General features: G+C 42.7%; 21 protein-coding genes and 1 long non-coding RNA gene across 30 annotated transcripts; 12 read left to right on the plus strand and 10 right to left on the minus strand.

Annotated features, from left to right (window-relative positions):
• The first annotated feature begins 17,185 nt into the window (after positions 1-17,185).
• On the plus strand, positions 17,186-17,503 carry LOC108064891 (uncharacterized). Its single transcript, XM_044394252.2, has one exon. It carries the CDS (start codon positions 17,229-17,231, stop codon positions 17,430-17,432), a length of 204 nt encoding a protein of 67 aa, XP_044250187.1. The 5' UTR covers positions 17,186-17,228; the 3' UTR covers positions 17,433-17,503.
• Positions 17,504-20,062: 2,559 nt separating this feature from the next.
• LOC108064950 (transmembrane protein 135) lies at positions 20,063-22,718 on the minus strand. The gene is made up of 4 exons (XM_017152750.3): positions 22,292-22,718; positions 21,744-22,196; positions 20,692-21,468; positions 20,063-20,568 (listed from the first exon to the last, which is right to left on the minus strand). The coding sequence occupies exons 2-4, from the start codon at positions 21,894-21,896 to the stop codon at positions 20,131-20,133; spliced, it is 1,368 nt and encodes a 455-aa protein (XP_017008239.2). The 5' UTR covers positions 21,897-22,196; positions 22,292-22,718; the 3' UTR covers positions 20,063-20,130.
• Positions 22,719-23,067: 349 nt separating this feature from the next.
• Positions 23,068-25,011, minus strand: LOC108064890 (transmembrane protein 135). The gene is made up of 3 exons (XM_017152642.3): positions 24,568-25,011; positions 23,732-24,508; positions 23,068-23,672 (listed from the first exon to the last, which is right to left on the minus strand). Exons 1-3 carry the CDS (start codon positions 24,718-24,720, stop codon positions 23,235-23,237), a joined length of 1,368 nt encoding a protein of 455 aa, XP_017008131.2. The 5' UTR covers positions 24,721-25,011; the 3' UTR covers positions 23,068-23,234.
• A 1,004-nt stretch (positions 25,012-26,015) lies between these two features.
• On the minus strand, positions 26,016-29,508 carry LOC108064947 (transmembrane protein 135). Its single transcript, XM_017152745.3, has 5 exons — positions 29,008-29,508; positions 26,841-27,784; positions 26,645-26,785; positions 26,418-26,584; positions 26,016-26,357 (listed from the first exon to the last, which is right to left on the minus strand). Exons 2-5 carry the CDS (start codon positions 27,768-27,770, stop codon positions 26,228-26,230), a joined length of 1,368 nt encoding a protein of 455 aa, XP_017008234.2. The 5' UTR covers positions 27,771-27,784; positions 29,008-29,508; the 3' UTR covers positions 26,016-26,227.
• Positions 29,509-35,915: 6,407 nt separating this feature from the next.
• On the plus strand, positions 35,916-37,206 carry Or85c (Odorant receptor 85c). The gene is made up of 3 exons (XM_044394021.1): positions 35,916-36,872; positions 36,934-37,089; positions 37,150-37,206. The coding sequence occupies exons 1-3, from the start codon at positions 35,916-35,918 to the stop codon at positions 37,204-37,206; spliced, it is 1,170 nt and encodes a 389-aa protein (XP_044249956.1).
• Positions 37,207-37,532: 326 nt separating this feature from the next.
• Or85b (Odorant receptor 85b) lies at positions 37,533-39,271 on the plus strand. The gene is made up of 3 exons (XM_017152621.3): positions 37,533-38,566; positions 38,622-38,777; positions 38,829-39,271. The coding sequence occupies exons 1-3, from the start codon at positions 37,607-37,609 to the stop codon at positions 38,883-38,885; spliced, it is 1,173 nt and encodes a 390-aa protein (XP_017008110.2). The 5' UTR covers positions 37,533-37,606; the 3' UTR covers positions 38,886-39,271.
• A 36,972-nt stretch (positions 39,272-76,243) lies between these two features.
• Positions 76,244-162,835, plus strand: LOC108064906 (uncharacterized). The gene is given in 15 exon segments (XM_017152675.3): positions 76,244-76,430; positions 110,168-111,401; positions 143,354-143,481; positions 147,199-147,439; positions 147,577-147,720; positions 148,268-148,462; positions 148,862-149,010; positions 149,182-149,293; positions 149,378-149,498; positions 152,064-152,227; positions 153,951-154,109; positions 155,355-155,528; positions 156,127-156,240; positions 157,478-157,511; positions 158,906-162,835. Coding segments are annotated over 14 exon segments (5,637 nt in total). The 5' UTR covers positions 76,244-76,430; positions 110,168-111,316; the 3' UTR covers positions 162,723-162,835.
• On the plus strand, positions 126,359-135,316 carry Obp85a (Odorant-binding protein 85a). The gene is made up of 3 exons (XM_070217900.1): positions 126,359-126,494; positions 134,633-134,787; positions 134,846-135,316. The coding sequence occupies exons 1-3, from the start codon at positions 126,359-126,361 to the stop codon at positions 135,224-135,226; spliced, it is 672 nt and encodes a 223-aa protein (XP_070074001.1). The 3' UTR covers positions 135,227-135,316.
• A 17,350-nt stretch (positions 162,836-180,185) lies between the features above and the next one.
• On the plus strand, positions 180,186-181,323 carry LOC138913693 (myb-like protein Q). Its single transcript, XM_070217938.1, has one exon. It carries the CDS (start codon positions 180,281-180,283, stop codon positions 181,178-181,180), a length of 900 nt encoding a protein of 299 aa, XP_070074039.1. The 5' UTR covers positions 180,186-180,280; the 3' UTR covers positions 181,181-181,323.
• A 982-nt stretch (positions 181,324-182,305) lies between these two features.
• LOC123003041 (uncharacterized) lies at positions 182,306-183,972 on the plus strand. The gene is made up of 2 exons (XM_070216574.1): positions 182,306-182,338; positions 182,614-183,972. Exons 1-2 carry the CDS (start codon positions 182,306-182,308, stop codon positions 183,970-183,972), a joined length of 1,392 nt encoding a protein of 463 aa, XP_070072675.1.
• An 889-nt stretch (positions 183,973-184,861) lies between these two features.
• LOC108064887 (zinc finger protein 501) lies at positions 184,862-187,646 on the minus strand. 5 transcript variants are annotated; one of them, XM_070216894.1, is made up of 4 exons: positions 186,388-186,524; positions 186,182-186,333; positions 185,102-185,701; positions 184,862-185,042 (listed from the first exon to the last, which is right to left on the minus strand). In XM_070216894.1, the coding sequence occupies exons 2-4, from the start codon at positions 186,286-186,288 to the stop codon at positions 184,913-184,915; spliced, it is 837 nt and encodes a 278-aa protein (XP_070072995.1). In that variant the 5' UTR covers positions 186,289-186,333; positions 186,388-186,524; the 3' UTR covers positions 184,862-184,912. The 5 variants fall into 5 exon arrangements, with proteins under 5 accessions (XP_070072995.1, XP_070072992.1, XP_070072993.1 ...); XM_070216891.1 differs by having other exon boundaries at positions 184,864-185,042; positions 185,102-185,704; XM_070216892.1 differs by having other exon boundaries at positions 184,864-185,042; positions 185,102-185,704; positions 186,182-186,320; positions 186,388-186,522.
• A 278-nt stretch (positions 187,647-187,924) lies between these two features.
• On the plus strand, positions 187,925-191,412 carry Veneno (veneno). Of its 2 annotated transcripts, XM_070217675.1 has the most exons (7): positions 187,925-188,066; positions 188,136-188,669; positions 188,990-190,331; positions 190,386-190,498; positions 190,551-190,729; positions 190,795-191,000; positions 191,062-191,412. In XM_070217675.1, exons 1-7 carry the CDS (start codon positions 188,034-188,036, stop codon positions 191,211-191,213), a joined length of 2,559 nt encoding a protein of 852 aa, XP_070073776.1. In that variant the 5' UTR covers positions 187,925-188,033; the 3' UTR covers positions 191,214-191,412. The 2 variants fall into 2 exon arrangements, with proteins under 2 accessions (XP_070073776.1, XP_017008207.2); XM_017152718.3 differs by having other exon boundaries at positions 188,990-190,498.
• On the minus strand, positions 191,348-195,437 carry stck (LIM zinc finger domain containing stck). 3 transcript variants are annotated; one of them, XM_017152721.3, is made up of 7 exons: positions 195,310-195,412; positions 194,946-195,068; positions 193,331-193,450; positions 192,411-192,716; positions 192,215-192,356; positions 191,899-192,157; positions 191,348-191,834 (listed from the first exon to the last, which is right to left on the minus strand). In XM_017152721.3, exons 2-7 carry the CDS (start codon positions 194,957-194,959, stop codon positions 191,638-191,640), a joined length of 1,038 nt encoding a protein of 345 aa, XP_017008210.1. In that variant the 5' UTR covers positions 194,960-195,068; positions 195,310-195,412; the 3' UTR covers positions 191,348-191,637. The 3 variants fall into 3 exon arrangements, with proteins under 3 accessions (XP_017008210.1, XP_017008211.1, XP_070073777.1); XM_017152722.3 differs by lacking the exon at positions 194,946-195,068 and having other exon boundaries at positions 195,310-195,437; XM_070217676.1 differs by lacking the exons at positions 194,946-195,068; positions 195,310-195,412 and adding an exon at positions 193,516-193,553.
• On the plus strand, positions 193,746-196,912 carry LOC138913608 (uncharacterized). Its single transcript, XR_011419403.1, has 2 exons — positions 193,746-193,785; positions 196,640-196,912. It is a non-coding gene; the product is annotated as an uncharacterized lncRNA (long non-coding RNA).
• A 3,399-nt stretch (positions 196,913-200,311) lies between these two features.
• On the minus strand, positions 200,312-203,221 carry Atg13 (Autophagy-related 13). Its single transcript, XM_017152732.3, has one exon. The coding sequence runs from the start codon at positions 202,928-202,930 to the stop codon at positions 201,386-201,388; it is 1,545 nt and encodes a 514-aa protein (XP_017008221.2). The 5' UTR covers positions 202,931-203,221; the 3' UTR covers positions 200,312-201,385.
• A 383-nt stretch (positions 203,222-203,604) lies between these two features.
• Positions 203,605-205,256, minus strand: LOC108064882 (meiosis-specific nuclear structural protein 1). Its single transcript, XM_017152626.3, has 2 exons — positions 204,306-205,256; positions 203,605-204,250 (listed from the first exon to the last, which is right to left on the minus strand). Exons 1-2 carry the CDS (start codon positions 205,167-205,169, stop codon positions 203,711-203,713), a joined length of 1,404 nt encoding a protein of 467 aa, XP_017008115.2. The 5' UTR covers positions 205,170-205,256; the 3' UTR covers positions 203,605-203,710.
• Positions 205,257-206,274: 1,018 nt separating this feature from the next.
• DppIII (dipeptidyl peptidase 3) lies at positions 206,275-210,211 on the minus strand. 2 transcript variants are annotated; one of them, XM_017152741.3, is made up of 4 exons: positions 210,080-210,134; positions 209,520-209,742; positions 209,145-209,451; positions 206,275-208,259 (listed from the first exon to the last, which is right to left on the minus strand). In XM_017152741.3, the coding sequence occupies exons 2-4, from the start codon at positions 209,684-209,686 to the stop codon at positions 206,364-206,366; spliced, it is 2,370 nt and encodes a 789-aa protein (XP_017008230.2). In that variant the 5' UTR covers positions 209,687-209,742; positions 210,080-210,134; the 3' UTR covers positions 206,275-206,363. The 2 variants fall into 2 exon arrangements, with proteins under 2 accessions (XP_017008230.2, XP_017008231.3); XM_017152742.3 differs by lacking the exon at positions 209,520-209,742 and having other exon boundaries at positions 210,080-210,211.
• A 184-nt stretch (positions 210,212-210,395) lies between these two features.
• On the minus strand, positions 210,396-210,992 carry COX7AL (Cytochrome c oxidase subunit 7A-like). Its single transcript, XM_017152646.3, has 2 exons — positions 210,846-210,992; positions 210,396-210,791 (listed from the first exon to the last, which is right to left on the minus strand). Exons 1-2 carry the CDS (start codon positions 210,870-210,872, stop codon positions 210,507-210,509), a joined length of 312 nt encoding a protein of 103 aa, XP_017008135.3. The 5' UTR covers positions 210,873-210,992; the 3' UTR covers positions 210,396-210,506.
• Positions 210,993-211,098: 106 nt separating this feature from the next.
• On the plus strand, positions 211,099-212,692 carry LOC108064929 (uncharacterized protein F21D5.5-like). The gene has a single exon (XM_044394135.2). It carries the CDS (start codon positions 211,195-211,197, stop codon positions 212,539-212,541), a length of 1,347 nt encoding a protein of 448 aa, XP_044250070.1. The 5' UTR covers positions 211,099-211,194; the 3' UTR covers positions 212,542-212,692.
• Positions 212,693-212,750: 58 nt separating this feature from the next.
• LOC108064928 (uncharacterized protein F21D5.5) lies at positions 212,751-214,657 on the plus strand. Its single transcript, XM_017152723.3, has one exon. The coding sequence runs from the start codon at positions 212,891-212,893 to the stop codon at positions 214,460-214,462; it is 1,572 nt and encodes a 523-aa protein (XP_017008212.2). The 5' UTR covers positions 212,751-212,890; the 3' UTR covers positions 214,463-214,657.
• Positions 214,460-215,164, minus strand: Arl2 (ADP ribosylation factor-like 2). Its single transcript, XM_017152724.3, has 3 exons — positions 215,085-215,164; positions 214,676-215,030; positions 214,460-214,617 (listed from the first exon to the last, which is right to left on the minus strand). Exons 1-3 carry the CDS (start codon positions 215,147-215,149, stop codon positions 214,483-214,485), a joined length of 555 nt encoding a protein of 184 aa, XP_017008213.1. The 5' UTR covers positions 215,150-215,164; the 3' UTR covers positions 214,460-214,482.
• Positions 215,165-215,271: 107 nt separating this feature from the next.
• Positions 215,272-216,710, plus strand: COX7A (Cytochrome c oxidase subunit 7A). The gene is made up of 3 exons (XM_017152726.3): positions 215,272-215,424; positions 215,575-215,924; positions 216,557-216,710. The coding sequence occupies exons 1-2, from the start codon at positions 215,407-215,409 to the stop codon at positions 215,824-215,826; spliced, it is 270 nt and encodes an 89-aa protein (XP_017008215.1). The 5' UTR covers positions 215,272-215,406; the 3' UTR covers positions 215,827-215,924; positions 216,557-216,710.
• Positions 216,711-225,760: the final 9,050 nt, after the last annotated feature.

The raw sequence follows: 225,760 nt of genomic DNA on the forward strand, positions 1-225,760 counted from the left end.
AGTTCAACAACAAATGCAGCACAAAAAGTACAATCTGCATGCGAAAAGCCAAACAAAATGATTTTCTAATTTCCACATGCCATAAAAAACAGTTGCAGAATGCGATACTGAAAGGGAAAAAGCAGAACTAGTGAGTGAGTGGAAATCGTCATTTGAAATTTACAAGCCAACCCGAACAAAATGTGCAAAATAACTGCTGAGAGAGATGCAACCGACGAGTATCGCAAAAAGGTATACCAGAACCATATGGAAATTTCCTACGGCCTTTGCAAACAAACGACTGAATTTAAGCTTTAAACCTCGTTTTGGCTCTGGATAAAAGTTTGCTGTTGGAAAAAGCGTAGAAAATCCAAATATTGTATTTTCTATTTAAATATTTTCCGATTTTCATTTTATTTAGTGTAAAGTAAATATGACTAACGTATAATATTATTTTATCTTATATTTTTCCACTTTACTCGAATGCTTTCATATTAAATTTTGCAATTTAAATGTTTTGGATTTAATTTTATAATTTTAGTTTATCATTTTAGTACCAAATAATATTTTAATTATTTCAACTAAGAGAGTATTTAATTGTCTCCATGTTGGATCGAATTTGCATGATCACTTTATGGTAAACAAGTAGTTGCTTAGCCAAAGAACAAACAATGGGCGACGCAAATTTTCGGTACTAAAATTTATTTTGGAATTTCACTCCTTTTCTCGCCATTGCCATAAACAAGAATGGATGGGACAGAAAGCGAGTAAAAGTCAGGACAACGATTGAAGCCAGTTGCTTGCTGAGCACGCGAGCATAATTCCGCCGGAAACGGATGTTGGTTGCTGTCGACATGAAGTCCTGTGTTGTTGGCGACGGCAAGTGCCAATGAAGCGGCCTTGTACCATTTGGAGACCTGAAATTAATTCTCTGATATCGAGAATATCTCCGATAAAACGTAAAAGTTAGTAGAAATTGGATCATGATAGCTATGCAAATGTATCCGTTTCACTGCATCATTTAAATGCAGAGATGAGCACTTTAAAACGGCCCACAAATTACCAAAAGGCTGGAAGAGCGATGGCGGCAGGAGCCTGAAAGTCTGCAACAAATGTTTTTGGGGCTTACTTGAATGCACACACACACTCGTGCAACACTCAAACACAAGCGTACACATCCACCCACACATGCAAACATAGACGTAGAATTGAGGACAGTGCCACGAAACAACAATATTGACAGAGACAATGGCATAATGCATGCAGATGCTGTGTTGCATGCGAGTGACTGTGGCTCCTGTATTCACATACAATCGCGGTCAAGACAGGAGGATTTATAGTGTAATAGGTTGGAAACAACTCTAAATGAAACTAAATGTATTAAACTTTTTAGTTCACAGTTTGTTCTAGAATCCAAATGCAATAATTACTAGAAATAATAAAAAAAAATTAAAAATAGTACTTAAAGTGGGAATTACTAATATTTGTTTAAGGAGTTTGTCAACAATTTTCAATAAGTTAAATAAATTGTATTTTCCGTTAACCTTGGTTAAAATAGAATTGCAAAAAACAATTAAATAAATGTACATTAACAGCTGAATTAAAAATATTAAAATTGTATAGAAACTTTTTAGAAGCTATAAATTTGACCCCTGCTGTTCATGTGTGAGTGCAAACAATTTTAACAACAGGCGTAACAAGCAGAAAAGTGTCACTGTTTTCTTGGCCAGCTGTGGAGTGGGTGGTGCCGGGTGGGTGGGAGTAGCGGCAGGCAGTAGGCAGGCACCCACAGGCATCGAGGACAGTTGCATAAACACTTATAGAGCCATTTCGGCATAGTCATCTAAAAGTGCTGCCATTCCCAGCCCCGAGCGCACTCGTTCTCGCACAGATACTCCAGAGCATGTATGCATTTGGTCGCTAATATATCTGTTTTCTTTGTTCTGCCGGATGGGAATGGAAAGAGGTGTGTGAGTTGTGGCATCGAAAGGATTGGAGTGGAAAGGATTGTTCGGTGCACTGGCAATTGGAAGCGATTGCCAGCCCCTTTCAGATTTTCCAACCTGCATCTCATACCAGACGGACATAGATTTGACTCCATTGAATTCATCTGAACTGATGAAGTTCTTAGCAAACAGATTTTAGAGAGAAACGAGGTTAATTGCTAAACTCCATTTGGATAATAGAAAATCAAAAGTTAGAAGCGAAGCAATAGCACATTCATTTAACCATTTATTGAAAATGTTATTTCTTGAAAAAGAAGTTAGAAAGTTCGTTAGTAAGATATTTTTCTTACTTTATCTATATTTTATCTTTAAAATTATAATATGTTATAATAATTATTATTAAACATATTATAAAATTTAAATGGTTTCCGATCAAACCAATACATCTTTTGTTGCTTAGGGTATTGAGTAGGAAGTCCCTCGAACATTTTCATCTTTTTTGTTCATCCTTTTATTCGTTGTTCCCAGTAATCGCCGACATTTAGGCCATAATTGAGACTGTAACGGAGGACAAATGCCAAAGCCTGACAGCTGCATCCCATCACCTGTTGTTCGTGGGTCGCAATTATTTTGGAAATATCTGTCCTTGTGGCCATGTTTCTGGCTACACAATGGCAATCGGCAAACTGAACACAGCCACCCGAGGAGTACAAATAGTTGGCACAACTTATTTGGCTGCCGCTGTGTTATCATTTAATTAAGTTTTCTTTAATTAAGTCGGCATGTGGAGCGGAGACCGCAGTGATGGCAGCGTTGCATGTTGCTGCAACACGCAGTGCCAGCAGCAACAGGAATTGCAGCAGCAGTAACAACAGCAACAATATCTGAGTGGCATCTCTGCTTAATTAATGCGTGTTGTGGGTGGCAGTTTTCGGCCTGCTTTTGACTGTTGTGTATATGAGTGCGTGTGTGGCGGCTCGATTTTTGCGCATTTTCACGCACTCGCTGCATTTCCGTGGACTAAACATTTTGCAAAATGATGTGCTGCCACCGCCACTCGGCGCCTGTGCCAAAGTGGATTTTAGCATTCGAGTTCAAGTTGAGCTCTTTAAATACTGCATTAGCTGCGAGCCGCCAGTTGACATCCCCATCCCCTTCCGCACCAATTCTGCGATTCAACGATCTACCGAACCACTGAGGCAGTGACCCACAAAATGTGCATGTCACAGTTGCCGCAGCAATGGCTCCCAAGGTGACTGTTTCATTTTCGTTTGCCGATGTGTTGACAGACCCCCTACACCCCTCTACCCCCACCCCACGCACACCCACCTATTTACATATTGAACTTTTCGTGGGGCCAAACCAACAGTCATAACCAGTGCTGACCAAATATCAGCATTAAGGTACCCATTAAGTTCACATATTTACATTTATGTTAAATGATTAAGTAACGACCTCACAATCTGATATTTTCATTGTAAATTAATTAATTATTTTTACCTAATTAGATAAGAACAGATTAGAAAGATATAGAATACTTACTAAAAACTGTAGTTTTCTTTTTCCTTCTCATAAACATATTTGAAAATTGAACATAAAAATCAGTATATATAAGATATTATGTAGATAAGCTCAGGTCAAATTGATTGCGTATGGTAAATTTCTGGTATTGCATACGCATATCGTTTTTACCGAAATATCTCTATCTCGCAGAGAAGAAGAACCAATTTGGATTCTTAAAACATGCATAGATTAAGCAATGATGCATTTAAATATTTTCCTTAGGATTTTCTAATTTATATTAATGAATATTCAGGAATATGGGAATGATGATATTTTTTAAACCCTATCTTTTTTCCACTCATCCGTATGTTTATTAACCGAATGTTTCCTGCTCATCACTGGTCATAAGGACACGCCATGTGCATGGTAATTGCTGCATTTCGGTCGGCAAGGACAACGTTCCTACTGTCTCAGCTGTGCAGCTGCAACAATGGCAGTGGATGCGATGCAGCTGCAGCTGCTGTAGCTGCTGCACAATGGGCCCGAATGTGTCCCCCAAGGATGCTTGGTCCCGTGTTGTCCTGCGCTGTCACAATTGCCCAACCGCCCCCTCAGACTTCAATGTTCTGCTCTCTGGGTCACCTTGCTGATGGGTCAATCGATGTTTAAACGTCGGATGGCTGGCTGCATTGTACTGCGAGATTGCAGCCAAAAGATGACAAACTGCGGAACCAACTTTTTGCAACTCCGCCGGAGCTTTGAGCTCGGACCATCCTTGGGTCTAATTCCCCCCTCACGGGCACTCCCCTATCCTTTCTGTGGATTATCTCTGCGCTGGCCAGGGCAATGAGCTTGATTACTTTAATGTCCTTTGTTTAATGAGCAACCACAGGCAGGGAAGCGGGGAAAAAATAGAGTCGTTTGGTTTAATAAGCGATTGTTTGGATACACTTTCATTTTATGTTGCAAAATAAGAAGATAGTAAAATTTATGTAAGTAAATTGAGTTTCCTAAAATTTGGTTATTAAAATATATTTTCATTTATTTAGTTGGAATATTATTTGTTAGTTTCAGGAAAGTTAAGGAAAATAATTATAGTATTTGGCTTAATAGTTATAGAGCTTTTTCGAAAACTAGGAACTAGGGTATCAAAGTGGACAGAAAAAAAACGGCCAGAGAATCAGGAACAGAAAGAACGCATATCTTCCCCTTTCTGGTGTGGATTAGGACACGAATGCTGGCTGCTGCACTGTGCTAATTACGGTGGCCGGAACACTCTCTCTAATTAAAGCGGAATAGAATAGAATTTGAATAATTTGTTTTGCACTTTTCCGCTTTTTAGCTCGCGACTGAACTGAAACAATTCGTGCCAAACGAAAGCATTTAACAGAGGGGACGAAGCTTTGAATCAAATAAAAGAAGCCGCAGCATAAAATATTTATGATTCTGCGGTTTTCTGCGGTGCCGAGCATTTTTCGGCGATTGGTCAAAGGCAGTGGTTTGAAGCCAACAAAGCGCCAGAAGTGAAACTATTTGGCGAATTGCTGCGAATTTTTGTTTTGGCTAACTGCAGCCACAAATGCTGTTAAACATAATGTAAACGTTTGCAGATGCTACAGCAAAAAGCATCAGATGGGGTTGGTGGAATCGCCTGTTCGCTCAACTTTTTATCACCTGCGGCTGACCGACAAAAGCTTTCTGCTTTCTGTTCTCTGCCACCCACTTGACTCCCAGAACCTTGGAGAGTGGCCAAGTTGTTTGTGTTTACTTTTCAGTCTTAGTAGTATCTTTGTGGTTCCTTACATTTGGGTGCTAGGGTATTTTGATTATAGACCATATTGAACAAAATCAGAAAGATTTTATACATATAATTGCCACAAATTGCATAATTGTTTTAAAAACATTTTTAAAGGCGCCTAAAAGTATAGTGTAAAATAATTAAAGTCACCAATCAGTCGAAACTCAGGATTTATAATAAATTGTTGCATACTTTTAGACTCCTTTAAAAGAGATATCAAAAAATCCTAGGAATGCCCCTTTATATCACCTAAAAGTTAATTCGAAAGTTAAATATTTTTTATTTTTAAATAGACTTATTAATTTTAAAGATAGATCACTCCAAAGTCTCTACAACATCGGTATACATCTGAAGTTCCCTATATTTTGGTATTTTTTTTTGTTTGGTACTTTTCACTTGGCAGAGAAATGAGAACAGCAACTGAAAACTAGAAGATGCCAAAGTTTGGCTTGTTTAACTTTGGCCAGATATTTGCCTTGTTTGATTATCTGTTTGCCCTTTTCCCTAGCTTTGCGCTTGTGTGCCCACGTTTGTGTGTGACAGACAAACGTTTATTTGACATGTATTCAAAACAATATTTTGCAACAAACTTGTCCATGAAACGTGTTCTTCTGGTCATTTCTGGGCTGCAGCTTAAAACGGAATTTCGACAATTTGCACTGAAATGTTAAATATTTATATTTGCACTGAGGTAACTTAACATATACACCGGGCCCCCCAAAATGGGAAACAAAGTGCCTGGGGTGCGCCGAATGGGCGGGGAAATGGGGTGGACTTGCAAGTTTTGTAGAGACAAATGCCAGATGAGGTCAGCACAGGTAAGTTGAATCACAGGACCTGAAGCCGAGCCGGACTCAACTCGTAATTTGATGCAAACAGGTGCAGGTTTTGCCAGAAAACCTCTCCTCTAGTAGGTGCGATCCTCAACGAGTGTGTGTGTGTGTGAGTTTGTGGTTTGCTAACTTCTGTATTTGTAACAGTGCACGGGGGCCAGGAGTCAAAAGCTTAAATGCACTTCACAGCACAGGGAAAAGTTATTTTAAATATATTTATTTATAAGAGCACAGAAATGCCCCGGTGCGTGTGTGGGTGTGTGCGCTGTGTGGCCTGGGTCAACTTTAAGACAACTGCCGGGCTTAAGTCCATTTCCATATTCGTTGGACGGTCTCTGTTGCTGTTAATAGCAGCAAAGTGCGTTGGTCTGGGTGGCCAAAGCGGCTTTTGCTTACCCAACCGCAAAAACATTGGGATGTTCTCGAATCGGTGGTACCCCTCGAAAGTCTCTAACCGAAGAGAAGAACAGCAAAACATGAAACACATGTTTTGAAACCTAGGTAGATATTTAAAATATATTTTGTTCCCATAATCTGTTCAATCGCAGACCGTAATACCTATACGATAGAATCTAAAATGACTAACAACTCAATAGATCCTAAGGTTGGAGACCTCATAATATGGTGCCAAAATGTATGCTACGACTATCGAACATCCCAATTGCAAAAAATATATATATCCCAAATACCGCCATATTAATTTAAATAAGTAGGTTTTAAAATAAATCAATGTAATTTTGATCTTAGATAGATTTACAAGGTTTCTACAGGTATGCTATTTGGTATGCTATTGGTTTATTAAAATTAAGTTTCCAATATTTTGGCACATCCTGAGCCTTAAAATCACCCTGACCGTTAAACACATCCTGCCCTTACAGAGGGTATTCAAAATCCAATGAAAGTATTCGATGCATTTGCGGATGGTGTTTAAAAGTTGATAGATTGTCGAGAGCCGGACTAATAGCTGCCCACAGTCAACCTTAGGCAAAAGGAGCTTAGCAGTGGCCGGATCGAACTTGAAAACCAACATTCCGAATACGGCTGATACGGTCGGCGAGGGCTTTAACACTTTAACTCCTTCCCCAGCTGACAGCTGAGACAGAAAGCGATGCCAAAGGAGCGGGTGAGCTGGCGGGCTGAGACAATAAACCATTTCGGCTGCAGTGGCTCGCTTTTCCCCAGAAAACTCCGAAACACCAAGAGAAACGCCAGCAAAAACCAGAGGACATCCAGAGCGACAACGACAGCGACAAGTGGCCTGACAGTTGGCAACAATTGCGAATGTCTGACATTGTTTTCCTTTGGCCAGGCGGTGTTCGCCTTTCCTTTGATTCCCCGAAGTTTGCGAAATCCCCCAAAACATCATAATGCATTTGCATGTTCACCGGGGTGGACCGCTGATGGGAGATATTAGGAAATACTTTAGACATTTCAAAAGTAAACATTACCCTTAATTAACCTTAAATTTTAACGGAACATAGCGAAAGCTGGACATCCATTTAAGCCTCGTGAAATCTTAAGTTTTGCATGCTTTTGCGGTCCACCCCAATGACCACACACACGATTGGGCGCTGATAAAGAGGTGGTTGTGGGTGGCAAGGGGGCAAGTGGCAAGCGAAGTGAAGTGAAGTCATTCAACATAGTTGCGTTAATCAACCAGCACTTGGCAATCAGTGGCCTCATTCAGGCGAATGGATCCAGTGCGGGGCTTCTCTAGTCACGCTCGGCCTGAAGAATTCGCGTTTCGCGCCGTGATTGCACATTGTTTGCGCGATAGCCCGGCCAGGTGGCGACACCACATACTTAATTTCCTGTACACAAGTACGATGTATTTATTGCGTTTAAATTACATTTCATTGCTTTGTATTTGTTATTTGTGCAGCAGTATTTAACTTAGCTCGTGAACTGTTTACGCGCTTAATGTGTATGTTGTGTGGGGGCGAATAAACGCTTAACTGCAGCCACAGCCGTTGGCATGCGTCGTAATTACTTGATGTAAATTTATTATGCTCTAGCCCCGCTCATACGAGGATAATAAAGCACCCAGGGACTGCATTATGGTTTTGCGCTGATTAAGGATTCCCAGAAACTCTCCAGGCGCCGAAACTCAAGTTATGACAACTCAATTTGTCTTGACAAACAACGAGATGCTGGATTCGGAATTCAGGATTCAGGATTCACTTTCCGGAGAGCACAGAGCACGGAGCCATCAATCAATCTTTATCAACTCGACGAAATTTTCCACTTGCCGGGCGTTAATAAAAACCCCGGTGAATCGCCCATTCCATCGAACCATTACTCATTTCGGCACTCCGCTGCCTTATAATCACAATAAACGCTTTTAATGACAGCTTCACTAACTGACTGAGGAGGTGGCATCGCGATAAAATTCATATTAGGATTTAATCGGGTGTCCCGTCATAACTGTAAAACTGTTTGGCTTTGCCAGTCGTATCAATAAACTCCAATGACTCTGTCCCGATAATGCACTGGAAAAAATAGGTAAATTTGCATATCATTTATTTGAAAGTGCCAAATTGGACAATAACTATCCATCATTATTTTTATACATATTGGTTCCCCACAGAAAAGTAAAATATAATGGCTTTAAATGAGTATTTTAAATTATATCACCATTTTCCTTCCTGTGTAGATGGAAATGGAGATGGAAATCGTTTCGCTTTCTGTTGTCATTTGCTCATCGGTGCTTACACTGTGTGTATTATTACAATTGCATTGTAAACCAGCAAACACTTCAGACACCCCGGATCTCTTTCTCTGCCTTCGCTTTTTATGGGCCTCCTGCTGATAAATTGATTTAAAACATTGTGCAAATACTCGTTCGGCTTTACTTTGCGCACACACACAGCATTTTATTTATTGGCACTGCCGAAGGACGAGGCCAGGACAACGATGTCCTGGCCGTCTGCGATAAGGAGGAGCGCCCTTTGTCGTCGAATCTGGACCTGTTTACCTGATAGGCGGCGGACCCCCTCTGACCCTCTGGAGATCCAAGATCCGTTTATATGGGCATTTTGGGCTATTATTGTAGTTGGACCTGGGACCCAAAACCCATCTCCTCAAATTTCCCCCCTGCTGACAGCCATTGATTAATGGCACAGGCAAAATCGACCACGCTACGTTTACTTAATTTATTTGGCTGGCCATTTGTAAAGATTCTTTAATAATCCAACAAGAGGCCCAACAAGTGGCTTGGGGGAAACTTTAAAAGGTCGTAAAAGCAAAACTAACCGCCTAGAAGAATTTCGAAAGTACCATCCGCATTCGCATTCACATTCACACACAGGGGGAGACTTGCCGATGAAATCATTTGGGGAAGGACGTGACTCTCGACTGGCCATAATTGCCAGCTGGCAGCCACGATGTGCTGATGGTGTCCATCATTAGGTGTTGATGTTCCTAGGGCCGCCACATGCTGGGCCAAGGAAAAGAAAAGCCAAACGATATGAAGTCATAACTTCGTTTGGGCCACGTTATCCTGCTGGCCGCAGTCGTTGTTTCATTAAGTCATGTGACGAATGAATGACGACGACGCCGGCGACGCCCCATCTTCAGTAAGGTCCTTTATCCGGGCTGTTGGAATAATTAAATAATTTCCTGTAACTGCAACAAATGAAGTCAACACAGACACTTCCGCCAGCCGAATGTCCTTGGGCTGGGCGCAAAAGTTTTCGAGAGAACAATCCCAGTATAGCTTGAATATACAAATTAAATCGCATCCGCCCCCTAACATCCTGTCAACAGTTTCCTGCTCTCTGCTGCATGCTCAACTCTCGTCGCCGTCGACGTCCTTCAACAATCAAGTTTTTAGTTTAGTAGGCAAAAAGTTTTGAGGTTTTTATTGCTTCACAGACATTTAAGCAGCCAGCAGAATGCAGCCACACTCGCTTGCCCTTTAAAGCCACACAGATTTGATTGCTGAATGAAGCTCATCACGCTATAATGCCATACCTTGACTTAAGAAAATTACCAGGCTTTTCCCTTCGCCTCATCAGCCGTGATTGCTGTCGGTTAGAGCCGGGAAGATGGGTGGATGGAGGGCTGTTGGCCATGTAATTGTCTGCTGCACACGCACTGACCGAACCACATTCGAGCACCGGACTTCGGACTCCGTAGGAAGTCTGGTTCTGGCCCGAAAACCCCTTTCCTTTCCCGACCTTCCTCCGAATACTGTTTAACGATTGGGACAATCTGTTTGGGGCCCTACACTGCATTGCAGGGCTGCGAAGGACAAGCTCTCATGTCCTTCTGCCCTATCTAGAGGTTTTTACAGTTGGTGATAGAATTGGTGCCTGAATGGCAAAAGTATCACTAGTTAAAGTATTATTAGGAAATAATTACAAACAAAAAAATAAAAAGTGTTTAAAGATTTTTTAAAAAAAGTCTTTAAGCTCGAAATGTTTTCCCAATTTCAATCATTTTATATCTTTACCAAAATTTTTCATAAAGCATTCTTACCATGTTACCATTTATTAAAAACTAGTGTATCTACAGTATGTATTTTGAGCACAGACCTTCAAAATTAATCTCCCCAATGGCTTTTGGTTTTTCGTCTGACAAAAAGGAAATTTCAACTGGTTTCGAGTGGCAGGTGGTTATGGTCAGTGGTGGTCAATGCCGGTCAATCTGGGCGGAAACAATTTCCAGACATTTGATTGTTGTCCAAGACCAAACGATAAAGGTGGCTTTAATGTCAGCCACTTAAATTAGCCTCATTTGGCTTTAAAGGCTAAAGGCGGTGTGCAGACGATAGGTCTGTGGATCTGGTGACCCCAGAGAGCAAACGATTTCAATTAAAACGCGAAATCCACTTAATTTTGAATGACAATTAGTGATGGCTGCCAATGCAAACCACCGTTGGCCATCCCCTTTCGGACATGGGGATGTAGAAAAACTCTATAATGACTAAATGACTGACAAAATCAGCAACAAATCACGACAAGCCAACAAGGCAACAGCAACGTCAACAACAAATCAGACAAATTGCATTAAAAATTCCATGGCACTCGAACAGATACCCCCTTTACCCTCTTATTTTGCCGTCTCTGCGCTGACAGACAGATACATGAGTGGCCAGGGGGCGGTGGACGGTGGGCGGTTGGGAAGTGGGTGGGTTCTGGGTAAGTGAGCGATTAGTGTCGCCTCGGTCTGGCCAAATGTCCATTAACGATAGCCATGACGTCGACAACAAATCAAATCAAATCAAATGTACTTTAACACGCTCTAGCCCAAGTATTTAGGCGATGGCTTAAAAAAAAACTGAAAAGAGCGGAGAGAAGGGAAGAATCCGAATTCGAATCCGAATCAGAAGCCAAAACAGCAGAAATGGAAAATGGCAAATGGAACTCGGCCAGGCCGAGTCCGAGTTTTCCTCTGAGCTTGACAATGGCAGCTCGCTCACTCGCCGCTCCACTTCCACTTCCGTTTCCGTTTTAAGTACCGGCACAAGAGAGGTGATGGCGAGTATAGTCAAACCTACTTAGGTTGGATTACAAAATATACGATACTCTTTAAAATATATTAGTTATTTTTTGACATTGATAATCCGTCTGAACCATTGCCTAAGGGGTGGAAAAAATAGATTTGCAAACAATGGGATTTAATTACATTTATAATTTTGCATTTGACAAAAAACATCAGTGCGCCAGGAATAACTAATGTGAATTGTGGAATTTTAATTATTCTTTTTGCATAAACAAATGTTTTTCACAGCCATGAATTTAAATGTTTCGCTATTCGCATTGTTTACACATGGAGAGTTTATTGTTTTTGTAAAAACTTTGTAACAGAAAAAAAATAGTGAAAATAAAAGTTACCTTATTAACAGAAATAAAATAAAATTTAATATATGTTCAAATATTGTCCAAAAAAAAGGGTTTATTTCACTTAGCTTTGGATAGCAAATAAAATATTAAGTGCTTAAAAAAGACAATAATTAATTATTAAGTGGCCAATGGATAATATCTAAATAGTAGCACGATTGTTTAATTAATTTTTTTGTTATTTTAAGCTTTTATTGATTTCTATTCAAAGAGGTTTGACTGTTGATGGTGGGGCAGTCTATCAAGTGGCTGTAAAGTCGTCTTGAACTCGTTAGTTACAAATTGCGATGACGGCGACGCCGACTCGAGCAATTGATAAGAGCTGGACAAATGTTTGGCCAAGTGTGCGACAATTTTAATTTGCTGTGTTTTCACCCGTTTTGGCTGCCTTTTTTTATAGATTTTTTTTAGATCCGTTCAGTTCCTGTTGCTGGCCGACAATGATTGCTGCACTTAGCCGTTGTTTAAGCCGTAAATCGTCGCCTCCACTTCCGCCATGGACGGAAGTGCAACATTTAATTACGTCCAGCATGGCAAACGATTCCGTTTCATTTGATGTCGAGTGGAATCAACGTTTAGTGCCACCCCAATCCTAAACCCAATCGCATGCCAAAAACCCACTTACAATCAGTTGAGCGTTAGGAATTGAGTATGAATATCGTGTATACGCCATGAGGTACTTGTGTTCTGCTTCTGAAATGAAGTCAACTGAAAGGACAGCGCGAACAGATTGATGCAAATGCCCGGTGCAGATGGTGATGTCCAGGCGAAGTCATCCAGAAACTGGGTTAATTTCGGTCCGCGACTTTATTGCATTCAAAATGGAGCGCAACTATAATCACCGGAGCGGAAATTCCAAGTGGAACGGGACTGCGGCCACTAACTCACATATCATGAGCAGCTATGGGGAATGCCATCCGTATCCGGATACGGATTGGGTTTCGTATTCCCCCCCTTCGCATTCGCATTCGGGGATCAATCGTGCGTGGAGTTTTAGCCCGGCCAAGGCGCAAAAGTTGCCATCGGTCGACGGCGACAGCTGCTTGCTCAATGGCCGCATCGTAATCTAATAGCCATGTGCCGAGCTTCGGTCCGGTTCTGGTCCCTATCCGATGGCATTCTGGCCTGGTTTTAGCCTGGTTCTGACCGTTCTGCAGCTAATGCATCTGTTAGTGCCGCTGTTTTCACCACAGCCATTTCGCTCCACGCCGCATGAGCCGCGAGCATTATTTTTGACCGCACGAGGAGTGTCCCGGAGTGTGTTTTTTTGCCCCATGGCGACATATGAATTGACCGGGAAGGAACGGGCATTAAAAAATACCCCCGAGCGACGCTCTTCCCAAAAGTTTAGTTTACAGTCAGCTTTAAGAGAGTGGAAATTGTCATTCCCGCTATTTTGGTAATAAGTAAAGTTTGCGTAGCACTCTCAAAATAAATAAATTTTATTATTTTCACTCTCCACATATCTAAAATATATAATCTCTAGTTTGGCCAAGTTCGTTTTTCTATATTTAAATTAAATTTTTATGAAAAACTCAATTAACATGGCCATATTACACGCGCGTGCCGTGAAGCGATAGAATTCCGCACTTTTATAAATTCGTTTTTCATATATTATTCAAGCAAAGCAATTTAAAAGCTTGTTTAAATGTGCATTTCGGCCATAAAAGGTTTAGCCAGCTTAGTTTAATAAAAACGAATTTTTTCACAAAATTTCTCAAATTTTCAAATTAATGTGGCCAGGATTTTATATTTTCCGCCCATTAATAAGCCAGCCCTTCGGATGGCAAGGACACACTGCGCCAGAAGTTTAATTTAGCAGGGTTCATCCGTATCGGGCAAATTAATTGATTCAGATGCGGATCGGGGTGGGTTGGGCTAGAAAACAAAAACGGAGTGCAGTTGGGTGGATTTATGGGGCTTCCCTGGGCGACGAATTGCAGCAGAGTTTGTCAACGTTGCGTATACGCCGCATGGGACGGCCTTTGAAGGAAAAATTTGTCAACATTTTCATGTCGGGCCGACATTTGTCGGACTTTCCTACCTTAGTACCTACCTACCTGCCCGCCTGCCTGACTGTTGTTTATGGTTGCCCCCGTGGCAATTTATGGCTGCCCATCTGGACCTTGTCTAATGACATAATTGGAGGCCGTCCGTAGCGGAGCTTAAAGTGCAACAAAGAAACTTTGAGGCTGCAATTAATTTACGATTCCTTGTGCGGGCGCCCATTTTGCAGCCAATTGGGCGTGCGGAGTGGCAGTTGCCAGTTACCAGTCGTCGCCAGTAGCCGGCTGCCCCAAGCTGTGGCATATGTTGCCGCAAATTATAGCCACATTTGCTGGCAGCAGCAGCAGCAGCAGTCAAGTCGAAAGCCGTTAAAGCGGCAGCCCTGCGAAATTTCCCTGAGCTGCTGCCTCATTTGCTTCAAATTGAATTTAAAGGCAGTGCTGGCCAGGATCGTTGCATCCCCTATTTCACTGTGTGTGTGTGAGTGTGAGTCGGTGGTTGTGGCTCAATGCCAAGATTTGCATGCCCCCACCCAACTCCTGGCTCTCTCTCTGTCTTTCTGTCCGCCCCAGGATCAACATTTCGCTTTTGTCCGCTTGCCAGGCAGCGCAGAGTTGAACGTTTTTACCGCAGCTGCTGCAGCTGCAGCTTCCTTTGTGCTGCAGCGGCCTAATCCGCTCGCTAGTCTTTTGCATTTCCCATTTTCCACGCCGCATATCGGGGCGTCGGCAGCCATGTGTTTTAGGAAGCTTAATATGCGGCAGCTAGATTAATTATACCCTGCCAAAAGGCTTTTAGGTTTCTATAATAAGAAAAGACAGGGAAAGCTTTTATATATATTTTAAACAAGTAAGTTTTAAAGCAATAAACCTATTAGTGGATGGTTGAATTTTATATGCGTATTATAAATTTATTATTAGTTATTAAATTTAAATTTTAATTTTATTTATTAGTCGTACTTTTAACATTAACTTAAATTTCCCAAGTGCCATTAATAGCAATGTTATAAAAATAACTTTCGCCGCTCAGCTGTATTAAATTTCCCAAAGTTGGCTGCTTTGGTTTCCCCCATTTCTTGCAAAGCCAATTGGCATTTCCGTTGCCAATAGCAAAACAGCGAGGATATTTCCCAAGGAATGCCCAAATGAATTTAGAGCAATTTTCAATTATTGCACAATCGAAGCGTAAATAAGTTGTAAATCATCAATTACCCGACAAAAAGCCAGCCAGCTTCCACCCACGCACGAGCATTGCTCAGTTACAACAACTGCAATTGCCAAGAAATCGCCAAAAGCGGATACGTGTCCTATCGCATCCCGAAAAGCAGCAGAGAGGAACTCACAGATATGGGGATGCTGAGAAGAAGGACGCCGAGGAGGAACTTAGAACTCCGGCCAGACAATGGGCAATCGTAAAAATAGCAACTAACAATCCAAAAAGCACTCGGCCACACTGAGACCACGACGAAGTCGAGAACAGGAGATAAGCAGCGCCAGCTGGGATGAAAGCAGAACAAACACTGCACTGAGGATAAAGAACAGAAAGGGAATTAACTAAGGGAACTAAATTAAAGTGACCAATGTTAATCAAAAGGAACATCATCGGGAAATTAAAACAAATAAATAAAATAAAAATGAATAATTAAGAAAAGTAAAGAATGCAAAGAGCAGGTACAGTTTCAAAGGTTTTTATGTTTATTTTTTTATAATTATTGTAAAAAATGAATATTCATAACTTAATATTATTTAGGTTCTGCAGTGTATACCCCATCATCTACTCACTGTACTATAATTGCAAATCCCATTCCGCCCAATCATATCATATCATTTCTATCCAAGCTATTCGGCCCAAAAGAATGAACATTTATTTTTTAATCGAAATTCTTTTGCACCCAATTTAATATTTTTAAAATTCTCGAAAATATTTCCCAGTGTTCTGGAAGGAAGTGCTCTCCTAGTCGGGCAGTGAAAACCTTAAGTAGATAGATATAGAAATGTCTCTCCGTCCCTGCCGGCATGTGATTTATGTGGTAAATAAAAGAAGGACAAGAACAAGAACTAGAACAAGCTCGGGAATCAAAGCCCGGCGATGGGGATTGGGATATAAGGATATGGGGATAAGATAGGGGCCTCGACTCGGGCTGCAACATGCGACTGCAATTGCAACAAGCAGCAGGCAGCAGGCGGCATAGGCGAAGACAAAGACAAAAGAACCACAGAGAGAGAGAGAGGCAAGCTTTGCCGAGAAAGAGACGGACAGACTGCAGTACGACGACGAGACGGAGTAAAAGTTTTTAATATTATTTCAAGTCTGAAATGAGGGCAATCAGCAAGTGCAATTGTCGTCGAGCGGCTGGCATAACAAAGGAATCGTTTTTTGGTACTAAAAGTTGGAGGGACCGGCAAGGAGGATGAACAGAACAAAGGCGTCACTGAGATGGATACCAGGAAGCCTTTGCCAATAAGCGATGGGAGTGCCCCCTGTCAACGCCAAATGATGCATTCCGTGCCGAAACCCCACCGAAGATAAAGGTGGCTATATGTCGGGGGAAAACAAACAAAGGCCCCGAAAGGCAAAGAGATAAGGACAAAGACCGCCGAGGAGAGGAACTGCAGATAGGATGGCTTACAAGTAGGTAAACGATGTAGTTTCAATTAAGGATGTGCCGGGAAAATGGCGGCTGCAGAGCGCAATGAAGCGCGAAAAAGCGGGATAAGGAGTCGCTTTGCTGATGAAGTCGGTTTCCTTTGAGGAAAAGGCGGGCGCTGGCTGTTCAGTTGGTCCAGAGTTAGCCTGGCAAAGGGATAATGCGCGCAACCATAGGGATGCACATATCCTTGCCGAATGAACGCGGAACGTGCGGAAATGCGGAACCATCGATAAGGCGAATGCGTCAAACTGAACTTGTACCACTAACCCAGTTAGTCGCGGAACGACTGGCAGTGGAACTGCCTCGGAGAGGGCCACATGTGTCGTCGTCCTGCCACAATGCGCATCCTGTTGCGAAGCCCCACGAGCCCCAAAAGCCGAAGCATTACGAAAGTTACCCATATGAAACGAACGAACTTTGGAACGCTGCCGCTTAGGTTCGACGGAGCAGTTTGAGTGGAATTTCCAGCGACAAATGCTGCGCAACATTTTAGAATGTTGGGACTCAAAAGGTAATGGTTTTGGACTCAAAAGATAATGCCTGTGCTATCGCCCACTGTTTCGACACCTTATCACTTTGGAGGCGGCACGTTTTCGACGGGGTTGTGGGGGCTCCAGCTCGTGCCTGATCCCACGGATCCCACAGTAGGTCCACAAACTCGTTGGCGAAATGACGTCTCCGTTTGACGGTGCTGCCTGTATCTGGCTCTCCATAATTTGGCTCCAGCTGGGTCTCATCAATGCAGGTCTGGAATTCCTAAAGGCTTTCGTACCCCTGCCCCTGGTGCGACTAAGGGAGATCGAGGAGGAAGAGCGCGAAATCGAGGGCGAGTGCAGTTTGGGGGCCATAAGCATACGAATGTTTGCCTTCTGAGGACTGGATTCTAAGCATTTATGTACATATCAAAATCTAAAGGCAAAGCAATTGCTTAAACCACAACAAATTACATTAGTTAAACTAATTTAATTATAATAATAGTATTGTAAATGCAAGATATAAACTCTTAATATATATTATTTATTTAATAATAAGTATTGTTAATAAATAAACGGGTATAATCTTAATACAATTTGTTTAACATTCTTGCCATTTTGTGATCGCTTTTAGTTTAACAACGTACGTTCATTTCAAAAACAACAACTTGTTTACAAGCAGGTTTAAAACAAGTAAATAAACTCATATCAAAACGCAAACAAATAAGGGTCAGAGAAATAATATAGTATAAACAAAAAGCAGTTTACACATGCTAACAAATAAATATTATTTATTATTTATTTTCTTGTATTTATGACGGCCCAAAAAGTTCACGACTTTCTAGATAAACCACTGAAAAAACATTGCTAATCGCCCCAAGATAATACAGGCCTTCAAGTTTAGATTGTCCAACAATTCAATGTGCGCGTGTTATGAAAATACCGTGTTCATAAAAATTTATGTAGGAAACATAAATGGGTTAATGCATTCCTAGCTTAAGAAATTTCATTTATTTATTATGCATCTCTAGTATGTCCGGCATTGTAGAATTTCCCATTCAATCTTCGCACAACACAACTGCAAATTTTAATTAAAAATTCATCTCTTCTACGGACGCACAAAAAAGTGTCATTTATTTGGGGCAGCATTCGGACAGCTTGGGGTTGCTTATCTTGCGTTGACATACCTTGTCAGTTCATAGAAATATAAAACGAAATTTATGGCAAGTCGAAGTCTTGGCCAAGTAGAGAAAAGTTGCTCTCTTTTGGTTCGCACTGCCTTTTGCCCCTACCCAACCCCCATCTCCATTTCGCCTTTTTTTGACAGTTGAAAGTTCATTTTCTGTTCGATTTGCGCACCGAGGTGCCCGAGGCTTCAATAATATTTCATTACGCTGCCATGGGGCGGGAGTTTATTCATTTGCATAATTCCCTTGTTTACAATTTGTGTGCCACAGAAAAGAGCGATTGACTTAAATGAAGTTACAACTTGGCAGCACTAACAGCAGCAGCAGCAGCTAAGTGAAAGCAGCAGTTGCAAAATAAGAAAATTTATAATATTCAATTTATATGCACTTTTTGCAGCTCCATCTCCTCGAGGAGGAACAACAAGTAGGAGCTGCGGAAACAACAGAAACAACTGCAACTGCTAAGCTGATAATCCCAGATTTCAAGGCGCCAACAGCTGCACCCACTCAGCCAGAGCCACGCCCCCTTCCGACCGCCTCTTTTCCGGCGCTGTGATTAATGAGATTTGTCACTGGCTTCATTTGTATTTTCCATGCTGTCGACTGGGCTAGAAAACCCCTCCATTTCCCTTTTTCCTGCCCCGAAGTCCTGAAGTCCTGAAGCCCACTGACATGCATATAAATTTCATAAATGCCAAGGAGCCTGCAATTGCAGGGCGTTTTGGCCCCACCGAAGGAGCGTGTCCAACTGCCAGCTGGCCGGCAAATTTGCATTTTCATTATTTTCAACTCAATTTAAAAATGAAAATCACCAAAGACAAACAGCGACGGGTCAGGCTCCGAAGCGGAAGGAAGTCGCTTAGCTGGCGTGCCTTATTATGATTCGCATAAAAATAAAAGCCAGGACCCCTGCTCATCCCCCACCGATAACTAAGTGGCACATTAAATTTACCCGAGCCTATAATTCATTTGTTAAGCCCGCCTTGGTTTCGGTTCCACTGCCATTTTGCCAGTTACGCTCCCGTTGCTGGCCAAGATGATCATTAGGCCAGTGCTTATTATACCCTGGTTTTGGGGTAATCTGGAATTGTCTCGAAAAGGATGGCATGCACTGGGAAAGTCTGCACTGTATAGATTAGATTATTTGTTTTAGTAAAAAATTTAGTTAAATTTTTAGTAGCTGTTCTAAGTTGTTATTTTGCCTTTTAAATATGGCTTCCTCTTCTTCTAAAGAATTCGCGGTGTTTAACTTATGAATCAATCTTTGGCTGTATAGAATGAAAGCTTTAAAAATGTCAGTGTGGTAAATTTTGTTCCCTTTGTTCTAAAGAATTCGCGGATGTCAGGTAATGTTTTAAACGGTTAGAATGTTTTAATGGTATTGCTTCCTCATGTTCTAAAGAATTCGCGAATAATGCCAGGGTATTTCCAGTTTTGTTCTTCCTGAAACCTTTACCCATTTACATTTTATTCATTTGCCTCTGTGCTTTATTATTATTTTTATTTTTAGTGAATTTTGTAGCTGCATTTCGGGTATCTCGGCTTGGTCTCAGCTCAGCCCAACTTCGCTCAGCCCAGTTCGCCTCGGAGCGGCTGAGTTATGGTGGGCAATAAATTTATATGACATATAAATGTAAATAATTGAGCAGCGCGGAGCCGCCGTCTAGAGTTGTCACAGCGGTGAGGCAGTGGCACAGGGGCTGAGAGGGTTTTTTCGAAGGGGGGTTAAGGGTGCCGGCGGCTTGTTGACTCTGTGATTGATGTTGGCCCACTCTGCGGCTCCTCACTTAAAAGTCCTTAATGGCCATTCTGCGTCGCGCATTTAATTTAAAGTTTTGCTGCATCGTTGTGTTATACATTTTATTACATTTTGTTTTTTATTGTACAGCAGACAAAGGGAGGAATAACAATCTAGACAGTCAGGGCGTAAAGGGGGAAGGGCGAGGTCATGTCGATGCCCAGTTTCTTGATCACATAGTTGATTTGGTCCTGGCTCTTCAGTCCGTAGGCCTCGAAGGGTTTCACATTGAAGCGGCTGATGCGATTGCCAGAGATGCCCATGAGGAACTTGTAGTAGCTGGGGCGCAAAGAACGAGCCTCCAGGATTGCCGAGTGGAAGAGCACGGCCGTGAAGAATCCGTACATGAGCATCGCGAAATGTGGAACCTCGTGCAATTTGCCCTCTGCGATGCCCCAGTTGTAAAGCAGCTGAAGGGCCTTCCACATCAGGTAACAGGCCACCGTGGTGTTGGGGAAACGCAGGAGACCAACGGATCCAATCAAGCCAGCCGGAATGGCGAAGAGAGCATTGTCATATCCAAAGGTGTGGCGCAGACCGCAGGAAGTCGTCTAAAAAATTAAAGGGAAGGTGATAAGATATGGCTTTCTAATAGCAAATATTTTACTATAATATGAAAAAGATAAATTTAAAACTGTTTAGATTTTTCCATAATCGATTATGGTTTTACCCACCTTGAAAAGGAATGAGAAAATGCCCAGTGCCAGACCCAATTGCAGGTTTCCCTTGTTGAAGATCTGCTTGCGCCACTGCATCTTGAGCTGGAAGATCTTGACAATGTTGAGCAGCAGCTTAAGACCCACCGATATGCCCACGCCTCCAACGAAGGGTTTTAGTCCTCCTATAAGAGCGTATTTAGCGCAGCCCTGTTTGTGTGGACAACTGGGATGCTTGGCCTTCAGCAGGCGGTCATAGAGCTGCAGGTACGCGGTAATGCAGCGGAAGTTGAGCGGTGCCTGGCGGGAGCTCTGAGAAGTGGTCACCACCGGCGTCTTCAGCGGTCCCTCCTCCTCCTTGCCCACAATCAGACCCAATGCCTTGAAGGTCGCGTCCTTGGCCACCGTCTTGTGCAGTCCAGCGCGATACAGATACATCAGGGCGGTCACACTGACGCCCATGATGAGCACCTGGCCATTGGGAATAGATCGCACCAGGCCACGGGCCTCCAGCATCTTCCACAGCGTCTCGATGCCCACATTGGCCACATACAGGGCCAGTGGAGCTCGTCGCTCCGGCCGCTCGAAGGCCAGGCAAGCGAAACTGGACAGGAATGAGGGCCAAAACGCCACTGTGCTGAAGTGGAATCCACCCAACAGCTGACGCAAATAGCACACCGCGAAAATGAAGAGGCCTCCGTTCATCGAAAGGAAAGCTGTCGACTGCAGGATTCCAGATACAGTACGTCCAATGTCCTTAAGCGATGGAATGCGTCCTCGCATGATGAGGGCTAACTAGGAAGGGAAAATGGGTTAATTGATAATAAATAGATGGAGAAGTTAACAACAAAATTGTTAAATTAATATATTAAATTTATAAAGAAAATTTTGTATAGTATTTTTAAAAACTTTATTCTCGTTATAATCTTGGAAAATAAATAACTATTTGAAATATAACCTTTGTACTTGAAAACTTCGTATCACCCCTATTCGCGCTATACAACGCACTTGAAGCAGGTGCAAAATTATAATTATATTTTTAGCATTAAGTTCCCTCCTTTTTTACTTACCACGTAAACAGTGGCGTAGGTGCGCAGCGCGGGAGGAATCTCGGATATCATCATGCCCGCCGCAGCACAGGCACAGCTCGAGGTCCATGGGTGATTGTACTCATAGCAGGAGCAGTTCAAGGCTATCTCAGCCAGCTTACTTTGTACTGCCATGATCCACTTTGAATATTGACTTATGCTCCGCGGTCTACGATTATCGAATTGGCTCCGTGCAGATGATAAAGCTTATCGGGAAGGGGCTTATCGACGAAAGTCCGAACGTGCCACGCAATGCTCTCGATGCTCTATTTAACTTTGAATTTCCAGATTTCGTTTCAACTACTCCAATGGAATTTGAGTCGGGGAATTTATGAAATGCGCTTACTAAAACGATGTTCCAAGTTCCTCGCTTCGCAGTAAATATCGATGGGCATTTCTCGAATCAGCAGCTGCTGGTCATCCACTAATTTTCAGCTAAGGATCGGGTATCAAAAAGTATTTCATAAGAAAGTTATTAGAATATATGTTATTTTAAATTACAGATGGGAAAAATGGCTATCAATACTCACTGCATGTATAGTTCTTTATTACGAAAATTGCCTAATCAAATTTAATTATTTTCTCCAGCGAGGGAATCACGTTCTAGCCTGGTCGGCCATCAAATACAACTGACTGCCGACAAGTCGATACGGTTTGGCCAAGAGCGTTCCGCGTGTAGACGCACTTTAGGAGCTCCATTCCGATTTCGCCGTAATCAGCAACGGGACCCACTCCCCCAAATTCCCGCAAGTGGTTCGACTGAAGTGCGTTGGATGCAGAGCCACTTACTTATCGCGTACACGCGAGCCGAAAGTTGGCTTAGTTGCTCAATGGCGATCGGTTTGTTGACGCTACGTCACCTCCAGCGGGGGAATTCTTATCAATTTCCAAGAGTAACCGGCACGTTCTTAGAATTCTCTTACTTATGGAGTTCTCTTAAGAAGCCATACTCTATCCAGTGCAAGAGAAACAAATTTACTTACAATTTTATATAACTAGGTTATCGTTATTAAAATCCGTCTAAATTTAAATCATGAAAAGGTATGGAGTTTCACTTATAAAATTATGATGATTTTATTAAATTTAACAAACATTTTTAACAAGTAATATATGCAGAAATTTCAATTTTCAATAAAAATATTGCTTGTTTAACTTTTACATCACATCACATTTTACGAAAGACCCGGCTTTAAAGCAACAAAATTAAATAGATTTACATTTATATTTAGAAAATCTTTAAATTTGTTACCCTCCAGCAAGGCATTAGATTCAGTTACCTAAAACTTTTTTAGTGTGAAAATATAATTATTTGTTTATTTTTAAAACCATTTCATTGCTGTAACGTGGTGAGTGACTAGGGAACTACCTTGACTTACATATATGATTCTTGCAAGGCGACTTGGTGAACATTATTTTACAATAATCCTGACAATATACGATTTGATTTTCTTAAGAAATGGAATTAAGTGACACCTAAACAATAAGGGGAAATAAGGGGTTTGGCGAGCTCATAACAATGCCCAGTTTCTTAATCACTTGGTTGGCCTGATCCTGACTTTGTACTCCAAAAGCCTCGAAGGATTTCAAATTGAACCGGCTGAGACGACCTCCGGAAATGTTCTGAATGAACTTAAAGTAGCTCGGCCGCATGGATCGTGCCTCCAGTACTGTTGAGTGGCAGAGGACGGCCGTGAAAAATCCGTACATGATCAAGGAGAAGTTCGGAACCTCGGGAACCTTTTCCTGGGAGACACCCCAGTTGTACAGTAGCTGTAGGGACTTCCACATCAGATACAAGGACACCGTGGTGTTGGGAAAGTGCAGAAGACCAATCGATCCTATTAGGCCAGCTGGAATGGCGAATACAGCTTTGTCGTAACCAAATGAGTGACGCAGGCCACAAGATGTTAACTGAAAGGTTTATTTATTTATAAATAGGAATTAATTTGTTTAATTTTTTGATTCCTTACCTTATAGAGCAGTGAAAATATTCCCAACGCTAGACCCAACTGCAGGGACCCCTTGTTAAAGATCTGCTGGCGCCACTGCATCTTAAACTGCAAGATCTTGGGAATGTTGAGCAGGAGCTTTAAGCCCACTTGAAGACCCACACCACCTAGGAAGGGTTTTAGGCCACCAAGGAGGGCGTAAAAAGCACATCCCGCTTTGTGCGGACAGCAAGAATGTTTGAGGGTCATCATTTGGTCATATATCTGAAGGTGCGAGGTGATGCAGCGGATATTTAGCCTCAAAGGGCGGGATCGCTGCGAGTTGTTCACTGGCGGAGTATTAAAAGGTCCCTCCTCCTCCTTGCCCATTATCAAACCCAATGCCTTAAACGTCGCATCCTTGGCCACTGTCTTGTGGAGTCCAGCGCGATATAGATACATAAAAGCGGTAAGACTGACGCCCATGATGAACACCTGACCGTTGGGGATGGATCGCACCAGGCCACGGGCCTCCAGCATTTTCCACAGTGTCTCGACTCCCACATTGGCCACATACATGGCCAGTGGAGCACGTCGCTCCGGACGCTCGACTGCCAGCGATAAAGAGCTGACCAACAGAGCTGGAAGCCAGGCTGCCGTGCCGAAGTAGAAACCACCCAGAAATTGGCGAACCAAACAAATGGCCAGGATGAAGAGGCTGCCATTCAGGGAGAGAAAAGCCGTCGACTGTAGAATACTGGATAAAGTATTTCTTAGATCCTTAAGCGATGGAATGCGCATACGCATAATAAGGGCCAACTGTGAATGGTTTATAGATATTATACGACAAATAAAATGGGTACACCTCACATACTCACCATGTAGACCATACTATAAGTTCGGAAGGTGCCAGGGATCAGGGATAGTAACATCCCAGCCGTTGCGCAGGCGCAGCTTTTGGTCCAAGGATGGATAAACTCCTGGCAGGTGCAATTAAATGCGACCTCAGCTAGCTTACTCTGTGCCGCCATGATCCAATTTGAATATTCGACTGTGACTAAGGCTCTGCGAACTACACTTATCGAGTGCAGACGGGTGATAGAGGTAACCGGAAAAGTGCCAGCCAAGGGGAACCCACAAAATAGCCAGTTAATCTATAACTCACTACCTTAAGTTGACTCGGGAGGTTCAGATTATTTGCATTCATATGCAGAAGTGTTATTTAATCTAAAGGAGTCAAAATCTGCCAAGTGGGCCACCCCTGTTCCGAAGGTCCGATTTTCATCGAACTTTTTTACAAAACGGCAAAAAGTCCCCCATTGACAGCTGACGCTACGCTCGCTACGGCATGTGTTGACCAGCCAGTTTTCACGAGCAAGCCGTTTTTGTATGGGAAACCGCTGTGCGCCCTTCTTCAAATCGATATTGCGAAAAACCTTTGGCCGGGCCACTCTTTTTTTTTTTTGGATCTTTTTCGTAATGAATCAAACTTTATTTTCAAATGGTTTTAAACTCTATAGCTGGTGAAGAACACTGAAAAAAATAAAAACTAAAAAAAAATGTTGATTTATTTTTAAGAACAAAAATTTTTAATTTTTTTTTACATTTTTTTATGGAAAGCCATAATAATTCTTGAGCGATTAGTGAAAACATCATAAAGATAAATCTAACCGTTCCGAAGTTATGAATTAATGACTGAGTGCAACTTTTTCGAAAAAGTGTCAAAAATGCCATGTTTTGACCCCTATAACTCCGGTAAAACTCAAAATTTCGCAAAACCGTTCAAATGAAGTTCTTATATTTTCGTTGTGAACCGGAAAAGTAAAAAAGTTCGATGAAAATCGGACCTTCGGAACAGGGGTGGCCCACTTGGCAGATTTTGACTCAAAGGCAGTCCACTATCAGTACAGCTGATTTCCACTACCTTTCGTTGGTTTATTTCTCGGATAGCTGGTAGTTCGAATTTCGCCATAACCCAAGTACAACTGACGGGGTTTACGCACCTTACGCACATCTCAGGTGCTTGGTAATCAACAGGTGGGCGCCCTATGCTTCTGCATAAGGTATTCCTATGAACTGTTTATCGCACACACGCCAGACAAAATTTGTGGCTGATCGGGAATTTATGGTTTGTTTTGTTTTACGCTGAGTAATCCATCGACGATTTCTTATCAATTTTTTGGAGCTCCCACGGGCAAGGGATTTCATTTTCGCGAAGCTCACTTAGTAGAGTCTCTTAAGTGACTACTCCGAAAAAGCTTTCAAAATCTTAAGGTAGTTCCCATTTTCACATTCAATATTTTTACAAATTAGATTTATATTTCGCTGATTTTTTATTGATACCATGAAATAAAAAAGGTCAACATATTTTACAATTCACCCACACTAGCTTAAATTAGTAATCGTTGGGCGCTCTTTGAGCGCGGGAGACTCTTGACGTATATACAGATCGCTTTAGATCGCGGATATATGGAGATATATGGGGGCCTCTAGCGAAGGCGACTGATTGATTATCTATTAAAATTTGTCACTACCGGCTCAAGAGGCAAAGGAGTAGGCGGGCAGGGATGACTTGTCCACAATGTTTAACGCTTTAATGGTGTCCCACGCCTGTTGCTGACTGCTCAGGCCGAAAACATCGAAGGCGCCCAGATTAAACTTGCTTAGTCTGCCAAAGATAAGGGATTCTTAATCTACTGCTTACGCAGCGCATGCGAACTTTGCTCACCGATCGCCCGAGATGGCCTGCAGAAACTTGTAGTAGCTGGGGCGCAGGCTCTTGGGCTCCAGGATTCCCGCATGGAAGAGCACAGCCGTGAAGAAGGAGTACAGGAAGAGCATAAAGTTGGGGATGTGCGGCAGGATTCCTCGCTCCTGTCCCTTGGTGCAAAGGATCTGGGGATAAAGTAGGTAAGTGACCGGGTAAAAAATATAAAGCTAATATAACTAACGCACCTGCAAAGCCTTCCACATGACGTACAAGGCCACCGTGTTATCCGGATAGCGAGTAAAGGACACAGAGGCAATTAATGCGGCAGGGATGGCAAATCTGGCATCATCTCGGTTGAAACTGTGCCGCAGCAGGCAGGACACCGACTGTTAAGAGCAAAATGATTACTATATGTTGATTGGAACTTGTTATATCACTCACCTTGTACAGGAAGGAGAAGCTGCCCATGAAGATGCCCAGTTGCAGAGTGCCTCGGTTGAAGACCAGCTTCTTCCACGCCATCTTTCCAGCCGTGATCCGCTTGACATTCATCACCAGCTTGAGAGCCACCTGCAGAGCCACTCCACCCACGAAGGGTTTAATTCCTCCGATCAGCGAGTAGCCGATGCAGCTCTGCTGGTGCCGACAGCTGTCATGCTTGGCGCGGATCAGGTTGCTGTAGACGCGCACAAAGTCCGAGGCATTGGAGAAGCTGACGGTGGGTCGACGGCGCGACGGAGCTGGCTGCTCGCCGGGCACTACTGGACCGGATTTGGCCACCGGTCCGGCCTCCTCCTTGCCCACGAACATGCGCAGGATGTTGAAGATGGAATCCTTGGTGGTGCCAGTGCGATAGAGGTAGAGCAGAGCCGCCATGCTCAGCCCAAAGATGAGTGTCTGTCCATTAGGTATGGAACGCACCCAGCCCCTCGACTCGGCCATCTTCCACAGCGTTTCCGTGGCCACGTTGGCCACATAAAGAGTGAGCAGAGGTCGACGGGCGGGTCGCTCCACCAGAATGGCAGAGAAGGAGGCGAAAAAGCAGGGCACAAAGGCCACCGTGGAGAAGTGATAGCTGCCCAGCAAGTGCCGCAGTGCGCAGTTGTACAGGATGAAGGTGTAGGCATTGGTCACCAGGAAGGCTGTCGATTGGATGATGCCCAACAGAGTCCTGCGCAGGTCCTCTCGACTAGGAATGCGGTGGCGCATCAGCAGGGACAGGGCGTAGACCACTGTGTAGACGCGCAGGCAGTAGGGCGTGGCCGACAGCAGGATTCCGGCGGTGGCGCTGACGCAGTGGTCCGTCCAAGGATGCTGGAACTCCTTGCAGGTTATGCACAGTGGATCGATCAGCTTGCTCTGACCCGCCATTTTGGAATGTCAGTCTGTTAATAAAGAAATACAAGATTTTTAATAAAAATAGATCAAACATAATAATAAATTAGCAATTTACATATATTTAAAAAAATAATATAATAATTCGACCTATAGACTGGTAGGTATATGAAAAAATTATATGCAAAAAAGGTTAATAAATACAAGTTTACTTCAAGATAAGATAGTTATCGCTAAATGATAAATTTGTCACTAGTTTTTGATAAGAAGTTGCAACAAAAGATATGGAACTTTTATTTCTTACATTTCTTAATTGGTCGTATAAATGCAATTTAAATTCAGCTAATAAAAACTTTTAATTATTCTGTGCGAGTAGAACCTAATGGTTAGTCACTGCGTATGGGGTGTCCGGGTCCGAGTCCGTTTTTTAACCTTTAATCTTATCTTCGGGCTACGCGCGAACAAGCTGTTATTGTTCTTCTTCGGCGCTATCGGTTGTTCCACTGAACTTGAAAATATTCCCCAATTTAGCTTTGGTTTGTCTTATTTTATGTTTTTTTTTTTTTAATTCCCCGGTAGGAGGACTGCAACTTCTGCTGGCCAGGCCAGAACTGACTGGTTCCCAAACGAAAAACCTGGAACGTTGGGTTATATTCTAGGATTACAGCTGTTCGACGGGTATATGTGTCAATTTACTGCTGTCTATCGATAAGATACATTTCAGATTAGCCGCTGCGGGGGATTTGCCAACAGCAAGAACAAAGGTTCTACATAAACGGTAGTACTAGGTAAGGTTGATAAGGAAATTTAGGGAAAAAGACTGATATTTCTATCTACTATCTCTAAAAAACAGTAAAAACTAAACAATTAAGTTCTATATTATTAAATGTATACCAAAAAACATGTCATACAAGCAAACTAAATGAAAATATTATAGTTTTCCTATGTTTTTTCCAACTTAGGGATCCCAGGGGGACTTTTTTCATAGCATTTATGATCAAGATTAACCTTAACCTAAGCCACTTTAGATTATTTTTCGAGGGCCCTTAAAATCGAGCCACCTGCCACGGAGCGAAAGAGTGGAGAGTGTAGAGTTACCCCATTATCTCTCGACCATAGCAACTGATTTGCATTGAAATTATGGATGAGTCTCAGTCCATTGACCGCGGGGTCAGCTTGGAGATCTTTGCGCAATCTTTCAGAGAGCTACGAATCGTAGTCAGTACTAAAAATTCAGCTAATCTGCATTGTCGAACCGCAGAGAGGTACTTACGCTTCAACTACTGGACACTTGAAGGCGGCAATAAAGTGATCACTGGCTAATCGACTTGATTTGAGATATGGCTTAGTACTTTTTGTTTAATATGCTGTTTAACGTTTGATTCGATTGAGATTTATAGAGTTGTGACGATTCCGGGTTCCGATGGGAGAATTATGTATGACAGCTGAGTGACGGCGAACTGGAGATGCGGAGTTGCGATGTGAGTGCTTTGTTCCAGATTGCCTTGATTCCGGGACATCGGGTGCGAAATCGGGCGAGAGTATAGTGGATAATTGATGGTGTTATATGGGGCGGCGGGCAGAGTCCAAAAACAACAAGTGGTTGGGCGGAGAGGAAAACACTTTCTGAGTCCGCTGCCACTGAGCAGCAACTGCTGCACCCTTCAACAGGCCTTCGACTGCATTTTCCCAGTCGCCGCGCGACTTTAATCACTATTTTATCTGCTTTATTTCGAGGGGAATTGCGTTTGGTAAACAATAACAAGCGACCACTCAGAAATCTACTTTTTCTACTTATTCAAAAATACCAAGTAACAAAACACTCCATGCGGTCACGCTAAAAAACCGACCACCCGAGTGTTGCAGCATTCAGCTTCTGGCAGTCGCACATTGGCGCGCAATTCAAATGCGCAAACATGTGAACTGGGCTAAAACCTAAGAAAAGTCCGTTTAAACTTTTGGGGAAATTGTTTGATTGATTGTTTAACCCTATAAGTATCCCTTAAGAAATTTTTATTATGATTGCTTAAAGATAAGTTTAAATTGTTAGAAATCAAGGAAAAACGCCAATTGACAAAGTAAGGAAACATACAAAAAAGTTGATAAATAATTATCACATCGAATAAGGAAACTTGTAAAAGTTTATTTATTTAATTTGATATCAGAACTACAACAGCTTTAATAAAATTTTAAATTAAATTTGAAAAATATACTTTTAAAAGAAATAATAGTATGTATTTTGTTTTTTTTTTTTAATAGTTTAATAGTTTAATAGTTTCTTCAAAAAATATTCAAAAATCCGTTACCCGTTAAATTTACGTAAAGTATGTTTTGGAAATTGAGTGATTTATCGTGCCTACAAAAAGTTAAATCGTTCTAGTGAGACTTTGGTAGTAATAAAGACAAAACTTTTTGCTAGAGTGGCAACGAATCATTTGCTTATTAATTGCCAGTGCTCTTAGATGTGCCCCATTAATACAGCATTTTCTGCCAAGAGTGGAATTTAATTGGCTGAAAATTATGCTTCTAAGCCGTAGATTCCACCTGGCTTGTGTTCATCCCTCCGTTGCGGCCTGCCGCCCACGCGTGGCTCAAATTTTCGTTTGCGAATCCTGTGGCGACCTCTGAGGCCACAATTCGTGCCACAATCAACTCAGACTGCCGACTAGCAAAACCAAAGCACTTGGCCTGCCAAATTGTTTGCCATTCGAGCGTTCGAGGAGCGAGTAGACTCTGCCAAAGACTCGGTGCCTGCGCAATCAATTGGATTTCGGTTGTAGTTCATAAAGTGTATCTGTGCATGTCTCTGGCTGAGCACTTGTTCCACTTCCACTCCGACATTCATTTCCAGCGTCCTTTTGCTCCTGCTCCTGCTTCTTTTCATTTACGCATGCACTGGGAAAACATTTACATGGAGTATCACGAGATTCCACATATAAAACGAATATTTTGATACAATTTAAATTGCTTTTACCTATTAGCTTTGTCAAAAAAAAATATTACAAGACAAGGATTATAATCTATTTTAATAGAAATGTAAAATAGAAATCTAAGACAAATAAAGAAATTTCGAAATTATTAAGAACTGGGTACAAAGACTGAATTGGTACAATAGTGGAACAAAAGTACACCAAATTGCTAGTAAAATATAAAATGCTAGAATAGAAGTTTACTTATTTTAAAAATATATTTAAAATTGAAATATTTAATTACACCTCTGTACAAGACAAATTTAGATATGATTTTTCAATACTTTATTTGATTGCGAGATTAAAATATTTATTATTTTTTGGTTTAATCATACATTTGTTATTCCAGTTCCATGCTGATTTTCCCCCAGTGTAGGGAAGCTCTTTCGGTGCGGTTGACACGGAACAGCGGATATACAAAATATTTGGTTATTGTTTGTGGCTGCTCCCACTGCCGTTGCTTTTGGGCTGGCTCTTGTCTTTTACCTGTGGCATGGCTTATTTTGAAAAGCCAAAAGCGCTTAAGTAGTTCATTCAGTATCAGGCCTAAGCAGATGGGCTGAGGTCCTGTTCCAGATCCTTTGCCTTCCTCTCCTCCAGCTCCTTTGTGGTCGGTGCGTCACTTCTGCTGTTTCCCGCTCAAATGCTTAGCGAAATTGCGGCTGCTTTGTGTGATTCGCCTGTTTTTGCCTTAAGCTTAAGCGGGGTGTTGTTTTCGGGGTGGAAGTGCCATGTATATCAAATATACTTGACTCTGTCAGGACCTGGCACCCACTTAATTTACCGGAGGTGTTTGGGGATCCCCCGAAATAAATCCTTGTTTCTGACGTGTCGCTAAGTAAGCACTTAAAAGGCAAAGTCTCCATTGTTGCTGCTAATCTAAAGTTGCCCCGCTTTCTTTGGGGTTCAATTGGCAATTAGCCCGGGTGCCAAGCAGACCAACTTGCAGGTTGCAGGTCGAGTGCAGGATAATTGTGGAAATTGCCAGCGGGGAAAAGGGCAAGTACACACACATGGACGATGGACTGTAGACTATGGACTACAAGGACCTTGTGAGCTGTCAATCCGGCAGCCACTTAGGAATCAATTTGTCCAGCGAGACGTGCGTTTAATATGCAGCGAGCTACAATGAAGGGATTTTCCAGCTTGGGCTTCATCGAGTTGCTCGACCACATAGGACTCCTACTCCCACTCCTTGCCCAGCATCTCTCTCAGGCATTTATAGACTTGTCTTGGGCTCATTTATCCTGGTCCGCAAACCAACCCGAAACACGATATATCCGAAAACCGAATACGGAATACCGAGAGACCCCCGGGCACTGCTTAATGCGGAGGTCCTGTTCAGGATTCTCCGCCTGCATGTGGCCATTTGTTTAGGCCCTCTATGTGTGCGGTTGCGTCCAAATGTGTTCAATTAAGCGGTAATAAATTGTTCATTTGCTCATTGGTGCGCACGGCCATTACAGAAACAGCAGAATCCTGGAGAGAAGGGGCGGGAGAAGGGGAAGGAAAGGATCTGTGGCTGGAGGAGACATTGTCGTCACTGTAATATTTCATGGGGACCAGCATTGATGCATATCCTGCCATTAGCAAGCCTTTTGCATAATACACAATTAATTTTGCACAAAGTTGTTATTTTATTAATTGCTTCCATTTGTTTATTTCCCATTCCTGATCACCCACCACCACCCGGATCACAAGTTGGTTAACCGAAGCCCGGTGTGTTGGCCTGGTCATCAATAGCTGTGGGCAGACTTTCTGACCAAAGAGACTCCCCATTTTATATTTTCCACTTTTGCAACACCCAAAGACCGCACTGACTTCACTTCGAAATATAAATTTTGCGGCTTTGGCTAACGAACGAGTGCCAAAACAGACGTTTCCCATCCAGAAAACCCCAATATCAACCCATGAGCTCTTTTGTTTTCTTGGGCCAAAGTCGCACATGTTCGCAATGGAGTGAATGTGTCAAATGTCGCACAGCCAAGCAGACCGAGAGGCAATTGCCGCAATCCCAGCCAGATAGCCACATACTTGTCGGTCGGAAGTTGTTGGCAAATGTAAAATTAACAATGGATTATGTTCGCCTTTTACTTTATACTTTTTGTCTCTATCATGTTCAATTTTCCAGTTTTAAGGTCTATAACAGTCTTTGGAAATGTACAGTGTTTAAAAAACTGTCTGAATTTTCATTTAGCCTGCTTTTGCTTTTGCTGCTGCTTCTGAAAAAGTCGGCAGTCGCAGTCGAAGCAAAAGCAAAATCGGAGCACTAACGACTGTCGAAGCAAAAGCAAGTCGTTGCTTTCTGATTTTTAGCTTCTGCTGTGCTGTTGCTTTCAGTCGGTAGCAACAGTCGAAATAGCAGCTAGCAAAACTTTCTGGAAGTTGATATGACTGCTGCTGCTGCTGTTGAAAAAATCGGAAGTCGCAGTCGAAGCAAAAGCAAAAGTCTAAGCAGCCTGCTTTTGCTTTCATTAAAAAGCAACAACAATTTAATAAAGTCGTTGCATAGTATGCATATAATTAACTTTTGAGAACATGTTTTTAGCACCAAAAGAAACTAACTTTCCTCCTATCTATTCACTGTTGTTGTTTTTTTGGCTAAGAAACAAATTAAAAAAAAAATACTCAAAATACCACGAATTCTTTAAGCAAGGATGACCAAAAGCTATTAAATGTGACGAATTTATTTTTTTTTCGGTCCCCTTTAAACATAACCTAATTATTCTAGGCACAATTTGTTTTTGCTTTTGCTTTGACTTTTAATTTTTTCAACAGCAGCAGCACAAGCAATAGCAACTTACAGAAAGTTTTGCTAGCTGCTGCTTCGACTGTTGCTACCGACTGAAAGCAACAGCACAGCAGAAGCTAAAAATCAAAAAGCAACGACTTGCTTTTGCTTCGACAGTCGTTAGTGCTCGGATTTTGCTTTTGCTTCGACTGCGACTGCCGACTTTTTCAGAAGCAGCAGCAAAAGTAACAGCTCATATTAAAAAGTTACAGGCAGTCGAAGCAAGAAAAATGAAAAATTATGTGACTTTTGCTACTTCGACTGCAGCATTTTAAACACTGGAAATGTATATCATATATTTTTCAAAGAAAATCAAGAGCAACTTTACAGCAGTTTAAGCCAAGTAGAAGATATCCAGTAACTATACAAATATAAATTTATTATGGTGTGGAATGTAAGCAGCTACAATACAGGTGAAATATAATATTTTAGATTTAGATTTCTAGACTTTATACATTCTTCTACTTAATATTGTCTTTACTTTGTAACACCTACTTCTTGTTCTTCAGAAAAGATAAAAACTTGTTATTAAAAAGACATCGTATTATAAGAAAAACAGTTTTTAATATAGAATTAATTAAAATGTTTACGCCTAAATTTAGAATATGTTTTTGCATGTAACCCGAAATGGTGATTATATCCTTCATTTTATTAAGCAAAGTCCTTTGGTAATAGAGATTCTGAATGCTCAACAACCTATAATTCGTAGTAAGTATTCTTGGTTTCCGTATGCAAATGCGTCAGGAGGAACAACGGTAGCGTCAACAGGACCAAAATCAATTCCCGTCGTCCCACCCAAGGTGCAACATCCCCGGAGCAAAGTCAAACGAAATTAGTTTGCTGCTCATAAAACTTTTCCACGAAGTTTGTGCTGCCCACATCCACATCCTCTGCCATCCTGAGAGTTCAGGTAAACTTCGGGGGTATGTGTGCATATAAATCTTTGGCTTGCCGCCGGTGGGTGGATATTTTGGGGATGGGCATATGGGAATGGGCATTATTTGGAGGACTAGCCACCGGAAACCTTGTTACCCTGCATGGCTCTTCACCTGAGATCCGAGACTCGAGACATGAAAAGTTTTTTTCGCCCGGCTGGCCAGTGGGTCCCAGAGCTTTAATTGTATTTCAAGTTCCAGGTTGTACTTGTCCGAGCCGCCCATCTGCCCATCCGCCCACTTTTCCCACTGCCACTCCCACTCCTGGCCTCCATTCCTTCCTTCAATTTCCATGCGTGATAAATGGCAAAAATGGAAAATTCGTTCGTTTGCTTTTGACCCGCTTGGTTCGCTGTTGGCTCGGCGATTCGCTGTCCGCGCTGGAAGCAACATTTCAGGGCTTTTGTCTTTCAATTTGGCCCAAAATCTCTTTCTGGCTCTCACCGCCGCCCCCCACTTCCTTCTTTGGTCGTAATCGCTGTGTTTGCATTTGCGTGGCATAGTTTTGTAGGGCCACGCACATAGCTGGATTTAGTATCTAATCGGCTAGACTTTTGCATACAGTGGGGTTCTAGTTATAAAGGCATGAACACGAATTTTGGGAACCAGTCGTCTTAGAAAAAAAGCAAAATGTATCATTATTTCAAAAGTGTTCCGATTAAAAAAACAACTAAAACTAAAATCCAAACCTGTCTCTTTACAATTATTCTTGTGTTTATGAATTTCACAAAATTTTCTAACTTCAAGAGTATAGTGTTTGAAATAAGTTTAAACATGACTTTCTTGTTTCTAATCTGTATTTATCAGTATTAATTTAATGTATATTATTCCAAAAATAAAACAGAATTTTACGTCTGCTTTTACATGCAAATTTCAAGTTGATCCTGATACTAATATTGTCTGACTTCACTGCATAATTGGGCTAACGTGTTCGGAGCGCGTAATTCACGCTGTTTATATACTCTCACTTCGGCTAAGCTGGATTGTTGAAAACTGAAAAGATTTAATTTATTTCGAGTGCGAGCGAAAAAGACCCCACTTCCCATTGGAATTGGACTTGGGTTTGATGCGCTGGTTCCGATTCGCTTTCGAATTGCATTTATTCAAACGTTTCAATTGCTTTCCGTCGGATTCAATCTTCGAGTGATTTATTGTGTTGCCCAGAATGGCGAAGAAGGATGAGGTGGCTGAGTGGGTGGCAATGGCAACTGGGGACTGGGAAATGGGGACTTGGATGGGACTTGGAATCGTGATTGCGTTTGCCTAGGCATAACAATTATCCACTGTTTATGTAAGCGAAATTAATAATTAAGTTTGTGAACGAAGACCTCAATTAGACGCATTATAAGCCCGAATCCATACATTAACTGTAAACAGTTCTATAATTATGTCATTACTTGGCATAACAAATGCTGCGTGTTCCTTGAGCGAAAGGTCTATAAAGGAACTCCCGCCAGCAATAATTCGATTAGTTGAGCGTCGTAAAATGAAGTTCATGAAGTACGCAGTTTTCTTTTACACATCCGTGGGCATTGAGCCGTATACGATGGCCTCTCGGCCCAAGAAAATCAGTCTGTGGTCCAACCTCCTCTTCTGGGCCAATGTGATCAACTTAAGTGTCATTGTGTTCGGCGAATTCCTCTATCTGGGAGTGGCCTTTTCCGATGGAAAGTTCATCGATGCCGTCACTGTGATGTCCTACATCGGATTTGTGATTGTGGGCATGAGCAAGATGTTCTTTATCTGGTGGAAGAAACCCGATCTCAGCGATATGGTCAAGGAACTGGAGCACATTTATCCCGAGGGCCGGGCTCAAGAGGAGGTATATCGGTTGGACAACTACTTGAGATCCTGTTCCCGGATTAGCATCACCTATGCGCTGCTCTACTCTGTGCTCATCTGGACCTTCAATCTGTTCAGCATCATGCAGTTTCTTGTCTACGAAAAATGGCTCAAGATCCGCGTGGTCGGTCAGACATTACCATATCTGATGTACTTTCCCTGGAACTGGGAGGGCAACTGGTCGTACTATCTGTTGCTATTCTGCCAGAACTTCGCGGGACACACTTCGGCCTCGGGACAGATCTCCACGGATCTGTTACTCTGTGCAGTGGCCACTCAGGTGGTCATGCACTTCGATCACCTGGCCAGGACTGTGGAAAACGAAGAGTTGAGTGGCGACTGGGCGGAAAACTCGAGATTCCTGGCGAAAACCGTGCGTTATCACCAGCGCATTCTTCGATTGATGGACGTGCTCAACGATATATTCGGAATTCCCCTGCTGCTCAACTTCATGGTCTCTACATTCGTCATCTGCTTTGTGGGTTTCCAGATGACAGTGGGTGTGCCGCCGGACATCATGATTAAACTCTCCTTGTTCCTATTCTCCTCATTGTGCCAGGTGTACTTGATATGTCACTATGGCCAGTTGATCGCCGATGCGGTATGAGGTCTATTAAGTAGTATTCGATTTTTATATGAAAGCCTGGCCAATCTTCATTTAGAGCTCCGGCCTTTCCATTGCTGCCTACAAACAGAACTGGCATAATGCTGATATTCGCTATCGACGAGCTCTGGTATTCTTTATAGCTCGACCCCAAAGGACAACCCATCTGAAGGCCACTGTCTTCATGAATATAACTAGGGCCACTATGACTGATGTAAGATGCAGTTTGACTTGATTTTAAGAATTTTAACAGATTAATATTGATATTTTTCAGCTTCTTCAGATATCCTATAAATTTTTTGCTCTGCTCCGTACCATGTATGTGAAATAAGCTGATTGAGATTGATCTTTTAAAATTGCGTTAAATTAAAAACATTTTTTTAATTTTAAAACTTTGTTAGCAGTTTTTTTAAAAAGCGAAAATTACATAGAAAATGAAAAAACCAAACTTAACGTGGTTATTTTAATAAGTATCTTTCCGAAGGTAATTTATACTGTAGCGTCTGGAATCACCTTGAACCAATGCAGCTGTTAATTCTACCAAACACGCAATCCTTTTCGTCAACCTTATCCCTTTCCACATAACCTTCACCTGCAATATTATACTTGTCGCATTTCAATGGATGAATTGCATATTAGCTGTTTGACAAAGGCTATAAATCCAAGGAACCTTCATCAGCAAATTCATTCAGAGAGGACCATTCTCAGGCTCAGCAACGTTAAAATCAAAGATGAAAAAGTTAATGAAGTACGCCAGCTTCTTTTACACCGGAGTGGGCATACAGCCCTATTCGAAAAGAGGAGATTCGCCAAAGGACATGCTCAGAGCCAGCATTGTATTTTGGGCCAATGTGATCAACTTGACCGTCGTTGGAATATGTGAGAGCATTTACGTATACGGCGCCTATAAGGAGAATAAACTTCTGGAGGCCGTAACCGTGATGTCTTATATTGGCTTCGACATCGTGGGCCTGAGCAAGATGTTCTTCATCCGCTGGAAGAAGGCGGCCATAACTGAAATGATGGAGGAGTTGGAGGAGGTCTACCCAAGGGGTAAAGTTCAGGAGGACAAGTACAACCTTTCGAAGTACATAGGCTCCTGCTCGAGGATCAGCCTGATCTATTCATCGCTATACTCAGTTCTTATCTGGACCTTTAACTTGTTTTGCATAATGGAATATTGGGTCTACGAGAAGTGGCTTAACATTCGGGTGGTGGGAAAAAACTTGCCATACCTCATGTACATTCCTTGGAAGTGGCAGGACAGGTGGTCCTATTACCCACTGCTCTTCTCGCAGAATTTTGCAGGATATACTGCTGCTGCCGGGCAAATTTCCACGGATTTGTTACTCTGTGCAGTGGCCACTCAGTTGATAATGCACTTCGACTATCTCTCAATGACTATGGAGGACCAAAAGCTGAGTGGAAATTGGCAAGAGGACTCGCAATTCCTGGCGAATACTGTGAGGTATCACGAACGGATCCTTCGTCTTTCGGATGTGGTCAATGATATATTCGGGATTCCACTACTACTCAACTTTATGGTATCCTCGTTCGTCATCTGCTTCGTGGGATTCCAGATGACTGTTGGAGTTCCACCCGATGTGGTTATAAAGTTGTTCCTGTTCCTCTTCTCGTCGATGAGCCAGGTTTACTTGATATGTCACTATGGGCAGATGGTGGCTGATGCGGTAAGTTTTACTTAAAAATAAGAAAAAAGTCCCCGAAAATAATATATTTTCAAAGAGCTATGGGTTATCGCTGGCCACTTACAACCAGGACTGGAATCACGCCGATGTCCGCTATAAGCGAGCCCTGGTCATTATCATGGCTCGAGCGCAGAAAGTAACCTTTCTGAAGGCCACTATCTTTTTGGATATAACCAGGTCCACCATGACAGATGTATGTAAGGCCAGTTAATCTATGAGCTTATATTTAAATGGCGTTTTTTAGCTGCTTCAAATATCATACAAGTTCTTCGCTCTTCTCCGCACCATGTATACCCAATAGGGATGACCGGAGGAGATCCCTAATCCCTTCTCTATGTGCCCCTTATAATGCTTTCAAAGGCTCAACGCGAACTTAATTATGCGGAGGCACGAGCACCACGCATGTCCATCGCAGCTTCGACACGGGCAAAAAACGTAGTAATCATTTTAGCGCAACGAGCCCGACTGAAAAGGCAATTCTACGGCTCCACTGGAGAGCGAGAAAATATGTTGCTACAAAAGAAAATTGCAGAGTACATTTTACACTTCACTGCACACAAGTTGCGCTTATGAGTTTTCACTGCTTGTTATGCTCTAGCTGAAAACGGGAACTTGGTTTCCCTCGAAATTGAAGACATAAAGCTTCAGTTTATTTTTGAATAAATAGATTAGAGGAAATTAACGATCTTAAAGGATGAGATATTTTAGTTTTGTATTTTTTATAAATCAAGGATAAAAGTTTGGATTTTAATTTATTAATTTAAAACCCCTATTTTACTTTAAAACATTTTTACATTTTACTGAAATATTCCTACCAGCTCAATATTTTTAAGGGTATTTGGACTGCTTTGCTGCTGGTATACCGTTTTTTTTACAATTTCGAGTTTGGCGTTTCAAGAAAAGTGGAGCAAGGAAAATAGAAAAGCTCCTTCTGAAGGCAGTGGACAACAAAACCGTTTGATGGCATCTAATGCAGTTCCCATCCCATCCCATGACGTGTGGCTGTGTGTACGCACTCAACAATATTAGCAATTTATGCGCTGAAGCGTGTCCTTTTGGGAGGATGAAGGAAGAGGACGGGGAACGGGACAGGATGTGGGTGTTTCTCACAAATTATTTTCCTTTTGACGAATGTCGGACATCACCTGCATAGTTATTGTTTGAAAAGGCCGCGTGCATAAAATTTATTAAAACGTATTTTTTGGCCAGGACTCGCAATTTGAACCAAAGCACTGGCCCTGTCAATTTCCCTTACTCAGAGTGCGACATATTTTTTGTGTGCAAGGTTTGCTTTCTTATTTATTTTGTGCTTTTTTTCTCCTTTACTGTGTGCGCTGCGGCTCTTTTTGGGGATTTATTTTTCATTTTTGTGGAATTTTTATAAAGCTCCAAATGTGCTACAATTTAATTTCTGGTCACGTTTTGGGCGATTTCCAAATAGCAACAGTTTTGGGCAACAACGGAGGATAGGTAAGGTTGAAAAAGTCTTTCAATATCTCACGCTGTCATATTGCATAATTTAAGGCGCCCCAACATGGTCACGTTTATTATCATGTTTATATGTGTCCGCCCATCTGTCTATCCCAAATCCATGGCCCGGTGGAAGATCATATCAGGTGTAGTCAATTACTGATACTGTCACGGCTATCCTGGTTGTCCTGGTTATCCTGGCGCCACGCAAATTATCCTCGGTGCGACAACGATTGCAAATTAGCATGCAACTGCGGCTAGCCAACGAATAATGAAATAAATTCAAATGATAAATCAATAACAAATTAGCTAATAGCCCAACAACGCAACTAAGTCTAGTACATATGATAAGGGTTGCATAAATTTTCAAATTACTCTGATTCATTTGTGGTCCATGATTACCGATAGCTATAGCTAAAAATAATTAAATATTAACAAAATGCCATTTAAATATCATTAAAATTTTGGCTCGTTTTTGCCACTTTTTCACGAGCTTATTTGTCATTATAAAATACTTTATTTTACATATCTAAGCCAGAGAGAGAGAGAGAGAGAAAATTATAAATAAAATTGCATTATTTATTTTTAACTCTTTAGATTTAATTCAATATTTTGAGAACCATTTCTGAGCTTGCAATTCATTAGGCAAATAAAACCATTATCCACTTACTTCGTCATCGCTGTGAAGGATTTCACTGCGATTTCCGTTTTATTACCCCAATATTCCATTTTAAGGCCATGAACAGCCGAATGGCTATCAACATAAACATTTTTGTCATTTATGGGCTAATATGAATTTACATTTTCCATGCGAATTGTGAAATGCAAAATGCATCGTGGCCAGCAGAGCGAAAGGAGGAGCTGCAAAAAATCGTATATCTTTTTTCGGCCTGATGCCGATGCTTTTCACCCGCTCAAAAGCGTTTTCACCCCTCCGCCGGCTGTTGTTAAGTCCACTTATCAAAACGTGCAAATAACTCAACTCCCGGGATAGGGACAAACACGTGATGGCAACTGGTGCCAGTTTGCCAGTGATGCCATGATGACCCAGTGGAGCGTGTTCAATGGCCAATTGGCAAAAAACCGTTGCCATTGTTGCAGAAAAGCAGAGGTCAAAAGCAAAAAAAAGGGAGATGAAAAAATGAATGTGACCCAATCGCTGGACAAACTCGGGCACTGCATTATTGTTGCCACACTGCCGGTTGTGTTTTTTCAATTAGCTGCCATTAAATTGAATTCAAATATTGAAACAATATGTTGCCCTGCCGCCCCGATTCCCCGATATTTCGCACAAATCGGTGGGTTTTAGTTTCGGCTTAGCCCCAATCTAAGCCCCTCCGCACTCGCCCATTGTGATCTAACGTGATTTATTGATTTTGAGAGCAGTTTTTCTTGTCAAAAGTTGACTGCGGCTCATACGCTTGAGTGTCCACACAAAAATGCTAAAATACTAAAAAATGGCCACGCGAAAATCGCACAAAAATTGTTTCGATTTTCATTTAGTTTTGCGCATCATACTCTTTGGTGTTTGGTGAATGTGTGAAAATCCACACGTATATATATATCCTATATCTGTATCCTTTTCAACAAGCGACTATATATGGAAATGTATGGAAATGCTCTAAATGGAGACTAAAAGCCTCTAAATTAGTTTTCCAGCATTATTACTCATACGCAGTGGGGCCGCACCGATATTTTTATGGCCTTGCATTAGGCATATTGTATGGCTTTCTATGAATACGGACCGAAGTGAAAAGACATTCCCGTGCCCCGATTTTTGTGGGGAAGAAAACATTTGTTAATGGCCAGCGCTCTCGGGGGCTTCTCCTCTTTTTTTTGGTGCCTGCTATTTTGAGCTATGATTGCCGATGATTTAACGCTGGCTTATTGATTTCTTATAGGCCATTAATAGTGGATTGCCCCGGCCAACTAATAGCATTCATATTCGAAACGATTTGTCAAGGCGGCGGCGACATTACACGTCGGCCTTTATCTGGATAATTGTGACAGTAATGCGAGCTATAGACGGAATCTATATAAAAGTTATGCGCTCCAATCGCTGAGACTTATCAAAAGCGAAAAATGTGATTTGCGAATGAGTCTGCGAATGGTATTGGGGAACTAAGCACGGCTTAGGCCATAAGTAGGTTGCTGAGACACACACAAAGCGGCCACAAAGACGCGCAGAGATAAGCGAGGGGATTTCATTTGCTCATTACTCAACAGCTTACACGGAAGCGACGGGGTGGTGGGGCATTACCACGAGGTGAGCCTTTTTGCAGAGAGGAAGTAATAAGAGTGCGGCTGCGAGCACATAAGAAATGCATGTGCACATAATTCATTTTTTATGCTGGATTACAGCAGCAACAAAAATGATGGCTGCCTACAGTTACAAGGCGCCCGAACACACCAACACACCTACAAACCGCAGCACTCACACTTACACCATCATGCTAAACTTAAGAGAAGAACATTTAGCGGGTGTGTGTGTGTATGGATGGAATGGGCGCTTGTCATCGTCTGCAGCTCTCTTGCAGCGGAAACGGAAGCGACATCCAAGTTTATGTTAAAGTTTGATGCAAAACCCCCAAACTCGCACATACTTACACTAAGCATATAGTTTCGAAACATTTTTAAGAACTTACTATTAAAAAAAAAAAAACAATAATAAAATAAAATAAAAAAATAATATTTGTTTTATAATTTCTAAAAGTAGTTGTTGACAATCATTAAAAAAATATTAGTAAAATGATAATGAAGTTAAGAACTCTAATTAATGAATACTTTTCTTTTTTAGTATTTTCCTTCAGGCAATATTTTACTTTTTACTTCAAAAGGTTGATTAATTTTTTAACAATTCTAGGAAAATTTAATAAAAATAAGAGTGATATAATCGAGTTTTCCCAAATCTTTTTCCTAGTGTAAGTAGCTCGATATATGTGCTCGGAAAAGTTTCGCTCCGTTCTCTCCTCGTGTTGACTTTTGCGGCTCCTGTAAGTGTTGAGACTTGCGGTGGTGTCCGTTGCATGTGTAGCGGTGTGTGTGCTGCAGGTGGAAAGGAAATTAAATCAGCCTCGTGTGGCATGCACATCATTAGTATGTATAGAGGCTCCTCAGGAAAGGCCTGATGATTATGATTGCTGCTTCTGCTTCTGCTTCAGCTGGCGATGCGGTATACATAAGACTGCGACACCTTTCTTACTGCCGGTGCAAATTGAGTTTGCATTAAAGTGGCAACGGCTTGATTAGTCGTTGCATACGAAATTGACTTCTTCTATCCAAAGGAACCCGAAAGATATACACCACTCCCTTGTCCAGCTGGCCAAACAGCAAATGTCAGGCGAGTGCTTTTTCATTGGCATCCAGTTGTTCGATGGCTCTTTGTCTGTTTGTTTGCCAGCTCAAAGCCTGGAAAGTGGACAGGAGCTGGTCTATTTGCACACTGATGCATTTGTCGCCTAAGCTCCTCCTTATGACATTTATTTTTATTGACTGCAGTGCAGCGGAGACAGTGGAGACAGCGGGCCCAACTCCACGGAGTGCCTTTGCCCCAACTCTAAACTGTTTGTATGTGGCGCCCCTAAGAGGCTTGGCTGCCGGCTTTAAAGCGAACTGCAAGCCGATGGCCAGGTCATTGTATTCAGCCAAAGACTGTATACATGCACGGAGAGAAAGCTAAAACTACTGCAAAGCCACTCGAAAATATGTATGCCTTTTAAAACCCTAGAAAATTGTTAAATTCATATTATTTCTATAAGTGCTTTATAGAACTAGGTATTGTTTTTTTTATATATTATTTTATTTTATTATTAAGGTATATACATTTTTACGATTATTTAATTGTTCATATTAAAATGGATCAAAGTATAATAAAATACTATTTAAATTAAATTGTTTAATCAATTAAACTAACAGTTTTAGTGTAAACTGTAATTATTAAAAAAATAATAAAAAAATGTTGAAAGTTTTGAAACATTTTTGTTAGTTTTCAGTGTAGTCCAGTGACTGCTATCAGTGCTTGTGATATGAGAAATGCCCGTATTTGTGCTGCAAAATTCATAATTCAGTGGCAGAGACACAGGAGTGCGTGCCTCCTTCCTCTTCCTCTTCCTCGTCCTCTGCCTCTTCCCTTCCTCTGCTGCTCTGCTCTTTTTGGTCCCCTCTTTGTATCCTGGTTATTTATGCATTTAACGAGCCAAAGGATCCAAGCGAACGGAAATGAGTGGAACTTATTGCTTCGTGTACACGGGAACGCAGGCACTCGCCTCTTTTGCCCATTTTTCGTCTTTTTATTTTCCCTCCTTCACCTGCTAGGTGTGTGTGCATACCTTTTGTTGTTTAATTAGAAAAGTGTTTCGAGTAACCTCGGCCCACTGGCAGCGCACCAATAGATACGGATACAACAATATCAGGATATTCAACAACAAAAGCAAGGAGTAATTTCATTTTTGTTGACAAACTCGAGGCTTTTGTGGCCTGCCACTAAGACGACGACCATGCCCACTGAGGCCACGCCCACTTTGGGCTATCAATGAAAATGCAGGCGGACAGGACAGGCGCTCCTTTTGTTGTTATTGCTGTTGCTGTCGTTGTTGTTGTGTTGGCTCAGTTTTAATATCATTTTCGTTCCACTCCAGTTGGCATTTTAATTTAAGTTTCATTTTCAATTTAAGACTTTGACTTGCCAGGCACTTGCATTGCGGCTGCATCATCATGGTCGCAGGCCCCCACCGCCTCTCTTTGTTCTTCTGGTTTTCCCTTCCCTTCGGAAAATTCCCCAACACCCTCACCCTCCCCACTTCCGACTCCCATTTTGTCCCAGTTGTTTTGTATTTTCGCGCTTTCACGCTCGCCTTTGTCTGCGCTCGTGTTTCCCGCTTCGCAGCCATTTGGCGGCCATTTTAAATTTATTATTTGTATTTGCCGTTGTGGTCGCTTCATGCGCTTTGTTGCGGTCCACGCCCATAATCCACCAGCGCCACGCCCCCTTTCCCTGGCGCGGCCTTCTTGAGCTTGCATTTTCAATTAGAAAAACTTTGCATAGCAAATGCCTGACAATAATTGCACTTGTCGGCGAGGGAGGTCCTTTTTTGGAGGGGGGATGGGGGCGCGGCTCTTGTGTTTTGCATAATCAGTTAACGAGGCAACGATTCTTGTTGTAATTTCTTTGATGTAATTTATTGGCAGATTTTTAATTAAAACTTGGGCCCGGCTCAAAGGCATTGCCTGCCTTGAGTCATAAATTTGCATTATTGATAGAGCCGCAACGAATTATCCTGCAAGGACTCACTTCTCGCCGATTGATTAATGGGGGATAGGGATAGCGGTTGGGATCCATGTGTCAACTGCTTACCTTAAATTATGGCTATCCCAGGCTCAGGCGTCAGGTGTGTGTGAAATTCGTGTCAGCCCAAAATGACCCCACCACTCGGTTGTCCTTTTCAACAGTTGTCTTGTTGCCACGTTTAGTAAATAGGCTGAAGGTAAGTTCTAGTTTTAATAAAATCGAAAAAATATAGGTCATTATCAGGCATAACAATTTTAATTAAAACAAGAGAGAGCGCTATTTATAACCTTTTTTCAGCTGAGAGAGAGACTGCTTGCACATTATTTGCTCATAACTTTTTATTGAATGCTCCGATTTAAAAAAATGTCTCCACATTTCGATAGGTATTAATAAGAACAACTAAATTGCATTTGTGCTTTTTCGAAATCTTCAAAGATGTGGGAGCCAGACAATAACATAAATACTCTAAAGAAAAGGTTTTTATTTTATTAAATTATAAAACATCCATCATTCATCTTATTTTAATAATTATAAATAAGTCTTTACCTTAAATACACCAGACAATATATTTTCACATCACATCACACTTTTGAATTTAGTGATTCAATGGAATGCATACAGAAAACTCAATACAAATTCGTAAGTGAGGAAATCGCCAAAGTTTACGGAAATCGGAGCGGTGGGGTTGAATTTCTTTCTTTAGCGTTCACTGATCTGTGTCATTTTCCTTTGAGTTTCCCCACAGTTGCGCTCCATTTCAGGTGTCATCCCTGGGGCGACAGCTTCTCCTGCCTTTTGAGTACCTTTTTTTCTATGTCTGTGAGTCAGTGGAGCATGAGGAATATGTGCCACAAATCATTACCAGCTGAGCTCCAGAAAGGTTGGGATATATATCCCCTATACTCTGAGATGTCCTCCTTTCTTGGTCTCTTCGAATATATGTGTGTGTGCGTCTGCTTGTGTGGGGGCGATTTGCATTGGATTTTATGCTAAACTTGTGGCAAATTTTCGGACCATCAACAAAGCATCAACAAATGCTGCTGCAGCTTCGCCTTGGCAGAACGCATCAAAAACTCAGCGACAGCCAGTGTGCAATGGAAAAAGCAGCAAAAACAGCAACAGCAATAACGACCACGAGGCATTTGGCGAAAAATGCAACTGCTACAAATTATGTGAATTATGCGTTCGGCTGCCGCATGCGTTTGCATAAATTTCCCAACTCCCAGCCAGCCAGCCAGCATTGCTCCGGGCACTGCAGCAGTGGGTAAAGCTGGGGGGTGGGAAAAGCTGGGAAAATGCTGGGTGGCAAGGGCGACTAGGATGCAACATTCGTGGCGCGCTTGCCACATATCTTGTCTAACAAATTGCATTCGAGTGTTTAACATGCGCCCAACAGGCGTTGATGTTGATGTACGAAGGATGCGAAGGACTTTTCCATGTTTTCGCCGGGAGTCGGGCTGCGGAGTTGTGGTGGCAAGTGTTACACTGTTACCGCAGCTGCCGCTACAAGCTGTATATCTCCCTTATGCGTGCGTGTGTCATAATTTACTTTGAAGTGGCATTTATGGTCGCCTGTGGACGGTCGATGCCAAAGTAGCGCCAGCATCAGCAAAAAACCCAAAATTATTGCAGCAAAAATTTAAATTGCCACAAACGAAATCAAATCAAATGCGGCAAATACGTACGTACAAGCATATATACATATATATACATCCGTAGAAGCTCTAGTACAAACAAAAACACCGCAATTGCATGCATAATTGCATCAAATGGCCAAAAATTTGATTTGAAAATGTTGCTGCATACTTTCGGGCGCCAGTCGCTCAGCTGCTGTGGCCAGTCGAAAGTCACACGCAAACATCAAACAGCCCCAAATTGTGCAAATTTAATATGCAATAACAAACAGGCAAACACACCAACATACACTCAAACACAGACGGACAGGAACACCAACGCAAAAACACAAACACATTTGCACGCATCTGAAGCACCATCTCTTTTTTTGTTGCCTCTCTGGCTATTGTAATTAAATTAGGCTAACAGGGACACACTGACACACATTCACACCCCGACACAGATACAGTTACAGTTGCAGAAGCAGATGAACACCCCATCCATGATTGCACAAACAAAACAAAACAGACGATTTAATTACAAACTGAAATTAGATGCCGAACCAAACTTATGAATTCTGTAGGAAACGTGTATTTTCGATACTCAGAGGACTCAACGAACGTTTGAAATAATTTATAAAGGTGCCGAAAAGTATGTATATAAAAATATAATATACAAATATTTTATTGCATACTTTTAGACACATTTAGAAATGTTTTCAAAATGCCTGGTGATTTCTGTTGCAGCCTTGTTCACCTATAAACTAATTTATCAAATTTGTTAAAAGTCTACATTTTTCGTTCAATTGATATATGTACCAAAATAAAATAGAGCAATAAAATACAAGAAATACCAAATGTCATACAAAACATGGCTACATATGTCTGGGATCAACGCATTAGCTTCTCCTGTAATACGTACACTAGATTTCAGGGGGCTTTGGCTTTTTAGTGCAGAACGTGTAAATAATTATAAGCCCAAAATCGGCCACCAACTGTCAGCGGTTGTGTCCGATGAGTACTCCACTTGCATTTAAATTATGCACACGGTTGAATAAGCTGGAAAATATATGGCATCATTATGTATTTGTATTCGCGCATTTATTTAAATGATATGTTTACACTAATCGAATGCCGGATGACTGTGAAGCGTTATGGAATCGGATCAACTTAATTATAGTTGAACTCTCTGTCGCTCCGAATCAGACCGCAGTATAAAAATAAACGCGACTAGTGAACTAAAATGGATTCATTTTGGCAACATTCGGGCCAGGTAAATATTTACATATCAAAATAATTATTATTTAACATTTGACGCCTACTTGCGTTTTAATAGGCTTAAATTGAATTCGGTTACCGCACATTTTTCTTCCTGCGGCTTTTATTTCTGTGGCCCAATTGAGGGTGCCTGAATTTTCTCATTTCGTTCTAAGCTCTTCAAACGAATCTAGGCCTAGTTGACACAAAGTGTCTCTTGGGAAAATGTTGACAAATTTTAATTACTTTTCAGCAGCTGTTTTCGCTCAGTTGGCGTTGCAATTAAGAGTGGAATTCTTTTTCATTTTTGCTGTTTGCCCGAAAACAAGCAAATATTAATAAAGCAAACTCGCACAAACCCGCTCCCCAACAATCCCATCCCGCTGCGTTCCTCCTCGGTATTTGCAGCAGGCAACACGCATACGCCATGTTGGCCATGTCAGTTTGTGTCATGTATGTGGGTTACTAGCCCCCTCCCAAAAGGCCTTCTGCGGAGGCGGGCCCTGCTTTTAAAACGAAGATTTCGAATACCGATATGCAGTCATTGGGAATTAATTAAAGTTCAGCTAATTGCCATTAATTAAGAAAATCAAATGTTCAATAATAAATATTTACAATTCCATTTACAAAAGAGGTCTGTGGAGAAAAAGCTATAGGGTATTTAGTTTTGTCATTCTACGAGTATGTACAAGGTAATTTCTCAAGCCTGACAAATCGGTTCCCTAGCCCTGTTTTTCTGCCGTATAAAGTACTGTGCTCTTGGCAGTGGACAATCCTCGGGTAGTGCTTGTGTGACAATTGCCATCCTGTCACTCGACTCCCACTACTGCCCTAAGATGGTCTATTCAGCACGCAATGCATTGTAAACAAAGAAGAAAACAAAATGAGCAGCCAAATAGAAGCCAACCAAGTTGTGGAAAATTTTTAATTAAAAAATTGCAAACGACATTATGCAGAACGTTGTTGTTGGTGGGCCAACTGAGTTGGCTCTTATTCAGAGCATCTCCTTTGCCGACTCCTGCTGCTCTTGGCTTCGTCCTGCCAAGGAGAATCACAGTCAATGCCATTGAGAGACATAGGAAACAAAGCGCACTTGACAACCGACTGGCGAAGGAGCAGCGGTGGCATATTCGGCATCGGCGAAACTGCAGCCGTTCTGGGTAATGAAAATGTCAGCACGGCTTAGCTGGGGGAGGTGAAGACCTTTTTTATGAGTATTTATTAAAATTGACGTATTTTATGGGCCATCATCATCATCAGCACAGCAATTATGTACGCCAGACTGCTGGGATCCGTTCATTAGTTGCCAGCAACCGCAGGGGTTCCTTAAAGGAATGCTCTGTGTTTCCAAGGATGTTTCGGGGAGTATATATAAATATATTTATATGAAGATAGTGGGAGAAAATTGCTGAACTTATCCATTACTTACTTAAAGTGAGTATGACTTTAATTAAAATATAGGTAAAGATTTTATAATTATATTAGTTTATTTTTAAAAAATATTTTCAAAAGGTACAATAAAAAAATTGCTCTGCATTATTTATATTTTTTAGATAAATAACACTGTGCAGCATTTTTAGTGCTTTTTAAATTTACCTCGATGGATGCTATATTTTTGGATTCGTTACGAATTCCCAAGTTAAACTGCGTTTTCCAAAACGTTCCCCGACGCAAGGATTCTTAGCAAAAGGACCTCAAAGTTCGAAAAATGCTGAAATTGGCCAACTTTGCGGAGCTCTCAGAGGCAAATGGATGCATGGTTTGATTCGATGTTAAAGTTTTTTAAAAGATACATCCTTTATCTTTTAAACCATATACTTAAAAAATTTTTAAGATTTTTTTTAAGGCAGAAACAAATTCTAGAAAACAAATTCAAAAAACATAAAAGTATACAGCTGCGGTCAAAATGGTAGTAGTGTTGCCGCCCTGTGTATTTAAAAGTTTGTTGTTGTAATTGATCTTTTCCTGGTAATATTGTATTGATTATAATTTTACTATTAGACTAATTGGATAAGAAAAAATTACAACATCAAACTTTTAAAAACACAAGGCGGCAACACTGCTACTATTTTGACCGCAGCTGTATGTTTTTCAGTTTTTTGACTATGTTTTTTGGAATTTATTTCTACCTTAAAAAAAAATCCTAAAATTATTTTATGTATGGGGTTTGAAAGATAAAGGGTGTATCTTTTAAAAAACTTTAACTTCGAACCAAGCCATGCATCCATTTGCCTCTGAGAGCTCCGCAAAGTTGGTCAATTTCAGCATTTTTCGAACTTTGAGGTCCTTTTGCTAAGAATCCTTGCGTCGGGGAACTTTTAGGAAAACGCAGTTTAACTTGGGAATTCGTAACGAATCCAAAAATATAGCATTCATCGAGGTTAATTTTTGATGCTGCATAGTGTAATTTAATTTTATATATTTTTTCTAAAAACAATAAATATGTTTTTACTTTGTAAATAAATAATTTTTAATAAACTTAATAAATATTTATTTATCAAAATTAATAACAACAACATTCAACAGAATGAAGGTTAATTTACTTATTTATAAGAATATTTATAATACGTTTAAATTATCAAGAATAGTAGGTATTCATTCCCAGTTCTCCCTGGACGACTCCATTTAGTCCGGCGGAAATTCCGAGTGCGATGTCAGCGAGGACACTTCGCGGTCAGTGACAGTGACAGTGTCACCGGCACAAGCGGCCGTCTAAGCATTAAGGGGCCATGGCAGCTGGCCAAAACAATGACATTGAGGTGTCGAAGTGGCGAGGAGGCATGGAGTTGCCGAGGTGTGGCAGGTAGGCAGCTGGGCAGCTGAGGCAGCTACATCCTTGATAAGGATGCAGGTGACGTGGGCTACTGGCTCCCTTAGACGGCTATCGTTGGTCCAATCCGGAATAAAGCCTCAAATTAGCGCGAGCACTACGCAGAATTTACTGCCAGGGGCAGAGGCATCTGTATGGCTATCCTGGATACTGAATCCTGAATCCGTAGATGTAGATGTAGCCGTAGTCGTAGCTGCTGTTGGCCTGCTGCGGTCGCTGTAACGGGCCAACAGACCGCAACAAAAGCCACGCAACATGGCCAATCTGTGGAGTTCATAAAAGTGTCAACAACTTGCCCTGCCAGCCAAGGCAGCCCGGCTGCCAAGCCAGGCGGAGTGCGGAAAAAAGGCCCGACTCGCACTGAATCCCGGACGTGGCGAAGGTCCTGCATTGTGGAGGCCACGTCGCGTTGACCGCTGATAAGGCAAAACGGTGGCCCACACCCACACACACACACGCACAAGTTGGCTAACTAACGCGCGTTCGTTAGGCAAGACAAAGTTAACTGGCAGTCACGGATCCGGTGGAAGAAGAGCAAGAGCGTCCTGGTTTTGCGGTGCTCTCTATTCCCCACGATTCCATGCTGTTTTGTTTCTGCCAGGCCAGGCAATCAACGAGCCAGCTTCTCTTGGGGGAATGGGGGAATGGGGAAAGGGGAGGGCAAACGCTTTTGCGTCTTATCAGCGACCACCTTTATCTACTTTGTTGTTCCGCCATCTGTGTGCTAGTGTGGGTGTGTGGTTCACCTTTCACCTTTCCCGCTTTCACCTTTTGTGGCTTCGACTGATTTGCTTTGGTGGCTGCCACCAGGTCACAGTTTGCTCCATCTGTTGTTAACTCGGCTGCACTTTTCCAGATGCTGACGAGGGACAGGTTATAAAAAATGGAAAAGGTTTTTTTATTAAATAGAAAATGTTTCCACACCGAGTAGTAGTAGTAGTAGTTATTTAATAATTTAAGGATATTTTTTAAACAATTTTAAATCAAACAAAAAATTAGTTTAAAATTTCTTGAAATTTTTCATTTCAAAATAAATAGTTTAAAATTCCCATAAATTCATTGGGGAAAGTATTACTACATGAATTTCCGGGAAACGTTGACCTCGCATTCAGAGCCACATATGAAGCCCCTTTTTTCTATGAATACACTTTTGTGAATGCACCTGGCTCTCCTCAATCTTGGTCAGCGACCGCAAAAATAAGTTATCGCTCCGCCAGGCTGACACATGTTGCAGCGACTTCTGTCCGCTTCCAGAGCTTCGCCATTGAATAGCCTGGCAGGTGGTTATATTTTAGATAACCTTCAGCTCGGTGGGTTGGTTAGTTAGTTAGTTCGCATCGCACCACAGGATCTGATGCCCACCGGATGGCGAGAAGTCAAAGCCAAAGTCAGCAATGGGCATCTGCTTGTGGCACTTCGTTAGCCGCTTTTGTGCTGCATCTCCATCAGGTGCAGCCATGAACGGCGAGGAATACCATTTTGTTTTTTGTGTTTTTTTTTTTTAATGAAGGGCATTGCAACTGAAGCAACCAATTAAATTTCCTGGCCATCAAAGGCCAAAGCGAATGCTTGAGTGGTAAGCAGCCGAGCAGGAAATATTGAAGGTTGGCTGCAGATAAGCTAATTAAAAAGCAAAGGGAGGAGCAAAATAAGGCAGCTTTAAAACTTTAATGTTGTTCGGGCACCAGCTGGATTTGCTGCCCTCTGCCCGATGGCAAACTAGAGCGAAAATTGTCATATGTAGATTTATTGGGAATGATAAGAATAATATTTACACTGCCCAAAGGTTTCCCACACACACACACACTCAGTCAGCTGAACTCACACACAAGCACAAAGTCAACTTTATGGCATACTTAATGTCCAGTCATAGAACGGGGAATATCCAGCCTGATGGCACATTATGGCACACGACGCCCCTAAAATTACGTATACGCAACGTTGGACAGCAGGGACCGAATGGAGGCGGACAGGCCCTGGTACTTAGTGGCCATCGACGGCAATGTGTCCGGCCGACTTCGAGGCGCTAGTCGAGCTGAGTATTTAATGTATAACCCAATATCTCCGGAATTGTACACTTTGATGGCAATAATGATGGCCGAGTTGACATAACATTTTCAACCGGGTGATTGGAGCTAATAAAGCGATAGATAGGAGACTTGAATAAATGTAGTACAAAATTATTTCTGAAAGGCATCTTATAAACGTTCGTAAAACTTGCTTAATCCGTAAATTTGGTAGGGTATTCAAGTGGCATTTAGATTAAATTTGCCAGAGACTGAGGGTCGGTAGTTACATGTGCTTCCTGAGGATATTATCATATGACAAACCCGACTATCTTGTTCCAGCTGCTGCTGCTGCTCCTTCTTCTTCCCCTTCTTCCGCTTCGGTTGGTGTAATAAAGTGTTGCGGAAGTTGGACATATTGGTTTTTAATATTGAGTTACTTGTTTGTCTGGACAACTTTTGAGTGGGGCTAAGCAAGCAGGCGGGCTCCTCGTTAGGCAGCGGATCAGATGGCCCATGGACCGAAGGAGAGGCCACCAATCATACGCGAAAATGGACTCTGTTTACTCTCGTTATAATCGCTTCGCCTGAGTCAGCTCGGCTTACCGAATAAATTTCCACATTCCCTGACCAATTTTAAAACAACAAACGACCAGCGGCGGCCATCGTCCTTCGTCCTTTGGTACCCTCCAATTTTCCTCCGCTGTCGCCATGGCCGCCCCAAATTGGCGCCATTTATTTACTTGTTTGTTTCAACTTCCGTTCATTGCCACGCCGCAAAAAGTGTAAGCTATATGGGGCATACCTCAAACGATCTGGCACGCTTCCCCTTTTCCTCTTCACTTCCCTTCCCCCTTCGCGCATTTCCGCTGCCATTAGCCGACAAACTTCATTTGTCATCTCATTTTTCTGCACGCTCGACAGTTTTCTTCCCTTTTTGCGCAGTGGAAATTTATGTAAACGGACATTCGCATTCTCAGTCGCCGGACACGGAATCCGGCGAGGAATCAGGATTCAGATGGAGATGGGGATGGGGATGGGGATCGGGATTCGGACCCGCTGCTGCGGTTATGATGACATAAAAGGCGCTGCTACAGCTGATAAAACGTAAAGGCAAACAAGGCAATCGCAGCGCCACGAAAACAATTCTCTCTCTTCTCCGGCGATTGTGATCTGTGTGAGGGTGTGTGGGTGAACCGGAAGGGGAACTCGGAATGGTGCAGCGGAAATAACATGCTGTGATTTAAGACTTCATTTTGTCGGCCCTGGGAAACCCTTGAACCCTTGAGCAGCCGGCTCTTTAATAATTACAAAACTGAAAGCTGAGACTGCCATTGTCGGTGTTCATTTGGGCGCTCCTTTGAATAATTGAATTATTTAATGCCGCGCGATTGTAATTGTAATTGTAACAGTAACTGAGACAGAAACGTAGCGGAAGCGGATATGGAAGTTGGCTGCTGCTGCTGCCGCTGATGCTTCTGCTTCTGCTGCTCCTGATTGTTTGTGTTGGTATTGCCTTTGTCATCCGCGAACTCCCGACATTGTGTGAATTCATTTAATTAGCGAAGCAGCTCAATTCAGGGCGTTAAATTTCGCGCTTCTGTAAATGTTACCCATATATACACATCGATGTTTGAGTTTGGGGCTGGCAGCCTTTCAGAGCCGTGTGAATGTGCTGCTTTCAACGGAAATCTCGCCGGGATATCAAAAATCACGTGCGCCATTCGAGCAGTGTTGCAGTGGCAGCTTCATCGGAGCAGGAAACTAAATTAAACCGTTTTGTTGCCGGCCAGCAATGAATGAGGCAAAGGGGCAATAAAAGGCGCCAGTTAGCTAAGTGCTGGCTGCATTGTGCTAAAGTGCGTTCACAGATGAGTGGCCAGCTGGCTGAAAGCTGAGGGAAAAGCTGTTCTATACCCCTTACCCGGGGATTTTCCTTGCACCTCACACTTGCCTCTTGAGCGGGCAATCAATTCATACGGCTGTTGGCCCCGGCGAAAAAACCAATTAAATTTTATAAGCCGTACAACTTGCATAGAATGCGATTCCGTCTGCCCCTCCCCAAAACCCAGGGGTGCTGTTGAAAGTTTACCCACATCTTAGACGTCTGCGATTCTTTAACTACTTTTCGGCTCTGCATTTCAAAGTCATTTCGTAGGCAGAACCGCAGAAACAGGAACCCATTGAACAACAACAATGCCGTTAATTATTCATGAATAGAAAGAATAAGTGGTGGAAGTTCTTGGCGGATTTTGGATTTGGATTTTCGGAGAGATATGGAAGCCAAGGCAGGCAGCAGAAAATCCAAGCTAAAAACTTTCGGACCCCGCAACCAGCCAGAAAATAAAGTTTTTCCCCTCGCCGGTGCCGAAAAGTTGATCCCTCGGACTTATCCAACTAGACAATTTGCCAAAGCTTTGCGGCGTGTGCTGGCCATGTGTAATAATGAAATGCTCCCCTGGTTTCTCCGGGCCCTTATGTATTCATCATACGCAACGTTGTACGTACAACTTGCATATGGTGTAAATACTTTCGGGGGGTTTGGACTGAAAGCCGCAGCTGGGACGAGATTTCGAGGCTGTTGATTGATTGATGTTTGGCTTGGGGCCAGCTTGATTTGGCCAGGCAGCACCGAAAGGATCAGAAAGTTGCAATATGTTTTCAACTTTTCGCTTATGCGTAATCTCCGTTCCCCGGCGGCTGTTTGCTCTGCCCATTTTAGTGGCACAAAATTTAATAGGCCTACGAACGGAATTAGAAATTTGAAATTTCAAATTAAATTCCCTTAAATTAGCATTAAAAATGCGCAATTTTCGAATTATTGATGGCACACAGAAATCAATTTCGGTATTTACCATGGTTTTTGCAGCTTTGCCGCCTGGCTGTTTTGTTTGATTTTGTGTGTTTGGGCACACAAATCAATGCAATTTAGAAAATTGCATTTATAGATGAAATGAATTCGAAATTAAAATCGAGCCGAGCAAAAAATGTAGCGAATATTGAATGTTCTGCAGAAGACGAACGATTGATTGCATTCGTTCAAAATACACAAAATCACACACCCACCCAAAGAAAAACAGCCGCATAATAAGGCATAAATTAGAACATTTTTAGTGGCCAGTTGACATTGCGAACAAATAATGTTTATATATCATTTCGGAATGTGTGCGGAAAATGCAATTCCATTTGCATATTTGCCGTTCTATTATTGTTATTAATATACGGCATTGGGAAAATGCGAATTTAAAGCAAACAATGCAACTAATTAAGTTGTTTAAGTGCGTGTTCCAGAGGCACGTATGCCCGAAACACCGAAAGTGTTTGGTTAGAAACTATAAAATCCCACCCGAGGGCTGGGCAAGAACAACAACTCACTCAAGTCAAAGGATCGCAGAAAAACAACAACAACAGCAGGAGAGCCATAAACAAAAGAGCCCAAGGAGGTGGATTCAAGAGCCTGCCTCTTGAATCTCCTGTATAATTTATTCATGTCAAAGAATTTTCATCGCCTTGAGGCTGCTAACTTGTTTCTAGTAGTTTGCCGCTTGGCCAGGTGCCTTTTTTTTTGCAGACCGGGGATTTGGGACTTGAAACAGGGGACTGGGGAATGGGTTATGTGGCCTCGAGTCCCTTGCCTCGAGCGGTCTGCCAACGAAATGTCCCTTTGAAACGTTTAACATAAATTATATATGACATTCGAACCTGCTGGTTTGTTTTTATCTTATTTTTACGTTTTTTCGGCATAATTTGACAAGGTTTAGATTGCCCAACGGATGGATTTCCATTTCAATAATTTTCTAAATTGAATTGCGGGGGATTTCATTTTTCTTCTATACTAATACTAATGGGTTTAGCCATCAACTAATTTAATGTGACTTTAAAGCACTTGAAGAAAATACTTTAAAAGGTGCTTCACTTTGTACTCCCATTACATTTTATTGTTTTAAATTTACATGATGCTATCGAAACATTTATCTGCGACATTGATACTACGAATTTATTTAGGAATTAGTTTCTGGCTTTAACTAAACAGAGAAACGATAACACAGACAGGTAGCACTTGCTCAGATAACAATTCAAATTAAAGGCACTTTGTCACAATAACAAGGATCTGGATCTGCTGCTGCAGCCATTACAAGTTGTGCCTTACTTTCCTATTTAATTCGATTTGGCCAAGAGAAATCCCAGGTCCTGATGGCAGTTGCGGTCGGTGTGTGTTTGTACAGGTCCTTTTGGAGCGGGACAATTGCAACTGCAACTGCAGTGGAATGTGGAATGGAAGCAGCAGCAAAAGCAGCAACTGCATATGCAACCGAACTCATTAAACTGCGTGCACTGCTGTTGCGGCAGCTTGCGGTCGGCATTTTGGGGTTTAATTTTACTAATTCACATGATGGCTCACACATCCATGCGTGTGTGTGTGTAGTGTATATAGGACATCGCAGGACTCCCGGACAGGCGGTCTCATTCGGGGTGACCAAATGTTAATTTTAATTTATGCGGCCGCCTCGCACATTTGTCGCATTAGTTGTGGGTCTCTTTAATGACTGATTTATTGGTCGAGAGCCGAAGGGAGGGGGGTAGCCCACAGAACGAGCGAAATTCCAAATTGAATTGAATTATTTATTTATGCTCATTTGCAAACATTCAATAAAAACGCAAAGCTGGCAAAAATAATCATGGGCCGGGGTCGCAGGGCCGTGGGAAAGCGGCTTTTTAAAGTAATTAGGACATTTAACCAATAAATCGAGTGCGGTGGTGAGTTCCTCGTGTATTTGTTGGCCTCGGTTTTCACTGATTGATTAGAGACCCGCATTATCGGACCCTCTGTTCTTTGGTCCAGAAAGCGGCGAAAGTTTTCCCGCCCGTAGTTAGCACTTAATGCCACATACACACGGAACCACCCGCTTCCACATCCACACACATTCACTGATCCCACATTCCAGTTTTCTACAGCAAACTTTTGGCAGGCGGCGAATGCACAAACGAATTTTAAACACTTTCGACATCAAATCCACTTTACAATTTTGTTTGCGTATTTCAATTCGGATTTTGATTTCGCATTTGATTGCCAAAAGCGATTTTTACAGCTGCACACACGCACTCGGAAAAAAATAATAAAAAGGAGGTAGTTTAATATCATTTAAAAGTAAATTCCGATTTTAAATGACCAATTTTAACACTAATAAATCGTATTTATTGAAAGAAATAAAATTTGTGGAGAAGTCTTTAAGTACTAATAAACTGAATAAAAACAAAGTAAACTAAATTTACACAAATTAACTAAATATGTACATTATTACTTAATTTTTTAAGATATTAATACCAAAATTAAATTTTATAGGCGTTATACATTTTCAATTAAATACACAAATTAAATGCGGGGTATTTTAGAGTCGAATCCATACAAATACCAAATCAAAATGGACCTTTTTGTTCTATATGATGGTGTTGTTTCCAGAACAATATCAAATTGATCTAGTGATATGATCTCGGACCTTTTCCCCCTGTGCATACATGTTGATACTTGACCTGGGTGCTGGCACCGAAAACTATTAATTTGATTAAAAGTCTGCACTTTTATTTGCCAGCAGCACACGCGGAAAACTTTACAGTTCTCGCTCCAGCACTCCGCTTTTCTACCCCGTTTTTCCCCAACGGAAGTGCAGCGTACGAGGGGGAAAAGTTGTTTTCCTGTTTGTGTTTTCCACGCACATTAAAATGTCGTTAAAGCTGGTGAAAATCAAATGTACGAAATTTTCCATGGAAAATTTATTGCGCTCTGCCAACAGAGCAGCGGAGCATCGAAAGCCGCGCTGTAAATGCCATTTTAACGCCTGGTTGGGACCACAGGCCCCGAAACCCCTTTCGCCGTGCCCGTGCCCCTTGAAACCCCCTGAGTCCTGGGAAAACCCTCCTGTGCACACACCTCTCGAGCGATTGTTGTTGCTGGTTGTTCGCTGGTTGACTTGTGGTCTTGTTTTGCGGCTGCCTGGCACGCCCACTCAACCTCCGAACCCCCTGAACACCCCGAACTGCCAGCCACCGCCTCCTTGCACCTCATTTGCATGCAATTCATTTTCTTAAGTGCAATTTCCATTGTTTTGCCCGAGTTTATTTGGATGTTTCGCCCAGCTCAGCTCAGCTCGGCTCCTCTCGCTGCTGTGAGCAACCTTTTGTTGCAAATTACATTATTATTATGGCCGCCTTAGACAGCATTTCCCGAGCAATGCAATTCCCGCACTAATCTCACCAAAAAATATGCTCCTTCCTTGGGGTTTGAGGTTAGCTTCAGGAATTTCACCGAACCAATGAGCAGTTTGCTGCAGAAAGCAGGGCATATGACAGTTATCTCGTGCTTTTGTCGCTCTCTATAAATATTTTCACCCTCCTTGCATTATCTTTTCCCCTTTTTTATCATCTCCCCCCCCCCCCCCCCCGCAAAATTTCATTTAAGTTGGACTTTCCACGACTTTTCCTCCCCCCTTTTTGACAGTGACTTTCAAGTACTAGCGCCGGAAAATTATTTGTACTTTTCTTACATTTTTGTTTAATTAATTTTACAAAACAGTGCGCTGTTGTCAGAGTTTATGACACTCTTGCTCGGGATTTTATGCTGACAACATTGACAAAATGTCAATGCCTTTTGGAGGGCCGAGGGAAACTGGTTTTTTGGAGAACGGAGAATGCTCCGCATAATTAGCCTCAAACTCTTGACAGTTGTTTTTGGGGCGGGGGGGACATTTGCATGAATTAATTAGCAAAAGTTTCGTTCCCGAACTCGTAGTTGGGAAGTTTTGGCAGGGAAATCCATTGGACTAGTGGCAGAAATTAGCTGACCAAGAAGGCACGCCCCCAATCGCCACTCTATGTAATTGAAATATGCCAGCGAAAGATAGCTAGAAAAAAAGATAGTACAAAATGGGCCACGAGCTCAAGGAATTCAATCAATTGCAAGGCGAACTTCAAATATGTGTGTAGTTCCGGTACTTTTTTTTTCCTTTTTTATTTTGCCTGTTCTGCAGCACCGTTGCATTTTAATTAAAAGCACAAACTGCCGCATGCCGCATGCATATTTATGAAAGTAATGCAACCGAAGGCAACAACAACACTGGCTTTTCGCACACTCACACACACTCGCACACCTTTCGCTGGACGCACGCCTAGTCGAATTATATATGCGCATATTTTATGCATTTTTCCCAACGTTGCTCACTTCGCTTTTCCCCGTTTTTTGCGCTGAATCTCCAGCCTTTTTCTTCTCCTGACTCTGACCCACTCACACTGTCCTATGCCAAAAACGCAAAATCGCTTTGCGCCTGAAAGTATGCAGCAAAGCGTGAAGCATGCAAAAGGGCGGCATACCGATTGGTGTTTCAATCCAAAAACAACCGCCCACTCACACACAAGCGCCCTAGCACACACACACACACCGACATACAGTGACGAGCGCTGGAGATGAAAAAGTTAAATTTGTTTCGTGTCAAAGCGTCGCCGCTGGCCGCCCAAGCCAACTCCTAAGCGCGTTCGACATTTTTGCACAGAATTGAAAAAAACAGAAGGAGCAAGGACGACAGCGAGGAGCAGCAGGATAGATGCCATCATGCTGCGTATCTTTCACTGAAAATGCGTCCTTTCTGCCAACCCCCCCTCTCCACCGCACTATGGGGCATTTGACCTGTTTTTTTGGCATAAATGTGTTTTTTACAAGTATTCAAATTTTTGAAACATTATTGGAAACGTATTAAGAATAGATCAAAATGAAATGTTACATAACGCAAATGTTAAGTTAACAGTCCAATGTTAAAATAACAGCTGTTAAAGTCAGGCGCAGCAAGCGAACACAACGTGTTCATAATTTGCTTGATTTTGCAGGGCATATATAAATTAATATCTCTTCAACGACAAGACGTAGAACCATAAAATTTGAAATGGGTATTCATTAAAACTGTCTTTACTTTATGTTAATACTACTGTGATGCTTATTTCGTGAGTGTATTTTAAGCAATGGCTTCATAAACCAAGTAGTCTCTCTTAAAGGTTTGGAAAAAGAAAGTTCAACTTTGAATAGAGATTAGAAGAAATGTTGAAATTTGTTGAGCCTGTGGGTTGAATCATTTTAAAGGGGGTCAATTCTCGATTCGGGACATCCAGTCCTAATGTGCACTTTTTGCGACTTTAAGAGAAATTCAGTTTTTACGGCACTGCCAAAAATGGTCAAATTAACACTTTATTTGTCTTCTTCTTGTTTTGTAAGATGAAATGTTAAATAAATTTAATGCAAAAGTCTTTGCCATAACATTATATTTGATTTAAAAACATTCCGCGTCTTATTTTCATGGAAAATATTTTTTTAAACGGCATATCCAGTATTTGGCATACAAAAATGTCGGATTTTACCGGAAAAAGTCAATATCTCTTTAAAGAAGAAAGTTTTCAAAAAAATGTTTTTGTGTTTGATTTAATATGTTTCTTCATTATTAGAAACCATAAAAGAAAAAAATTTTTTTTTGTAGGTTTAAGAAAAAAATTTTTTTTTTTTTTTAATAAATTTATTATAGTGTTTAATTTTGGCTCAAAAAATGTATTTAATTATTATAAACGTATTTCAAAAAACCAAACTCAAAAAAGTTGCTTTGTTTTGGAATTATTAAATAATGCCAAAAAAACAGGTCAAATGCCCCATAGTGCACCGTTCGCCTAGATTTCGGTATGTGTGTGTGACAGGCTGCATGGCAGACATTGCTTATACGCCATGTTGACCAACAGCGGCAACAGTTTTGTGTTTTACTTTAAATTGCATAAATATGAGCACATCATTGTGTGTGGTGTGCACCAAATGCACTGAAAATCCCGCTTTTATAAAAAAATACCACTAAATTAGTAGAAGAGAGTTCTTTATACCCTTTTTTAGCAGTGTAAAAGCAGAAATTGATCATGAAATATATATTTTTAATTTATTCTGCGTTCTGAGTTGTTACCCATAGGGGAACTATAAATTTCTTAAATATTTTCGGATAATTGCATTCTTAATATTATCGTTACAAATATTTAGTTTGTACATAATGAAGTCATGTAAGTTATTTATTTATTTTCATCATTGCCGATAAAAATCATTATATTAGACTTAAAATAATTTAAAAAAATTATTATTTGTTTGTTTTTTTTATTTGTAATACCTTAATCTAATATCTAAGTACCTAATATTTATTATTAAGTTTAATAAGTTTTCGTATATTCTTGGGGGTGTTAGTACTATGCCCATCGACTCTGATATGTTATCGTTTTTATGTTAAATGGTACATTTTTTGTTGTGAGGATTTTTAGGTAAATGTTCGTTTGGTAAAAACATTTCTAGGCTGATATCAAGCTCTCTCTTATTTTTCGCAGTGCCAGTCTGCGTGCGTTTTGTTGCATATTTTTGGCCTCAAAGTGTGGCCTTCGGAACGCTGCGCTTCATCTCCTGTTGTTGCATCTCCGGGCTTCTCGCAGTGGACAGTTGGACGTCGGTTTTTGGGTTGACACCTGCAATGCTCGCATTTTATTACATTTTATGCGCCTGCTCATGTGTGCGCGTGTTTGGGCGGCCATGTCAGTTGACAAAGGCATTGGACCGAATAAACAAATGATATTCAATTTATTCTCCTCGCCATATCCAGTTGGCGGAATGTGCTCGGGTGTCTTGCTTTCATTTCCCGTGGCGCCCGAAATTATGAAATTTATTTGTGCTGAAATGTGATGAAGGTCAGGCAGCGTGAAATGAGCGGAAAACCAGTGGCAGCAGCAGCAGCTGTCGGTCGCTGGAAACTCATTTAAAGGGATTAATTTGGGTAAGCTCTGCGGCGCTTAACGGTTCACAGACACAGTGTTAGCAGTGTTAGCGGCGCAACGGGCCCTAAGCCGGCATCCTCCGAAAATAATTGGCAAGAGTTTGGCGCTGGGAGGGTAAAAGGCGACGAAAGGTGTGATCTACTTTTGGGAAAATACCGAATGCAGCGACAGCCAAAAATCGCTTGCAACAAAAAGGACAACGAACGGGGAAACTAAGTTTCAGCTTTGCCCGAAACTTTTGGCACCGCAAGTTTTGCCAACGCAGACAACACTCACTTTGCCACCCCTTCCTGTCGCCAACCCCCCTCTCTAAACTTTGTTTGTCGCGCATATGATATTCCTTCTGACATTCAATCTGTGTGTGTCTCTGAGTCTCTGGGGACGAGGACTCTAGCTCTGAGTCGCAATCGACTCCATTGACCGAACCGAACTAAAGCGAACTGAGGATAAGAGGACGGAGCCAAACTGAACCGACAGCAATTTGCCAGAGTACGTCTTGCTCTTGCTGCTTGAGTGGATTTAAATTTACTCAGCCAGTGTTTTTCGCCCTTCAATGGCAATGCAATGAGGTGGAGAAATTCCTTCCATTCGCATCGCATCCCAGATCAATTTTGATAGCTATATAGAAGTCGGCGAGGAGGGGAAATCAATGGACTAAATACCGCAGTGAATGCAAACAGACAGTAGTCTCTGGCTTACCTGTGCGGGGGGCTGAGGTCTGCATCAGCACATCAAAAGCCAACAGCCACATACAACACACATACATTCGTCAGCGGGCATCGAGCGCCGCCGGATGTGGCCGCTGTGTTCAGGTACTTAGTAAGCATATCCGTTTTGGTTTTATTTCCGCTTGGGCCACCCACAGATACACAAACACACACATGCAGCTGCTGCCGTTGCTTATGTATGCATACAAAGCAATTGCAATTGCAATTTGATGCGCAAACAAAAGCCAAACTCCAGGTGCACTGCTGCACTGCTGTTGGCCTGGCCCTGATCCCCTTTTGGGCTCGGAAATGCAATTTTTGCCTGCGGTCAGGTTGATTGCCTTCCTCGAGCTCCTGGCTTCGCTTTTTGACGCCTTTTGCCACGAGCCGAACTGCGCCAAAGCTCATTTCCGCTGCCACAATTAAAATGTTAATCCACCGGCTGCAGGTGGCAGGTTGCAGGCATCGTGGACAAGAACATGATTATGCTAATCATTTCTTTGTAGTACCCTAAGGTACAGTGTTCTGCTACAAAATGGAGCTAAGCTTTGTATCAGTTACTATTTTGGGTGTTTAAATTTAATTTTTTACTGCCTTATTATTAGTTTTATTGTTTATTTTGGAAGTACGAATAAATTAAGGTTTTAAAAAAACTATGTTGAATGAAATTTAATGACAGATTGAAAAGGAGTCCTTCCTAAATGATTTCCAAATAATTTAACTGTTTATCTACGACATTTTGTAGGTGAAATAATCAGAAAATATTTAACAAATATTGAATATTAAAACATTCTAGAAGCTCAGAAATATTTTAAAGTCTAATCAGAGTATTGGAAAATTCAACCGCTTTTATTCCGATATTTTTTTTCTTTCACTTAAAATTGCAGCAGGAAGAAACTAAATTTTTCGTTAATTAAGGCGAATTCTCGCAGCTTAAGCGCAAAAAGCGAAAGCAAATATCGGCATGCGGCTGCGGCGGTGGCAGCGCGAAACTTAAATAAGACAAGCACCCCCGCCTGCCCGTTTTCCTCCCGTTTTTCCCAACGCTTTCCACCGTTTTCCATGCTGCACTACACAGACCCTCGACGACCTCAGCGCATTTGCTGGGATGCAATTTTAATTTAGCCACCGAAATGAGCAGCAGGGCGAAATGAGGCAGTGGAAACAGAAGCAGCAGCAGCAGGAGCAGCAGCCGCGGTTCAAGTCGAGAGTCGAGTCCTCGTTCTCGTCCTCGTCCAGGCAAACAAAGCAGCCCGCCGAATTGTTTCGCGCATTCATTTTAAGTCATTTCGGAGGCGAGTTTGCCTAATGCACAGCTGTGGTCTGAAGGGCGCTCGGCATACGGGGCGTATGCGCAACTTATAAAGATTGCCGCGGCTGTTGATGTTGCTGCCGCTTTTTGTTGGCTGTTGGGGCTCCACTGCTCCAGTGCCGCCGCTGCTGCATTTCGCCTAAAAATGTCAAGTCACAAGTGTTGAATTCACACTTGACAAAGCAGCTGCCTGAGGGCGTTTGGGCGTGGCGTGAAGTTGGCGAGGGAGCAGCGGAACACTGCCAACTCGCAGGCACATTGCAACTGACAGTTTTCATTAAAATGTTATCAAAAACGCAGTTTCCCCCGCCCAGCCCGCTCTTACCGAAACCGCAAATGTGCCAGCACAAGAAGAAGAAACTGCACAACAAATGGCTGTGAAGGAGCTGGCCCCGAGATCTGGGCGGAATATCTGCAGCTTAAATGACAGAGAGATACACTAATAACAGCAGCCAGGCATTCAGCCATCAGCCAACATGTGTCCTTTCTTGTCGCTCCGCAGGACTAATCTCAGGCAGTCAAAGTGGAACGCGAACATGGCAGCTGCTCCACTCCCGATTCATCTACCAAATCCACTGGGTACCGCCTCTGTGCCCCAAGTGCAGCTTATTAATTGCAGCCTCTTTGGACCAAATGTTTTCGTGTCATTGCCAGGACTCGAGCACGTCCTGCGGATTGGCTTCGAAAGTTAACCGTGAATTAATCAGTTCGGTTCTCACTACCCAAAAAAAAGTATCCAAATCAATTGAAATTACCGAGTATCTTATTATTTATTAAACTAGTCTAAAATATATTCAATTTCACCAAACAAAAATCCACTAGTTAATTATTTTTACCTTCTAAAATTTAACAAAATATTTTAAAGGAACAGAAAACTATTTTTCCTTAACGTACTTGAACATGCGTATTTCGAGTGCATCTGCTGAAACACCCTCGACTGCTCGACTCATCAACTTGCACAAGCACCAACATTTTGCTTAACTTTCTTCACTGCTAAATACTCCACACATCCTTTAGCACAATACAACACACGCACACACTCGCAGTGCTTAGATAATAATTTATTTAGCGTAAAAAGAAAATGAATGCAAATTTTGGTGGCGTGGCAAAAAGTTTTTGATTAAAGTGAAAATGAAACTCGGCTAAATTTCATTTAAGAGAAGGGGACTGAAGTTGGGGGGAGATAAATTCCAGATGAGGGAGGACGAAAAGCTCATGTTATTCCAGGTGCTGTGCCGGATAGTTTTAGTTACCTGCCTTTGCCCCCTTCACCAGCCTTTCCTGCTGTCAATTTTCATAGTTGCTTCTGCTGCTTTCAACCTGAACTTTACGGTGCACAAATTTCTCAAAAAATGTGTGCGTGGGAAGCATGTTTTGTTTTTCACTATTGCCTCTTTATTTCCTTCTTTATGATTTCTGAACTCATTTTAAGTGCGATTATGTTAAAAAAAACCTGTAAGGTTATACGTATCAAAAAAATGTTTATCTAGGGAGGGGGATAACTTCTTTATTTGGTCAGGGCTGCATTTCGAGCCTTCTTCAGGTCCGCTTTTCTCAGGAGTGGACCCAAATCAAAATTTCTCACTGTTTTGAACAGTATACGGTATTTTTTATTTTTTTTATAGGGGGTTACATCACGATTTTTTGAAAAAAATCGTAAAAAATTAAAATGGTCTTGTTTTAATGTAAATCAATTTGGAAATTGACTACGAGCTCAACGAGGTATGGCACTCCATATTTCAATTACATCCATAGTTTCGAGCAAAATACTTTTTGTTCGTTAATAATATGTGTTTTTTTGAAACGAAAATATGTACAAAGTATAAAGGTAAAAAGGAATTTGTTTAAAAATTACTAATTTCAAATCACTCTTTTAGGTTTAAACAGATTTGTTTGAAATTCTCAATCCAATTTTATTCGATTTCTATTCAATTTCCCGAGGCAATAATGAAAATTAAAACAACGACTACGCGGCGTTCTTTCGTGAAAAATATTTTTGACAGGCACAAGGACGCTCTGACGCAGCAAAAACTGGGGCGAAATCAGTTCGGGATTCAGACGGTCGCTGTGGGTGGACGCGTTCTGCGAAGAGCTGTAACTTTTCTAATTGGCATTTTTCCGCAATGATTGCAGTTGAACACGCTGCGATAAAAGCTAATCGAATTATGCTTTTGGCAAATGCCACAACAGCTGCACGGAACCAGCAAAAACTAACAAACAATTATGGGTGGGTGCCCCAGGGGTGGAGGGGGAAAATCAGTTGGAGGCGGTTGGGATGGTGGGGTTTATAGCTCTGGTCCCTCGCCCGTTATGTGCAGCGTCATGTCAACGCCCAGCCAAGCAGAGAGCAAAGAGAGGGCCAAATAGAGACGCAGCGGCACGGAGTTTCCGACAAAAAGTTACTGGCCAAAGGAAAAAGCCAGAAAGGATTTGTGTATGCGAAAAAATTTTACAAGCCATTAACAAAAATGTTGCGCCTCGGCATATGCCACATAAAATTCACTCAGCAGCAGTGGCAACAATGGAGGAGTCGGTCGCCCTAAGTCAGGGAAGCACAGAAGAGCAAGAGTATCCGCATGCCGAATACGCTTCTTTTTTCTTAATTCAGAAGGGTAACGCGATATTAGGCGAGATTAAATAAAATTCGATTGCATGATTGCAAATCTAATGTTAACTGGAATCTTTTCCAACAAAAATATTATAGGATTAAAATAATTAGGGTTTGGATATCCTCCGATTTATTTAAACTAAACAGGAAAAATATCATGTTCAAATGCCCTTAATCAATGTGTGTGGTTAAATAAATAAATAATTTAAACTAACAAGCTTTCTTTCAGTTTAAAGTATAGATAAAAAATTAATAAAATATTTTTTTACCCAATTCAATTCTTTGACTTTTGCCAAAAATCACAGAATTTATATAATGTATTTAAAGTAACTAACTATTTAAAATAATATCACCATACAGACCTACTAAAAAACAAGTACAATAATCATTTTTCTTCTCCAACTTTTATTTCTTGGTAAAGTCAATACTACAGAATTGCTATCCTCAACAATCAGGTATATTAATGGAGAAAACTCAATTATCCCTCGGTGAGGGTATTTAAAAGAGTGAAACGGAGAGAGTCAGACGGAGGGAGGACGAAAGCGAGTCGAATGCCAAAATGTGCAGTGCTAGCGATCTTGGCGCCGCTGCGTCCATTGTGGGTGAAGGTCCGAGGAATGGGGTGCGGTTGGTGGGTGGATTTGGGGTGGTGCACGGAGAGGAAACGCCTGCCGGAAGCAGGAAAAACAAACAAGAGAATGTTATGGAAGGAAGAAAACACCAACAACGAAAAAACACATAAAAATAAAGCTGCGATACGAAAAGGCATGTAGGAAACAACAGGAGCGGGCAAAAAAAAACCAAACAACACCAACAACAATTGCTGGAAAACTCGCGCGCCTGTCGTGGAAAATGATAAATTTAAACGCAGTGACATGACAAATCGCCGCTCATTTGTATTAATCAGACAAAACAGGAAAAAAGAAGCGGAGGAATTGGGGGAAACAGTGGCGAAAGCAACGAAATGAAGGACTAACCCTTTGCCCCCCTAACTGATGTTGCAATTATTGTTTTATTACTTGCTTGGCTTAGCCCAGTTACTTGCTGCGAGTGAAGCTTCGGAGCTTCCTTGGGTCCCTAAGTGAATTTTCGGGAAAAGAGTGGTTGGCATTTGCATTGCACAACGTAATAATTTGAGCAGAAGTTAATTTTGCGAGAAATTAAAATTCCTTCTCGCAGTTGCAACTGCAGCTCGGCTCGTTAGGGGGCGGGCTGGTGGGCGTGGGCGTGGCTGATGGCTGCGGGGTCGCTTGCGTGGGCCAAGTTCATTATGTGGGCCAAAAGCATTTACTTCCGAGTGATTTATGCCCGACTCGAGCCAGTGGAAGCTGAAACCGAAGCCGAAGCTGCCACAATGTCCGATTCCTTTGCCTCCAGTCCTGTGTCCATGTGCTGCCTTTGCTTGCTCCTGGCACTCCATTCCATTTGCCGTTATCTGGCTGCTGTCAGCATGTGTCAATTTAATAAATAAACAAACAAGAACAATGATAAAACGACTGGGCGGCAAGTGGGCAAGTGGGAAAATGCGAGAGACGGACTGGCACAAAGATATGTGGGGGAGTTCTCTGAGTGACTTCAAAAATGAAATGAAATAATTCCAAAAACATGAACTGAAAACGGAAACGGAAACGGGCAAGTGTCAAATGAAGAAACATGCCCCGGACAAAAGGACTTACCCACACTCACACAAAAAACAAGAAAGATATGGAGCGACTCACACACACATATAAAGCCAGAAAATAATGGGGGAAAATACACCAGAATAAAAATATCTTTGCAATGTAACTTTATGGCTTAATATTAATCAAATTATTCTGTATAAAAAAAAACTATATTGAAAAAGCATTTTAATTAAAAGACAATTATTAAGTATTTACGAAATAATTTCAACTGGAAATTTCAAAGAAATGACCAAGAGTCCTAGTTAAATATTGGAACTCTTTGAATAAAAGCATTTTCAATCCATTTTCATTTCAAATATTGTGATGGATTCCCTTATCAAATTAGGGCTTTTTGGACAAAAATCTTTTCGAATCAGTGGATCACCCTGAAACAATCCCACCGTGTTTTCTGGTCTCCACTGTTTTGGACCAATTTATTTCAAAATTCAATTATACGATTAAAATGAAACTGTCAGTCAACTGTGCACTTTTTCCAAGTGCACAGTATAAGTAATATTTGTGATTAATTTGGTTTGCTTTATTGTTGGTTTATTTCTCCTCATATTTTCGTTCTTCTGGTCAGTGCGTGCCGCAAAATATTACGCAAACGAAACCAGCAGGAACAACAGGCAGCAGATCAGGATTTTTTTCGGCAACGTGGACGTCATCAACATCGTTCGTCGAACGTGAGCTGTCAACAACTTCTGTGGGCGAGCGATCTGGATGGGGTGGCTATTTCCATTGTTGTTGCTTCTCCTGCGGGCTTCACGGAGTCATCACCCCCTCCCCCGAGAACCCTTCCCCCGAAATGTTGACTTTTGCTCGAGTGACGAAATTAAATCGATGGCCAGCAAATGTCAATGCAGCTGGCGAAAAGTCGTTAAAGCCGAAACAACTCGTTGAATAACTCGAAAATTAAATCCCAGTCAAGTTTTGAGATAAATTTGCTTACGCTGGCAACTTAATGGAGAGTTTGTCGAGAGGAGTTTGCATTTTTTTCGCTGGACCGCAGACGGGCAGCCGGAAACCAGAGAACTAAAAGTCAACAGAAAGCCATAAGTAGCCAGCGCCAAGAAGTACGCAAAAGCTTAACAGCAAATCACTGAACAGTGTGAAAAGCGAGTGAGACTGAGACAGAGTGTAGCTGTTGGTAAGGATTTCGCAACAACAAGTAGTGCCCAGGCGACCGGGCTAAGACAAGATTTTGCAGTTGTCTAATAAAGCTTAGTGCCAAATCCCAGAATTCAAATGAAACCAAGTCGAAGAATGGAGTCTTAATTGTAGCCTTTGTCTGCTGTTTTCTGGGCAAAAGCACCAGTCAGACTTAAAGATGTTTAAAGTCAGCCGAATGCGAGTGTGCAAATTATTTGCTTCATTAGGCACGCACTGACCCGCATTTTATATCAGCCACCTGTCCCAAGGTATTTGGAAAAATCACCAGGTGTCAGCTTCTGATTAAATCGTTTAAATAAATAATATTCTTCAATGAACTAGCCGGATAACTATTCCTATTCCTATTCCTATTCCTACTCCTATTCCTATACTTATTAATTGTATATGTTTTTTCAAGATTGTTTAAAAATAAAGTAAACCCCCTTTGTAATAAATTGGTTTTGGTCCTGTATTCTAAATATGTTGCTGCATACTTTTAAACACCTAAATTAAATGATTTTATAGCCATTTAGATTTTTCTCAAAACTTGTATAGTTTAAAATATTTCCTGTTATCCAACTTGAAAGGTAAGTAAATTCATTTTCTCTAATTCACTTTAAATTAAAAGAATATATATTCTCATTCCTCGCCCCGAAATGGCCGCTCTTTTCCGTTGTCCTGTTAAAGTGTTGGAGCCACAAAACGACAGTCGTTTCCCCCCACCATCCTTGCCTTTTTTCCGCCCCCTTGTGACCACTTGTGAGCGCACCTGAGCGGCAGGCCAGCCGTCAAGCGTCGACTGCCATTTAAATTGTGCACGCCGCAGAATGAGAAAAAAAGTTTCAAATACTTTTCGCCACATGTGGACACTTGTAGGGGCTGCAAAAAAAAAAAAAAAAATAAAAGGGGTTTGGTGGGGTTTGCAGCAGCACAAGTGTCACGGCGGAGTGCAACGACTTCTGCCGCTGTGACAGTCCAAAACAATTTGGGGATGAATTAATTTCAGCGAGCGCCCCGCTGTATGCAACACTTTTTAACTCTTTTTTTGCACCCGTTTGTGTGTCGGCTGCGTAAAGTGAATTTACCATCAGCCTAATCTCAGACGGGCTAGGACCACCCTTCACCCCCTATTTACCCCCTTTTTCACATGACCCACCTCTCGTGGGGCTAACGAACGACTTCATCGCACTTAGTTAAATGAGAAAGGGCAACAAATGAGCAAAAATGTTCGCGCTTCCTGTTGTGCGGCACGTGTGTGTGTAAGTGTGAGTGTGAGGGGGTGGAGGGATAAGTTGCATTGGTGTGGGGCGACTGTGGAGCTTGTCTGCCCGGCAGGTGGAAAGCACTTGAAAGCGGCAGCGCTTCAGGCTGCATCTCAGTGATGTCAGAATTTAACAGGAAACCTGAAAATAAGATACTAAAAGGCGATTTTATTATAAGTATTAGCTAATAGGTATGTATATTAACTAATTAATGTGCTTTATTGAATATCTGCATATATGTTCATCTAATTAACACTGTGGTACTACACCCAACTTGTGATTATTAGTAGTTATTTCGGTTAAAGGTCTTTCATCAAAATGCCTTTCAATTACAAGAACATTAAATGCATTTGAACACATTAATTTGGTAATGCTACATATCAAAAGATGACTAAACTTGCCATAAATTGCCCTGAAATACATTTGCATATCCCAATTATGATTAAATCTAATTGCTTATAATTGTTGTATTGATTTGAACGACATAATCCTTTTTACGGCAAAAATATTTGTATGTGTTTTAAACCTTTTGACAACCTTAACATTTCAATTAAATGGAAACAAGTAGGCATTTTATATTAGCTTCAATCTATTTATTAGAATTTTTTACGTACATGTAAGTTTTGGATGCTTCAAATCTGAAATATTTTCTGAAACTGGCTATAGGTCAAGTTTAGGCGAAAAATATGAAATAATATAAACAATTTTAGTTAAATATCCTTTTACTTTTTGAAAAATCTAAGGAAATCGTAAAAAACCGCTAAAGCGTCAACTGCGGTGCATAACCTTACAAAGACGAGATGCCACGGGCTGCAGGGGCGGGTTAAACATTCGCGGCTCTCTAAGGGTTGACTCTTGTTGTTGTCACCGGATGGTTGACTATGCTGCATAATAAAAGGGAAATGCCAGCAGGCCACTTGCCGCCCTTTCTCACAATTACTTTTCTGTTTTTATTGGTAAATTTTGACTTTCATCGGTTTGGATCGCTTAAAAATCCGAAAACATTCCCATGCTTTTCCCCGTTCCGACCCTGAAATTTGCTTTGCGGTCACCCTGGGCCTTGTGTGCTGTGGAAAATGGGAAAAGCGAAAAGCGCTAACGGAAAACGTTCGACAGACGAAGGTTCAGTCGAGCGGACCGGTGAGTCAAAAATTGTAACCGGCCTGGCTGCCTCCCTACTTTCCACCCTCCTCCACAAATCTCCCGCCCTTTTAAAAGCACTGGAAAAAATATTTGTGTTAATGGATGTTTAGATAAGAACGAAAATAAATAATTTTCCGTTTCAAAGTCAACAATTGGAAAATATATAAAAATTATTGAAAATGGACCTCCAAATCATTGTTCATCTCATTAGGTTGTTGAGTACAAGTTAGCGAATGATTTACAAGTTTAAAATAAAAGCGAAAAACGGTCGTTAGCACCAAAAGCTCTGTTTGTTTTTTTTAGCACAATTGCGTTGTTAGAATGCCTTTTTGTTTACTGAAACGTAATTAACCATTTTTTTGCAGTGCACCTACCCATATTTTGCCGGTGACGTCGGCAACGGCGCGCAAACGCAAAACCGCTGAGGCGTGAACTTCTGGCGACGAACGACCCTCTGTCCCTGCGTCCCTCGTCCATTTATCTAGCCTGTTTACACTGGCGAGGCTTGTCTAGCATAAAGTTACCTTCTTGGCTGCCGTTTGGAGATTCATTTCGCCAAGTCTTAGATACATATTCAATTTTATGCTTGGCATGTGCCGCCAAGGTAAACTTTGCCCCGTTCGTCTGGCTGGGACACGGATTCGGATTCGGCTTCGGATTCAGATTGAGATTGAGATTCAGACTCGGATTCAGTTTTGCCGATTTCAATTCCCGTTCAGATCTGGCTTTGCTCGCTGATTACTTGACATATGTTCGAGGTGTTTGCTTTGTGCGGCGGCGTGTAAAACTGTTTTGGTTACTTCTTCCGGCTCCTCTTGGCGTTTTTGGGGCTGGTCGAAGGTTAATTTCGGCCAAGCTGCGCTCGTAAAGTTCCTTCCGGCACCGGCATTGGCCCCCCATTTTCCACCCCACTCAACTCACCTTCTGGGAGTCACGGTTCTGGTTCTGGCGAAACTTGACAGCTGCGTGATAAATGAAGCGCATGAACGACACAGAATGCAACTGAAACAGCAGAAGCAGCAGCAGAAGAATCGCAAGACTCCAAGACGGCAACAACAAGCGACAAAATAGCAAGGCAGCCCCATTGACCTAGGCCAAGAGCCCTCGTCCTCCCAGCTGGCCATCCCCTTCCCTTGGCAAGTTTGTAACAAAATTTACTAATTTAATTTTTGCAATTTGGTTGAGTTTTTGCCTGCTCTTTTTGCGAAGCTTACCCGCTTCCTTTGCATATAGGCCAACCACCCCTGCCCACCCTTACCCCATGGCTTACCTTACCCTTGCCTTGCCCCTCGCAAGGATGTTTGCAACGTGCTGCCAGTGGCACTTGCAACATTTCGCGACTGATGCAAGTGGCACGTTTCGTGAGCTGAGAACGCCGAGGCCACCTACATAAACTACACAAGGGAAAAACTGTCAAATGAATATAGCTAGATACACTTAATATCATTCTAAACTTCTCAGCAAGGATATTCACAAACTAACTAAGGTAACTAACTTTTATGATTCGAAATGGATTGCTCTATTACCAGAATTTATTGCTAGATAATGGAAATATTAATTCGTATCGGATTAAAATAAATTAAAGATAGCTGATTGATGGGCTAATCTCGTTTGATATAATAGTACCATACTGCTATTAATAAATATTCAAGGTAATTATAACGAATTTATGAGTAATTGTGTTTGTCTCCGCTTTTAATTGCTGCGATAAGAGTATTTTATATCAATACTGTATAAAATTGGATTTTATTAAATTGAAATATTAGCTATCTAAGGTGTATCCGATTTCGTTGGGTGTATTTTTGAGCGTCGGCATCGTGGCAACTAATGTTGCATTATTAAGTTTTGAACTTTGTTGTGAGGCGACATCGTGCATCCGCCCGGCAACAGCAAAGCAACAAGAACAACAGCAGCAGGAGCGACATCCTTTTGCCTCATTGCTCGGAAGATGCAGCTGAAGGTGTCAATGCTGTACGTATATATATATATATATATTTTGTATACAGAATGTGTGTACCTTGTTAGATCATTAAGAGTCCATTAGTCATTAAGTACGCCGGCAAATGTCACTGCAGCTGTTGCCTCGCCATCCTTTAGTCGCTCACTTCACCCCGGCGAATATATGAAATTCCATTTGATTTTAATGGGAAATTTGTTGGGTAGCATGCCAGAGCGGAGGTTTAGCGAGTTGGGGGGCTTTTTGGGGCTGGTCGCGATGGCATGCTTCAAAAATCTTGGCAGTTAATAGACACCTGACTGCCTCCGCTCATGTGGAAGGCCCGATAGGAGCCCGTCAGCCCCTGAGCATGTGAGTTATTCGGCTTATCTACGCCGGAAAATGGGTTAACAGGGTGCTCTAACCGGGCCTTCTGCCCGAAATTAGCTTGGGATTGAAAAACAGCAACTGAGACCATAAAAATCCCAGTTACTTTCAGTTATTTTAACGGTTTTACGACCATCGTGCGGGCCCCAAAACGGTTAATTAAACGTTGTCTCCTTAACAACAGGGTGTGTATGACCGATAAGGAGGGTTTGGGGGTTAGGGGTTTGGGCTACGGGAGTCGCTCGAGCGTGAAAACTAATTGTAGACCAGAGTGAGCCAAGTCGAGAACGTATTTGGACTCGGATTACCCACTCGAAAGAAGGTTGGACGCATAGCCAGCCAAGCGTTTGACACGACATAATCACAACAGCAGAGCGGGGAAAATGGACTTGTAAGAACAGTAATACAATTTCGAGGGGAATGTGATAAACGATGTTTGTAAAATATTTTAAATGAGTAATCTTGAGAACTGTTTACAAATATTAAGTACATTTTGGTACAATGATTCAAATGATGCAAAAAATACTTGTTGAATGGTTTGCTAAATACTAAATTCGTTTTTGAGATGTATAAGCTTCACTAACACTGATGAATCGTAGGTGGTTTCACTTAATCTTGAATTTAAAATGAAATATTAGTCGATTACCAACTCGTGGATTTTTAATCACCTTTTAAAGTACTTACTCGTTAAATATTGAATATAAATGCTGTTCGCCTCTTTAATTTGAATTAAAAATGTCCCCATCATTATTTTAAATTATATTACACATTCTTTGTAACAATAGTCAAAAGTACTAAGTATCAATAACCTCATAAATATACAGTTTTTTGGTCTCGATGCAGAGAAATATTCAAAATATTCCGCTTTTGGGAAACACCTTATGTTCTACAAGTCAAGTATTCTCACAGTGCAAATGTTGCTCGGCAACACGCTCAAACCTTTTGAGTTTAAGCCAGTTTTGAGCGCATGAAAAAACGTAAACACAACATGGTTGTCATACCCACAGCTGGCCAACAGGTTTGAGCGAGCGGTTCGCTTCGATTCTCCGAGAGAAATCCATCCCTCTTTCGACTCGACTCCTAACAGTTCTCACTTCTGTTAGGAAAACGACGATACGAGGCATAACAGTTCGTATCTTTGAAATACGTTGAATCGCCGAAACCCCCAGTTTCAGTTCCAGGTTTCAGTAGATTTCGGGACATCGTGCGGATCGAACGTCTGGCGCTGCGTTCACGCGACTCGTACGCTGCAGGGAACCAGTTACCAGTGACCACCACCCACAGTGACTTCGGTGAACAGTGATTAGTGAATCAGACAGTGAACAAATAACAGCCCGAGAATTGTTGCATATACGGAATCGGAATCGCATGGATATTGAAAAAGGTATTGCCGAGAGATAAAGATATATGGTAAACAAAGTGTTCAGCGTGTGTTCTGTGCTTTGTTTTTTGGCGGATTTTTTGTACCGATTGTTTTGTTGGTTTTGCCATTAGCAAGTGCTATATAAACCGAGTGCTATATCTATATCCTATATAAACGAGAGAGTGTGTGGAGGTGCCGGGAAATACTTTGACACACTTTTGCTTCGTGCCCAACTCCCGGCCATCGGTTATGGCGTGTCCTCGAAAAAAAGTTACAACTACACAGGACCAGCAAGGACGAGGACGAGGACGAGAATGAGGATGAAGAAATCTCGGCGAAGCGAAAGCGTTGTGTTTTCATTGTCGTCGTTCGCCTTTGGCTCATCAATAAAAATTTCCTTGACATTTTATGAGCCAAAGGATTCCCGAGCTCACTTTACTTACTCCATTCGCCGGGAAGCGATGGCGATGGCCAATATATTAAATGCGACAACGGATTAAACGCTCGGTTGCCCTTTTTATGTCCGCTTATATTTATGGACAGTTATTTAAAAAATTCCCATTCGCCGAAAGTTCACACACATTGATGGTCTGTGAATGTTTTATGGGATGGCCAAAGGAGCTGGAAAGTTCTACTCCTTCCGCAGGAAGAGAAGGGGAAATTTAATTAAGCCTCTCCGCGATTGTTTATAAATTCATGTTAATGATATTTGGACAGCCGTGGGGAAACCCAGCCTCTGGGATCCCAAAAAGTATCTGCAATTACGCCGAATCGTTGGGCGCGAATTCCGCTGCCAAAGTTGTGAGAATTTTCCGCTAATTGTTTTCCGTCTTCGGAGGCGATTCGCAATCGTCGCCAGCTGCGCGGCAAAAGGACTTTCGAGCGGCAGACTTTCCCCCTCGGTTTTGATATGCAAATGGCCTTAAATTCCACACTCGAATTGAAATGAAATTGCCTCAAAGTTTCTGCTTCTGCGGCACGTGCAGCGGAGTCGTTTAATTTTAAATGCCAAACATTTTTATTAATGGTTATTGCCGTGAGTGGCAAAGAGTGCTCCCCCGTTTTGGTGTAATAATCGAAGATTGTTTTGCCATTAGGAAAAGCCTGCCGAAAGGACTTAAAGTCAGTGGGTCCTTCGTGGAAATTTATTCCTGCAAGTGGCTCGTGCAGAGATTGAATCATCATGCCGCGCATCAAACAGACATTCATTTAAATATTTTGACAAACTTTGACGACATTTCGCGCAATTTCAACGCAATGTGTGCGATCCATCCTTATTCGCAGTCCCCCTTCTAACTTTATCTCTGGGGATGTGCGAGTTTTGCCCCGGCATTTATATCAATTTCTTTATTCCTCACGGCTTTCGACTGCCGCCTGCATTTTGGCAACGAAAAATCTACAGTTTTTTGTCGGATGGAAGGAGGCAGGAGCTGTTCTAGGAAATTTATGTCGCCTTTTATGGCTACGTGGCTCGTAAATAAGAGAAATGTTGCACCACCAACACCCGAATCCGAATATCGGAGCTTTATCTTCTGCACATGTGGCGGCAAGTTAGAGGCAGGTTTGAGGAAAAGGAGAAACCTTATCCACCGGCCGTATTCTAGTTACTCCCTTCAGCTGGCATCCAATCAGCATTTTCCAGGCAAACAGAAGGACAAGAATTATTTCATATTTCGCACGACACTCGAATGGCACATTTAATATTTGATTTGTTTATTTGATTTCGTTGCCACAGTGTCCTTGACATCCGACATCAGGGTCCTGAAAAGGCTTACAGCAAATCGAATTAAAAAATTTTCGCAAATCAAATTGGTTTCTGCAATGCCAAGAAGAAGTTACGAAAAATTACTTATCTGCAAATGAAAATGTTTAGAATTGCGATATTGTGTAAATGTGAAAATGGACGAGCGAGTGTTTTGTGTGCGGGGGAGCATGAAGTGGGGGAAAGGGGCCAAATTAGTTTGTTTGGCGAGTGCGAGCGTGTAGAGTGGACCAAAAACAAAGCCTAGTTCGTTAAACTCGCCCGCTTATAAAATGTATACGGCCGACACACTCACATGCCGATTTTACCTTTTGTTGTTGCCCTGACTAGCCAAGCAGAACGCCTCAGAGTTGCGTTGGATTTTATTCCATTTTCGGTTCACTTTCAGTCTGCATTTTGTGCACAGAGAAAAAATTCCAACAATATTTCACAATTTTTTTGGAAATGGTAGATGAAAAATCATGAATTTTACGTTATAGGAAAGAGAAAAAACTTTTGATAAGCAATCTAATTTAAAATATTTTATTTAAACTATAACTTTTAACTAATTATAAATTTTTTCTATATCCGAAAGACTACATTTTCTTTAACAATTAATAAAAAAATTTGTATATATTTTTAAAGAAATAAATATGAATATCGTAAGACTTTTTCTACAGTGCATATGGCGTAAGTTTGGGAAAGCAACAGAAACTTCCACCCCTCATGCTTTTCCTGTTGCAATTGCTCGATGTTGCATCAACAAATGGAGCTGCAGAACAGAACTAGCACTTCGGTCCACCCCCTGGTATTTTCTCGTTTTTGTTAACCAAATTTGAATATTAAAACAGAATTAGCCAAGTGCAGCAAGTGCGGCCCGCCCACTCGGCGCCCCTCTAGTTAGCCGGAAACGGAAATGGCCAGGAGAGGGGGGCTGGGTTCAAGGGAAGCGCTTGCATGGACACAGGGCAATTAATGGGAATTATTGATATGCACAGAAGTCCGAACACAGGACAGGACTTCGAACCGCCGAAGAGTCCTTCAGTCAATAACTGCCCTACTCTAGTTGGCGAATTTTCCGAGAATTCCTGTCGCTTTCCCTTCCTTTGAATGCGTTACTAAGTGTTTTCTGCGAAATCGATTGCATTGACTTTTGTCTTCGCTGGAAAAGAGTGGCAATTAGATCCGATTTAGTTGGCCCCTTCGATTTGCATATTGAATATGGGCAGGCAAACGGAAGTCGATTTTCCCGGCAAAGGCAGATCCATTTGCTCTAATGAGCTACTCCGCTGCGGGGGTGTTGAAATCCAATAATTGGAAATCTGAACTAGCCACCGTGAAAAGATTGCGAAAACAAACAAACAAACAAGCAAGCAAGCTAACAGCCAAACAGAAGCAGCGGCAAAAAGAGAGGAGCAGGAGCAAGAAGTCGAGCCAAATGGAAATGGAAAACAAAAAGTGAGCAGTAACCGTTAGAATGGCACCTGCCACAGCGTCTGCGGCTAAAATTTCAAATTTCCATTTAGAAAAACACAACAGCCAGATGCAAATAAAAACAAATTTCTGTGTGTGGCAGCTGCATGCGCAACTTTTCCATTGTGCCCCTAGTTTATTTTGTATTTTTCTCATATTTTTGTCGAATTCTCTTCTTTGCTCCTCCCCCCGAGCTCACATTCCACCCAACTTTTCATTTCATATATTTGTTTTGCTTTTTCCACTAGGCACAAATTAATTAAATGCACTCGACTGTGATTTATGCGATCCTAAGAGGAGTCCCGAGTGCAAAAAGGGAGTTTGGGCTGCAACCGATTCCAGATAAGCCAGAAAACAGTGGCTGTTGCAATTAGGCGGCAATATCGGGGAGCTGGGGTTTTCCACTTGAGGCCACCGCAGGCGGGCTACGAATCTCCCATCATGTGTTGGGCCTTTAAAAGCCAAATCCACTTAAGATTAACTTATCACTGGGCTGCTTCATTGTTGTTATGGCCTGTGATGATGATATTCGTCTTTACTTACAGGGCCTGGGGTATAATGTATTTGGGAAATGTGTTCTTGTTTTTCTTAATTTTTAAATTTCCTTGCATTTATTAAAATTAAGAGCACCAGAACATTGAAAATAAAAATCAAATAAATTGTTTAAATTTATTTAACGTTTATTTTAATAAATTTATCACACTATTTAACGTTAAATATTTTTTCTTTTATTTATTTATTCAAATATTTTATTCTCTACTGATTGACGGGTATCTTTCAAGTCGAGCTTTTAGTTTGTCTATCGTTGATGGCAATCAAATGCGAGCCGGAGTCAAATGTCTAATAATTTTCAGCTTAAAAATTCATTAGATACAAATCGCCGGACCCATATCAAAAGCCCCAAAGCCACAATGGACCACTGAAAGAGCCGAGCCCGATCCAAACTGATTTACTCCCAATCGGAGTGAGGGCCTTTTGTGGCTGTTTCTGTGGCGTGGCTCCGACCCTGACTGACTGACTGACTCGCTTCTCCTGGCTAATTTCGCACTAATTGATTTCTTTTTGGGCCGAGATGAGGGCACCGGCCAAAGAAGCTTTAATTGAGCGACTCCGCCTCTCCTCGGAGGGCTGTCAAATGGCTTCTTCCGCGCCCGACACGCGTTGACAGTTGGGCCCGTCATAGTTTTTGCTGCCGCCGCCTTCTCTGCCAAATCGAAAACTAAGCGCAGTCAAAGTCTCATTAGCTGATGACTTTGATGGTGGCCACCACCACACCGTGCTGGGTTGTCTCGCCTCTGATTGGGTTTTAATGCCTTTTGGCAGCCGAACATTGTCCACGATTCGTTTACAGAAGTTCCATAATTTGTAGCCGCCTCTGATTGATGGGCCGCGATCCCATCCCCTCTCATTCCGATCCCCCTCCTTCTGGGCCCTGTCGTTTGTGCCAGCTCATAGTTTGTCATCTGTGGCCATTACCCAAATCATTTGGCCTAAGCTCCCCAAGATTCCGATCTTCGCCGAGACGCTTTCACATTTTCCACGCGCAATTTGCCACGCACTGCGAATGTGGAGGCACGTGTTGCAGAAACGCCTTCAAATCGACCTTAGTGAACTGGGGAGTACTACCAATGGTAACACTGAAAAAAGAGATGCTTATATTGCAAGTTTAGTGTATTTATTTTATTACTGAAAAAACTAGAAATAAGGAAAATTAATTCTTAGAAGAAGAACCTTGAATTATATCTGATAAATATAATGGATTGGAACTGTTTACTTGACCCATAATCCATTCTTACTACCATTCAACAGAACAGCTTTACCGTTTTGTGATTTTCATTAGTTATATTAAATTTAAATAATAGGTAATATATATTTAAAAGATATCACTGTTGTTCCTTGATTTCCTCCAAGTGCAGCCAATTGGAGAGGCGTCTTAATGGTCCTCCCGGACAGCACATATCATTTGGTTAAAGGAGGAAAAGAGCAGATAAATTTAGCACTTTGTTTGCCCGACACGCCCACATTAATTAGAGGGGCTGTGCGGGGAGTAAGTAAAGAAGTGAGGATGGGTGGATGAGTGGATGAGATGAGGGCTCGCTAAAGTCCAAGTCTGCCAATGGATATTCGGAATGCAATTTGCAGCAACGACGACGTGACTCCAATGCCATCTGAGTGGGCCAAAGTGGCGGGTCACGCTGCTGAAGTCGAGAGTTCGGAGCTGGGATCTTGCCGCTCTGCTGCATGCACCTGTACAGTGAACACCGGGGCACACACATGTGGGCAATTTAATGCCCTCCCCCGTTCCGCAAATCTCGGGCGAATACAAAAGAGCGACAGACGGACGACTAACTGCTTTCGGTTGGCTCCATTTCAGGGCCTCTGTCTTCAGGCCTGTAAATTATATGTATATATGAAAATGCAGCCAGAAAAGAGCAGGGAAGCGAGTCGAAATCGGAATCGGCGTTTCAACGCTCCAGTTCCAGTTCACAGACATTGACACACTTTTGCCTTTCCGCGTCTCTACAGTGATCACCGATCACGTCTCAAATGTGTAGGAGCGCAGTGAAGCCTCGGCAACGTTCACATTTCTGTTTCTGACTGCAATCTAATTAGCAACGTGCAACGTGCAGCGTGCAGCGTGCAACGGGCAACCAGCAACCAGCAACTTGCAACGTGCAACTTGTAATGATCCGACAACTTCGTGCGGCTGCTGAATGCTAAAATGCCTCATCACAACTGGTTTTTCATCCCAAAAAAAATGAGAGGAGAATACCTCGTCGTCGCTTCGTTTCGGGGCCTCATAAATCTTCAATTGTCATTATTGTTTGTCCGTTTATTTAACTTTATTATTATGGTGCCTCGTTCGTGCCCCCTGCCCCCTAAAAAATTAAGCCGCTTATGAGATTCCTGGGAATGCAGCAGAAAATTACCTGAAGAATGGATCGGATCTTCTGAGATGACTGCTAATGAGACTGGACAGCTGAGGGAAACAGCTTCGTCATAGGCATCCTCCACCCATCACCCCCGAAAAAAAATCACAAATCTGTGGCAATTATGTTAATTTGATTTGATGCCATTTACATTGGTTTTTTTCGGGGCTTTTCATGGTCAAATAAAATTTGTAGCCGCAATTGCATTAGCACAAGAACCGAATAAAAAAGCGGGCCCCAGCAATATACACGAAAAATGTGTTAAGGTCACTGGGAGCTGGAGCAACCGACAGAAGGAGCATCAGAAATGAGCAGAATAAAAAGATTGTTATGACAAAGAAAATGAAAATAAATGAGGCCGCAAATGCCAGGCTGTGGGACGCTGAGGGGTCCACAGATAAGCGAATCGTATACAAATGGTCAACTTAACTAAAACAATAACTACCCATCCCCCTGCCGAAGCGGAGGAGCAGAAGAATAACACTAAAATGAGCAAAAGAAAACCCCCATAAAGGAAAAGCGAAAACAAAAGCCGACAAAAGCGGGCGCCAGTTGCAGAGAAAACAATGGAGAGGGGCGGAGTGGGGCGCTCGGAAAAGTCCCAAGGAAAGCCAGCGAGCTGCAAATGTAAAATTAACAAGAAATCAATGCGAAAAGCCAGAACAAACAAAATCTCAGAAAAATCAAGAAGGCAAGTCGTCGAATTCCGACGTTGGGAATACTCTAGTTGAGTGTTTACTTATTTCTATCGGTAGAGGTTTGGACTGGTTTCAAAGAAGTAGGTGGACTTGGAATATATTTTTAGAATTTAAGGAAAATAATTTACAAAAAATGAATACCTTGGATGTAAATTCTTGGGATGTAAATTCATTTTTATATAATTTATAATATTACTTAATAATGATATTTATTATTGGATATATTTCTCAAATTTATTCGAAATACGATTTATATTTTTAATCATGGTCCTCTACTGATCTGGCCAAATAGTATACCCTCACTGCGAGTGTATTGAGACCAAAGCCAATGCGAAACTCGGTTGAAATGAAAGCCGAAAGAGTCATAAATAAAAATTGAATGAAGCGAATTTCAGTTGGTAGACGCTTTTGTTATTTCGCGGTTATCAATTCCGACGCACAGCTGGCCGAAAGCAGGCATCTCCGAGCTATAGATAGCATTAGCCAATGAGTAGGCCCCCCGATTCCCCCCCATTTTGCCACCCACCGCCACAACCACCCGATAGTTTCCACATTCGAAGCGCTCCCACGCTCCACTGCACAGCTGTAAGCTGTAAGGGAAAAAGCCGAGGCAACGACGAAGATGTTGCTTGGCTGGCACATCAATTTGCGATTATGAAAGGCTGCCTGGCCAGCAGAAGCAGCAGCAGCAGCAGCAGCCACCAGAAGAATGGGCAACTCTTTATTCAATCCGTAGAAATCTGAGCATTTAATGCGCAGCCAGCACAGCAAAGGCAAAAGCAGAGCCAGCATCGTTAGCGTCGTTCATCGTGGGGTCGAGGGTGCCACACAGAGAAATGTTTTATATTTTATTTATTTTTAAAGAGCTAAAACCCAAAAAAAAAATAAATAAAATATAAAAATATATATAAAGTTCCTATTTAAAAACTCTCTTATATATATGGAAAGAAATAAACTTTTTCAAAATTAATTATTTTAAATCTTTAAAATATTATTAATTGCAAAATATTTAAGAAAATATACAATAGTTTTTATTCAGAATTTAGAAAAATAATATAACTTTTACCATGGAAATAATTATCATTTAATTTGTATTATCTCAATATAGGAAAATTTTGAAGTGTGCAAAAATGTTCTCTGAAAATATCAAATTTCATAGGATTGTTTTTTTTTCTCTGTGCAGTTGGCCTGCACAGCTGCATTTGGCTATTCCGAATCGTCTCCCAGCGACTGGGCATCGTTTGGCATTTCTTTGGCCAGGCATGCGGCCTTCACATTTAACAATCCATTCATGTTGCTGCCGTAGCTGTTGCCGTTGTCGATGTTGCTGCTGTTGTTGCTGTCGATGTCGCTGCTGCTGCGACTGCGCATTTATGAGACTCTGTTTGCTTAGATGTCGTTCGAGAGTTGCAGTCGCTTGACTCTTCTGCCCGAACAGTGCTAAACTGGATTTACCGGAGGTAGATCAGGCTGGTGGGTCATAAGGTGACCTTTTCGTGACAGAGGGTAAATGACATTTGATTCCCCGGTACACTTTTATAAATTCAGCAAGGATTTTTCAATCGATTGCTTACCAGTTTCCATCAGGAAGTTTTTGGCAAAATAAATCAAAAGACAACTTAAAAAAACAAGCCATGAAAAACATTTGTACAAGTTGTAGAGCCACCCCTATCTTCGAATCCCATTTGCTGACTCGTCATCGGGTTCCATGTCTGCGGTATTATAATAAGTATATTTATACGTATAACTAAGGGTATCCATAGCTTCGGCCTACAAATTAGCCCCTTTATTTATTGTTTTTTCTATCGTTCTTCGTTTGTTTTTGCCGACTTGTACAACATGGCACAAAGCCATGCCTTTGAGTTGCAGTTGCTGTTTCTGTTGCATTTGTAGCTGCTGTTGTCGTTCCGCTGCAGTGAAGCGCATCACCGCTGACGGCTGACTGCCGCTTCTTCTTCTCGTTTTCCATCTACTGCCGCTGCAGCCGCGTGCTGATTCTTATTTATGCTGCAACACGCTCCCCCCTCCGAAATCCCCTAACCAATTCCAACCGTCCCGCTCCAGGGTCTCCAGTTTTTCAGTTCTTTAGTTGCCCGGATGCCCCGATTCCCCGTCCTCCAGATTAGTTGCAATCGGATCCGACTTTTGCTGAGTTATGATTAAATGGCATTTCGTGCGAGTGAGTCTGCTCCGCCGTCTGGCATTTTCAGAACCCCCTCCTCGGAACCTCCAACGCTTTATGGTTATTTCGTGCCTAAAAATGAAAGAAGTCCATGTCTCAGTCTCAAGAACGAACGAATGTTTGTTGCTGTTAATTTAACGCTAAATGAAGTGCGAAATTACAAAATTAAGCCCCGCTCGATGTGAGGTTCGTTTGTTTTGGCTATGAAGAATGAAATCCGGTCTTGTTGCTCCCCAGCCTCGCACAGCTTGACTCATTTTGCAGACCCGCCTCCACTCGATAAACATAACAAAAAGACTGAGTGATGAGTTTGTTGTTATTTGAGTGAGCTGCGTTGCCGGGCGAAATTAGTTTCTTTGTGAATGCCTTTAATTGTTCGTCGGTCGGTGGGAATGTCATGATTGGTTTTCGGGCGACCCTCCTGCAGGTCGACCGAGAACCGTGGTTCCCAAGGAAGCGGGATTTATGCGCCGGCAGCATTTCGGCCGACACTTTACGCCTCCCTGATTACACACGTGCGGCGGAAATGACAGCACGACAATTTGAGGAAATGCGAGCCTGATAAGCCGGGCCATTGACTTGGCTTTTGGACAGTAGGTGCACTGAGAAAAAATAATAAATTAATTAAAAACTATTAGAAAATATGGCTACCGTTTTGGTTTATGAGTAAATCATTATAGCATATTTGGTATAAGATCATTTATTGACGGTGAAACCCTCAATCAACCATTCCTACATAGGATATTAGATTTAGATTATATTAGATTTCAAGAAAACATTATAAATATTTGATTTTTATATCATTACAAAAGTGAAAATATGGTTTATAATTCCAATTTACTGCGACATGATCAATCGTATAGAATATTTTAGTTACTCCGAGAAATTCTCTCTCTGTATGAGGCAATCGGGGCGCGACAGTGACCTCAGGTAGGGACTAATGCACATTTAATGCACTCCCTCCGATAACAACTGAAACACAGGTAGACTGCGTCTGAGTCACCTGGTAATGACCAGCAATTGCCCAACAAAACGCTGTCATTCATAGCGAGTCCTGTTCAAACAATTTGCTGTGTCTATAAATAATTAATGCCCTCGGGGGCAGACGGAAAATCGGTAAGCGGAGGCTGGGCGCCTGCCAATTATCAATTCAGCGAATTCAGCCAGCGACGCTCCTTTGCATTCTTCGGCGATAATTGCACAGAGAGAAATTTGGCTATGGTTTGCGAAAGTTGAAAATAACTAATACAATAAGTGAAAATTCATTTGTTATATAAAGGGGTTTAGGGGTATTTTCATATATTTATTTTGCAAAACAAAGATTAGCAAAACTTTAAGACTTTCGATAATTAAAAACATTTTTTTGCACAAATTTATAGGTGTGCACATTTTGATCGAGTTTATTTTTTTTCGAATTTTAATCCCAATATTTATTGATAAACCGGTTTTAAATATTCATTTATACATATAAAGGTCCAATTTTTCCGCGTGTGCATACTAAAGTCAGCTCAAGTTGAAATGTTAACCCGGCTGGAGCATGAATATCGATGATGGCTCCCACTCCTCGCATGATGAATCAACGATTGGCAGCGCTTCATTCCGATACCCATGCCCCTACCCACATCCATGCCCCTCTTAACCCCTGTTCGCCGCCTGTGGCTTGATTGCTTTGCTTCTTGGCCGTTTTTGTGTGTGCCGGAATAATAAGCAGAAAATAATGCACTCCCTCCGGGGACTGCTCCCACTCCAAGGGCAATCAAAGTGATTTACTCGCATCCCCGGACCGGTACGGCTCATCTGTGTGACCTGTGGCAGCTGCAGTTGCGACGGCCGGAGTTTCAAACATTTTTGCATAATTTATGCAATTTTAATTTCCAAAAGCTCGACCAGAGTCATCATTATCGCAGAGATGGACAGAGATAGTGAGGCGAAACGGGACGGAGGAAGGTCGGGGTGGAATTTGCACTTTTGCCTTTTATATTACTTTCCCGAAAATTATATCTGAGGTCGCCCGAAAGTTTGCCCTTCGTTCTGTGACCCCCTCTTGCCCCTCTCTCTCTCTTCTTCCAACTCTCTTCTGTTACCAGTTTGCATTCAATTTTGCGCCATCGTCCGTCCGTCTGTCGTTGTCATCGTCATGGCTGGCTAACAGTTTTCGCCATTGTTAGTCACCCAGTCGCCGCCCCCAAAGCCCCCGAAGCCACCAACCCATCCAATCTTTCTCGCCCTGTCTATAACTCGGTGTATGGTACACCTTTCTCTGTTTGCGGCTTTATGGTCTATGGCCACGTAATTTACCTGTTTCTTTTTTTATTTCACCCTACCGCATTCGTATTCGTATTCAGATTTAGATTTAGATTTTCTGCAGAATTGTTTCCGAAAAGTTCATTAGAAAGTGTTTTGTCCGATGCGGAGCTGTGCACAGCCGAAGCTTTAACTATTGCGCCACGGTCATGGATAAGCTGCACTGCAAGAAAATAAACACAAAACTCGATTTAGTAACACTTTTATTTTGTTTTTGATTTTTGCAGTATCACATTTTATGTAAATTTAATGGCAATGATTAAAGATAACCAACTTAAGTGATTTTTTTTGGATTTATGTTAGGTGGGAGACATCAGAAACATTACTAAATAATTTATTTAAATAGAATTAAATGCACAAAAAAGTTTCTTTCGTTTTTACATACTTTCTAATATTTTTTAAAAATTATCCTCTCTGTTCGAAACCCTTTGGCATCTTTCCTTTCTTACTGCAGGTCAAGTTTATTTTTTTTGTTAGTGAGTAAACTTTCCCACGAATCCCCATTGCTTTGCCCATGGCTCGCGGCCAGTTGATCTCGATTTGGAGCGCTGTTTGCAGGCAGCCAGGTGCTAATTACACAGCACACCCCCGAAAGGATTCGCTCATAGTATCTTGACTCGAGTGAATGCCCCAAGTGTTTTTGCCTTAAAGTGTTTGCCTTGCTCACATTTGGCTGTTGTCGTTGTCAATGGTCGCTTAATTAGCTTTTGAATGCCTTGTCGGTTAGCGGTGCCAGGGGGTCAGGGGTTCAGGGGTAGTGTAATTAATATTCAATATGTGAGACCCACCCCCGAAACTCCTCCGACTATCAGCTAATTAATAGTGTTTGGCTTGACTGCTCGCCCACTTTCGAATGCAGAGGCACACACACATATTGTTGCTATATTTGTGACTGGTGGCACGCGAGAGGAACCGCAGCGACCACAATAATTCCATACGCACACGAGTGGAACTCAAGCCAACCGAACTGAATCTAACATCATTATCGAAATCACGCAAATATTTACCCAAATAATTTGTCAACTTGACGTGGGAACTTGAACTTAAAGCGGCCAGCGCGATATCGTTTAGCTTGGGGTTACGTTTCCGCTATAAGGATATATACTCGTTGGAATTCCGGGCTGCCTGGCTTGCCATACAGAAGCCAGTGAGGCGCGCATAATCCTTTATGAAATTTGTTTTCACCTTTCTGGCTCCTTGCGGCTTTGGCTCTCGAGCGCCTTTGGCTGTTGGCCATAAAATTAAAATTTCTTTACAAGCATTAAACGCTAAATGAACCTGAAAATTACGCAAATCGCACAGGCCGCAGAGTCCACACACCGAAAAAATAAAAGCTGGCAAAGCTGGAAAAGAACAACAAAGCGGCGATAAAAGTGAGCCAAACACCTTGACAGCAGGTGGAAATGGGAAACGGGAAGCGGGAAACGGAGGGGTGTTGGGGTTGACATTGACATTGCGGGGTCGAAGGGATGACAGAAAGCTTGGCGCGGATTGAACGAATGAATCTGGCAACAGAATTTTACGCCTCACTGTACCCGGTCGCACCCATACGCCCATAAACCCACACACGCACGCACACACATCCTGTTGCCAAGTATCCGTGTGCACGTCAAATTATGACAGTCGCTGGATTAAGGACCACCTGCCGCCTGCCAACTTCCCACCTACCACCACCCATCGCCTACTTATCGGTGGGCCGAAGGGCAACCTGTTTTTAGGCCAGCTCACAAATTTCGTTTCCACTAAATGCAAATACGAATACCTTTGCCAGCGGAAAAGGGCAAAGGGTTCAGCAGGTTGAACTTACACGGATGACTTGTTACTGCCGCAGTGGAACAAAGGAGCTGAGCGGATTACCCTCCTGAAAAAAAGGGTTTAGCACCTAAGGGATGGCACATGAAGTCTTTAATGATTTTCAAACTTTAAAAACTTTGTATGGGACACAGATTGTCAATATTATGGGAACATTTAAAATGTTTCAAAAATCGTAAGGTACAAATACGCCACATTTAAAACAAAATATTTGGAAAATAATTTAAAAATTTCAAAAATCCTATAGGTACAAAAATGCCCTATCTAAAACCAAATATTGGGAAAATAATTAAAAGCCCATAATTGAAAATAAAACAAGAAAAGAATTCTTATCTTTTATTAACAATATAATTTACTTCCTTACAATTACGTTTTCTTTTCTTATCGAAACATATTATACTCTTCAATTTTTTGAAGGATATCAGAACGTTTACCCGACGAAAACTTTTAGCTTTTCTTCGGTCCGCCCAACTGGGGAGCGATGGCTCATAATTTGCTTATGCGTATGTAGATGTGGCTGTCTCCGTGTGTTTGCCTCCTATGAATATAGATTTTCCTTTCCGCCCACTGCGACGGCACAAATATGCGACCTGGGCCATCGGAAAACATGTTGTCCCTAAAAGCAAGCCACGCAGAGGGAGCCGAAATCGAAGGATAAATGAGGGAAGGGAAGGGAAAAGAAAGCATTGGCACAGAGGGACACATTTTTCGGAGCTGTTCCTTGGGGTGTGGCAGCATAAAGGTGTTGACACATTTTGTGTTGATTCTTATTGGGCTCTAAGCCGATTTTTATTCCAGACGAAGACACACACACGCAGGCGAGTCTAATGGGATTGTCCTTGGTGTCCTGGGAAGGGAAGGGAATAGAATGGAGCTGTATATTTTTGGGCCTGCAATCAATTCTCATTTGGCTGCCTCTTTTGTGTTTTTTTCAAAGCCTTACTCCCTTTATTTTCGCCCACTAACCAGAGTGCATTTTCCTTTCTGCTTTCAGGTAAGCCAAGTGACGGAATCGCCTACATAGATCGCGATTGGAGAGGCAGAACAGTTTCAGTTGAGTTTTTCCTGGTAAGTTGACAAAGCCCCAAGCACTTGGCCAGGTGTGCATTCTAACGTAAAGTCTGGGCAAGTCGTTGCACCTGTTGACGGTGGAGGGGAAGTCACAAAATGGTAGAAAAATATATAACACCATTTTCGCCATGCTAGAAGAGGGACACATTTCGCCGGAACTCCACAACTTAACAGCACCCATTCTCGATGCTCGCTCTGATAAGTCTCAAAATGGGGGAAAAGGCACAGAAATATGACCAAAGTATAAATAAAACAAAATGAAAATCTAATTTAAAGCGAGCCAAGGCAGCCGGGCGTCAATAATTGCCCCGAACTGAAATTATGCTGAAAGATTAAAGTCATTTATTATAATTTATTTATTTTTGTTTTGTGCTCTGCCGTTGCCATGCGCTCGTGTGGATCCCAGACAGGATTCGTTGGAGGGGGAGGTCTATGGGGCCATGGTGTAGTCCTTCGCAATTACTTTGAAGTGGCGCACTAGCCCAACTATGTACTCGCAGGGCCGTGGCGCCCCATTAAATTTGCCACACTTCATTGGCTCGCACAGAAATAATAATTTATTATTTAATTTCGCTCGGACAGCGGCGGCTGCTGTGTCCGTGGGCGTGGCACTGGGGGAAGTTGGTTTAAAGTAATTAATTTCGGGAAGTGTCAAAGTTGCTGCATGGCCACGCCAAACTTTTCGTCTGGCCGTGCAGGAGGATTGGGAAATTGGAACTGTTAGTGGAGGTGGAATTGGATCCGGATGTGGCCCGGGGGTCACTTCGGCCTTTTTAAACCAATCAGGCACTGCAAAAAAAATATATTTTTTATTATGAGCGCAAAAAACAAACAAAACTGGGCAGGCGGAAGTTTCAATATCCTGGCATTTATAAATATAAATTTACGTGTCAAAATAATTGCTTCGACAGAGTGGGTATAGTTGTCTATATTATGCAAATAACTTTGAAAAGGCAACGAAATAATGTCAAATTTATTTGATCCGGTAGTTTTAAAATCAGCTACGACTTTATTTTAAATGATTTTCTGAATAAGAATGAAAGATAAATAGCGTTATATCGCCTAAACAGAAATAAAACAAATAAAATAATTCGATTTTATCTTTTTTAAAAATTTTCCACATAATAGCCAGTCATAATGATATCTCGCGGCAATGATAAATACTTCACTTTAACCCCTGAGCATTGCAAACAATAAATAATTGTGTATTATTCAATAATTTAACAGTACCATTGCTGTTATATATAAAGGCTTTGTTTTATTTCTGTAAAAATTAACCACTTATTAAGAACGTGACAAATTTCATTGTCATTGATTTACAGTCTCTGAATAATGACATCATATCAGTTGGAATGTTTAAAAGTTATCTGAATCGTTTAAAGCATTTAAAAGCAGGTATTTCCGTGCCATTTTCCCCTTGTTTTTTGCTGCTTGTTTTTCGCTCTTGAGTTCCGTTTCGTAGAGCTCATCTGCAGCTCCACGCTTTTCCTCTGACCTCGCCTAAGGCGACTGCGGCAGCAGCAAGTTAATTTCCACTTGCGATTGGCCGGTGGACACTGTCCATAAAGACGGAGAATAAATAAATTAAAAAATGTAAATTAATTTTTAATATGCCCGAGTCCCGCCAGTCCCCCGTAATTCATCATCTTCAAAGCTGCAATTAGCCTTTAATTTACGATGTGCCACGTAGCCCCGAATATGTTTTGAATTTGGGTATTTAGATGGGTGGCAAATGTTCATAAATTAAGGGAAAAGGGTCCCTGCCTTTCGCTCTCTTTTATCTTAATGCCCCGCCTTGCTGCACAATCATTTGAATGCGTAAATTCTGCTAAGGTATTTTGTGTATCATTTTATGGCATACTTAGGACAGGGCCAGGAATCCTCTTGCCCATTATTCAAGGTAATTTAATTTGAAGGGAATTGCGGACTTGGCAGGCCGAAATCGAAGTCGAAGGCTTCTCGACTGTCAGAAGATGAAGGAGGCTAGGGAGAAACCGCAAACGGAATGGCCATAACCGAGGCAAATCCAAACAAATAAACGCTTGACCCACTCTGGCCAACAATGAGCAATGTGCCAAATGAACGGCCAAAGTTCAGCCGGCAACTGGAAACTGCCAACTGAGCGGGCGAAAACATTTTAAATGCAAATGAAGTGCCGCACTTTGGAAGCCGTCAGCTGAAGAAGAAAAAAAGAGTGCTGCGATGGGGATGAAGGGGAAAGTTGAGCAGGGGGATGTTCAGAATGGCTGATAAATTAGAGAACCCATGGCACCATGGCTCGATTTTAATAAACTTCAAGCTCAAAGTATGTCAAAAACTGCCTAAAAGCACAAAAACAGCCCCTCATCGCCTCCTCGCGCCACTCAATCAAGGCCCTCGAGCGACTCCCCTTGAAATTGCAAAGTTTGGCAGCGGGATTCAAAACGTATTTTTATGATAAAAAATTTTAAAAACAATTTTTTGTTTTCCCAGCCTGCCGACTGCCTGCGTTTTTCCTCGACCAAAAAGTGTCCGGGCAAAGCGCTTATGGCTTTTGACTGGCCCCAAACAATCTAGCAAATTGAAATACTCGTAAATATTAATCAGTGGCCACCGGACAGATATCTTCTAGCCACGGCCAAAAGCCCGGGATGGGTCAAGTTGTCAAAACTTTCGCATACATTGAGCAGAGCTTAGAGATTGTGATAGACTCTGGGTTTGGGTTGCTCATTTCGAGGAATTCGCGTGATTTATTTGTTGCATAACTCGGCCAGGACTGAACTGAACTGAACAGAACTCGGGTGAAGTGGGGCGAAAAACTTGCAAAATAAATTGAAAGCAACAAAAGTTTGTCAGTCGGTGCGACTGGAGAAGCGGAAAAGTTTTGCCCTGCAAGTAATGTACTGGAGGAGGCGCTTGTAAAAAATTACTTGCATACTTTTTGGCGCGCTTATAATTGTTTTCCATTCCCTCGGAGTCCCTCGATTCAACATTCTTCCCCTACCCAGCAGCAGTTTCCATATAACTCATTAGGCAAAAGTTTAATGCGAATCCCCACCATCCAGCCAAATGCTCCCAGCTGCGGGAGTTTATGTTGAGATTTACTTTAACTACTCTTGCGCCTGCAACTATGCAATATATTCTGCGAAATTTGTGTCCTCCTTCCCATATAGCCATATAGCCATGACCCACTTTGGGATGCTGCCGAGTGGGCTGCGGGGGGCGGAACAAAGTTATATAATAAGCAGCATTAGCTACACATGTTCGTGGTAAATCGCTTCGGGGTCGGCTACTGGACATTATTCAGTGGAAAGTGCAGAAGAGAGTGCTGCGAAGTCAGATACTGATACTCCCGGCTCTACTATAAACAGTTCTTAAAGAACACCCGCCGCCTCTTTACCGCCCAGCTGGACTGTCGAAACTTTTCCAATCTAAGCTAAATAAAAGGAAAAGTCTCTCGTGTCTATCATGTCAGTAGGTATTTTATTATTTTTAACCTCGACGCGGCATTACCAACCGAGCAACCCACCAGCTGTCGCTTCTTCTCTGTTAACCCACCCACAGAAAATGCTGGGAGTGCTCGTGTTGTCTTCTGCAACTAATTTGTCAATGTCAAGTGTTATTTCTTATATTTCTCTGGGTTTTTTTTTCTGGCTGTGGAGCTTGCGAAACTTTTGCGCACGCACACCCACAACGAGATACATCACTCCAGGTTCCTATTCCATTCGGGGTCTCTGGAAGAAGCGTCACTGTTGCACGTAATCTGGTATATCAATGTGGTGTGGGCTTCTAGGCGCTCGTGCATGGGGATCTAGACAAATATGGTTTCACTTAAATCAAACTGAGCCTAAGACTCAGAAGTCTTCATTTAAAACTACAATTTTCTCTTTACAATGTCAGCTTAATGATTATGCAAAAAATAAATATTTTCAAGTATATTTCTTTCCCTTTTGTCTATTTTTTGCCATCAACTGAAGTTTCAATTAGGCGAAGGCCGCTTAAAAATCGTTCTCAAGTGATGAGGCAGCCAGAAGATGCTCGCAAAGTTTTTTGGCAGCTCATAAGAATCGTTGAACCGAAAGGATCCGGAAGGGGCGCCTCGGAAAAGCTCGCCGTAGTTTTTGGGGACCTGCCAACTTCAGTTAACAATCAGCGTCAGTCGGCAGCCAGGTGACAGTTTTAAGGAGCCCGAGCCCCCTCCGTGCGGCGCAGTCCGCCTAATTGCTGTCTTGCTCCGAAATTCGCTAAGTAGATTTTCTTGTATGGCATTTCGGTGGGCGGAAGCGGCAGAGGGGGCGTGGCAGGTGGCGCACATCGGAGGAGCAGTACAGTTGACACTTTGTGTCAAAGTTCATTGCAGCAGCAGTCGGTCAGGGGTCGTCAGATGTCCTTGTTGTCGCGTGTCCATGGCGCATTTTTCTTAGTTCTTGTTATACCCTTGCAGAGGGTATTATGATTTCAGTCAGAAGTTTGCAACGCAGTGAAGGAGACGTTTCCGACCCCATAAAGTATATATATTCTTGATCAGCATCACTAGACGAGTCGATCTAGCCATGTCCGTCTGTCCGTCTGTCCGTCTGACCGTCTGTCCGTCTGTCCGTCTGTCCGTCTGTCCGTCTGTCTGTTTCTACGCAAACTAGTCTCTCAGTTTTTGAGCTATCGGGATAAAACTTTCCCAAAAGTCTTCTTTCTATTGCAGGTAGTATATATGTCGGAGCCGACCGGATCGGACAACTATATCTTATAGCTCCCATAGGAACAATCGGAAAAAAAAAACTTTAAAAAATTCTAACTTCGGTGTTTTTTGAAATATTACCTTCTACTTTTGGGGATGTTATTTTTTTAATATTTCTGAATTTCGAATAAATTATTTAAAAAATCGGACTACTATATCATATAGCTGCCATAGGAACGATCGGAAAATTAATGGAAAAGTAATAGGAAATAAATTCTAGCTTCTTTGGTTTTTGTTGTATTATCTTCTACTCTAGAATATGACTCTTTTTAAATATTTCCGAATTTCAATTTTAATTTTATCGAAATCGGACGACTATATCATATAGCTGCCATAGGAACGATCGGAAAATTAATGGAAAAGTAATAGGAAATAAATTCTAGCTTCTTTGGTTTTTATTGTATTATCTTCTACTCTAGGATATGACTCTTTTTAAATATTTCCGAATTTCAATTTTAATTTTATCAAAATCGGAACGATCGGAAAATTAATGGAAAAGTAATAGGAAATAAATTCTAGCTTCTTTGGTTTTTATTGTATTATCTTCTACTCTTGGATATGACTCTTTTTAAATAATTCCGAATTTCAATTTTAATTTGATCAAAATCGGACGACTATATCATATAGCTGTCATAGGAACCATCGGAAAATTAATGATAAATATTAGAAAATTGAACATTTTTGCGATTTGTTAATTAATAGGAATGATCTGCAAGGGTATATAAGCTTCGGCTGGCCGAAGCTAGCTTCCTTTCTTGTTTTTTATTTAATGCTAATTAATTGGAGGGGATTGCAGGGGAGTGGAGTGCTCCTCCGCGCTTGTTTGCCCAAATTAATGGGCAACTGCTCAAGTGCTCAGGAGCAGCTCAAGCAAAATACTTTTTAGCGGATTTCAATGGAAAATGCCATAATTGTATGGCACTCGAGTGACGTTCGCATTACAATTGAATGGAAAGTGGGCGGCGGAGGCGGAGGGGCGTGGCATGACGAGGCATGTGAGCGGTGGCACATGTGAGAGGCGCCCCAGCGTAATCACATGGCCCAGTGAATTTATTGAATGCCTGGCAAGGACACATAATATAATTGAAGTACGAATATGTAGAATATTTTTTTTTGTCATGCCAGGACAACGAAAATCCCAAGGAAGTACAAGGACGACAACAAGGACGCCACTCAATGTCTATTAGGCATAGCGCAACAATTGCCTTTAACGCTCATCAACAGCGGCACCCGAAATAATGCCCCTCAGCCTCATCATGTTTCCGAATCAGATTGTCCCGGTAGATGAGATGAGTTGGGCATATTATGATGATGGCGATGACGATGATGCGGATGAAGAGCAGCTGCTGGCTGTTTTACAACAATGCGGAGCAGACACATATGCTCCACCGAAAGCAGTAAAAAATGCTGCGACAAAAATTGCCTCGCAAAGTTTATAAAAATTAAGCGTCAAATATATATTTACCAAATTACTGCCGAAGGCACAGCACGTAGAAAGAACACACAGTGAGAAAAGCAATAACCAAGCTTAAGGATTATAGTGAGCAAAACATTTTTTATGTTCCATTTTGATACTTAAATGTTTTCGAGGATCCTAAGAGTTTTAAAAATGTTTAAAGGCTTTTTAAAGATTATTTTCTAAAAATGTTGTATTAAATACATTTTTCCTATAACTCAAATATTTTTTTTAAAGGCCAATTTCCTTTACGATAGGCTTTTTTTCTTGGTGCAACATCTCGAGGCAGAATACCTGCCCCTGCCCCTCCGCTTGCCCCGCATTCTGGCCGACCCGACCTGTCCTGACCTGACTACTGCCATCACTTGCGCTAAATTAGATTTGGCCCGTTCCAGACTCGTTCGGCGTTGTCGCTTCATTTTGTCAATTGTTTGGACTTGTTAGTCTCTGGCGGACGGACGAGGAAATGGCCAGGAGCCAGGAGTGAGGGGCAAGGAGCTGGGGAATAGAGAAGGACACAATGACTGGCGCTCGCTGGCAAAGGCTCATTGTGAAAGCGTGCGTCCTGGGCGGGCATTGTGTTTGGGGACAGCGGCCCCTCAATGCCAAGAGCTAAGTAGATTAGGGCCAATTACAGCGGCATCAGCATCACCGTCACCATCGTCAGCGGTCGAGGAGGCACTGCCCCCATTGTTCGGCGGCCCTGGCTTGAGGTCCTGAGCTCCTGTATTTGGTTGTTCGAGCTTCGAAAGGAGGAGCTGGCAGCTTCTTGCTAACCGCCTAATGTGCCGAAAAGCCAAATGAGTTTGCCTGCACAAACACAGGCACAGGCACAGACACAAACAGGCAATGCAAATTCTGCAAACTCCGAGGCCGATGAAATGCAATCGTAGACCACGGAGCACGTGCAACGAGTGTGGCTTTTCCGTCATTCGAAAGCCAAGGCAAACATGGGAGATGCCACGGCATGAATACGAAATATTAAAGTCTCCCCTCAAGGTTCAAAAGGAACCCACACATACCCTTCAAAGCTGATGCTTCAAAACTCCTGAACCAAACTAACGACTTTCGATTCACTTTAAGTTCTCGAGGGCTTTGTAAATTAAGTTTCCTTTTAGCTTCGATTTTATTTAAAAATATTTATTTTACCACATGCAAAATATTCATTGAAAACGGAGTTTTGGTTGGAGCGTTATTCGTTTATGAATTTATTTTCTTACCAAAAATATTTCCTTGAATAGAAATCGATAGCAATTATATTTTTTGAAAAACTATTTAATTTATTAGTTTCCCATATATCTTGTGCTCTGGCCAATAGTTGGCCTAATTGATCAGTTTCTATCTTGTTTGGCCTGCAGGCAGAATGTTTAACAATGAGTAATGGCAGGAATTTCTATGTTTAAAAAATATTTCTGTGCCCGATGACCATTTTATCATATTTCGGGCAGTAGATCAAAGTGAAACGTGTGCCAGAACTCGAAAGAGCATTCAATGATCCATACTGACATTTAATTTTCAGCACACAAACTATGTATGTCATGAAAAACAGCAACAACAGCACGGAAAACGTAATTATTCATAATTCAATTTTCCAACGCTAGGTGGCGCTTGGCTACAATTTTCCGGCAACCGCCAACGACACAATCTCCGAATGCGGTGGAGGGTGGTTGGGTGGTTGGGTGGTTGGGCGGTCGAGTGGGTTAGTGGCGCATTCGTACTTGTGTGCAGTTAATGTGCATTTGGAATGCATACGGGGTTATGCAATATTAAGCATACGCATTCGACGTGTTTGCTCGGGACGCAGGCTGATTGTTTGGTTTCGCCAGCCAGGTGGGCGTAGACGTGAACGGTTGGACAGTTGGTCTGCAGGACAAATAGAGAGCCGAATAGCAGCAGAGGCAGCAGCGGCAGCAGCAGCACAGGTTAAACAAATGTCAAAGCAAACCGAAATTCACATCTCGTCCTCGACATTATATTGCCGTGTGTTTATTTAGTCGAGAATGCAGTGCTATCCAGATCGAGGCGATGGCGATGCAATGCGTCGTGTGCACTTGCCGGGCATTATGTATGATATTGGTGTTCGGTGTTCGGTGTTTGGTGTTGCCCCTGATGCGGCTCAACTAATTGTGTTTCGTGCCGGCAAACAAATCTAAGCCCGGCACGTTGCTCGTTGGCCATAAATTGCCATCAATTTATGCATTTATTTCGTTAGATTCCGCCTCAAAAGCAGCTGTGGACTGTGCACTCTGTGGACACAACGCAATTAGGCCAGAAGAGAAGACGTTTGGACACATAAATATTTCAACATCATAATTAAAAGGGGACTTGCTTTGCATCCCGAATCCGGATTTCGGAATCCACAATCCTGCGTTCCATTTTGCGCGACATATCCGCTTGCCGGGCATTTAGGTTTCATTCAGCCACTGCAACTGGCAGTGCAACTGGAATGGAATGGAAACTGCATCTCACCTTCCGGCTCTCTGCAAACGGATATCCGTCGAACGCTGAACGCGACTCACGTTCCAGCTGCATTTTTCTCCAACTTGAAAAAGAAACTGCCGGCGAAGAAAACCCAAGGGGGTAAAGGGCTTTTCTTTGTTAGCTCAGACATTGTAAAACAGAAGGGGCGACAACAAGGACCCTGGCGAAATGGAAATGGCCATTAAAAGGAAACACTTTGCGCACTTTAATTCTTATTTAGCGCCTTGGAAAAATGTCACAGAGAGAAGAGGAGAAGGAAAAACGAGGAAGTTGAGTGGGGCGGGAAATTCGGCATTAAACAATTACACAAGTTTCTTGGTTCTCATAATAAAGAGCCTTTTGATTACCGCTGCAAATGGAGTTTGGGTTTGAGCAGTCGTATACTTGATGGCAAATATTGACTGCTGCTAACAGGGGGCTGATCCTCCCAGGACTCGCATGTCTAGCTGCTATCCTTGCCTGGCGTTGGCTTAATTTAAATAAATGTCACACCATGTGGCCATGTGGCCCAACCTCTTGACCACCCGCTGCGGCCACCCGGTTAAAGGTCGCCCGCTGGGTGAATCGCGACATTTTTGTGTTGTGACGTTGTCCCAGGCAAGGCAATTTGTTGCTATTATTTTGGTAACACTTTAATTTCTGTTCGCAGCCCTGAAACCCCGCCACACGACACACAGCAAACGGCACACAGCACAGCGTGAACTAGTTAGGTGGCAATAAGGATATGGCGTTATCCTTTTACCAGATATTTAGCATTTAAATGCTTGGAGCTCCGTCCCCATTTTATTTCGTCCTGTTTGCCACGTTAATGTAACGGGTATAATGGATTCGCGGAAGCGTAAGTGGCATTTGGTCTACTACTTCTACTAAAAGGTTTTTAGGGATTTTTTTTAATGCCGTTTGATATGAGGGGAAACACACAACTTAAACTGGTATAGTAAAATATTCTACAAAATTATTAAAAAATAGTTTTTGTAAAAATTCTAGTTATTGTAGGTCCTTAAAAAATTACAGGGTATTTATAATACGAGTGTAGTGCTTTTTTTATTTTCTCTTTTTGAGGGTGTCCTTCTTATGAGTTGCCTTCACAATAAAGAATCCCGGCGTTGACTACGTGATGCCAATTTTCTACAGCGCTTATCCCGATTTTGTAGCACTCCTGCAAAGAAGCTAGTTCTTATTGCTAATGAGAAACAGCTCTCCGATTGGTGCAAATTACCCCGCAGCTTTATTACGCATACGCCCGAGTTGCCAATGGTACTTCGCCCTCTCATCGCTCAGCTTACATATCAATTCCACGCACTTCATCAAGCTGCAGCTGAAGTTAGGGGCTGGTCGAGGGTTTATTTTACACATGAGCTGCGCTGAATTGAGTTACATAAGTTGAGCGAGTTCTCATTCTCGGTGGCTAAATAAACTCTGTGGCGTGCAATTTTTACGCCATTTATTTAAATTCCCGGCGATGTGTGTGGGGTAAGTTGTACACACTTCTGCGCTAAGCAGATGTAAGCTGTCGTTTAGCCCACTCCCCAAAAGCCAACCAACTCAAGCCAGAAGCACTAAGAGCATTTCTTTTGTGCTACTCAAAGGGGAAGCTCCTTCTCCTAGGACTTCGGTTTCTGATGCCACTGACAGGCATTCTCAATTCACTCGCCACACGGCGCAACTAAACAACCCGCAGCTCAAATGTAATAAGCAATAACAGTTACCAGAATAAAGGGGCGAGGGGGCGGGGAGAAGGGGCGTGGCAGTGGTTTGTAGAGGCGCGAAACTGAAATGGCGCAACTTTATTTAATATCCGTAAGCAATGCCAGCCAAACAAAGATAGCACACACATACACTGGGGCGTATGCGTAATATTTGGTCGCTCAGGCAGCATAGCAAAATGTTTGCATTCGCCAAATTGCCTTGCGTGTCAACACTAAATAGCAGACAAGTCTAAATACTTGTACGCGGGCCCCAACTTGTGCCCCCTTCGCAAAACTTTTGAATGTCGCGCAGTTGTTTTGCGGTTCGTTCTTTCAAAAATATTTTCGAGTTGAATTTACGCGCTCTTGGCACACACTTCGAACATCCTTTTCAACTGTTTGCCCACACACACAGGCAGACATCATGGTACACTTAAAAAAAAAGATTTATTTAAATATCTTACCATAGAAAATTACATTTATTTTATTTTAGTTACTACTCTAGAGAAAATTAAATATTTTGTTGTGATTTTGGAAATGTAGTCTTTTCCTTTTCCAGCTGAAAGTCCTGAAACTTCTCTCTCTGCACACGCATTTGTTAGCCAATATTTGTTGTTGTTGATTTTAGCCGAAAAGCAAAGGAAAAGCAGCTTAACTTATGTCAACCCGATAACATCGTGGGACCATAAATGTCTCCCCAGACAACACCTCATCCTCCTCTTCGGCTTTGTGGAAACATCGAGACAGAAGAAATCGCTGGGACGTTGCGAAATCAGTGGAAAGCTTTTCACAAAGTTTTTGTCAAACATTTGTGTGGCACTTGTAAATTTGTTGTGATTTCTTGATAGCTCCTTATGCCAAGCGTTCATGTGTGTGTGCGTGTTTGTATATGCTCCATCCCCCTCCCCATCGGCACCCACTTCTTTGCCAACCCCCCGATGTAGGCTGTGAATTTTATGAATTTTCATGTGCTTTCAAGCGTGGCTATGGGGAGAAAGCCGAGAAAATGCCAGCATGTGAAAGAATTCGCTCACTACCCCCGACCTCCTTCAACCCCTCGTATGGGATGATGTGTATGGGAAAAGTTTTTCTTTTTCAGGCTTGAGTAACTTCATTAGAAAGAATTTAAAGCAGCCACTGGCGTTGATTTATGGCAGATATATATCCGCAGGCGGAAATGATTATGATAGAGCCAGAAAGGAAATGAGAAAGGAGAAACGAGAGCATGGCAAAAGCCAATAACAGCTTCTCAGTTGGCAAATTATGAGCAGTCCCTGATTGAGTGCAGTGGAATGCACGCGCAGAAGGCAAATTCTTATCGCATCCCCAACAGTTGGAGTACAAAATCAATTTCCCCAATGGAACCTCCCCCCTTTGCTGTTGGCCAACTCTACACAGCTTGAGGTCAGCTTGACATTTTTTGCTTGCAGTCTGGTGGAAGAGAAAGAAATTCCTGTGCAGCTTTTGGCACTCTATAAGAGCAGTAATGGCGGAGAAAGCGGAAAAAACAGCGAATCGAGGGGCCACGCCCCTTCGTTGCTGGCACTTCATCATCATTTTGGCCCCCGCCATCAAAACGAAATGTCAAACTAAATGGCAACAATTTTGATTGAATTTTTTACAAAGTGCCCCGGCCAGTGCTCGCAATTTTGGCCGACCAAAAATGAGCTGGCAAATAGCGACACGTTCCGCCGAGGAAATCCATCTGAGGTTTTTCGACATTGGGCTTTAAAATACCATAGAACCGAGAACGCAGAACTCGGAACTCGGAACTCAGAACTTAGAACGTGACGGGGAGGCTTGCGAAATGCCAACAATAAAGTGCAATTCATTCTCTAAACAGGCTGCATGTCCTAGTCCTCCCATGCAAGTGGCACATGGAATGACGGAATCACAGTCCTGCGGGGGAGGATACCTCCTACATATATACTCGTATATTTCGTATATTCCGTATGTGGCACGGCATTTTATGACAATGCCAATCTAAGCGAAAGCGAGGAAGACGTTGACATATTTTTCTTGACAACGTGCAGTGCATTTCTTTCCAGGCCGCTGACAAAATGTGCCCGTTACCGCAATGCAATGATCCAGGGGCGGCGTGGAGTGCCAGCAAAGGGGGGGCTTGCCATTGTTGTTAGATCGTCCAAAGGGGTTAGAAATCCCATATTCATTACCAATCATCAACCTGTATTGAGGCGAATAGTCAAAATATTGATGCCATTTGGGATGTCGCCGTAGTGGAACCCCCCTTCCCTTATCCCGACTGATTTTGGAGCTGACTGGGGGCTTAGGTTGCCTACTACCGACTGCCGACTGCACGAGACACAAATACTACATTAACCCAAATGCAAAGCCGTGCCAAGAGCCTGGCAAGTAAATGCCCACGGGACGTGTGCATGTGTGAGCAGTGCTGGTGTATCTGGTGCATCTGGTATATCTGGTGTATCTGCTGTATATGGGCTATAAGGCGTATATCTGTGTGTGTCGCCCGCATCTGACGAGTGGAATTGATGAGGATGCAGGATGCAGAAGCCTGCCAGTTGCAAGTTGCCGGTTGCCAGTTGCCATTCGCAAGTTGCCGTCTCGTGGCGCTTAAAGCGAGCACTTATGCATATACTGGCAGCCACGAAACCGGCGGAAGCCAAGGGGCCCTGCCAATGATCACATTAGCTGAACCTATGCGCTAGTTGACCTCAATTGGCATTGGAAAAACCATTAAAGGATTTCCCAGCTCTGACAGGATTAAGTTAATCAGCATAATTTGAAAAACAACATGAGGAAAACTGATTAAAGTAAATGAAATTTAAAGTGCCTTCTCTGTTTCTATGCATTTATGCAATAAATACAAATTGATTGCCTTATAAAAGTAAAGAAAATAGTAAAACTAATGAGATTTATAACCGATAGAGATTTTTTTTATTTATGAAAAATGTTTGGAGAAAATGGAATGTATGCTATAGTTCTCTAGATTGCCAAATCTTTTTAAATAAATCAGGCATGAAATTCTATAATTCTTTGGCTACAAATGAACTGAATAACTTTAATTTTAATTTAATTATTTGGTCTTGGAATCCGCTCATTGAATTATTTACCTGGCTTATACGTACCAGTGTTTCCAATCCGCTTTAAGGCTCTTAAGAACGGTTAGCCTTTAAGTTGCGTTCCTCACTCTAATTGCCACTTGACTCCCGAGAAAAACCCTTTAATGCTGTGCAAACAATGGGACGAGTTTAAGCACCGCATAGTTAGCATTAATGGTAATGCCTTGAACTTGAACCCAATTGGAAGGGGCCAGCAACGTTTTGGCCATTTCATTTGCATTGAGTTTTAAATAATTTGAGGCCGGCGAAAAGGAGGACGACTGTCGTCGTCGTCGTCGGGCAAGGACAAGTGCCAATGGGATGTGTCACCGAAATATGAAATGGCCAACGGAAAGGCAGAGGAGCCAGAAAAGGCGGCCAAAATAAAGGAGAAAGGAGAAGGATAGGGATGGTATGGGAAAAAGGTCAAAAACACTTGGCAGTACATTATCTGGGCCACTGGCCGTACTTTCAGAGGCAAAGGCAACCAAGGCAACCCAGGCAACTGACAACTGACGACGGACACACGATGACAGACGCTCGGGCTGACATTTTCGTTATTATTCTTATTGCCTTTGGAGCCGAATCTGTGGATCTGGAGCCTCATCTATTGCTGATGCTGATGCCGCTCCCACTTGGGCTGCTGTTATTGTTGGCTCAATTTCCTAGCCATTTCCGGCTGGTCTTGTTCTGCCCCTGCGAGAAATTACGTAAAACATACAAAAACAGAAGTTTCCAGCAAGGGCATTTCGGGGGTTTCGGGCAAAAACACACAGACCGTGCGGGTCATTCCACTTGATTTCCGAAAAGGATACTGGCCACACAGGGCAGAAAAAATGCCCAAGATCGAATGATGATGGGGGGAGGCAAACGTTCGACCGCAAGTACAAAAGAAATGAACTGCTCGGTAACCACCCAGCAAGTCCTTCCCTACTTTTCCATATCCCTATTTTCCTTCCTTCCACTCCCCACTTCCATCGCCTTCAGTCATCGGCGTTCTTGCTGCTCACTCAATGGTCCATAAATCGGTTGTCAACTATTCAAATGCAGACAATTGATTACAGCGATAAAGCTGAAGAGCCTTTTGTGAGCGATTCATCCTGCTCCTGCTCTAATGAAAGCAGCTGTGCCATTCACAAGGATATGGAGTCGGGGAATCGGGGAATTGAGGCAGGACTGAGATATCTAGGTGGTATTTTCTTTTTCCTTTTCCTTTTCCCTCTGCCCCTTTGATGAGCCGAAGCCAAAGTCGGGGCCGTAATGAGATGAGAGTTGGCTTTGGGGCCGAAAATGAGGAGGCGCAGAAAGTCAATAGACGGTAAAACCATTTAAGCCAGCCACAGAATTAGGTTACACATTACTACAGTCAATACTGGGCGAAGGGGAACTGGTAACTGCAAACTGCAAACTGCAGAATCAACACGCTCTCGAGGGTGTCTGCCCATCGATTGAAGCCATGTCTTCAATGGGTTGTGCCTTGTACTTGCAGGAGATCAGGGCGCTTAGCTCCGCACTCCACCAGCCCATCGAAGGTGCTTCTGCAGGAAAGGCAAAATATTTATTCACAGTTCGATAAATAAAACTCCATGTGCCATGGCGAATGCAAAGGCAAGCAGCCAAGTCATGGATCTAATGGCCTGGTATCCATCCATCCATCCAACCACCCTTCCCATCCATCTGTTGGCTGAACCATCCAACAAGCGGTAGTTTTAAATAAGAAATGAATACGACGCCTTTGTTCGGGCGCGGCGACTTGGACTTAACTTCAAGTTGCAGTCAGAATGGGATTGGGATTGGGATCCGGATTGGGATTGGGAACAGACGGAGCTGCAGTGGCAGTTTGAATTTGAGTTTTAATATGGGCTATACACAGCAGTCGGTATTTGCTTAGCTTATGCCCGCTCCCGCCCGTAAGCCCCGGGCATTTAACACTTTGTATTTACTACCGCAGCTAAAGCAATTGAAATGCTCGTTGTCGGAGCAATGGAAAAGGCAGAACGACTTAAGCACATCTACCCTGGAAAGAAATGGTGCACTCAGGAAAACTGTCGATATGAAACTGATAAATATTAGGCCATGTTTCCTATTTAAAGATCATTAGGAACTTCAAGAGATCACTGTAGCCTTCTAATAAAAAATTGTTGGGAATAAGATTCAATACCAATAATAAAATAAGTAATAAAAAAAATTAGGAAATAATAACAAAAAACATAAATAGATTTTGTTATTATTATGAATTTAAATTTGGAAGGATACTTTCCATATTATTCATATTAATAATCTAATCCTAAATCTACCGTAATCTAAGAGGTTCTTAAATTCCCAATAAAATATAATACAGACCCATAGTTTTCCACAGTGTAGATTTATGAAGGGGAACGGGATCTTCTTCGGCTTACAACAATAATGTTGCAGCTACGTTGATTGGGCTGCATCAGAGCGTCGCAAGCGGCATTAGGAAGTGCGGCCACGTCTGGATCTGGATGTGGATGTGGATCTGTAACGCAGGCCAAAGAAATTGTTATGGTCCGTCTATGGTCTATTTATCTATCAATATCAACGTCTGTATTTGTGAGTGTGTGGTTTATGGTTTTTTATCGCTGTTGTGGTGGCTGGAAAACAATATGGAACCCAAGCAGGAGGAGCAAACAAATAGCCGGACGTGATATGCAGCCAAGAAACAAGGAAAAGGAACCGGGAAACGGGCGTTGAGCCAGGGCTAATTGGTAAAACTTCATCGAGCCATCGAACTGTCAATTGTCAAAAGGCAGCAGGTCGAATCAGGCCGCAAACTAAGTTAGTTAAGTTGGGAACTTGGCAAAACATAATTCGCCAGCCCTTTGGGAAAACTGCCACTGGCGAGAACTGAACTTTGTGGGCGTTTGCGGCAACGGGCCTGCAGTTTATACAGAGGCTAGGCCAATAATTTAAGAAGTTCACGCTACACAAAGTTCAAGTGAAGTATGCCAGGTCTGCCTGCCTCGTCCTGAAAGATGGCAAACGGAAATTTACTGCAGGCACGAACAGCCAACGGAGCGGGGAATCCCCGACGGGGGGTTTTATGGAAGGGGTAAATACGGGGGATCCACTCGCACTCCTTTTTCGAAAAGGGGATTATTCCGCGGAGCGAAATATGCACATTTCCACACTTAATAACAAAATATGTTAAACAAAATCATTTGATGTTGGGCGTAATTTTTTCAGGGGTCTGGGTGTTTGTGTGTGTGTTGCCAGAGGGCCAACACAAACACCAGAATGAGCACCCACACACACACACAGACGAAACGAAACGAAACACATGTTTACATGCAAATTACATAAAGCAGCAGTGGCAAACAAACGCAAATTATATGCTGCATACTTTTAGGCCTGCGACTCAGACTTCGTATATCGAGTTACCAAAGTAAATTGTATAGGGACTTTTCCCCTACATCCATTTCCATTTCCGCAGAAAAACGGCGTCCAGACAATGTCGCGTCGCTTCCTGGGTCCTTCCTCAGGTCCCACAAGCCGCCACTTTGCATACATTTAAAGTATTTTCGTTTTACATACCCTTGCAGGGGGTATAATTCCTGAGCTTCCAAGGAAATGTAATGAGCGTTCTCGAGATTCATATGTATTAGGCCAAAAACGAGTGATGTAATTTGAGTTTAAATTAAATTAGTAGTCAATGGCAAGGATTTTAATCGAAAATCTGGAAAATAGCCGAATAAATTCCTGAATGATTATAAGTAATTTTGCAAAACCCTTAATTTATTTTAAAGTTTTATTAACTACATTTTTTTAAATACATTCAAGAGTATTTTGTTGTTCGTTATGCAAAGTTTTCATATTATTATTTCGCTTTACCGCCCTTGGTTGAAAGTCGTTGGCAGAAAAAAAAGCCACAGCGGCGTAACATGTAAACAAACTCATTTAACTGATTTTCAGAAAGGAAAACGTGGCTCCTGGGCATGGCGGTTGGTAATGGGCGGTGAGATTGCCAGGGAGGGGGGATGAAGATTGAGAGTGGGTCTGCAACGACCGCATTATCATCATCATCTCGGCGCTGTTTTTTGCCCGCAACTCTTTTTCAGGAGCAAAAGCACAGCAGCTGCCGTGGCCGCAACCTGAGGCTAGATTTACATGTCACTCGACTTAAGTTGGTCCTGGTTCCACAACCCTGAGCCTGAGCTCCTCCTGGTCCAGGACACCAGGACACCGCACCTCAGATCCCCGGCACTCGTGACCACGGTGACAAGTTAACTTGCTCATTCTATCTGGGACCCAAGGATCCTGCAATCAGGATCCCCACTCCCTTCGCAAAGATTTGCATGTGCAAAGATTTGCAAAGATTATTCTTTGCATAATTTCCAACTCAGCTTTTCTTTCCTTTTGTCTGCGCCTTTTTTACTTAACTTTTTCCAACGTGCATGGCAACAAAAACGCCAAGTGTCAGCAGAAACAGCAAAATAAACTAAATACAATTTCATCCCAGTTTTTTGTGTGCCGCTGGCCAGAAGAAAAAAAATGGACACGGCTGTGACCATTTGTTTCGCTGGAAGGATCCGATTTATCTAGCACATAATTCCGTATGGAAATGTTTAAATTATGCAGATTTTATTGCCTGCTTTTGGGAGACGAAAATGGCGGACGAACTCGGTTAGTTTCGGTTTATAACATTTTAATAATAACTGCCCAGCAAAGCAATAAGAGATTTTTCTCCCCTATGGTCACGCTTCGCTTTGAAATTGGACCAACAAAAGCGCAAAACTTCGCAGGAACGCTTTCATGTGTACAAAATCAAAAGGATAATTGAGACATGTGAACAATATCCCTAAGTGCGAGACACCAAAGCACCAACAACAAGCCCAAACTCAATGAAAGGTCGCACATCAAAGGTGGCCCCCAGACATTTTGCCAGCTTACCCCAGATGAAAAGCAATTAACAAAAGTAAAAGCAAGAGAGCTCTGACTGGGGATGGTTGAGCTGAAAAAAAGAAAATATAAAAGTCGGGAGAAAAGAAAAATATTAAATGCTTGAAAAGGGGACTTTGGAGGGGGCACACACAGACGTGGCCACCTCAAAAAAGTGCCAGGCACTCACAAAACTGCTCAAGAGGAGTGTGCCAGAGGGGGTCTAAATGTGCACTGGAAATAATTTATAGGAATTTAGAAAAAGCCAAACAGCTTAAAATAATTTTCAATATCTTAATAGTTAGACATTTTATATTTTTCAAGAACTTACTTTTGTACAGATATCGCTGCTCTTTCGACTAAGAAAATTGAAAAAAAAATTCTTTTTAATTTTAAAGTACTCAACATTTTCCCGAGTGTGGGAAAAGTGGAAATGGGGGGCCTCCGCACACATGCACGACAAAGCAGAATAATAAATTTCAATTCAGACGACGACATGACGTCTCTGCCTCACGTCGACGTGCATGTTGATAAGAAAGCGTACAACCCTTCCAGCTTCCAGCCCCTAACTTCCCCACCCCATCTGCCCGCAGCCAGGGGCACTCGCTTTAGCCTCGGCTAAGCCTCTCGGCCAGGTCTGCGAAAAAAGCCTGGAAAAACACTGAATGCGAATGGGAAAAAGTCGCGCATAAATGCCAGGTGGGTGAGCAAATACATATAGAGAGTGTGGAGTGCAGAAGGGAAATGCGCAACGCAGCCCAAAGGTGTCAAGCGGAAAATAAAGCATAATAATGGCTGCAGCCCCGCGAACAAAGGTCTGAACAATTGGGAGGTGGAGCTGGGGGTGGTGTTACGGAACCCAGACACACGTCAGTCATTTAGAAGGCGAAGCCGAGATGGTTAGCTGCGTAGGTGACGCATTATCCGTCTGACAATGATATCCTGAAAACTTTACCGTATGTAGGACACATTATAGTGCACGATGAGAAACCCCCAAAATGTGCTAATAATTCATGCAAAAGTCCAGGCATCATCAAAGAAAATACGAAATGAGACACGGCTACCTCTTATATACTTAGCATAAGGCTCAAAAATAAGCCTCCTTCAACCAGAATGAAGAGTATTTCCAGCCATAAATATTTAACGCATCTGAAACGGAGGTTATTTTTATACATCACCGTAATATGATGATAATAAGTTACTAAAATAATATTTCGGTTTCTCTTTTTCAGATTTACTAAGAAGATGCGAAGGCTCTACTCCTGACAGACCTCAAGATCCCCAGTCCAGCAGTTCCAGTTGCGAGTCCTCGGAAAGGACAAAGGCCACTTGATGAGGGACCTGATCTGATTTGCAGGATTGAACCGGGCGAAGAACGATAACCATAACTGCAGTAGAGAGACCAGAGTAATTTGAATTTGTGCTTGCCGCGGAGGGAGCGAGAGCGCTGCAAATTGTGTACATATTTTGTCTCAGTCTGTTTCCGGTCGCCTGCAACAGTGTGTGTGTGTGTGTGCAAGTGTATTTCGTGTAAATAAATGCAATGAAAAAAGAGAAACAGGAATAGCAACATCAGAGGAAACAGGAATAACAAGCGAAATGGCAAAAAGTGCAGTTAAGCGTGGAAATTGCATTAAAAATTGAGCAAAAAATTGCGAAAACAAAAAGTGGCGAAAAGACAAAAAACGGAACAAACAAAGACGCCAAACGAAACGCTGGAGTTAACGAGCGCTAAAAGGCAAAAAATACAACAACAATAATAGAAAAGAAAATCAAGCGAAAGCCGCCAAACAGACAGACAGTCGGACAAACAGACAAACAGACAGAAAAAAGAGTAAAGTTTTGATTGAAATTTTCACTGCGCTTTCATCCTTTCTGGATTGTGTAAATTTCTGATTAAGGAACCAGACACCATCAACAAAAGACGCGGCGCGAAACGTAAAATAATATCGCACCCGAAAAAAAAAAATTCCGCACAACTCAATTCAATCTATCGAAACTTGGAACCAAATATCAAATATCGGCCAACTTTTCCGTAATCGAGCAACAAAGCACTTTGCAGTTCGTGTTTCGTTTCTGTCATGACAGTTCGGGCCTACATTTTGCTATATTTTTTATTGTTTATGCACAGCAAGATCGCCGTTTGCGGTTGCCGTCGTTGCCCTGGCCATAAACATCATAACATCTGACTGATACACAAAATTGAGCCGTGAACACTGAAATTCGAGTGCGAGTGCGAGTGAGTCGTGCAGCAAAAGTCAAAGTCAGCAGGCAGCAGTTGGTATCGGAACCCCACCTAACGTCCACACAAAACACCCCGAGAACTCGGGTCGTTGACAAAGTAACGCATTTAGTGATAAGAGCCAAACGACTTTGGCAAAATGAGCAGCCAAAACAGGAGCAGCAGGAGCGAAAGGAGCCAACTATTGCTCCTTATCGGCATCGCAGTCGCATCATGTTTGCCGGGTAAGTGTCAACAGCAGCAGTCCCTGTCCCTGTCCTCTGTCTCCTGTTTCCTGTTAGCATCTTAGCATCTTAGCATCCTAGCAGGACTTATCAGCCAGCCCCGGAATTAATGCAAATATTTAACGTGCTTTTTTATGGATTTGTCGTCGTCATGCGGCTCAGTTCAGTTCAGTTGCCACCCCCCTCCCCCTGAACGACTGCGAACAGCCCACATCCTGCGAGGTCCTGTCATAATAACGAGCTCTAGAGCTCCAGAGCTCCACAGCCGCTCTCCACTTGACATGACTTGTAAATGGCTTTCGATTAAGTTGTCACATTAGCATTAATCTTGAGCTTCGAGCAGCAGCCATCTTCGAGCTCATTGAAGTTCAATCAAGTTGTCTGGCAGTTTTTTCCCATCCCTCACTCTTGAGAAGTAGAAACGTGCTAATGAGCCGTGAGCTGATGAGTTGCCAAGGAGTTGTCCTAAGGTGATCTAGGTCAGCGGGAGATCTGTGTATAAGGGCACTCGCTCAGCATGTAATTGAAATATAATTACTCGCCTGAAAGCCGCTTAAATCGCTTCAGCCTTTAAACTCATATATATTCATTAATTCATTAACAATTCAAGCATTTTACATCATCGCCGGTGAATTTTAAATGCCAGCCAACAGCAACAGCAGGAATCGTTTTAATAAATATTACTGAATATGAATATGCATTCGCCATTATCCTGAACGTTGTTGCCTCACAAGCGTAATCCGATAATCGTATGGGATCGGAAAACGGGGCTTAAGGCAATTACTGAAACCAATTGGTTTTAAATACAAGAGGCCATTCCATCGTTATTATATTCCTTCAATGTTGTTTGTGTTTCCTAATCCGACTACCGAATTAAATGCCAAGTTCACTTGGCACACACCCATAAAAACATTTCGGGGACTGCCAAACAATGAGGCAACGTAAATGATAGTTTAGTTAGTTTGGTTTGTTTTTCGGGGGCATTTCTTTTCTCTCTATTTGCCCATCACAAATCAGCAGATGGGACCGGCGTTTGTCATCTGATTTTGGGTCTCACGGTTCGAAGACCCTTTCATTTCATTCGGCTTTGTTTCAGTTCGCCTCGTTTGATTCGCAATATTTTCATTTTCATTTACAGGGGCTCTATTTGTGTTTTGTCTTTGCTCTCTATTTGCTCTCCATTTGTATTGTTTTGCTAATTCGAACTATTTGAAATGTTTTTGGTTCGGGAAGCACTCCCGCAGTATTTGTTGTTTATGTTTACCCCATGAGCATTTCTAATATTGCTGTTTGTTTCTGTGTTTGCCTTGGCTCCTCTACTCGCAATTCGGCACCGAAAATAGTTAATGCGAAATTAATTTCCAAATTGAACCAGAGCTATAAATAAAACATTCGCTTCGATTGGAACGAGCTTTTCCTTTCATGTTCGCCGCTTTTATGGCAGCGACAAAAATTGGTCTCAATAAAAATTTACGTTTCATAAAATTTATTATGTATGCAATACAATGGGGATGCGGGATGTGGATGCATGGGGAGGGGGGTCAAATCAAAGCAGGAATGACCAAAAAACAACAAGGAAATGAACGACTTTATATGCAGGATAATGGCCAGGACATCATGGTGGCGGGAGTTTCCCACGTATCTCTGTTTCCGTTTCTGTGTTTGTGGCTCTCAAGCAGGCGGAAATTTATTACGTCTCTGAAATTGAGTGTGTGTGTGTGTGAGGACAATCCTTGCCCCCCCCATTCTGCCACTTGAACTTCGGACAACTATTCGGTTTTATTCGAAATCATTGACCAAATTCTTAAGTAATCAAACTGAAAGTTTTCCTCTATCTCAACTGTGGCCGATAAGAGCTTTCCACTCGCCCAGATAAATACAAATCATGCAAACTGGCCAAAAAACCAGCAGGAGTAAAAAAGTTCAACATGACTTTTCAATTTTGGAATGTGTTTAATGGGCTCCGGAGTACAAGGAGCATTCGCCATGTGTGTGCGAGGGAGTGCAAACAGCTGACTGTTAATGGAAATTGAAGCCATATCACCCGTACCCCATAAAATCCCGAAAGTTTAGATCGAAAAAAGTTAAGAGCCAAGGAAAGTTCGGTTTTAATGGCACACTAAAATAATGAAAGGCAAGACTTAGTCTAACCCGTTACAGGTAGCAAGTTCGGAATAAGTTTTATCGATATTGTGTTGAAATAGGAATATTAGTTGTTCTTTTCTTAAAAATAAATAGTTATATGAAGGGTAATAAATAACAACTTATGTAATTACCCAAGATTCCATTTTTAATAAGAAGCAACTCCAAAAATCGTTGTCACGTGTGTGTAAAAGAAAACGCGCGCGGAAAATATGGGAAAAATTGTCGCCGGCGGTTGCCAAGGAAGCGAGCACGTAGTTAAAATATTGCGCTGATGTGAATATACCTATATCCCTGCGAGGTGGGTGGGGCTTTAGGTGGCTGTAAGCCAAATCCAAGGACGCTTGTATGCGACGCCTGATTGCAAACAGCTTCCTGTTGCGGCACGCGCCTAATTAAATTAGAGGACGCAACATTTCGAGCTCAATTGCGGATGCAGATGAGAATGGGGAATAGCATTGAATGGTATCCAGGCATCAGGACACCGAGGACAACAAGGACAACAGCAAACCGGCAGCTTAATCCGCAAACAAAGCAAGTGTAAAGAGGGATCCCAGCGGGAGTGGGATATTGGGAATGGGATTGGGTTTTGGCATGTGTCCTGTCATCGATTTCCCAGCTCTCTGCTCCTCAAGGACCAAAGCATATTTTCGCCTAGCAAAATTATGCACAAATTTTTCAACCGTAGCTGTGCTTCTGGGTGCGTGTGTGTGGGTGAGTGAGTATGCGTGTTGGCCAACAAAGTCGGGCAAATATGTGCATACACATCCACAGGAGGTGCGGGTAGTAGTGAGACCCCTCCCCGGGCTGTTGGTGCTTTTCTAATGCAAAATAAGCCAAAAAACAAAGCAAAGGCCAAAGGAAGCATCCATCCAGCTGCCAGTCATGGTCTCATCCAACTCATATTCCATCTCCACTCGGAAATTTCCTATACCACTTTGCACAGATGGCATTACATTGTCATTTCAAAATCGTAATTTTAAAATATATATTTTTTAGCAATTAACATAAATCGATGTATTATAAAAATAAATGGTTAAAAGTACAGAAAATGTCAATACCATAATAATATTTTTCTTTTCACTTTAGTTTATTTCCTAGAAATATTTCACTAACATAAAATAATCATTTATGCCATATAATCCCAAATTAAAAATCGAAAATCGGTACCATTTTTCTCCGTGTCCCCATTGCATCTCAAATTTTACTGTGCTCTGCTAAATTTCGCACAGATTAAGGATTTTTCCAGCTGCAGTTGAAGTCGAATCGACTGGTTTGAGTTGTTATGTGTTTTTTTTTCGCTTTACTTGTTTCATGGCCAAGGGGTTGCAGGCGCCTGAGGGGTAAAACCCAATGGCAAGGGAGCTGGGGGTCATGGTCGTGTTCCCCACTTCCCCCGGACTGGAAGTCTTTTGGCAGCAAACAACATTTATTATGCATGCATTTTAAATTGTAAATTTCACTACCTTGCATTCAGCAAACCTCTGGCCAACCGGCTGGGCTGCCAAAATGGATTTGGTGGCAGCCACAGCTACTGTTCCGGCTTTTCGGCTCCTCGTTCCGGCTAAGATGCTGTCAGCTTTGGACCAGGCTAAGACCCACTGATGCGCTTGATGAGCTTTTGGCCATATTGTTTGAATTTTTACCAACTCAGAGGCTTAGACCGCTTCCCTTGGGAATCCTTTGTTGGCATTTGGCTAGAATAATACGGACAAAATCAATTGTGCAAGCCAGTTAGCAAGCTGAAATAAATCAAAAGTTTACACCGGTTAATCGACTGAACTTGTAAATATTTTCCCATTAGACGAGCAACTTTTGCCTGGTAATGAGTTGATCATTTTCATGCACTGAACCGAGTGCTTGAGTTAATTTGATTAAATTAGTTGAACCATCGGCATTCCGACAACAAATTGTGGCCATTTAAAGTGGCCCTAAAACTTCAAACTGCTTAGAAAGTATTATGTGGAGACGAGGAGCCAACCAAATTGAATATCTCCTTTCAAAATTGCCATGACAACTGAGTGGAGGGTGGGTAGTGGGGAAATACGAGTCCAGAGCCACCGAAAAGTTTGTGGCGCCTGAAAACTTTTGTCTGTGTGTGAGGCATTGGATTTTGGGGCATAGATCAAAAACGCAAAAAGGGGTTAGGTTAGGGGCTCAAACCGAAGCTCAAGCCAGGGTCTGATGGCGATGATGGAGATGACGATAATGGGCATTCAGGCAAATAGGCAAATCCAAGGGACTGAGGACAGGTTGCCATTGTTGGCAAGTGGCAACAAAGTCAGGCAAACAAAATCCGGTCAGAGGAGATATATCTCTTTCTATGGACTCCGGACTCTAAACTCTAGAAACCTCCCTTAACACACATGCCAAAGCCTTTTGGGTCAAAAACTTTTCAAATACCTAATCCCCATGCCAGTGGTAAGAATGGGTGGGCTGAAACGGAGGCTTAGGTCTCCGTTTCAACCTGATTATAAATAGAAAATTGTCCGCTTTCTTGGGGGTCAAGCGTGTGTGTGTGTGTGTGTGTGTGCCGGGGAGTCCTGAACGGTTTCGCCCATAAGTCTGTCGTCTAAGCTGATTCTCAGCTCTATTAATAGCTGATTGGCTCCGGCCAGCAGCACCTGGCAGTCATATTGATTCGGTTATGACAGCGGGCGTATGCCACCCGCCCAAGGACTAAGTGGAAAACCCTGTTGTTGCCTTATGTTTCCACCGGAAGAGCTTAAAGAGTTCTTTTTTTACGACCGGGCTGCCTTTCACCTTTCGGTGTTTTGGCAAAAACTTTTCGGCCATTCCCTAAATGAGCCAGCTCGCAGGCGTCTTTCGACCACGACAGAGGAAATCTATTTGGGGGAATTCCAACTATTTGGCCCGCCCAAAAGCCAGTGTAAATTGTTGTCGGCAGCCACATGAAAGAGAGGACTAAGATAATTGAAACTGCGAGCGGTTTCCCCGGCAATGTCCGACCGAACTTTCCCCGCAGTATCAGTAAAAATTAACGACGCTTTCCCGCTTTTCGCCCTTTGCGTTGAGCCAAAAGTTGGCGCAGATAGGGCCAGAACAACAAAGTGGCAACTGGAAATTGGTAAGCCAGCTGAACGGGTGGTGAACTGAGAGAAAATCTTACTAAAAAGTAAATGGAATAAGTAAAAACTCATCTGCAACAAAACTATGAAATTTACCATGCGCATGTCGATTTGATCCTGGTGTGTTTCTTTTTGTTTGTAGATTTGTGTAGAAAAAAATCTTTTAAAATCCAGTTGCAATTACTTGGGAGTATCGATCTTAAATCTGATATTTTTCCGTGTAGCTCTTAAAGCTAAACCCAATCGATATTGCCCTGCGTCGCGTCACGTCACAGCCAAGCAAAAGCAAATAAATCACAATATCTTGTGGCGGCGGACAAGTCGCCAGTCGCTTGAGGTGAGTCCTTGACCACAGGACACAGGATACGTGGGCGGGGGAGGCAGCAGCGCGTCAAGTTATCAAATGATTTATTTACGAGCCCGCCAGGCAAACAAACAAGCCCGTGAGGAGTCTGATTTCCGAGGGGCAAGGGAATCACGGGGGGCAATGACAATTTGCCGAAACGACTAACGCGTGCCAATGTGGCGAAAGTGTCACGGGCTCGGCCGCAAGTTCAAAACTCTTGAACCCCGGATGTCGGGCCAGGAATTATGGCCGAAAGGAGCGAGTCCTTAAAGAGGACACTTAAAGCGTAGGGCTTTTAATAAACATGTCACACAAATCGAACCAAAAGCGAAACCAATAGCCAGATGATGCCCCTCCGCCTGCCTGTCGCTCCGATTGTCCGCCTGTCACAGCAGCATATTTCACAAATGAAATTTAATCATTTTAAAAGCCATTCAAAATTGACAAAAAGGACAACTGATGTCCAGGCCTCTAAATCTCTGCCTTTGCAGCCACCCAGCCAGCCAGCCAGCCTCTTCATGTTTATGAATATAAATTAAGATGTCCTGCCTTTCGTCCTCCCACACATTAATTCATTTACCTGCCGCTGAGAGAGTCTTAAATTGAAAAAGTAATTCAGGGCCCACTGCCATTGCCACCCAACATTCCACATCCCACATCCAACGAAAAACACCCACCACCCAACGCAATTTGCGGCAGAAACCACAGAAATTTATGTTTTAGCCAGGTGAGCGCTGGAGGAGCTGCGATTCGAGTGCGAGTCGAGCGCGCGCACATACAATAATTTTCAATTTAAAGGTAATTTTAACCCGAGCTCACACACACTGCTACATACGAGGACTGAAACAGCAGCAGCCAACAGCATTTCGGCCATAATTTAACTTACAACAAGTTTCAATAAGCCATAGGTGGAAGCCCCCTTTCTGGCCACCTGGCTGCGTCCTGCTTCCTTCCTCCTTCCTCCCTTTTTCCTGTGTGTATGAGTGTGTGTGTTGCCAAAGTGGATTTAGCCATAAAATGGCAATGTGCCGCAGCAGCGACTACGAAAAAGCACAACAAAGTTAAATGCAGTTGATTTTTGTTGCCTCTTCTGGCTCCTGGCGAAATAGCCAAGGAGATTTTTGAAGTAACCGCAATTCATATTTCATACTGCCGTTGGCCATAAAAAGGGCTGGAAAAAGGCAAGGCAAACGGCTGGAATAGCGTGAAGAAAATGAAAATGAAAATGACGCAAGACGAAGGCAGGACCTTAGCCCCTCGTGACTCCTCCTGACTTCGTTTGACTTCACCCTTGCACCGCAGTCGCCACGCGAGGATCTCGGGGGTTAAGCGATGGAGCGAAGGTGGTGCAAAGTGTTTGCAAAGTAATTTCCGTTTCCTGCTCGCCTCGAGTGGCAGGCGAGCGTCGTCCTTTTCCCTTGTCCCCCTTGTTGTCCTCACAGAGTCCTCGCAAAGGGCAAAGGCAAAGGGGAGGATTACGCCTGGCGCGCTCATTAAATTGCCGTTTCAGCACATGCATAAACAGACCGAACAGCTTCATGTACTTGTCACCCCTGACCAAACCGCACTAAGCACCTAAACCACCTAGAGCACCCGAAACCACCCGAAAGCAGCCAAACCCTCTGAGCCACCAGTGGCGCCCGGCCATCCGACTTGGACACTTTAATCCCGAACGGCACTCAGACGGCGAACGGCGACGTAAGTCCATAAAATCCAGAAGCGGAAGCGAACGCGCTGCATGTGAAGTGCATTCGAAACGTGCTTCTCGGCAGGATTTCGGGTTCGAAAACCATTTAAATTCCAGTTGAAATGCAGACACAACAAGACCGCCTTCATGCATTCCCGAAAATCAATAGCCCAATGCCATAGAAAGGCAACGAGTGGGGAAAGCTAACTGGGCCAAATGATTGGGTAACCAGAAAATGATTTTTCAGCTAACAAGGTAGACCGTTAAAGACTATTTTATTGAAAGATATACTTGATAAAATAAAAATATTTACCTTTTATTGAAATTCTTCTAGTTTCTAAAAAATCTACATTCAATAGATTGACAGTTTTTATTATAATTTTAAACACTTTTTTCAATCAGAAAATAACATAGATCTAGAGATTTTTTAAAAGAGTTTTTTGCAACTATTATTTAAAAATTACATACAAAGTAAAGGCAAACTTATATCGAATTTATTAAAAATTTTAAAGCTATTTCTTAAAATTAACCAAAGTTTCCTAACAGTTTTCACTACATACCTTCGACAGCAAGTCACAAAAACTTCTCATAGGTAGAATGTGAAAAATGGCAGCTCGCTTGTATAACATCTGTCCCTCCAACGATCGATATACACATAACCGTGTAACTTTGCGTTACCCAATCAAACAGGAATCAGCCACATCAAAAAGTCGTTTGAGAAAAGTTATTTACTTTTTTTTTTTGGCCCCACAAAGAGGGCGCTTGATTATGCAATTATAGGGGTGTTTACAGGGCAGGAAACGCGGGCCAGAGAATCGGTGTAAAAAATAAACTTGTTTGTCAGGAACAGCAGCACCGGAAGTGGCAGGGCTCGCATTCAGTTAATTTGATTATGCGGCCAAACAAAAGTAATCATAATAATCCGAAAATAATAATGGAAACGGAAGGCAACAAACAAACAGTGGTAGCGGCGGCAAAAACTCCATTAACTCATAACTATTAACAACTACAGCAACCGACAACTCGTAAACAACGGCGAAACTTATAATGGACACATGTACATGCGGGGCAGGACACACACACACAAACACACAGATGAAGCTACAAAACCGCATTACACATACTGATACACGGGCACACGCACACTGGCGCAAGCTTACAACCACAGGCTCATTATCCTTTTTAATAAAGCTTATCAATGCCAGGACATGCGAGCTGCCACCAGCAGCAGCGGCGGCAGCAGGAACATCATTGGGGCAGCAGGACGATGAGGATGAGGATGAGTGTGAGGACGACGACCAGTTGGCCAGCCAATTATCCCGGTTCACACTCACACACATTCACTATCCTGGCCAAGGGATCCTGTGACAAGACTCCTCCGGTGACAAGAACAACTGGCAGCAACAACATTAACAATGCCAACGACAACAACGAACAACCGACAAACAACAACGAACAACGATGAGAACGACAAACAGTAAATTCAAAGATAATTTATTATAGCGACACCTGTAATTACCATGAGCCATAAAATAATACCCACATGCATCTTCCACAGAAATGGGGATGTGTGTGTGTAAGAGTCCCACCAGAGATTAATTGTGGACTCCACTGGCAGAGGTATTGGGGCAGGCCAACGCCCGTGCCTCCCTTTTTTTCGTGTGCGCCTGCCATCTTAATCAGGACACACACGGAAAACTAAATATAAAATTGCCACATTTAATTGTGTTGCGGCAACAATGAAGTTGCCCTTACTTCCTCTTTCATTCGACTTTTCACAAGTTGTGTCAATTGCTGACTTTTCCTTATCATTACTCTTTAAAAAAAAGTAAAAAAGTGTAACTTGTCGGTGTGGGAAAGGAACTACCATTTACAAAAAAATATAATAGCAAACCAGCTAAAAAATCTAGGCTCTAAAACTTTTTTCATTATTTATTTTTATTTTTACTGCACTTATTAAAATGTTCTTTTCATAATTTATTGTTATCTGCATATTCAGCTTCTGGTACAAATTTTTATTTTAATCATTTTTTATCTAACTTAAATATATAAAATATATTACATTGCAAGTTTTCGTTCCGTTAATTATAAAATATATTAATATATTACATTGCAAGTTTACGTTCCGTTAATTCTAATTCAATACTATCTAAAAATATTCGAGTGCTCAAATATTATTTACCTTATTTTCCGAAACAATTCTATTATTTTGACTAGTTCAAGTCACAAATATATTGCTCCACTTTTATTAATATTAAATATCAGGCTTTTGCTTGGACTGGCAGAAGTTCCAGCGAATGTTGTAGGGTATTCCCTGTTCTGCTCACCTAAGCCTGCGAAATCCCCTTTAGTTTTTTATTGTTTCTGCCCCGAGCTGGCAACACTTTAATCTTGTTCAGCACACCGCAGCACACGCACACGTACATATTTTATATTTATGCCCGTGTTTGTCTGACTGTCTCTCTAACTGACTGACTGGCAACCGAGTGTACAGCTACAGCCCCCCTCCCCTTTGTGGCACCCCTCTTGCCGTCCGTGGTTGCCGTGAATTCCGTGACTCCCGTGACTTGTAGGTATTTTGTGGTCGTCGGTGCGGCATGAAACTAACAACAAACAGCAGTTCTGGTGGCACACAAATGCACACAGGGCGAATACTTTCTTTCGCACAATACGCTTATCCTTTCGCATCCGGCACCGCCCCCCGATCCCCGATCCCCCGATCCTGTGGAAAACCCAAAGCACCCTCCTCCACCACCCGCACCATCGTTGATTGATGTGCTTTTGGCCCGGCTTTAGCCTTACTATGGCGCGGTTTCTCATTTTATTGCTTGTCGCTTTTTGTTTCGTTTTGGCCTTTGTCTACGGTTTAGTTGTCCTGCGTCCTGCGTCCCTCGTCCTTCGTCCTGCCCTCGCATTTCGTGAGCCGTTGCGCAGTGCAAGTTGCCGTAATCACATACGTCAGAAATTATGTTCCTTCGCCATTTGAAATGACAACAATTTCCTCCTGCAGTCGTGTCACGTCACTTCGTCCTTTGGGTGTGAGAAATCTTTTCAGCTGAAAAGCGTTGCAGGTGTATCCATCCATCCATCCATCCGACTGAGTGGTAGAACTGGAACCACTATCAACCGACTGTCTGCCCGGATATCTTTTTAATTACACTAAAACGTGCCGAGTCCCGAATGGAGGTCACTTGGGCTAACGAGCGCCAGTCGCACTCCCTGAAAATATCCTTCTTTCCTTCCTCCGTGAACAGGGACACCCATCCGTCACACGTGCAAAACGGGTGGTGGTGCTGTCGGTGGTCCCCACCAACAGAAAAAAATAAAACCAGGAGTAGGACACACTAATCCGATTAGTTTCGGCTGACATTTTGTGCCGCCAGAGTGCAGCCGGTCCCCAGTTGCCGCCCAAAAGGATCCTCCGGCTCATTCATTCATTTCATTCAAATGTGACAAGCCGACAAAATCCAGAATCCAAAAAAAAAAATTAAAGAAAAAGAAAAAGTCCCAGGCCAGACAACAAAAGTGGAATAATTAAAAACAACGAAAAAGCGTGAAAGCGGAGAAATAAATTTATCCCGGCAAACATGGCTCCAAAAATGGGTCGACATGGAAACTAGATTTGCCCAGCCACACAGGCCAGACATTTTGATGGCATTCTGGCATTTCGGTATTGTTGGTGCATCCCATACGATATTGTGGAAGTGCAGAATGCACCCGACCATATAGCCGCCTTATAAACGTGCTCTATTCATTGCCCCGCTTTATGGCCCGGCACTTAAGCGACAACCTTTCGTTCATCTCGTCCAGGAGCGGATATTTTTATCACATAATATTTTATTTTAACGGCAATAAAGCGTAATTTAATGAGCCTATAAAACGAAAATACATTAGGGGGCGGCGTCAGCATCCTGGCTACTGGTTTCTCGTAGGAAAAGGACTACCTGCGTCGCTTCCCCCATCATCGTCTTTTGGTAGGCCATCTGTCAGCGTGGCTCATTTTTATGCCAAATTAAATGTCTTCTAGACCAACCGAGATTTTCCTTTGCTTAGAACAAGGGAAAAGAATATTGCAGAGGCAGAAAAAGTTTAAAATATATCTACTAAAATATTATATTTAGTTTTTATTTTTTGGTTTGAAATAGATATTAAATTTTAACACTGTTCCCTTATTTTATGTGAAACTCTGATATATAAACGAATAAGTAGAACAACCAAATTTGTTTTCTGTGTGGGAGGACATTTATTTAGCGACGACTGCCTGCCATTTCTTATACAATTTTCGCTGTCTAGCATATTACACATACGCCCCATATTTCTCGTGCTTACCAAGTCTCTTGGCCCGGTCTCGAGGTTCCTTTGGCTCGGCTCGTGCCAGCCACTTGCCCAAGAAGCAGCCCATTTCCCCGCCCTCCCCCGTTTTGCATGTCTGGAAACAGTTCAGTGCCTGATATTCCGACTGCGACTATTTATTCGCTGTCTTCGTTACATGGCATGACATTGACTTTTATTTAAATGATTTCTCTCCACTGCAGGCCCCCTTTGGACGGGGATTGGACTGGGATTGGATTGGTTTGAGGGTTGGGAGCAGAGTTCGAAGAATGCCGGGGCAGATCCTTGAACGGCAATAGACTGCTGGGCTCTTGCTTTCAGCTGTTTGCTGTTTGTTTTCGCCTGGCAGCCATTGTGCTTGTTGACTGAATGCAACTTGTAATAAATATTGCAGGCGTTCCACTTCCACTTCCTCGGCTCGCTGCTTCCTTTCGCTATAAATATTTGTTAGCCGTTTACTTTGCCATTGCTGATTTGTGATATCTGGTGGAAAATGTTCCAGCTTTTGCTATAGTTCTATACGACCCATCTGCAGCTGCATCGGGTAATGCATTAGGCATGGTACAGCATTCAAAGGCAAATTGATATCATAAATATGGACATGTCCTAGTCCTGCAACGAACCAGCTCTTAAGTATGCAACACATTTGCAATGAATTCATATTAATTACCCCGATAAGAGCAGGGAGGGAAGGCGGAGAAGGCCGCCCCCTAAAAGCCATTTCAATATGAAAACGACATAAATTTGGCCGAAATGCAAAATCGATTGCATTTCGCAACATTTGGCCAAGGGATGGGCATTTGCAATGAGCATTATGCTCTATGTGCTGTGTGTGTGGGTTGTGTATGTTTGTGTAATCAGAGCAGAGCACAATACTACTAAATAAATTTTTAATTAACCCAAATTTTGAAACTAATAAAATGGCACAATGTACAATCGAACGGACAGTAGTGACATGCAATGAGGCCTTAATAATTTACCCAAAAACACAAAACACACACACAAACACAAAAAAAGGGGAAGGGTCCTGCGTAGCCTCATTGTTTGTTCAGCGGGCGCAAAATTGATTTGATGCCGTCGGGCAAACAAGGAACAGAACATTGTTATTATGCAATTACAAGGCGGCCCAGAGTTAATGCACTGGATGATTATTAAAATATTTTCGAGCCACAGTCCCTCGGCAAACACAGACAGCCCAGTCGGTCGGTCGGTCGTTTGGTCCGCTCGTGTGTACATTTCACATAACAAATCATGTACAAACAATGTCACAGCAACACCTACAAACCGTACCCTCCCCCTCCTCTCCGCTCGCCCCATCGCCAAACAAATATTTGCACACACAGGGGCTTTCGAAGGGTGGAAAATGGCCGGAAACCGCTGCTAAACGCCAGCGGATGTGGGGGACGCAACAAGCGGGCGGCTGTGGCGGCGGCAGCTGGCCAAAAACTTTGCCAATTAAACCAGAACCACTTAACCCAAAGTGATAACCCGAATGCCCCAAGCAAATCATGACAGCGCCAGGAAGTAGCAGCAGCAGCACCGCGTTTCCATTGGCAGCGGGGCAATTCTCCCAACAATTAACTGGCTGGCTGAATGGCTGACTGGATGGCAGGACCTTATTCTATTAACCATGGTGCAAAACCTTCAACTGACAGCCTGGGCCGCAGTTTACGCTCGGTTAGCCCCGGGCAGCTCATAAACAATTTAAAATGTCATACATGGCGTATGCGCAACGCCATCGCTTACGCGTGCCAATTAAATAGTAGGTTAGGAATTATTTAAGCCCCAGCAGAAGGAGAAGCAAGAAGGCAACCTCAAGAAGGCGAGTCGTAAACAAGGCCAACACACACACACTTGCTTAAGTTTACGAGCTCGGGCGAAATACGTAAAGTTGTTTTTACGGCACCCACGACTACGTTGCGACGCATGAATGACATACAAGCTTTGCTCTGTGTTATGTTTCTCTGTGTGCTGTCTGTGTGCTGGTGTGTGTGCTTGTGGTATCAGTGGCCAAGTAATTAAGCAAAGTACAATTTCGTACCATTAAGTAATTTCACTCCATTCATTGACTCACCGACCGACTGGCCAACTGGCCAACTGGCACTTTGGCTCAATCCCCACACCCCCATCTCCTCCGTTGTTGTTGTTAATTTATCGCCGGAGCAAATGGACTTTCCTGGCCAGGCCAACAGCGAGTGCATAATGCCCCCGCCGTCCACGCTGCGTATGTGTAATGTGCTGGCTCATTTACGTGTTCGTTTCGCTTGCTATTAAAAGGGATTTCTGGCCAAGAGCAAAGGCAAAGCGGAGCTTATGCTCCAACGCGGCTTCTATTTAACATGTGGTCCACTTCCACCCCACTTCCACCTGTCCCTCTTTCCCCCTTTCAGCAAATGTCAGCCGTAAAGTGTGCTACAGCAGGTCAGATGTTATCCTTTTTGTTTTGGCCGCTTTGGGTGGAGGAGTTGTGTTTATGGTCGGTTAAGTCAGTAAGTAAATTTTAATGCTCTTTTCGGTTAGTTTATCTTTGCCTTATTAATGTCTTTCGGGGGGAAAGTGGAAAAGATTACGGAACTACGGAAAAGCAAAAGAAAGAGGAGCAGGACGAATCCTTCGATATGCATTTCGATGGAGATTCCGGCAGACAAACAAACTTCTCGTCCTTGGACAAACTAGAAATACAAGAAATAACAATAAAGGCATGGCGAGAGCCAAAAAGGAAAGCCCACGTCCTGTCTATTTGCCGGGGCTCCATGTTGTTTGTCCCCACTCAGCAGGTTCCGATTCCGATTCCTATGCCAGACAATTGGCCAAATGCCATAGCAACAACAAAGAGATAGGGGCCAAGAAAAACACACACACAAAAATGGAAACCAGTGCCGCAACCGCCAGTTGGCAACTGGCAACTGAAAGAGTGGCAACCACATGCACACAATGCAAATGTGGCCGAGAGGAGGACAGATAGTGAATGAAGTCGGCAGTCGGCAGCCGGATTAGCCAAGTGTCCTGCATGTAAATCGAAAAGAAGTTCATGTTGATCGGTATTTGATTCGACCTACAAATTGCCGACAAGCGCTGCACTAAGACTCCTGGTAAGATTCGGATTCCTTCGGATTCCCCAGCTCGACACATGTTTCGGATGGAAAAATTTATGAGCATCGAAAATAACTAAATGCCGACATAAATTAGACTCTCTGGCAGACAGCCGGAAATTTGTGCTTTGCTTGCGCAAATTAATTTAATCGGAAAATGTTAAAAGTCAGCAAAAAATAAACAACCGAAATGGAATTCGAATCAAATTAAATTCCATGTCAAATGCAAGGCTGCAAGCGAAAGATGCCCGATTCAAATGGTAATGGAAATGGGAATGGCCATGGGAATGAACCTGGCCAATGCACCGCACATTGTGGCCAGTACTTCCAACTGGGATCCGTCCAATCAGGGGACAACGACTCCTCGGACTCCGATTCGGATTCTGATTCCGACTCCCCCAGCATGTGTGTGACAAGCTGATGAATAATGTCGCCCCGGCTCTCGAGCTCCTCGCAAAACTTTCTCCTCCGGGCCAATGGAGAGTCCTGCCAAAAGGGTCAGGGCTGAAAACAAGGGCCAAACAAACTTCTATACATTTAAAATGTTTTTCAATAAAAGTTTATCGCACTGCAATTGTTTTTGCCATCTCGCACTGCTCTTATTTTCCTCGCGACTCCACTTCACCTTCAACAAGATGTCGCCGCTTCAGTCTCACTTTTTGTTACACTTGAAAAAAGCAATCGAGAGTGGGCCACCTTTAAAGGGCTTTGTTTTTGTATTTCAATATTTCAGGTGATTTAGGTACTTTCTCTACAAATTCTGATGATTCGTCGATAGTTTTGAACATATAGATTAACCCAAAAAAAAATTTATATAAAACGATGATCGGTTTGATGGTATGTAGTACAAAATTCGACTTGATATGTGGGCACCTCAATTTGACATGCTCGAAATGTAAAAAAGCAGGCCAGTTCGAATTTAGAACGTGTCTTTCTCCCTCCCACTCACGAAATTTAGGTCGCCACATTGCTTCTTCCTCTTTTTTTCGAAGTCAAAAATTTACCATGCGCATATCGATTTGACAGCGACGTGTTTTTTTTTTGTGTACCAAATGTTGTGATATTTTTCCCCGTGCAGTGCTCAGCTGTCAGTTCAATTGTTTTGCACTTGAAGGGCAATTTGTCTTAGCAGCGGAGAGAAAAGCCAGGCGACTGCTTACAATGCATTTCCGGCACGGAGCCCGTCTGAGTGCCACACACGAGTGCATAATCCTTTTAAATACAACTTGACTGCAGCTACAACGACGACGACGAGTCCTTGCCAAGAACTAGAATACGACAGGCACTCTGAAGGACTTATGTGCTCGAGAACTTGTTGGCTTAGTTTCCTGTGACTGGGCCTCTGCCCTATGTGCGCGATGGAATCTGCGAAATCAGGACAATCAATTGAAATTAACATTTAATTAGGCGGAGAAATGCCAGCCCGTAATCGCGGCCAGTCCGCCTTCCAAAGCCATTCAAAAGCCATTTTACGCCCAGGGACATTAACAATTTTATGACAGAGAGCGCAGCAGAGCGGAACCGGTCAGGACATAAAACGAGACAAACAATGCGAGCCAAATGTCCACCCAATAAAAGGCAGTTGGCTGTGAAAAGCGGGCATTTAAAACTTGATAAGTAATTAAAACTGGGCGTGGACTTGGACTAGTCCCTTCCAGTTCCCCACAGATAGGGGATATCTCTGGGCAGCAGGGGCCATAAAAAATATGAGTGAGGTGCGTTCGCTCCGGCGTCGAACAGCCACAAAGTTGTAAAGTATGAAGCTGCCACCGGGGGGCAGACCGTAAAGTACGGAGCTGCACAGGGACATTGGATCCTGGTGCGAGCGACTTGTCAGACATGGCTAAATAAAACATGAAAACTATGTGACAAAATGACACAAACGCACTCGCACTTGGTGGGGGGAAAATAGGGATAAGGATGTATGGTGGGAAAGGCTTACGCTAAGAATGTCAAGAAAATAAAAATAATAAAAGTAATGGTAACAACAAACTGTGACATACAAATGAAAAAAAAAAAAAAGTAGTCAGCCGGGGAGAGCGACAGAGGGATGGATTTAGGAAAGCCAACGAAAGGAGCTGCTCGCGAACGAATTTCCCATAAAAACTGGAAAAAATGAAAGGGGGGGCAGACCCCTTTGCAAGGCAAACTATTAACAGAGGACCAAAGTGAGAAGGAAGAAAAGGGGGTAGGGGGAAAATCGGGGAGTTAAACTAGGTGAAAGCCGCACAAAACGACATCGTTGACAAAGGCAACTGGGGAATGGAAACTGAGGACCGGGAAACCGGGGGAAAGTCGAGGAAAAGGTAACGCTAAAAATGCCAAAAAGTGAGGACATGAACGAGTGTATCCATGTGAACACCCACCAACACACACATGCCAGGGATGCCTTTTATGTGCATAGAAGCCATTTGTAGTTTATTGTTAACAGTGTGTGTGTGTGTGCGAGTGTGTACCGTTATCACTTTGGGCCCTGTCTATGAACAGCAGCCGTCGAGTTGGCCATAAAATATTATTTTATGATCTGCGGTCGTTGCCCCTTCAAGGAGATTTTCGTTTCCGAATTTGTAGCAATAAGTTGTGGAGCAACCAAAAAAAGAAATGGGCTAACAAATCTGACGCACATATCCCACGCAACCCAATCCCATCTCGTCTACTCGAAATAAAGATCCCGGCTTAAGTCAACTGAGCTTACACGTAAATTTCCCATTCGTAGCTGAAGCTCAAGTTTATTTCTAAATGCTCCTTCGCTACGTGAGCGCATTTCGGGAACCGAGTGTTAACAGCGGGTGCATTCGTAATACTTTTCCCCCTCCCCTTCACTCGTTGTTTGCCATTTTCATTTGTTGCTCTCTTGTTTTTCACCGGCAAATATTTGCCTGGACTGCGCTTAGTCGGTGCACTCGTGCCGCTGCATCTCACTCTGCAATTCACTATTCGCCTGAAGTGTCATCTCGGGGTTAAAGCAGTTTCCTGACCCTTTTTCCCATCACAACTGCTGCTATTAAGTGGCGAAAACGGTGCGTATGCGTAATATTTAATTGCCTTGTTACACTCATTGTCTGCCTGCCTTGGTTTTACACAACCCAACCACTCGGCAGTTCCGTCCATAATGCCAATCAAAAGTCAATGCTATAAGCATTCAATTGTTTGCCGCCGCACACACACACACACATACACACACAGGCAGGCAGAGCGCTCGCACGCCCATGTTCAAGGACCCACGGGCACATAATTCATGTGTATGAATTTTTACCACGCTTCCTCGTACAATTCATATACCCTAGATGGAGAGACAGCTTTGACAACTTTGGGAGATAGTTTGGTAAAATTGTTGCCATAAAAATAAAAGTGGTTTATAAGGAAGATTTTTCAATAAATTTACAGTTTTCTATTTTAAAATAATTTTTATATAGTGGTTATAATTTATGTCTATAAAATTTCTTATGCTTATATTTTAGAAATATGTATTTTCAATAAGTTAACCAACAACCTGCTACCCTTCGAAGTGTATAAAAAGTTCGTTTTCAAATTGTCGCCTTCCCGTTTCGTCCTTTTTCACTTTACTGATTTTTCCAATCATTTTCGCGAATGCGCCACCGAGAACAAAGCCATCCGAGGACATCCCCCCGCCCGATTTCATCCCGTGCCGCCACTTCCGTCGCCGACATCGTGCAAACAAATGCGCATAAAAATCCATTATTTTAGCAAACACAACACGCACACACACCCCTTTCACCCCCTTTACAATGCAGTGGTGTGCAGTAAGAGGGGCCGCTACAAGCAATGTTTTTCTGTGCACAAAATAAATATAAAAGCGTTGAAACGAAAACATTTTGGAACAATATAAAAATTGCAAAAACGAGCGCTCTTGGACTTTTGTGGGAGGATGTAGATGGTATAACTGTGAGGGGAAGGGGGAGGGGTACAAGACCTACAAGAGAGTGGGGTCAAGGGTTGAGGAGGGGGCGGCGTTTATTGGCAACAGTGTTGCTATTTGTGTAAACGACTCGTAAAATTTTATGTTGAAGCTGCTTCATAGTAGTGGCTCTGGCTTTTTTTGCCGCGTTATTCGCAGCCCTTTCTGCCCCTTCATTTTTCGGTGGCCAACACATGTAGGTGGATGGCTGGGGTCAGGGGTCAGCCTACAATTGAGTTGCAGCGGAGGATTGCATACTTTCGGTCTGCATTTCGATGGGCAAAATGGCGCAAATGATTGCAAACACTGATTACAATTATGCGGGAGGAAGCCGAAGGTGTGTGTGTGTGAGCTTATCTACCCGTTCTGCTGCCATTTTCTTTTCAATTTGTTTTGTTGTCAGTTCCAGCAAAACTGACATCTATTTTATGTTGCAGCTGCATTTCAATTTCGACCCTTAAACCCCCGCCCCCCGATCCAAATGGTTGTGGAATGGAATACATGTAAATATTGGATATTGATTGCATTTCGCTTCGCCTGCCAACTTGTCAATGTCAACATGGTGGCCAGGGGGCAAAAGGGGGTAGTCAGGATTCAGGACTCGTCGAGGCCGGGAAATGCGTGATAGATCGCTCAACAATGGCGCCAGCGGAAAAGTGGAAAACTTTTATTGAAATTCATTAGTCGAGCGCTGAAAAAGTTTGCATATTTACTTCCGCCCTGTCATATAATTTCCCGTCTTTTTTGCGAATTTAATGAAGTGCAACTGACATGGCTGCTGGGTGTCTCCATTTGGATGTAATTATGACTGACTGGCGCACTGTCACCGAGAAACTCACGATTTTGGGTGTAGGTTAACATGCATACTACATTCAGTTCGAAGCTCTTTGCCAAGCAGAAGAGCAAAGATTTAATTTGCTGATGAAGTTCGCCTTTCTGCAGTTTGCTACCCGAATTCCCTGCTCTGCAAATACTGCTGGCAAATATGATCCACATTGCCGAACTGGTCGAGCTGGGGGCCCAGCGTTGTTTGCTCTCCGGATTCTGTGTCCCAAATTAGAAACAAATTTGTTTAATTCAATAGAAAAAGTTGATTAAAAGCAATGCAGGTGAATGGCAGAGTTGCCAATTAACCTGCTTGCCAAAAAAAATAAACATCAATATCTAACGTTTTTCCGGTTACCAAATGAAATTACTTTAATTTCAAATTCTGCACCTCCGCCTTGACAAAAACCGAGTGAAATGCAACCGAACAACATCTGCAAAAAGCATCTGTCTAGTGTGTTGTTTTGCCCTTTCCTGTGGCTTACTTATCATCGTGTTGGGCAAACAGGGAAAAGCGGGTAATTTCGTTATTTTTTGGCTGGTTTCTGGTTTTCTGGTTGCGTATGAAAGCACAACTTTTCCGCTGCACATATATTTGTTATATCGAGGGGCGCCCAAATGTCTGCGTGCCAGGAGGAAATGGTTTAATCTTGTTTGCCACGAGTGGAAATATGGCCAGGGCAAGGGTTAAAAATTAATGACGCGTTCCGGGAACCCAACACACAAATGTTGTCAAAGGCATCAAAGTGCCTCTGCCATCTGCCCACACACACACAGTATACATACGTGCAGGAAGCGTTTCCAATTAAGCCAATCGAGCTGCAAAAAGCCATCCACGAACGGAAAAGGACGAGGAAGGGGAAGGGGAAGCGGAAAGGGCGCGTAATTAAAATTTAATTTGCGCCCAAAATTAGACTATGAAATTTCAATAAGGCCCTCTTGGTTGTTCGGCAGTGAAAGAGCAAATATTGTACTGCCAAAAAAAGCAAAATGGTAACAAAGTAAATTAGTTAAATTTTGTAACGAAAATCTCTTTGATTAAACGCAGTCAAGTGGATGAGATGAGGCTGTGGAGTGAGCAGCTCAAAGGAAGGATCTACACGGGTAGAAACAATATTCATGCTCAGCTGCATAATAATAATCCATATTTTTGGATCTTTTACTTAGGCTGAGCTTGAGCATGTTAAGGAAAAATATTATTATATAATAAAGTGCCAGTTTTATTTTTAGGAAATATTTAACAACGTTTATTTGATAAACTAAGAACGGTGCTTTATTTTCTTTATCAAAACCATTTTTCTGGTGAAGTGAAACTAGTTTTCCGCCGTGCATTAAAGGCTTAAATAAATAACCAAGTCTCTGCTAAGCAGCCAAGATACAAGACAAACATGGCGACACATGCCCCCTTGTTCTACACTCTCCTGGCAATCTGCGCGCATAAATTGTCAAAACGAAGTGTTTGGATTAAGCTGGGAGTTTTGCTTGTGGCGAGCAGGAGACCATGAGACCATGACACCATAAGACCATGACCTCTCTTGGCTAGGAGTGCACCAACCACCCACCACCCTCAACCCACCCACCTGCTGGCCAATTTATTTATACGCATTTAAAACTGATTTATGTGCGGGGCGAGGGCGACAGCTTCCCCGCCTCCTTTTGGCCAGCAACCACGTGAGTTGCGTCTTTAATTTAGCTGCCAACGAAATCCCACCACTTCCCCCTTTCTGGCTTGGCTTGGCCAACCACGACGTTCGCCACAAATGCATTTTCAATGGAATTTCTCACTTGCTAACCGTGTGTTCAGCTCTCGGAGCTCTACTTTCTCGTGAGCTGCCAACGATTTATGTGCCATGTTCTGGCGTTCTAGCACCCGCCCTCTGAATCCTGAGTCCTGAATAACCTTCATCCTGTAGTCTTCAACTAGCTTCCTTTGCTTAAAGTCGGACTTACCTTAAATCTGTTTTGGCACAATAAAAATACCCGCACTCCGCTAGGCCCTTTTTTGCACGGCTGCCAGGCAACCGGGCCAAAAGAAGCTTTACATGGCGCACACTCTGGGAAAATCTGTTATCGCATTAACAATTTCCTACTAATTTCGACACACAGGCTTGGGTCGCTTGGAGGTAAGGGGAAAACCCTGTAGATATAATTAAATTGCGTGCAAAACTAACCAGCACTTGGGGTGGAAAATATGTGAGAGGGGCACAAGAAAGACTCGATACTCTTTTTGAGAAAAATAAAATAAATATAATTTTGTTCCGAAATAACTAATTAATGTTTATTAATATTATTAATACTAAATATTTTTTTAATTTGTTATACTATTTATAAAAATAAACTTACATACTTTATGTACCGAATCGAAAGAGTATATATATTTTCATTAGGACACAGGACCTCGACAAGCAACAAAAATCAGAAACAGCAGCCTTAATATTTCCCACTTGTATTCATGTAATTATGCTAGAAAAAGTCCCCAAGCGTTTGCCTGTCAGCGGGCGGCTTAAGTATTTGCCTAGTCATTTATTTGCAAAAATCTTCATTATACATAAACATGTTATTTATACAGCCATCGGCGATTCACAAAGCGAACTAAGCCGCTTTCTGGCACACAGACACTGGGAGAAAAGGGGGAGGCCAGGACACGCAACAATGCAGATTGAGGAGAAGGGAAAGGGGGACCAGGGCCAAGGCCTCGACTTAAGTCCTTGCACATCAACTCAATTGATGACCCTTTGGCAGTTTAACTGCCTCAACATCGCTTAATGTGCACTCCATCAACATAAATCACTCATACGTCACGTTAAACACGCTCAAACTTCAAATGACGTGTATTTAAGCGGAAGGAGGGAGGGCAGGGGAGGGGAAGGGAAGGGAAGGGCACATGGCCATGGCCATAAATTAATTAAGCCTGCCCGCTGCTCTCTCGAAGGTCCAAGTTCGCGGCCCCTCCCCCTTTTGCGCTCCGCCCCCTTAAGCTGCAATTAAACTGTAAAAGCGAAAAGCGAACGGACCGCCAGCAACAGCAAATTACAACCATTTACAATTAATTTGAACAACACGCTGCCATGCAAATGGCGTGCCATGGCTCATAACTTCCAATGGCCACCGAAACCCACACGCCGACGCACTCTTTGAGCCATTAAAAAAGGACCAAGGCGAGCGACGTGCAAATACTCAATTAGCATATCAATAAATCAAGAAAAGAGTGTTGCCCTTTTCCCTCCTCTCCCCACCTACTTCGACCTTTGCCTGGGGTAATCAAAATTTAGTTAACAACGCCAAACAATTTATTAACTCACAGCGGGCCAGGCCAAGCCGTTCGACCTTGAGGCTGGCAACGTGACGTATACGTAATCTGATGGCGTGCCAACCCAATTAATCAAGACGTCCTGCGGCCCGGCCGTATTGTATTGCACTTTTGTCGGGCTACACATCGATGTTTCATAATGTCGCGGAGGTGTGGGATTTTTTTATGGCACGTATCAGGTGGTGGCGTCAAAAACAATGATTAATATCAATAATTAATTTCATTCTGGTCAATTAAGCATATTATAATTGTATAATCGGTTGTCTCATTTCGGAAAAAATAATAGATTTATGGATCAGTCAGTTTTGAAATGTCACCTGGGTCGTTGGCTGTTTTGGCTTTAGTAAGTTGTAAAGCTGTTATAAGGAGTTTCTTAAGGATTAATTGTATCTCTCAGCTGCTGATCAGTTACTTTTCCCCGATGAACTGTGAAATCGATTGCAAGTTGGAAAGAAAAAGAGCCGCAGTATGTGAGTACAAAACTCTGAGATATACAATATCACATATCCTGTCAGGATTTATCAATCAGATGCTGCCAACTAACACGTCCCGGATTGGACAAAGGCAATGCAGAGTGCAGAAAGAGCCTCAATTTGCCAACCAACCGAAAATTTAACTTTGCCGAGCTCTACACGATTAACATGGTGAGCTGATAGCTTAAACCAATCTTAAGAAACCTCATTTGATCCCGTAAAAACGCAGTGCATTGAGGAGTGCAACTTCATTGGCTCCGGCTACATTGAAATCGATCCACCCTATCGCCTGGATCTGGCCAACATCCGCATCAACCTGAAGGGCTTTGCACCCCAGCCGCAGGAGAAATCGATTCCCTTCCTGATCGATGCCTATCAGAAATGCCACATTTTCCGATCGTCACACGGCAATCGATTCACCCTCCATCTGCCGGATATTGATTTCATCGAGGAGCCCTGCAACCCCTTCTCCATGCAGATTACCATATGTCTCCGCATCCACGCCATGCAAAAGTGTCCCGGCCAATTCTTTGTGGACAGCGAAGAGTGTCGGTTGGCCAGGGAATACTTCACCCAGTGCGTCGGGGACATCGAGACCAATCTCGCCTAGGCGTCAACCTGCGAGGCGGCGAAGTTCGTATCCCTTGGAAACTTCAATTGGAACCTGCTAAAAAGTGTTGAAAAATAAAAGAAAAAGTCATAAAAGTCATAGATGAAATATGGCAATTTGACTGCCGAGTCCTTGGTGTGGGTGATTATGCTCCTGGCTGCAGAGACGCAACTGCAAATTGAATCACACACACACACAGGACCTCCTCGCATGTCAATGTCCTCTGCTGACTTTGCATAACTTCGTCTGCTGCTGCAAGCAGCCCTCTTCTCCCCGCAAAAGTCCCTCTTCCACTATTTAAACTTGTTAGTTTTTTGACACTTTTTTTAACACATGCACATTACTTGTAACTCACACGAGGGTATGCGCAGCTTGGGAATTAGATGGTTTTGAGATGAATTAAGGCAACAGATTTTAAGAGGATTTAACGTTTTCAGCGAGGCTCTTAAAATTACTATTATTTGTGATTTATATTATTTAACAATTTTATACATTTTTGAATTTTCTTATATTATCCGAATAATTTGTTTACTCTTAATGGACCAATGTTAAACGAGAATTTTTTTCACATTTATGATAAAAAAATTATGTGATCTTTTAAAACAATTAATTAATTATTGTTTGAGAGGCCTTGCTTCAATATTTTCTAATTTTAAAATTTTGGTTTGATACAAAAAATTCAAAATTAGGTATTTTCACTGAGTAACCCTAGGTCGATCATTCCGTTTTAATGCATCTCTCCAGCCAAGTCAGCAGCAAAAGTTGCCGTTATATATAACACGTCTGTCGGTCTGTCTTCGGGTGGTTTCACTGTGTTTTTTGTCGGTGTCGCAGGACATGTTATGCAACTGGAATAAAGGAGCTGAATTTATGTGTTAGCCGGAGGACTGTGCCAGCAACTCCTCTGCCCTTTTTTCGTTTGCTTCGTGCCAATGTGTCTGGCTTTGCAGCGTCAGGTTAAACGGGATTTATGTCCTTCAAGACATGCAGTCTCAGCCTGTTTTCTTAAAACAATTAACGTATTACGGCTCTCTCTTTTGGCATCTCCCTGTTTCATCTTCCTTCTTTTTCCGTGTTTGTTTCTCAGGCAGAAAGGCAGGGAGTGGGTCGTGTTCTCTGTCAGGATTTGCATTTCCAGCCGAGAAGAAGCTGGCAAGGAGGCAATAGAAGGCTCCGGGCCGACAATCAAAGGACTTTGGCTTGGCTTGGCATTTTTCTTTAATTACGCCCTCGAGTCAAATTAAAAGCAAATGATAGTTGTCTCCTTTCTGTCGTATCCCTTTCCCGACTTAGCTCCTCTCTTTGCCTCTGCGGCTCCCCGGGATTTTCCAGTTTACTTAGTCAAATCAAAGCTTTCAAGAAAATTGTTTTCCTTTCTTTCTGCTGGTCAAACTGCTGACCAAGGACCAAGCCGTCGACACACACACAGGCACCCCTATCCACTTACAGTAACTCACACATTCATAGCTCCTTATTACATCTCGACTGCTTTGTTAGCTGCATGTCCTTGAGTGCACTCGAGTCGGAGCCTTCGAGTTTGAGGTTTTTGTGGCAAATAATTTGTGTAATTAAGTGACCACCAACTGCCCCCCACCACCGTACACCCACCCACCCAGTTAATTGCTTATTTGTGTAGCTAATTAGTTGGGTATTGCCAACAAACAGGAGATGGTCATGGAATCTGAAGAAGACGATGATGATGATGATGGTGCTGTCGAGAGTGGCTCAATTCACCTCATACTCCTGGATTTCTCTTCTTTTTTTCTGCACTCCCATCAGACGTTGTCTAGCACTCGTAATTAAAAAAGATCCATAAAAGCGAGGGGCGAACACAAAAGTGAGGCACGTGTGCCCCTCATCCCTGGGAACTCCCTCCCTCCCCCTCCTTCCTTGCATTATTCAGGCAGGATACCACTGCACCACCATTCACCATCCAACCATCCACCATAACAAGCTGGCGGGGCTGGCGGCGTGCAATCAAAATTATTATAATTGCGACGCGTTCGCCTTTGTGCGACAACAATGACTTCCGCTTCCGTGCTGAAATTCGCCTGTGTCTGCTTGTCATTCCGTGTGCCATGTACCCACTGCATTGTTTTCTGCAGGAGGGGGGGGTGGATGGGGTGGAGCAGCACATTAAGTGCCTGCAAAAGACGAGCAACAAAGTGAACGGCCCCGGGGAAGCTGAAAGATGGGAACAACGTGCTCAAGTCCTGGCAGAATGCAAAACGCTAAGGGAGGGGGTTGTCCCTTCCGGATGGGACACATTTTATGCAACCAGTTAGTATAATAGAGTGCAGCCAGCTAACTGAGCTCATCTCACTGCAGGAGGAAGGGTACTCGTGTGACGACCTGGCCTAAACTGAATCTAATCAATCAATCAGCCAGTCAGCCACTCAATCAGCAACCAAGTCAAACATCGGCCACACTCGGCCCTTAATGAAATAATTCAATTTGCGCTTGCCTTTGCCTTGCCTTGATTATGATTATTATTATTATTATTATGACGACTCTGATTATCAACATTACAACTTTGGCAGGCGGTATTAATTCGGACAAAGTGCTGCCTGCTAGTCCGGGCCAAGCCAAGTTCCCTGTCCGAATGTGATTGGTGGCCAATCAATGGAAGTGCCAGCCACACGCAACGTGCAATTTAATCAGTTTAATTAATAAGCAACATCGCTTGTCGGCTGGAAATTGAGTGTCATTGTTTGTCAGTCGCTTGATTGCTGTTGCAACAATGTCGTCCTATTGGAAAATCTAAATCTTCGCCTAGGCCTCTTTTTTTAACTGACTTATTTACGGTCACGAATGGGCTAATGGCTTCATTTGTCTGGCTCCCGTTGATTTATCTAAATGAATTGTTACTGCCGCGTATTTGTCACAATTTCGATGGGGCTTTATCGGCCAATCGCAAACCCGATCGAAAATTTCCGACCTATTCTGTTCGCTTTCCACTTCTAATTGCCTCGCATGCGACAGGTAAATCCTTTCATGGAAAAGTCCCTTTTTGCATATTTAGTGAGCCGTGTGCGGGGGCTTATGGCCGGGCCGAGGGAAATATGTGACCACCAATTTCGTTTCGGGACCCTTTTTCGGATTTAAAACGCAATCCTTGGCTGCGTGATCGATGGCCATAGACATTAATGGTGCTAAGTGGGCCATAAAGGCAAGTGAAACTTTGCGACGACTGCAGTTGAAGGCGGTCCTAGGAATTATATAAAAATTACATACATAAACTCTAGTGGCCACTCGACGACTGCCATATGAATCCGCACACACACGGCATACACACACCGTTCAAGTGGGGCACTCAGACACAAATATTACAATGGCAGCGAGTACAATACAATAAATCAACGACTCGGGCAAACTCAGCAGCTCGACGGCCTGCTACAAATAAATGCATAAACTTCGAGTGTCAAACAACAAGGAAAGTGGGTGGGAAAAGTGGGGAAAGTTGGGGAAAATGGGATATGGGAAATGCGGGGCCAGGGTAAGCAGGTTGAACCGTTCCAAGCCATTTCGCTCGGCAGTCAATGAGCTATGAAAATATGAAAAATGTAAGCGACAAAACGTGTCATTCATCGTCTATTCGAAATGTAAACGGGCGGGGAGTGGGGAATATTTGCTATATTTTGCCATCACTTGAAGAGGGGCTACTTTGTCAGTTTACAAATCACTTTTCATATGCAGCTGACCGGTCAGCTGGCACTTGACAGGCGTTACGCATACGCAGCGTTGGAGGATGCTGAATAGATGTTTCCAAGCTCATGAAATAATACAAGCACGCATCGATTTAACCTTTACAGGGCGTGGCCCATCATCCGAAGAGGGAGACACAAAGTCTGGCGAAGAGCAGAAATCTGTTGAATATCAAATAACAATCACTTGGCAAGCTAAATATATCATTATGCCTAAGTAGGCGGTCGGGTGGGGTGGAAAAAAAAAGAACCCACCCGTTTTGAGGGGGGGTATCTACAAAAAGCTTAGCACATGCGAACATGCGAGGCAAAGAAACGGGATCTGACTAAGTATGTGTGTTGAGGAGGAGGGGAAAGGAGGTTTGGATTTGTTTGTTGCCTTTCTTTCCTTCCTTTTTTCGGGTGGCTGTTTGTCGGGGCTATCCTTTTTCGCATCCTCATCCTGCCGGCTTTCTTTGCTACTTTTTATAATCCTCACAGCTTGCATGTTTGCTTAGCACCTTCGAGGGATAGGAAGCGGTTGGGATGGCGGATGGGTCGATGATGCGGAACAGGTTTAAAAAGTTTAAGCCGGAGAATCCTGTTGTTGCGGCTCCTGCGGGGGGAATCGTCCTCGTTTGTTGGGTTTTATATAAAATACATTTGGAAAAATTTACAAATCATCTTGCATATTTGATTTGCATACAAGATTTTTCATCGCCACTGCCAATACCTTTCCCGGGATATCCTCCCGGGTGTTTTGTGAGCGGGTATGGGTTGTGAGTGTCCTTGAGCTCGTTTGTATGTCGCCGAATTGCACAAGAGATTCACAAATTGCTTTCATTGATTGCCGACAAAGCCAAAGTGAGCCAGGTGAATGGGGACTTTGTGCGGCACCTTGGGTGGGTGAATCGAGTGGGTGAGTTGTGAATGGTGAGTGTGTGAATGGTGGCTCAAAGCACCTTGACTGCCGGTGGGAATTTTCCTTAAATTTCCGCCAGTTTCTTCATGCTCTCGGCGTGCTTAAACTGCTGGTGGGAAAAATCCCTGGGCCACGTTGCGTATGAGTAATGTCGCCGGGGGCCGGCAGCTGAAGGGCCCAAACAGCATTTTATAACTGACCAGATGCTAAGAGCTGGGCCGCGACCAGTTGACCCATTTGATTTCCTACCGCCTCTTACAGTTGAAAAAATAACTAAGATAAAATATTACAAAATTGTGATTATTTTTGTTTATATTAGGCTCACCTAATTTTTTTAGATTTTCCTATATTTAAGATATCACTTTATAATTTAGTTACCGAATAGCAACATATTTTTTTAGCAGTGTAGAGTAGTTCCCCTGGCCATTTGTCGTTTGTTGCGTGCCGTGGACGTCTACGTGAAATTATTACGCTGCAATGCATCATCAAAAGTAAACAGCAGCAGCACAGCAAAGGCAGCTTGGCACTAGACAGCTTGAGGGATGAGGAAGGGGACTAGGATGGGGTTGGGGGTGAAACACCGAAATGTGCGTCTGACATATTGGAGAGCGGCAAGTGGCGGAAAAGTGGAAACTGGACGGTGGCCGAATGGGGGAAACTATAAATTCACATTGCACAGCGGAGAGGAAAAACCAACACAAAAATGTGTTTAAACAGTCGTTTATTTAACCGCTAAACAATTGAAAACAAGCAATCGTAATAAATTCGAATTGAACTGAATTTATTATACCCTGTAAAGCAGAAAGCAGGAAATAAATGGGCGATTCGTGGTTATTAAAAATATTTGAGGTATAATTTATTTAGTTATTATGTTACCATAATTTGTTGTGCTAAATGGCTTATTAGCTAATTATATTATTTTTTTAAATTTCTCTTTTCCCAATTATGCCATTTTCCAGTAGACCGTGTAGGGTATCTCTTAAAAGCATCAGCAGATAGCGGGACACTGGATGGTGGACATGCCACTAGAGTAATTGTTATCCTTGCTGGCTGTGCACAGGCACGTAAAGCCCTTAAAACATGGACAGAAAGAGGGAGGAGACAGAAAAGAGGCAGAGAGGACGAACAGGACACGCAGGAGGAGGAGCAGGCTAAACAACAACGCCACTTCACGGCACGAGCCGTGCTGCAGGAGCTGAAACAATCCTATAAGCAGCACTCAGCGGCACGCACTTGAAGCCCGGGATCCCAGGATCCAAGGACCCGGACCAGGGCAGCTAAAACTGCAATCGCAGCTGGCTCCGGAGCCCGGATCCTTGTCTATTTGCCTTGCTCCGCCCCGAAAGGAGGACGCAGGACGAGCGCAGCTGGGGCCGCACTTTTCCTTTAAGGCTCAAATTTCGTTGCTACTGCTTATTTATTTTTAATATTTTTATTTGCCCTGCAAATAGGCTCCAGCGGTTTCGCTCAGCTCTGCTGTGTTTACTTTCACTGTTGCGGCATCGCTTTATTTTTGTTTGCCAGTGGTTTTCCGGCATGGCAAATCTTTGCATTCCAATGCGTTTCAATTAAGTGGGCCTGCTCCCGTTTGGTCACGCAGAAATTAAGAGGCCTGCAGGAATGTTTCAGAAGTAAGGTCCTCCCGTCCCGTATAAATCAGACCCCAAAAGTTGGGTAACTCCTGTTGGCTGTGTAATTGAAATACAAAGCCCATTTATACGAAGCCCGATAAAGGCGGAACCGGCGACACCGGCGCGGGAAGTCTGAAATAAGGCAGCAAAGTGGCAATCACGCCAATCACGCGTAATAAATCATTGCGTGAGCGAATGTTTCCATGCACCCATTATATACATACACTTGTTTGCCCAGTTTGTGTAGCCTTTGGCGGGTCAAACAGGCGGCGGAAAAGACGGAAACTCAGCGGGCTAACGGCAGTCACGTGTGGTTAACACACGCAATGAGACCAACCGGAGTTTTTATACCCACATTTATATATGTACCCTTGCATAGCAGGAAAACTGCCCAAACACGCATGAAAAGCACAAGTTGACAGCCAAACAAAAGCCGAAAAGCGACGGTGGCCCATTGTGAGCGATGACAAGTGCGGATTGGCTACGCAAACAGCAATTAAAAAGCCAAAAGGCTTCAATTAATCCTTGACCTCTTGATATCGAAGCAAAGCCAAAGCCCCAACCTGCTGACCAACTGACTGGCTTTCTTACAGAGAGAAAGGAAATTCATGAAAATAAACTCTGCACTTTTTGTTAGTACGTTTGCGGTTGGCCCCATTTAAACTCCTTCATTTGAAATAAGATATTGCATCTTTTTCAATACATTTAATACCCATACTACTACTCTAAAATTAAAGTTTTCTTCTCTCGTTTAATAAATGAAATACCAAAAATATTTTTATCGGTAGAACAGTTGGCATTTTGAAATCAATAGGTATAATTATAAAGAAGTTGAAACTCAAGGATAAAATAGGTAAAAGACAAGCTCGCAAGAATTTGTTATACTAAGACTATTTTAAGAATACAATTTTCATCTGCAACAGTTTTGTTAAAGTTCACATAAATTTGAATGCAATAACTAATGATTATAAATTTAACATTAAACATTATAAAATCCATACAGTGGAAAAAGATATTCGAATTAAAAGAAAATAGGATAGTAGGCTCTACATTTTTTTATAAATTTTCTTTCTAATTATATTTTTATTGGCTAAATATTCGGTTAACACTATAATTGCAGAGATTTACATATTCAAGGAGAAATGAAAATATTTCTGCTAGTGAAGCTCTCAAGATCTAAAGATGATGATTTAGGAACACAATTGTCTTAACAAGCCTTCCGCTCTTGAATATTTGTCAGTGCTTTCGAGGGAGTGGAATGCCTCAGCAGGTTCTTACGTTCAGCGCCCCTAACATTAGGCAACCCAAACTTGCGGACCACGCCCCTTCCCACCTCCCACAGGAGCCACATCCATTATCTTGAGCAAGCAGCGCGTGTAATTTCCAACCTGTAATTGGTGTAATTGAGTGCAAGTGCGGAGAAAATATTCAACATGCCAGCAATTAACATAAATTCTCCGCTGCGCGTACAGAAATAAAATAAAAAAGGGAGAAAGCGGCCAAATGATAATGAAAGAAGCCCTCACACACACACACTTACAAAAAGGGGGAGGATGGGGGTGTGAAGATAAGCAAATGGCCGCCATTCTGTGAAGCGTTCATAATTGCCCGCGTTGTCGGTGGATGTGAGTGTATGCGAGTGTGGGTTCAGGGGGAGGCTGTGTTGGTGTGGGGGCGTGACAAATGCAGCCAGCGATTTTATAGAAGGGTTACGAAATGGTAGCATACTTACATGCGCAGCGGGCTGAGCCGGAACCGAAACCCTCGGCGGAAGTAGTTTATGTAAATGACAGACCCAGCATTCCACTTTTTCCATTTGCCATTCCCCTTTCCCCTTTCGCCATCCGCCATTTGCCATTTTCTCACCGATTTTCCCTTTCCTTTCTTGCAGGAATCGAGTCCTTCCAGCGATTCTCGGAGCAGCCCAAGTACACGGAGGTGAATCCCGCCGAGGACACGCTGCTCACATGCAAAGTTATCGACAAGCGCGGCACGTGCTCCTGGCAAAAGGATAACAAGGTAATTATATCAGCTCACCGAGCCCATCTATCGATGGCGGCGGGGCCCCAGTTTATAAACATTTTGATTAAACTCATAACTTGGCCAAAAGTCCCGACCAAGCCCAAACAACCGAACTTTAGTGGCACACCAGCCAACACACACGGCCACCGACGTGTCCTGGCTAGAAAACTCATATCATATGCGTGGCGCGTCCTGCGGTTCAATTAAGTGTTGTTCTTTTGGCCTCCACATGTGGCGAATGTAATTTACACCCTGACCAGGACGAGTCAATAATGAAAGTTTGGCCGTGGGTACAGGAGTCAGGGGTCACAGGACCTGGCAACAACACCCCAGACAGGCTTTCTTTGTTCGCCGTTGATTAGAACACTGGCCGGCGCAACTTTTAATCGAAAGTGCGTGACAGCAAAGGACTGAGGAGGGCGGGGTTGATCGCCCCAATTGGATTTCATGCCAGCGCAAACAATATCGTTTGGCCTTCTCTCCTCGACATAATTTTGGTTATCAGTTGATCCTATATAAAAAAAAATTGTTTGCTTTAATTGATTTGGTTATTTTTCACAGTTTTGTTTGCTTCCCAGTTTATTTAAGGGCTTCACTAAACCTTAACTAACAAAGTGCAGAAAAAAAAAGATTTTAAAACGACCAAAGTTTTTGCCATTTTCGATAACAATTTATTTTGCACGTATGGACATTGCGAATGTTTAATAATAATAAAGTTGAGACTTAAAATGTACTATTAAAGGATTCAATAAAACTTTAAATTCAACTTATGACATAATCTATAAAATTTTTACTTTAAAGTCCATTTATTAAAACTTTAAATTCCCCAATTATAAAAACTCTATAACGAAAAATTAAGAAATGTTTGGAAAATTAATGAAGGCATATTCATTGCCCAATAAAGCCTGCAATTAAATAACCTCTTTTCTCAAAAGGAATTTTACCAGAAAACTCTTTTTTTTTTAAGTCGAATTTCGTCTCTTTACGATATAACTTATATACTTCTTCGTAGAATTTTTAATGGCCTTTGTGGGAGGAGTGACCTACTTCGTTTTTGCAATTAAACCAAAAAAAATAGTGGCCATTTACCTTCCGCTTTATAAGATGAGAAGTTTTTGCTAATTTCAGTAGTGTTTGTGGATTGCTATTTTACTTGCTATAATCCTGTTTTTACTGTTCAATATAATATTTACATATAAGATGAGTCTGGTGGCCATTTGTTATGGCCATTGTGGGCGGTTGGTTGATCCCGAACCTTGAGCGACTTCGTTTGCATACCAATCCAAAGTGGCCTCATTATGGATCAGCTCGAGGCGCAGGCGAGAGGGAATATGTTGTTGCCGTTTGTTATTCAGGGCAATTGTGTGCGTTTGAAGCATAACTTTTATTTGCCACTCCCTGCAGTGACTCCTTGGACCCCGACCCCCTCCCTTCCCACTTGTTGTGGTAGTTGCTTATGCAAATGCACACAGGGTCCTCAGCAGGGGGTAGGGAATGGGGGTTGGGGGGTTGGTCCGACGCCATTGTATGACAAAAATCAGAAAGCATTTCAAATGTCCTTTTTCATATGCTGCGCATCGCAGACTCTCGCTCTGCATCACATACTTAAATGTTTACATGCTTTGTGTCTCTCCACTCGAACAAGCTAAAGGAAGCAAAAAGGACGCAGGACGAAGGACGAGGGCAAACAACATTTGCATGCATCGAGCGTCGCACACACACAAACATGCTGATGTTGCTGTTTCGGGCTTCATTTAAAATTCTTCTTATTTTTGCATACTTATTCCACTTTCCTCCTTTTCCCAATGTGTGCTTAACGTTTCCCAATTTCCTCCATTTGGGTATATAGTTTTCTGTCCATATATTCTACGTGTAGTTATCATAAGAAGCGACATTTGGAATCGTTTGTCCCAAAAAAAAGGGGATGGGGGTTAGGAGGCTGTGTCCATTCCCGAGCTGCATTCTAATTTAGCCAAAGGATGTCTGTCGAGAAATTTTCAATTCTATCCATGCCTCATCTGTGTTTTCTGTGCAGTGCACTTCCTGATAATTCCAAAGCATAAATGGAGAATATTTTCGAGTATGATATCAACAACCTAGCTGCAGCCATTTGAATAAATGTAATTTTTGGGCATCGCATCGCATCGCACATTTTTTTGCCCAGGCAAACAAGAAGAGCCAGAAACTCCGGAGTTTCGCCTCGATTTTGTTGCTAGCAGCTTCCACTTGGAAGTTGGAATATGCGGTGAATTATGCCGATACGAATATCGATTCGAGAATGTTTTGGCAGCAATAGCAGCATCAATGGGCCAGAGCCAAATATTTGTTCGGTTTGATTTTTTATCTCCCTGCTAGAAATTGTTTTTCTGGCAGTTTGGCAGTTCGGTCGCCCATTGAGCTCATATCTTTTGTTACCGCAAAGCCCGCAAACTTTGCTTAACCCTTGGTGGGCATTGATTATTCCCCGGGTCCGGAGGTCAGTGGAGTCAAATGGAGTGGTGGTATCTCAGACATCGGACATCAGAGCTGCCAGCCGCAAGCTGTTTAATAAAACAGAGATACTGTATTATATGCTGGCTGGCCGGTCAGTCGTCTCAAGGTGGTCAAATGCATGTCACACTTTATTTTATCAGCTCGGGGACAAAGAAAATGCATTTGTGGCCATTTCCGCAAATTTAAGCACTGAATATCAAATGGCAGGACAGCTGAGATTAGATTATCCTTTTGCATTTCCCTGCGTTTTCTTTCAATAAATTTGAGCGCTCGGTTTAAGCAATTGTTTGTCGCCAGGGCAGCAATTCAATGTAGCAATTAATTTAACCCATTATGCCACGGACAACGCAGACAACACTCAAAGCCGAAATGCAATTAGGCAGCTCTGCTCTGTTCCAGGGGTTTCGGGGGCCGGTTCCCATAAATACTTAAATGCGAACGATGCCACGCTCAGAGATCACTAATTGTAATTTAATTTCCAATTAGCAAACAAACTAATGCCAATTTACCGACAGAAGCGACTGGAACGACGACTGAAAATGGAGTTAAATGACACGTAGTGGTGGGTCGGAAAACTGGTGGGTAGTGGTGGAACTTGGGGCGGAATTTCGGGTGGGGCCACCACCTCCTCTGCTCCTCCCATCCATTCCATTAGCTCGCCGATTTGTCTGTGTATGTTTGGCCAAATCGGAGACCAAATTAGACGCCTGACTGCATCGAAAAGTTAAACATGCTAAACATGTCGTAGACGACGCCCAGTTCATTTCAACGCCATCATTGCTCTCCATCCTATCCATATCCTTTCTCTCAACTTCAATAGACACAGAGAGAAATAATTAATAAGACTTGTAAATAAAAATATTAGGCAGTTTTGAAAATATTTTCTATATTCTACATACATATATGCTCATTTCTAATAATTTGCGATTATAAGAAAAAGAATCACAGAATCTTTCTGGTCATTGCTATTAAATGTTACGTGTAAACATCATGTAATTTAATGTATCCTAGTGAGAATATGCTGTTCACTCCTTATTGTATAAAGGACATATCGATAAATCTCGATGAAGCGCAGCCAACTTCACTCAAAACACAGTGAAGGAGAATAAAGAAAGTTAAAATATTATTAAAGGAAAAAGCCGAGTTTAATCTTAGTAACACATTTTGGTGTACCTTTTTTCTCCGAGTGGAACTAACAAAATCTATTTCCTTACCCCCCAGCCCGTCGGCATCTATACAAAGAAATACGAATGGGCCTCACGTATGCCGACGAGCGACAATGGGAATGTCCTGCATCTGGACCTCCATCCGCCGCCGGTGCAACTTGGCGGGGACTGCTCGCTGTGGATCCGCTCCGCCACGCTGGACTTCGACGACGGACTGTGGGAGTGCCAAGTGACGGCCAGTGACTTCACCACCCAGGATGCCCTCACCAGCCAGCCGGTGCGCCTGGTCGTACGTGGTAAGTGCCTCGAATCCATGTAGAATCTCGCATCGATTGAGGGCGCATGCAAAATGTCCCTTAATTCGCCGTCAATCCTCGAGACCGAGACAGAGACAGAGACTTAATTGCCAAGGACACTCCCCTTCTGTTTGCAGTGGCGCCGCAGCGGCCGAGGCTCGAATACGATGCGGTCCACGTGCCGCCAGGACACAACATCACCGCAGACGCCGGCGCTCTGGCGACGGTCAAGTGCGTCTCGCATTACGGCAATCCGCCGGCCACCCTCAAATGGTTTTTGGGTAAGTGCATTCCCCCTGACCACGCACAACAAAATGTTTGCACTTTTAAGTGGGCCAGAAGTGCTTTACACCGAGGAAATTATTAAGCGACATCGAAATTAAGTCGTTAGCAAGTACTTAGGTTATTAAATATCATATTTTTATAATTTATTCTACTGTTTTAACTTAAAAATATCTGATCGTATGTTCATAGTTAAAGAATTTAAAGAATTCCTATTGTTTTTACCGAAATTTCATTTAAAATCCTTTATATTTTCACTTTAAGAGTGCTATATAAATACGTACACTCTCAAAAATGTGTTTAAGTAAAAGTAAAATTTAAAAATGTCTGAGAATAAAAAACAAAAAATAAAATATGGTTTTATATGATGTAAAGTAACGTTGTAGCTCTCAAAAAATAAAAATTTTATTTTTCTTGTCTTAATTTCAACTTCTATGCTATTTAATTTCTGTAAGTGCAGTCAGGAGCACCACCCCTTTTGCAGTTGTTATCCAGAGGTAGTTGTTAATGTTAATTAATTCCCATTTGTTTCACTGCTCCCCCCAGGCGACCAGGAGATCTCGCCCATCCACCCGCAAATGAATGCCACCGAGCCGGATAATCCACGCACCTGGTCGGCCACCTCGGTGGTGCAGGTGTCGGCGATGCGGGAACGCCACGGAGATATCCTGCGGTGTGCCGCCTTCCACGAGTCCTACACGGCCAAATCGGTGGTGGTGGAGGCCCGTCTGGACGTGAAATGTGAGTGTTGCGATAACGATAGGCAAACTGTGATACACCTGCATCCTGAATTGGGACCAGAGTGCCTTCAAAGACGGGGGGAAACTAAACACACAGACACAGCAACGGCAGAATCCCAATCCCAATCCCAATCCGAATCGGAGACAGAGGGCTGTAACAATTAAATTAACAACAATTTGCTGTAATTTCCTGTTTTGCTGAGCAATTCAAGAGTTGACTTGTCCCAAAGGACGTGGCCAGGACTTGCAGGACTTGCCCGCCCGGCTTGTTGACTCTGTTTGCTTGGCTGCCATTCTATGGCTGATTCCGTTTCTGTTTCTGTAGTTTCAATTGCTGTTTTTGTTTTGCCTAACCAAGTTGAACGTCTCCGTTTCTGTTTCTATTTCTGTTTTCTCGCAGACGCGCCGAGCATCCGTCTAATTGGCTCGCCGGAAATCGACTTGGAGGAGGACAAGGATGCGCTGGTCCTGCGCTGCGTGGCCGATGCCAATCCGCCGGCCAGCATCGTCTGGCGGCGGGCCGGTCGCTCCGAGATAGCCAGCTTGCAGGTAAGCTTGCAGCCAAGCCATCCCCAACTTGTTTATGTTGTTCCCAAATTGCTTCAGCCAGGGACAGACTGGGTATTTATCTGAAGTGTAGCAGAAATGTTGTAATTGTATTAAATTGCCTGCTGATCCGGTCCACCTCCTTCGTGTCCTTCTTTCTGGCTTCTCCCACAGGAAACTCTGCAATTGCGTCCCGTCGGACGCCGCGATGCCGGATTGTACACCTGCCAGGCACAGAATTCGGTGGGCACCTCCGAGCAGCTGTCGGTGCAGTTGGATGTGAAATGTACGTATCTTACTATTTACCTTGGACAAAGTTTTCACCCTACCCTGTTTTTATTCCCTGTCTACCTCTCTCTTTGCCTTCCAGATCCTCCCAAAATTATTTCAGCTGGCCCGGATCGCCTCACCACCGCCCCGCTTTTTAGTCCTGCCGCCTTCGAGTGCTTGGCTGATGGTAATCCCCTGCCATCCTTCAAATGGGTACAGAGGTGAGTCCATCGACATGTACATATATTTGTACACTGGGAACACGGCCGTTTGGTGTAGGGATTCTCCTTTTTCAATATTCAAAATTAAGGCCATTATCGTGAAGGCTTTTCTAGGAATCTAATTATTTTATCACAATTCGCGTTAAAGAAGGATTAAGGGTTTTCATTTATGTAATTTCGCCAACAAGTATTAATTGTTCTTGGAAAAGACCCAAGTTCCAATAACGAATTCGGTTTTACCTAAATCGATTCTGCTTATTAGAAATTGGTTTTTCTCCGTGTGCATAACTTGCGGTTGAAGTTATTCTTCAGTTTGCGTTGCATACTTTTGGTGGCTCTTCCAGGTTCAGTTGAAAACTTCAGTTTTCTTGCTTTAAATACGTGGCTCCTCAACTGTATACTTCGCTGGTCTCGTGGCCGGTTATTGTAGTCGGCTGAATGGTAGCGCTAATTAAACTCTGTTCATTCTGCGTATGCGCAATATTTGTCCCGCCTTCTAAGACGAAGAAATGCCTGCACTTTATGCAATAATTAGGTAAATTTAGCATCCCCAGCAAGAAGTAGCCTTTTTAAGGCTGCCTGCCTGTGGGAACAGCATTTCCCTCTTACGTGAGCACGTTTCCTGTTGCACATTTCCCTTTTACAGGGCACCACGCCCTTTTCCAACAAAGCTGATGATATTTTGCGTAATTTTAATTAGCTGTTCAGCGGAAATTGTCTGAACCGAGGGAAAACAACACGAAACAAGGATTGCTTTTTGACATGCTGTATCTGTGGTACCCTGTAATTTATACTTCAGAATAGATCTGATGGTAACAAATTAGTTAAATATACATATGCTGATTTTAAAGAGACCTTTTATTAAGAATAGCTAAGTTACACAAAAAACGCTAGTAAACCCTGTTGCAAAAACATTGAATGTAAGATTTTTCCACAGACGTTTTTCTATACTCAAATAGGAATTTTACGAAATCTTAACTTAAGCTTTAGACCCAATATAGCCTCCTTTCGTTAGGGTAGCAAGAAACCATCTATAATGCCTGTAGGATTAGGCTCCTTCCGTTTCTGCTTCGGTCGCTGATGACTTTATGCATTAGTATGCAAAGCAGGCAAATTCTGTGGAAAAATCGAAACACTCCTCATGCATATGACTGTCTGTATAGCGCTCTCCCTCTCCGTCGGTGGCATCATCCCGGCTTTTCTGGCCTCGCTGCTCTTTGATGCTGCCACATAAGTACGTGATTTTTGTGATTCCATTTGTTTGCACTTGCCCCCAGACAATTGGGCCAACATAAAACATACACAGCTCCGCCAGATCGTGATCGGGCGAATATATATATATAGTATACAGCAATAAGCATGGGATGGGAGGTTGTTTTGCGAAGGTGTCGCCATCTAATAACGAATGCCACATGCAACACATTGACGTGTTGACTTAATGAAGCGAATGCGCGCGTGTTTATCAGAAATTAAATGTCAATTGTTGAAAACTAATTTCCACGCATGTTCTCCAAACACACGCCCCCAATCCACCCACTTACACCGCCACCGCCACCCACCGCCGCCGAATTAAATGGCGCGTGCCGTGTTGGGTAAACAGCGGGAGTCGCCCATTTGGAACCGGTGGGTAATAAATCAATGCCACGAAGTGAGCCGCTGACAGGCCAGGCGACGTATGCTCGGCAGCTCCTTAATCTCCTCCCAGGTGGGTGGCGTCCCACGTGGCTGTCCTTGTGTCCTTCGACGGGGCTGCAAGTGCAACCGCTGGGCGGGCGCCTTGCAAATGAGGTACCCAAGGACACGACACAGGACACGAAGTCCTGTCACTTTGATTTACGTGATTTCACCGCTCTCTCTGGACCTGCGAATCGAAAAGAGAAGCGCTTGCCAAACTTTTTCCACTTTGGAGATTTGCATTCGAATGGCTTTCTAATTTATTGCTTTTAATTGCTAGTTGCCAAGGAGCGACTTAAAGATCCTTGCTGGCACTTTAAGCTCCATCGAATGAATGTATCGGTTAAAGCGCCTTCTTTTTTCCTCCCTTTTTTGCGGCTCCCTCAAAAGAATCTGTGGGCAGACTGAAGAACGGGCACCCCGGAGCATTTCGCAGCTTGAAAGGCATTTCTCATATTAAAAATGTATCAAATATTTCTGTGAGCCAGTTCTCTTTGGCCCACTCGTCGTCGTCTGTCTGTGAGTCGGGCTGGCAGCCTGCACCGAAAAATAACTCATACGCATACGCAATTTTCAATATTGCCAGGCAAGGATTGCAGCAGCGGAGGACTCATGGGATGGAATGGGATGGGGGGATGGAATGCTGCATGCATCAGTTTCATTTTGTCCAACTGGGGGCAGCTCAAAGAGCGAGCTGGAAAGCATGCACCATGCCAGTGAGGCCGTGACCAGATGATGGAATCCCTATATTAGTTGGCCATAATCATAATCAATTGCTCCACAGACCGAGTCTTTTGATAGGGGTACCGACTTATCCTGGGTTTTAAGTAGTATTCAATTGCAGAAATAATAATAATAACTTCTTTCTGGTTTTCCCTGCTTTCTTTTCAGAATGGCCCATGGATCCAAGTACGTGGAGCGGGGCCACGAGTCCAGATTGGTCATCGACAACGTCACCTACGAGTACCAGGGAGAGTACGAGTGCCGGGCGACCAGCTACATCAATGGCCAGGAGCGGGTGGCCATATCCGATCCGGTGTCGCTGCAAGTTGTGGGTAAGTCCCTATCAGCAGAGCTTGTATCTGCTGTTTGGCCAGTGTGGCGTGGCCATAAAAACCGCAATGCCACGAAATATGACGACAACACGGCCTGGTCGGCAACTTGCATGTTTTCCACCTGACACGCAGTGGAATCCTCTAGGATTCTGGGGGGCGCTGCGGCATGGACTTGCCAACCGACCCACCGGAAAGTGTATCGTGGGCTAAGGGAACGGACGACCATGTTTGCGGTCATAAATCTGCATCCCGGCTCTCTTTGCCTTTTTTCGATGTCAATTTTTGCCCCAGACCGGACTGCTAAAAATGGAAACCAGTGTCATGGAGATGACCAGCATAGCCACAGAGAAGGTGACAACGCAACCGGAAAAAAGGAAGACACAAACCTAAACCTATTCCTCCTCGGGCTACTCATTTAAGTCCGCCCCTCGCGCAGCTCCCGTGCAACTAATGCACACTTAAAACAACTAACAAAACTACATTAAAAGCTGCAGCCGGAAAGCGCCTGCAAAACATTTTAAGCGCTTGCGTTGCCACCTCCTCGTCGCTTTCCCACTTTCCCCTAGATTTCCCTGGCATTTTCACCATACCATGCAATTTCGCGGTGGCTAGCAACTAGCAACTGGGCAACGGACTAAACCAAAACGTAACACAAAATCAAAATGAACTTATGACCGCAGCGCCGGCGGAAAAAAAAATGGAGCTGCAACTGCCCAGGGCGAAAAACTGGACAGAAAAATGGAGGAAAAAAAGGAAAAACTCTAAAAAAAAAAGAGCAGCAAGAAATATTTAAATTTAGTGCTGAATACCACAGCACGTACATAATTTATGACCAACCAAGGACACGAGCAATTTAGCAGAGCCGGCGACCAAAAAAAAGTGCACAAAAATAAACATGCACACGAAAAAAGTCTGCACCACATTTATACATATTTACGTGTGTGTGAGTGTCAAGTAACTAACAAACTAACTAACTAACTACGACGGCTATCCAGAGTGTCAAAAAAAGGGAATATCACCACTACCACACAATACCTTGAATACACCAAGCTAAAAATGCAGACTACAAAGATTCCAAAGCTTAAAGTCCATTTAAAATATTTAAATATTAAATATTATTGTATCAGAAATTTAAAAGCAAAATTGCAGAGTACAAAGATTCCAAAGCTTAAAGACCATTTAAAATATATAAATATTAAATATTATTGTATCAGAAATTTAAAAGCAAGACCAAAATGCTGGCAATACCTTTTATATCTCAAGAATTCACTGTTGTTTAAAATACGATTTTTTTGGTCTCGTTTAAATTATACTATTTGTGGAAATTTTACTAATTTTCTTATTTATTTATTTTTTACCTTATCCTATTAAATGTATTTACTTTTTATAAGTAACAGTTTACTTGGCGAAACTAGAGACAATATCCCTCGCCATAATAATCGTAAAATTGTGAACTTCTTGAACTCGGTTTTCTTTAAAGAACCTGGACTTAAAGACTAATTTGTACTAAATGCTCGCCTGTCCCAGATCCTTTCACCTTTAAAGCAATTGAAATGGCAGGTGGGGGTGCTTGAACTGCACCCTTTGGCCACTCTAAATAATTATCTTTGGCATTGCGGCTCGGCGAATGCGTTGCGCCACACCAACTCAATTAAAAAGTCATCTGGCCGTACTAAACGCGATTCCTTTATGCATTTTTCACCCTGTTTCCGTTGTCTTGCAGGTGCCCCGCAGGTGCTGCGCCTGCACCCCTCCCTGCACACCGTATCCGTGAAGCGCGGCGAGGCAGCCAGCCTGACAATGGTCGTCTGTGCGGATCCGCGGCCACAGCGCGTCGCCTGGGAATGGGGATCTCTGCGTCTGGAGGCCGGCTCGGGCATCGGTGCGTATACTTGTTTGATAGGCAGTTACCGCTCAGCGTTCAGCATTCACATCCGCCCCATTGGCCCGCGCTAATGGTAATGCAATTAGGCGCTGGACTTAGTTTTGCCTACTCGGAATTCAATTAGCGCCGCTTTACAGGATGCAGAACGGCAGAATGGCTAGGGCCACCGCTCGAGGGCTCATTAGATTAACTATTCCTGCAAAAAGGGTTCGGCGCTGAGCAGTCGCACAATCGCAAGTGGCGAATCGCGCAGGGTTGTTCCGCAAATCAAGACAAATTACATGACCGAACGGAGTCAGAGTCGGACAAGAAACTGGCAGTGTCATGTCCGATGTTGGAAGGGATTGGGGTCGAGGAGGCGGTGCCTCGGGCAGACTTCCCACGCCTGTCAGCCGCCGGTAATCCGAGCTTCAACAGACAGGCAACACACACAACCCAGCTCATTTTCCAGCTGAAACTCTTTCAGGATGAACATCCGCCAGCAGATGCAGCAGCATCTCTGCCCCGCATCCCTTTTCCCCCTCTCCCTGAACTTGAAATGCATCCCCGCCAACCAGTGTTGGCCATTGTTGCCAACTATTGATTACCTGATTTGGCTCTACCTGAAAATTGGTACATTAAATTACAAATAATTAGCCAAGTGCGAGTAGCTTTTTTTGTTGAAATGAGAGAGGGTCATTTAATTATTTACAGCTGATAAATACTTTTTTTTAACCATTAAATCTTGCCACTGCCAAACAACAAATTTAAACACTTCTTTAAAAACACATTTTAGGGAAATTATATTTTAAATTACTTTAATTAAAATATCGTAGAGTTTTCACATTAAAAAGTTGTATTTTTTATCAGATGATAGTCCAGTTATAATAGCCATACATTTACTAAAAAGTAGCTGAGTTGGCAACCCTGGTCCTAGGTCTGTGGGTCGCATTATTCTTCATTTTCAGCTTGTCTGCCCGTGTCCATCCTTGCTCGTCCTTCGTGCGTGTAATCCTGCGTGCTTTCACTGCCACTGACACAAATCAAACGAAGCGCATTCCCGTTCAGTCCGTTCTCCTTTTCCCTTCCCTCCTTTTTCCGCGTCCAATGCTAGTTAGCCCATCGAATCGAATGATTAATGTCGGCCGCCGACAAATTGTGTGCAATTCTAGTGCAATTACTTAGAGCCCACGAAAGCCAATTCGCCGTTGGAATTCGCAGTAACAAGGACTCTCCTGTTTTTTTCTCTTCCACCACCCGCAGATCGCTTCCGGGCCGACGACATGCAGCCGGACACTCGGGAGGACTGCTACCTGTCCACCCTGCACATCCTCCACGCGGACGAGCACGACTCCAGGCCCTACTACTTGGTGGTGGAGAACGAGCGGGGCACCGATCGTCATGCCATACACCTGATTGTGGAGGGTACGTTTGCAGGTGCATAGACTTTTCTTTGATTTTATTTACCCCAGCCCACATTATCCCAACCCAAAGCACCGACTTTACAACTGAGTTACACATCTCTAATCATTTCATATTCGAGCGTCACTTGCAGTTGCAAAGTTCAGAAATTATAAGTAACTAAATTTTAAATTATAAAACAATATTTTATTTGAATTTTACTTTATGCACTAATGGCAAAACAAATTAAGTGAAATTAAATTAGCTTAAATTTATTTCTTAAAAAATACTTTAAGACGTAAATAAGGCACATTAATATAAATACATTTTTTTTTAATTTCATTTGTTATACAAATTGAGTAAGCCCAAAAAGAGTTTTTGATAAGTATTCCTATTTATAAATGCTAAAAAAGAGTAGACACGAAATAGGAACCAATTATACATTAACCACATCCCTCGCATCGCACCCCAACGATTTTAATTAAAATCAATCGCACGTGCAATGAAAATGTATTGCATATTATATCTTGTGCATATGAAAATGAAAATTCCCCTTAATGCTTGCATAATCATCACCACCACCACCACATCGAACACCCAACCGTGTATCGAATCGTATGGAATTTCCGGACAGAACCCTACGAGATGAGCTATCTGATGGGCGTGGCCGGGGGCTGCATGGCCGCTATCCTCCTGCTGGTTTGCCTCTGTATCTATGCGATCAAGAGCAAGAGATGCTGCTTCAAGGGTAAGTCGAAGTGGGGAAAGTGGGGGAAAATCCCCACCCATAAGAACAATCATAGGGCCCGTATTAATTGCACACCCAGTACCGTCAAGGCCGCGACAATTAAAACTTCCTCCTTGATTATGGCGCCTGTTTCGCCCCAAACCCCCCGCCCCACCCAATCCAAAGCAACCCCCCAAGGCCGCTGTCACACTAATTGCAAAAACACAAAAACTTGCCAGCTCACAAAGCATTGAAATGCGAGAAGGACGCGGTCGGTCATGGCGGAAAAAATGGCTGCCAGGATGGATGCGTCTCTTTAGCGCTTTGTGTGTGTGTTGTGTTGGTTCTTTTTCGTCCATATTCTTCTTTTTTTGCTTTTTCCTATTCTCCTTGAAACTCGAAACTCAAATAAATCTCATAAAATATTCATTAGCGTCCAACGCCTGCGGTCAGTCTCCGTTTCCTGTTTTTCCCCCAGCCCCCTGAGCACACAAAAGGGTTAAGGGTTTCCAGCCAGCTTTTTGTTAGCTGCGCCAACATTTCACATCTCTACTTTCGGCGGAGGAAAATGGCTTTAAGCCAGAGCTGCTCGCTGCCTAATTAGAAATCAAAACGCAGACAAAAAGCGGTGAAACTTTTTACAATTGTAAAACAATTTGCAAAGAAGCGGGGGAGGAAACTTTGCCATTGCTGAAGGACATTTGAGCCATTCCTGCATCCATTCACATCCCCTTGATCTGTAAACACTTTTCTGGCTCAGAGTCCCAGCCACCTAATCGCAATTTCTCAGTTGTCAATCAAGCTGTCAATTTGACTGGCTGACTGACTGCTGCAGCTGCCTTCCAGTTGTCAAATGCCGTTTGACAGATCTCTCAAGTGCGACCCGATACTATGGCATATTGTACACACGTATGTATATCTCTGGCTGAGGAGCCGGGGATCCTTCACCCCTTCGATATCCATCAAAATTTGCAAACAGCTCCTCGGGAATTTACACGTTCCTCGCAATCAATAAGTCCTTGCCTCATTTATCACGGCTCCAAGGGCGAATTTCAAAAATATATATCCCTCTGTCTAGCTGTCTGTTTGTAAATTGCCAGCGGTATTTTCACAGCTAATTTCTACTATTTTGCAACCAGTCACACAACCACACCCTTCACAGAATAATGGGTGGGATTTATGTTCCTGAATATTGCCAGCTCTAATATGAAATCTCCCCCTTCTCTTTCTCCATCCCTTCACTTCTCGCATGGCACAGGTTCCACGGGCTATAAATCATCGGATAAAGACAGGTAAGTTGAAGCGTAATACGTACACACCCTTTCCCTGTTCGCACACCCTCGCACACAACCCCCTATATGGGGTATAGGGGCCATAGATAAATGACCATTTTGATATATTTTTATGCAGCCGCATCCTGGAGCCAACAGGTGGCGCTGGCGTGCCAATTTATGCGCCCCTACTGGTCGAATACAGGAACTCGCTCACCAATACAGACGCACACGTACAGCATTGGAACAATGAAAAATGTTTTCCACTGCACGTGCACGTGTGTGTGTGTGTATTTGTGTGCGGGACATAAAATATTATACATTTTTCATATATTTTTCAATATATGCACCGACGAACGAGCATTTTTGTTTGGCCAAGAACAAAGCAGAAATACCCTCACACAAGGTCGAAATAGTTGGTCATTTCGCAAGGGATTAAGTCTATAAAGCGGATTAAACGAATAATATTATTTTAGAGAATAAAAACATTATAAAAACTTTAGAAAGTGAAAAAAATAAGTTTCTTTGCATAATAATCCCACTTAATTCCATGAGCTTTGCTAATGCCCTTACTAATATAACTACAAACATTTTAAATAAGACTTAAATAAGGCATATTTATTAACCATTATACATTTATTATGATAGTCATATTTATCTTAACAAGACCTACGTTTATAAAGAAACAGTATACTTAAAATTCGAGTCCTGGCGAACTTATCCAAAAATTATTTTTCTTAAGATTAAATCTAGTTATAAATTTCAAAGTCAATTTTTTATAAAACCTAGTGTCCAGTCATAATACACAGTTCAAAGGGTATCTGAGTAATTTGTTGTTTTCCAATAGCAAATATGAAAAGAGGAAAACAACCTATCGCTCATTGTTTTTTGCTGGCCCTGCAACCAAAACCCCGGAATATGAGTTATGAGAGGTTGTTTGTTCGTTCACCGCTCTCCACTTTTTTGCTCCTCTAGTTTAGGAGTTTAAAATTACTATATGTTGTTTATTAAACTACACACATACCAGTGTACGGGCCCAATAAATGGGTCAATATGAAAAAGAGAACGGAAATGGATTTGGAATTTCCATTTCAAGTACGTCCCTTGACCACATTTCCACAAAATTCGTTTTGTAGGCTGAATTTCTGTCGAAATCTCGAGAGCAAATTGATGGGGTGAAAGGCAGGGGGGAATATCTAATTTCCTAAACCCCAAGTAAACAATTGCCTGCGGCGAGGCGAGGCAGCGACAAAAACTAAATAGATATTCAGATATGCGTGAGGGATACAATTTGCCAATCAGCGGTAGAAGGCGACCCAACCACTTAACCACCACCCACACAATTGTCACTTGGGCAAACAATTTTCGATAACGATTTGGTCTCATCTCTTCTTCTCTTCTTCTGTTGCCCACAGCGAAAAAGCTGATTTGAAATCACGCTCGGATAGCACGAGTGGCCCTCAAGGTGATTCGATTTACACCACGCCCGCGGGCTTCCATCATCACCAGCAGCAGCAGCAACAGCAGCAGCAGCAACAACAGCAACAGCAGCAACACGCAGCAGCAGCAGCGGCAGCGGCTCTACACGCCGCATCGCAACATCCGCAGCAACAGTACCCGGGACACGGATCGCCGGAGGCAATGAAGGTACGCATGGCTGCAATGATATTACAACCGCCCACTAGGGTCTAGCAGGCAATTGATACCACCACTACTAGCGAATCCAACGAACAGCTAACGCCACATAAACAGCAACAGCAACAGCAACACGAACTGACAGACCAAACGGACGACCCAAACGCGACAGCGTCACCTAACGAACAGCGACTTGATGACACTAATGTAAGCCACAATAATAACAACAACCACAAAATCAGTTCCAATAGCGATAATAGCCAGACCACCTCAGAGGTGGCCAGGAATACAAGCGACAAGAGCGACAGTAGCAACAGTGAGGGCAATAGTTCGCTGACCAGCAGCAAGAGTAGCAAGCGGGATTTGGAGAATAATATGAACAGGGAGATTAAACCGCCCACGGCTCCCAAGTTGCTCCACCTGAATGTGACGAGCGGGGAGCAGCAGGATCAGGTAGTGGATCCCCTGCCAGTGGGTCCCCTCACGCCCGAGGAGACCCAGGTGCTCCTGCAAAAGCTGAGCATCAACAATCCCTTCTACCGCTTCCGCAAGCAGAGCAACTCCTTGAAGGAGCTGCGGCGAAGGGGTGGGGTTGTACCGCCCTCTATTCGCTCCCGATCCGAAACGGATCTGGGTCAGGGAAAGGGTCAAGTTAGTGGCCAGCAGCAGCAGCACAGTGAAGCCAAAGTTGTAGTTGTACTAGAGAGTAAGCAGCAGCAGCAGCAGGAAGTAGCCATAAGTAGTAGGCCTAGGAGTAGCGTTAGCCTTAAGACTAGATCCGTAAGCAGCCTGATGAGCAGCCCCTCCAGCAGCCATCAGCAATCCGCGGGTGACAGCTCCACGGTGATCACGAATCCCTTCTCCATATTCCACGACGATGAGATTCTAACGCTGAGCGTTAATACGCGACTGAGGGTCGCGGGCAATGCGAGGAGTTCGCGACCGCAACCCCAAAGGCAGAATCGTGGCCTGCGAAGGCTGTTCGAGTCCAGTAGTCGGGGTAGTCAGCATACCCCCTCCGAACATCACTATCTGCATGGAGTACCAGTGCGGCGCTTCGAGCGGCAGGACTTTGATAACGATCCTGGGGATTCTATAAGCAGAAGGACAAACACCTCCGCCAGTGGCAAACCCAAGCGATCGAGGGCCATCTTCAAGCAGCTGTCGCTGAGAAAGTTGCACCACCGCGGAGGAGCAGGAGCAGGAGCCGGAGCAGTCGAGGAGCCACCTTCGTTGCCCAAGCTAAAGCTGAGCTATCCCAACAGGACGCACAGCATCCAGAGCATGAGAGCCTCCGGCGGCGGAGGCTACGACATCCAGCACACCACTGCCTACCATCCGCGACTCAATCACTCCACCTCGCCGGTGACCAAGGCCAATTACTTCGAGCGACTGCAGGCCAAGACGCGTCAGGGCATCCAGAAGATACGCGACAAGTGCCGGAACTTCAAGACGACCTCGGGGGAAGGAGGTGGCAGCAGCAGCTCCGAGTTCAGTGGCTTCCACACTTTGGCCAAGGACGAGAGCTTCCGCTTCATCAGCGATCGGGCGCACATCTCCAGCTACGAATCGCGTTGCAAACAGGCCACCATCTACAAGAGCTACAAATCGGAGATCGATCTCAGCAAGAACCTGCACTACTTGGATGCCTATTTGGAGCAGAACTTTGACCACCAGCTGAGCGGCACCAAGCAGTCGGCCCACTCGGTGGGTCGGGTGAGTGGAGCCCAGCGCAAAGCTCTGGCCAAGCAGCCCGATCCCAATCCTCCTGCTGCCCCAGAGACTCCCCGGCGGCCAAGGCACAAGCGGAGTCAATCGCAGGCTGCGAACTATGGTGCTAACTACGAGAACCTCGGAACCCTGCCCATTGCGTCCAAGTCGAAGGTTAGGAGCTCTGCCCTCCACTCGGATTCGATGAGCAGCTCGGACTACGCGTCGGTGTTCAGTGGACCCACGACCAGCCACAGACAGGAGCAGGAACTAGAGCCTGATCCCAATTCCAATCCCAAGGACTTTAAGCTGCGCTACGAGCACCCGGACAAAATGTGCGAATACTACTTTGACAACCTAACGAGCTATGCGCTGGCTTTGGAGGAGAGTGAGGACTTGCTGCTGGCGGAAAGCGCCAAATCAGCGAGATTCTTTTACGACGACGAGGAGGAGGAAGAGGATGACGAGGATGGGGATGCGGGGGCAGAAGGATTGGGTAACGAGGACGAGGCGGCTGGCGGGAGGCCCGATTATATGGCCCGCGACATACGCATTCGCGTCAGCGTGAACGAATGCGAAGACGCTGATTGGCATCAGCCGGCGAGTGCGACATCCTATAATGAGAATCTGGCCGAGAGCACATTCTACCAGTCCCTCAATCAGCACTTGCAGCGCCAGGAGGTGGGCGACGATGTCCTCGCTGTCGGTTTGGAGGACCAGAATCTCCTGGTGGGCGAAAGGGGGGAGAGCTACCTGGAGCACTTCCCGCGACAGCGGGGCAGCAGGAACTACGAAAGGGCCTCCAACTCGGCGCTCTATCCGCGGGGTGAGTTCTACGGATTCGGAGGAGAACAGCCGGATGCGGCCAGGCAGCGGAGGGCGGACCTCATGGAGGCCCACTACGCCCGCAGCTATCAGTCGGGGAGCAGCAGGGGCAAGGGGGCGAGCAGGACCCGTGGACTGCCGATGGAGATGGAGCGACAGCACGCAGCAATCCCGGCTGCAGCAGCAGCAACCGCAATGCCAGCTGCAACAGGCAGTGTCATCAATTTGGCGCTGCCGGGACAAAGCGGGGATGTTCTGTACGCCACCAGCAGCAAGCAGCAGATAACGATGCCGACGCCAACCGCAGGGCCGCAGTTCCATCAGCCAAAGCCAGAGCCAGCGGCAGCAGCATTAGGAGGAGCAGCAACAACATCGGGAGCAGCAGCAACAGCAGCAACATCGGTCCCTGGAAGCTCAGCCGGAAATGCAAACAATCGCTATATGCTGGAGAATTTGCGCAAATACTATGCGAATCAGCAGCAACACCCGCCCGCGCACTCGGTCAACTCCTCCTCGCTGTCCAACTCCTCCTCGTCGAACTCATCAATGTCACAGCAGCAACAGCAGCAGCAGCAACTGAAGCTCAATCTGAACCTGCAACCCACCGCGCCCAAAGTGCAGCAACAACATTTGGGCAACCGCCGAAACTCGAGCACCTCGAACGCCTCCTCGACCGCCGACAACTTCGACACCTTCATAACGTTGCGCAATGCCACTGGAAATGCTGGATGTACGAGCACGGATTATATGGCCAAACAGCAGCAGCAGCAACAACATCGTCGTGGCAAGCAGCAGCAACAACAGCAATCCGTGCCTCTCACCTCCGCTCTGAACTATTACGGACACGGTGCCACGCCCACTCTGAATCCCGCCCTTGCCTACAATGGCAAATTAACGGCCACCGCAATGTTGTCACAAGTAAATTTAAGCAGAGCAGCCGCAGCGACAGCAGCAACATCGTCCAGTGGAGCGGCAGCAACAACTGCCCCACTGCTGCCGCATCAGCAACATTCGAGGTCCACGTCCAAGGGAGAGGGTTTCATCCTCGAATATGAGTGTTAGCGTCCCATCGAAATGCCAGCGAATCGATTGCTAGTTGTTTCTTTCTCCATTCACTATTTGTTTGCCTTGCCAAAAATTACAATTACAAATTGGCACATCTGCTTCTACGCTGATTAGGACTCGTGTGTACAGGATAAAGAGTGTGTAATATATGGAGAAGCCAGGGGAAGGAAGCCAATTATTCGTATCATATCAGAAAAGAGAGAAGAGAGATAGTTAAATCGTTTTGCATAGGAAAATGCTTATCCACTGATTATGTTAGGAGGTAAATTAACGTAAACTACGACAATAATGCAACAATTCAATTAAAATTGACAAAGATACGGATTATAACGATAACGATAAAGAGCGTGCAACTCGTATTTAGCATAGCGTACATTTATTAGTCACAATCTTAGCGAAGGACACCTACATTGAAGCAGCATAAATCAAATTTATAGTTAAATCAATTAAACATCCATGTTAAGCGTTCTCCTAAATGTGTGTGTATGTATATCCGTAAAGTGTATATGAACGTAAGCGACCCATACTGTATACTGTATACTGCATCCTAAAAGAATATCGAATTTTTCGAATGTACTTCTCAACTCAACTTTAATTAGACGCCGGCCCGCAGTCTTATCGTTCTGTTTTTCATTAGACAAATCGAACTCGTGCAAAGTTACTACACAAGTGCCGTAAAGAGGTACATAGCTACAATTATATATATACAACTATCAACGCTCATATTTAAATGAAAGTTCTGCTAAAGAAACTCTTGCCGAAGTTTAAGGAATTTTAAAGGGAATTAAAGCTATGCTATGAAAAGCCATTATTTTGTTAGCCCAAAATTGATTTGAATTGAGAAAGCCTTTCCATTATTCCCATTGTACATAAATGCAACTAGCTATTAGCCAGCGAGCCCGGTGAGTGCCATCAGCGATCGCCTTTAATGAGCGTACAGTGCGTATGCGCAATATTTTCTCATTACACGTCCGTCTGAGTGTTTGGGTGTCGGAGTGTGCGTTGTGTGTGTGTGTGTTCGCAACCACATAAATATTTGTACAGCGGCCGAAAAAGGAAACTCACGCACACACTGGAGAGTCACAAACATGCCGATTGCTTTGGGACGACGACGCACATATACAAAAAATTGCAAAGAGCCGAAAAGGGAAAAAAAGAGCTGGCAACGCGGCGTATGTGCAATGTATTTCATTTCCATGCCACAACGCCGTCTGGGGGCCTCCATGCAATTATCTGTGTGCGCGCAATTTATCTCATTTGCGGTTGAGTTATTTCCGACTGCAGCAAATAATACTGCCAGCCAGCGTCCAGATCGCATGGGTCTGTCTGTGTGTGAGCTGCCTTATTTTTTGTGCTCCCGGACCCCCTGGCACCCATCGCCTCCCCATTCCCCCGCCTCATATGCCGCAACACACTTTTCCGCTTAATTTACTGGCAGGCGGCAGCTGCCTTCGCTGCATTGTCAGTTGACAACAGCAATTGCTGCATAATGCATGCCCAGGACTCTGTGTAAGTTCTCCTGTCAACGTTCCTGTTCTCTCCTCCTCCTCGTGGTCCTCGTTTATTTGTCTGTTTGTGTGTGCATCTGTGTTGGCCAGGCTTAATGCCTGATGCCGCCTCAATGGCTGTTTGCCCGCTCGCAACAATAATAATTCATTGGCTGCTTTATGGCTTACCATCAACTTATCGGCACAGTCGCCGCCCATCGCATCTGTCGCCCTTCGTGCAACATATAAATTAATAAAAGTCAAATTAAAATTACACACTTTGATGACAACGTAGAGTTGCGATTGGAATGTTATGGGGGAGGAAATTGAGATGGGGATGAGTGCAGGGATAGGTAGACAGGTATCTTATCATTAAAAGCGATCGTTGACACCACCAGCAATCTATCTTCTGATAGATTTATACCTTAACTGCACACTAATATTTTTCAATAGCTTTTAGTTTACCTTTATTCGATTCTAATCGTTTTTCTGGGTTCTACAATAGGTAGGAAGAATTTCCATATCAGCTTATCATATCATTTGAATACTCTAGGGTTTGTAGAACAAAAGAAACGGATTTTAGTTACCGACTGTGGACAGACCCCAAACAATTACTGCTTACAAGAACAAAGAACAGAGAACCGAGACAACCACACACTCGATTTGAAAACCTGTGTTCAGGACAAGAACTGCCGCCAAGCGTGCATTTTGTACAACTTGAATTTTTTCCACCTTTCTATATATTTCTATATACTTATACACATATATACTTATAATGCCTAAGCCCTATGTTCGTGTGTTTACGTTTGTTTACGTTTAAGTAATGCAAGAAGAAGGAAACCAAAAATTTAAAAGATTACAAACAAGAGGGAACGTTATAGTCGGATGCCCCGACTATCAGATACCCGTTACTCAGGTAAAGGGAGTGCGAGGGAGATGGAGATAGAGATAGAAAACGTTGATCACGCATAACTTTTTAACGAATGGTCCGATTTGAAAAATTTCTTCTACATTTCGATAGGTATTGATAAACACAATAAAACTGCATTTTTACTTTTCCAAAATATTAAAATTTTTAAAATCGTATATAAGCGATGGTGGGCGTTAGAGGGGGCGTGGCACCATTTTGAAACAAACTTGCGCTGCGTAGGAATTCCTAGAATCTGCATGCAAAATGCCAATCTTCTAGCTTCTATAGTTTCCGAGATCTCAGCGTTCATACGGACAGACGGACAGACAGACAGACAGACAGACGGACAGACGGACAGACGGACATGGCTAGATCGACTCGGCTAGTGATCCTGATCAAGAATATATATACTTTATGGGGTCGGAAACGCTTCCTTCTACCTGTTACATACTTTTGCACGAATACAATATACCCTTTTACTCTACGAGTAACGGGTATAAAAATGAAATGAGAGGCCCCTGGTCGACTTTACTTAAGTACGATATATATATATATATAGCATTTTCTACATCACACTCATATATATATATATATATACAGTACCTATTGATACATACAGCGTATGTATGTGTAGGTTATCTTGAACGCATTCATTATGTTTTACGTTAACATGCTAATGCTCATTTAGTTTACATTATGTATATGTATGTATAACTTATGTTAATGATGTTACTACTACTACTACAAATACTACTACCAAAATTTATTCGATTCGATTAGTTTTCCTTTTCGATATGAGATTGAGATTCCCGAAGGTGCAACAACTATATTGTAATACTCGAAACAAAAAACAGAAAAACAAAAAAAAAACCAAAACCAAAAATACCAAAAGTACTATACTCTACACCAAGCGGAATGTTTTCCTTGCCCGCCCCTCAAAGAACCATGTAAAGCATTAAATCAAAGCAAATAATCCAGTAATCAGTAATCCAGTACTCCAGTAATGCTGTAATGCTGTAATCCAGTAACCAACTGTCTGTGCTCGATGCATTTTGTGCAACTCAAAACAATTCCAGTTACTCGTACGTTCCCAAACATTTTCGGTTCCGTTCGGTTTGTTTTACTTTCTCGGTTTTCGGTTACCATTACTATTTCTATTTCGGTTTCTGTGCCCATTTCCATTTCCGTTTCCGTTCGTATTTGTATTTGTATCTGTACTTTCCGTTTGTGTTTGTGTTCTTGTGTATCCGTCCAACACACTTTTGTATGTGACAGTGTTTAGCGGCAAGAGTCATGCGATACGAGCCAGCAATGCGAATTCCATAATCAAGTTTTTATTGCCTGCTTTTGGGCGCGCGCGCGTGTCGAAAATATTTACACTTTCATTTTGTCCAACATGCAACGTTAGCTTGTCGTGTGTTTGTCTGCCTGCTTGTTTGATTAACAACCTGCAACATGTTTTGGCCTTATCTTTTGGCCCCTCTTTCGGTTCCTCATTCTGGCCACTTCATCCTGTTTTTACCCCTTTTTCCGTTTTCCCCTCATTTTTATTTGGCTCTTGTCTTAGCTGGAACGCAGCCAAACTGAGAATGTAACCGCAAAGAATGTGAATTGCTATAACCTGATTTTTGTGTGTGTTTACCAACAATCTGTATATCTTTTTCGCTAAAACCTTATTCATGTTGTTCTTATTATGATTTTGCCTTGCCTCCTGCCACTCGTGATTATTTTTATTGCCCTGAGGTACAGATGTACATCAGATTTTACTACTTGTTTACTACTTACGATATATTGTACACTTTGTGTGAGTGTGTGTGTGCGTACATGAGGTCCATTTATTTTGTTGCTTTGCATTTTGAATTGTATCCTGTGTGTGCGTGTGTGTGCTGTTTACCAATTTGATCCAAAAAGTTCTCTTTGCGTTTTAATTAACCACAGAAAGCTGAGAAAGCTGGCAGACGGATTCAAGTCGGCCGACAGCCCAGAATAAATACCATTATCTTTTGCATACTTCTGCATTTGTTTGCGCTCCCAATGCGAAACAAAAGTCATAAATAAAAGGCCCAGACACGCACCACAAACTGTCAGTGCATAAATCACAAGCAACTTGCAACTTCTGGCCGACAAATGGCCCGAACCGAACTGAGCCGAGCCGAAACTTTTGGCCCATCCGTCTGCCTGGGCAAACATTTCCATGCAATTTGTTAAGCGCAGCGCGATTTGGCCGAATCAACTAAACGTTGCCAGTGCTCGATTTAGCAATTTCACGCGCCCTTTTCGCCGACACCCAAGTTTCAGTTTATTCAAGCCAATCGGAGATGAAGAAAAACTTCTGCTAAGCGCATAATCCAATTAGCCCTTGCCACAACATTTTGATGCACAGTCCTTGGCTGCAACATATTCCTGCAGACAGCCTTGAGAGCCACTTGCAGAGTTTCAAAAATTTCTGCTGGTTACGCAATGCCAAATTAATGATTGAGTAACTGACTAACGAGTTGGCCAAATCCAAATCCACTTCAGCCTGGGCAGGTATTTCGGGCTATTCTTTTGGCCAGCACACACCCAAACCCGAAAAACACTCACAATCACAGGCACACGCATGAATGCACTCGAAATGCTCACCCTTACAAATGCAAATGCAAAAGCACCTTTTCCGCACACACACACACATCAGCAAGAAAATGGTTTAAGGATCCAAGCAAGATTAATCGTAAATTGAAATTAACCGAGAATTTTCCGAGGACTGATTAAATTTGTGAGCGGATACCTTGTAGTTTTCCTTGAAGTGAGCTTCAATCTTCCCACTTACGAATATCTTCACGCATTATGGCTTCAAACGAATTTTAGCGCAATTATGGCAGTTAATTACAAGCAATTAAGGTCGTAGATGAGCTGTTCGATCCACTCAGCCATCCATTCATCCATCCACCCAAACTCTCGATAGTCCGAATAATTCGCATGGCGGCGCAAACAAATCAGAAAGCAGTGCAAATAATAACAATAATAACACCATTACCACAACGGCAATCATCATAATGCGCAATTTTAATAATTTCATTCCGCTGTCAGTCATAAAATTGGTTTGCATTCATGGTGCGGCAATAAATAAATGCGTGTATTGCGAAATGCTATTCTCTTTAAAATGTATTCGCACAGAAATTAATTAAAGTCAAAAGAAAAAATGTAGCGAAAAATCTTTTTATTTTATTAACGAAATTAATAATCACAAGGGAAGTACGGAAATCGAAATCATTCATATTACAATTATCGAATCTTTTCCCGGCACGTTGTTTGCTCTCATTTATTTTTTCCGCGCAACTCTGTTTTATTTCAAGGAGTAACAAAATGTGAAAAGTATTTAATTCCATTTATTTGCCATTCTCATTTGTATGGTATGATCAAAGTTTTCCATCTGTGTGTAACCAATTTTCGGTTTAGTGGCTCTGAGCTTGATTATTTGTTTTGATTTGTATGTTAAATGTTCTTTATATACTACCACACCTTTTGTATTTTGTGTGTTATTTTTTAAACCAAACTAAGTATTAAGCAAGCCCACATTAATCCCCCTTCCGTTTAGTTGAAGGTCAAAATATACGAAACCGAGCGTTTGCAGACGCCAATTAGAATTGAAATAAAGAAGTCGAGCCAGGATCTGAATCTGGCTGGGCCCAAGGACGAGAGCGATACTTGATCCGAGTCGAAATGATTTTCGTTGGGCCCCCGATTAAATGCAATGTATAAATGTATGCACCTTGTATTAATTTATTTTTATGTACAATAAATTTATTAAAATTACTCTTAGTCCTTATTTTTAGCAAAAGCAATCGATTTTATTTCAATAAAATGAATCTGATTTTTGTAATCCCATTACCTTTTCGTTTTTTATTTATTTGTACTAACTAATGCAACTCCACAGTTTTACTCACCCCTTGTCGAGTTTAATATCTTGCACCAAGTTCTTAACAATTTTATTTACGCTGGGATGGTGACCCGGATTTAAGTGGAAAATAACACTCCCTGCAGGTCGTGATTTTTGTATTTTACTGATAAACATATAGAAAAAAAGAATTGGAATTGGCTGACACCAAAATGCAGTACATATTAGTTTTAGCCACTTAAAATTCATCTGGAGCTTAGGTATTTAACAACGCCCGATAGATATCCCAATCGAAACGTATTGAATAATTCAAGATATTAGTCCCTAAATGCAGAATTGCCATGATCTCATTGTTTTGATAGTAGTAGAGAAACTTGAATTACCGTCCCTGCAGAAAAAGTTAGTTTAACTAGCGAATAGTTATATACTCTCTATTCCCCGCTCCCGATCCAACCAACTCACATATGTATGTAACTATTTAGTTTTAAATATCCATTATACTCCCTATTTTCGCTCTAGCTCTGTCTCGTGTTTGTGGCATTTTGTCTATTTTGTTTGAACTTCATTTATAGCAATCTTCATGGAATTGTTTAAGCAAGAAACTGAAACAAAAAGCCGGCAAACAAATAAGTTATATAAATATTTATACAATAATTATTAATAATGCAGAGCAAGTAATTTATAGAAAATGCGAAAAACAAATAAAAAAAAAAAACTAAAACCAAAACATTCCGATGAGGGGAAGAAAGCATAAGTAACACATTATGAATGAAACAAATTTATAACGAATAAAAACAATTTAATTGCGAATGCGTGTGTGCGTGTTAATATTTATTCATACTCGTATTCACATGTATTCAGTTCTGTGTGCCTTAATACTTTTTGCAGTTGAGTTTCCCATTAATATTGCATTGGGCATTATTATTATTAATATTGATTTCGTTCATTGTATTCCCACTTTGTCGCTGTGTGTGTGCGTGCGTTAGTATGTGTGTGTGCCATGCCTTGTGCAAACGTTTGGATAATTTCCTCTTTGTATGTATGGATGGATATGGAACAATAAAACATGTTTTTTCCACCAACCCCCCACCCCATCCCACGATATTTTCTCTTTTTTATTTGAGTTCTGATTTATTCATGAGAGCGCAGAGCTCTCAGTTTTCCCCTCAGCACCCCCCGTCACCCCCAGCGATATGAATTTTTAAAGCTCTGCGCGCTGCCTACCACTCACCATCCATATCCACAGTTAGTTGATTGAAACCAATACTTTTCACACACGCAGCCGGCAGTTTGTTGACTGTCGAGTTTAGTAGATACAACAGAAATACACACGAATCGATCTTGGATCCCATCAACTGGCCACGCCCACTTCACGTGACAAACACCGCCCACTAACGATCAATCAAAGACACAGAAACACCCGCACACTGACCACTCTTGGCATATGCTTCAATTTGAATTTTAATATTAATATTAATATGACTTTGAATGCGAATCCTTTTTAAGTAATGTCTGTGATTTGTGTTAACCGAACTTAGTACTAATCATTCACCAATTTCCACGTACGAGATTCTTTCAAGCAGTTCCAAAACGACAAGTGAACGCCACCGGAAACAAGCGAGGATTCGTTCAGCTAGAGAAAAGCTTTCAGAATCGAGAACATTTAAATCTAAAGCCAATTCTTGCGAGATTGAAAGCAGACAAAAAACAAACTAAAGTCCTGCCGAAGTATTTATAAAACAGTTTTTAAGTTGAAGCCAAGTCGAAGCTTTTCATGACCATTCGAAGTAATTTTGGTTTAAGTGTGTTTTGATTTTCTTTACGTGGACTTGGTGAGCAAACCCCATCCAGCCAGAAAACCCCTCGTCTTGCTCCTCTCTCTCTCACTCTCTGTCTCTTGTCTCTCTCTCTCTCTAAATATATATATTATATATACGCATACTTGTAAATTGTTTAATTGATATGGATTGATTGATTGATGACTGACCTTGAATATATCTATATATATAAAATCCACCTATACGACATGTATACCTTATAATAATGACTATGAATATTTATGTAAAGGATTAAATTTTACTTTCTCTTTTGATGAACTTTCGATGATGTAATAATAAGCGAATGAACTGAATTGAATTTTTACTTTGATATTTATACCTCCAAGCATACACACACACACAGTCACACCCGCAAAGTCACACATACAAATATATCTCTATACGTATATATCCTGCCGGAAGTTGCTGCCGTTCGTTCCTCGTTCGTTCGCTCGCTCGTTCGCTCGCTGATTGATGATTGATGATCGTGGTTTGCCAATTACAATTACAATTACAATTACGATACTACCTATATATACTCTATATCCCACACACTCTACAAAATTTCGATGAGCTGAGTCATGATTTGTTATGTGGTGCAAGCGGCATTCGAACGTTTTATTGGAGTTTTACTTTCAACTCATTTTCGTTTCGATACTTGTGTCCAATATATCTACATATACACACTATATATAAATAAATATTAACCAAAACGATGAATTATCCTACAATCTAGCCACTAGTGTACGCTTCATCCAGTGCATAATGTAATGTTAAACTGAATGTCTTTCTTGTGATAACCAAAAAGATACAAAAAGTTCCCACCGACAAAACTTAAAGCCCAAACTCCATCTAATACAACAGACACCTGTCCTGTCCAATAGAAAGAAAAAAGACTGTGGAACACTTGAAAATACACTCTAAACACGGCATTCCATACATTTTCCGTACCTTTGCTCCCCGATCATGGCACACACTGCGCATACTTGATATCAACAATTCGCCTAGCTGCACCTCCACTCTCTAGCTATCTCTCTCTCTCGCACTGACGCGGAACAGATGCCACTGAAAAACTCATTATAAATTAATTAAGCAAGCAATTAATAATTTCACGTTCAATTTAAGTTTGTAAATGAATTAATGTTTCCCCAACACCACCAGCAACCACTAGCACCAAAAAAGAGACAAGAGCAACAAACAGCCGAAACTAGCCACACGCCCACTTTCCTTGGATTTTCCCAAAAGCCACGCCCCCCCTCCCCAAACCCCAACTCACTATACATTTTTTCCAACACTTTTGTTGTCATAGCCTCTAAGCCAGGCATAATTACCCGTGCATTTTAACACCCTTAGCCCCTTAGAGCTTCAGATGTGCACCACCTCGTCCTCGCACCCCCAAAAGTAATTTACATACGGCAACAAGCAACTTCGTTTCTAGCTTTTTTTCCCCGTTGTTCCTAACTAGTTGGAGAGAGAAAAAGTTTTTTAAATGTACGTACATACTTTTTTGCGTTTCAGTTAATTGCAATTTTAAATATTATATTTTTTTCTAGCTAGCAAAAAAACATTATCATAAATTGACTGAAATTGAATTAAGCATTTCACCTGCGGCCATAAATGAAAATTATAATTTTGTATTATTATCCATCCTACTCTGTCTATCTCTATCTATCTCTGTCTATCTCTCTCTGTGTCTCTCTGTCTGTCGCCCGTTCGTTGTTGTGCTTTGTTTGAAGCTGTTTTTCTGCATTGGCCACGTTCAGTTCGCTTTTGTTATCAGTAATTATAAGTTTTCTAGTTGCAATTTAATTTCACCAGACTGTCTCTCTCACAATTTCTGCACAATAAAATAGCACTCAAAAAAAAAAACAAAACGAATATAAAGCTCGTTGCACTCAGCACCAATTTGATTAAAACTTTTATATGGCATTAATAGAGTGTAGGCATAAGAGATTTTCCAGCTGGAAAAGCGCCTTGTGAGCTATCAAACAGAAGAAACAGCGTAAGTACTGGTGAAAGCTGCCAAGAAGAATTCCATAAATATCGCATTCTCTTTAACATTCATCTGAGGACGTGGCTTAAGTGCGAACCGAACTGAATATGGCCCGAAATGATTTATTCCCCCCGATAGTTGACTCCCACGTCATTGCCTTCTTATGGCCTCGTTATTTGTGAGCCTTTCCTTCAACGACGCTTTAATGGCTCATTGCATTGACAAACACTCGTCGACGGGCCGTAGACATACGGACAAACAGACGGACTTACTCGAGTTGGGGGAAGAGCACATAATGCTCTGGCATTAATTTTATTATACCTTTTGCTGGACTTCTTTTGCAACCTCCTACGTCATTTGCCTGCTGCCGTTCGACGGTGGAAAAGATGAAACTCGGAACATTTCAGGGAAAATTATTATTCAATTCAATGGAGACGAGCCGTAATAATACAGTGCTCATGTGTACCTTATAAAAAAGAACACATGGGTTCTGATTTTTTACAATTCTGTATAGTTAACATTAAAGTGAAATTATTGCATTGGTTTTACTTAGAAAATTATAAATTGTTTCATTTAAAAAGTCTTATTTTAAGAAGATTACAAATTTTTTAAATGTTTTATTTTACCAATTGTTTTGTTGCAAATATTTTATTTTTCGCCTAAAAATTTATTTCATAAAAAGTTTTCCTAAATTGACAAAATTGTTACTCTTGATAGAAAATTTACCAAACTTATATTTATTATTTATGACTTAAAGAAAAAGATTTCTTCTTAAGAAATTTTCTTGAAGTCAAAGAGGTAACTGCAGTTCAGTGCTCGGGAATTAATAAATTTTATTATTTTCATGCTCGGTTGTTTCCGTCTGAGAGGTCTCGAGACTTCGTTGCATTTGTCGAGCGGCATGCAGATTTTATTGTATTTCGTTATAAGTTCAATGCACCATAAATTTACCAAAATGGATTTATGTTGCACTGCTGCCCTATCTTCGGGCTCCTCTGCTCTCCTCGGAGTCGTAATTTATTGCGTGTGCACTTCCGCTTCGAGTTCATCGATCCAGTCGATGGCCGTCGCCTTAAAGAGCTTAATTCAGCCATTTTGGCAATGCGTTCTGTCTGAGAATCAGAAAACAATTTGAATGCCAGTGGAGATGACGTGGCGGCAGGAAAGTTTACTTCTACTTCTGGGCCAACCCACAGGCCACGTGAACAAAACAACTCGGCGAGGAGACCATAAATTCCTGCAGCTGGTGCTGCAGTGCAGCCACTTTTGACACCGCCGCCCACTTTCCGCTTTCCACTTTCCACCGCCTGCGAACTAATGACAAGCCCCGCAAAATGAAGAAACAATGCGCGCATAAATTACCCTCAAGGCGGTGCCCGAAATTGCATAGCAATGGCTTGGAAGCGAAAACTAAACGCAGTGAGCAAAAAGAATCTCAACTGACAGCGGGAAAAGCGGGGAAAATCGGTGGCGGAGTGAAGGAAAATGGCTGGTGCAGTGGGATTAAGGAAAACAATGGCGCATCAAATTACAGCTAACAACAAACAGCGAGTCGAACTCGCCTTGGCAGACAACTGCCACGCCCATCGACCGAACTTTGCATTGTCGTGGTTCGGTTTTTGTTTCAAAGTGCCACACGGCGTATACGCAATTTGCTGCCATGTGTTTGCGATTGTATAAGAGAAGAGTGTGCCTCTGTGTGTTTGTGTTTGTGTTGTCTATTGTAATTTGGCGCTATTATTAAAAATCCTTTATGACGCCTGGCAGCAGCAGCAGCCGCTCGGATTTCAGTAAACGCATTCTGTGCGCTCTAATTGCGCCATTAAAAGATGACAAACAAAATCCCCCAGACTCCAGACTACAGATTATTCGGAAAACCCCCTCCTGGAGTCTGGAATCTCTGGCTCAGCCGCAGATTCTGGTTCGAGACATGGTCGACTATAGTCTTATAAGGCTGCGAAGACAAAGGCGACGAACAACGGCGAAAGGCAAGAGGCATTTAATATGCTTTTTATGCGTTGCCGTAGCTCCACTGCTTACCCTACACACTCCATTTTTTTTCGGCACTTTAGCGCGGATGTCATAAATGGCATGGCATCCATGGAAAGCAAAGTTTCAGACGGCTGTACCACTATAAACGTAATTTATGTGTGCGTGCATGGCTCTGTGTTTGCAGGTGCATTTTATTTTTTAATATGCTCCGGGCAAACACAACACATGAAATTTGAATTTTACGGCTTTGGCTTCCTTCTTTTTTTGTCGGTTGGCCAAGTAAAATAGTAAATATACACAACTAGTGGCCGTACAACTAACTCAAATACCCGCCTTCACCGACTTTTCCACCTTTCGCCATCATCGCATCTGCACACCTGTGCGTGGAAGCCCCGTGTGCTTAACCTGCGCTTAATAAAGTCACTTTTTGACGCAACTGCTAATGCAACAGCGCGGAATTAAGTTATTAACGTTGGCCTTAAATTTTGACAACATAACACTGACATGGAATTAGTTTCATAATGATTAAAGTGCTTGTGGTTTTAAAATTATGGCCTAACAAATAAAAATATATATAAAAAAAATAAATAAATATTTTTAAAGAATTATTAAATCAACAAAAATATTTTTATTTCATTTCATTTTTAAATTTATATTCCAAACTGTTTAAAACAGAAATTCGTTTAATAAAATACACTCTTGTTAAGATGCTACAACTTTTTTGATATTTGTGGAAGACTTAATTTATGGGGATCTTTAAAATAAACAGTTTCTTGAACCTTTTTCAATTGAACATTCAGGACAATTTATGGCAGTCTTTAAAACAAACTGCATTGAGTATAATAATAAACTAGTGCAAGTGATGAACTCATTTCCGGTAACTGGTCAGGCTATTCCATCCCTTTTGAAACTCACTTAAACCTGCAAAAATGCCGTGTTTGGATTTCCCGCTTGCCCATGTTTATGCGGCCTTATTGAAAAATTAAACTTGTAATAAAATTTAATGACTTGGCGGTTTTTAATAAAAAAACCTTAACCAACAGAAGCGAGAGGAAACGCCCGCAATTTAAGCGCAAATTTGTGTTCATAATCACAATTTTGGTACCTTTTTTTCGGTTTCGTTCTGTTCTGTTTCCCTTTGCGGTAATGACCACACAGAAAATTTTGGCTTTCCCTCGACCTCTAACTTGGCGCGGTGCGTGCAATAAAAAGTAACGAGGCTGTTAACATTAAGGCAAACGTTTGCCTTTCACTTTGGTCAAGAAGTCAGGCTGAAACGGAGGCTGAAACAAAAATACCTACAGACAGGCGACTCCGAAGGCTCGGGCTCAGGCTATGGCGACTCATCGACGTTAAGTCGGGGCGTTAATATTTAAATTTATATTGCGGCCGTATTCTCTGGTCACGGCAGTGGCAGTACCGTCCCGTTTGGCCATCAATTCTGCGTTTAATGCCTGCGCAAATATTTGCGCAATCAGCAAACAAAACAAACGCCGGCCAACCGCCGACTGTCGACTGTTTAAGCAAAGCAATTGACCGTTGCCCAGGACACTGGGATACCCGTGTATATATACGTATATGTATGGGGGATATATAGGGGGGAATACCTGGTCAAAGGACGGATGATGGGGCGGCGATGAAAGCGACACGGCCGCAACTTGTATTTCCTGTTGACCCGTGTTCGTGTGCGACGCGAAAGCGGAAGTCCTCGCAGGTGCGAATCCCCCCCTTTTTTTCGCCTGTCTCGTGCTGTAAATATCTGTGTTAATCATTTAATTAAACGGAGCTCGCACTCGCTGTGAATATTTTTCGGACATACATTTCGGTAATTTATGGCGTGATTTGGGTCTCGACAATTACTACTTCAATATGCTATCTTTTATGGGCCATTACTGCGTATTTACAACGGGGCGTATGCGGAATATTTTCGGCAGCGCATTAAGCGTTGCATACTTTTTGGGGATGCCCTTATGCAGCACAACAAAATGGCTGTATATCTTCAAAATAAAGTGCTCATAGTTTTAAATTCAATGTGCTTAATTAAACAAAGGTTTTTTTTCGGTTTACGTTTTTAGTTTCCCTTTAATATACTTTATTTGAAAAGTTTGAACAAAGCTTTTATTGCAAAATTAGTTATTGAAACTAAAATACAATGGTTTTCATACTGAAATACTTTTATAAAAGTTAATGGAGCTTGCATACCTTTAGAGCGTCATTTCACTGTGCTTACAGTTCCACCAAAAATATTTGCATTCTTATTCCATGGGTTGCACAATATTTTGGGAATCTTTTATGCACTAGAGCAACGAGCAGTTTTATTTAAATCTGAAATAAGAAAGTGACAGCCCGCCACCCACCACGCAGATTCGAAAAGAAAAGAAAGAAAGCCGTAAACATTCTTGCACTTCGCAGCGGCAGAGCCGTAAAAGTTTTCGGTAAACGCATTTCAAACACTCGCCGAGATAGTTATTACAACCGAGCACAAGGCACAGCAACAACAGGGGCATGCGTGTGGGTGGAAGGGGCCGAAATGGGTGGAATGAGGGAGGAAAGTGGGCGGTGGACAGCAGCAGCTGCGGGGAAAACTTGTATCATTTTCTTCAAATGAAATGCAGAACGAGCAGGGCCATCTTCCACTTCTCCAACAGCAGCACAAAGTAATATTTACAAAAGAATATTCTTTTAAATTTATTTTTCCTTCGGCATCTGTACTTTGTAGTGTTGTGTATGGCAGATAGAAGCCATTTTTGAAGTGCAGTTAGCTTTGATCGGTGTGTGAGTGTGGGTGCACTGCGAGAAAAGCTTGAGGTCGATATATATTTTTTTTTATATTGCATAATTTAAAATTATCATTGTGATTTTATCATTACTCAAATTAATTACTTTTTCAAAAAAATATTTAATAAATTGTTTTTTATTTAAGAGTAATTTTAAAAATACAACCATATTATTGTAACCAGAATATATTTTGCAGAGGGCATAATTTTAATGCAAAATTGTAGATGACTGTTAAATTTATATCACCAGAAAATGTATACAAATGTAATGATTTTTGTTGACCAAACTTTTACAAAAAAAGTATACAAACCTACAAAACTTTTTTTAAAGTTTTTTTTTATTATTTGCGTTTTAAAATTATGATATTTAGCTTTCTTTCTTTTATTTACTGGTACCTTGGATAGATATTTTGCCAACAAAAGTAGTGGGATTTTAGAAGATTTAAATTCAAGTTGATTTTTTTTCTGAGTGTAAATGAGCGAATGGGAGGGTTGGTGGGGCGGATGTAGCCTAGCTTAGCGGAAGCCTGGCTGCAACTGTCGTCGTCGCCGTCGCTGTCACTGCTCACTCTCTATCTGAATCTCGGGTGCCCATCCTTTCACCTCACCACCCGCCCTGAAAACCCCAGCTCCAACTCCACAACCATCCCGCTCTGGCTGAACTCAACATCCGCTGGACAATTGATGAACGCCTTTGTTGTTGTATGCAGAGTGGATTCCAGTTGAACTCCAGTGCCTGTCCTCGTCCTCATCCAAGTTTCGAGCAAGTTCAGTTACCATTTGCCGTGTGGAAAACTTTGTGCAGTTGACAACCGGGGGAATGGAGAATGGCGAACGGAGGACGGGGGCGGGTGCTTAGCCATTTTTATCCTAAAGGTCCTGCGGATCGTCGCCTGATGTTTTTCGTTTCGTTTCGCGCCAGCAGCAAAAGTGCCGAGTTCAAAGTTTTGTTTACAAAGTTTTCAAATTTTTGTGGCACTGAGTTGAACTTCCGCCGAGCGCACCCATTCCCCATCCCCCCACTTTCCCGTTCCCATTTTCCCATTTCCGGCTGCTGTTGATGATGTTGCTACCGCCGCTGCTCCGCCGACCCCCTGGCTTTTTATTTTGTGGACTTTTCCGGGCAGCAGCAGATGGTCTTCGATTCGCAGTCATCCATCATTAGCCACAATTATGTGGCAGGTCTATTAAATTTCCATCAATTTGCGAATGTAGCGAGCAGTAACTAAATGATGCAGAAAATGCAGTGGCAGAAAGGAAATGCTGGTAGTTGTGGGTGTGGCACTCGAGCACTCAAACACTCGGGGGAAAACGACATGCAGACACATCCTGCGGCTCCTTCAAGTCGTCATTGCGCGTAAAATTATGTCAATGCCTGTCAACTTTTCCGTTGAGCCAAGTTGCTCGACAAGTGCACCCTGTAGTGTCTTTGAGAGTGCATTGAGTGAGCGACTGAAAGTTTTCTTCAGCTCCTGACCCCTGACCCCTGCTTCTTTCATGTGTGTGTGTGCGTGAGTGCGTTATTGACTATGCATAAAGTGCATTTACAGTGCTTCTCAGACAGAGGAAAGCTGCTTCTGCTGGAAAAACAGTTGCGCTTACTGCCGCCAAAGGGGGCGGAAACTTTTTTAATTTAATGTAAAAATTACCTACCGCGCCAGCCTCAAACAGAAGTCGCGAAAAGTCCTTAAAAGCGACAACTTCGTTTAACTTAACTTAATGCAAACTTGGCGCTCGCTTTTTTGCAAATTAGCCTGGTTAATTAGCGTTATATGCATGTGAGTGTATGTGTCTGTGTATCTGTGTGGGTGTGCCTTCGCTTAACTTGCAGCTAAATTTAATAAGTTTCGCTCGACAATTAGCCATTTTCCCCTGCCTGAAACTGCATCCTTGCATCCTTGCACCTTGCATGAAAAACCCCCCCAGAAAAGCACCTGCAGCTATTCGAAATGTAAGTGGAACGTTTTGCATAATTATTGTCTTGAAGCTCACAGGGCGCTGGCCAAGATCTGTGGGATGCGATAGAGCACCTAGTCTGTGTAAATACATGCTTGAATTTTATTTTATTTTTTATTTCCATTTCTATGCCACTATACCACTAATAGCACTTGTACCTGAGTCGAGCTTAGCTATATGTATATAAATATATTTGAATTACCAACTGAACCGTCAATCGGGTTATATAGACCAGATACAAAATCACAGTAAAGACAAATGCCAACGGACGCACTTCCCCATTTCCCCCAAAAAAACGAAAAAATACCGAACACCAACACTCACACCACGACACCTACGTATACTCTTCTTAAGCAAAAATATTTAAATACTTATATCATACACAACTTATATGATAAGTGTCTACTCTTTTCCTTTTTCGTCTCTTTTTACGCTCTGACATTTCATTTTCCGATAACAACAACCAACCAACCAACCAAAATGCGCATTTAACCAACACACGCACACCACAAATGTAATGTGAACCACCACCACCAAACCACCCACCAACAAAAACACCACCCACTTGCCAACCACAACACCACCAACAACAACAACCCCCCGATAAAAAACACCACAAAAATCAGAGCGTTCCGGTCCTTCGAACATTTGGCGGTCATCACATCGCGTAGCGCGAACGGGAACGGGAAGTGGGCGGGGCCAGCTCGCCCTCGACCACGATAGCCACGCCCACCGGCACGCCGCCCATGCTGCCGCCACTGCCCAATTCGTTTGTGGCCATCAAGACGAAGTCCGACTGCAGCAGCAGCAACCACAGCAACAGCAACAACAGCAACAGCAACAACAGCCTGACCCTGCAGAGCGGCAACAATAGCTTCAAGTCGAGCGGCCACCGAAAGTCCCCGCAGCCTCAGCCGCCACCGTTGCCCATGAAAAACGGGGCCAAGCAGCAGCAGCAGCAGCAACAGGAGTCGCACTACCAGCATCTGACCTACCAGCAACATACCGGCAGCAACACACGCAACACACTCGATCGCAAGCAACCGAACAACGGCGACTACTGCACCCAGATCAATCCGCACTATCTGCAGACCTTCGACAGTCTGGACCACTACAGTGTGGCCACGATGCAGCAACAGCCGCTGCGCAGCCAGTCCAAGTCGCAGATCTACAGCTACGGCAGCAGCGGCACGGCCAGCGACAACAGCAACCACAACCAGCAACACGGGCAGCACCAGCACTACCACAGCAGCAGCAACATTGCCCACATCGAGCACCACTACCATCCGCAGCACGGCAGCGATCGCTACAGCCACCCGCATGTGCAGCAGCAGCAGGTGCACCAGCAACACCAGCTGCAGCAGCAGCAACACCACAGCCTGAAGCACACCAAGCACGGCAAGGGGCACAAGGGCGGCAAGCACGGCTCGAAGGGCAGCAGCAGCAAGTCGCAGGACGATTTCAAGGTCCTGCACAAGCAACAACAGCAGCAGCAACAGCAGCCGCAGCAAAAGTGCAGCGGCAACAGCAAGTCGGCCAAGCGCAATGGCTGCAGCAATCAAGTGTTGCCACTGCCACCGCAGCAACAGCAGCAGCACTACTCCAGCTCCAGTGATAGCCTACCATTTGATAATAACTATTATTAAACACCAGCACACTCAGGCACACACACGCACTAACACAGAGGCATAAGGGTGTCCCAAAAAGTTGTCGGTATATTTAATTTAAAGGTATTTGGTATATACAGAAACTTAGTCCTTAAAAGTGGGACTAAAGAACCCATTTTTGAGTTATGTTCATATATTTGAAATTCCTATATGTTTTTAAATCACTTAAAAAGCTGTTATCTTTTTAAAATTTCATTTTCGAAAATCTGGGGACAAAAATACATGGGTAATGGATAACCATTTCAAGTGGTTTAAAACCTCTACATTCTAGACTTATATTTTCTAATCCTCAAACTTGTAAACGAAATTTAATGGTAAAGCACATTTCATTCTAGATTTTTGTTCATAATAAGTGTAATACGATCAGGTTTAATAGGAAACACGTATTCAATTATAATTGAAATAATTATTTCTGTTAATTGGTAAAAGGACACATTTACTGACTTAATTAAGCAGTGGCGGTAGACAAAGTCCCGATGGAAATCCAACCCACACAAAGAAAAATTCGTTAAAATTCATATGCAATCTGGTATTTCTGAAAGGTATTTTGTTACCTTGTGTTATTTAAAACATATATTTTATTTAATATGTCAAATGATTGAAGTTCACCAAATTAACCAATTTGCCTTATTATTATAACCTCCCATCTCCGAACACATATATTAAAAAATACCCATTTGTTGTGCGTTATAATGATGCTGCATTTTTGGGACACCCATTAAATACCTGGATTTGAGGAACGCACACATTGACACACTCACACATTTGTGTTCGCCAAATGGTTGAAAGTTTTCATTTGATTGAGAGAATTTGCAAACAGAATTTTGAGCTGCAGGATGCATTCCTGATTGCAATGCAAATTTGATTTTGCGGCTGTCGGGAGACGATTCCTGGCATTTTTACAGCTGCCGCATACAGGAAAGGAGATAAGTGTTTTGAGTGCCAACTGTTTGGGCAGCTTGTTGTTTTGTCGAATGGATAGCCCCTAAATGAATTGAATATTTACCTAGTCTATAAACTAATTTAGTTCGTAGCCAATGTCAAAACGCAATTGAGAGGCCATTGAAATGGCAAATGCAGCTTATTGTTAATTGTGTACATAGAATGGATAAGCGTATGAAACTAGTTACTTCTATTGTAGACCTAAGCCAGGCCCACCACTCCCCTTTGAACCCTGAACCCCGAACCCTGACCTTTGACCCCCTAGATTTCCACATAAAGAAAACCCCCGAAAAGCTCACCAGCCACCAAAACTTAGCACCCAAAAAGCAGACCCCCGAAACTCGGCTAATCAGATTTTGTTTATTTGTTTCATTAACGAATTGCTTGAAATATCTGCCAACAACAACAACAACAAACCACACAACAACATCGACACACTACACTGCTTACAACAACAACCACACCTCCAGTCGAGTTCCCAGGCCAGAAGCAGCGGTCACGACGAACTGGGCAACCTGCTGTGGCAGCAGGACTCCTGCGAGTTCCTCGAGCAATATCCCCCCGATTCGCAGTGTCCGGTGCCGCCCCTGCGCCACTGCCACGCCCCCGGCCATGGTCATGCCACCAAGTCGCTGACCCGCCGCAACGCCGATTTGTTTAGCGGGGATCTGGGTATTCCCGAGATCAGTACTCACGTGGGCAGTGTGGTGCACACGTTCGAAACGCTGGCACTGCAGCGTCGCCTGGCGGAGGAGGAGGAGCGCAGCCATCCGGACCGGGAGCTGAGTAAGTATGAGTCCAGCAGCACCGCCAACAACAACACCACCACCACCACCGGCACCACCCAGAGCAAGTACAGCCAGCTGAAGCGCCGCTCGCAGGAGATGCGCCAGCGGCTGGTGCAGCAACTGCACCGCCAGCGCTTGCAGCAGCAGCAGCACTTGCAGCAGCAACACCAGCAACCAGCACGCTCACGAACACAGTCGCAGCCGCTGAAGCAGCAATCCCTGCACGAGGGCGTCCTCACGAACAGCTGCAGCACCCAAACGCTGGCCTCCAGCTTTTGGCCGGCGGTGCAGCGGGTGGATCGCTCGCGGGAGCAACTGCAGCAGTCCACCTTCGAGGACTATCGCAAGAACCTCTTCGGCACTTTGGGGCGACATGCCAGCCTGGAGGACAACAAGGAGCTGCAGGACGAGTCCTTCATAGTTAATGCCGCCTTCGATGAGATTTTCTCCTGCTACGATGACGAGGAGAACGAGGACGAAAAGGGCACCCAAACGCAGACCAATACCGATGATCTCTTCGAGGATGAGCACATGCTCGTGAGCCTCAGCGAACTGGATGACGAGGTGTTCGCCAGTCGGGCGCAAACTGCCTCGACCACGCCCACCACGGTGGGAGCGGGGCGGACGCCCAAGCACAGCACGCCCCAGTTGAACCTGAACAAATATCCCGCCCCCTCGCCACCCCGCTCCCGCACACTCACCAATCTCTTCGAGCGCCTAAAGTCGCAGGATGGCAAGGCGCTGCAGAAATATCCTGGCGAAGGGGCGCTCAACCGGACGGAGGACTTCAACCGGGGCTCCACCGTCAGCAAGTCCTTTGTGCAGCAGCTGCGGAAGCCCTCGCACAAGCAGAAGCGGGCGCCCAGGCCGCCGCCCAAGCCGCAATCCCGCTCCCAGGTGGCCATTGCCCATGTGACGCCGCTCCGCAAGGCGCTCATCTTCCCCAAGCGATCCAAGTCCTCCAGCGAACTGCTACTCGATGATTTGAGCGTGCAGGCGCGTAAGTATCAGCGAAAGATTGAACAGGGATCGGCGCTATAGGAAGGATCTATGGGCACCCCGTTATGCACCCGTTTTCTCACCTGTTGACCCGTTGTTTGAACTTGAACCCTGGTCCACCACCTAGTATTAAATCGATTTCTTTCGTATTTCCGTTTACCCAGAGGCGACGCTTTTGTAGACTAAGTGACCCCAAAAAAACCAAAAAACCCGACCCTGACCTTTGATTATGAACCAGACCCCCTCAAACCGAATCCGATGTAGATGTGGAACGAGTGCAGCTTATCCCGCCGCCATAATGGAAGACAAAGATACGACCCGAAGATACGAGAACCCAAAGAGAATTGAGCCATACGAGGAATAGCACCCGAAGAACCGAAAAGATCTTAACTAATTTCGTAATTTACCCGTAATTAAATTAAGCCAAGTACATTACTCGAAAATGCATGAAAATCAAATCAAAAGATGACTAACCATATTTATATATACAAGCATATATAAATATACATATACATTACTGTACAAATAGGATCGAAGATGATATGGAAATGAAAATGAAAATCAAACGGCAAGTCGTGCTCTCAACCTAGTTATTAACGAGTACAAGTTTGTCTCTTCAATTATAATTTAATGTCATCAAAGAATATACCATACAATCCCGATATACATCTATACAATATTCGGATATATAGCATATAACTGCGTCACTTGTTGTAACTTTTAGGATAATTGCAAATCAAAGCAAATGTAAACCAATTACAAGAAGAAACATTACTAACTCTTACCTGCATGCAATAAAGAATTAAAAAAAAAAACAAACTAAGCAAATTTTGTAATCATTTCTTATTTTAGATGGAATATTTGGAAACACTTTTTAGTCAAAACAAGAGATTTAAGTTTATTTTCAACAAGATGTCAAAAATTAGTGTGCAAATCTATTTCGGACCAGATAGGGATATATATAAAGATCATTCCACATATCTTATGGGTTTCGAACAGTCCAGTAGGCATTGGATGGGCGCAGGAACACCTTAAAAAGTCGAATAGCTGGACGTCCCATTATCGGACTATAGTTCTGCAGACCGAAATTCCACTTGAGCAGAAAAACAATGCTGAGAAAGGAGATAAAGGTAGTTATTTAAAAAACGGTAGGTAAACGAGTTTAACTCACAAACGCTCTGGGCCGCACAAAACTGAAGAGCAGCTCTGGGATGCCTCCCACTCCCAAGATTTTCCCGCTGGCAAGCGAGCTATTTCCTGCTCCCACAAGGACCAACTGTAACGAGCGGTGTCCTGCTCCCGTTCCCAAGTGAGATGAGCGGTAGTGCTCTGCAAAACGAACCGCTCTGCCCGGTATGTACGAGTCGTCATGTCCACAAACTCCATAACGAAGAGCAGCTCGTGGTCGCGGGAGTGAGTCAACGCGTACAGCTTCTCGGTGCCCAGGAAGTACTCGCCCGCCGCAATGCTGTTGTAACCCTCGCGGAATTCCTGCGCGGAGCGATGAGTGCCATTGAATCGCTGCAGCACCAACGTCCAGCCGCCCTCGGCAATGTCCTGTTCGCAAAAGACGTCGAACGGCTTGCTGCCCTCCTCCAGTTGGATGCGGGTATACCCATGCTTGTCGGTCAATGCACAATTGCGCAGGAAGACTCCCGACTTTTCTGCTAGCTTCTCCGTGGCATTGGCCAGGCGATTCAGAACCTTTGTCTGCTCCTCAATTTTCTCCTTCAAATTGCGCACTGCACCGGACACCGCAGCGGAACCAGCACTGCTAAAAGACAATAAGTGTAAAATAATAAATAAAATTGCGCATAACTTTTTAATGAATGGTCCGATTTGAAAAATGTCTTCTACATTTCTGTATGTATAAATATAAACAACAAAATTGCATTAATACTTCTCGGAAATCTTTAAAGGTGTGGGCGCCAGACACATTTAAAAATCGTTAGTGGGCGATTGTGAGCGTGGCGCCCGGCTGAAATTAACTTGCGCTGCATAGGAAGCCCAAGGATATGTGTGGGAAATCCCAACCTTCTAGCTTTTGTAGTTTCCGAGATCTCAGCGTTCATACGGACAGACAAACAGAAGGACAGACAGACACGGCTATATCGACTCGGCTAGTGATCCTATTCAAGAATATATATACTTTATAGGGTTGGAAATGCTTCCTTCTCCCTGTTACATACTTTTGCACGAATTCAATATACCCTTCTAACGGGTATAAATATATACATAGATATTTACTTACCTTGGTAACTTAACATGTACCCCGCGAGTTTGACGATCCGATGACAGGCTGCCTTCTGCGAGGAGCACCACTAAAATTATTCCCACCACCACTCCACGTCTGCACATCTTTTCTGTTCGAGAACCCAAACGGTTTTGGGCTGAAATCACCACCTTGGCATGAAAGATAAGTTCGAAGCCACTGATAAGGCTACTGATAGCGCTTACCTTGACCGTGATACCGGGTGCACTGGCCAAAATCGTCGGTTGGGCTTATCACGATCCGGTTTCATGACGCATCTCGTGCTTTCGCAGCTGCCCCGCCCGTGTGAAGGTCTTCTCGCACACTTGGCAGCGATGCAGCCGTTCGCCGGTGTGGATTCGTTCGTGGCTCCTCAGGACTCCCAGCTGGGCGAACCTCTTGTCGCAATGCTCGCAGGCGTAGGGTCGTTCGCCGGTGTGCGTCCGAAGGTGCAGCTGCAGCAGGTAGACCCTGGAGAAGCTGCGCTGACAGATGGTGCAGGGATGCGGCCGCTCATCCGTGTGCCGGGCGACTATGTGGCGACGCAGGTTGCTGGACTCCACAAAGCCGCGTTCGCAGTGCGGGCACTGGTGCTGCAACAGCTGCTGGTGGCGCCGCTGATGGGCCACCAGTGCTCCATTCGTTCTGAATGCCTTGGAACACAGAAGGCAGGTGAAGGGCCTCTCATCGCTGTGCAGGCGCATGTGGACCGCGAGACCGGAGGCGGATTGCAGGCACTTGCCGCACTCCATGCACCGGTGGCCGCCCTTCTGGGACTCCAAACTGGAGCACTTGTGGCTCTGGAATTTACCGAGTTCCGTATAGAATCCTCCACACTTTTCGCAATCGTAAATGGTAATGGAGGCATGTACTCTTTCGATATGCCGACGTAGAGCTGCTCGTTGCTGGAAAACCGCTCCACAATACTGGCAGCTGGAGCCTGAAACTTCAGTGGGTTCCTTCGCCTCATCCTCTCCAGCGGAGGAAGTCTCCGCAATGTAGTCAGTCGGATCGAAAATTATAATTTCCTCTTTCGCTAGCGGTTCTGCTATCTCCATCCTGGTAGTCTCATCCCTCAGCTTTTTCTCCGCCTCCGCGCACTTCCTGCGAAACTTGGCCGCGATGAGCAGCTCGTTGGTGCACTCCTGGCACAAATACTTTGGATTCATATCGTTGCGGTCCACCTGGCAGGGATAAATAAGTAATATAGTTAGAGTACATCACAAAAGAGGTGTAAAACTGACTTTGATGTCGCCACAAGTTTCCAGCAAGCTGCACAGATCCACCTGCAGCTCCTCCACGGTTTCGAAAATGTCCACCAGGAGTTCGTCCTGCTGGAGGCAGACTCGGCAAATAAATTCACCCAATTGCAACGACATTTTAATAATAATTTTTAAAAATTTGAACTGCAATATCAGCTGGAACCACAGAGTTATCGATAAGTTTACAACGATAATCCAAAAACAGCTGAATTACACTGAGCAACAATTTCCAGTTTGTTTTTATTATGAAATGGAAATTGTTTGTAGAGATAAGGACATTCAGATGATTACAAATATAAAATCAAACAAAATAAAATGTATGCCAACCTCAAAAGTAAAATCTTTTTTATACTTCTCCCAGCATTTAATGTACACCAATTTATATTTAAATGTGGCGCCAAAATGTAGTTCAGTGGGAATGTAGCTTTTCCTTTAAATACCGTTCAACTTCTGGAAGGGTCTAAAGTTCTTTTGGGGAAATCCCCATTTTACCAGTTGGTAACACTTTGGGGTCTTACATTTTGTTGCTGGAGCTTTGACGTTGAAAAACTCGTCCTTTTCGTGAGTTAATCGGAAATTAAGCAGGAAAAATGCCACCCAAAAAGGCAGTCGCCGATGTCCAGGTTAGAAACAAATCAGGAAAAGACCGTAAGAAACCCCGTACTGAGCCCCGAAAAATCGAAATATTGCAGATAGCGAATGGAAAAGGAAATTGCGTCCTCTGCGCAGTCGCAGCGGAAAGGATCTGCCAGCGCTGCGGGGATTTCTACTGCTCCAAGGACTGTCAGCTCAAGGATTGGCCACGTCATCGCTACATCTGCTTCCCGCTGCCCGCTTTGGTTTATCCCAAGTCTTTTTCGGTCTACCAGAGCACCGATGAATTGTCTTTGGAGGGGGCATGTTCGCTTAACCCTGATAAAACCTGGGTTGAGTCATCTCCTGCCCCCATTTCGAGCCTCCTTCCGGATCTGGACCGCAATAAGATTTGCAATACCGGCAATATTGCACCCATAAACAAAGTTCCGATTCTTCCCTCTCCATCCACCCCTATCATCCCCAATAACAGCGGCTACAAACCAAAAAACAAACTAGTTACCCCACCAAATACGATCATGCCTCCCAGCAATAGTCTGGTATACATCATGGGATTTAAATCCGCGAATCGTTGCTTTATTCGCGATGCCAGCGAATCAGCTGCCAGGGCATTTGCCCAAGTGTGCGAGAAGGTTTGTATATGGTCGAATTTCAACACAGCTAAATTTCCTAAGTAAATTCTTACTAACAAAAATAAAATCAAAATACGTGATGTTTTGTAAGTTTTAAAAATAAATAAGCAGACTATAGCTAAAATGCTCTTCCTAAAAACTTTCGAAAAAAATAATGCACCTAAAATTAGTCTAAACTTTTGTTTAAAATATATTTTTAAACTTATTTTTTAAATATAACTAACATAATTTGTAATTTGCTTCTTTTCGTTTGAGATTTATTCGTATTGAACATACCCTCTGCCGAGAATTTCGATTAAAATTCCTTTGTATCTCCACAGGTTAATACCATGGGAAATGAGATGCCCCGAATGGTAAAACCACGTCCTTTTGGATTTTGCCTGGCTCTTCATAACGGGACGTTCCACCGGGCCAAGGTGATTAACGTCTTTGGTAATCATTCCGCCCGTCTATTTCTTCTGGATCAAGGAGTCGTAAAGTCAAGAACCATTTCGGAATTGCGGGAGATCAATGAGGAGTTGTTTTCACTGCCCTGCTACAGTCTTCTGGTTCAACTCAAGGATGTTCCCAACTATGCGGTTGGCGACGAGGTCTTTGCATTCACCTCGCAATTCGCGGGCGAGATTTACTCGGCAATCCGTGAAAAAACTCCTGGATGCGTCCAAGTAGAACTATTGCACACGAAGACAAAGATTTCGGTGAATGCTAAAATACGTGAATTCTTTGCCAAAAAAGAGGTTTCTGAAAACCAAAAAAACGTTACACCTATTGTGCGAAATCCCCCAATTGGTCAGCAATCTACCAAAAATAATCAGATTATAGCAAATCCTGTAGTCAAAAATTCTCAGGCTGAGTCTCAAACACCAGAAATAGTGGCCCAGGAATTAATAAAAAAGCTAGAGGCTGAAGTCATGAACCCTGGAGATGATTTGTCTTTCCCAGACAAAAATAAAGAGAAAACAAATCAGAAAAGTCCTACGACTGGACAAGAATCACTTAAAGGTAATGCTGAAATCACTAATAATGATCCAGCAAAAGTAGAGTCAGGATTAAACAAGATTCAGGCTGAAGTAACCGGAAAGAACGATCAAATTCAAGGAGCTGTCGTTGCAACTGCCGAGGAGACCTTTAAGAAAGATGATCAAAGTGATATTTTCGGACAATTCTTCCGCTCCTATGCTAATAACATGGGGATGAGTGAGCAGGATATTACGAAAATGAATCCAAGAGAAATATTCAGTGAATTTCTTCGATCCCACGCAAACATTAAGGATACAAAAGATACGCCTGCTGCCGAGCCATTAAAACCTGTAGATCTGGAATCAAAAAACACTGAACCAAAAACTAAAGATAGCATTTCCAAAGATTTCCTAGAAGCCGCAACAAAAGATGAAACTAACGGACTTGAAATTGCTTTAGTAGATGAAGAGGCATCCAAAGTTGAAAAACCAACAACCGCTGATCAGGAGATTAAATCTGCAACCGAAACTTTATCAAAACCTACAGATGAAGAAGTAAAACAATTTTTAACGCAATGCTTACCCTTAAAAACAATTCCAGTTCCATATGAAAAACAAACAGCCGCTGATAACGTGATCAAAAATACTCCTGAACCTTTATCAAAATCCAAAGATGAAGAAGTTAAAGATATTTCCTTAAAAGGTATGAAACCTTCGACACTTAATCCATGTCCAAATACGAAAAGTGATCCTTTAGTTCCATTGGAATTACCAAAACTCAAAGAAAAATTGGATTCACTACCTATCGCTAAGACAAATTCCCAAACAAATGGGATTGGAATGGCCAAGTATGAACCTTTGCTAAATCCTGTGAGTATATTAAACTAATTTAAAATCAAAACCAAAACTAATTAATAATTAGCCTTTTGAGTTACGCCGTTTCTCCATTGACAATAAGGAAGGCATTAATGTATTTGTTGTGGACAGTTCGAAAAAGGATCGCGGTATTTTTGGCGCATTCGACAGCACCTACGCCACTGAATTTTCCACCTTGCACAGTCGTTTGTCGGAAATAACTGATTCGGAACCTTATAAGCCAGTGTAATTATTTAAGACTAATTGATTTGTCCTAATATACTTTAATAATTTAAATTTCCTTTCGACAGAGTTAAGGAATATGTGCTCGCCCGTTTTGAGGGTTCGTGGTATCGTGGCCGAGTGGAGCAGATCATTAATAATCCGCATCAGCAAACTATGTACCGAGTGATGTACGTGGATTACACCAATGTGGAGGACATAACTATAATGGATATTCGCCGGTATCCTTTGGACTTCACCAGTCCTTGTACCACAAATCTTTGTGTGATTGATGGTTCGTATTGAAATAATCCTAATAAACATTTACTTACAATATTTAAATATTAAATTTACAGAGTTTCCACACAAACCAAATGCTGCACAGATTGCCTTTTTATCGGACGCCCTGAAGGTCCACAAACTTGTACATGTTGACAGCGTCAACTATCTGAACAATATCGCCATTATTAAGTCGCGATCCCTGATTCAGAAACTGATGAGCTTGTAATCGGAATTGAACCGCATTTAATGCTTTCACAATATACAATAATTAAAGCTGGGAAGAATTCTTTCTCTTTAAGAGCGCCACATGTTAAACTTGTATGTAAGAAAGCTATTCCACATTTCCGACCAGACTAAACATTTTGTTTCATCATTTTTAAAACATTTATGTATAAATAAAATTCCATTAAATAACAACGTTAAAAGCTGTTAATACACAATTATTTTGCTCCCTAGCTATAGCTGCCGTTGATACACGATTTTTACAATAGAAATTACACACAACAGGGTTACAACAGATTGAAAAGACATGCACAAAAGGTTTTAGTTGGTTTCGTTTTAGTTTCTCGAATGTTAAAAATGGTAGAGATAGCGGGTCTAAAACAACGAAGGCACTGTTTGGTGTGGACTCAAGGCTTGGTTCCAGACATTTAGACGTTCTTTTTCATTGTCATCTCGTGGGCGGTGCGCAGTCGTCGTCGCAGTTCGTTAGGGAATCGCTCATAACACTTTTTGCACACCGGCTTCTCGTCATACTCGTAGAACTTGGACTTCTGTGTCATCTTTGTGTCGCACACGGAGCAGGCAAAGTGGTGGACACACCAGGCCTTGTTCAGGGCAGTGAAAACTGTTTGTATAATAAAACAAATTAGTTAGAATCACCCATAACATAGTCGATTTCATCTACTCACCATCGCCTCCAATGACCTGGTTGCAAACGAAGCACAGGTTGCCAAAGAGCTGATGATAGTGCGTCTCGCAGTAGGCCAATCCTCGCTTCTCGTAGTGCCGATGGCCCAGGAAGGGTTTCTCGCACTTGGCGCACACGAAATGCTCCACATGCCAGTGCTTCCCCAGCGCCGTGACCACTCGCTCCTCAATTGGCCGGCGACAGGCGCCACAAATGGGAATGCCCATTTTATCATGGCAACGCAAACAATACAGTTCATTCTGTTAAGGAATGTAAATAAATTATATAATACATGTTTTTATTTGGCCAATATCTACCATATCATTTGCAGCTAATCCCGGTCGGCTCTTGACCTCTCGAGCCGTGGAATCCAGCTCGGTGCCGCAGGCCGTGCAACTGAAGTGATAGCCGTGGTACACTTCACCACGGAATCTCAAAGGCTCCTCGTCAATAAGGCCACTAAAAAGGAGAGTAATTAACCAAATGTTTCCATTGAAAGGTATCACAACTTACTGGCATTTTTGGCATACATAGCGGCCGGTGATCTCCGCCTTCACCTTGGCATTGCACTCGTGGCACAGGGCGCGGTTCTGGTTCTTGATGAACCCGCAGTCGGCCAGCTCTTTGGCGCACAATTGGCAGCGGAAGCACTGTGGATGCCAGCTGGCGGACATGGCCTTGATGACCCGCCCGATGACAAACTCGCCGCACTTGTTGCAACAGGGTGCGAAGAGCACGTGAAAGTCACGTTCGCAGTACTTGCGGCCCTCGAACTCGTAGAAGATGCCATCCTGGAACGGTCGGAAGCACTGGGCACATCTGGAAAGTAATTTCGAAATGAATAATGTATTTGGGTGTTATTCAAGGAAGTTCTCTTTCGTAAATTTTAGAACATTTTATTAATAACTCAGAAAGCTGATAAAAATGTAAGTGAACCGGAATTAATCATGAAATGTTTTTGAGCTGTGGTGATGCATACTTATCGTTTTCTGACTTCATTCGTCAAAAATGTTATATTATTCAAAAATATTTTGTAGATTTTTTGATATTAATGTTTTAAAAGACTAGAGAAAAATTATTTTTTCTTATTAAAAGGCAAATAATGTTTATTCTAATATTACTTAATAGCCTTTCTTTAAAATTTAAATACTTTTAAGGGCCCTTCCAAGATTATTCAGAAACTCTGTGTCAAATACGAGTGATAAAACTACAATGAATTGAATTTAATTTATGGGATAGGACATATGATGTTGATGTTTTAAGAGCTAGAGAAAATATATTTCTTCTAATTGAAAGGCAAATAATGTTTATTCTAATATTACTTAAGGGCCCTTCAAAGATTATTCAGAAACTCTGTGTCAAATACGAGTGATAAAACTACAATGAGCTGAATTTAGTTTATGGGATAGCACATATATGTTGCTTCTACTTACACAAAGCACTGTGTGTGCCACAATTCTCCATTGGAGTTGACAATCTTCTCGGTGGGCTCGAATCCATCGGCACATCGCGTACAATGCATCGCACCGAGCGACATGTTTGCTGCCTGGACTCTGCAAATTCAGGACAAGATCGGGATTAGATGGTGGTGATAATGTGACACATTAGAAGCTATTACACTTCAGCCTTGGAGTACATCATGGTTAAAGCTTGAGCGCGAAGAAACACAACCTAAGGGCAATGCGTGAGGCGAGAAACTGGACAAAACAATGAGACTTATCGCTGTGCCGGCTCTGTTGACGCTGGCTGATTCATATTTCAGTCGAGCAATGCACAGCCCAAAAGCTTTCTGGCATTCCTTGGACCTGTAGCTTTCGTCACAGCGAGTGTCGCATGGCAGTTGGATAAGAAGCGTTAAACGGTGCGGATGTGGTGACTTCAGTAATGGGTAAGATATCATTTCTGAGCAGGTAGAATGCACTGCACATATATTTATGTACCCACATATGGGCATTCGTATCTACCAGATAGTGCTAGCTGCTCGAGTTCAGGGATTTGTAGAATACAGTTAAGGAATTTGACGGATTCATATTCTGCGATTTAGAAGTACATATTATATCTTATATCTTATAATTAAAACGACAGCCAAGAACTAATTTGTGAATATTTGTATATATATATTTGTATATATTGCTAATAAAAAAGTCCAAGAATTTATTTATTAACCAGTAGAAGCAACTAACATTATATTTTTGTTTTTGATATGTTGATAGTTATTATGAGGCATCTTCAAATTACCAAAAGTAACACAAATTCAACAAATTAAATTTTTTTTTTGTTTCTATGACTCACGTGTAGATTTTTAAATAATTAATAAATTAAATATTAAACTTTTTGACAATTTTTGAAAATGGTTTAATTTTGCCATTGACTATCACAATGTGATCTGCATTCAGTAACATTTTTGTATACTTTTATAAGCGAAAATCTAAATTTTAAATGTAAGAAATAAAGAGGTTATTAACTTGAGTTATATCGAACTAACGATCAAAATTACCAAAATTTAACGTATACAATAGTACCAGTTATAGTATACCGTACGATACAATGTATGACCTATCTCCCCGTCACTAGATTAATCAATGAACATTCTTTGGCCCCCAAAAAGGGGGTTAGAAATTCTCTAACATCGAATTCGATTCGGATTTGGACTTGCCGCCAACACAAAGCGGCCCACTCATCATCGTCGGAACCGACAGACACAGACAAACAAATGGTAAACAATACACACACACACGCGCACTCGAGTGGCGGCATTTAAAAATAAATTTGAATGTGGCCATGACGTCATCGGTGGAGTAAACATCTGGCAGGAAAATTGCATTCCAAAGGGGTCCAAGACGCCCGCATGGCTTGCAGAGGGTTAAGACGCGATGAGGGCATGAATGATTAACATTGCTAGCCGCAAATAGTTACTTTTTCTAGTGATTTGCGAAATGCGAAATTAGGCGAATGGGAAACGATGATTTTTGGACCGCCAAATGATGCAATAAGTGGGCGTTTGTAAGCCAAGGACGTTGGGAAAGTGGGGCGGAACATTCTGCTTACTGCACGGGCGGCATTCTGTGGGGTTTTCTTTTCTTTTTCTGTTGCTTTCAACTGGCTTTCACTTGCAATTGGCACCTGTTGCACCTGGGTCTACGACTTTTTCAGATCACGGCGAGCGAAACACTGCAAAACATATAGAAATGATCAATCTGATCTGTGTCTTCTGGCTTTCGGGGGTAACACTAGGGCGGGTTTCTAGCCAGATCCGGTTGATTTCCAGCCAATAAGGCGAGCTGCGCATCACTGGCGCAGCACAAAAACAACAACAGGTCTTGCCAAAATAGGCGAAACTCAGGAATTTCACCCATTTCACTTGCTAATTTCACACTTTGAACGTTATCTTATCACAGCAGGGCGTCTTTACCTTCTGGGAACCCTTTTTAATTAAAGCCACTGCTTGGGCCAATTAATTTAACTCATTTAATTAACAGCTTCCGTGGAAGAAGACGCAGAAAAACCAACTCTATTTTGACACTAAAAAATACCAGCAACCTACCTGCCTATCGATTCGCTTTCAGTTTTTGCTTAGGTAGCCCTGAAAAACCAATCGATAACCCACCTTTGGGCGCCAATTTGAATGTCATTTTCTACTCTACACTTTGCGGTTAGTTTAGGCTACCGAAATACACATGTTAAAGAATTTCGCGATCTACGGCGCCATGCTTATCACTTGGTGGCAGTTTTGCTTCTTTGTGTCACGCTCTTATCAGCTACTGGCCAACTGCTGTTCTTCTTAGAAACAGTTTCGTAACGCGGTCTTATCAGCAAAAAACTGCCTCATACTTGCTTTACATCCACGTACTATTTGTTTATAAACAAGCTCTGTTCGCATGTTAATTTCAACTGCAAGCAAGTAGCAGGAAACCCCTTTGACATTGAATTTGATTGATTTTCTTTCAATGTTTCATGGCTTTTGGGAAAATATTTATTTATTTAGACACTTCCCATGCCTCTCGAAAAGTAAATGTTCTAGTGTGCATATGAAATACTATATATTGCTATGCTAGTAGTCTTGATTATTTAAACCATGTCAATATGCATCAACATTGCTGATAAGAAAAATATCAAATTGTAAAATTTTTAAGAAAAACATTTATTATTTCATCTGTCGAAAACTATTTTTAAATGTCATTGTGAAATGCAAAGGAATTGGAGTATTGTAATTTCCTTGGCTGCGAAATTATTTGCTGATCTATTTAGTTTAGTAAATAGAATTTAAGGGTTTTAAATTTCTACCCATAACACAATTCTTTAGATCAACCAACAACATTTGACCCACAATCGAGAATGGTAGAAAAAGTTACGATCAAAGTCATAGTTATAGTCACCAACAATTTAAAAAAGTTTGTATTAAATGTATTCATATTCAAGCATACACCGTACATGAATGTAAATGCATTATTTGTTTGTTTTAATTGTTTCTTCGAATGACTGTTTGCCTCAAACTTCCGCCTTGTGGGTGTGAGGGTCATATTTTCGTAACACCCCTCGCCGACTTCCGCAATGTGAAAAGAGATAAAACCTCCAGCTGCAGTTTCGGATTTTGCTTTATTTGTATCGCTTTGTTTTATGGAGCGTTGTCCCGTTAAAACGGAAAACGGGTTGCCAGGCGAATCGATCAGCGCCTTTTGTTTATCAATCTCACTTTTTGTCAGTCGTCTTTATTTATTATTATTAAATGAGTTTTTTTCCAGCATAACGAAAACAAACAAGGTGGCCGCAAGGCCGCAGGGTGTGCGAACGAGATGGCAGGAAAACAACCATAAGAACAACATGGAATCCACTCGTCATATCATATTATTGCAATACCATCCACACTTAACACTGAAAAATGAGCAGCCCAATATCAAATCAAATATTTTATTTATTAATTATAACAATTTGATATGCGGATAATGTTACACGCAAAAAAAATTCAAAAATTTCTATAACACAAGATCGCAAAATAAATGGAATTTCTTAAAATATTTTATGCCCTTAATGAATTTTTTAAAATTTTATTATACTTTTTTAGAATTATTTTTTACTATAATAATTTTTATTGAGTTATGCAGAATATAATTTTAAATCAAATACACATTTTCTTTCTGTGCACACTGTCACATGGTTGGAAAATGGGTGGTGGAAAGGGAGTGGAACCTGGAAACCCGGCGAACTGCGAGACTTTCGGCACGTAGCAACGCCTAGCTGTAAGTTTATTACGCATGATTTTATGCTGTTGTTTACCAAAAATTCGCCAAGGCAAGCCCCCCCATCCACAGGCCCTCGAAATGTGACTCGGGCGTATGAGCAACATGTTAATGCATATGGAAATCGGTGTGGAATGTGGAAACTACAAACGGATGCAGATGCAGTTGCAGTGGGTGTCTAAAAATAAATTCAATTATGCTCTCTATTATTGCAGCTGGGTTTCAAAAGCCGGCAAACCAGATGGACTAGTACTGGTGCTTGCAGAGGTGCAAGTTGCTTTTTTTCCGAAGGGGGTATCTCAAAAATGTGATAAATACATATTTAGTAAACAAAATAAATATTAATTATTTGATTTCCCAAGACAATGTCGGAAGAATCGCTTGCATCCGATTAAATAGTTTACTATACCTAGTAATAATCGTTTTTAATAATTTTCTGACATCAAGTATTTTTTTAATAACTGATAACGACAACGGATTGCTTAAACAGTTTTTGTAATCACCTTTGTAATCTGTATATAGATTTTCTTGGCATATCTCTGAAAACTAGCTAAGCAATTTTATTCCCTCCAAAGCGATTTATTAATCTGTAGCTCAATAAAGTATATTTTTTACCAATAATTATTATTTTTTTTACTTAAGTTTCGAAAAGGGGATTAGTCATCAAAACCCCGCCCCTGTACAAACGTGGGTTTCTCTTGCAGCTGAAAAGCCATCGCAGCTGTATGAAAAGCTCATAGTCTGAGCTCGTTCATTCATCTTTTTGTCGATTTCTGGGCGTCGAGCTTGGCTCGCTTGGCATACAAAAATTCCAAATATGCGGTCGCATTGCATAAAAATTATAGTGCTGACCGCGTCCGCATTGCATTTAGGCCCTGTCTTATCGCCATTTGTTGTTTATCGTTATTGCTCGAGCGAGCTTATCAAGAAATTTCGAAACAGAAACAGAAATCCACCTTGCGGGGGATTTTACTTGAACTGAAACGGTTTACCTCGGCACGTGAATACAATCAAAAAATTCCGCTGCCCCAAGAAGACACAGTCTGACCTCCATAACCCAAAACACTTATCGAAAACACTTTTTATAACTTTAACTTTAATGTAGTGCATTAAAACACACTCTGTTAGAAAAATCTATTTTTTATTTTAGTTGAAATGGCTCATATATTTCAAACGAATAACAAACAAATAGGAATATTTTTTTTATTTTGAATTTTTTTTTTAATGTTTTTCAAGGATACTGCGTTTAAATGCCTTGAATCAACAGTAGGTTAGTCAATTCAACGGTTAGACAACTAAAAGGTTCTTTTAATCATGATTTTTCTTTTAGAACATGGTTTTTCCGAGGCCAGACTGTAAATAATTCAATTTGATGTGCGTGGGCGCCGGAAAACGGGGGAAAAACCGGGGGAGAGAGTGCAATCCGGTTCCCGTGGGCAGCGAATTTGGAGCGTTGGCACCGGCAGGGTAAAAAAAAACGTAAAAAACGAGACGTTCGAAAGCAATTTTCCCGCCTGCCAAAGCTTGCATTTCATATGCAGGCCGAAGCCAAAAGGCAAATAAATACATTCAATTGTTGGCAACGCGTCACCAATTTGGCGCTTGGCAACAGCGAACTTCAAACAAAGGCAGACGGCGAAAATGTTGGACAATTAAAACCGAAAGCCAACACAAAATCTGTGTGCAAATGTACATATATTCGAGTGGGGTCCCCATATCCCCAAGTCCCCACACAAATGCAGTGCCGGCGACCTGTTGTCGCCAAGGTGCGATCGTTAAGTTTTATCTTTCGGACCTATTACAAAGTTCATTACCGAGAATAGCCCACAGTCTACAGTCTAGACTCTTCCGCCGTCTGGGTTCTATATTTGGAAGCAGCTACACATGAAATTAGATTTACCACAATCTAAGGGTATCCTAAAAACTGAAAGCTTTTTGATATTATTTTAATTTTCGCTATCAAACGCCAACTCAAAAAGAATTTGAATATTTCGAAAATTTGGTCAAGAATATTTGGCACTGTTGCTAAGCAGATGTAATAATCCTAAAATACTACAAATTTCTAGAATTTGACGAAATATTACAGCTGTTAAGCTTGTTTATGTGAGCTTACACAATGTTCTAAAAAATGATATAATAAGTTTAATAGATTTTAACACTTTATCTACATATTTTTAAAATTTAAAAAAACTGTTGAAAAAAAATATGATCAAGGGCTTACTTACAAAAACAAGTTTGAAATTAAGACAGTTTCTAACAGTTCTGGAAAACCCATATTATAATAGAAGTTGGATATTTTACAAGCGTCACTCGACTAAAATAACTTTACATAACTTGTTTATTTGACTGATGACCATTCGAGAACAGGTATGTTTGTGTATTTTTAGTTATCAACCGCAGGGGTTCGGGAGCCCCACGTAGCCACCCCATCCGAACTCCTTAGCCCACCCACTCACGTGAAGGCAACCGAAAGCGTGTACAGCTGTCCATTTGTTTTGCACTATGACAATGTCATTAGCACTCGAAAGAAAGAATCGGGCACAAAGCAAAACAGCAGATAACTTGTGGATCGGCGAAACAACAAAAAACATATGTGCTTAGTTAAAAATAAAACTATTTAGCCTCTACGATGTCGTTGCCGTTGCCATAGTGACGTTAATTCGCAACGGAATGGCGGCTGAAATGCGAAAAATTGCAATCTTCATGGAGTGCGCAAATAGTATCAGAGATTAGCTCAAAGATCTATACTATATAGTCATCTGGGAGAGTGGCCAGCTGTGGGGAGATCGAGAATACTAATCGCATGTTAATTGATAACGACCACAACAAACCGCCAGGTAGCCAGTTAGTCAGCTAGTCAGGTGTAGCGCAACACTCTCGACTCTGACGTACATTATACAATACCTGAACCCGATTGAGTGATAGAATATGATAAAGTAAGTATGCAAAATGAAAACAAACGATAACCAGTTTAAGGCGGTGGAAAAACCCTTTGGGGGAGTGTTTAATAAACTCTGTTTATCTCGAATCTCTAATGGGTTAGTCACATGACCTCGGCCTTTAGGGAGATATAAAGAACGATCCAACATCCATTGGCAAGGGTAACTATAGGGCATACACCATACTACATATATGCACAATCAACAAGTGACACGCCTCCTTAGACAGAAGTAAACATTTTGATTAGTGTCTTGATTAACAATTGCTTTTATTCATTGTTTATATGTATAAATTTTCTTATTATTCTATTATGTAGTGTATTTTTAATGTATACTCGAATTTCGATTCTCATATGTAGGCGAATTTAGCAATTTCAAAACCAATAAATTAGCAACAGCGACCAACGATTAAAGATAACTAAGTTAGGATAGATATATTTCGTTATTCTTCAAGTCTTTCGATTAGTTTCGCTTTTTCGATTAGTGGTTATGCATTTGCATAGATCGAACATCTGCCTTTTTGGCTCACTCGCAACGAAATAAAAAACCTTTTAGCTTTCTGATTAATTGGTGTTATCTATAGTTATTTATGTACATATACGATTTTTTCACTTACAAGCAGGCGAAAGGCACTTGAACAAAGAAACAAACAAACAAACAAGCGACGAGTACGCCCAACTTACTACCATATGCACAAGCTATATAGCCGTCTATATGCATATGCATGTGGATCATATTTATGTATTTGTGTCTAGGGTCTAAACTGCTGCATTGGAAACTTTGAAACGTGACATGAGCTCTCTACTCCTATGTACATTTTACAACTTAGACGGACCTAGAGCCTACAAAGCCTATATGTATAGTATTTACAAAGCGGGTAATATCAAATAGCAGCCTATCAACTCAACTTAACACAATGGCATATATAAATAGTGGGGCGTTATAATTTTTAGTTGACAATCTTTGGACCATTTTAGGCAAGAGCTCAAGGGAAACTAAAGGTCTAAAATCAGAATTTATCTAGCAAAGTTATATGAAAAACTTACTGATTATTATACAATATTTCTAGGTGATAAGAAAATAGGGTGTGCTAGAAAAATGACTGCTTTACCCTAATTCTTAGATCAAAATACTTAATAAAAAGTATTTACCTTATCATGGTCTATTTTTCTGACCTACTTTAAGCACTTGCAAGTTAAATTTAACCTTAGACCTTTACTTTCCCCAGCAGTATTCCTTAAATATTCCTTGATTTTTCAGTTTAACCTTGCTGCTCCGCCCCTTTATAAATAAGGACTAACTAATGACACGTCTAGTTGCTCATCTGGAGGCCACCGCTGCTGCGGCTGCCCGTCGACGAGGAGCCCGTGAGTCCGAACTGCGAGACCAGCTTGTCGTAGTCCTCCAGCGAGGTCTCGAACTGCTCCAGCTGCCGGGACAGATCGTCCATGGCGCTGGCATCGGCGGCACTGGTGGCGATCGCAGCGGAAGCTGCCGTTGGCCCACAGGCTACACTGGATGCGGGCGGGGTCGAGGAGAGCGACGAGATCTCCGCCTGCAGTTCGTTGAGACCCTTGAGCGGCGGCGCATGATAGCATTCCCTGTAGAACTTGGCCAGATCGTTGACATGCGACGTGGGCGAGGCGAAGGGAAAGTGCAGCTCCTTGAGCAGATTATCATCATCGGGCGGCGGTTGTTGTAGCTGCGGTTCCGAGTGGTGGCGATACGTCGGCGTGGCGCTGGCGGGAATCAGCAGGCTCTTGATGGGCGACACAGAGTTCTTCTCGAAACTCTTGAAACCCGCAGAGTTATTGTTGAGATTACTGATCGCGTGTAGTTTACTGTCCTGCGGATTGTTGTTGTTATTGCTGCTGAGCACACTGGGGGCGGCTGTGTTGTTGTCCAGGCGGTTGAGGGACTCCACAGAGCCGCGTCCGCGCAAGAGCCACTCGAAGGGCGGCGTTTCGGGCAGCACAAAGTCATCCTCGGTGTACTGCTTCAGTTTGCCCATATCGGTGAAGGCTCCCGGCCGCAGAGGCTTCTCGATGTCGATGAAGCGTCGATCGGCCGAGCCCTGGTTGAGATTGAGGCCACCCAGGCCCAGTTTCTTGGTTACGGCAGTGCCGTTTTGCAGCTGCTGCTGTTGGCCCGGCGAACTGCTATCCGTGGCGGGCCTAAAGTGATCCGATTTCAGCATAATGGTGTTGCTCTCCGCCTGGGCAGCCGTGGGCGAGATGGTGAGCTTGGTGCGGTAGGCCACGGACATGACCAGCGAGCCCACAATGGTGCTCAGCTGGCCGATCTTCACGTGCTTGTGGCCCTCGCCGAGGGTATGGACCTGCGGCCTGTCCACGTAGATCCTGTAGAAGATGCCATAGGAGTCGGGACACTGGCGGCGGGAGAGCTTGTAGGCGGGCGTGGTGCGGGTGAGGGAGATGAGGGACTTGAGCATGATGCCCATGCGATTGTAGATGGCGTGGGCGGCCTTGAGGGTCTGGTGACCCTCGGGGTCGGGCGGGGAGGAGCCATTCTGGGGCGGAATGAGGTCCAAAGACCACACCTCCAGTACCATCTGGTCGCCCTCGGCGGTCTTCAGCGAGATCTCCACGCAGAGCGGCAGGCGCTGCAGGATGCTCTCGCCAGTCTTGAGATTGAGGGCCCGCTTGGTCTCCTCCAGGACCTCCGGATGATCCTGGACGGCAATGTTGAACCAATCGCTGCCCGCCAGTGGATTGCACTGCGTCTGCATCTTCTCGCCCAGCCGGGACTGCACCACCACCTGGGTGGACTTCAAAACGAGGAACTTGATGAACTTCTCCAGATCCCGCTCCGCTGCATTCAGACGCTGCGCCGACATTTTCTCCGTTTTTCTTTGTGTTTGCAATTGTCTGTGTCCAAAGTTCGCTGTCTGCGCTTGGGTTTTTTTTCTCACTTTTCTATTTCCGCGTTGTGTTTGGTCGCGGTTTTAGTTGTTTTGGCGTCGCGCACTTGGCCTTCTAGGCACTGCTAAACGTAGTCAAAACTTGCCCGGGCATTTTGCCAAAACACTGTCATTTGTGCAACGCCCTTTTAACTCGATTCCGTGTTATTGTTTGTACGCAAGATCACTCCCACTATTTTCGTTCATTAAAGTAAAATTCAGGCGTCAGCATTTTAGTGTGGCTGCGTGGAATGTCCTAAATAACACCGCGGTCTAAAATGCCGCAAATGGTCAGGCTGAAAAAAATATTAAGGGGAATCCTTACTGTATTAAAATTTATAGTACAATACTAAGAATGAAGAGTAACATTTTACTTGTTTTTAGTTAGAAAAAATGTTACACCTAATCACGGCGGTCTAAAAAATCAACTGGAACCATTTATAATCGCTTTCTGAATTGCTAAAATTTTCTGTTGAATTTTCACTTAAGGAATACCCTGAATGGTTAATTTATAAATACCGATATTTGGCAAGGTAACGATAGCTGAACATATCGAATATTCGATAACCTTGTTGGTAGCCCTGGGATGCCTAAATGATACACGTCACGTACGCAAAGTGGCGCTAAATTTGAAATTGTATATTTCGGGAGGCCAAAGTAGTGCGCATTAAAAATAAACATGACCTTCTTGGAATTGTCTATCTATCTAAAAGCAAATTAGGAATCACCACCGCCCAATGCCTGCAGATTTTCGTGACAGAAGTGCTCGCGATCCGTCGCAGTGAGGAGATGTTTGGGCAAATACCGCAGCACGGAGGCTGGCACCTGGCCCAACATGGTCAGACGCTCCTGCTTGATGCGCTCCTGCTGCTCGGCCTCGGTCCTGGCCTTCGCGTCGAAGTACTGCACATTCTCGGCGGTGGCCTCCGCCCGCTTGCGCTGATTATCCTCGATCATGGCCAGCAAGGTGGCTCCGTGGGCCCTGCGCCTGCGGTAGTCCTCCAGCTGCTTCTCCGCCTCCTGGCTGCTCACATCCGGCGCCTCCTCCTGCCGCGCGGCCATCTCCGCGCGCTTCAGCTGCAGCTGGGCCATCTTGCGCTGCTCCACCTCCTGGCGATAGCGATCCAACTCCTGCCTGGTGCGCCGCCGCGACACCTGCTCCTGCTGCATCTGCTGGCGGAAGCGCTCGTCACTCTTGGCCGTGTACTCCGCCTCCAGCAGATCCAGCAGCAGGTTGTCCCGATGACGTTTTTTGGTCTGTAATAAGACAGGGGTTTAGTAATAATTGGCTGAGAGAAGCTTAAAGACTCACCTCCATCTCGAGGACCTGCTGACCCAGGCGTATGCTGATCTCCTGCTTCTTGCGCTGCACCTCCTGCCGCTCCTCCTCCAGCTGCAGTTTTCTGCGATCCATTTCGCTCTGCGTCTGGGCGAGATCACCCAGCTCGTAGTTGTTCTGGGCCCGCTGCCACTCCCGGTGCTCCTGGTTCTCCTTGATGGACTGCAGCATGTCCTGTCGCTTCTGCAGCTTCTTGCGCTCCGCCTCCAGCTGCTGGGCGCGATCCTCCTCCTGGATTTGCTTCTGCCTCAGCAGGCTGAGCTCCCGGTCGTTCATCACCTGGGCGTGCTCCTGCTGCCGCCGCCGCCGGTTCTCCTCCATTTGCCCAGCCAGGGAATCCCTCAGGCGGCGCTGTTCCTCCTTGAGAGCGGCCTCCTTTTCGCGTTCCTTTTCATCCATTAGGCACCGCTCGTCGGCCACTTCCTGGGCCTCCACTCGCACGGTCATTTGTCGCTGGCGCTTCCGCTCCTCCAGACTCTCGGCCAGCTCCTTGGAAATGGCTGCCAGACGCAGCTGCTCCGCCAAATCCCTCAGCTCCTCGCAATCCCGCCGCAATTGCTGGCGACGCTTCTTCTCCACAAACTCCGCGTGCTTAATCGCCTGCATTTCCTGCGTCATCGCTGCCTTCTCGACGAAGTCCCGCGTCATGGGGTTCTCCTTGGACAGCTCCTGACTGCGGTTCACCTTCTCCAGGTCGTGCTGCATCTGCTGGAACAGCCGGGAGCTGTAGAAGTCGCGTTCCATGCGAAGGGATTGCGGCACCTTGAACTGCGGCTCGCCGATGTGGAAAATTCCAGAGTCCTTCTGGTTGCCACTACGATTTCTAGCGGTTGCCATGATTACGACGGTCCAAACAGAAATACAAGAAACCGAATGGAATCAAGAAATAAAATAAAATAAACATCACAATGGTTTTCAAGGGCTACTGTGGAAAAATTAAAATTCAAGGATTAATATTTACAATCTCCATGGTGGTATTATATCTTCTGTCTTTAGCTCATTAAATACAAATTAATTGGGGACTAATGTATAATTATAGTCCCGAATTTTTTAATATTTTGAAACAGATCCTTGTCAATTATTTCTGCGAATGGCAATTTCGGTTCATATAAGTAACCATTCACTACGAACAAGTATTTGAAAAGTGAACGATCCTTTAAAAATACACGTTTTTAGAAACCACATATACAAATTAAAACTTTATCTTGGTCATTAGATGACCACTATAATATTTCTCAAAACCATAGCATACACATTAATGGGGGATTAAATTATAATTATAATCCCGAATATTATAAATATTTTGAGACAGATCCCTGTCAATGTTTTCTGCGAATGACAATTTCGATCCATATTACCATTCACTACGAACAAGTATTTCAAACGTTAACGATCCTTTAAAAATATACCTCTTTTAGAAACCACATAATAAAAATTAAAACTATATCTTGGTCAATGGTGGTCTTTCTGTCTTTAGTTCATTAAATACAAATTAACAGGGAACTCTTGTAATATTACAATCCCGATTAAAAATATTTTGAGACAGATCCTTGTCAAGGTTTTCTGCGAATGGCAATTTCGATCCGTATAAACTACCATTCACTACGAAAAAGTATTTCAAATGTTAACGATCCTTTAAACATACACATTTTTAAAAACCACATAAATAAAATAAGTACTAATAATATTTAAATTGTTTCTTGGTCATTAGATGACCACTACAATATTTCTCAAAATCATAGCATACAAATTAATTGGAGACTCTTGTAATATTATAATTCCGAATATTATATTTTGAGACATATTCCTGTCAATGTTTTCTGTGAATGGCTTTTTCGAACCATATAAATAACCATTCACTGCGAAAGAATATTTCAAATGTTAACGATCCTTCAAAAATACACCTTATTAGAAACCCTATAAGTAAAACTATAATTGTATCTCAGTCATTTAATGACCACTATAATATTTCTCAAAATCATAGCTAATAGTGTTCAAAATAAAAGCAAAACTGTTAAATGCGAAACGATCTCAGTTGCTGAAGGCAGTCGGGAAGTACTTCTTGTCCTGCTCCACGATGCTCTCCAGCAGGTCGTCGATCTCTGTGTTGGGATAGCGCTCCACCCACGACTGGATGTAGCCCTCGTGGCTGGGTTCGTAGGTCCTCAGCTGCACCTTCTCGTCCTTTCCGATCAGCGTATTCGCCTGGACGAGGATCATGCGCGGCTTCTTGTGCGCCAGGCAGATGTCCCGCCACTTGGCCCACGGATGCGAGCCGCTCTCGCTGACCTCCGAGTAGTGTTCGTACATCTTGGACGCAGCCTCGATGTCGGCCGTCGATTTGTAGACCTGCAGCTTGGTGAGGAAATCCCCCAGAGCCTTCCTGCCCACAGTATCGATCTTGCTGCGATCCACGGTCAGCAGAAGGTTCTTGCCGCCCTCCGTTTCCTCCACCTTGACGAGTCCCTCGCCCGCCTCCAGCAGCACCTTCATGATCACGAAGCGGGCACGCGAATGCGCCTGCAGCCAGAGCTTCGACTTGGGATTGAACATCTCCAGGGCCACGCCCATGCCGTTCCAGATGAGACTCAGCCAGTTGACGTAGATGATGTTGTCCTGCTCGGCCTTGTCCTTGAACCCGAAGATCTCCAGGATGTCGCGCTGCAGGGAGAGATACAAGCCGACGGCCTCGGCGCGGCACTCCTCGTACGAGGAGCCAATGGCTCCGAATTTGGTGTCGTAGGTTTCCCCAGGCAGATACCACTTGGCGATGGGCTCGCCGGTGATTAGGTTCTTCGTATTCTCCTTGTCGAAGTTATAAACTCCCTTCTCGTCGATGCGGAACAGCTTGCCACTGCCGTGGCCCAGAAGTTCATGGAGCCCCACCTGCACCTCAAAAGCCTTCACCTTGAACTCCTTCATCAGCGATTGATCTTCATCCGAGAGGAAGGGAATGGGGTCTTTCCGATTGATATTGGCCAGCACATTGCCCAGCGAGACGTTCTTGAAGCCCTCGTCCTGGCGGATCTCGTCGTAGTTGGGAATATTGATGCCCGCCGGCACTCCGCTGCCTGCAAAGGTCAGTACATCCAAAGATGTGAAGTCCGGCTTCAAGTACGAGTCCTTCTCGTACGGTTCCGTCCAGGGCAGGTACTCAATTAGCTTCTCGGCGCGATTAACCAGCTCCGAGAACTTGGCCGAGCTCTCCTTGTTCACCATGGCCACGAATCCTTCGAATTCAGCGCGACCACCGGCGGGATCCCTGTAGGTTTCAATGAAACCGATGTAGGTCTCGATCACCGGTCCCTTGTCCTTGATCCACCAACGCGATCCGTTCTTGTGCTCGGCCAGCGAGCCCTCCTCAAAGGATCGCACATAGTGCTCGATCATCTTGGACTCGTTCTCATTTGCCGCATATTTCTTTGCCTCCAGGAGATGCTGGTTGACGCGCTGCAGCAGCTTCTGGTAGTCGCCGCGCGTCACCCGGAACTGGTGGCCCTTGTACTCCTCCAGCGGCAGCGTGATCCCCTCCTGCGGCGACTCCGCCACGGAACCGAGCTTCACGTCGTAGATGGTTTGCCCGTTTTCGACCACCTTGAAGGTGCGGCACATGTAGGGCTCGATGCGTTTGGAGGTGAGCCAGGAGTTTACGATCTCCGAGTCCTCCTTGGTGCAGTTGTCCGACCAGTAGGTGGTGATTCCGTCGGGGGCAAAGCCAAGGATCTCGTTGCGCGACTCGAGCGCATAGATCAGGCCCTTGACCTTCTCGAAGATCTTGCCCACGCGCGGCTCATCCCTGTAGGCCGCCGAGGCCTTCACAATGGCCTCGAACTGCTGCTCGGCCAGGTTGGGCACGATCTTGCTGTCGCCCATGCCCTTGTAGTTGCCGGCATTGGCGAACACGCCGCAGGCGTAGACCAGGAAGCCCTGAAAATTAGGTAAGGAAAGCCATAAGTATTATTTTGTATTTGATTTGGTAGGTATCTTTCAATATTTATCACTATAAAACTATAAAACAGGCAGCAAAAAAAGGATGGACATAGAACCTTAAAAAAAAAACTGAAATTCAGAAATAATATTGTAAAAAATCGTTTTTATAAATTAATCCAATCATTAATAAACTATCTAACAAAATGTATTAGATAAAACGAACTGCTACGAATCCCGAAAATGGATCATATACTGATACTATAGTATCTAAAATTTCTGATTTGTTTAATTCAATTCTATGTGATTATTTCTCAATTTATTTTAGAAAGTTTTTCTAATTTATTTCAAATTGAAGGAATAAATTATGTTTATTTTTGGAATTTGCCAGTTTTTTTGTGCTTTCTTTTAAGAACAAAAAGTGGAAAATTTTTAACAAATCAATGTTAACTGCATAGTGAATAAAATTCAGGCAGATTAAACCAGAAAATTATGGCCCTTTCTTCTTCAAAAGAAATTGTCGTTTGAACTATTTCGGAATTCATGCCATTCATTCATTCATTCGATTAAACTCAAAATTCCAATTAATTTAATCATATAAAACAAAAAAAATTCATTGAATCAATTCACGCAGGGCTATAATAGGTTTTATATTTATATCTCTATAAAATAGGGTCCCTAGAAAAGATCAACAGGCAGCAAAATAAAACCGAAATTCGAAAATAAAATTGTAAAAAAACGTTTTTATAAATTGGTCAGATCATTAATAAGCTACTTAATAAAATGTATTAAACAAAACGAACTTCTACGAATCCAGAAAATGGATCATACTATCAGTAGATCAGAAAACGATAAGAACGCTTTAGGAATTGTAAAAGACCCTACCGTAAATTCATCCTCAGACACTCCCGCTTTGAGGGCACTGGCCCTCAGCTCGGGGATCTTCTCGGCGAGGAAAATGCGGTGCAGCACGGAGAAGATGAGCGGCGCCTCCGGACTGGACTGGATGAGGGCGATAAGGCCGCCGTCCCAGGAGGCCTGGCTGAAGTGGTGGGCATAGAGCTTCTCCTTCTCGGTGAGATTCTCGAAGGCACTCTTGCAGTCCAGATCGGCGATGGGCTGCGTGTTGGGCAGGACGAAGTGGGCGGTCTTACTGGCCATCTCAGCGGGCTGGGGAAGATTGGCGCTGCAGCTGGAAAGATAACAAGATACCACCAAATGGATTAGATAGCTGGTTATAAGATGAAGCCCTTGAAATACCTGTAACGAACGAGGGAGCTACAAAATCCCGAGCTTCTGGCGACGCAGATGGGCGGTTGAACTGAGCGAATACTGGGAATACTGCTCCCGTAATTTGGACGACTACGGAACTGGCAGAGCCTGTTCAGTTGCTGCCGGGATCTCTGTAGCCCTTTCAGCCAAAACATTACTGAGGATTTTCGAAACTTTTCTTATGAAGACCCTTACATTACTTGTCGCTCAACTGGAAAAATGCGAAAAGGCTACTTTAATTTGGAAGAGAGGCCAAACAGTTTGGGGAACACAATGGAAACTTGATGATCGATGCAATTTAATCTCTGGCCAGTCCACAAATCTGCAGATGTGGCAGTTAAGCGGGGTTTTTTGCCAGAAGAATATAGAAAAACAAAAACTGTGGCTAAAATGGAGCCCGAAAACGTGAAGAGCTTTCGGATCACACCGAAAAATGTGGATGTTTGGAAAACTACGTGGTTAGTCAGTCGCAGAACAAACAAAAACCCGTCAGGCAATCGTGTTTTATCGGGTAAACATAGTTAAAATATTATTTCGTGCTTACTTACCTTTTAAAAGTGAGAAAAATGCAGTAGAAAAATGCCGACAAAAAATTGCAAGTTGTGCAAGTAGTATTACCAGCTGTTTTTACCAGCATAAAAATTCAAATTTAAAAAATAACCTAATTTTGGACACATTTTTGTCCGACATGCGAATGGCAAAAATGGCGGCATAATTTGAATTTGGAATTATCCTTTTTATGGATTACCTCTTAAAAAATAGATAAAATATTATTTAAATGGTTGGTATTTTTTGAATATATTTTATTGATTTGCCGTATTACACATCCCATGTACAGAAACGATGCAAGTTCACATAGTTAAACAATAGTGTTATATAAAGTGGTTATGAAATGGACATAAGGTGTTAATAGGTTGCACTAGAATTTAAGGGTACTTTTAATTATTTCATCTTTTCTACGAGAACTTCCTTGTTTTAGGCTATCATGAAGCCAACCCACAGCCACACATCCCCAGCTATTCCGAGGATACTCAGCACCCAGGTTAGTCTGTACAATATGTTGTCCATACTGCCGCCTTTGAGAAAAACGGGCAAATCGTTGTCCGCCTGGAATTGCTTACGCAACTTGGCCATTTTCGGAGGAAGTTTTCCAGTACATTGCTTCGGAGCAGCAGCAGCGTAATTTAAAGCAGCCGAGTTGCGAAATAAACGGATAGATGTACCAAATGCGCCCAATTCACCGGCTCCCCGAAGGAGGGGCTATTAAAAATATTTAATTTTAAATTGTTACTTGTTAAAATACTTGGTACTTACGCGCAATGCAAGGCAGTTTCTTTGCATTTTCTTTGTGACTATTTTGAATAAAATTTTGTATTCCTTAAAAAAAGGGCTATAGAAAGATATAGTATGGTTTACTGATTTATAGCCCGCCTTCTGTGTTATATTTCAGTTTTCAGATCTTAAAAGAAGGAAATAGTTCACTATCCTTTTTTAAATATTAAACAGTTACATTTTTTAAAAACCGCCACTTTCATTCACAGCGGTATCCATTCCCTGAGAATGGTAGTTTTCTTCCAAAAATTAGGAAGCACAAGTAAACCGATAATTTGCATAAGTTCGCTGAAATCAAGAACGCAATGACTTTAAATTGAAAAACAAGAAGATGTCCGCTGCTAAGTACCTGAAAACCTCCACAGGAAAACCTGGAGAGGATCTGGACGAGTCTCTGCACATCAGACATCCTTTCGAGGTGGTGTTCAGTCAACAACCAACGGATGATAATAATAGGGAGAAACCCACTTCCTTACTCACGTCATCAGCGGTTCCAGAATATTCTGATAGATGGGACTCTGCAGGCAATGGCAAACTGGCAATCTTCACCAGCGCCGGGGTGACAGCCTCCGAAAAGATAGCCGGCTACGATATGGATGGCACCATCATTAAAACGAAATCTGGATGGGATTTCCCCGAAGATATCTATGACTGGCAGATCATATTCCCCGAGGTCCCGGAGAAACTTAAAAGTCTCCATAATAATGGGTTTAAGATTTGCTTCTTTACCAATCAACGCGGGATAGCTCGCGGGGAAATAGAACTAGATGATTTTAAGGTCAAGATCAAGCAAATCGTGACTGAACTAGGGGTTCCCATCCAAGTATTCATAGCCATAGGCGATGGGTTCTATCGGAAACCACTAACTGGAATGTGGCAGCACTTGAAGAGTGAAATGAATCAGGGTATAGAGATTCAGGAAGACCGCTGTTTCTTCGTGGGCGATGCAGCTGGAAGACCGGAAAAAGACGGAGAAGTCACCAAGCGACGCGAGGATCACTCCCTTGCAGATAGACTCTTTGCCGCCAACATTGGACTCACTTTCTACACTCCAGAGGTTCATTTCCTGGGCCAACAAGTGGAGGAGTGGATTAAGCCGGACTTTGATCCCACTAGCCTCCAGGATCAGGTGACTCTCTTCGAGCCAGATGATCTGACGTTCAAGGATCACCCCTGCGAAATGGTCATCATGGTGGGTCTGCCGGGTTCAGGAAAGAGCCACTTTTGTGCCACCTTTCTCCAATCGCTGGGCTACAAGATCATCAATGCAGAAACCTTGGGAAGCACTCGAAGCTGGCCAGTTGCCTGTAAAGGTTTTCTGCGCTTAGGTCAATCCTGTGTGGTGGACAACACCAATATAGATGTGGCATCCCGCCAGAAGTTCCTGCAGGTGGCCAGCGAAATGAAGGTTCCCTGTCGCTGTCTTGTGATGAATGTTCCTTTGGCCCAGGTGAGGCACAACCTGGCATTCCGAGAGTTAACAGACTCCGGGATCTCCAGGGTCAGGAACTCGGTCTTTGAAATAATGGAATACAAGTACCAGGAGCCAGTCGTAGAAGAGGGATTCCTGTCCATACATAAGGTGAACTTTAGGCCTGCGTTCGCCGATGAAAAGCTGGAAAGGCTTTACAAAATGTACTTGTTGGAGGAATTGGGAAGTCAGGAAAGTTGTATTTAATCCAAAGATATCATATTTATGGGATGGGTTCTTGCCGGCATTATCCAGATCTCTAAAGAAATACCTCTAAAAGATTACAAGAATAAATTAGTCTCGGATATTGGTTATAAAATATCAATGAAATATAGGGATAGGGAAGTTTGTGTCTCCGTGAAATTGTTTAATTGTGAATTAAATGTTAAATGTACAGATGCTTACATTTTGAATTTTTAAGTAATATAGTAATGATGTATTCTGTGAGAATGACAAATTGCAAATATTATAAACGCCCATAAGGTCACACTAAAACGCGCAAAATTCCATAAATTGGCCAAAATCAAACAATGCTTTTCAATTCGAAAACTACAAGATGTCCATGGCTAAATATCTAAACCGCTCGGTGGGAAAAGCTGGCAAGGAAGTGGCCTCGAGGATCTGCACCCTGAAGCCCACAGAACCGGAGCACCATGCCATTCACCTGGTCGCCGGTGAGAACTTCGTGGGACGCAGTCGGGAAAGCGGAATCAGGGACTCCAAGTGCTCAAAGCGGCAAATCCAACTGCAAGTTGATATGAAGAAGGCTGTGGTGGTCCTCAAGGTCCTGGGGGTGAATCCCTGCGGCGTCAATGGTCTGATGGTGATGCAGGACTCGGAATGTGAGCTTAAGCACGGAGATCTGGTGGAGATCGTCTACGGCAGGCATCCTTTCGAGGTGGTTTTCAGTCCTCCACCAACGGATGATAAGCAGGAAGCCACTCCCTCGCCCATATCGTCATCCATTCCAGAGAAATCCGAGAGATGGGACTCGGCTGGCAGCGGCAAACTGGTAATCTTCACCAGCGCCGGCGTGAGAGCCTCCGAAAAGATAGCTGGCTACGATATGGATGGCACCATCATTAAAACGAAATCGGGACTGGTTTTCCCCAAAAACACCGACGACTGGCAGATTATATTCCCCGAAGTCCCGGAGAAGCTGAAGAATCTCCACAAGGATGGCTTCAAGATCTGTTTCTTTACCAACCAGGGAGGAATTGCTCGCGGCAAAGTCAGCCTAGATGATTTTAAGGTCAAGGTCAAGCAAATTGTGGCTAAGATAGGAGTTCCCATCCAAGTGTTCATAGCCATAGGCGATGGATTCTACCGGAAACCACTGACTGGAATGTGGCAGCACCTGAAGAGCGAAATGAACGAGGCCGTTGAGATCCAGGAAGATCGCTCTTTCTTCGTGGGCGATGCAGCTGGACGACCGGAGACGGGCAAGGGAGTCACCAAGCAGCGCAAGGATCATTCGCTTGCAGACAGGCTCTTTGCCGCCAACATTGGTCTGTCTTTCTACACGCCAGAGGTTCATTTCCTGGGCAAACGAGTGGAGCAGTGGAACAAGCCGGACTTTGATCCCACTAGCGTTCAGAATGAAGTACCTCTCTTCGATCCAGACGATGTGACCTTCGAGGACCACCCCTGTGAAATGATAATCATGGTTGGCTTGCCGGGTTCGGGAAAGAGCCACTTTTGTGCCGCCTTCTTGAAATCGCGTGGCTACAAGATGGCCAATGCAGACACCTTGGGGAGCACTCAAAGCTGCCTGACTGCCTGCAAACGTTTCCTGGACTCCGGACAATCCTGTGTGGTGGACAACACGAATGTGGATGCGGCTTCTCGCAAAAAATTCCTGCAGCTGGCCAGCGAAATGAAGATTCCCTGTCGCTGTCTTGTGATGAATGTGCCAGTGGCTCAAGTCAAGCACAACATAGCCTTCCGGGAGTTATCAGACTCTACGCACTCCAAGATCAAGGACATGGTCTTCAACATGATGAAGAAGAAATACCAGGAGCCCTCTCTAGATGAAGGATTCAAATCCATTCACAAGGTGAACTTTAAGCCAGAGTTTGCCGACGAAAAGCAGGAGAAGCTATACAAAATGTACTTGCTGGAGAAGTGAGGAAGCAAGGCGAGTTTTATTTAATCCAAAGTGAATATGCGCTTGGCTATGTCGTCTATCAACCAGTCCATGGAGCTCAGCAGCTTCTCGCCGGTCACCGCACTAACTCCGGCCACCAGCCAATGATGCGTGGTGATCTCCTCCAGGTGTAGTATCTTTAAGGATGATTGATATTAAAAACTTTGTTAAATCTGATAGGTTTTGAATGCATACCTCTTTAATTTCATTTGAGGAGAGGGCGCCAGGCAGATCCTGTTTGTTGCACAAAACCAGCAGTGTGGCTCCGGCCAGGCGCTCTTCCTGGAGCAGGATCTGCAGCTCCTGACCGCAGGACTCCAGGCGCATCCTGTCGGCACTGTCCACCACCCAAACCAGGCCATCGGTGCACTCGAAATAGTTCCTCCAATAGGATCGCAGGGACTTCTGGCCACCCACATCCCACATATTCAGGGTGTAGCCATTGTGCTCCAGGGTTTTTATGTTGAAACCCAGCGTGGGCGAGATGGTGTCAATGGGTTCGCCATTGAAACGCTTCAGGATCGTGGTTTTTCCGGCATTATCCAGACCTCTAAAAGAAAAACATGAATCACTTATCTTTGTTTGAAAATATAGCAGAACTCACAGGAGCAATATGCGCATTTCCTTCTCCTTCTGACGCATCTTTTTCAATACTGTTAGGAAGCCCATGGCAACGACTGTATTTTTTTACTGCTATGGAATAATAAATTAATTATTAAATATGCAGCTGCGCTGCTTAAATTTCTGTTTATTCGAGTAAATAATAATATTTCCGGGTGAATGGCAAAAAGTGCTGGAGATATCGAACCGATATATCGATAAAGTATCGATGCTCCTCCAGCTGTAGCTGTCATATTCGAGACCGATATTTTTCGCCCAGAAAACTGTTCACTTTTTGCTAAATCTTAAAAATAAACCCAAGCAAGATGATGAACCTGTCGAGAGTGAGTAAATGGGGAGACTACAGCACTCCAGACTCCTTGCTGGACAGGAAACGGGAGTGCCATAGCTCCGTAGAACGTTTTGCCTCCATGCAATTACGTAAGTACCCTGGAGCCCCCAAAACTAACCGCACATTTCGCCCTCCTCCACAGGCTGTTGTCCGTAGCTTCGCTACCACCGCTGGCCGAAGGTCTGCCGCCGTGCCCAAGGAGCAGATCGAGAAGGGTTACTTCGAGGTCCGCAAGGTGCAGGAGCACTTCCAGAAGAAGGACGGCAAGCCCGTCTTCCTCAAGGGCTCCGCCGTGGACAGCGTGCTCTACCGCCTCACCATGGCCCTCGCCCTCGTCGGCATCGGCGGCATGGGCAAGCTCTTCTACGAGCTGAGTGTTCCCAAGAAGGAGTAAACTCGGAGTCGGAGCTCCGATACCTAAGCTAAGCCCCCAAACCCCGCGCAAGATCCGTGATTCAGTGTAGTCGCCTTATATTTCAATGTTTTGATTGTGTAAGTTCCCTGGATTCGTAACATATTAATAATTTTCAAGATCTAAATCTAAATTTAGTATCTCCATAAACATATGCGATTTTAGTAATATAACCACTATAACAACAAAAGTTTTCTTGGCATTTAAGAACAACATTCCTAAGACCTTAAAAAATAATATAATTTTTCATTTAATATAGTACTTTTTGTTCTTTTTTCATTGTTAAAATTTAAATAGATAACAAAAAATGTTTATTAATTTAGAAACTATACTTTCCAAATAATCCTCCCTTTAAACAAAAAAAAAGACTATTTGAGACTGTATCAATATTTTGTATATTATGTTTCATATTTAAAAAAGCTTAATTCAAATACCATTCCATAAGTGTTTTAACTTCCGTTCCGTTTGAATTACCCTAGTTTTAGTGCCCCTTCTGCACTTCAAAATTATACAAACATTTTGCATAAATTGATAGGGAATAATTTGTTTTAGATATGAAGAAAATACAACATTTTGCAAGAAAAATTAGTAACATCAACAAACTCTCTAATTACTGAAATCGTTCCTATAAATTAAAAAATATAAATTTTTCTTTCCTATATACAATACCAAAAATAATATTGACATCTAACAATTTCTTCTAAATTTTCAGAGCTTTGCCTCCAGTTACCTAGTCAACATGGAACACCCCAACCCACTACCTGGCTTGTTGTTTTGTGTTAGAATAGCTAAGACTTGATGTGTAAACTGAACATTCGCAAGAGCATTTAAAGCGTGGAAATATAAGAGAACTGGCTGTAAAGTAACGAGACTGCTTATTTGTTTTAATGCACGGTCGCTGGCAATGAGATATTTGCCCAAAAGTATTTCCCCTTAATTGCAATGACATTAAGTAAACAAACAGCGGCGGCATGGAGCGAAGATCTGGGATGCGGCCGAGACTGGGAAATGGGGAATCGGCTAAGGAAACGGCCTGTTTTATAAATCAAAGGGCGGCAACTCGGCGCGTTGCCATTGGCATGGAAATGCATTTTAAATCGAGCGAATCATGTTGCGCTTTAACACAAGCACAGGCCCATGCACGCCGCCCGTTTATTAATATCCGACTGCGGCGGAATATGCAATTCAAGGCGTTTTTCATTAGTTATTTCTCCATAAACACTTAAATAAAACTAAAGCATTAAAAATTAAGAAAACATCCGCTGCTTTATGAATTTTCCCTTGCATTTTCCAGACAGTGCGTCACAGAAGTGTTGTGAGCATTGGTTTTGAAATATATATATTTTATGCCATTTTTTTTTAACATTTCTTTGCAAATTTAGTTTTTAATATAAGCGTCAAAATCTTTTTCCTTTCTAAATAATTAACATAATATTTAAAACAATTTGAAAATTTGTCTAAAATTAAATACAAGAAGATTTTTGTATAACTCCAATTTCTAAATTTCTATTTAAATTAAAGTTTTGGTATGGTATATAAAATAATTTAAATCCACAATTTTCGTGGGTATTACATTTTTAATACGCACTGTACTCGAACACCCACCGGAGGGAAAGAAGGAGAAAAACATAGTCTTTCCTTTTCCGTTGTGTTGTGTTGGTTTGCCATTATTTCGTTACGGCCCATTTGAATTTTGGGATGTGCGCGCGAAACGAAACGCATAAAATGGACGCGAGCTGGTTTACCGTTAGGGGCTGTCCATATATTACGTAATCACGTTTTTGGTGATTTTTGACCCCCTCCCCCCCCTGGTGATCAAACGTAATCATTCAAAAAAAAACCCCCCCCCCCCCCCAATGATTACGTAATCCCCAGAATAAAATTTTTTTTGTTTTAATCTGTGGATTCAAACGGAGATGCAACCCAATCGTTAATATTGTTTATAAATAAAGTTTGGTATGACACATTCGGTTCGTCTACGCTGATATTATCCCCAACATACTCTTCGTCAAGCCATTCCAGGTCTTCGCGTCCTTCGTGTGATTGAACCACTAAACATTCTTTTTTTCGCCGCCCAGCCACTACAAAAATTTTTTCTCTGCTTTCCTATCTAAGTTTGTAGCAGGGTCCGTAACTGTTATAAGTTTTATTTTAAAAATCACACTTTAACAGTTATTTTCTGATTTGTAAAGTAAAACTCAAGCAATAACTGTTATTTTTTGAGTTTTATAATAAAAGTTGGCAAATAACAGTTATTCGTCGCGATCAAAAATAAAACTTAAACTTGATTTATGGCGATTTTGTGGGTAAAATAAATTAAAAAAAAATATAGGTATAAAATATGCACGGTTGCCTTTTTTAACAAATTTTTAGTAAGTTATATAAAACACGGGAATCATGTTTTTTTTAATTATTTCATTTTTTCAAAAATGTCAAGGGAATAACTGTTATTCATAAAAATCAAAAAATAACAGTTATTTTTTGAGTTTTATTATAAAAATCAAAAAATAAAAATCATTACGGATTTGTAAACTACAATGCGTGATTTTTTTGTATGAAAAATTTACAATTACACTTATTTTTGGTCCCTGGTTTGTAGATATTATTAAAGGAAAAAAGTTTTTAAATAAATTCTTTAAATAAAAAAATTAATATAAAATGATTACGTAATCATTGTACAAGACCCCCCCCTCCCCATGTAATCAAACATAATCATTTCAATGACCCCCTCCCCCCCCCTAGGTGATTACGTAATATATGGACAGCCCCTTAACACATTTCGAACGGCCAACAGTTCAGTTCTGCGTAGGTGGTTCCGAACGGAACTGAAACTGTCGATCTATCGCAGACATTGTAACCCATTCCCACTCCCCAAAACGGGAAAGATCCCATTTTTTAATTAAAGTTCGTTTGGCTAATTATGGGATGGGAAAATTACGGCGCACATGTCGCAAACTTATTATATTTCATAGACTGTGAAAAATTTAAATGAACACAAAATGCCAGAGAGCTGGCGGGGTTCCATCCTATGCCCTATGTCTTTCGGTCGGGATCTTTCGGAGTAACTGCAACTGCAACCGTTCCACTCGACTGCCCACAGCCAAATTACAATAATAACTCAAGAAGCATAGAAGATGCCGGGCTAAACGCTCCGCCTTCTCTTCCCAGCGACCGCAATCCTTTGCCTTTGCCAAAAACAATATGGTATACCATATAGGAGCGAAACAAACAGAATAACAAAATAAAGCCCAAATGTGGGATTGGGGGAATTGGATGCGGATGCGTGTAGAATCGGGAATCGAAAAATGTGTTTCATTAAATGTTATTTATAGTCGGCAATTTTATGCATTTAAAGCGCGTCTATCAGCGCTGCATCTCAGCGGCATCAAGGCGATGCGGAAACGGCAGCGCCGCCATATTGGAAACTCAAAGGCGGCGGGCTTTTGATTCTAGCCGGGATCGTGGAACATGGGGAGGGATGTGGAGCAGGGTCAAACTGATTACCACTGGATTTCCCGTTGAGGAGAACCAACTTTCACCTTTCCCCCGATGTTTGTTTTCTTATTTTCTGCTTGGATTTGAATATAGTATCCTATATTCTTACAGGGTATAAAGGTGGACTCGACTTAAGTCAAAAATGGTTTTCTTTCAGATTTGATTTGAATTCAGTGTTTTAAAGATTTTATTTGAATTTAAGCAAAAACGCTAGAAAGTATGCAAGAAAATATTGTAAGTATTGGAACATAATACTTTGATTGATACTATTCGCATATATTATTAAATATATGGTTTCTAAAATTATTTGCATACTTTTATAGGATAAAGATGGATTAATTCCGAAAACACCAAAGTTCGTTTCAATAAAAATATAGTTTTAAATTAATGGCATTTTTTTTTGCATATTTGCATAAAATGCATATGCATAAATTATGCAAAATATATGCAAAATATAATATAAACTCAACTATTCAAGATTGACCATTTCATAGCCAACCTAATTTATATTAACTATTTTTTAACTTCTAGATTCTTAGTTGTAGCCTTTTTACCATAAATGTAGTAGAAAGTAACACATTGTCCGGACATCTTGCACATCTCTCGCACTCGTTAGATGCTCCTCACGTGAGTTATAGCCACGTCCTGGGCCGGATCGGATCAGATCGGATCGGCTTGGGATCCCGGTTCGCAGTCCTCAGTCCGCAGTCCGCACAGCACAGCAGCCGCAGCCACAAATCAGAATGCCGTTGAAGCGTTCAAGTGCAACGAGCATGAAGCCAACTCGCTGCCGCTTTCGTCTCCAACTCGATTTGCGTCCCCAACTTCATCGTCTCCCCAATCCCCAATTTTATCTCCATCTCGCCGTTTGGGGCTGTCGGCAAATCTGGGCAACTTTCAGATGAGTATTTCGTCAGATTGTCGCTGCGACTGATGCTGAGATGGCAGAGGAAAGAAGAAAAAAACTGGGGAAGTTGGACCTTCGGGCGATTTTTTGACTCTTCGATTCGATGGTGTTTGAACAACGAAACCCGTTTGGCCTATTAACACTTCGATTACAACTCAACTTTTTCAGCACTCCGGAGGCACGGACACGGACCCGGGCACTCTGGGTGGTCCCGTCGCACTATTAGTTAGATTTTGATTTATTTGAGCTTCAATTAGTCGTTGAACAAATCTGTTTATTTATTTGCTTTTAATTATTGTTGGAAACCACAAAGCCGTGCCACCGCTCTTTATGGTCGCCGTCGCCTTCGCCTTCTCCTCGCTCCTTGACTTGGCCGAAGAAGGTTTTTAATTAGCACCCGCCGGATAATTCACAAAAATACCCATCACCAAATAGCCGAGGATTTCTTCAGACGTTAATGGAACCGATACCATACCCCAAACGACCGATCAGTGCAAACACAGTTTTGTCTTTCGAAATAACAACCGAAAACGAATTCACATATTTTGCGAATATGGAATTCCCATTAAATTTGTTTGGAATACCCGCAATCCATCGTTAAGAAATGCAATGGGTAGTAATATTATTATACCCGTTACTCGTAGAGTAAAAGGGTATATTGTATTCGTGCAAAAGTATGTAACAGGGAGAAGGAAGCGTTTCCGACCCCTAAAGGTATATATATTCTTGATCAGGGTCACTAGCCGAGTCGATCTAGCCATGTCCGTCTGTCCGTCTGTCCGTCTGTCTGTCTGTCCGTCTGTCCGTCTGTCCGTCTGTATGAACGCTGAGATCTCAGAAACTACAAAAGCGAGAAGGTTGAGATTTCCCCCACATATTCTTTGGCTTTCTACGCAGCGCAAGTTTATTTTAGCCGAGCGCCACGCCCCCTCTAACGCCCACAATCGCCCACTAACGATTTTAAAATGGGTCCTGCGCCCACATCTTTAAAGATTTCCGAAAAGTATAAATGCAATTTTGTTGTGTATATTTATACCTATCGAAATGTAGAAGACTTTTTTCAAATCGGACCATTCATTAAAAAGTTATACGCAATCAAAAATTATATATCTATCTCCCTCGCACTCCCTTTAGCTGAGTTACGATTATTAGTCGGGACACCAACCCGACACAGCGTTCGCACTCCCTTTAGCTGAGTGACGGGTATTAGATAGTCGGGACAACAACCCGACTATAGCGTTCTCTCTTGTTTTGATATAGTTTCGCATCCGAAAAAGAGGGATTCGGCTGCCGTAAACAAACAAAAACATATTGCATGCCTTGCCGGAGAACCGGAATGCCGTAAAACAAAGGCGATCATCGACGATTTATAGGCCGTAACAAGCCCGGCCCCGTGAAAGATGCGCAGGGAAACCGAAACCCCGGCAAACCAGAAACACATGTCCCGACTCTAAGGACTTTCGGGGGACGGGATGGGAAAATATAGAACTCACTATTGGTCAGTGCTGGGAACGACGTCATCTAGTTAGGAATTTAAGTGCGAACGTGTGGGATCAGGTGACACTAAGGCCGGTTGCGGTATGTTGCCTCTCAAGTGAGCCGGGTATTCGCTTACACCAATAATTCATCCTCAACTGCAGTTGCGTCGATCCGTTTTATGTAGCGCCCAAGGTCCAAGGTACCAGGATTCAAGTGGGTCGCATAATCACGTGTCGATGTGCCGATGTTGTCCGGGATCAATGTTAGTTTTTGGGAGTGCCGCTGCCGTAGACAATTTGACGCTTCCGCCTACTGCTGGAGTCATGCACTTGGAGAAAAAAAAAATTGTTTTAAAAAGAGATACCATCTTACTTTGGTATATAACATTCATTCATTGGTAAAACATTCAAAATATTTAACTTGAAGAAATATCGTTTTAAAAAGAGATACCATCCTACTTTGGTTATGACATTTAAAATATTTAACTGATCTTTGAAGATATCGCAATATTTATTTTCTGGTTTTGAAATCCTAGTATTTGGAAAAATATACTAACTTATCATACTTAAGGTGCAATAAGGTATGTAATATCGTATCATATTGCATGGCTTAATTGATTGTTAAACTTGTTGAATTATATTATTAAAATTATTAAATAGCAGGAAGAAAGGCTTTCTTCTCTATATTGAACTTCTTAAAAGATTAATAGAAATCAGACAACGTTTTTGTAGATTTGCTTAATTTGTGCTTAATTCTTACTTGACTATTAATGGTTTGAAAAATGGTTTTTCTCAGTGCATTGTCCACTCCCATCTGGCGCAATCTTATGTAACTTGCCCTCCGCCCCTGACTTTTATGTGTCAATTTAATAGCGCATTTGCCACTTTTTGACATTCGATGCTGCTCCTGACACTTGGACTCCTTCCACGACTCCTTCTTCCGAATCTCTGGTGTTACATAGCTCCTTTGTTTTCTCAAGTGGTTTGCATATTACACTCCGACTCCGCTTTTCACTCCTTGTTGTTTCACAACACAGAGAAGTACAACTGGGAAGAATCAGTGAAACAGAAAGAAAATAAGCGGAAAACGCACAGTGTTCATTTGTTATGCTTGTCATTTGTCGCTGGCTGCCGGCAACTTCAAAGCCTGTCACCCAATTTGTTAAACGCGGAGACAATTTTGTCATCGGCTTCCCCACTTCACCCCCAATTCTTCAGCCATCACTCTGAAGCTTCGGCCGCCGGGGAAGAATTCTTAGCTTTCGCATGTGGCCAATTATTTTGTAAGCCGATCCATATTAGAGGTTCCTCTCGAAGCATGTGGTTCATGTGATTTTCAACTTCCAAACATTTTTTTTATAAATAAAATAGAATAAAATAAAGAATTGATGAACTGAATAGAATTATATTGACACGAAATTTAGTTTGTTGGAGAGAAAACAGAAATCTCTTCATGTAAAATATGTCAATACAAAATCGATTAAAAATGCTCAAGGAGATTTCTGCGTCTGTTAACTCTAAACCATACTTTAGAATACATTTTGGTGATTTTTAAAACAATACCTTTCTTCAAAGTAAATAATAGAAGTTTACTTAAAAAGTTATCTTATGATCTTGCCTCACTGAAAAAATATTTAAAATCCTTTCTACGATCGCAATATTTATTAAATTAAAAGATTTGTGTTTCTTAGATTATGGTTTAGTTTAGTTTTACTTTAGTACTATCTTTAAACAGATATATTGATCTTACAATAGTTTTGAAAATGGTATTTAGTAGCGGACCCAAAAATATTAAAGAGAGAATGAAACTCCTTAAACGAAATACATATGTAGATGAACATTAAGATTCGTCATTCTATTTCAAATGAAATTCAATGAAATAAAAGGTAAAGCTGGATGATTAGAAAAGTGAAAAAATAGGTATTTAGGGTATATTAATTTACAAAAGATTGTATGGTTTTAAAACAAAGAAAATATGGGCAATGGCGTATGTCAAAACAGAAATTGCAGCGATATATAACCGAGAAAGAGCGGAAATCAGAGAGTGACAGGGAGAGGAGCCGATTGGATTGGCAACAAAAGGTATGAGCAGGTAAGCGTAAGCCAACGCAAGGAGGTGTGTCCAACGTGCAAGTGTCTGTGTGGGCCAAAACACACACATAAGTACAATGCCCAACGAAGAGAGCGAATGCAACAATAATAAGTGCAAGAGCTGCCTTTTGCCCATTTTAATGAGGGAATGACAACGAAAATTGGCATCTATCATTAAACGACGATATTCGGGATTAGTGACAATCAGATGAAGACGGCATTTCTTATAATTAACTCTAACCAAGCAAGACGCAACGCCTCAGCGAGAGTTGGCATCACGCATACGCCGCATTGGCCGGGGAGGTGGAACTCTGGGGATCTACGGGGTTAGCTGTCTGTGCCGCTTTATTAGCGATATGGCTTTCTTAATGAACCAAAAATAGATGCACGCGCTCCCAGAATTCCCACAGCCCCGCCCCCTTTCCTTTACTCTTCTTTCCGTTTCTTTCCTTTCCTTTCGGTTTCTTTCCTTGCCTTTCTGTTTCTTTCCTTTACTCATCTTCATTTGTGTGACACTAAGAACTCATGACATCCCTCGCCCACCCTGCGTAACGCTACGGATACGCTTACTTGCTTCAGATTGGCCATTCAAGCATTCAGAAATTAACTCCGCCCGGTTGCGTGTGCTCACTCACTCGGTTCGGTTCGGCTGTGTGGGTATTGCAGCGGAGAGAGCGAGAGAGTACGACCACTAGTGCCCATGGGGCACATGAAGACACCCACACCTCCACTAGCACACATATGGGGTTTTCCAGGAGCGGTAACGGGTGGAGAAGGAGGAAAGGATCTAGTTAGGGTCAGTGTTGGGAAAGGTACTGTGTTTTTTTACCTAGGTAAGGTAAAAGGTATTGGGCAAAAATAAATACCTAGGTAAGGTAAAGGTACTTAAATTTCCCAGTACCTAGGTAAAGGTAAAAGGTATTTATAAGGTATTTTTTATTTTTATAATTATTTTGTTTTGTTCAATGTAATCATTTAAACTTAAAATAAGACTAGTTTTCAGTTATTAGTCGTCTTAATCAAACAATATCTTTTCATTTCATTTAAATTTAAATGTTTTAATTTTGTGCATATATTTTTAAAACACGCGGCATCAATAATTGTATGCACGTATCACTTCATTAATGTATTTATGAAACCCTCATGTACATATTTGGCGCGCAAAAATTCCGTATGTAGAAACATTGACTATATATTGTGCATATGTATATGCCGTTTGTTTACTTACATACGGCATTTTTGCGCGCCAAATACACTTTGGTTTCATAAATAAATTGATGTAGTGATGGAAACATACATACGTGCACAAAATTATATAAAATAAAACTGCGATTAGTTTTAACTTCACAAAACAAACAATAGAACGGCTGAATTCCAATGACTTTTAATGCTGCGTTCCGACTATTACAATTTCGAAACGAAACGATACAATGAAACGATACTACAGTGTCGCAGTCAGATTTGGCTATTTTAAATCAGATCAATGTTTAATACCTATGTAAGTACCTTAATAATTCCAAAGGTATATACAAATCTGTATCTAGGTAAGGTAAAAGGTACTCAATTATTTTTATACCTAGGTAAGGTAAAAGGTACCACTAAATTGTACCTAGGTACGTACCTAGGTAAAAGTATCTAGGTATGTCCCAACACTGGTTAGGGTGCCCAATAAAGAGTGATTAAATTAATAGTCACCTCATAAACACATTAATCTTGGAAAATGTCGAATATCGAAGTATATTATTAACTCTTTTAATTTAAGACCTTTACAGATAATATAAATTGATAAGAGCTACAAAATAGAAATATAGAAGAATTCACTTTGGTATAATTAATAAGTCTCAAAAATCAAATATTTTAATAATCATTAACTTGGAAATGATGAAATTTTTTCTAAGACTCCTAGTACAATAAAAAACTCATTGAAATGAAAACCGAATTCCAC

This window comes from Drosophila takahashii, chromosome 3R (genome assembly GCF_030179915.1).
Source record: "Drosophila takahashii strain IR98-3 E-12201 chromosome 3R, DtakHiC1v2, whole genome shotgun sequence".
Taxonomy (NCBI): domain Eukaryota; kingdom Metazoa; phylum Arthropoda; class Insecta; order Diptera; family Drosophilidae; genus Drosophila; species Drosophila takahashii.

Bases quoted from the DNA above. Each gene is read 5' to 3' on its own strand.
- LOC108064891 (XM_044394252.2), top strand. From the start codon at position 17,229: ATGACGTCTCCGTTTGACGGTGCTGCCTGTATCTGGCTCTCCATAATT.
- LOC108064950 (XM_017152750.3), bottom strand. From the start codon at position 21,896: ATGGCAGTACAAAGTAAGCTGGCTGAGATAGCCTTGAACTGCTCCTGC. The intron at 21,469-21,743 runs GTAAGTAAAAAA...TTCCCTTCCTAG, and splicing joins CCTACGCCACTGTTTACGTG to TTAGCCCTCATCATGCGAGG. The intron at 20,569-20,691 runs GTGGGTAAAACC...TTAATTTTTTAG, and splicing joins TTTTCTCATTCCTTTTCAAG to ACGACTTCCTGCGGTCTGCG.
- LOC108064890 (XM_017152642.3), bottom strand. From the start codon at position 24,720: ATGGCGGCACAGAGTAAGCTAGCTGAGGTCGCATTTAATTGCACCTGC. The intron at 24,509-24,567 runs GTGAGTATGTGA...AACCATTCACAG, and splicing joins CTTATAGTATGGTCTACATG to TTGGCCCTTATTATGCGTAT. The intron at 23,673-23,731 runs GTAAGGAATCAA...TAAACCTTTCAG, and splicing joins TATTTTCACTGCTCTATAAG to TTAACATCTTGTGGCCTGCG.
- LOC108064947 (XM_017152745.3), bottom strand. From the start codon at position 27,770: ATGGCGGGTCAGAGCAAGCTGATCGATCCACTGTGCATAACCTGCAAG. The intron at 26,786-26,840 runs GTGAGTGATATA...TGCTCTTAACAG, and splicing joins GCTTCTCCTTCCTGTACAAG to TCGGTGTCCTGCCTGCTGCG. The intron at 26,585-26,644 runs GTGCGTTAGTTA...CTTTATCCCCAG, and splicing joins TCATGTGGAAGGCTTTGCAG to ATCCTTTGCACCAAGGGACA.
- Or85c (XM_044394021.1), top strand. From the start codon at position 35,916: ATGAAGTTCATGAAGTACGCAGTTTTCTTTTACACATCCGTGGGCATT. The intron at 36,873-36,933 runs GTATGAGGTCTA...ATCTTCATTTAG, and splicing joins GCCAGTTGATCGCCGATGCG to AGCTCCGGCCTTTCCATTGC. The intron at 37,090-37,149 runs GTAAGATGCAGT...GATATTTTTCAG, and splicing joins CTAGGGCCACTATGACTGAT to CTTCTTCAGATATCCTATAA.
- Or85b (XM_017152621.3), top strand. From the start codon at position 37,607: ATGAAAAAGTTAATGAAGTACGCCAGCTTCTTTTACACCGGAGTGGGC. The intron at 38,567-38,621 runs GTAAGTTTTACT...ATATTTTCAAAG, and splicing joins GGCAGATGGTGGCTGATGCG to AGCTATGGGTTATCGCTGGC. The intron at 38,778-38,828 runs GTATGTAAGGCC...GGCGTTTTTTAG, and splicing joins CCAGGTCCACCATGACAGAT to CTGCTTCAAATATCATACAA.
- Obp85a (XM_070217900.1), top strand. From the start codon at position 126,359: ATGGGAATGGCCATGGGAATGAACCTGGCCAATGCACCGCACATTGTG. The intron at 126,495-134,632 runs GTGTGTGACAAG...CAAAACTCTGAG, and splicing joins GATTCCGACTCCCCCAGCAT to ATATACAATATCACATATCC. The intron at 134,788-134,845 runs GTGAGCTGATAG...GTAAAAACGCAG, and splicing joins AGCTCTACACGATTAACATG to TGCATTGAGGAGTGCAACTT.
- LOC138913693 (XM_070217938.1), top strand. From the start codon at position 180,281: ATGCTGCCGCCACTGCCCAATTCGTTTGTGGCCATCAAGACGAAGTCC.
- LOC123003041 (XM_070216574.1), top strand. From the start codon at position 182,306: ATGGATAAGCGTATGAAACTAGTTACTTCTATT. The intron at 182,339-182,613 runs GTAGACCTAAGC...CCACACCTCCAG, and splicing joins TGAAACTAGTTACTTCTATT to TCGAGTTCCCAGGCCAGAAG.
- LOC108064887 (XM_070216890.1), bottom strand. From the start codon at position 187,560: ATGTCGTTGCAATTGGGTGAATTTATTTGCCGAGTCTGCCTCCAGCAG. The intron at 187,366-187,425 runs GTCAGTTTTACA...TATCCCTGCCAG, and splicing joins AAACTTGTGGCGACATCAAA to GTGGACCGCAACGATATGAA.
- Veneno (XM_017152718.3), top strand. From the start codon at position 188,034: ATGCCACCCAAAAAGGCAGTCGCCGATGTCCAG. The intron at 190,499-190,550 runs GTGAGTATATTA...ATTAATAATTAG, and splicing joins ATGAACCTTTGCTAAATCCT to CCTTTTGAGTTACGCCGTTT. The intron at 190,730-190,794 runs GTAATTATTTAA...TCCTTTCGACAG, and splicing joins TCGGAACCTTATAAGCCAGT to AGTTAAGGAATATGTGCTCG.
- stck (XM_070217676.1), bottom strand. From the start codon at position 193,538: ATGATGTACTCCAAGGCTGAAGT. The intron at 193,451-193,515 runs GTAATAGCTTCT...CTGAATTTGCAG, and splicing joins ATGTACTCCAAGGCTGAAGT to AGTCCAGGCAGCAAACATGT. The intron at 192,717-193,330 runs GTAAGTAGAAGC...ATTACTTTCCAG, and splicing joins TGGCACACACAGTGCTTTGT to ATGTGCCCAGTGCTTCCGAC.
- Atg13 (XM_017152732.3), bottom strand. From the start codon at position 202,930: ATGTCGGCGCAGCGTCTGAATGCAGCGGAGCGGGATCTGGAGAAGTTC.
- LOC108064882 (XM_017152626.3), bottom strand. From the start codon at position 205,169: ATGGCAACCGCTAGAAATCGTAGTGGCAACCAGAAGGACTCTGGAATT. The intron at 204,251-204,305 runs GTGAGTCTTTAA...GTCTTATTACAG, and splicing joins AGCAGGTCCTCGAGATGGAG to ACCAAAAAACGTCATCGGGA.
- DppIII (XM_017152741.3), bottom strand. From the start codon at position 209,686: ATGTTTTGGCTGAAAGGGCTACAGAGATCCCGGCAGCAACTGAACAGG. The intron at 209,452-209,519 runs GTATTTCAAGGG...TTATCTTTCCAG, and splicing joins AGCTCCCTCGTTCGTTACAG to CTGCAGCGCCAATCTTCCCC. The intron at 208,260-209,144 runs GTAGGGTCTTTT...CCTAATTTTCAG, and splicing joins TGTCTGAGGATGAATTTACG to GGCTTCCTGGTCTACGCCTG.
- COX7AL (XM_017152646.3), bottom strand. From the start codon at position 210,872: ATGCAAAGAAACTGCCTTGCATTGCGC. The intron at 210,792-210,845 runs GTAAGTACCAAG...TATTTTTAATAG, and splicing joins GAAACTGCCTTGCATTGCGC to CCCCTCCTTCGGGGAGCCGG.
- LOC108064929 (XM_044394135.2), top strand. From the start codon at position 211,195: ATGTCCGCTGCTAAGTACCTGAAAACCTCCACAGGAAAACCTGGAGAG.
- LOC108064928 (XM_017152723.3), top strand. From the start codon at position 212,891: ATGTCCATGGCTAAATATCTAAACCGCTCGGTGGGAAAAGCTGGCAAG.
- Arl2 (XM_017152724.3), bottom strand. From the start codon at position 215,149: ATGGGCTTCCTAACAGTATTGAAAAAGATGCGTCAGAAGGAGAAGGAA. The intron at 215,031-215,084 runs GTGAGTTCTGCT...TTTTTCTTTTAG, and splicing joins GAAATGCGCATATTGCTCCT to AGGTCTGGATAATGCCGGAA. The intron at 214,618-214,675 runs GTATGCATTCAA...TCATCCTTAAAG, and splicing joins CCTCAAATGAAATTAAAGAG to ATACTACACCTGGAGGAGAT.